Source organism: Misgurnus anguillicaudatus, chromosome 7, assembly GCF_027580225.2.
Source record: "Misgurnus anguillicaudatus chromosome 7, ASM2758022v2, whole genome shotgun sequence".
NCBI lineage: Eukaryota > Metazoa > Chordata > Actinopteri > Cypriniformes > Cobitidae > Misgurnus > Misgurnus anguillicaudatus.
Genome location: NC_073343.2, coordinates 1 through 288,358, shown reverse-complemented (window position 1 = coordinate 288,358; position 288,358 = coordinate 1). Strand labels below are relative to the sequence as shown.

At 37.5% G+C, this 288,358-nt stretch overlaps 7 protein-coding genes and 1 long non-coding RNA gene across 11 annotated transcripts; 5 read left to right on the top strand and 3 right to left on the bottom strand.

Annotated features, from left to right (window-relative positions):
• Positions 1 to 95,879: 95,879 nt before the first annotated feature.
• LOC129417960 (uncharacterized) lies at positions 95,880 to 119,515 on the bottom strand. The gene is made up of 3 exons (XR_008635919.2): positions 119,385 to 119,515; positions 98,813 to 98,986; positions 95,880 to 96,176 (listed from the first exon to the last, which is right to left on the bottom strand). It is a non-coding gene; the product is annotated as an uncharacterized lncRNA (long non-coding RNA).
• ccdc175 (coiled-coil domain containing 175) lies at positions 119,439 to 137,341 on the top strand. Its single transcript, XM_055172861.2, has 19 exons — positions 119,439 to 119,581; positions 119,773 to 119,858; positions 120,065 to 120,176; positions 120,310 to 120,445; positions 120,550 to 120,778; positions 121,698 to 121,814; positions 122,013 to 122,122; positions 122,204 to 122,285; positions 126,177 to 126,313; positions 126,426 to 126,536; positions 126,623 to 126,694; positions 126,767 to 126,902; positions 126,983 to 127,111; positions 131,787 to 131,925; positions 134,063 to 134,142; positions 134,229 to 134,381; positions 134,465 to 134,567; positions 134,685 to 134,728; positions 136,951 to 137,341. Exons 1-19 carry the CDS (start codon positions 119,515 to 119,517, stop codon positions 137,116 to 137,118), a joined length of 2,211 nt encoding a protein of 736 aa, XP_055028836.2. The 5' UTR covers positions 119,439 to 119,514; the 3' UTR covers positions 137,119 to 137,341.
• A 1,720-nt stretch (positions 137,342 to 139,061) lies between these two features.
• On the bottom strand, positions 139,062 to 141,987 carry jkamp (jnk1/mapk8 associated membrane protein). Its single transcript, XM_055172873.2, has 7 exons — positions 141,649 to 141,987; positions 141,413 to 141,492; positions 141,145 to 141,299; positions 139,939 to 140,145; positions 139,652 to 139,833; positions 139,491 to 139,567; positions 139,062 to 139,411 (listed from the first exon to the last, which is right to left on the bottom strand). The coding sequence occupies exons 1-7, from the start codon at positions 141,650 to 141,652 to the stop codon at positions 139,193 to 139,195; spliced, it is 924 nt and encodes a 307-aa protein (XP_055028848.1). The 5' UTR covers positions 141,653 to 141,987; the 3' UTR covers positions 139,062 to 139,192.
• Positions 141,988 to 142,910: 923 nt separating this feature from the next.
• gpr135 (G protein-coupled receptor 135) lies at positions 142,911 to 145,876 on the top strand. Its single transcript, XM_055172872.2, has one exon. It carries the CDS (start codon positions 143,497 to 143,499, stop codon positions 144,841 to 144,843), a length of 1,347 nt encoding a protein of 448 aa, XP_055028847.1. The 5' UTR covers positions 142,911 to 143,496; the 3' UTR covers positions 144,844 to 145,876.
• A 4,903-nt stretch (positions 145,877 to 150,779) lies between these two features.
• Positions 150,780 to 239,538, bottom strand: daam1a (dishevelled associated activator of morphogenesis 1a). Of its 3 annotated transcripts, none has more exons than XM_055171803.2 (26): positions 239,380 to 239,538; positions 194,162 to 194,395; positions 190,467 to 190,556; positions 185,603 to 185,674; positions 182,613 to 182,707; positions 181,550 to 181,883; positions 179,951 to 180,061; positions 179,768 to 179,871; positions 179,615 to 179,681; positions 179,420 to 179,537; positions 176,368 to 176,506; positions 173,986 to 174,044; positions 173,680 to 173,867; positions 173,049 to 173,324; positions 171,566 to 171,673; positions 171,321 to 171,347; positions 170,692 to 170,789; positions 166,858 to 166,942; positions 162,067 to 162,173; positions 161,434 to 161,522; positions 161,144 to 161,312; positions 158,686 to 158,793; positions 158,206 to 158,266; positions 155,012 to 155,143; positions 154,214 to 154,384; positions 150,780 to 152,142 (listed from the first exon to the last, which is right to left on the bottom strand). In XM_055171803.2, exons 2-26 carry the CDS (start codon positions 194,345 to 194,347, stop codon positions 151,933 to 151,935), a joined length of 3,204 nt encoding a protein of 1,067 aa, XP_055027778.2. In that variant the 5' UTR covers positions 194,348 to 194,395; positions 239,380 to 239,538; the 3' UTR covers positions 150,780 to 151,932. The 3 variants fall into 3 exon arrangements, with proteins under 3 accessions (XP_055027778.2, XP_055027779.2, XP_055027780.2); XM_055171804.2 differs by lacking the exon at positions 239,380 to 239,538 and adding an exon at positions 215,478 to 215,761; XM_055171805.2 differs by lacking the exon at positions 171,321 to 171,347.
• Positions 239,539 to 246,355: 6,817 nt separating this feature from the next.
• On the top strand, positions 246,356 to 257,650 carry LOC141365413 (protein ELYS-like). The gene is given in 24 exon segments (XM_073870018.1): positions 246,356 to 247,442; positions 248,888 to 249,045; positions 250,158 to 250,256; positions 250,712 to 250,965; positions 252,124 to 252,304; positions 252,440 to 252,641; positions 252,739 to 252,855; positions 252,949 to 253,033; positions 253,136 to 253,286; positions 253,371 to 253,461; positions 253,463 to 253,501; positions 253,629 to 253,810; positions 253,898 to 253,959; positions 254,041 to 254,169; positions 254,279 to 254,369; positions 254,483 to 254,572; positions 254,738 to 254,878; positions 254,965 to 255,069; positions 255,152 to 255,254; positions 255,581 to 255,704; positions 255,788 to 255,844; positions 255,958 to 256,092; positions 257,174 to 257,364; positions 257,476 to 257,650. Coding segments are annotated over 24 exon segments (3,111 nt in total). The 5' UTR covers positions 246,356 to 247,293.
• Positions 257,651 to 257,705: 55 nt separating this feature from the next.
• LOC141365220 (kinesin-like protein KIF28) lies at positions 257,706 to 271,681 on the top strand. 2 transcript variants are annotated; one of them, XM_073869188.1, is made up of 11 exons: positions 257,706 to 257,877; positions 258,708 to 258,814; positions 267,520 to 267,575; positions 267,715 to 267,906; positions 268,114 to 268,317; positions 269,306 to 269,341; positions 269,676 to 269,903; positions 269,985 to 270,139; positions 270,584 to 270,695; positions 271,247 to 271,318; positions 271,433 to 271,681. In XM_073869188.1, the coding sequence occupies exons 1-11, from the start codon at positions 257,786 to 257,788 to the stop codon at positions 271,466 to 271,468; spliced, it is 1,290 nt and encodes a 429-aa protein (XP_073725289.1). In that variant the 5' UTR covers positions 257,706 to 257,785; the 3' UTR covers positions 271,469 to 271,681. The 2 variants fall into 2 exon arrangements, with proteins under 2 accessions (XP_073725289.1, XP_073725290.1); XM_073869189.1 differs by lacking the exons at positions 257,706 to 257,877; positions 258,708 to 258,814 and adding an exon at positions 264,847 to 265,290.
• Positions 271,682 to 274,869: 3,188 nt separating this feature from the next.
• LOC129415003 (protein ELYS-like) lies at positions 274,870 to 284,832 on the top strand. The gene is made up of 10 exons (XM_073869190.1): positions 274,870 to 275,590; positions 275,989 to 276,031; positions 277,639 to 277,744; positions 278,313 to 278,438; positions 278,583 to 278,795; positions 280,940 to 281,120; positions 281,209 to 281,417; positions 281,517 to 281,633; positions 281,727 to 281,811; positions 281,923 to 284,832. Exons 4-7 carry the CDS (start codon positions 278,394 to 278,396, stop codon positions 281,373 to 281,375), a joined length of 606 nt encoding a protein of 201 aa, XP_073725291.1. The 5' UTR covers positions 274,870 to 275,590; positions 275,989 to 276,031; positions 277,639 to 277,744; positions 278,313 to 278,393; the 3' UTR covers positions 281,376 to 281,417; positions 281,517 to 281,633; positions 281,727 to 281,811; positions 281,923 to 284,832.
• Positions 284,833 to 288,358: the final 3,526 nt, after the last annotated feature.

Below are 288,358 nucleotides of genomic sequence, written 5' to 3'. Positions count from 1 at the left end.
GTTTTGGGAATAAAGGGAGAAAAGATGACAGAAAAACACGGTGGATATTGGATTGTCCGTAAAATTAAGTATTTACTTTTTAATACTGACCTGATACAATACTGATTTTTGCGGTAATTTTTTTAAATGGCGTTTATCGCGTTTTGGAACCAAACACTTCATATTATGTAAATGACACGAACATGTAGTGAATCATAAGTTATAGATAGTGAGATAATGTTTTGTGTGTGTTGCTTGCTCGTGACTCGTTCCTCCAGCTGGACACCTTTTGTGCTTTTCCAGGAACAATTGCTAGATCTGATGTGTCATTTATAAATCTGATAAAAAATAAAGACTTTTTGGAGATATGAAAGATGTAATACTACTCTATAGTAGGGATGTTAAAGGGATAGTTCACCTTAAAATGAAAATTCTGTCATGATTTATTTATTCTCATGTTGTGCTTAACCTGTATGAATTTCTTTTTTTCCAGATGAACACAAAAAAATATATTTTGAGAAATGATGGTAAACACAAAGCAGATAGTGACCATTGACTTCCATAGTAGGAAAAAATATTTTGGAAGTATTGTGGTAAATGATAAAGAAAATATTTTAATAAATTATGGTAAGCAAACAGTTGACGGTACACATTAAATTTCATCATATTTTTTTATTCCTACTATGGAAGTCTATGGTCACTATCTGCTGTGTGTTTACCATCATTTCTCAAAATATCTTCTTTTGTGTTCATCAGAAAAAAAATAATTCATACAGGCTAAGAACAACATGTTGGTGAGTAAATGATGATAGAATTCTCATCTTAAGGTGAACTATCCCTTTATCAAGTAATTGATCTTTGTTCATTTAAACGATCATCGAATATGGGGAATTGCATAAATTGACATCCCTACTCTATAGGTACTCAAAATTAACATGACATGAGCAGAAAAAGCGTGTCTTAGTGAGCTTTAAGCAATATATTTGATCAATACATGCATTCCCTCGTAATCGAATCCATTGCTTTGGCATTGCCAGCAAAACAACAATGTGTTTCTGGTTGACATGCTAATTAAACAGCTTGGTGGATACAATAATAATAGTTAATGTAATAGCATCTGCTCAACGTCTGCTTTAATGAAAGCTTTTCTTAAGCACAAGGTTTAATCTCAGCAGCTGTTGCTTTCTCTGTTATTCATTACATTCGTGATATAACCTGGACAGTTTTTAACAACAATTCACAGCACGGCGGTGATCTAACCAGCTACATTGTTAGCGAATGTTAGCGAGTGCATCAGATCATAGCTCTTCCATTTGAAAAGCCACACGGTAGCAACCATTATATTCCTATTATCAGGCAAATCCATTACAGCAGCAACTAAATCAACTATTTTCCCATCGCATCTAAAACAATTCACAGGATACTTTATAGCCAGACACACAAATTGCTCAATACGGCAACTAACAAGGCGCCCAAGAAGCGTTGAGCTCATGGGGTGCAAAGCCATCACTAACTGAGAGTTTTAAAAATAGCTCTTTTGCAATATTGGCCTGTTCCTTGGGCTCTCTATGTGCCTGGTTAAGCAAAAGCAGAGTAAATGAACATATTTGTCAATGAATAATTGATGACGTATCTCCCGCTGCAGTGATCTAATATATTACATTGCTGTAATGTAGACTGGGGAAAAGAAACTGTTAGCTAGCTATGTGACGCCAGCATTAAGGGTCTAACAAGACTTTGAGACATGCAAAGATGATCTAAAAAGCAATACAGAGGTAGATTGTTAACAGTGACAACTTTTGATATCAAATATGTTTTAGTAAATGCTAAAATTACCATTAATAAAGTATTATTCATTGTTAATTCATGGTATGCAGTTAACGGTGCATTGTGTAACTTATATAAGGATCTTTTGACAGAAAAGCAATATAATATACACTGCAAAAAATTATTTTCAAGAAAAGAAATTCTTAGTATTTTTGTCTTGTTTTCAGTAAAAATATTTAAAAAATTCTTAAATTAAGATGCTTTTTCTTAAAAATTTTTTTTTACACTAAATTCAAGAAAAATTCAAGAAAAATTTGCTTACCCCATTGGGAGATTTGTGTGCCTGTTTATGATATGTTTGGTCTAGAAACTAGACTTATTTTCTTGGGTCGTTTTGCTTATCAAGAAAAAGCATCTTGAGAATTTTTGGATATTTTTACTGAAAACAAGATAAAAAAAAATACTAAGAATTTTTTTCTTGAAAATCATTTATTTGCAGTGTATATTATTAGTGGTGTATAAAGACCTTACAAAATTAACTGTATTGTTTTTAAAACCTTAGAACAGGGGTCTCAAACTCAAACTGGCTTGGGGCCATTTCTGAGATTGACGTTTTATCGGAGGGCCACAGAGCTATTTTTGGTTCAAAAATTTACAATATTTCTGTAAATGTACTGTTTAAATTCTATTTTTTAATGTATAATACTTGAAAATATATAAGCAGTGTTTTTATTTTTTAAATATTTTATAAAAGTAAATAATTTTTTAACCTTATCTTTAATAACTAAGGCCTATTAAAACCTTGCACTAAACTAACAAATTAAATTACTGTATACATTTATAAACTATCATAAAAAAATTACCATCTGTGAGTGTTTCTGTTTTGATTTATTTTGGATTGTTTTCAGTCATAATATTGACTTTATTGTGTTCCATCTTTGTTATTCCAGAGTTTTAACGAATTTGCTATTATATCTTGAAAAATATTAATAAGTGAAAGTGATCCTGAATCAATGTTACATAAGCTAGTTAAACAGAAAAGAATTATAATACTGCTCTTTGTGTAATTGCATAGCAAGCTACATAATATTATATTATACTTCATTATATACTTCATTATAGCAGTATACATACTTTTATCCTCTGTACATTTCTCCTCATCTTTTAATTAACTGATCGCATGGTGACAATGATATGATTGACGCGAGGTTCAGATGAGGAATTAAAATCCGATCACGCATTCCGTTATCCTCGCAATCACAGAGTGCGTGGCTCATGGCTGTGTAGCAACAGGTGACGCCACGCCACGGAGTGCAACTTCTGCTCACGAGCACTTTAGAAAGTAAGAAACGCCTTGACTCATTTTAACACGTGTTGTTAGACGCGACATATGAACGAACGCTTAAACTTTTAAATTAAAAATCAAACGAATATGAAAAGTGAATAAAAATCTTTCTGCGGGCCAGATTATGTTATATTGTTGAAAGGTGCTGCGAGCCGCAGAGAGGGGGAGGGCGGGCCGCAAATGGCTTGCGGCCCGCGGGCCAAGAGATTTAGACCACTGCCATTGAATGAGCCGTTTTCTTCGACATGCAATGCGGGACATAGAAACTGTTTTATAGAGCCCATTTTGTCATAAGGGGTAAAAAGGGGTAAGCTGTGAACTGAGACGTTTGTTGCATCTCGCTGCTTAAAATTTACAAAGTGGACCTTTAAATAATGTACAACCTTATTGTAAAGTGTTACCAGAAAGTTAGATAGAATATGGGCCTTTATTAATTCCATTTCTTTTAATGTTCATAGTTTTTCATGACTTCTATGTTTTCCTTATTTAAAGACTGTTACATGAGTAGTTACAGAAGTTAGTATGGTGGCACAAAATAAAATGTGGTGATTTTAGGCGGATGAAAAATTAGAACAATATTGTATACCAGAAGAGCACTTAGTTTGCAGCACTTCGACTGCGGGCACAGTAAAATTGATGGAAGTTTGAGGAGTAGAGTGATGATATTACTGCACGCCGAGGTCGAAGTGCTGCAAACTGAGTGCTCTTCCGCCATACAATATAGTTCTAATTTCTTATCTGATAAAAAATCGCCACATTTTATTTTGTGCCACCATACTTACTTGTGGAACTACTCATGTATTAGTCTTTAAATAGGGAAAACATGGAAGTGTTTGGTGGCTTCTAAATTCACCCCTGTTTGGATCCTAAGGAATGAATGGGGCTAGGCTAAATGCTAACACATTCACGACGCGCTGTACAAAGATTAAGTACACGCATTGATAAAGGATAAGTTGAGGTAAGAACATAGTAAAATATTGAAAAATGGTGGTGATTTCCTTTAAGGATATATTCTTGTATTGCTGCTAAACTTGATATCAACTGTTGTTTCAAATTGCACTAAAAATGATCTTTTTCCAGGTTGTTTTAGCTTCTGAGCATGCACACAGTTTGGCAAGCGTCTCGCGCAACTCTGTACAGATAGTTCCACCTGAGAATCGTCATTGTTATTGATTGTTGATTGGTTCTTTTAACTGGAAGGCTGGACTTCTGCTACTATATTGAGTGTTGCATTGTCCCTTATTGTAGTGCTCAGGTTTGTCATATCTAATAAAAGCATGTTTACAAACTAAGATATTATTATAAAACTTACTTTGCTTATTTGATCTATACTGATTTGCATTAGATTCCCCAACAGACCGCCGCCGCTAGTGTGGCACTAGATGCACTGTGGTTCTAAAACAGCACAGGACCATATAAAGGAACGATGGGTGAAGACAGGCATACAGTTCTCCTCCCATGAGCCCTCTGGGCCATCCAACTCAGAAGCTGATTGGCCGACACCGAGCTGCACCATTTGAAAAAGAAACATGAAAGTGTGCAAAGAAACGCTGTGATTAAAACCGAAGACTGCCACTTCTCGCCGAGGAATAAAGAAGAGAAACAAAAGTGAGAAGGGGAGGGGGGGACTTTGATCTTGCAAGTCAGTTTCATTGAAATTCTCCTCTCCTATCCAGCCCTGGTTCTCCTTGGTAGGCTCCTTCCTCTGCTTTTAAGGGATAACAAGCTTGCACTGCTTGAAGTACCATGCCTCACAGACTGCGGCGCCAAGGCTAGGATTTTGGTCGGAGGGTTGAGAGAGAGCAGCAAGTGAACATGAAATGATAATGAGCATTCTGTTAATACTTCAGGGACGAAGAGTCACCCATCGCTCGACCACTCATGTGTAGCCCTCCTGTACTCTGATTACGCTCGAGAAAAACTACAAAGAGATCCAGCCAGGATGAGGGTCTCTTTCTGCAATTATCTCTCTCCTTTTCCCTCCCTCCCTCTACAGATGGTGCAACCAGCATGGCTCGGCTTCCAAAGGAGCAGGCAGCACTAATGAGAAGTCTGTCCCTTAACAGGCCATGCTATAGAGCCTCAGCAGTCTCACACCACATGCATCTGACTGAGTGAACCTGGGCCATCAGTTGAAAAAGACGTTACCTAACGTGACTTGACCGATCCGCCCCCCGACCGCAAATCTATTGGGGATCACCACGGTTTCATTACCCATAATGCATCCGTGAACTAAACGTGATCTAAGTGAGCTGAACCTGCGACTTCACGCACCATTACCGCAGGTACTTGTGAGGCAGCGTCTCCAAAGAGCATGACACCGTGATGTTTCCCCTCATGAGAGCAGAGAGTACACAGCGGTTATCAGAGAAACCAAAGAGATTGAAAAACAGAGAATGACTAGAACGCTTGGAAAAGGACGAGTGTAGCAGCTGTTTGCTCATGAAAAATGTAGCAGGCACAGATGGTTCATAATCGCAGTATTAAAAGGCACTGTAAAGAATTGATGTTAATTATTTTGCACTTCTCACATACTAAAGATCTCTGGCAAACGGAAATGCATGTGCTTCCAAGGACAGCATGGGACCGTGTCGAACCATCACTTATATCCAGCCTGGTTCGAGACTGCACGGGCATGTGGGAATTTGCATGACAACACGATTCAATCATTGTAAACAGCATTTACTGTATGACAAAAATCCAATTCAATTTTTTTTATATAGTACCACTACAGTACCAGTTTGGGCTATTCTTTACTATGATAATAAAATACTTTTATTAAAAACTCACATAACATAAATGGTAGAAGAGGAATTATAAAACGGCTCGTTCTGGTTCTTCATTCTGATTGGTTGAAACGCGTTCTAAGCCGTGATAAAATACCCCGGTAAACCCACGGTTCAGACCGCATCACAAGTAACACTGCGCCACTGTTGCTGTGTACTGATTTATGAAAATAAACATCACAGTCTTTAATCATTTTTTTATTTTTCTACATTTGCACAATTATGGCGATATCCAGATAAATGTCAATAAATAAAACATTTCGTCAATAAAGAGAAAACATTCTCTGAAGTTTTTTTTGTCTTATTGATATTTCCGCTATTATCCACAAGATGGCAATCTTACCCAACTTAAACACTGAGGCATTCACTCGACACAACAGCGTTGTGGTGGATTTAGCGTGACGTGTGTTTTGATCAGGCTCTGAATCTGATATCTTACAAAGTTCTTCACAAAAATGGAATTATCTCCGCATTTAGCTGAAAATTTGAGAGGTGATAACTGATAAGACAACAAATGAAGGTAGGATGAAACGTTTTTTGATGTTGTTGGAAAGCGGATGGACTGTTCTTTCATTTGATATTTTATTTTTATTATGTTTATTTAAAGAAGATAATTTTTCTGTAAGACATTCAACTAAAACTGGGTGGCAACTTAAAAAAACGCTGACGGGGAAAAAGTTAAGCATGCTTCCAAGCATATTTGATCATCACTTCAACAGTTGCACGATATAAATGTTAATGTATAAATTAGATGAATGTTGATTTATAAAAATAAACACCACAGTCTTAAATCATATTTTCATTGTGTCTTTGCTGCATCTCTGTTGGTTGGGAACTGCGCTCTGTTTCAGTCACACTTGATTCTGAGGAACTACTTTGTTTGGCGGAAGAGTATTTATACTAATATAATTACAACTTATTTGTGTTTTATTTTATAAAACCCCGCTAACGTTATGCATATGAAGTAACCGTTTTATAAACGCAATAAACCCCTCGAAGCGTTGGGTTACCAGTGCACTCCACAACAGCCAAGGGGGTCCAGGCACTCCGCTTCGCGTCGTGCCTAACAACGCCCCTTAGCTGCTACAAAATGCACTGGTAACCCACTGCTTCTTGGGGTTTATTGCTTTATTATATAATGACAAATTAAATGTCTTTTCTTCCCAAATTAAAAACGCTTTACCTACTTGACAGCTCTAGGCAGCTCTGCACAATTTGGGCATTTACACTGCCTGTTTGAAGTGACTTAAACTGCAGAAAAAGAGTGCATTACTGCGCCCGAGGTCGAAGTGCTCCTGATCTTTTTTCCGCCTAAAAATATCGTCACATTTTATTGTAACAGTCTTTAAATAGGGAAAACATGGAAGTGTTTGGTGGCTTCTAAATTCTTCCCTGTTTGGATCCTAAGGAATTAATGGGGCTAGGCTAAATGCTAACACATTCGCGATGCGTTGTACAAAGATTAAGTGCACGCATTGAAAAAAGATAGGTATTTATTCATTTGTCTAAGTTGAGGTAAGAACATAGTAAAATATTGAAAAACAGTGGTGTTTTCCTTTAACTGCGTAAATAAGTCAGAATGCATGAAATAGCATTACCCCCACCCCGTTAATAATGCTGTAAAAAGTCATTTTTAGTTCATGATATCTAATGCATTCACTCATTTTAACAAATACAACCTTATTGTAAAGTGTGACAGAATAAAAAAATAAAATAATGCAATTGGCTGAGCCAATGTTGAGCCATCTTGGATTACCATTCAAATGTGACCCTGCCTTGAAATCCAGGCTAAAGTCTCATAACCTAATAATGAGATTTGTAGCATCAAAGTTTACTTTCAATTTTTGTCATGACCTTATTCATTCAAGATTACAGTTATCAAGGTTATATTTTCACTAAATGCTGTTTATATTATGTAAGATGGTTTGAGAACACAAATCACAAATAATGACTTTAGCTGGGTTTCACAGACTGGGTCACAATAGTGATTTATGTCTACTCCTTCGTCTCCATGGTAAAAATGTGTTTTAGTGTCTCTATGTTTCTATAGTATGCCATGTCTCTCTCTCTCTCTCTCTCTCTCTCTCTCTCTCTCTCTCTCTCTCTCTCTCTCTCTCTCTCTCTCTCTCTCTGGGTACATGACCCAGCAGACTGCAGAGAGCTGATATGCACTGCTTTACCTTGGGGAAGGAGAGGGAGGACCCTGGGGGTTAACAACTCGACCTGGAGAGTCTCACTACTGATTTAACAGACCACAAAGACATAAAAAAAAGGAAAAGTGAGAGACAGAGAGTGGCGCGAAGAGGCAGGTGTGGCTGGAGAGAGAGACAGAAAAGCGCTGAGTTTGTTACAGCCGCACAGTGGAGTGTTGAAAACAACGTAAGCAGGAAAGCACAGCAGGCCCTGCAATGCAGTTCTTTAATAACAGCTGGGCTTTAGTACTCAGCCGATGGGCTGCTAATGCCTTTCTACTGTTCTGCTGAAGATGTAGAGCTCAGCATCCTCTGTCTGAAAAAAAAAACATATGACACACAAACACGCACAAACGTAAACTGACCACGCTGCATTTCCTTTTGCACGCAAGCTCACTAGGCCACCCGTCTGCTAGTTTGTTGAAATAATCAAAAATGATTTGAACCCTTGAGAACTATGGGGTAATGAATTTTAAAGCTATTACCCTTTACCATATCTCAAAGGCATCATAAAGGATCTTTCACTAAATGTGTTTTTGGGCAGACATGATGCATTTCTGGAGCATTCATAAAAATCTCCCTACAGTAGGTTGTTTTTCATGTAGAAGTCAGAAAAAGTAAAAAAAAACCTGTGACGTAGAAAATGCTTGATGGTTGAATTTACAGCGTATGTTGTATAGAGTTTTTTAAAGGGCACATTATGCCCATTTTAACAAGATGTAATATACACTCACCTAAAGGATTATTAGGAACACCTGTTTAATTTCTCATTAATGCAATTATCTAATCAACCAATCCCATGGCAGATGCTTCAATGCATTTAGGGGTGTTTTCCTGGTCAAGAAAATCTCCTGAACTCCAAACTAAATGTCAGAATGGGAAAGAAAGGTGATTTAAGCAATTTTGAGTGTGGCATGGTTGTTGGTGCCAGACGGGCCGGTCTAAATATTACACAATCTGCTCAGTTACTGGGATTTTCACGCACAACCATTTCTAGCGTTTACAAAGAATGGTGTGAAAGGGGAAAAACATCCAGTATGTGGCAGTCCTGTGGGCGAAAATGCCTTGCTGATGATAGAGGTAAGAGGAGAATGGGCCGACTGATTTTAGCTGATAGAAGAGCAACTTTGACTGAAATAACCACTCGTTACAACCGAGGTATGCAGCAAAGCATTTGTGAAGCCACAACACACACAACCTCAAGGCGGATGGGCTACAACAGCAGAAGACCCCACCCGGTACAACTCATCTCCATTACAAATAGGAAAAAAAGGCTAGAATTTGGACGAGCTCACCAAAATTGGACAGTTGAAGACTGGAAAAATTTAGCCTGGTCTGATGATTCTCGATTTGTGTTGAGACATTTAGATGGTAGAGTCAGAATTTGACGTAAACCGAATGAGAACATGGATCTATCATGCCTTGTTACCACTGTGCAGGCTGGTGGTGGTGGTGTAATGGTGTGGGGGATTGTTTCTTGGCACACTTTAGGCGCCTTAGTGCCAACTGGGCATTGTTTAAATGCCACAGCCTACCTAAGCATTGTTTCTGACCATGCCCATCCCTTTATGACCACCATTTACCCATCCTCTGATGGCTACTTCCAGCAGGATAATGCACCATGTCACAAAGCTCGAATGTCTCAACAGAAATTGAGACTCGTCAGACCAGGCAACATTTTTCCAGTCTTTAACTGTCCAATTTTGGTGAGCTCGTGCAAATTGTAGCCTCTTCTTCCTATTTGTAGTGGAGATGAGTGGTACCCGGTGGGGTCTTCTGCTGTTGTAGCCCATCCGCCTCAAGGTTGTGCGTGTTGTCACTTCACAAATGCTTTGCTTCATACCTCGGTTGTAACGAGTGGTTATTTCAGTCAAAGTTGCTGTTCTATCAGCTTGAATCAGTCGGCCCATTCTCCTCTGACCTCTAGCACCAACAAAAGGCATTTTCGCCCACAGGACTGCAGCATACTGGATGTTTTTCCCTTTTCACACCATTCTTTGTAAACGCTAGAAATGGTTGTGCGTGAAAATCCCAGTAACTGAGCAGATTGTGAAATACTCAGACCGGCCCGTCTGGCACCGACAACCATGCCACGATCAAAATTGCTTAAATCACCTTTCTTTCCAATTCTGACATTCAGTTTGGGGTTCAGGAGATTGTCTTGACCAGAACCACACCCCTAAATGCATTGAAGCAACGGCCATGTGATTGGTTGATTAGATAATTGCATTAATGAGAAATTGAACAGGTGTTCCTAATAATCCTTTAGGTGAGTGTAAATTAAAAAAAAACATCCCACGCTGTCACTGGGACAGTACCTTTTGGAAAGGTCTTAATGTACTGTACCATTTATGTACAGATAGTATACATTTGAGATACCAACACGCACTCTTTAGGTGCAGAGGTTTACTTTTCGAAAGCGTAGCGCCGCAGTGACAGCAAGGGACCATTTTTTCATCTATTTCTTCTGACAATGTAGTTGCATATTAAACTGGGACAGGAGAAAGTAATTCAATCAAAATATGTGGTAAATGCTAATCAGTGAGCAAAATGCGGTATACTACTTTGCCAGCACCCCCGGGGCTATTTAAAGCGTTCATAATACGAGTGAGTCATAATGTTCTGCCATTGTGTGAATTCAACCTGCCAGATACTCAATAATGAACTCCTTTTGTGTTTCGCATAACAGGAGGTAAGTACTGTAAATGATGACAGACTTAATTTTTTGGGTGAACTAATCTTTTATTCGTGTGCTAATGGGTAATTATTCGTGTGCTAATGATGTTTTTTTCCTTCCAAATATAGACTGTTGAACAAATGCAACCCCTATTTCTGATCTCATTTAATCTTATTTGATGACCTTTTGCCAAGTGTTTAGTGATCAAAAGAGTTTAATGAATGAATTTACTTTGTTTTCTGTATTACAAGAAGAAGAAGTGGGTCATAAAGGAGGCATACTGGGATATTGCGACAGCGGTATTAATCTATAGTAATCAGTAGTTTTGTGCTACTAGTGGTACAGGATGGAGTTGCAATGAATCAACCAAGTGATTGAATAATGACTGACTGAATAGGATTGTGTAAAACTTTTGTGATGGCAATCATTTTTTGATACTTGAAATCTGATCTCTGTAAGTAGTGAATACATGCAGTGTAAGTCATGCACAAACACTCTGCCAAATTGGCCAAACCTTACTGGGCGAAGTGTGCACTCATGATGGGATCTGTGTTTGTATGAGGGGCCATTAGGTGCACGGTGTTCCCCGCCGACTCTAAGCACCGAATGCTGCTTATCTCCCCATCCATTTCAGCCTGCTTATTTGACTTCCGCAGTCTGTCAAAAGAGCCATGATTGCATCTTAATCATAAAGCAAGACTCAGCGATGGTGCGGGAATGTCAGACGCTGTAAAAGTGCCTCTGGCTATTCCCAGCACCCGCATATAATGAATGGCTGCGGAAAACGTGCTCGCCCGCTCCCTCACCGGCTCCATTTACATCACATACCTCTAAGTCACCACTGTCTAAGTAATGGAGACATCTGAGCACCAGTGTTAGCAGACTTTTCTCATTTGACACTGCTGTCTGCTGACAGGGGGGCTGTTGCGTTCTGGCTTTAGTACAGTAGCTTGAGAGAAAGAGAGAGGAAGAAAAGTTTGCTCATTCAGGCATTTCATCCATTATTAAAAGCCAAGTCGCTATAGTAAACAGCTAAATGACACATGATGTATACTGTATGGGATGGATAGAGTTCCTGCAGTGCTTTGACTCAAAGCAGTACTGATCCATTTTGACCTCCACCCTTGAAAATATCAGTTTGCCACAAACCAGGAGATTTTTTTCAGGTCAGCACATAAAGCTGACTGCTTAAGGAGTATGTTTTTTTTTCTCAAATATGCTATTGTGATACTTTAAACATGGATAGACATAATTTAGCTTATTGTCCGCTATTTATAATATTAATTTCACCTATACCCCCCACCCCAATTTCCAGAACATTATCACCTGGCCCTCATGCAGCAAACAGATATTTGAGCAAACAAAGCCCAGACAAGAAAACAGGACCAGCTAAGTATATTTTATAAATAATAAGATACAGATAGTTTCAAATATTGCTACATAAATACTTTCAAATTCTCAAATAAATAATTCATTTCATAAAAACATATTTAATAATTCAATTCAATTCAATTTTATTTATATAGCGCTTTTCACAATTGGTGATTGTTTCAAAGCAGCTTAACATTAATAGAAGCAGTGGAAAGCACAGAAAAACGACAGATAGCACAACATAATACATGATAGCACAAGCAGCTAAATTTGCTGCGGCTATGAATTAACATTATAAGCATGCGTATTGCTAATGTAACGTAAAGAAGAGGGTGCTAAGTTAAGCCCAAGATAACCTTAATCAAACTTTGATTAAAACTCAAAATAGGCATTTAACATCAATATTATATTTTGTTATATATATATTGTAGTTAAACAATAGGACTTTTTAGTTGTGTAAATGTGGTTTTAAAGAGGAAACAAACATGTACAGGTATACTTTATTAGATTTTAAACTGAGGGTTTTACATGGTTAAAGGTGCCAAAGAATGCATTAAAAAAAATTGTGAAATTGTTCTTTGATATCTACATAGAAGTTATGTGGCTTTATTAAGTGCAAAATTTATCCAGAGATAGTTTTACATGTGATTTACAACCTTAGGATTTGCCTTTAGAATGAAATTGTCTATTTATATTACCTTATTTAAAAGGCTCATGAATAATATGTTCTCATTGGCTATTTCACAAAGTAGCTTCTTTCCGTAGCTGTGTATGTGTGTGTAAACAGACTTTGTTTGAGCCAGACAAAGATAAAGAATTTGAGGAATAATCACCACTCACAACTTTATTTTTTAACTTGGACTTAATTTGACGTGTAATTTAATGTTGGGGTAGTCCATGAAGAGAACTGAAATGAGACGGTCTAAACTTCGGAGGACCCATAATTTGCGTCACCTGCTGTACGCGCCCGCGCTTGTCAGCAGGACACAGCGGAGATGTTTCTGACCTATTCAAATAAATATGGAACCAGAAAAATATTTATTTATTTAAGAAAATAGCACATTGATGTAGATTAAACTAACCAACAGTATATCAAATTAATACAGTACAGAATGACACACTTTATTTTGACATTTCTTAAAACGCTCCCTAGAATATTACAAATAAGCCTAATGGATAAACTCCTGCATTGATCTCCTACTAAATAAATGGTTCCTTGGTAACGCATAAAAGAAACATCACTGGGCTAAACTGGATTTTTAGGGCTATACAGAGCCTTTGAGAGCTTTAAGGGGTTGATAAAGGAAGAGAGCGGTATGGCAAAACCAGACTCTAATGAAATTCCAAGGGAACAGGGGTAATTTTTTACCATGTTCTGCTTTCATAGGTGAAGTACAGTGGGAAGGATATTGCTAAGAGGCCTATTGTACCACCTGGAATTATTCATTTTATGTCAGCTATCCTCATTAGCACCAAGCTAAATAGGTCGTGCTGTGTAGAGGCCTCTGACCTTCCATTGCAGACACTTCCTTGAACTCTTACAGTTCTGCTCTAAAGCTCCTAGGTCTTACATCACCGAGACAGTAAAGCTGAATGAGCATGGGCGCTTTTAAAGAGGTGATCTAACCAGATCTAGTTCAAGCTAAGGAGGTCTTTCCCCTGCAGTTGATATAAACCATAGTGAGAGTCAAAGGTGTATATGGTTAATTTGATGTGTTTAAAGGGGACATTTCGTAATACTTTTTTAATATGTCAAATAAAACGTTGGTGTCCTCAGAGTGCATATGTGAAGTTTTTTTCAGTTCAGAATATCATCTAGATAATTTATTATGACATGTTAAAATTGCCACTTTGTAGGTGTGAGCAAAAATGTGCAGTTTTTGGGTGTGTCCTTTTAAATGCAAATGAGCTGATCTCTGCACTAAATAGCAGTGCTGTGGTTGGATAATGCAGATTTAGAGACGGTATAATCCCCTTCTGACATCACAAGGGGAGCCAAATTTGAATGACCTTTTTTTTCACATGCTTGCAGAAAATGGTTTGCCAAAGCTAAGTTACTGGGTTGATCTTTTTCACATTTTCTAGGTTGATAGAAGCACTGGGGACCCAATTATAGCACATAAACATGAAAAAGTCTGATTTTCATGGTATGTCCCCTTTAACTGCATGTAAGTCTACATGGGTAATTCTCACGAAAACTTGGTTTTAAAAATGTCAAGCATGAAAATGTAAAAATTGCTTAAATTAACTTTTTTCCCACCAGACATTGAAAAACAAAGTCTGGAGTAAATGGGAACATTAATTTAAAAACTTTTACTTATCATTTAACACTTTTTGTAACATAATTAAAAAAAATAGTCCTAAAAAAATCTCATTACCGCAACAGTCAGAAAACATCAACACTGACATATTTTCAAAATGACATGACAAACCTGAAAGAACATAATTTGGAGATTTTGCACATGCATTTAAAATCAAAGTATTATGCTTCTATTAATTAAATTAACATTTAATAAGCATCTGTTGCGGTAATGATAATTAAAATGTCGTGTAAGCATTCTGACAAGACAATATTTCAAATTAACTGTAAAAAAATGATCTTACCTGGTAGCCATCTTGAAGTAACTGGTCCATGTGCTTGGTCACTCAAAATCAAACTTTATTAAAATTCTGTATGTGTGCTTAAACTGTTCTCAAAAAGTGTTGCGGAGGATGAGAACATCAGGCATGACACATAATTTTCCTAATTTTTCTTCATTATTATTATACATGAATATTCAGTAAATATTTTTTCTGTCATCTAAAGTAGTCTAGCAAAACATCCTTTTTTTTCTTAATATTTTTGTGTTAATTTGATTAAATTACAACACAATGCATGTTCAATCACAGCCGGACACATTGCGGTAATGAGAATTTCAGCAGAAAATGAGATAAAATTTCCAATTATAAATTCCTATGTTGAAATTACACATTGTGCAAGGTACAACACAGTATTGTGTTAATTCTGATGCTTTTTAATGTTACTATATTACACATTTTAAAGCTAAAATCATTAGTGCCGTGGTGTTTCAATGGTTTCGTGAGAATCACCCGTATATCCTCCCTTCTTCTTTCAAACTTGTCTTTTTCAACAAAAATGTCTTTTAGGTAAAACAAATCAACAAGCAAAGAACATTAAACAAAGCATCAAAACGAGCCATTCATACTTAGTTTGCCATATTTTTCTCTCGATCTTCTTGGTTTATTTGGGGCGACTTTCCTTTTTAGTAACCCTAGCAGAGTATCACCACATTATCATGTTCAAGTCTCGAGTCTAGCGCTTCGTTGTTTCTTGTGTAGTGACCATACCTGTCACACTCCGGTTTTCCTGAAAAGTCTCCCGTATTTCACACCTACAGTATCTCCCGCCCCCCTCCCATTTTGTTATTTATCCCGGGAAACTCCCGTAATTAGTACAGCACTACCTCATTATATAAACAATCACATTAATATATTATTCCAAGGTTGTCCAGTTGCAAGATCTTGTTGAAACGCATCCTATTCACACAATAGACAAATCATAAAATTTTTAACCCAGTTTTGACCTCAACCTGGCAACCTACAACTCGGTTGTGCTGTTGATATCTGCGCAGGTAGACATTGGAAGTTAAATCAACCCTCACTAGTAAAAATACTATGGTGCTATGGCAAAACGACTGAATATAATTTATAAAAAGTAACTCGCCAAATTGGCTAGTGATTTGACACCCGCATCTGAAATGTTGGCAGGTGTTCATTTCAAACCTGTTTGTAACGTAACCATCATTAAAAAGTATGTAAATCCAATCTTAGTTTAACACATACCCAGTCTCCTGAGGATGCGTATAAATAGCACGAAGTGTAAAACTCGTGCAATACATACGCCAAATTCCACTTTGGCGTGCATATGATACGCAAGTCCTTCCCATTCACTTAAACGGTGCATCTTTTTTTGTCGTTTTATTTATTGGTTTCTCAATTTTTTCTGTTTTTTAAACCATTTTCGCTTGAGTTTAGGGTTAGATTTTAGATTTGCTTAATGAGGTTATTTAATATACAGGTTTCTCCATGTTTTTGTCCATATTTAAGCCATGGTCGCTTGGAGTTGAGCGTAGAGTTGGGGTTTGGGTTAGTCATTTTTATATAACAAAAAGTTGTTCTAACCCTAAACCCAAGCGAAAATGGTAAAAAAAAGCAAAAAAATTGAGAAACTAATAAATAAAACGACAAAAAAAGATGCACCGTTTAAGTAAATGGGAAGGACTTGCGTTTCATATGCACGCCAAAGTGGAATTTGCCGTATGTATTGCACGAGCTTTACACTTCGTGCTATTTATACGCATCTTCAGGAGACTGGGCTCCACATCCTGGGGGTCCTTGCTCCTATTCTCTACCCATTAAGGGGTGAATCACATTTCGCGTCTAAAACCGCGTGGAAAACGCAACCGTCGGTTGATTCTTGTCACATGACCTGTGGTGCGCTTGCAGCATTCTGAAAAGTTGAGATGTTTTTAACTCGGTGCGGACACGTCTGGAAAATTATCATAAACGGTTTTGACTCGTGTGCAGCAGGCACTTATTTTGACAAAACACGTTATGCACATGGTTCACATGACGCAACAAACACATATTTTGAAAACGAAAGCAACACACATGACACTCCGAACACTTATTTTGAATTTGCGCCAATCGGATGAGCAGTCACGAGCCGCCACTGGGTCCTTGGCCTGAAAAAGATTAAAGATCTCTGCTTTAGTGTGATCGAAACATTACTCTGTGACACAGTAACATTGGCTCAGCCACTAGCATGATCTCGGGGCAGGCAATTTCTTTATCTGTTCCAATGGCAGATAGTGAAACATTTTCGGCATCACTAGTATTGCAAAAACTACACAGTCCACTCAGCTTTAAGAACACACACTGAGAAATCTGCACTAAGAAGGTGCATACATTAATAATACTCCATTAACTCTGAATTAGCTATATTTAATAGTTCCCTATTTATAATAATACACCAATTACGCTATAATGATCTCATTTTGGAAACTCCTCTGTATTTCAACCTTGTTCTAATTGCTCTTAACTGTTGATGTTTAATATGACTAAAGTAACCGAGGCAGCTCTTCATGCATCTCAAGGTGTTGTATCCTCAACATCTGTTCTCCTTTCCTCGCTGTGCATCAGCCCGTGCTAAGCACCGTGTCAGAATAAACTACACGGTTACTCGCGTCACATTCGCCGGCAGCGCGGCACATCCCAGCGTGAAATGCCTCCCTACTTATTTAGCCGACCATATGCTGTTCTGGCTCACGTTTCCCGGTGGTGCGACCGGAGAGATGTGAGGAATACCAAACACAAGCTACAAAAGCCTGACAGGCGAGAGAAAACGGAGCCTTTCGGCTGAAGAAACGAAACCTCGGGTGGCTTCACATCTCTTCCCAGATGCGCACAGAGCGGTAAAACACTCTGACATATTGCTCTTCAGAACACGGAGGCGAAAACATCCAGGAACGATTCGCGGGTACATTTGCTTTTGAGATGCACTTATTTGTTTACAATTTCAGCATGTACCTCGTAACATTAAAAACGATCCTGAAAAGGATTTGGTGCTGCATAGCGGTAAAAATTTAGGCTCATAACCAAAATGTTGAATGCCTGAAAAGTCCCACAAATCACCATTGCAAACTGTGAAGCCACCCAAACAAAACCCCTGTATAGCTGCGTTCCTGGCAGGCCAATTGAACCATTTTTTTTTTATTCAAAGCTTTTACAGTTTTCAGAAAATCAGTGCATTAAAAATCTTACAGCTGTCTACTTTGCACATAATAAACTTGGATAAAAGAAGGTACAATACACTTTATTGTCCCTTCAGGGACATTTTTCTTGGGCATAATGTATAACTTGGAGAAATATATACAGGATGTTATTATACCCACATTATTTTTTACCTTGAATCTCAGGTGGCTCCAGGTAATATATACTGTAAGTCACTGTGGATAAAAGTGTCAGCTATATGATAACTCGGCAATTAGAAAGTGCCGGCAATGCTGTATAAGCACAATACAGAACGATTACTGCTTAATACGTTCTTGGACCAAATGAAAAGAAAGGTACTAAAGTAGAGCAGAAATGATTACATACTTTTTCTTTGTAAGCTCTTTGCATGCCAGGCAGAAAGCCAAATAACAAATGAATTGAAGTATTTTGCAAATCTTAAAAAAAGGTTCAACCTATGCTTACATTTCATCTGGCCAAACAAAGCAATGTGTGCAATCCCAAAAGTTTTGTGAGAAGAAGATTTATTTTTTGGTCTCATGCAACAAATGAATATTTTATACCGTGTCTATTCACCAAAGTTGTCTTTGAATTTTTGGCTACAGGTCAAACGCTGCAAATGCAAATTTTATTTACAGCTGAGTGCGAGAAAATATCCAATCAAAATGTCGAAATACGCATCATATGCAGAAAATGTGCAGCACATCAATGAGAAGTAAAACTCCTGGATTTCAGAAGCAGAATATGCCAGTTTGCTTTGATATATTTTGAAGATATTTTACCATTATTTGCCAGTGTGATCATTGCATATACAATATCTGCTTGTACAATGTTTATTCTTCACAATCAATAAAATGAAATACTTCAATGAACTTTAATAAAATGGGCTTTTCTTCAAATGTACCATAAGCCCTATACTTTTTTTAAAGGAAAACACCACTGTTTTTCAACATTTTACTATGTTCTTACCTCAACTTAGACAAATTAATACATACCTATATTTTTCAATGCCTGCACTTAATCTTTGTACAGCATGTCATGAATGTGTTAGCATTTAGCCTAGCCTCATTCATTCCTTAGGATCCAAACAGGGATGAATTTAGAAGGCACCAAACACTTCCATGTTTTCCCTATTTAAAGACTGTTTAATGTTGTGTAATATTGCCGAAAGTTTGCGAGAGGGGGAGTAGTCAAGAGTGATGATGTTACTCGAAATGCTGCAAACTAAATGTGCGTTCACACCGCCGGCGCGAGCGTCAAAGTGACCGGAAGTCATTTATTTTCCAATGTGAGCCAGCAGCGAGCTCTGGCAATCAGCGGCGCATTCTTGCACGGTGTAGCATCGAGGAGAGTTGAAATCAGCTCAACTTTATGGTAATGAGTTATGAAGAAGCGGTTCGGCGGCAACCAATCGGAAGGCTGAAACCTCTGCTTGAGAGGATATAATGCATTCAAGTGTCAGAGCATCCACTACTCTTTTTCTATAGCGTCGTTGGCAGGGCAGCCAGAGCTTTTTTTGACGCTCTCGCCGGTGGCAGTGTGAACGCACAGTAAGTGCTCTTCCGCAATACAATATAGTTCTCATTTTTTATCCGCTTAAAAAATGCCACGTTTTATTTTGTGCCACCATACTTACTCGTGTAACTACTCATGTAACAGTCTTTAAAAAGGGAAAACATGGAAGTGTTTTGGTGGCTTCTACATTCTTCCCCGTGTGGATCCTAAGGAATGAATGGAGCTAGGCTAAATGCTAACACATTCACAACGAGTTGTAGAAAGATTAAGTGCACGCATTGAAAAAAGATAGGTGTGTTTTAATTCTTCTAAGTTGAGGTAAGAACCTAGTAAAATATTGAAAAATGGTGGCGTTTTCCTTTAAGGATATTCTTGTATTGCTGCAAATAAATGGACTGTATTTATGCATAAATTTATGCTTACTAGATACAATGAAACACTGTAGGTCTTCAAACTCAATACAATACATCATGTCAGACCACATGCATTTTCTTGGCTTTTCTAATATACTACATTATACCTAACTGTGTTTTACAAATACTTTTTTTGGCTTGTTTGCATTTTGGCTTTAAACAAAAAAATTGTCCATTTTACAGCTATAAAATGAACAGTGATCGTGTGCTGTATCATATAAATAAATCACTGAATAAATGAAAACTTCAAATGAAAATTGGCTATAATCACACAATACAGAAGCAAAATCACTAGTGGATTTTTCCAAAAAGGCAAAATGCCAGGTAAACATGGATATACATTAAATTAGCTTTTTGACAACAAATGTAGCACATTTCTGTCCTTTATATACTTTATTGTCATTGTATAAAGCAACTGAACGTAATTCCACCATTAAAATCTAAGGGCGTTGTTTCAATGAAACAATAAGTGGTTCCTATACAAACATGCCAAAGCTAAGCCTGTCTCTCGTCTGACAGGGAAACAAATGCACTCCCCATTTTTCATCTGCATGATGGATGTGCAGAAAGTAGGGGGACGGGCAGACCATCCGCTTACAGGAAGCAGATAATAACTGGATTGATTTAGAAGTGCTTAAGACGCTGTTAAGCCAAACTTGCTGTAAAAAGATAACGTAGATGAACAAGACCCCTTGTTAATGACTGATAAAAGAAAGAATGAGAAACCAAGGTAATCCATTCTTCTGATATCTGTTGTATAGTTGTATCATGTTGTTGTATATTGCCAAGATCTGAAATGCGCTATACCAACCCGATCTCACAGGAAATTGTAACTATTTTTTTTAATTGATAATTTATCTGAATCAAACAAAAAGCCTAAAGCTAGAAGTATTGTCCTGCTTTTACGCATATGTGAGGGTCCGCGTACAGTGCACGTGATGCAGATTTCGTCATCAAAATGTACGCGTGCACTGTATGTGCACCGCTGGATATTTGAAATCATGCATTGCATTTTGTCACAATGCGTCTGTGCACACACGTATGAATAAACTATTCTTTGAAAAGCTGTGGGTTCGTACGTTACGCACATGTAAAAAAGAGACTATACTCGGGCTTAACCCTGTCCCTATTATAGTAAGAATAAAAGAATAAAGCTCCACCCCTAAGGGAGCGTGTACACCTAATGCTGCGTTCAGACCAGCCGCGGTAGAGGCATCAAGCGCGAGTGATTTCAATGTTAAGTCAATATACGAAACGCGATTTTGTCTAGTACGCGCGAATGACGCAAATTGAGCGTTGCCGCGGCAAACGCGCAAGTTGAAAATTTTTTGGCAGAAAAACGCACCGCGTTAACCAATCAGGAGCTTGCTCTAGTAGTAACGTGATTACAGAAAGCGAGCGGAGTCCCAGAAGCCCCTCCCATGGCGCGAATTTCCGCATTTGAGTAAACTCAAAATGTTCAAGCAGCAAACTAGACGTGGTTTGACGCCTCAACGGCAGCTGGTGTGAACCCACAGAAGTGTTTAAGTCCAGCTGGAAACCCCAGGGGGACGCTGACTATAGGTGCTTGCCAGCTTTTTTCAGCTAAGCGTTTTGGTTGTCATGATACTTCCGATTTGTTTATCAGTTGTTGAATGATGCGGAAGTTGGTAGTTGTAATATTTGTCCCGCACCTCCTTCACTGTGATTGGACGGACGAGTGAGAAGTGACTTGACGAGCTGAGCATTTCACCAAAGTTGAACATTTTTCAACTCTCGGCGCTCAGCACTGAGCGTGGAAAAACCGGAGAGCACGGATAAAACCTGTCAGCTGCTGCCATTTTTGAAAAGCGTGGCCCTTTCATTGGAAAAAATAAACAGGGTTCCCACGGGTCCTTGAAATCCTTAAAAGTTTGTGAATCTGGGGACAAAATGAAAGGCCCTGGGAAGTTTTTGAAAATATACATACATAGATACAGGTCATTGAAAGTGCTTGAATCAATTTCAAGTTTTCTGGAAAAAAAATCCATATTATTCCCTGTGTAGTGTAGGATAATATCATAAAAATTATAGATTTTAAGCACACTTGCTAAACTGTTTGCTTTAAATGCTTATATCTTCTGTATGCGAATGTTGATTCATACCAAAATGTTTTTTTTTTTTGCATAGTTGTGTTTGACAAATGAAAACATCTCGGGTTACGTACATACGAGAAGGGAACGAGATGTTGCGTCTCTCTTGCCATACTTCCCTGTAACGCCATCTTTGGCAATATTTCAGATAGCAATATACTCCCTGACTTTGTCGTTAAGCCTCACCATTGGTTGAATTTGATATACACATTCAGACGCTCTTACCCCTTGTGGCGTCCCCAAAGTATCACAGCAGTGACACAGCGCGAGTTCCCTCGAAAGGAAATTGTAACAATGTATCTTAAAAGGTAACACAATGTAACCTTGCTCTCATTTGAAATGTGTCCCCACATTTAGTCCTTGAATTTGAGGGTATTGGACCTGGAAAGTCCTTGAAAGGTCTGTGAATTTTAAGTTAACTAAGGAGTGGAAACCCTTAATAAATGCCAAGCTCCCAACCGCTGTCCCTCTAAATGTCTCGCTTTCTGTTTTTCTGTTACTTCCCTTAAAGGAATTCAGGAAAAGTTAGTTTGTTCCACTCTTGTTTCAGTTTGTTACTGCGTGAACAAATATAAACCATTGTACCTTCCAAAACAGGTAGACATTTCCTGCGTCTCTGCACCACATAATCATAATTACATTTCGTCTGCCCGCATTTGATCAATAGAGTCGGAAACACAGGCCCACAGCTGCCGTCCCTACAAGGGCTTTTGGCAGAGGCATCTTACCATTAATATCCATGTAATGAAGATGTCACCACACACTCAATGCTGCCGGGAGAGCTTGTCAATGTGACTGCTATCCATAGTGGGTTTTTCCCCACCAGCCCAAAACACCACACATGCATTATTATCGGCTCTCTACGCATTCGCTATGCGTGTCAAATAGAGATTTCATAGTGCTATGGCTGAATGTGGGCAGCCCTCAAGAGCCTTCCAGTTATTACTGTAGACTTCATTCTAGAAGAACTCGAAGTTCCCTACAGCCTCTGCTGCATGCTAATAATGTTGTAGCAATGCTGTGTACATTCTCTAGAGAACGCCAGATTGTTAGAGAACAACATTGCAAGCATGTGTCTTCACACTGCGGGTTTTGGTGCGGACCAGAGAGTTAAAGTCGTATGACTGCTTTGCTTGTTTGTTTGTTTATTCTTAACACCATTCCAGCATCTATGGCAATATTCATGTTGATAACTGGTCAATCCGTACACAACCCAATCCACACAAGCTGATCCATACACGTAGGGGAAATGGCAATTTGGTATCTCCAATTCACCTGCATGTTTTTGGCCTGTGGGAGGAAACCGGGGGTCCTCGGAGTAAACCCATGGTGACACAGGGATACCATGCAAACTCCACAAATAAAGGCAACCTGACGTAACCAGGGCTCGAACCTGGGACCTTCTTACTTTTAGGAAAACTATGATATTATGCAGCAGCCGAAAATAGTCCCCTTAGTAACTTTCAATGGCAGGTGACTATTTTCGGGCACTATGTAATATCACTACGCCTGCTGCAGCCATGTTACAGCAGCAAAGTCCTTGATTATTATGCCAGAATGAGAGTATAGTTCCTAGCAATATCGGCCTAGAAAATCGCAACTTTTAATTTTCTGTTAGTCTTAGTACAAGATGTAACTACAGAAGAGTCGAGTTTTTAATAGGAAAAATATTGAAACTCTTTGGTTAGTTTTTTGCACGATGCTAATGGTCCAATCAGATTCAATGAATTATGCTAAGCTATGCTAAAAATGGGTCCACCAGACCCGAAGATCAGCTGAATGGATTCCAAAACTGTAAAAATCAAATGTTTAACTCTAGGGGAGCTGGAAAATGAGTATTTTTTTTTTAAAAGTATCCCTTTAAGTATAGATATGTATACATTTGGTACCAATATCCTGAGCTACTAATATGAACTCTTTTGGTGCAAAGGTTTACTTTTTGAAAGTGATATCTAAGGACCATTTTTGATGATTGTTTCTGACAGTGTGCACTTTTAAAGGAGCTACAATCGTTACAATGATGCTATAAGAGCCAATTTTGGTTTCCCAAAGAACAGTTTAGTCTTCTGGTTCTTAAATAATTTCTTTTACCATTTTATTGTCTAGTTCTTTGGATTTAATAGATTTTTTTATGGAAACAATTGCTCATCTAAAGCCCTATTCAGACGAGATTAGTTTTAGATGGCGTAATGTAATTTTACCACTGGACGTTTGTAATATTTATGGTCAATTCAGACGTGATCAGAAATCTCAGTAAAACATTCAGAACTGGGAGGGGTACCTCGATTGCGCAGCGCGTCACCTCTCGTCGTCACATGCACATTACCTTACTTCTAGATGTGCAAACAACATGAAACAGGCAAGAAAAACACGAAACACTGTGTTTAATTTCAGTTTGGGAAGAACGTCAGTTTCAGAAACTGTTACGTTCCTCTGAGAAGTAAATTTGACTTTTTTTAAAAAAGTTTTGTGTCGTGTTATTCAGGAACTGACTTGCCACTGACCTGTTTTTCCACCTAGAACACAAGTAAATGCTTCTTTAAGCACTTTTATATTTAAAAGAAACCCGCAAATTAAAAGGAAATGACGCAATTTACCAACCCAGGCTCATTGGAAATACGTTACTCTGCCTACATTTTTGCAAAACCTAAAATACGTAGCTGAAAGTACATTTCCCTGTGAAACGTCCACTAGAGGCGCTATGTGGTATACAGCGAGTCATACTTGGCCCGTATCAGATGCATGTTTATAAACGTTTATAACAGGGACAATATTAATAAAGGATGTTCAGACTTGTCATCATACACTCATTTTGAAATCAATTAGTAATTTTTCCATGTTTTTGAGGTGCCAAGAGCACATATCTTCTGGATCACACTTCCTCGAGGTCATCGCACTTACTCGAAGTAAGTTACCGAAAGAGTATGGTATTGCCTCGCAAACGGAACAATTTATAATAAAAATGCATTTGTATGTTTTCGTTTTGTGTGTTTTGATGAAATTAAACGGCAGGGAATCGCACAATAATGATATCGCGTTGATTTCGTAATACGTACCAAACCGCACAAAACTAACGTTATATGGCAAACTATTCTTGAACAGCCAGACCAAATATTTTACATGGGTCTACGTGTCTCACTACCGAGCCTCGAGTAGGCTATGAGTTGTAACTGTTAATCCGAATAGATAATATCAAAAGATAATAAAGTTTTGCCAGAACGTAACGATATGTACGTTTCAGTCAGGTGATTGTTTTATGTACTCGGTGAAACGTACAGCAAGTTAGTGAGCAGTGGACACCCGGCTTATGGTATTGCCTCGCAAACGGAACAATTTATAATAAAAATGCATTTGTATGTTTTCGTTTTTTGTACAGAGACTCGAGTAGGCTATGAGTTAACTGTAACTGTTAATCCGAATAGATAATATCAAAAGATAATAAAGTTTTGCCAGAACGTAACGATATGTACGTTTCAGTCAGGTGATTGTTTTATGTACTCGGTGAAACGTACAGCAAGTTAGTGAGCAGTGGACACCCGGCTTCAATTACCCTGGTACAAAAAATATATTTTATTGACCCCCATAATCTCAATTGATCTGTTCTTTTATGACCCGGATCATATTTATCTGGCCATTCAACTGGGTTTTAAATGTTAATATTCCCTCGCAGTCTGATCTCAAATCAGCTAGCGCGGTCTGCGGTGAGTTAAAGAACGCTGCAGGTTCAGTAACATTCAGCGGTGAGTTTACGCTCAAATGCGGGTAAAACAACATTCAGAGAGGAGTTTTATTAAAACAGCGATCATCTGCAGGTAAAACAACACTCAGAAGTGACTTTAACAACGCTCCACGGCGCGTGAGAGTAGCATTTTAAGCGTTTTCTGCTCATCTAACTGTTAGCTTTGATTACCATGCTGGATGGTAAATAATTTTTATCAGAGGCTCGTTGATGTTAACAAATATAGATCTAAATATACATTTTACTATACTTCGATTGTGTTTGATTAATTTATGTGTTATATGATTATTAATTTGTTTATTTAAAATCCTGTAATTTAATAACTCTGACGTCATCGAACGTCATTTTTTTTTATCGTAGTTGACCTTTGCATTGAGTATGAAAGTTAAGGGGCAGTCTGATGTCCACTCTACTGCTAAAAACTACTGGGACCAGCATAAGCTGGTTTTAGCTGGTCTCCCAGCTTAGTTTTAGCTGGTATTGCTGGTGTAGCAAGCTGTGTTTTGGTCACCTTGACCAGCTGATCCACCAGCTTGTAGGTTTGCCAGGCTGGGAGGACCAGCTTAAACCACCTTAAGCCAGCTACCAGCTTATGCTGGTCTTAGCTGGCTTTTCCGGTAGGGAATATCAAAATTAGATAACTTAATTCAATAAATTGTGTCGTGTAAAAGTTAATCCTGCAGCAAGATACAGGGAAATGCAAGATTTTCAGTAGTGATATACCTATATTACACTAGCTCGCAACTAAGTTATTATGTTGACTTGTGTGCGTGAGTGCGTGTGTGTATTATTAGTTATTTATTTATTTTCTGTTTATGTCCTTCAAATTTGCAAGCTTCAAACTCTTTATACCCCCACCACCACAAACAAACCAAAAACAAAGGCACTTTTAATAGTCACATGTGTTTTGTTAAACTGTACTTGTCAGTCTCACTGTAGCACTCTCTGTTTACATTTATATTTGTTTTATCTGTTGTTCTCTTTGTTGTGAGTCTTTCTGTCTGTTTGTGTTTCTGCCCATCAACATGTCCATCCATTCAGAGCTCCAATATCATCTTATGATCTTGGATAACTTGGTTGATGGTCAAGAACTGAAGGATGAGCTCCAAAGTCCTGATGACACTCTTGGTGAGCTGCAAGAAGAGGAAGCAGCAGCGCCAGTGAAGACACCTGAGCCGAGGGTGCATTAGAGAAAAGAGACATTGATGGGAAATATTGTCTATGCAAGGTCAAGCAGTAATCAACCAAGGAAAGGTCAGTATTGTTTACATTTTAAAATATATTTTTAGGATCTACACTGTTTGGGTACTTGCAGGTGTATAAAACTAATGAATACTTCTACTTCTAAGGGGCCAATCACACCAAACGTGTTTATGGCAGTTGTAGACACGTTTTTTGCTGCTGGCCGCAGCACGTGCTGTTTGAAGGAGCTGAGAGCGGAAAAGCGTCCGACGTCATTCGCATCTTTCCATTCTCCAATCGAATGAGGGGAGAGGCGGGCCTTCCGTTGTAGGTACGGGGTCACTCACTATCTCCTGCATGTTTGTGCACTCTCACCCCGCATCACGGCCAGAGCAAGAGCCCTCTTTGTAAAGTTTCTGCTAATATCTGTCATAACAGAAAAAGAGCGCTCACGCTTCAATATTTGATTGACAAGAGAGTTGCATCTGTGGTTGCCTAGCAATTTGCGCCCTTGCGTTTCCACACATTTAAAACGCGTTTGGTGTGATTGACCCCTAAGGCTATTGTCAATAGCCAATCAGATGCTTTCTTTATAATCGGTTCTATTTGAGCATTCTTATTTGCTGTCATCATCTGCATGACGCATAGATATCCATACAGTTATTGGACTGTTAACATAAGGGTTTGGGAAAATAAAGTGTTCTAGTTTTTCTCTCAAGCTATAATGTTAAACAGTGAGCTTGCACCATTACAGACTGTAACCAGACTGTGCCACTAGCCTTGGGACAAGTTGGAATTTGTAAATATGTATATTATATTGTATGTTATATATAAATGTTGCTTTGTGTTGTTTTAATCCTCTTAAGCAGATCACATTCGGAACACTGATCCTCCCAATGTTCTTGACACTCATTGTGAGGTTGGCTTTGCTCCAGAGACTGTTGGTGTACTTCAGTGTGTTTAAATGATCATTTATATCTGTACATATACAGAATATGACAGTGGGTTATAATGTAAGTAAATACATAGTTTATTTTCTTAAATTAGCTTGAATACTGGACCTTTTACACATGAAGTACACTTAGATGCTGTAAATATATATGTATAAAGAGAAATATAAAAGTATTGTTTTTGTATACTATTTTAACTATTTTAGTGTTTTCTACAAGATCACTGAACAATTTCTCAGAGGCATCACCTCCTGGAACACCAAGAGATCCTCTTCTGGCTTCCTCAAACTGGAGCACACGTCAAAGTCTCTTTTCAGAGAGGTGGAGGGCATAGAGACCCCGTCTGCTGAACACGGCTGTGGCACAAGAAAATGTTTGTGGGAGAAGTCCAGCTGTTATCCAGTGTTGTGACTGTCAACCTCGCCCCTTCTTCTGTGCTGAATGTGACGTCATCATGCACACCAAACATGTCCTCCATAGCATAGATGCCATGACTGCTGAATTCTTCCAGCCATTACCTTTAACAACTGTTGTGGTGGATACGGCTCTTTCCCATTGTGGTAAGTTTTGTGTACGTACATCATATATCATTTTCAGAATAGTTAAGCTACAGTAATATGCTTTACTATCTCAATTATACCTTTTTGTTTGATGTTGAATGTATGTGGATACACCGTGTCAGTCAGCATTTTAAACATGTACATTCTCATGTACTTTTTCAACTATGTGCTTCACCACTATTTATCCATTACAATCTTATGTTACTCAGTCAAAAGAAATGATCTTAATTGTCCTCTACTGTATGATGTTTTTCAGTGCGGCTTGTACCTGTGGAAATGCCTTACAAAATCTGTGGTTGTTCACCAGAGTCATTAAGGGTCTGTCCAGGAAAGACAATTGCTGTGGTCACAATTAATGGTAAGAATGTCCTGTCCTTTTGTCCTGTTAAAGCAGAATCTTAAATATCTTTTCATACTTAATTCCCAACAATTTAGCATAGATGTGAGCTCCAACACCTTCTTAACATTCATTTCCTTTTAGTATTTCATACCAAAGCCCATGATTTTAAATGTGAGGTAAGGAAAAGTTGCTGTGTGATAGAAAATAAATTAAACATCTGGTTCTTTCTTTCTTTCCTAATTTTTAACCAGGTGAAATGGAGTATGGCATATCAGGATGTTGCTGGATTAACACTAGGAGAGGAGGTGGAACAGTGCAATGCCTTCCTCTCTAGGATCACAGTGACCACAAAACCCAAGTCAAAAGCAAGTAAAACAACTGCACTAGCAGGTGCAATACTGCACTAGTTATATAATCATATAATAAATAGGGGGAATAATATGGTGACAAAATATTTTCTGTGTTTGCAGTATGCTCAGACCTGCCGACCCTCATGGCCATGGGCTGGAATCAGCAAAAGTTTGACAATTTGGCCATCTCGCTGATATCAGAAGGTAATGACATCAGTAGAGTTTGTGGTAGATGTTTTGAATTGTGTGTTAGTAGTGTTTGAAGCTGTGCATTAAAGATTTGGTTTTGTTTCTTGCTATCTGTGATTGTTTGTCATTGTAGACCAAAAAAGCTCTGCAAAGCCAGTTACAAAACCTAGAGGCCATGAAAACCCAATGACTTAAGACTTTCTCATAATTGCATTCCAGACTCTGTCGATCTAAGGACTGAGGAGGAGCAGAAGATTCTTGTTGCAGAGATGGACCATCATTGGAAATCTCTTTCAGCTTGTGCTGATGCCCTCGGAGAGCTGTCCTGCTTGTTTTCTAATGAGACAATGAAAAGTATGTATTTGTAATATATGGCATAATGGCAATGGGTATTTTTATTTTGTTGTTAGTAAGAGTATAACCTATTAACTAAAATCTGCTAAAGTGCACATTCACAAAACTAACTATATATAGAACATGTCCTCTCTAATCATTGAAGTAACAAGTAGTAAAACACATTTTATTAAAGGAAATTTAAATATTTTACTATGTTCTTACCTTAACTTAGACAAATTAATACACACATATCTTTTTTCAATGTGTGCTTTTTAAGTTTTGTACAGTGCCTCGTGAATGTGTGTATTAATTAATCTAAGTTGGGATCTAAGGGATTTTTTTTACCAGTAATTAATACCTGTGTTTTGTCAGAATGTATCATATTAGGATGATACTGTAATTTGGTCTAGTAGAGGAGAACAATGATGTTTTCCTTTAAATACAAGTACCTCAAAGTTGTACTATGTTTTCTAATGACATTATCTGCACTTTGATATTACAGTGGCAAAACCTGAGATGACACCTGGGAGCCTGCCCGCGAATTCCAGCACAAGTCCCCACATCCCAACCAGCTTTCAGCATGACTGCCTACACCTGTACATTATCACGCACCCTTCAATTGTTTATTTTTGTCTTTGCTTGCTGTTCTTTATTAAAGTTTTTGCACAGTACCCAGTCTCTTTTAGTGTTTTTTTTTTATTTTGTATTTTTTAAAACCCTGTATTTGTCATGAACTCTACACAGCAGACAAGAAGTGTCCCATGCAAGATCATAAGGTAAAGAGTTAGTGCTGGTTGCCATTATGAAATTCCCAAAGGCATTATATTTAAAGATTTTTGGAGCACTGGTTTAATATAGGTAAGTCTACTTAAACTATGTGGAATGCCAGACATGAATAATACCGCACATATGTTCAATTACAATATTACATAAGAGTTACTTTAATGTTTATAATTGTTATTAAAAAAATAATAATTTACTTATATTCAGAGTAAAATAATGAAAATGTATTAGTTCATATTTAAAACAGTAATTCAAACATATTTTATTTTTGGATGTTTCTTTAAAGGACAGAAAATATATTTTTGATAGCAGCCTGCATGCTACAATAACTTTATTTAATTTTGTAAGCAAAAATTAAACATTTGGAAATATTGTATTATTTATTTCACATACAATACATCTGCAACAAGTTACCTTTAGGCTTATACTATTGAAATAAATATTTGCTTAGATTACTGAGAAAACTTTTCTGTTTCAGTTAAGTCTGTGTTTGTGATATAAATAAACATTATAAATGTACCTATAGCGATTTACAGCCGTGCTGATCATTTACATTCAGGAAGAACGTGCACGTGATAACCATATATAGACACGTGTGACGTTTCCTTGCCGTACACGCTGTGATTGGACTAACTTTATTCAAAAATAATAAGTGATCCGTTTTGCAAACTTTGTTTTGCCGTTGTTGTGACCTTAGTAATACTGTCAGTTATTGTTAGGTATTGCTATGTTAAAAGAAATTACCCGTTTATCGAGATCCTAACCCTATAATGTAACTACAGGCTTCAATGAACTACAATTAACAGCGCCATGTTTCCCCGTCCCATCGACAGAATGACAATGGCTTATGGGCAATGTAGTTTTAAAACGTTTAGTAATGGAATTAAATAAATACAATCTTTAATGAACAAAATGGCATGTAAATATGTTCATTGTACAAATCTCTATGACATATTTAAGAGTTAGAATGAAATTTGATATTTTACTGTGAGTACTGTTTAAAATGCTTTTTTAACAGCTTTCCATGTATGTCAGAAATCTCTGTTCAACATTATTTAGTAAACATATCATAAATAGTTGTCCTACCAATTTTCTCTTTAATAAACTAATCGGACTTTGCTATACAGCCATTTGAAATGTGCATTATTTTTGCATTTCCATGGGTTGTTACATGGGCCCCTGGGAGATGAAGGACAGTAAAACCTACACAGATGTACGCTCTTCATCATGGATAACAATCTGTGCTGAGTGACATTTTTATCAGAACAATATTTTTATTTTTATTTCCCTTTTCCAAATTCATATCTTGATTGTGTTAGGTTTTGCTCATATTGTGAGACTATGTAATCAGAATTCAGAACTACAGTAACAGTTGAAGAGAAACCTCTTTTATAAATATTTATTTATAACAAATAAATGCTTGACCATGACATGATTTTTCATGCAAAGGACAAATGATCAGCAAATTAGTTGCCAATTCATTTATTTTTGCCAATCAAATTGTTTCTTTTGAGACTTTTTGTTTATAACAATATTTTATAAGCTCTCGCATGTGATGCCAAGTAATCTAAATGGCAGTGGAATATAAATAGAAAATCAGATGAAAAAAATGAGATACCTAAAATATCTACTGCAAAACAGTGGGTGAGAGTGAGGCACAACGCTTTTTGGCTTTGGCTCTATCATTCAAAAAATATTTAAGTTAGATGAATCATTTTTTACACAATCAACACACACATCTCTGCTGCAAATGAACACTTAAAGTTTGTTTGTGAGACCTACCATTATCATACAATTACACCGAAAGTTACAGGAGGGCAAACATTACCCCCTAGGTGGGGTTCATTGTTACAAACAGAGGGTTTGTTGTAACACCTGCTAAAAAATTATTAAAATTCAATAAAATTCTGTCTATATACTAAAGGTGGATATTGTTTATATATCTGCCTATAATAGATATCCACACATTCATCCATCCATCATCCTTCATCTAACCATCCTTGTATTATGCATTAATAAATAGAAATAAATATATTTCAAAAGGGCTGCACAATTAAGACAAATTAATCATAATAGTGAGTTATTTCCTCCGATATAGTATTAACAGTTATCATTTTGATGAATAGTATTTACATTGTTTTCATTTCATTATCATCGTATACCTGAGGCTTCATTGTAACACTGTGTGAAAACTAACCCAGCTTTGTAAAATGTTTTTAATCCCAGCTATCAGTTACTAGGACTTGCTGACATGTTTCAAATGCTGTTTTAGGTAAGACGACAGTGATTCAAATAATATAAGGTTGGATTTGGTGACTTACACACCCAACTCAGAAATGGAAAAAAACTTCCATGCTTCCAAAATCTTAACCAAAACACATCAAAACTTTTCTCAGGAGATCTTGTAAAAGTAAGAGAAAAAGACCAAAAGCACAGATTGCTTGGCCCTGTATAAATATGTAATACATTTTCATTATTTTACTCTGAATATATGTAAGTAAATTATTTTTTTAATAACAATTATAAACGTTAAAGTAACTCTTATGTAATATTGTAATTGAACATATGTGCGGTATTATTCATGTCTGGCATTCCACATAGTTTAAGTAGACTTACCTATATTAAACCAGTGCTCCAAAAATCTTTAAATATAATGCCTTTGGGAATTTCATAATGGCAACCAGCACTAACTCTTTACCTTATGATCTTGCATGGGACACTTCTTGTCTGCTGTGTAGTTCATGACAAATACAGGGTTTTAAAAAATACAAAATAAAAAAAAAACACTAAAAGAGACTGGGTACTGTGCAAAAACTTTAATAAAGAACAGCAAGCAAAGACAAAAATAAACAATTGAAGGGTGCTTGATAATGTACAGGTGTAGGCAGTCATGCTGAAAGCTGGTTGGGATGTGGGGACTTGTGCTGGAATTCGCGGGCAGGCTCCCAGGTGTCATCTCAGGTTTTGCCACTGTAATATCAAAGTGCAGATAATGTCATTAGAAAACATAGTACAACTTTGAGGTACTTGTACTTATAGGAAAACATCATTGTTCTCCTCTACTAGACCAAATTACAGTATCATCCTAATATGATACATTCTGACAAAACACAGGTATTAATTACTGGTAAAAAAATCCCTTAGATCCCAACTTAGATTAATTAATACACACATTCACGAGGCACTGTACAAAACTTAAAAAGCACACATTGAAAAAAGATATGTGTGTATTAATTTGTCTAAGTTAAGGTAAGAACATAGTAAAATATTTAAATTTCCTTTAATAAAATGTGTTTTACTACTTGTTACTTCAATGATTAGAGAGGACATGTTCTATATATAGTTAGTTTTGTGAATGTGCACTTTAGCAGATTTTAGTTAATAGGTTATACTCTTACTAACAACAAAATAAAAATACCCATTGCCATTATGCCATATATTACAAATACATACTTTTCATTGTCTCATTAGAAAACAAGCAGGACAGCTCTCCGAGGGCATCAGCACAAGCTGAAAGAGATTTCCAATGATGGTCCATCCCTGCAACAAGAATCTTCTGCTCCTCCTCAGTCCTTAGATCGACAGAGTCTGGAATGCAATTATGAGAAAGTCTTAAGTCATTGGGTTTTCATGGCCTCTAGGTTTTGTAACTGGCTTTGCAGAGCTTTTTTGGTCTACAATGACAAACAATCACAGATAGCAAGAAACAAAACCAAATCTTTAATGCACAGCTTCAAACACTACTAACACACAATTCAAAACATCTACCACAAACTCTACTGATGTCATTACCTTCTGATATCAGCGAGATGGCCAAATTGTCAAACTTTTGCTGATTCCAGCCCATGGCCATGAGGGTCGGCAGGTCTGAGCATACTGCAAACACAGAAAATATTTTGTCACCATATTATTCCCCCTATTTATTATATGATTATATAACTAGTGCAGTATTGCACCTGCTAGTGCAGTTGTTTTACTTGCTTTTGACTTGGGTTTTGTGGTCACTGCGATCCTAGAGAGGAAGGCATTGCACTGTTCCACCTCCTCTCCTAGTGTTAATCCAGCAACATCCTGATATGCCATACTCCATTTCACCTGGTTAAAAATTAGGAAAGAAAGAAAGAACCAGATGTTTAATTTATTTTCTATCACACAGCAACTTTTCCTTACCTCACATTTAAAATCATGGGCTTTGGTATGAAATACTAAAAGGAAATGAATGTTAAGAAGGTGTTGGAGCTCACATCTATGCTAAATTGTTGGGAATTAAGTATGAAAAGATATTTAAGATTCTGCTTTAACAGGACAAAACAAAGTTCTTTACATTCTTACCATTAATTGTGACCACAGCAATTGTCTTTCCTGGACAGACCCTTAATGACTCTGGTGAACAACCACAGATTTTGTAAGGCATTTCCACAGGTACAAGCCGCACTGAAAAACATCATACAGTAGAGGACAATTAAGATCATTTCTTTTGACTGAGTAACATAAGATTGTAATGGATAAATAGTGGTGAAGCACATAGTTGAAAAAGTACATGAGAATGTACATGTTTAAAATGCTGACTGACACGGTGTATCCACATACATTCAACATCAAACAAAAAGGTATAATTGAGATAGTAAAGCATATTACTGTAGCTTAACTATTCTGAAAATGATATATGATGTACGTACACAAAACTTACCACAATGGGAAAGAGCCGTATCCACCACAACAGTTGTTAAAGGTAATGGCTGGAAGAATTCAGCAGTCATGGCATCTATGCTATGGAGGACATGTTTGGTGTGCATGATGACGTCACATTCAGCACAGAAGAAGGGGCGAGGTTGACAGTCACAACATTGGATAACAGCTGGACTTCTCCCACAAACATTTTCTTGTGCCACAGCCGTGTTCAGCAGACGGGGTCTCTATGCCCTCCACCTCTCTGAAAAGAGACTTTGACGTGTGCTCCAGTTTGAGGAAGCCAGAAGAGGATCTCTTGGGGTTCCAGGAGGTGATGCCTCTGAGAAATTGTTCAGTGATCTTGTAGAAAACACTAAAATAGTTAAAATAGTATACAAAAACAATACTTTTATATTTCTCTTTATACATATATATTTACAGCATCTAAGTGTACTTCATGTGTAAAAGGTCCAGTATTCAAGCTAATTTAAGAAAATAAACTATGTATTTATTTACATTATAACCCACTGTCATATTCTGTATATGTACAGATATAAATGATCATTTAAACACACTGAAGTACACCAACAGTCTCTGGAGCAAAGCCAACCTCACAATGAGTGTCAAGAACATTGGGAGGATCAGTGTTCCGAATGTGATCTGCTTAAGAGAATTAAAACAACACAAAGCAACATTTATATATAACATACAATATAATATACATATTTACAAATTCCAACTTGTCCCAAGGCTAGTGGCACAGTCTGGTTACAGTCTGTAATGGTGCAAGCTCACTGTTTAACATTATAGCTTGAGAGAAAAACTAGAACACTTTATTTTCCCAAACCCTTATGTTAACAGTCCAATAACTGTATGGATATCTATGCGTCATGCAGATGATGACAGCAAATAAGACTGCTCAAATAGAACCGATTATAAAGAAAGCATCTGATTGGCTATTGACAATAGCCTTAGGGGTCAATCACACCAAACGCGTTTTAAATGTGTGGAAACGCAAGGGCGCAAATTGCTAGGCAACCACAGATGCAACTCTCTTGTCAATCAAATATTGAAGCGTGAGCGCTCTTTTTCTGTTATGACAGATATTAGCAGAAACTTTACAAAGAGGGCACTTGCTCTGGCCTTGATGCGGGGTGAGAGTGCACAAACATGCAGGAGATAGTGTAGATCCTAAAAATATATTTTAAAATGTAAACAATACTGACCTTTCCTTGGTTGATTACTGCTTGACCTTGCATAGACAATATTTCCCATCAATGTCTCTTTTCTCTAATGCACCCTCGGCTCAGGTGTCTTCACTGGCGCTGCTGCTTCCTCTTCTTGCAGCTCACCAAGAGTGTCATCAGGACTTTGGAGCTCATCCTTCAGTTCTTGACCATCAACCAAGTTATCCAAGATCATAAGATGATATTGGAGCTCTGAATGGATGGACATGTTGATGGGCAGAAACACAAACAGACAGAAAGACTCACAACAAAGAGAACAACAGATAAAACAAATATAAATGTAAACAGAGAGTGCTACAGTGAGACTGACAAGTACAGTTTAACAAAACACATGTGACTATTAAAAGTGCCTTTGTTTTTGGTTTGTTTGTGGTGGTGGGGGTATAAAGAGTTTGAAGCTTGCAAATTTGAAGGACATAAACAGAAAATAAATAAATAACTAATAATACACACACGCACTCACGCACACAAGTCAACATAATAACTTAGTTGCGAGCTAGTGTAATATAGGTATATCACTACTGAAAATCTTGCATTTCCCTGTATCTTGCTGCAGGATTAACTTTTACACGACACAATTTATTGAATTAAGTTATCTAATTTTGATATTCCCTACCGGAAAAGCCAGCTAAGACCAGCATAAGCTGGTAGCTGGCTTAAGGTGGTTTAAGCTGGTCCTCCCAGCCTGGCAAACCTACAAGCTGGTGGATCAGCTGGTCAAGGTGACCAAAACACAGCTTGCTACACCAGCAATACCAGCTAAAACTAAGCTGGGAGACCAGCTAAAACCAGCTTATGCTGGTCTTAGTAGTTTTTAGCAGTAGAGTAGACATCAGACTGCCCCTTAACTTTCATACTCAATGCAAAGGTCAACTACGATAAAAAAAATGACGTTCGATGACGTCAGAGTTATTAAATTACAGGATTTTAAATAAACAAATTAATAATCATATAACACATAAATTAATCAAACACAATCGAAGTATAGTAAAATGTATATTTATATCTATATTTGTTAACATCAACGAGCCTCTGATAAAAATTATTTACCATCCAGCATGGTAATCAAAGCTAACAGTTAGATGAGCAGAAAACGCTTAAAATGCTACTCTCACGCGCCGTGGAGCGTTGTTAAAGTCACTTCTGAGTGTTGTTTTACCTGCAGATGATCGCTGTTTTAATAAAACTCCTCTCTGAATGTTGTTTTACCCGCATTTGAGCGTAAACTCACCGCTGAATGTTACTGAACCTGCAGCGTTCTTTAACTCACCGCAGACCGCGCTAGCTGATTTGAGATCAGACTGCGAGGGAATATTAACATTTAAAACCCAGTTGAATGGCCAGATAAATATGATCCGGGTCATAAAAGAACAGATCAATTGAGATTATGGGGGTCAATAAAATATATTTTTTGTACCAGGGTAATTGAAGCCGGGTGTCCACTGCTCACTAACTTGCTGTACGTTTCACCGAGTAGGCCTACATAAAACAATCACCTGACTGAAACGTACATATCGTTACGTTCTGGCAAAACTTTATTATCTTTTGATATTATCTATTCGGATTAACAGTTACAGTTAACTCATAGCCTACTCGAGTCTCTGTACAAAAAACGAAAACATACAAATGCATTTTTATTATAAATTGTTCCGTTTGCGAGGCAATACCATAAGCCGGGTGTCCACTGCTCACTAACTTGCTGTACGTTTCACCGAGTACATAAAACAATCACCTGACTGAAACGTACATATCGTTACGTTCTGGCAAAACTTTATTATCTTTTGATATTATCTATTCGGATTAACAGTTACAACTCATAGCCTACTCGAGGCTCGGTAGTGAGACACGTAGACCCATGTAAAATATTTGGTCTGGCTGTTCAAGAATAGTTTGCCATATAACGTTAGTTTTGTGCGGTTTGGTACGTATTACGAAATCAACGCGATATCATTATTGTGCGATTCCCTGCCGTTTAATTTCATCAAAACACACAAAACGAAAACATACAAATGCATTTTTATTATAAATTGTTCCGTTTGCGAGGCAATACCATACTCTTTCGGTAACTTACTTCGAGTAAGTGCGATGACCTCGAGGAAGTGTGATCCAGAAGATATGTGCTCTTGGCACCTCAAAAACATGGAAAAATTACTAATTGATTACAAAATGAGTGTATGATGACAAGTCTGAACATCCTTTATTAATATTGTCCCTTTTATAAACGTTAATAAACATGCATCTGATACGGGCCAAGTATGACTCGCTGTATACCACATAGCGCCTCTAGTGGACGTTTCACAGGGAAATGTACTTTCAGCTACGTATTTTAGGTTTTGCAAAAATGTAGGCAGAGTAACGTATTTCCAATGAGCCTGGGTTGCAATTTACGTGTATATTTACAGCTGGTCTATTCGCACTGGATTAGTATTACCTAAGTTATTTCTCCGGACCTTTTTACTGAAGGTAAAAATCGCCGTAATCTTTACTGACATTGTCCGTAATGATTACTGACATGGAGCATTCAGACAGGACTAAAATCACTGAGAAACTCTGATAAAAACTTGCTTTACCCCACCTCCCTATGTAAAACTAATCCCGTCCGAATAGTACTTATGATATCTTTATTTTTCTGTTTCACAAAAGGTCTTTTATAGTAAATAAAAAGGTTCTTTAAGCCCTATTCGGATGGAAATCGTTTTACAGGGGGACCTCTTAGAAAATTGTGCTTCTGAGAGGTCCTCTGTGTTTTTAATCCCGTCTGAATCAGCCATGTCTGTGTTTTCTCTGACGATCTCCGTAAAAATTCCAGAGCAATTTACCTACTGTTTTTCGCCAAACTCAGAAGGCCTCTGAGAAATGTAAACCCGTCCGGATGCAAATGTCTGTGTTTGCCCACAATATCTTTTGAAAACGCGGTTCATTTCATGTTTTGGCCAATGTGATCTGCCATAAGGTCTTACTAACGCACGTATATTGTACTTCCCGAGTCCTATTCATTCAGATATGGATGTTTTTTTTACATTCGGCGAAATACAATTATTAAATCAAGACGAGCCGAATATCCAACACTGTTAAGACTGACCACTGTAATATTAGTATAAGGTAAACTCAACCTTATTTTGTTCAACTCTGGAATGGTAATGTTAATTAATAAAGAAAATAAATTGTTATTAATCATTATTTCTTTGGGTTATTACAGTATAAGCAGCCAGTTATTTAAAATACATAGGCTACATTAGTAGGATTTCTATAAATTATTTTCATTTGTTAAAATTAAATTCATAAATGACATGTTCTGTCATAATTTTACATTTAAAGCAAATTATACAACAGTTATTTTTGGTTCTCGAATCTGATTGGCTAAGAGGCGTGCCATATTCTACTGATAACGGCACAGTAACCGCTTCACCTTTCGTATCATTCCGCCACCTAGTGAATGGAGGTCCTCTAAACAGGCTCATCTCTGAATGGAAAAACTGCACACACACACACACGGACACACACAAACGCGCTGTTTTTAATCACTCTCCGTGTGTCTCATTAGTTCACTAGCTCGTAAATCAGTGTGTCAATCCCAATCGGAAGTTATTATTCCGTCAAAGATCAGCGCTCTTGGATGTTACGTTAAAGTTAATGGAAGTTATGTCTTGTCACATCGTGTGGACGATTAACACTTGGAAAGAGGAATGTAAACTATTTTTTTCTGGAGCTATATCTCTTATCAGAACGCGAAAACACCGTGGAACTGCAGGTAAGCACCGCAGCTGTTAAATGTGGACATTGATCATTTACTTTATCGTGACGTGACTATTAAAACATGTTATGAGATATCGCCACTGATATATTTATAAGCAGCATGCAAAAACATCTCTCTGACACTTATAAAAAACGTTTTATATAGTACTGACAAGAACAAAGTTTAATAATAATCGATTGCTCTTTTTGCGTTAAGAGTAAATGGGAAAGCAATAGTAACGTTATACAAGTATAGTTTTATTAACTTTTACCTCGCGCCAAAACAATAACAACACAAAAGACACTAAATATGAATAAAAAAAACAAGTAATAGTTTGATCATGACACCAAATACTGGTGTTTTGATCTAATTTTGACCATCAAAAACAACCAAGGCAAATATCAGAGCCGGGAATCCCTGTCAGAGATGTAGCCCAGAGAGGGCGGCTGTCAGCGGGGCGAGTGAACACTGACGTGCGCTCATGCTTTGGTTCTCATTCGTACCGAATCTCACTAAGCAAACATTCAAACAGGCGCTATCTTTACTAATCGACTGCAGATTTAAATATAATACATATACATTCTCGACTGAACTAATCTTAAAACTTAACTTTGTGACCAAGAAACGGTAATATAAAGAAACGGCTTTTCAGTCCATTGAGTTGTTATGAGATTCAAAGCAGCCGAAAGTGTTACCTGTCATTCCGTGACGGAAGAAAGTAGTTCCCAAACAAATAGGCTTTTAAAATAATTCTGTTGTTATTTTCTAGTTTTCTTTTTTCAAACGTGTGCCGTCGAACTGTTGTATAAAAGCAATATCGCTCTCGGAGTCGTGTGATATAGCTCTATCTCATCACGGCTGTGATTGCCTCCGGCACTCGGCCTACGGCCTCTTGCCTCTGGCCTAATCACAGCCATGATGATATAGAGCTATATCACACTCCTACTCGAGCGATATTGCTTAAATATCAAACATTACAAATATGCGTATACAGAGCATGTGATCTTCTGCAACGCCCAAAAGCGTGAAACAGAACATAAAATTACAGACGTCGTGGGGGACATGTTGAAACTCAAACGTCGTTTGGAAAACTAATCCCGTCCGAATAGTGCTTTAGACTGTAAAAAGATAAGAAATGGTTCTTTTAGGAAACCATTGACTAAATGATTCAATGAGGAACCAAAAATGGTTCTTCTATATCACTGTTGTAAGAAACCAACTTTATTTTTAAAAGTGTAATGATAAAGTGTACAGTATCTTGTAATGCACGATACATCGCTTTAAATAAATGCATCTCCCAAATGCATAAATGTGAAAGGCGTCAAATGATGTCTGGTTTCCATTGATGTATGGTTTGTTAGGATAGGACAGTATTTTGCAATATTTGGACAAGAAACAACTATTTAAAAATTTGCAATCTGAGGGTGAAAATCCAAATATTGAGAAAATCGCCTTTTAAGTTGTCGAAATGAAGTCCTTAGGCAACACATTTTAGTAATGATACATATATTTTTTTCTATATATTTATGGTAGGAAATTTACAAAATATCTTCATGGTACATGATCTTAACTTAAAGGAATAGTCTACTCATTTTCAATATTAAAATATGTTATTACCTTAACTAAGAATTGTTGATACATCCCTCTATCATCTGTGTGCATGCACGTAAGCGCTGGAGCGCGCTGCGACGCTTCGATAGCATTTAGCTTAGCCCCATTCGGTCAATGGTACCATTTAGAGATAAAGTTAGAAGTGAACAAACACATCAACGTTTTTCCTATTTAAGACGAGTAGTTATACGAGCAAGTTTGGTGGTACAAAATAAAACGTAGCACTTTTCTAAGCGGATTTAAAAGAGGAACTATATTTTATGGCGTAATAGCACTTTTGGGAGCACTTCGACTCGCCTGAAAAGTCCGCTCCCCTTCTCACTCTCATAATGGGAGAGGGAGGGTGTTACTGCGCCGAGTCGAAGCACTCCCAAAAGTGCCACCACGCCACAAAATACAGCTCCTCCCCCAAATCCGCTTAGAAAAGCGCTACGCCCTATCCCGTACCACCAAACTTGCTCGTATAACTACTCGTCTTAAATAGAAAAAACGTTGATGTGTTTGGTCACTTCTAACTTTATCTCTAAATGGTACCATTGAATGAATGGGGCTAAGTTAAATGCTATCGAAGCGTCGCAGCGCGCTCCAGCGCTTACGTGCACGCACACAGATGATAGAGGGATGTATCAACAATTCTTAGTTAAGGTACTAACATATTTTAATATTGAAAATGAGTAGACTATTCCTTTAATATCCTAATGCCTAACTTTTTTGCCCTAAAAATAAATCGATAATTGTTGGCTATTGCTACAAATATACCTGTGCAACTTATGCCCCAGTGGTCCAGGTTCACATATGGACTTTCTGGTGCATCTTTGTAGTTTTTGAAGTGTGGCAGTATAATTTACAATCCACTTAACACATGCGACAAAGAAGCACATCTTGTGTTTCGCAAAAGAAGTTGTGAATGATGACCAAATCTTCATTATTGGCAAACTACTGTATTCCTTTAAATCGATGTTTGGCCCTGGCACAAGCAAACAAACCTGTTAGTGAGGTGTGAACAGAGCTTCAGCCTCTCAAAGTGGAAACGCTACAACACTGATTCTCTGGAGGACAGATGATCTACTTTGAAGTGTATTTGAGTGACATGGACTGAAATGTATGCTGGTGTGAGGAGAGCAGCCAAAGCCTCTTTCTCTCGCTCCTTTAGAAGAAGAAATAGAGAGAGGGGTGTCTATAACAGTCAGGGGCAAAAGAAAACATCCTCTCTTGGTTTTCCTGTCCTCTGGTTTCTATTTGTGGTGGAGGGATAGGACTCCTGTGACCCAAGGAAAGGAAGGGGAGGGGCAGCACTAAAACCAGCCAATGGAACGCAAGCAGCCGCTGATGAAATAGCTCAGGAGTGCCTTTTATCTGTCCACTGCAGGCTTGGCTTCCTACCTAGCATAGTTTTATCTCGCTGACATATCGAGTGGACTTTAACGGGGCCAGCAATGGAAAAGGAATTATACCATTAGGCCACACGCAGAGTTATCCTCCTTTTCTACCCATTTCTATCACTTTACACCCATTACAAAAGTATAGGGCACATGAGAGGAACCTGTGGTGCCAAAACAATCATAATTCATCATCACATACGCACAATGTGATGATAGACAATAACCGTGATGATCTAATACAGAGATGAATGATGTTCAAAGCTTGAATTAAATACAAATCACCCAATACGTTTGTCAAAATGCTTAATGTACAATGCGCTGGACTTGTTCCATTACCAGCATGAAAAATTAAACAAAATTAAACAAATTAAAGCATTAAGAATCGTGGCTAATGACTCATTATTTGCCTGTTGCCTGTCAATTGTCAAGACGTTTTTCACACAAAATTGGAAAAATGCATAATTAAAAATAACTAAGGTGATAACTGGATGGCACTCACAAAATTTAGCATGCGTAGAATGAGGTCATGAGACAAATGTAATAAGGCCTTGCTTTTGTTTGAAATGTCTTCGACTAAATATAATATATGGTCTCACTGTTAATACGTAGTATAAATAAGTAACTTTCAAATACACAAAACATACTTTTTTGTACGTTTAAAATAATAGATGCTGAAGTGTACAATGTAGAATTTGTAACATTTAATCGTAACATTACTGCGTTTTTACAGCTACAAAACGTAAAACCTTTACAAATCTTTCATACCGAAATAAGCCTAGTAATGATTAGCATTAGCAACGTAATTATTCGGCTAATACCGTTGTCAAACTATTTACAAGCCAACTTTTTTTTTGTTAAAATATTAGCCTTTTGTGTATACATGGCGATTCATAGACTTTGCAAATATTATGCAAGCAGCTTCTGAGCAGCAGATAAGCCAGTTCGCCGCTGAAAATGAGGAGGACATGAGAAGATAATATGAATTAAAGTTATTTAACCCTCAGGTTGTGTTCAGAACCATATAACACCTTTTGTGTTCCCAGTCAAAAATGACCAGCCGAAAAAAAAAGCTTATAAATCACTATATATTTACCCAATATTGGATTCAATATTTTTGTCAATTTTTTTTTTTTTTTTTAATTAGGACTGGGTTTTATATTTCTATTTGCATCTGATTAATCATAGCCCTCATAGCATTAGCAATGCTAATAATTTATCAATCTTTCCTTGTGGAATAGACTCCGAAAAGGGCTGGATTATTTTTGACCCATAATGGGCAAACACTGGACAGAACACGCTGCTGGGCCAAAACCGACCCAATGCTGGGCTGTTTTAACCCAACTGTTGGGTTATTATAATCCATGGTTGCATAACAACAATCCAACATTGGGTTATTTTTAACCCAGTATGTGTTCTGTCCAATATTTACCCATTATGGGCCAAAAACAACACAGCCCCCTTTAGAGTGTAGAGTAATATTTTTGTTAACTTCTCATCTTAAGTGAAATATTATTAAACTTTTACCTTATTTGTTTAACCATGATATTAATAGAAACTATAGTAAGAGCTGGACTGTTGCTTTATTTATCCAATTTGAAAAAAGTGCTAATTTGGAATAACACTTTGGAAAAAGTGGGCCGGTCTTGGGCCTGAAACTCCCGGGCTGAAAAGTGGCCCCACTCCGTCCTCGCCGATTTCTGTATAATATCCCTTTAACAGTTTTATCAATAATGTTATCACCCTAACCCTACCCCAAACCTTACATTAAACCCAAACTCTATTTTTTTTACAAAAAAAGGTATTATTTTTATACTATTCAATGGACAGAAATGTGTAGGAAATCTTTAGTAACAATAATAACAATATAGATATTTTAAGCCGCTAATACAGACCTACCCCTAAACCTACCCAAAACAGTCAAGGCGCACATTTCCGATTTCAGAAGTACATTGAAATACTAAAGGACGGCAATGTTGCAAATCTGTGACCTAGCATGCGAGAGCCGATGAGCGTTTAATACAGGGTTCCCACACCTAAGTCAACTTCAACTTTTCAAGGACTTTCCAGGTCCAATACCCTCAAATTCAAGGACTAAATGTGGGGACACATTTCAAGTGAGAGCAAGGTTACATTGTATACCTTCAAAGACTGCGGTGACACTTTGGGGACGCCTCCAGGGGTAAGTGTGTCTGAATGTCTATATCAAATTCAACCAATGGTGAGGCTTAATGACAAAGACAGGGTGACGCAGGAGCCAGGAAGTATATCGCTATCTGAAATATTGCCAAAGATGGCGTAACAGGGATGCAGGAAGTGTGGCAAGGGAGAGACGCAGCGTCTCGTTCCCTTCTCAGGGAACAACAGTTACATACGTAACCCGAGACATTTTCAAACACAACTATGCAAAAAGCATTTTGGTATGAATCAACATTCGCATACAGAAGATATAAGCATTTAAAGCGAACAGTTTAGCACGTGTGTTTAAAAGGCTTGAATTTTTATGATATTATCCTACACTACACAGGGAATAATATGGATTTTTTTCCAGAAGACGTCTTGCATAAAATAGATTCAAGCACTTCCAATGACCTGTATCTATGTATATTTTCAAAAACTTCCCATGGCCTTGAATTTTTCCCCCAGATTCACAAACTTTCAAGGATTTCAAGGACCCGTGGGAACCCTGTTGATATCACTGCCGTAAAGCAATGTGCTGTAAAGCTTCTTGAAGAGCAATATTTGAATTCAAATTCATAACAAACCCAAAATTTGACATTTACAGTGTCTGATGAGAACTAGGATTTAGATCTCTGGATAAAAGGCTGAATTTGGATCTGTTCCTCGTAATTGTGTGAATTTTAAAAATGTAGATTACAGCTAATAAAATTAACATCTTTTGTGAATTAACGTTGTATTTTGGTGTATATTATTGCATAAGAGAAGACTGCTTTGTGCGTCATGGTAAACAAACTAAATATTACAAAATGGTTAAATTATTACAGAAATGTTATTCATTTCAAGGTTTTAAAGTGCAGTCTTGTTTAATATTGTGTAATTCTCTAAAAGTCATGAACATTTCATTAGGTAAATTAGTGAATTAAATAAGTCAGAAAATACGACTGAAAACATGTCATTAATATAAGTTAGAAATGCCAATGCCCGCCATTTTCATATTTATTAATAGGAATAAGTACAAATTTGTACATCTGTAAAACTGTTAATATGTAAATAATTACTGTATCGTATTAGTCCTGTCAACACATCAATATGATACAGTGTGTATTAAAACTTAAGTAAATGTATGTGTGGTAAAATATGCATGTATTCTCATTAGATCACGTTGTATATATTGATCCACAAGTCCACAACCTATTTAAAAATAGTATGCAGTGTACAGTATGTTATTCTACTCAAAGCATGGTAAATGTCTAATTTTAAAGGAATAGTCCACTTTCTTAAAAGAAAAATCCAGATAATTTACTCACCACCATGTCATCCAAAATGTTGATGTCTTTCTTTGTTCAGTCGAGAAGAAATTATGTTTTTTTTTAGGAAAACATTGCAGGATTTTTCTCATTTTAATGGACTTTAATAGAGCCCAACATTTAACACTTAACTCAACACTTAACAGTTTTTTTTCAATGGAGGACTATAAAGGACTATAAACGATCCCAAACGAGGCATAAGGGTCTTGTCTGGCGAAGCGATTGTCATTTTTGACAAGAAAAATAAAAAATATGCTCTTTTAAACCACAACTTTTTGTCTAGATCGATCCAGCGCGACCTAACGTAAATGCGTAGTGACGTAGGGAAGTCACGTGTTACATATATAAAACGCACATTTGCAGACCATTGTAAACAATAAACTGACACAAAGACATTAATTTGTATCATTTGACATACAACAACGTCGGAACGGTCCTCTTTCAACACACTTGTAAACACTGGGGCGGAGTTTCGCGGTCGTCCTCTGTGACCTCTTGACGTATTGCGTGAGGTCACGCTGACACTTTCAGGGCCGGATCTAGACGAGAAATTGTTGTTCAAAAGTGTACACTTGTTATTCTTATTGTCAAAAATGACAATCGTTCCGCTAGACAAGACCCCCATGCCCCGTTTGGGATTGTTTAGAGTCCTTTGAAACTCAGTTGAAAAAAACTGTTAAGTGTTGAGTTAAGTATTAATTGTTGGTGTCTATTAAAGTCCATTAAAATGAGAAAAATCCTGCAATGTTTTTCTCAAAAAACATAATTTCTTCTCGACTGAACAAAGAAAGACATCAACATTTTGGATGACATGGTGGTGAGTAAATTATCTGGATTTTTCTTTTAAGAAAATGGAATATTCCTTTAACTTAAAAGAAAAAGTGAAAGGGTCAGTATTAGTATCCTAATTGAAATATGAAAAATAAAACAACTGGTAAACCTCCCCGAACAGCTCTCTTACTTCAAAAAACCTGCTAGCTTACAGTGAAAAATGTATAATTTCTCCTTAAACACAAATCCTAAACATAACTGACTTTGAAGAAGCTATCAGTTTAAAGTGGCTTAGTTTATCTTTTTTTATTGTCTTTGTATTATCTGTACGAGTGTCCTTTGCTCTCAGTAATGAGTGGCCAAAGCCAGACTCACATATCGACCAGCACCTTACAGAGCTCTTTGCGGTGTTCCTCCTGATAGCAGATAACCTTTCTTAACTCTGCGAAATAAAGATACAGGTTGAAGCAACCTTTAAAGGCCAATTGCCGTACAGCAAATCAGAGTCTTCCCAGAATTCCGATATGAAAGATTCTTCACGTTTCGGACTTACATGCACAAAAATGCGTGAAATGAATGAAGAAGCAAATAAGTAAGGAATAATTGACGACGGGCCATTGAATTATAAGAAAATAATGCACACTCAAGGTGAAATGCGGCACGACGTGAAGCGGACATTGCTCTGGTGCCTATTTTTAAGACATTTTGACAAGTTAGGTGTGCGGTTATCAGAAATTATACCACGGGTCTGTTGAATGCTGTATTCTGATTGGCTGGGAAATGTTCCGTGGGTGTTGATTACCGCACACCTAACTTGTCAAATGTCTTAAAAATAGGCACCAGAGCAATGTTTGTGGTAACCGTGGTATAAGAGGAATAATTGACTTCGGTCCTTTGAATTATTTTAAAATAATGCACACCCACGGTGTAACGACACTCCGCTTCGCGTCGTGCCGCATTGCACCTTGGGTGTGCATTATTTTCTTATAATTCAGTGGCCCGTCGTCAATTATTCCTTACTTAATGCATACCCACAGAACATTTCTCAGCCAGTCAGAATACAGCGTTCAACAGACCCGTAATATAAATTAATGTTAATACACACACTATGCAGTCAAGTCAATAATGTATTCCTAAAACATTACAATCCTGTGGTACAAGCAAACTACTTTCATCACACAAAAGAAACTTACAGGAAACAACACAAAATGGGGCGACAGCATCATTAGAAAGTTTTCAGAGGATACACAGCGACAGTAACATCATCTCATTACGGCACTGTACCAGCAGCACACGCAGGCCTGTGTTAGAAAATTGCCTCTTTTTCCAAGGCCATGACAATCTAAATCCACCCTCTTTCTTTCTCATTTTCTTCTGTTCCTGCAGCCACCCAGCCAACTCTTCCCTGCCTGCTGGTTTTTATGAGCGTCCAGCCGTTGGCCAGGGAGGCTGGCACTGGTTAAAAAGCATCAGCTCTCTCTAGATCAAGGTCCAGGTGGGATGGTTTGCCTGCAGAGTTTGGCGCTGTTACTAGGAGTCTCTATTTCTCTAATCTTCTTTTCCACCTCTGCCCTAACCAATCAGGCCTAAATAGCTGAATCAAATCCACCTTAAAAAGATCATTCACCTAAAAATGAAAATTCTGTCATCATTTACTCACCCCCGAGTTGCACCAAACCTGTATGAATTTCTTTGTTTAGCAGACTACAGAGAAAGACTTTTTAAGCAACGTTGGTAACCAAATACCAGTTTTTGAGCACCATCGAGTAACATAGTATTTTTCTTTCCTAGTATTGGAGTTAATGGTGCTGCTGCTTCCTGCTTGATTACATATATCTTCCTGTATAACACTTTTTTTACAGGTTTGAAACAACTTGAGGTTGAGTAAATGATGACAGGATGTTAAATTATCCTTTTAAAGGAAAACACCACCATTTTTCAATATTTTATGTTCTTAACTTAACGAATTACAACCTGATCTGAAATTTCCATGTTATAGTCACGGAGCTTGTTGACCCTCCATTGAAAATCTACGTACGGTATACTGTCCATGTCCAGAAAGGTGATAAAAACATCATCAAAGTAGTCCATGTGACATCAGTGGGTCAGTTAGAATGTGTTGAAGCATCGAAAATACCTATATAAGACTTTATTCATCATTGTCTTCTCTTCCGTGTCTGTTGTGAAGCGCATGCGCGAGACTAAAGTCACGTGACTGCAGTGACGTGGCTGACGTGTTATCTGGTGTGCCCCAGCTGTTTTTTTTCTGCACCCGGGCTTCGTTTACAGTCTGAGGGAGAGCACGCTGTAAGATTGAAAAAAACTTCCCAACATTTCTGAGGATAACACGTCATCCGCGTCACTGCAGTCACGTGGCTTTGGTCTCGCGCATGGGCTTCACGGCAGACGCGGAGAAGAAGACAATGCTGTCGTAATTTTTTTATTTTTGGACCAAAATGTATTTCCGATGCTTCAACACATTCTAACTGACCCACTGATGTCACATGGACTACTTTGATGATGTTTTTTTTACCTTTCTGGGCATGGACAGTATACCGTACGTAGATTTTCAATGGAGGGTCAGAAAGCTATCGAACTAAATATAAAACATCTTAAACTGTGTTCTGAAGATGAATGGAGGTCTTACGAGTTTAGAACGACATGAGGGTGAGTCATTAATGACATTATTTTCATTTTTGGGTGAACTATCCCTTTAAATTTTTTAGGTGAACTGAAGTACTACTAAAGTAAAACTTTACTTTTATTTAGTATATTTGTAGTATAACTTGTGAAGATGAAGATATTTGGTAGTAAAAACTGTAATAACCAAACAGATCTGGGGCACCATTCACTTCCATGGTATATTTTTTACTAATATGAAAGTCAATGGTGCCACAGATCTGCTTTGTTACAAGCATTCTTCAAAATTTATTTTTGTTCAGCAAAACAAATAAATGTATATATACATTTATTTTCTCAGTAGTCATTGTAACTTCAACCAGAAATGATGTAAAGCAGTCATGCCCATAGATAGTCAAAAAAATGCAGTATAGCAGCATTGCACGTTTCCATACTATACCGTATGATGTAGGCCACCGCCCAGCCCTTAGCAAACCAAAGCAAATAGATCAAACAGAGACTCTAAAATCTCAAAGTTTTTATTCTTCGTCTGATCCCTGACTGTTACCATCTCTTATCAGCATGTGTTTGGCTCACAGATGACCTCTCTCCTGCTCACAGGTCAGAGGAGCAGAGAAACAAGGATGTCTCAGCCAGGATACCATTAACCTCATGAGCCTGAGCAAATGGAAGCACTGTGTTCTCGCCAGTCTGTAGCGTGATTGCTGCAACGTTGCTCTATGGGTTACTGAGCGTTTCCTGAACTGACCATTAATCCAACGTTGCTTTTCTCCTTAGCCCTAACTCATATGAATATACAACTAATGTCAAATATTGTATATGGATAGCTCAACTGGTCAACTTGATTGCACTAGTATAAAAGCATACATATGCGTAAATGTAAATTTAGCTATGATCAGGGACCAAGCACAGTGACCCATTTCAGTGAGCATAGAAATGTAGTCAAAATCTACTGTTTTATGCCAATGTAAAAGCATTTTGTCACTGTCCGATAAAAACCACGTATGTCCATTTTGCCGATTTTGAGATTTTTCGACGGATTGAATGTCCAAGGTTCATTTCCATATACACTATGTTTCACATATCTAAATGGCCAATGAAAAGTTGTGAAATCATGTCATCTGATTTTCACGTATATCCATTTGGTGTCAAAGCTGTCAATCACGCCCTGTGGAAGCATCTCTCCAGTCTCGTGAAGTTTCATCGAAGCTCAGCACTGGATCGCCGAATAAACATAGCCTGGTGAGACAATGGCTGGGTCCCAAACCGCCTACTTCCATACTATATAGTATGTAAAAAGTGCTAGTTTGCATACTATATAGTATGGAAGTAGGCGGTTTGGGACGCAGCAAAAGACTTTCCTTCATCGAGGTAAACGTTTCCCCCCTGACGCCTAGGACGTCTAGGAGTGACAAAATTAGGACTGTGCAAACAAAGTATCTGTCTAGAATTACCAAGTCAGTGTATTGACTCATTGTCCCTTCATAGTTTGCAAGAGACGTTTAATAAATTTATAATTAATATTAAATAAACTAAGACGTAGGATATTTAATAAACTGAGCGTATTCATCTGTCAATATGAAACACGACTTGGCCATTCTAATTAATGATCGGAAGAACGCGTATCGACCACCATTACTGTAAAATATGCACGTATGTCCATTTAAACTCAATTTTGGTCAAATGTGGATTATATCATTACACTGGCAAGAATATGGTTATATGTAAAGATGCCGTACCAATATGACAACGCTACATTCAACTGCTTTTGAAATACAGTGTTTTTTCTTCCTGAAAAGTAACCGTTTTGGACATACGCGAGTTTCATCGGGCAGCGACGATTAATTATTGAACCTTACATTGTTTGGAAGTTGCATGCACTGCTATGTTTTGCAATATCACCTTTGATTAAACTGGAATGCAATTGTGCATGCTTCCTCTTTCACATATAGAAATATCCTGCGTCAAATTTTCCTAAGGTTCTGCCACCTAAAGTATTATGCTACACAATAGTACCTAACACGTTTAAAACCCAATAATGCACGGAAATAATCTAGTTTCTATAAAAAGTAAAGCTGTTACAGTAGCTTTGGCATCTGCTGTCCTCCCCAGCGCCCCAGTAAAGAGACCCCTGAAGCTGCTCATAATGTATTGCTGTATTTTCCGTGCACAATCAATGAGCTCGTCTCTAAACCCAGATTAAAGTCAACTCTGATCAGATCCCAGCCTGCGCCGAGAAGGAAATCCAATCTGGTCCCATGGATTCCTTTCAACAAATCTTGCTGTGTGTTAATGTGTCACAGCGGGGCCAAAGATTCTGGGAAATAGGAGAAGAGAGCAATGAAATAGGATTTTCTACACCCTCCATGCACTGGCACGCCACCTCCTTCCCTCTCTGCCCTGATCTCTGGTCAGGGAAATTGAATTTTAATTCTATTAAGGCAAACTTGTGATGCCAGGTGCATCCTTGCTTGTGTTGGTCTGTATCTGTATTGGTCTGTAAATGATGTATCAGCCAAGTCTAAACTTGGATTCCAAAATTGAAGCAGATTAGCTAAAAAAAACACCCGCTACCCACATCATCTCTTCATAAAATGCAAGAAAATGCTCTAAAAAGTCTCTAAAAATGCTATGTGGGTATTTGATTAATGGACAAACAGTATTTTCCTATTTTTTAACTCGCCAAATAACCAATTAAAGGCGGGGTGCATGATTTTTGAAAAACGCTTTGGAAAGGGAGTCGGGCCGAGTACCAAAACACACTTGTAGCCAATCAGCAGTTAGGGGCGTGTCTACTAACTTGCCTGGGTTGCGTATGTGTGGGGTGGGTCTATCAAAAGAAGGTCCAGGGCGTGTTTGTTTATGTGATTTCAAATATCAACATTGGCTTTCAGAGATCATGCACCCCCCTTTAATACACTGTAAAAAATGTGGCATAAAGTTTGAACAAGGTAACTATGCAAGTCAGTCCAGCCAACTTTAAAGTTTGACTTGTGATAAGTTGACATAACTTAGAAAAACAAGTTGACAGATAATGCATAAATTGATATTATTGGGTCCCCAGTGCTTTAATCAACCTAGGAAATGTGAAAAAGATCAACCCAGTAACTTAGTTTTGGTAAACCATTCTCTGCAAGCATGTGAAAAAATTATTGAAATTTGACTCCCCTTATGATGTCAGAAGGGGATCTTATTATATTAATACCCTTAATCTGCACTATCCAACTACGGCATTGAGAGAAAATAATTCACAGCACAATTATTATTATGGCGATCAGTGTTTGCATTTCATCATCTCATTTGCATTTTAAATGACACACCCAAAAACTGCAAATTTTTGCTCACACCTATAAAGTGGCAATTTTACTATGTTATAATAAATTATCTATATCATATCTTGAGCTAGAACTTAACACTTGTACTCTGGGGACGCCAAAGATTTAATGTCCAATTTTACTTAATTTGGTAAGTTAAAGTAACATAAAAATATATATTGATTTGACCATTTTTACAGTGTAAGGTCACTTTACGAACTTATTAGAACAAGTGAGACGCTTAGCTGACACCCTGAGCGAAAACTAAAGCCGTTTTTATTTTCCCTCCGCTTGTCATTCAAAGCAAACAAAACTGAGTCTGCCAAAGTAATATTTCACTTTCATGAGCACTTTGACGTTACACTATAAACAATAAAAAGCTTTGTATGATGATTTTTTTTAGGCTTTTAGTTGAACATTATAAAGAGTTCCATGTGTCTGATTTAATCTAATTAATGAGTGTTAAATAATCCTAGATGGAAAGAGTTAAAAGTCACACCAAACTAACTGCTAAGCTCCATATCAAAGCTAAACACTTTTCACTCAACCACTTTACAAATGTAATGACGTGAATGTATTGTCACATTTTAATGTCAACAAAGGAGTGTGGGGAAAGCTGCGTACTGTTCAAATGTAAAGTTAAAGACATGCAAACAGTTGTGGAAACACTGAGGACATCTGTAGTGTTTATTGTGCCGCTAACACAGATTGATCTACAGTATAATGACCAATTATACAGGAAAAAACCATGTGTGAACCAAAGCTTGCTTTTTGGTTTACTGCATTTTCCTTCAGAGTAAAAATGCTAATCAAAGATTATATGAAGATACATCATTTGTTCTTAGCATATTTGTATTTTAAGATGCGCATATTGGACACTTGTATGGCATATGGCATTGGGCACAGTTATTAGGAACATAAAAATGAGCTAACTAAAATAACATATTGGAGTATTATGAGTAGGCATATGGGAGTGAAGTATTATGGGTAGGCATATGGGTTTGTCCATATTTTACTCAACCACTTGAAACAAGCCAAAAAAAATTTAGTGTGCAAAGGCCAAAGTAATAGAAGACAAAATAGCATTTATATCTAGGATATCAGTGAATGTAATATATAAATTGCAATATTATAGTAGACTGGTGACATGCTATAATATATGGCTCGAAAAATATGCCTTCCAATAAGCACAGAGGAAATTCTTTGCTGCCTTAAATATTTTTGTTTAATCAACTAGATTTTCAAGTTATTTCAACTTACTATTATTTATCTTCACTAGAGATGCTACAACTTAAAAAATATAGTTGAAATAAGTCAACATAACATGTTATAAGTTATGACAACTCATCTCTAGTTGAGATAAATAATAGTAAGTTGAATTGACTTGTAAATCTGAGTTGATTTAACTCTATCCCCGCCATTAACGAGTTTATTAACGTTTATTAACATTTATTAACGTCAATTAAGAGAAAACATTTGCATGATAAAAACGTGTTCCTGATGAGTGTTTATGGTTATCTGTAATATCGCAATAATCCACTAGATGGCACACTTACCAAATTTATTAAAAAACCGAAGCAAAACAATATTTATTAATTTTAAACTCCGTGTATGTTTTAATAATCATTCTGAATCTGATCTCTAACAAAATTCCTTCAAAACAATGAAGAAAAATATCCATATTTAAGAGTTTATAAACAGAGAAAAAATATAGATAGGATGAAAGTTTTTTTCCCCCTTTTGTTTGTTTATTGTTTGTTTGAAAGCAGAGGGTCGGTTCTTTCATTTGACATATTTGTATGTTTATATATATTTTTTTTTTTCCTGTAAGGCATTTTTGTAACAAAAAATTCACAAAAAGTCTGGCAGGGAATGAGTTAAACAAAACAATTTAAGGCAGCAGGTAAATTCATACTCGCTATTTGTCATGAATACCCACAATGTACATTAAGTACTTACAGAAGCTTTGTTCATGGGCAAACATACCTTTCATCAAAATATTTCCAGCAGTAGATTAATTAAATGTAAATATAATACCAAAAGAGACCAAAATCAACCATATACATGGTGAAAAGCAGGAATACTCCTCTTCAAAAGTGTACAGACTCTTGAAATTTCTTAGTGACACTTGAAATGTGGAGGTTTTATATAACCAAAAAATACTTAAAGGGGACATATTATGCCCATTTTAACCATGTAATATAAGTCTCAGGTGTGGCCAGAATGTATTGGTAAAGGTTTAGCCCAAAATACCCCAGATCATTTAATATAGCATGTCCAAAATGCCCCTATTTGGGTGGGAGCAAAAATTCACTGTTTTGTGTACTTTTCAATGCAAATAAGCTATTGCCCTTCGCTCCCTTGTGAAAAATTATGCTTTGGTCAAAATAGATCTGATTTCGCAAAGAAGCACAGAAAAACAGCAGACAGCATTCAACTCACTAAAGGCAGAAACTATGGGAATACAAGACTGTAAGACTGTAAGCCAGGGGTCGTGGGCGGGGCTTTAGCAGTGTGACATCACATTGCTAAGAGAATCAAAACAGCATGCAAAATTAGTTTTGGTTAAATGGGGATTAAAAAATGGGGTGAATAATTTTTATTATGTTGTAGGGTAGTTGTGTTCACACACTGCCAACACAAATGTATGTCTAAATACCTTGTAAAAGTGGATTTTGTATAATAGGTGCCCTTTAAAGGGATAGTTTGGCCAAAAATGATATTAAACCTATGATTTACTCACCCCGAAGCCATCTGAGATGCATATGTTCATCATTTTTTAGACGAACACATTTTCAGTTATTTTAGAAAATGTCTTATATATCTTCCAGCTGCTAAACAGTAAAGTTACAGGGTCCAGCTCCTTCAAGTCAAAAAATGTGCATTTATCCTTCCCCAAAGAAATCCAAACGGCTCCAGGATTATAAACAAAGGTCTTCTGAGGGTTATCCGCATGGTGTTGTTGTAGAAATATCCACATTCAAAACCCCACAAATGAAAACAACTACCTTCCGGTAGCGCGGCCATCCTAGACTCCTCTGTATTCAAGAAAGAGTATTAGCGTAGTGTATGCACTTTTCTTAGTGACGTATGACAAATTCGGAGGGCGGGGGCACAGAGCAGCAGCACAGAACCCTGCGTAAACTGCATACGCTCGCATCTTGAATGTGGACACGACTAAGATGGCGGCGTTACCGGAAGCTAGTTATTTTCATATATTAAGTTTTAAATTTGGATATTTCTACAACAAAACGGCGCGGATTACCCTCAGAAGGCCTTTGTTTATTATCCTGGAGCCATTTGGATTTATTTTGAAAAGGATGGATGCACATTTTTTGGACTTGAAGGACATGGACCCTGTAACTTTACATGTACGTTTGATTAACTGAATTATCTAAAACATTTTCTAAAATAACTGAAAATGTGTTTGTCTGAAAAATAATGGACATATGCATCTTAGACGGCTTCAGGGTGAATAAATCATGGGTTTAATATCATTTTTGGCCGAACTATCCCTTTAAGGTAAAGTTGAAGTACGGTAAGTATGAGATGCCTTAGCTGAAAATCTATACGTCAAATATACAAAGCTAAAAACTGTATATAATCTGGTTTGCTAAATAAAAAAACAGTAGTGACCATAATTATGCTTATACAACACAAACCTCTTATCGGTCTCTAAAGCTACAGCGTTGGCTGTAAGCATTTGAATTGCATAAAAAGTGATTCAATTCCCAGTGCTCCAGAATGTTCATTAACATTCAGTTAAATGCAGCCCCATAGATTAAAACATGCTAATACTGGGATTCAATGGGATCGCATACAGTCTCTGCTGCTAAACCTCTAGGACAAGCCAATCGGACGCCTCATTTAAAGTTTCAATTTACATTCAACAAAGTGTGAAGGTGAAGTATATCATTTCTGAGACAGGCTTACCCCATTTAGTCCCAAGTAGTTTCTAAATTCAATGCTGTAATCTAACAACAACATGAAACACACTTGTTAACCTCAAACATCGCATTAAACAAAAGATATTTGGAAAAAGGAACATGGCCCCGTGGGAGGCGTTATGAATAATGATAATATATGAATAATTTATGTGATGTATTTAGTTTTTTTCTGTACTAAGGGAGAAATCCAGTTATTAAGCAACTTTAAGCCTTTTATCAGTAGCAGAAAGCTACGGGCCCTGCCACAGACCAAACATGTCTTCCATATTACCAATTTTCCACAGAGCTTTTCTTCCCTAATGTTCTTTTTCCACTGACTGGGTGAAGCAGTTTTACAGTTTACAGCCGCGCTCACGCTGAGCTTGTCAAAGAATTCCAGTTTTCTGTTTCGGCACAGCGTATACACCTAACGTGTCACTTCAGTGCCCACTTTCCCCACGGCTGCACCGAAAAAGACAGAGGGTAAAAATGGAGTACAGGTTTCACATGTCAGGTGACATAGTGAGATTCAAAACCAGCACAATGGCACTGTAATGCATGACTTTTACCTGCAAGAGACATGCATGGGTTTCATTGTTGACCCTCTTTGCCAGGGGCGTCATGCACCAATTTTTTTTAAGGGGGCATAGCGTGCACAACTGACAGAAATGTGTGCACAAACAGACAATATTATAGGTCTTTGAAGTTGGGTCATGATGCTATTTGCTAATCGCTGTGATATTTTCCTAGCCTGGGTGCCAGCCGATCTTAGCCCCGCCCACCACGATTTGAAAAACGGGGAAGATCGGTCTGGGGATTCACCGTTGAGGAGCTACTATGCGAATACCAAAACCGGCCGACGAATCAAATTGTGAGGGCGGGCTTTATACGATGATGGACAGATGATCAACAGTAACGTATCAACCACGTCACCAAAGAGCGCGTGTGTTCAATCTGTTTACAATGAAATGGCTGCCGCTGGTGAATTCAGATGTGTGGATTCTGACATTGAGTCTGTTCTAAAAGATATCGACAGAGCATTGATTTAAAAAGAGGAACAGAGAAACGCGATCAAGGCATTTGTTTATGTTTTCGCCGTCCTTCCTATGGAGGACAAAGTTAAAGAAGCAACTGAAATGGGTATCATGGCGATGCAACTCAGCGTGCATGACGAGATGGATATAATTAGCGGTCGTTGCCAGCTTCTTTTCGGAATAAGTGGAGGGACATGCTAGGCTCCGATATTTTTCAAGCCAACGTAATGGGTAGCTATCGTCGTGGATGAAGTTCACCTAACGTACAAATGGTAAGAGATAAGGGCGATTTATAGTCGTGCGTAGGTCCTACGGCGTAGCTACGGCGTAGGCTATCCGTAGCCTGTGCGTAGCTCTGCGTAGCCTGACGCGCACCTCACAAAAAATTTAACAGCGCGTCAGATCTACGTGGACCGCAAGCGCTGTGATTGGTCAACCAGAACCCCTCCCGTCAGGTAAAAAAAACTGTGTCATAGGTATTTCCGTTTGTGACGGTGAAAACAAAGATGAGCCAAGTTGAGGAGTGATTTAACTCAAACTGCATCAAAAGTCGCTGTTTATTTACTTCCATCATTGCTGGTCTTCTCAAATTATACACAACAAGTTGCTGTTTCTTCTTCGTTTGTGGGTTAACTTGCTTAGTTTCTTCTTCTTTCACGTTTGTGCTGCTACTGTGGTTACACGCGTGGATACTGCCTACCAGCGGTCGCGCGTGTGTTTGCACGTCGACGCGGATGACGACGCAAAAGTATAAATGAAAACCGACGCGGAACCTACGCCGTCGATGCTACGCCGTAGGACCTACGCACGACTATAATGAGCCCTATAGTCTTACTGTATGACTTAGTAAATACTTAATGTTGTAATATAAATGAAATGTTGTAAACATAGTCAGTGTTGATGTACGTTCTCTAAGACTTAGTATAATCACAATGATGTTAGTATCATTGTAGCGAAATTACTAGCAGTTCGGTCAGGCTGCAAAAGACGACATTTCAACATACGTCACATACTCCGTTGCTTTGATTGGTCGTAGGTCTATCCAATTGAGTGCAGAGGCATTTTTCGGTTGAGACACGCCTCATAATTTTAGCTCAATGGAGCGGTATCAGACTCACATTCTGACTAGAATTGAGTATGACAACGTCAGGCTAATATTTTCCCGGACCCCGCCCACCTGCCGTATGTCTGGAAGTAAAAAGAGATGGTTTTTGACTTCAGTGCCCACTTTCCACATGGCTGCACCGAAAAAAAAACGAGGGAAAAAATGGAGTACAGGTTTCACATGTCAGATGACATAGTGAGATTCAAAACCAGCACAACGGTACTGTAATGCATTACTTTTACCTGCAAGAGACATGCATGGGTCCCATTGTTGACCCTGTTTGCCAGGGGCGTCATGCACCAAAACATTTTTAAGGGGGCACGGCATGCACAACTGACAGAAATGTGTGCACAAACAGACAATATTACAAATCTTTGAAGTTGGGTCATGATGCTATTTGCTAATTGCTGCATTTTTTTTTCCCAGGACCCCATCCACCTGCCATACCATATGACCGGGAGTAAAAAGAGATCGTTTTTGATTTAAGATTATGGAGGCACATTAATTTTTTTTAAATAATGAAGCTCACAGATAAGTCGTTTATTAAAAAAAATATTTAGAAATTTTCTTAAAAAATAGCAATAAAACCTTTTTATCTGAGCTCTTTATCATAAAAACCTCATGACAGGTGTGTGATGTAAAGGGGAAAAAAAACGGACTGATCTTTCAACACCATTTAGTTTTGAAATATGACAAAGATGGACGACCCTTTCAACCAAACCGTGGATCTAAGAAGGGGCCGCAGGGGAAAATAAGAGCAGTCAGCGATAACCATGTTGTTAGTGTTCCTTACCCACAATTCACTTTTTCAGCACTGATGTGTTATTCTGTTAAGTTTCTGATCCTGTGAAATTATGTGATGCTGGCAGCATCGGCTTTGAGAAGTCATCAGAATGCACCGTGAACCGCAGTCGGCCTGGAAATGATAAATGCAAAGGAGCTTTTTTTTTTACAAATTACCAAAGCAGAAAGCAGAGAAAACTCTCTCGCATTCGGTCTCTCGCTCACCCCGCTTCATCTCTCGCAAAGTCATTATCGCTTTCTAAATAAGATTTGAAAGTTAAATAGATACATCCATACATATAATCCTATCTAGTTGCTTTATCATGTCACTGTTTGTGTAAATTAAGGAACTTTTTATGCCCTAAAACCACAACCACAAAGGTTAAAGGGTCTTAAACATATAACAAGATGGAGTGTAATGCTGGTTAAAAAAATCGGAACCAAAAAGCTTAACTTAAATAAAATTAAAATTAAATGCCTTGAGAAATGTAAAAAAACTAAGAGCCAGAAACTAAGGTAACATTCGAATTGAAATGAATAAGCTAATTTTATCCTTAATAAAGACAGACGGAAAAACTAAGGGAATAAAAATACTGCAAAGTTTACTGATGAAATGAAAATTGTGTTAATATTTTTTCACTCATGCGTTTTTAAACCTGTATGCTGGATATTTAAAATATTCATCTCAAATATCAAATTTACTATAAAAAAACTACAGAAACAAATAATTTACTGTTGAACATCAAATATGCAAAGCCTTCCTTTAATATCCTTTGATGTTTATCAAGCAAATAATTTTGTAGGTAACTAGTATCCGACTCTGTTACCGTTTGCAATTCCAATCACGAACCGTCAAGTTAATATATTCATGGGCAGACAAAAGTAAGAATTCCCAACTGCACATGAATATGCATCAGGTGAATATATCAAGAAACATGAAAGGGGCAAAAACAATGTTGTACAATCATGCCAGATATATGGGATCTATATGTATATGACGTGTTGCAAATGGCAACACATCAGCGTCATTAATCTGCTTATAATTATTTCACATAAGTTCATAGATGGGCTACATTTGCTAGGGCGTAAAGAGAGAGCAGTATACCAAGACTGCCCTATTCATTCGTAATGGACCCACAACAAAGAAAAACTTTAAGCCCGGTGTGGGATTAATACAATATTATATATACAGCGAGGGAAATAAGTTTTTGACACATCAGCATTTTTATCAGTAAGGGGATTTGACACAAAATTTCCACCAGATGTAGCCATCAAGCCAAATATTGAATTCATACAAAGAAATGTGAACATTTAAGTATACAAGTTGAGTCATAATAAATAAAGTGAAATGAGAATTCGTGGCACGAATTTCTATAAATAGTTTTTCGTGTTATTTATGTGTTGTTTTCTCTTTTTTTCCTATTTTTAAATCATTGTCGCTTGTGGTTGGGGTTAGAGTTGGGGTTAGGATGTCTAAAAATGTAACAGAAAATGATTCTAACCCCAAGCAACAATGGTAAGAAAATAGGAAAAAACAATGAGAATACAATAAATAAAATGATACGAAGTCATGCCACGGACACGAAAGACTATTTATAGAAATTTGTGAAAGTGACAAAAAAAACTGAATTTCGTGCCATGGACACAATTAAATTAATTACATTTTTCGTGACTAGAACACAACTTTCCGTGAGATCAGTCTGACTTTTTGTCAAAAATATCCAAAAATATCATACTAAAAAAAAGACTTCTTATCTGATGTGCTCTGAAGTATCTTTTTACCCTTTTTTTTTCATTATTAATTTTATATTTATTACTAGATAACCTAGTATCTTAATAGTAAAAATTAGCTTAAAGGTATAGCGGAGGATTTTCTTGAATTTTAGAATAGAACCTTCTTCTCCACTTTTTTAAAAAATGCAATTGCGCAACACTCCTGATTGACAACTAGGAGGACCAATAGTCTTGATGATCCACCCGGAAAAAGAAAATCCTCTGCAATACCTTTAATAGTACAAAATTTGGCAGACTAATATAGGATCCGGTTGATGTGCAATGAATGACAGTATGAATGAACTGTAGCTCCGTAGAACATCACAAATCAAATATACGTGATTTGCAGCAAATGAAGAGGGCAGTAGCAAAAAATATCACCTTGTTTCTGAGCTCAGATGGCTGTTGCGCCGTACGTAAAGACATATTTAAAAAATCTGAACGTGGATCTGAGACCGAATGTTCATTTATCACAGCGCAACAGAGACCTCCACTTACCACAGTGCCGAATTCAGAGGCAAGCTTGCCAGTCAAATTCTTTCTCTCCTTGGTGTTATCAATAAAAGACAGCTTACTGCATACACAGTTGCAGTGGGCACAGCACAAAATATTGATATTCACCAAAAACCTGAGACTTAGAGGCATCAAGCCGCATCAGTGCATTTTATTTGAAACTGCAATATTGCCTGCATTGGGAAAAATAGTTTGTTCCTGCAGTTGCAGTTCCTCTAAAAATGGAAATTATGACATTATTTAGTTTTTTTTAGCTCTAAACAAGCTGTTAACTTTTTTATAAAACACAAAAGTAGAAATGGTTAAATAAAAAATCATTACACAATATGCTTAGACATCTTGTTACTCTTGCACTTATCACATATTATGACATAAGGAATCCTCCTACAGTCACCTAGAGATTAAGCCTTAATTACCCGTTGTCAATGCAAATACATTATGTGAAATTTTTGTTAAGTGCTGTTCAGTTAAGATAAAATATTGATGCAGTGGAGATGGAGAACAATCTCTGTTCCATAAGAAAGGCACGCGTTGAGGCTGCCCGCCTCATAGCCTGCTTGAAATTCCACCCCTGCCTTCACAAAGAGAAATAAACACAGAACATACCCTAAAGCAATCCTAAGGGAGGCAAATCATATTTTTGCTTCTTTTTGGCCATACATACATTTTAAACCGCCTGGGACCACGACAGAACTCTGCTTTAATGTGCTTCTGTTTGGTTTAGTCCTGCAGAACGAAAATAAGGCATAGCCAAATATGACTTGCGTGCCCAAAATGGGCTGACTGACGCCCTATAGGCATGGTGGGAACTGTATCATTCTGTTGTGAGAGCAAAGGAAGCAGTGGTTTTGTTTTGCTTAAAGTCTTGTATTAAAACTATCTGATCACAGCTCTAAAAGCAACCAACCCTAAAGAATGAGCTACATCAACACTTATTTATCTGTAGCAACTATAATTGAATTTTGTGGAAAAGGTACTGACAAAATTGCAAAACAAAACAAAAACATGCATTGTGATCACGTTTTGTTTAAAGTTTTACTGTATTGAGATGTATATATACACTATGTCTGTTTATAACTGAACGTTATATATTTGATTTTTAAAGATACACTCTTCAGTCATATACACTGGCTCTTAATCATAGGGGAACTACTTTAAGTGCTATATAGCACCTAGAACCATAAGTGGTGCTATAGTCGTGCTATTTAAGTGGTTCCCCTATGATTCATTAAATGAGTGAAAGTCACATTAACTTATAAACAAAAATAAAATTACAAAGGATAATTAAATACATTGCATTTAATTCAATATAATTATGCGAAAGGATGCACTTATTGAACAAGACATTTTGCATGCGCTATACAAAAAAAAAAAACCGTTTTGCACATGCATTTTTTAAGGGACACTAATATACTCATTTTCCTGCTCCCCTAGACATTTAAACATTTGATTTTTACCATTTTGGAAACTATTCAGCTCCTCTCCAGGTCCCACTTTTAGCATAGCTAAGCATAATCCATTGAATCTGATAAGACTATTAGCATTGCGCAAAAAATAATTATATTACGCCAGAATAAGCGTATAGTTCCTAGCCGTATCTGCCTAGAAAATCGCAACTTTTAATTTTCCGTCGGTCTTATTACACGATGTACCTATAGAAGAGTCAAGTTTTAAATAGGAAAAATATCAAAACTCCTTCGTTATTTTTTGCGCGATGCTAATGGTCTAATCAGATTCAATGGATTATGCTATGCTTAAAGTAGTACCGCCAGATCCGGAGATCAACTGAATGGATTCCAAAATGGTAAAAATCAAATATTTAACTCTAGGGAAGTTGGAAAATTTGCATATTTTTTAAACAAAATGGAGTGTCCCTTTAAGTTGAATCAATTTAATCAAGTTTAATCAGGATTTACTAGTGGGAACCGTTGAGCATTCCAGAGCGTTGTGGTTGCTTCTGTTGTTGCGAAGTAAGCTAATCATTGCTTGATGTTGTGACGAGCACCCAATATATTTCAGAATATATGTATGCATTATTTATAAGCCTATATGCATCAATGTCGCATGCATATACAACAATTTTTTGTGATTAATTTGTATTATTTTTTTATTTTATTTTTGATTCATTTTTTATTATTTTCACATACAAAAATTATATCCTGCAAAAGCTGCTGTACAAATTATATGACAAAACACTTGCTCCAGCATATATAAATCTCAAATCATATGTTTCCGAATGTTTGAGAACTACTGCCCCTAACATGTCCACTCAGGGTAACTTAAACAGGAATAAATGATATAGTGACTGAAAATATAAATTCACTTCACACTAAAAAAAAATTAACACACAACACACAAATGGAATCGTTTAGGTTTTGTGCATTATTTTTCATATTTTTTATTATATGGAATCGGAACCGGGAACCGAAAAATTTCTTACGATACCCAACCCTATTTACAAGTCATTTCAACTACCATATCAAAAGATGAGTTGCAGTAGCTTATTAAATCAAGTTGAATTTGCTTTAGTTATGTCAACTTTATTTTATAAGTTACAGCAACTCAATACAAACAATACAGTTGAAATGGCTTGTAAATCCAAGTAGATTAAACTTAACAATGTAAGCACAGAAAATAATACAATATTACAAATATTAATAATTGTTAAACAAACAGTTTTTTAACCTTTCTCCACATTTCTCTGTCAACATTGCAAAAAAAGTTATTGTTCTTGTTTTCAGTGTTGGGGGTAACGCATTACAAGTAACGTGCAGTATGTAATAATATTACTTTTCTGAAGTAACGAGTAAAGTAACGCATTACTTTTTAAATGTACACATTAATATTTTAGTTACTTTTTAAAAAAAGGAATGCGAGTTACTTTTCAGTTTAATTAATTTGATAAAAAAAGAATGTACTGAATTAAACTACACGTAGTGATGTAGAATTACATATTCGATGCGCGCGCACCAGTTTGTGCCAGAAACAGAGATGACAGGCCAGAGCTTAAAATTTTTTTTGATGGAAATATGCAATTTCTGAATGCAGAACTCCATAAAAAACACTTGCAAGGGCTGAATGAGATCAAGTCTCAGCCAAGTAAAGAAAAAGTAACTTAAAAGTAATGTAAGCATTACTTTCTATGAAAAGTAACTAAATAACGCAATTAGTTACTTTTTTGGGGAGTAACTCAATATTGTAATGCATTACTTTTAAAAGTAACTTTCCCCAACACTGCTTGTTTCAATTAAAACGATTACAGCACATTTCATTAAATGTCATGCATATAATTTTAGAGTAAATTAAAAAGTTTACACTTCAATTTTATAGGATTTATAGGATTTTATAGCAACTGACAAAGCATTCGTATGATGCCTAAACAGATGTTCTATAAAAGCATGCTTGTTTTACAGCATCTGCTCGTTTCAGTGTGACAATTTCATTGTTATTTTATAGAGGTTCTGAGTGTGCAGCAATCTTCTCTCATATTAGACCTGAATAGTACTATATTTCCTATACAGTAAATACTTATTTGAATACTGCAACGTTTTACCTCCATTTATCACAGAGTGCTTTCCCATTAAGCATCAAATATTTCTGATTTGACAGTTTTCATACAAGCAACTTCTAGCAAAATAAAACAAGAGACTTGTAACAATAGACTTATTTACGTAAAAAGCACAATGCATCAAATATTAGATCTTGGAAAATGTTTTTCTGTAAAGCTACTTTGAAATCTGGCAGCATCCTTACGAGAAATGCTTTCTTCGTCTTATAAAACTAATGCCATCTACTACAACCCTTATGAATTCACAAACAAAAGAAAGGAATCTATTTTTCAATAAGTTATTAATGTCATCCAAAACAGCAATATATGAATATGAGCCCATAAAATCTAGAGCTACTAAAGAAAACCCTGATGAAATCTCTATCAGAATGACGACAGTTCAAAGTATTGTGAGAAAATGTTTTCTCATCCTTGCTGCCAATTTTGGGCTCTCCATCACCGTGTGCAATTTCTTCGAAGGCATTACTGGACAACCAAAACGAGACCTATTTGGTTTTTCTTTGAGTTTATTCACAATGGACTCATTTGAAATCCATTATTCCAGCTGGTAACGGCGTCCTACACTATTTGTGCCTTTAGTGTCACTGCCAAGCGTAACCAACCAAGAGACAAACATCATTATAGAGCCAGTATCAAACCAAAGCCTTTCAAATTTGTGCCAAGTACATCAGAGCTCTGACATCCAAAACTGGCACTATATACGGTGGACAGAAGCCTCAGCTGGTGAGGAAATAATTGTAGATCACAAATACACATTAACCACATGCAAAGATTGTAGGTCTTTACTAATGTGGGCTAATTTTCAGAAAACAAAGATAATCAGGTGATAGAACATACACTGTATATAAATGCAGCACTTAAAATAAAACTGTGAGGGTTAGCAGGACAGATGAACCCAAATGCAGACGGTGTCGGGGAAAGACAGAAAACACTTTATTCTTTACAAAAACAAAAACCCACGAGGGGGTACACAACATGAAGACATGAAACTGACAGATAACACTAAGACTAGACTAGACTAGACTAGACTAGACTAGACTAGACTAGACTAGACTAGACTAGACTAGACTAGACTAGACTAGACTAGACTAGACTAGACTCAAACGTACACGAAACATGATGTCACAACACAATGAACCTGCACAGAACTAAAGATACACTGACATTAAATAGGATAAACCAAACAAGATAACGAGCGGGAACAGGTGATGGTAGAAAACCAATGATTACTAATAAGCAGGAGAACGAGGGGGCGGGGTCACAAGACAAGACACCGGAGGCACATGCCACACAAAAACAAGGCATGAACCTCCACACAAGGCCTGGGACTGCCAGAACTCTGCCACCATGACACAATACAGATATAACATAAGACTTCAAGGCAGAGTCCTGACAAAAACAAGTCAATTTAACCTACACACTGCAAAAATTACTTTCTATGGTATTTTTGTCAAAAAATTCTTAAATGAAGATGTATTTTCTTGATGAGCAAACAAGTGGTTTTTAAACAAAAAATATCAAATTTAAGTGAATTAGTGCATAAAACAAGCAAAAAATATGCCAATAAATCTTGAAATAAGTTTAAGCAAAATTATTATTTTATTTATTTTTTTGTCTAAAAACGTATATTTCATCAAGAAAATGCATCTTGATTAAATAGTTTTTTAGATATTTGTACTGAAAACAACACAAAAAAATCTAATTAAGAAAGTCATTTTTTGCAGTGTACTATTTTAAGTCTTGAATTGTAATAAGTTTACATAACTTATAAAATCAAGTTGAAATTGTTTCATTTGTTATGTTAAAGTAACATAAAAATATCAATGCTGCAGTTTATAACTCATCACAAGTCATACACTGCAAAAAATGATTTAAGAAAAATAATTTTTAGTATTTTTGTTTTGATTTCAGTAAAAATATCTAAAAATTCTTAAATTAAGATGCTTTTTCTTGATGAGCAAAACGACCCAAGAAAATAATTATAGTTTTTAGACCAAAATATAAATGTAAGTGATTTTGTGCATAAAACAAGCAAAAAAATCTGCCAATGGGGTAAGCAAAAAAATCTTGAACATTTTTCTTGAATTTAGTGTTTAAGAAAAATTTTCAAGATTTTTTGCTTACCCCATTGGCAGATTTTTTTTGTCTTGTTTTCATTAAAAATATCAAAAAAATCTAAATTAAGATGTATCTTCTTGATGAGCAAAATAACAAAATAAGTCTATTTTTTAGACAAAAAAGTAAATAAGTGCTTAAAACAAGCAAAAAAAATCTGCCAATGGAATAAGACATTTTTTCTTGAAATAAGTTTGCTTTTTCATAAACACTTCAAGCTAATTTTTCTTATTCCATTGGCAGATTTTTTTGCTTGTTTCAAGCACTAATTTAGTTTTTATATTTTTTGTCTAAAAACTAGACTTATTTTCCTAGGTCATTTTGCTTATCAAGAAAATACATCTTAATTTAATCATTTTTAGATATTTTCACTAAAAACAAGACAAAAATACAAAGTAAGAAAGTCATTTTTTTTTAAGTGTAACGCTACGACGCTTACAGAACAAACAGATGTTTACAGATTATGTTTTATATTAATGTAAATGTCTTGTGCTCTTCAGATTACGATGTCTTGCGGCCAGACAGTTTTATTTTATTTCCGTGTCCGATATCGGAACGGTTATGTTAACAAACTGTGCCTGAAAGTAATGCTCATCTGAAGTCTGTAGTTTTTAACAAAACAGATTTAAAGACTTTCTAAGTGACTAACCCTTAATAACATCCTTAGGGCTGAATAAAAACAACAGAGAGTGTGGAAATGGATGGCTTAATAAAAACATACAACATAAAAGTCATTACCAGACTTTCTCAGCCAGTAGAAATGTGTATCCTAATTCTAATATTTATGTATTGTATTTGTGTACATATTTTTTTATATTTATAGAATGCATTTGCTATTATTGACATGAATTATCTTGCAATATTGTATTGTTGTTATTGTTTTGTATTTTAATGTAAGATTTTGTTTTATGGTGTTTGTGTTTATGTGAAAATGAATGAATAAAAAAAAAATACAGTAATGTGCCTTGTATAAGAACACACAGAGGATAAACACCAACTTACAGCATACAGAGAGTACAGTGTGTCAGAAAAAGTGGCAAAAAATTTTGTTACTGGGGCACTTCCTCTAAAAAGGTCTTATAATATGTACCATTTAGGTACAAATATGGACACATTTGGTAGCAAATATGCACCTTTGGGGTACTAATATGCACTCTATGGCACCAATATATACCTCTCAGGTATTAATATTAAGTCATTACAGTAGGTACAAAGTTGTACTTTTTGACATGTATGTTTTTTTCTGTATATATCGGCATAATGTGACATAAGATGAGACTATTCTGATAATAATAATAATAATAATAATAATAATAATAATAAAAATAATAATAATAATAATAATAATAATAAAGTATGCAGCATAATATTAACAAAAAATTCAGGCAAAAATTGTCAAATAGTTTAAAACCAATACAAGTTGGAGGAAAATCTGTTTATTAGCCCAGTGGACATGTTTATCAGACTGTGACTATTATCTCAATATGTTGCTGTTGTACCGCTCAAACAAACAGAGCAATGATGCAAACATATCACATTCAATGTTTACACTCCAATAAACTTTTAGCAAAAGCATGGGTATGACCTCAAGCACATGATGCCTGGAATATTGACGGAGATTTGTTTCCCACAAATTTGTGCCTTAAATGTGCACTTACATTTTTAAGTATAAAGTTGAATTGGTTTTACAAGTTGAAATGACTGATTGATTACTTAAAAATGTAAATGTGACCCATGTTGGCAAAATTAGTTGGAATGATCACCGTCTAATTTTGAGCTACAGGCGAAACAAAGCATAAATATATGTTTTGATCATAATCGAAGTTTTCATAAAAATAAGTACATCAAGCCCTTGTCTAGCGATCCCAATGCTCTAAATAGTCATAAAACATTTAAAATTGTCTTATTTGTACAAGAGCTGTGCCATCCTAAATGCCTAAAGGTGGGGTGCATGATTTTTGAAAAACACTTTGGAAAAGGGAGTCAGGCTGAGAACCAAAACACACTTGTAGCCAATCAACAGTAATTGGCGTGCCTACTAACCGACATCACTGCCTGGGTTGCGTATGTGTGGGGCGGGTCTATCGAAAGAAGGTCCAAATTCTATTGGGGTAGGGACGTGTTTGTTTAGGGGATTTCAAATGTCAACTAGTGTTGTAGTCAAGACCACCTAATCCGAGACCAAGTCATGACCAAGACCAAGACAGGCCGAGATCAAGACAAGACCAAGACTTTAAAGGGTCGAGAGTGTGTGTGTGTGTGTGTGTGTGTGTGTGTGTGTGTGTGTGTGTGTGTGTGTGTGTGTGTGTGTGTGTGTGTGTGTGTGTGTGTGTGTGTGTGTGTGCGTGTGCGTGTGCATGTGCGTGAGTGCGTGCGTGTGTATGCCATCAGAGAAGCTGATGAAATCAAAGGCATTGCAGATATGTTGGAATCTATCTTTGTCTAAGCAAATAAAAGTGAATAAACACTAAAGAGCTGAAATCAACTTTTAATCTGAACTGTCTTTCCATGGTTTGCCATCGACTTAACACAATGCAGGTGTTTTTAGTAATAAAATTAGAAAAATTGTCATTGGGAGAAACTTAAACAATGCTTAAACAATGCCAACCTCATATGCTAAACCTGCCATCAGTTGTGGTCTTGACCGGTCTTGAAATAAAATTCCGAGTCCTTTTTGTCTGAGACCGAGACGAGACCGAGTAAAAATGCGGTCGATTCCAAGACGAGACCAAGACCTTTAAAAAGTGGTCTTAAGACTGGTCTCGAAAACTACAGCACTAATGTCAACATTGGCTTTCAGGGATCATGCACCCCGCCTTTAATCTTAATACAGTACAAAGATGTGTGCCCATCCACATGTGCGTGGCATTTTGGTTTCGGTTTTAAAACATGTAGGAATTAGAAAATAAAGTGCAGGACTTGCTTGATGTTAAAAGGGTTATTAAGAGCGAAAAGACGATTTTCATCTAGCTGACTGACAGATCCAAAGCATGCACACATACTACGGATGTATTATTGAAGTATCGGATCGGGACTCGGTATCAGCAGATACTCACAATAAAATGACTCGGAGGCAAAAAAACCCGATCGGGACATCCCTAACACATACTGTATGCACGAGCATATATACATAGACGGTTTCATCGGACGCATGTGATACACGTCTGGATCCGAAATTTATTCCGGTTTAGTTTTTTTTAATGGTCTGACTAGTTGCTAAACTGATCTCTTGAACAAATACCTCGTCGAAAATAACAAATGTTTTGGTTTCCTAGGTAATCTATGTGTTGTTTTTTTGCTTGTTATACAAGTAAACTACGTTTAAAGTACTTTGTGGTTATTTATTATTAGCAGAGTTTACCGGAAGTTACGTGCGGACCGCTACAGCCACTTGTTTATGTTGTTACTGCTGAAACCATCTATATACACAGTTTTAAAAATATCTGAATTCACACAGATATATTCGTTTATGTCTTAAGTGAAAGTTTGGTTAACAGTTGGGAAAATATCTAATGTGTAAACTTATATTAAATCCTTGCATTACAGTACAGTAGATCTTAACTCTTTCCCCGCCATTGACGAGTTATATCGTCAATTAAGTGAAAAGGTATAAAAATAGATAGGATGAAACTTTTTCCCCCGTTTTGTTTGTTTATTGTTTGTTTGAAAGCAGATCGTCTGTTCTTTCATTTGATATATTTGTATGTTTATATATTTTTAGAAAAAAATCCTGGCATTGAGCATCCTATGCAAAACGCTCGATGCAAAATTTTGTGAAACTTTTGTGAAAAATCACAAAAAATGCTGGTGGGCAACTTTTCAAAAAATGGCTGGCGGTGGCGTGGAATGAGTTAAAGAAATCCCATTTTTGCTGCTCATCTGAATAAAGCCAGTGTGTGATACTGCAAAAACAACATTTTGTTTAATTAGCAAAAGTTGGCGAGGTGATTATGTCCTCATATGAGGAATGTAAGTGCCCTTAACTAGCCCATACCCCTATTTTAGGTCTAGTTTCTCCAAATGAGTAATGACGCCGGTGCTGAAATTAGACAATGTGCTGCATTGTATGATCTTCCTCTGCTCCTTTGAGGCCACTGTGCTGTAACAAAAAGCTGCTCACCCGGCACAAACGCAAACCTGGCCGCCCCACCTCTACGGCCAACGCTGCAAACCGCACAGATGTCGTCAACCCCTTGAGAATCCGCTTTATCTTCATTGTCACATTGTACTTACGATTACACAGCTAAAATGTTAGTAGAAGAAAGACCCGCTGAATATCGACAGGGCGATAATGCCGCTGTATTGCGTTGGGTAAGATTGATCTAACGTAAGCATGTCTGCCCGTACTGACACGCTGCATTCTTCACCTGCTTTGATTGCTTCACCGCCTAAGTGGCTGAGATGGGTCCTGATGACTTTTTAAACGAACTGCAAAATACTGCGATCGTCTACACCCCCGGAGGTTCCACATGATGGATGATGGAGTTCTTGATGTGGATGAAGGAAACCCCCGAACTGCGGCTTCATCCATCAGAACCGCCCAGCTGGATTCTCTTTTGAAAACGGACAGCTGCAGCTGGCGCATTGATCTGTCTGTGTCTGCGCTCGATGCTTGCACATCGATTGTGAGCAGGACGGCTGAGATATGAGTTTTCTTCATACTGTATGGTTGCGACTCAAGGCCTGTTCAGCGAGAACATCCGCTGGTTATTATATTTTTCTGCATGCATCCTTACTAAAGCGTTATTGTGGTGCTTTTAGGTACCAGACCAGACTTTAAGATGCTCAATTCAGTATGAAGCCTTAAAACATGAAAAATCCACCATGGAGCACTTCATACTTAAGACAAGGGCATTGCGTAATTAACTATTCAGTTATGTACCGGACGACCAGACGATTTATTATGTGCCGTCTGAATGCCAGACTGTATGACGACACCCCATGCTGTGTATTTCAAGGATGATATTTCTTATAAATTGAGGTCATTTTTCTGCATAGGCCTGAACTGCTTTTCGCAGCGGGTCTGGGTTAACGTGCTAAGACAAGGCAAAAGGTTATTCATGAATCAGATACAGATCACTTCGCATCTAATTAAGATTTAATCAAGAACGCTGTGTCTTCTGACTACCATAAAGACAATATTTACCTTCAGTCCGTGACTTTTCGGTGCATTATTCATGGCCATTATGAAAACAGAAACTGATGCAAGATGAACAAAACAGTGACCGTAGCAAGATCACAGTCTTGTTATTGAGCTCCTTTGATGTTTCTAGAAGCTTTGATGTAGTTTATACACATTTTAATGTAACCGGATTTTCTTCCTTTTTTTACAGAAAGTAACTGTATACACTGTAAAAAAATGCAATTTGCAAGTGCAGGCAAATTGAGTCAGGAAATATTTTTATTTATATTTTGATATTCTCTATTAAAAAACTTCAGACGATGTATGACTTGTTGGAATCTGACAAAAAATGACAGAGCTACATCTTTTTGAAGTTGATAGAGTCAGCAAGTTCAATTTAGAGAAACATTTTGATATAGATTTTTGAAGGTTCAAAAACAAAATCACAGCATCCATACCTTAAAACACATGTGTTTTTTTAACCATAAACAACGCAAACACACTTTATACACCAAATACCAAAAATAACTCTCTCTTTAACACCACAACTATGTCCACAATAATATAAATCACATTTTTATTTATTAGGGATATACAGTACAGATATATCGGCCTATAATCGAAACCGGTAAATGTTTCCTTACTATTGCTCTGCACGTCTGGGATTTCAAGACATAAAAATCTGAAAACAAGCAGTGAAATTAAAACTATTTGTATGTATTGGTATCGGTATATGTTATTCTAAGCCATCAAATATCGGCAAAGAAAATTTCCATCGGTGCATCCTTAATATTTATGCATTTGGCATTTTATCCAAAGCAAATTAGAAAGTGCTTTAAAGCTATACATCTATGTATTTGTGCTTCCTGGGATCGAACCCACAATCTACATGTATCAGGGTTCCCACACCTTAGTGAACTTCAAATCCAATGACCTTTCAAGGACTTTCCAGGTCCAATACCCTCAAAATCAAGGACTAAATGTGGGGATACATTTCAAGTGAGTGAAAGGTTACATCATGTTACCTTTTAAGATACATTGTTACAGTTCCCTTTCGAGGGAACTCGCGCTGTGTCGCAACGGTGACACTTTGGGGACGCCTCCAGGAGTAAGTGCGTCTGAATGTGTATATCAAATTCAACCAATGGTAAGGCTTAATGACAAAGACAGGGTGACGCGAGAGCCCGGAAGTATATCGCTATCTGAAATACTGCCAAAGATGGCGTTACAGGGACACAGGAAGTATGGCAAGGGAGACGCAGCGTCTCCCTTGCCAGTTACATACGTAACCCGAGACGTTTTCATGTGTCAAACACAACAATGCAAAAAAGCATTTTGGTATGAATCAACACTCGCATACAGAAGATATAAGCATTTAAAGCGAGCAGTTTGGCATGGGTGCTTAAAAAGTCTAGAATTGTTATGATATTATCCTACACTACACAGGGAATAATATGGATTTTTTCCAGAAAACTTGCATAAAATAGATTCAAGCACTTTCAATGACCTGTATCTATGCATGTATATTTTCAAAAACTTCCCAGGGCCTTGAATTGTTCCCCCCCAGATTCACAACCTTTCAAGGATTTCAAGGAACCCTGAAGTATGTTGCTGCTACTGCCATCCTCTACCAGTTGAGCTATAGAAACACCATAAACACTTTTATTACTATATGTATGCATAATGTGCCTAGTATGAACACTATCTGTATGTGTGGAATATTTAGATGACCTACTACAGTTGTTCAAATGTGTTATATATAACAACACACACACTATATGAGGTACTGTATCCCACAATTCAGCAGCAGTAGGCAGTATACAGAAGTTGTACAAAATAATTCTGAAAAAAATGAAGAAATAATAAATGTTAACTTTTAAACATGCTAAATATTGGAAAAGTTAAATTCATCACATGCAAAATGTGAAATCAGGAATTGTGTGGCGTGTGAACAAAGTCATCATGAAGAACTTAAAAGAGTCTTAAAAATACCATAACGCCTTGAGCTCCCAGACTTCAAATTCACCCATCACACCTCAGGTGAAGCTATTAAAACCACACTACTACAGCTTAAATGTCAAGTGTGCCTTTGTGTCCGCTTAGTGTTGTACAGACCACAACCATCAGGAATTGAACCAATGAGGTGACGTCTCGTATCACACATTGATGAATTAGAGATGGGTCCCATTTCGCTTTGCACCTAATATGTCTTAAAAGGTCACTGACACCGGACTTGAATTCTCACACCTTTCATGCCATAAGATATCCATCAAAAAGCCATTCTGGCAGCTTATCTGTTCTCAACACAATTCTTTCAAGAGTCTTTCCGTCCTTTTATAGTGTGACGCAAATCCTCACCATCAGGGGCTTTAAAAGCTCTTTCTCTGTTAGGTCTTTCTTGGAAGAGAGACTTTTTATCAGAGCAATTCATCTTTGAGCACCTTCTCATGGGCTCAGCCTCACACCCAACATGTGCAGTAAATATACACCACTCGAATCCTTGTTAAAATGGGTCATCGGCCTTTCCGCCCTCATGGCATTTTTATAGAAACAAAAGCCATTCTTTCAGTCGTAGCCCTTGTTTTTGTTTTCCAGCAGAAGGATGCTCTTTTCCGTAGCAATAAAAGCATGCATTTTTCAAACCCACAGACTTTTTTTACGATGAAAAATGTCCCGATGTGGTAATGGAGTTGGTTCTCAACGAGCTACAGTTGCTTCTTCACAGCCCGCGGTCCGAGTATTGAATTAATAAGCATTTGAGAGTACTTGTAAAGACAGATGACTGGAGAGCCCATATCAAAGAGCACTTTGTATGCCTATACTTTAAAAACTTCAGCAGTATTGCTGGAGGTATAACATTAAAACGACCACTTGAAAACAATCCTGCCTCTGCTGAGAACCGCTGGTGGGTGGTATAAGCAAAATTATGGGAACTAAGGTTGTATTTGTTAACATTTGTAAATGCATTAGATAACATGAACTAACAATACAGGTTTACAGCATATCTGTGTTAATCTTAGTTAATACCAAAATAATTGTTTCTTGTTTATTAATGTTAGTTCATTCATTGTACATCAAATATATTATTAAATATATATTATTAAATGTTAAAATCGGCAGTAACAAAAATTAATAAATCACTACTTTTACATGTAATTATAATGAGATTTTGGCAAGCAATATTCAGGGTGCCCACACCTTTCAAGGACTTTCCAGGTCCAATACCCTCAAATTCAAGAACTAAATGTGGGGACACATTTCAAGTGAGTGAAAGGTTACATCGTGCTACATTTTAAGATACATTGTTGCAGTTTCTTTTCGAGGGAACTCACGCTGCGTCACTGCGGTGACACTTTGGGGACCCTCCAGGGGTAAGTGTGTCTGAATGTGTATATAAAATTCAACCAATGGTGAGGCTTAACGACAAAGATAGGGTGACACGGGAGCCATGAAGTTTATCGCTATCTGAAATATTGCCAAAGACGGCGTTACAGGGACGCAAGGAGTATGGCAAGGGAGACGCAGCGTCTCGTTCCCTTCTCAGGGAACAACAGTTACTTATGTAATCCGATAAGTTTTAATGTGTCAAACACAACTATGCAAAAAAGCATTTTGGTATGAATCAACATTTGCATACAGAATTTAGCACATGTGCGTAAAAAGTCTAGAATTTTTATGATATTATCCTACACTACACAGGGAATAATACGGATTTGTTTTCCAGAAAACTTCTTGCAGAAACCCTGCATATTGCGATTTCACTTTACACAATACTTCAAATCAAAATTACGCAGTTATGCTCATAATGGAAGCACGCATAATCATGGCGATTTAAAGTATTAAAACATGGTGTATGCTGATTTTAATCACTATAAACGAAGATTTAAACATTTTATTCACTTCTATTACGCATTAACTGAATTGCACATGTTGCTTTTGTAACGCACATTAAAGGAATAGTCTACGCATTTTCAATATTAAAATATGTTATTACCTTAACTAAGAACTGTTGATACATCCCTCTATCATCTGTGTGCGTGCACGTAAGCGCTGGAGCGCGCTGCGACGCTTTGATAGCATTTAGCTTAGCCCCATTCATTCAATGGTACCATTTAGAGATAAAGTTAAAAATGACCAAACACATCAACGTTTTTCCTATTTAAGACGAGTAGTTATACGAGCAAGTTTGGTGGTACAAAATAAAACATAGCGCTTTTTTAAGCAGATTTAAAAGAGGAACTATATTTTATGGCGTAATAGCACTTTTGGGAGTATTTCGACTCGCCTGAAAGTCCGCTCCCCTTCTCACTCCCATAATGGGAGAGGGAGGGTGTTACTGCGCCAAGTCGAAGTACTCCCAAAAGTGCTATTACGCCATAAAATATAGTTCCTCTTTTAAATCCGCTTAGAAAAGCGCTAAGTTTTTTGTTTTGTACCACCAAACTTGCTCGTATAACTACTCGCCTTAAATAGGAAAAACGTTGATGTGTTTGGTCACTTCTAACTTTATCTCTAAATGGTACCATTGAATGAATGGGGCTAAGCTAAATGCTATTGAAGCGTCGCAGCGCGCTCCAGCACTTACGTGCACGCACACAGATGATAGAGGGATGTATCAACAGTTCTTAGTTAAGGTAATAACATATTTTAATATTGAAAATGAGTAGACTATTCCTTTAAAGAAAAAATTTTTTTCAATATTTTACTATGTTCTTAACTTAGGGGGCGTGCACACCAACGCTTTTACGCCCGCGGCCGGCGCATGTTTTCAATTGTTTCCAATGGAAGCTCGGCATTTTTCAAATAAGCCAGCAGCTAGCGGGTTTTTTTCCGCGCTGAAAACCGGCGCTCGGCATTTTTTCCGCGCTCGGCGCTGAGCGCCGAGAGTTGAAAGAGATTCAACTTTGGGAGAAAAGCTCCGCTCGTCAATGTCAGTTCTCACACGGCCGCCCAATCACAGTGGAGGAGGGGCGGGACATTACCACAGCAATCAACCTGCTCACAGCTGAAGTATCACAGCTACCAAAGCGCTCAGCTGAAGAAACAGCTGGCATTCGGCATCCTCAAGGCGTTTTCAGCTGCGTTTAAAAGTTTTGGTGTGTCCAGCCCCTTAGCCCTATCTTTATTCAATGCGTGCACTTAATCTTTGTAGCTACAGCGTGTTGTGAATGTGTTAGCATTTAGCCTAGCCTCATTCATTCCTATCCAAACAGGAATGAATTTATAAACCACCAAACACTTCCATGTTTTCCCTATTTAAAGACTGTTACATGAGTAGTTACATGAGTATGATGGCACAAAATAAAACGTTTGTTTGGAGCCATAGGAATGAATGGGGCTAGGCTAAATGTTAACACGTTCAAGAAAAGCTGTACAAAGATTAAAAGTGCACGCATTAAAAAAAGATAGGTATGTATTAATTAATCTAAGTTGAGGTAAAAACTTAGTAAAATGTTGAAAAACTGTGTTGTTTTCCTTTAACAGTCAATGAGTAGTTACTTGTTTACTAAAACATGTGATTTAGGATGCACAGGACAGTTCTGATGCTTCTCCAGATTCTCATTGCAAGGTGAAATCTTTCTGTTAGAAGGCATGCTGGTTTCTCACTTCCTTTCCACAGGTTTTTTTTAAACCTATTCTTAAATAGCACAACAGAGACAACAATAGAGTTTAACACATATGCTGCAACACTTAGCTTTCATTACATTCTGTTGTTGGGTCGGGTGTAAACACGGGTGAAAGCACGAGTGTTGGGCTTTAGAAGGCAGACTGTTATTGGAGACGGCATTTCTGTTTCATCCTGTTAACAGCTGACTGGTTTAATGATTATCTATGTCTGCTTGCTCTTACTTGGTATTGGTTGTCTTACAACACTTCATTGCATCTTCTCCCTCTACCGAAATAACCTTAATCTCTTTAGCTTGCTCTTCCTAAGATTTGACTTCCAGATCAAAGTTCACGAAGCTTTGATTAAAACTAAGACTCCGAAATTTCTCCAAGCTTCAATGGTCAAGCCCATCTGCTTACAATATATGAGGCGGTTTCCCGAACAGGGCGTATCCTAGTCCCAGACTAAAATGGATTTTGAGCTGCCTTCATTTAAAAACATTTTGACATATCTTAACATATATCAGTGCCATTGTTTTGTCTCAAGGCGCAGCACTGAATATACTTGAAGGCATAGTGGCCTGTAGCTCCTGTAGTCTAGTTCATACACTCATAGTGCTAAATCTAATACTTACGACAGCCTTCCTAAACAATTATTAGCATCTGCCAAATAAATAAATGAAAATGTAAATGCACATGTGCTCTTACTAAAATTTAGCTTGGAGTTCCCATTATCTCTGATAAACAGCTAGATGCTGAAAAATGTCTCCTGGTGGTTCCAGAGGGGAGATTATGAATAATGTGTCTTTGTTTTCCAGCGTTAGACGAAAGTATTACGGTACTCACACTAATTCATCACTGCTGTAGCATCTCAACTTTCAAGTTTTTTTCAGGCAACTGGTGGGGTTTTGGTCATGAATGAATACATTTTGTAATCTCATACATTACTCTTCCCTTCTGAAGTGTGCGACTGCTTTGGTGGATTTTTTTTTAAAGGATACGATTGGAAAACGGCATTGAACAAGCAACTTACATCTGCCTATCCTAGCATTAATGGACAGTCCCCCTATTAATATACAAAGTGATCCAGCTACAGAGGAATTATGTCTATGATCTATTGAATGTCCACTGGGTAAATAATATGGATTCTCGGATTTTAATCGATCTTCTTTGATTCGGGAAATCCTGAATTGATTCTTAATGTGCATGCGTTACTTCAGAGGTGAGGCTCAACATCAAGGAGTGCCCGGGCCATGCGTGAACAATGCTGGAATAGCTGACAGAACTGTCAGTTGCCAAATCGGGCCATTGCAGAAAGTTTATTATTTGCATGTGTTTCAGGCCTTGCCAATAGCACTGTCACGATTATTAAATTTGGCTAACGGTTAATTGACTAATAAATTGTGGTGGTTATGACGATTAATTGCCTGTTTATGGCTTTGATGATTAATTGTCTGTTTTATTGATTTTACATTTAATTATCATAAATATTTTTGTTCATGAAATAATTATCACACATTATTGTGATTATTTAAATGAAATCTTCTGGCAGTAAATATTAATACACAAGTAATTATTTAATGAATATATCTTTCAAAAACTGAAAATTTGCATTACACTGTCAGCGCCATCTGATACGGTCTTATTTATACACGTGCTGCTGCTCCCCCTTGTGTTTTTTAAAGAGATGTGCAATCATTGCGGTGATCTGAAATCATTCCGATGAGGTCAAACAATCACAATGAGATGATTATTTAATCATTGTGACAGCCCACATCAAATAAAGCATCTCAAGGCTTCAGACAGCATGCAAATACTGGGTTCGCATTTCCTTGCACTTGAAAAAACATATTTACACAAATCTATCTTAAAATGCAGATATTATTTCTTGTAAACAGTCGGTTGTGTGAATGTAAACAAATAAGTCGTGATGCACTGGAAAAAACATTCTGCGCCAAAACCGATATCAAAAATTCTGGAAGTGACATTTTGGTAAAATATATTTAAAAAAAAAAGTCATTGCTAAAAACGTTATTTTGTGTATTTGGTATAATACAATGTGTTCACGTGGTGTATGGTAAAAAAACATTACTTTCCACATACCATACATTTTGTAGCTCCAGATATCCTGCCTTCCTTAAACGCAATGATTTTGCACAAAACTCTTCAATCTGAAAAGATTGGCCAGCTAATCTGACATCATTTCTGACATCAGCCAGAAATGTGACGCTCCATGTTTGAAAATTCGCTCACAATGCAATGCTGACAGGAGTTAATTTACAGGCTGTGAGTCAAAGTGGGAGGAATTATGATAATGTCAGTTTTGTCCACGTCAACAAGCCCAGGAAGTAAACTGTTGCCTACAATCGGTATGTTTGTTGTAGTCCAAGAAAAGAGATTTACGTTGAAGATGATAAGTCGCGTCATTGTTACCTTGGGGTTTGTACCTTTTGCATATCGGTAACATGTACTAATACACACTTAACCTCCAAAGGAAATGTACAATCGTGAATCGGACCATAGTCGCTCTAAGTATTTGCACACAGCTGTCACAATCGCGCTGTGCTGTTTAGCGCTGTGATAACGACTGCAGTGAGACTGAAATCCGAGAAGTGGAGCGCCATTTTTTATCAGTTTATAATTTTAGCAATTTTTCTCTTTCGGATGAAAATCGATAATGCTATTTCTACAAAAATGTTCGCCGACCGAAATTTCAGTGCACAAAAAAAGAAAATGCGTGTGTAACGTATATTGGATCCATGCACTACATGTAGGTCTTAAAGTGACAGCACACCAAATAAAGTCTGCAATACTTAAATTTTTTATTAAATATTGATAATGAATTGATGTTGGACTGATTTGAATGGAAACCATATAAAAGACAATCGAATTGAATCGCCAAATTGGTCACAATAACCAGCCCTATCTTCTAGAATCAAATTCTGCAACGAAAAGCAAAGTTCTCCTAAAAATATGCTAATTGGATGGTTTAACATCCAATTTTTACTTTTTATCTCGTTTTCTTTACTGATTGTCCAAAATGACATAAACATTTAGTTTCCCACAGAGCAACCCTTCATTTGAGTGTGAATACTATACAGACGGTTCGTTTAATGTGAAGCCAAATAGCCTCATTTATGTTAAAATTGCTTCCATGCTTTCATTACGCTAATCGGACAATGAAATGAACTCCTTAAATAGGGATTCACAGTTATTTACAAGTCTAATCAACTCGCAATCAGAGTAAAGGGATTTTACAAATCTAATTATTTATTATTCAAGTAATGTGTATTTGTTAAATTTACATAATAAAATTAATGTTCATTTAAACAAGTAACACATAGGTATGCTATGGGCTGAAACTCCTGAAATGTGGGTCAATAAATCTGTTGTGGCGTGACAGACATATGAACGCAATACGGACCAAAGACATTTAAACTTAAGAGGATATGACTAACTACGTTATTCAGAGTTCCCACACCTTAGTTAACTTCAAATTCAAGGACCTTTCAAGGGCTTTCCAGGTCCAATACCCTCAAATTCAAGCACTAAATGTGGGGACACATTTCAAGTGAGAGCAAGGTTACATCGTGTTACCTTTTAAGACACATTGTTACAGTTCTCTTTCGAGGGAACTCGCGCTGCGTCACTGCGGTGACACTTTGGGGACGCCTCCAGGGGTAAGTGCGTCTGAATGTGTATATCAGATTCAACCAATGGTGAGGCTTAAAGACAAAGACAGGGTGACGCGGGAGCCAGAAAGTATATCGCTTTCTGAAATACTGCCAAAGACGGCGTTACAGGGACGCAGGAAGTATGGCAAGGGAGACGCAACGTCTCATTCCCTTGTATGAATCAACATTCGCAGACAGAAGATATAAGCATTTAAAGCGAACAGTTTAGCACGTGCGCTTAAAAAGTCTAGAATTTTTATGATTTTATCCTACACTACACAGGGAATAATACGATTTTTTTCCAGAAAACTTATTTTCATTAGGGTGAAGATCTCAAAAAAAAGATCTTAAGGATAGCCGGGCAAAAACTGTAATGGGCAGCAAAACGGCAAGCGCGCTTCTATCGGTCATCATCTTATGATAGCATTCTTTATGCAGAGTACTCAATTTAGAGGACACCTTGGGCACCACAGACGCTTCTCCTGATCGTATCATAAGTCTGGGTGACATTTCCAAACTCCGTGTGGTAATTTCTCAGTCTCAAGGCCCTAGTTTCATTATGTCTGCCTAGCTGCCTGATTCGGCTAGTTTTATGAGTTTCATAATTCCCACCCCTAACAATAGCCCGGGGTTCCATAAAAGTCTGTCTCGCCATCAGCCCTGTTGAGGACTTACTGAGATGACTGCACACGCTCTCAAAGAGTCAATTTCGCTACTGCGAAACTTTAAAGGACTCCGACAGGGAGCTAAAACTCCCAACTTTGACATTTTTGCTCTCTCATCTGTGCAAGTAATAATATGGTGGTTCATACGGGCAGATGAAATGAGGTCAGTGCATCTGCAATAAACAGCTACTGAATGACCGATTTTGTATCTCTAAACAAATCCAAGACTGCTCTAAAAGCCGGTCCTGTCGGGGCACATTTGATCCTTCGTTTTTTTCATTTTGCGTTTTCACTCAGCAGAATAAATTGACAAGCACTAAACTAAAGGTCATCCCCGAAACTGTCTTGGCAACACAAACGCTTTCCAATTCTTCGCACCTCCCATAAAAAGCAAAGACAGGTTGTTTATGCCAACACAAATCCTAAATGATGGCTTTACGACAAGCGTTATAAAGGACCCGGAACCAAAGTTTATCGATTTACGCATTTGCTTATTCATCTTGGACATTATGCACCTATCCCTTCGTGTGGCCGCTTCACACATACGTTACATTGTCAAAGCAACCCTTTTTGGGTGGAATAATACCTTTCTCTAATCTGATATATGTTATATACATAAAAAATAATGAATGACTTTGGAGGCACTTGTAAAAGACTGCTGATTCTTCCATCTACATTTACAAAGAGGCCTGTTTAATGGATAGAAAAGCCTGAAATCTGAGTGGTAAAATTTAATGGATGTGACAAAAATATCATCTGTTAACAGTCTTAAACTATAACTGCTAACTGGTATTGCTTAGTTTTGCAGGTTTTTTAACTTAACACTGACATAACGCCACAATCTATGCCAGTGGGTGAACCAACACTGTACAAAACGTCTCCCATCTCCCTCCTTTTAAAGCACAATGTGTAACTTTAGAAGGATCTCTTGTTAGAAATGCAATATAATATACATACCTATATTGTCAGATGTGTATAAAGACATTAAATAATGAACTGTATTGTTTTTATTACCTTAGAATGAGCAATTTTATCTATATACACCGCGGGTCCGCTTACATGGAAGTCGCAATCTCACAGCTAGATGCCGCTAAAAATTTACACAGTGGAGCTTTAAAGCGGACATATCACGAAAATAAGACTTTTTTCTTGTGCTATAATTGGGTCCTTAGTGCTTCAATCAACCTAGAAAATGTGAAAAGATCAACCCAGTAACTTAGTTTTGGTAAACCATTCTCTGCAAGCATGTGAAAAAATAGGTCATTGAAATTTTGCTCCCCTTGTGATGTCAGAAGGGCCCCTTAATCTGCAAAATATCCAACCAAGGCACTGCCATTTAGTGCAGAGATCAGCTCATTTGCATTTAAAAGGAAATTTTTGCTCACACCTACAAAGTGGCAATTTTAAAATGTGATAATAAATTATCTATATGGTATTTTGAGAACTTCACATTCTGGGGACACCAAAAATTTATTTTACATCTTAAAAAGTCTTGTGAAATGTCCCCTTTAAAAGCTAACAAGCCTATTTTTTTGGCTCTCCTATGTGTCAATATATTGTTTTATCTACTGTCTGTGACCTTTTCACAACAGACCTGGGAACCATTTTTGGATCACGTCCCACCCGTTAAAAGTCACTTTTCTATCAGATCTCAACATAGCCTAGTTAATAAGGCTGCAGGCAATACCCTGGAATGGAAAACTAGGCTTCTGTTCTTGAGTCGAAATGTGTCATGGTTTTGTTTACTATAGGCACGGCAGACTGGGCAAACATTGTGAAAAATGACCCAGTGTCTTATAGCGACTCCACCAGCACTTTATCTCATGCCAGCTAGCACAATTAGATTAGCACCACCGTCATTATAATGTTTGTCCCTCCCACTCATTCCTTATTGTGTACAGGCTCATGGGAAATTGCTTCAGAGGTGCAAAGCTACTGTTGCCAACTAGTCCACAGACTGCCTGTGAAATTACACACAATCACATTAATAAAGCATGCTTTGATAGACGGAAACGCTAAGATCAATACGGTCACAAACTGAAGTCAAGAGATCAATAACACAGAGAAACCAAGACCAGAATTGATGTTTTTGAATTGAATGGTGTAACTTTATGTGTCAATATAAAGCAGAACCGAATTGAAGGTGGGTTTATACACTGCAAAAAATGACTTTCTTACTTAGTATTTTTGTCTTGTTTTCAGTAGAAACATCCAAAAACTCCCAAATCAAGATGTACCCTCTTGATGAGCAAAATGGCCCAAGAAAATAATACCAGTTTCTAGACAAAAAACACACAATTCAAGTGAATTTATGCTTAAAACAAGTAAAAATATCTGCCAATGGGGTGAGAAAATTTTACTTGAATTAAGTGTTTAAGAAAAAAGAAATCTTATTTCACTGTTTTTTCTCACCCCATTGGCAGATAATTTTGCTTGTTTTAAAGACAATTTCACTTAAATTGTATATTATTTGTCTTAAAACTAGACTTATTTACTTAGGTCGTTTTGCTCATCAAGAAAAAACATCTTAATTCATTTTTTGCAGTGTATCTGCAGTTTTACAATTGCTTTCACTGTGGCTTATCTAGTCATCTTTTTGTAGACTTATTTAAAATGAATAATCTTATATTTGGGTTATGTACATCACATTTGCAATAAAATATTGATTAAGAAAAAAGATAAATACCTTTCATTTGATGCATTTGAATTTATTTAAATGCAATATTAAAAAACCGGCTTTAGCAACTTTATCTCGTACACTGGAAAAATGCAGCATAAGGTTTTGCAAAACAATTTAACCTACTATTTTAAGTTGTTTTGAATTTTAATAAGTTGACACAACTTATAAAATGAAGTTGGAATTTTTTACCTTAGTTTGTTAAAGGGACAATCAGTAGGATCTACCCCCATCTAGTGGTGGAATTGTATTTTCCATTCAAACGAACAGTGCTTACTAGCTCCTCCCCTTTCCAAATGCGTGTTTCAACTACGGTAGCCGTTATGTAATCGCTGATCTCCTTGTCCATTGCAGCTGGTTCACGTGTTCTGAATGAATGATTTGTATAAATTTGTACAATGTGAAACTTAAAATAGTAAGTTAAATTGATTTGCAAAACCAAGTTGTTTTAACTTCATGCTGCATACATTGTATAAATTGTTGGCTTTACTATAAGGTTATGTAATATCCAAAACAGTTTTCAGTTGTTTTTCTAAGAAAGTAACTACATTGTGAACTACTCTTACCATGGTATAAAATTAATCATCCTACCTGTAATACTACCCACCTCAAACACAGAGCATTGTGTTTTTTTTATATCTACCGTATACTCTTAAAACAACTAAAGAAAAGTCTTTCCTCCTGCGATGCTGGATGTGCGTCTTTGCAAACTTTTGGTTAGTGTGAGGATCTAAACCTGTAATGCACAGCGTAGGTGGATCTCAACACTGAATCACGTAATGAATCACTCTGAATCACGCTATCTTTAACAAGCACACATCTGTGTGTTCTCCATACGGTGTTAGTCATTAATTTAAAGAGACAAAGACACATTTAACCTTAATTACCCCTGAATTCATCACATCATTATCTATTAACCCTTAAGCTTTTCTTAAATATAAAACCAATACTTAGCTTATGCAAAAACAAAGAGATTAAAAAAGTATTTCCTTCATGTTGTTTATCTGCATGACTAGCGAACAAAAGGAAGATTCAAAGATTTTTCCCTGTGCAATTACAATGAATTGAGACTGAAGCTTTCAAGCCTCAAAACAAAAACACAAAAGTGCCATAAAAGTATAATTAAATCGTTGTGTGTGCATGTGTAAGACAAGAATTATAAATCCATGCTTTCTGAAATTTAATCCATTATTTCCAAAAAAATTAAGATGTTGACCATTAAAGGTACAGTATGTTTTTTTCCCAGTGGTGAGATTGCAAATTGCAACCAACCACTTATTTTGAAACGCAATGAGATGCTACGGTAGCTGGCACAGGACAAACATGTCGTCGTCTGAGACAACCTATAAGGACGAAACATGCTCTGTACATCGGTTTGTCCATTTAGGGCTACTGTAGAAACATGGCGGCAACTTCCATGTAAGGAGACCCCCGGTGTATGTAGATAAAGACAGCTCATTCTAAGGTAATAAAAACAATAGAGTTCATTTTGTAAGGTCTTTATACACCACTGATAATATAGTTAGGTATATTATATTGCATTTTTGTCAAGGGATCCTTCTAAAAGTTACACATTGCACCTTTAAGATATAACTTATTGAAAAAGTAACAACTAAAATTTATTTATTTTTTGTGTTCCAAAGGAGAAAAAACATCATACGAATCTGGTACAACATAAGTAAGGCTAGTAAATAAAGACAGATATTTATTTTGTAATAAACTATTCCATTAAGCAGGGTCTTGGGAGCTTGTACTGATTGATTTAGATCTACGACTGGATATGTGTAAGTCCAGAAGCCATGACTGCTGGCAGAATTACAGTAGCACTTCAAGAGCTACAACGCGATACAGTGAAGCCTACACTAGATTCTCAATTCCCCTGAGCAGTTTGCAAGAGAAAGTCATCTATCAGGAGGCTATCAGATCGGGTTCTCAATGAATGTATAGCCGAGAACTATCCTCTATTGTTCGGCAGACACAAAGTAAAAGAGTAGGTCGTGTACATCCGGATCTCGGGAGAGCTCATTATTTCATTAAGAAGAGGGTGCAGGACACATCATTCAACACTTTCAGGAACACTTTCACATTAATAGAGTTTTCATAGATACAAAGAGAAATATTTGGAGCCGGGAGACTTGTATGGGAGTTTAAGCTTTAGAAGTTAGTACATTTTAGCAATCAATATGTCAAAATAAATGCACATGGGTATCATGAAATGTTTTGGAAAGGTCAACTCGTCTGAGTTTCTACTGGCCGAGAGTCATGCCGCAGTTGACTTTGTTTTAATGCCACATGTCAAATCCACATTCAGAACCACAAAAATAAAATGTCTGTTGTAAGAAATATAAATTACTAAGCTTAAAGGGATAGTTCACCCAAAAATGAAAATAACCCCATTATTTTCTCACCCTCAAGCCAGTATATGATTATCTTGTTTTCAAACTAACAATCTTATACAAAATGATACTACAAATTGTCCTGGCTGTTCCAAGCTTTATAATGGTAGAGAATGGTGCTTCTGATTGTAAGCCGAAAAAAGTCAATCCATCCTTCACAGAAGTAATCCACACGGCTTTAGGGGGGTTAATAATCAATGCGATTTTGTAAGGGAAAAAAATGTAAAAACTTTACAAACTAAAAAACCTAGCTTTGGTAACAACCGACCAGCATTCACGAGAGAGTGAGTTCCCAGCGTGGGATGTACTGTAGGGTACAAGACGTAGTGGCGTAGTGACGCCCTTACGAAGATTAACATTTTTGTTTTTTGTGGTAAAAGTTTAGTAACCATGGTATTGACTACTATTAGCAAAACCATTGTTAAAGCAACACTATGTAGTTTCCATGTAAAAATGACTTACAGCTCCCCCATGTGGTTGAAAAGCGCAACAGTGCCTGGTATCAGACACTCTTCTGGGGGGCGGGGCTGTGTTTCTTACCCTCCACCGCCACTTTCAGAGTGTGCTTGTAGCAGCAAGGAGGCTGCTCAGGTTGCAGCAACAGTACAATTTGTCCAGTTTAAAGTTGTTCTATCACTGAAATAATTTAAGAGACATTATTTAAAGGTAAAAAAACTACATAGTGTTGCTTTAACTAGAAACCATGGTTTAATTATGTTTTAAAAAAACATGGTTTTCAACATTATTTCAACATCATTTTAACGCTATCTCATGGCAATTCGTACTTATTTTACAAGGTGGTTAATTTGTATTAATTTGTAGAACCACATTCATACATTTTTGTACGATTTGCCTTTGCCCCTTTGATGTTGGGGTTAGGGGGAGATTCATTATTGTCGTTTTTTATGATAATCGTACGTTTTTGCATGACAAAACGACTTTGTACGAATTCATACAAATTAGCTGTAGAATTATTCGTAAAATATGTACGAATTCCTGTGAGATCAGGCTCAGTTTACTTTGTGCTAACCGCGGTTTTACTACAGTAACCATGTTTTATTTTATTTTTTTGTATTTTTTATTAAGTTTATTTAAGTTCGGGAGGAGCATGGTCATGTGATCCATAGTGTTGGGCGATATGCCCCATTTTGAGATCGTCGATACACATTAGTATCGGGGGCGGGCAATAGTTTACTCATTTATTTATTTGTTTATTTTATACACATTTATGACAAGCCACTTGATTGGTGGACAAAAAAGAAGCCAAGTAACTCTTAACTCTTTCCCCGCCATTGAGGAGTAATCTCGTCAATTAAGAGAAAACATCTGCATAAAAAACGTGTTTCTGAGATTTTTTTTAATACCCCAATTGTCCACTAGCACTTACCCAATTTAGGACAAAACTGAAGCCAAAACATTATTTACGCATTTTAAACTTGATGTATGTTGTGATAATCATTCTGAATCTTGCACGTTTCAAGTTCACATATGAGGAGTCCATGCTGAGCGCGTTCATGTCCGAGCAAGAGTCCAAGACGTGCACGTTACAAGTCCAGGTGTATGCAAGAAGGAATCCGCGCAAGTTTACAAGCTCTTTCACACAAAGTGAAGCCCACACGCACACAGTGAGGCATGCAGTGGGCATGTTGATAATCAAAATAGCTATCGCCAACTTTCGTCATGAAAGTCTGCTATCGGCAATATGTCTGACGATTGTCGATACACGATACTATCGTCTATCGGCACAACCCTAGTGATCCAACCAATCAGAGCGAAGAGGTGCCTATAAATAGCAGTCCCTCACCTCTACCCCATCCCCTCACTCTCATCTAGTTTCATTCATCCCGGTTAAAGAGGGGAGAGTACTCTGGGTTCGGGCTAAATTCCAAGCTCAGAGCCCTCTCCTCGGATAGCACGCCAAATATGCTTTATCTCATTCCCTGTACATGTTAATGCGAACCCGTGAAACTGTAGTAATGCCATGGTTAATTTTCCTATGGACGACCACGGAAGCACAGGGAGCAAAACAAAATGCCATTCAGGAAATAAGAGAAGACATTCATTTAAGTTCGCATCTAAAGTATCTTACTCTTTTACACTGAGATTCATAAAAAGTGATCATTTGCGAACAGGCACATTTACAGATACACGTTTTTGAAATCAGGCCAAAATTTGAGTCATACGTGTAAAGGAGAGGACAGAATTAGAAGATCCTGCAGTGTAGGATTTAATGAGTCTACCTCTCACTTCCCACAGATGGATAAATAGATGACTGCTGATCATGTGGGCCGCTGTTCCTCGCGGGAAACTTTGACAAATCAAACGCAAGTCAAAAGTTCTGCTTTGGATCCGTTTGCGTTTCTGTATTCCTCTCTAATGTTTTGTACTGCCTGTGGATCTCTCTTGTACTGCCTGAAAACCCTCAAATCTTCACAGTGACACTCTTTAGCATAAGTTATTTATGAAAGGTGGATAACACGTCTTGTATAAGCTGTCTAGATTTGGAAACATATTGAAAAGTATTGTAAAAAGTGCTTCCTCAACTACTGTGGTACTAAAGGGCTTTGTCAGTAGTTGATCGGTTGATTAAGGTCACATAGGCAGCTATGTCCAATACTCTGTGCCCGCTGCACACATAATCACTTCCATCCTGTGGCCATGGTAAGCCAGCATACATCTTCCTCAGAGTGACAGGTGGCATCACCCAGGATCAACACAGGTGTTGGGTGTCGGGAAGCTCACCGTATTATCTATTCATTATTCAGTGCTGGCAGGACAGGCTTTTAACCACAGGCCCCCATCAGCACAGCTGGAGGGCCGCGTGACGCTCAGGGAAGATGATCAGAGAGGTCAAGTCACCTACTGAAATCCTTTCAAAATTAGACCACCAAAACACCAGTGAAGATCAGAATTAAACCTATTTTAGACAAAAGTTACCAGTCCAAAACATTCACCAAGACAAAGATGTGCACTCCAACAGAGCACCTCCAACTGTGTTTAAAATTACACATTTAAATCAATTTTTTCTCCTAAAATCTGCACAAAAAAACAATGAAAAAGTGCAGAATCAGTTCGAGCCTATGTACAGTACAAAATTACAGGCCAAGAGAAGATAAATTGTATAAGTCCTGATAAATCAAAGGTGAACCTGAGTTGCTGGTATTAGTGCATGGGTTTTCAAACTTTATGATTACCTATATGATGATTTTATGTTTAACATGTATAATTGGCTACACTTATAGAGTAATGCAACATTTTAAATTCCAATTTATTTGTAAACAGCAACTTCGACAATAAATATTGTTTTATAGTAGCTTTTCAAGGATTAGGGGGCGTGCACACCAAAGCTTTTATGCCCGCAGCCGGCGTATGTTTCCAATGGAACCTCTGTGTTTTAAAAAAAAAACAGCAGCTAGCATTTTTTTCTGCGCTAAAAAACGGTGCTCTGTGTTTTTTTTCTACGTTCAGCACTGAACGCCGAGAATTGAGAACTATTCAACTTTGGGTGAAAAGCTCAGCTTGTCAATGTCAGTTCTCACACGGCCGTCCAATCACAGTGGAGGAGGGGCGGGACAAATATCACAACAACCAATCAGCACAACGACTGATAAACAAAGCCGAAGTAACACAGCAACCAAAGCGCTCAGCTAAAGCGGGCAATCAGCTGAAAAAAGCTGGCAGTCGGCATCCGCCTAGGGTTTTCAGCTGCATTCAAAAGCTTTGGTGTGCACACCCCCTTAAGGGACGTCCACACCAAAACTTTTAAAAACGCCTGGAGGACACCGAATGCCAGCTGTTTCAGCTGTGCGCCAGCTTTCTTCAGCTGAGCACTTTGGTAGCTGTGATACTTGCGTTGTGAGCCGGTTGTTTGTTGTGATACTTGTCCCGGCCCTCCTCCACTGTGATTGGACGGCTGTGTGAGAGCTGACATTGTTTTTTTCCGCGCTAAAAATCAGCGCTCTGCGCTGATCTTCGAGAGTTGAAAGAGATTCAACTTTGGGTGAAAAGCTCTGCTTGTCAATGTCAGTTCTCACAAGGCCGTCCAATCACAGTGGAGGAGGGGTGGGACAAGTATCACAACCACCAACCGGCTCACAGCTCAAGTATAACAGCTACCAAAGCGCTTGGCTGAAGAAAGTTGCCGCTCATCTGAAAAACAGCTGACAATCTGTGTCCTCCGGGCATTTTCAGCCTCGTTTAAAAGTTTTGGTGTACACAACCCCTCAACTAAACGCTAAGCATGGAAAAACCGCCAAGCGCCGACTTTCAGCGCGGAAAAAATCCGCCAGCTGCTGGCTGTTTTAAAAAACGCAGTGCTTCCAATGGAAACAATTGAAAACATGCCTCGGCGGCGGGTGTAAAAGCTTTGGTGTGCACGGCCCTTTACTGCCTTGAAATAATAAAAAAAAGATACAAAAGCAAATGCAGTAAACTATTTTGGAATGTGTGTAGCAAGCGTGCCGCACAAGCCTTGAAAAGTGAAGCCAAACCGTCTCGATCGCCCCCCAGTGACTGATCCTAGTATAGGTCATAAACCCCGCCTCCCCCATGTTATTCAATGTGAATTAAGACCAACTAAACCAACTAAACTGCACAGGACTGGTCCCGAAATCGCTACTGCGCAGACTCAAGGCCCAAGATGTCAGCGCCGTATCGAGACACTGGCGGCTTCACTTTTCACCAATGGAAGACAGCGAACGGGCGTCGTCCATCTTTTTTACAGTCTAGGGTGTGTAGTAATAAATAAGAGATAAACATAATTTTGAAACCTATTTTTTTTTTTTAATAATGGTCTTTTTTTCTGAAATTTTCTGGGGGATGCCCTAGAACCTCCTGGACCCCAGTTTAAAAATCCGTACGTTAGTGGACACTAACCAACTGAACCATGAACCCTTGCGGCTTACCTCATACCATACAACGTGCTAGATCTGTCAGCATACCTTAAAAGTGTTACCACATCGGTTTACTTGAGTGTAAAACAAACACCCCTATGACTTCATGCACAAGCAGATATTATGCTGCTGGCATCATCAAACACAAGACCTTTCTCTTCTTAGCAGATGTTAACACCATCTGTCAGAAATTTGGTTCATATGTGCAAATATTACTACAAAAATTCGCAAGTGGTAATAAAACCTAGTCAAATTTGTATAGATGCCAATATGCACCCTTAATGAAGCTTACCCTCCCTGAAAAAACATCAAAACTTTAAATACAACAGACAAGACTACATAAAGGTTGTGGGTTCGATTCCCAGAGAACACATCCAGTACTGATAAAATATACACCTTGAATGCACTTCACTTTGGATAAAAACACCTGCAAATGCTTTTGCTGTGATACAAAAGTGGTGCAAGCAAGATGAAACAATATTTTAATGTCCGGGTGCATGCATGTGCAGAAACGCCATAATATGCAACATAGCTGATATTTTCCTGCAATTAATGGTGGTTATTATAAGAAAGCCTGGGTATATCTGGGCTAAAGCTGAGGATGGAGATTAGAAAAATGGATGAAAATCTTCAAGATGTAACAAATTCCATCCCCTAAAGCTTTCCACCATAATCACTGGAACACACACGTGCAGCTGTATGCAGCCACATATATATGATTCATTAAGGTACTTCTGCCCCCATGTGGTGGATATATTCCTATTGTGCATCAGCAGCACACATTATGGGTGAATATCAATGCAAGAAAACTACATTCTGAGGTAGTTAATGGATGAGGGGTGTTACAAATGCACTGACAGTGATGAATATGCTTTTCTAAACAACCATCAGCAAATGTTTAACTCGAGAAATAGCTAATTTTATCTGTCAGAGCTTGGTAACATAGCCCTCATACAGTATTAAAGGACTGTGGTGGTAGTACTGCAATGGTGTGAGATAAAATTACCATGGTATTGTGGTACAATATATACCATGGCATTGAAAGACTGCCCTACTACATTGTATTTATAGGGTATTTGGTAGTATTTTGCATAAAGGTAGCAAATATTTTGTATTTTAAAGGGACACTCCACTTTTTTTGAAAATAGGCTCATTTTCCAGCTCTTTTAAGTACAATTGAGTCTTACCGTTTAGGAATCCATTCAGCTGATCTCTGGGTCTGGCTGTACCACTTTTAGCATAGCTTAGCATAATCCATTGAATCTGATTAGACCATTGGCATCACACTCAAAAATAACCAAAGAGTTTCGAATTTTTTTCTATCCAAAACTTGACTCTTCTGTAGTTACATTGTGTACTAAGAATTACAGAAAATTAAAAGTTGCGATTTTTTAGGCCGATGTGGCTAGGAACTACACCCTCATTCTGATGTAATAATCAAGGACTTTGCTGCCGTACCATGTCTGCAGCAGGCGCAATGACGCATGATTTACTACTACTACTAACTGATATATTTATTAGGTGCACTGAAAGTAATAATATTAATATTCGTCATCTGTGCACAAGGTAGGGCGTTAAAAACATCAGCCAATCGTTGACGCAATCATCGCAATCATCATTGGCCCTCTGGCTTTTCAATCACTGCCATTACGATCCTTGTGAGAGAAGTGCACGCGCCAGTAAAGGGCTCGTTATAGTCGTGCATAGGTCCTACGGCGTAGCAGCGACGGCGTAGGTTCCGCGTCGGTTTTCATTTATACTTTTGCGTCGTCGTCCGCGTCGACGTGCAAACACGCGCGACCGCTGGTAGGCAGTATCCACGCCTGTAACCACAGTAGCAGCACAAACGTGAAAGAAGAAGAAGCTTATCAAGTTAACCCACAAATGAAGAAGAAACAGCAACTTGTTGTGTATAATTTGAGAAGACCAGCAATGATGGAAGTAAATAAACAGTGACTTTTGATGCAGTTTCAGTTAAATCACTCCTCAACTTGGCTCATCTTTGTTTTCACCGTCACAAACGGAAAATACCTATGTCGCAGTTTTTTACCTGACGGGAGGGGTTCTGGTGGACCAATCCCAGCGTTTGCGGTCCGCGTAGATCTGACGCGCTGTTAAATTTTTTGTGAGGTGCGCGTCAGGCTACGCAGAGCTACGCACAGGCCCTGGATAGCCTACGCCGTAGCTACGGCGTAGAACCTATGCACGACTATAAATCGCCCTTTACTTTACACAGGCGACGCATGCGCATAGCGCATGAAACTCAGTCGTAAGTTTCGGTTTGTTTTCCTTGACGCTTCTGCTTTCCTCCTTGAATTTGCACATCATTGAAAGAAGGAAGTGCAACACTGAAATCTGTATTACTCCTGTCTCAGCGGCAACTGAGAAAATGATGCATGACCATTCAAAAACATGACTGGGGTTCTAACTATACAAAGCTTTATGCAAATGGGTGAAGTGTCCCTTTAAATCACCTATAAGCAAAACAAATGATTCACAGTAAAAATTAATCACGTTTTAAAATCGATGCATATAAATTGTCAAGAATTGTTGTCAATGCATCAACAAGTAAATCATTGCAACCCTGCACTCTTAAAAAAGGTGCTTCACAACGCCACTCAATAGTATTCTAGTATTGTATAGCAGTACAATAGTACTTTTAGTACCCGAGACGCAAATCATAATTTCATAAATAAGAGTCACACTGAGCACATACTGTACATTTGTACAGTGTTATATAGAGACAAAATTAGCTTCAGTGTAAACAACTATATGTAAACTAATGTAAAAGTTTTCAATTAGATATAGATCCAGAGATCAGGCTCACCATCACCCTGGGCACCTTTGTAAATAGATGGTGGGTAAACACACAGGTCAGTGTTTCTGTGGGTTAGATCTTTGCGGAGTGCATGACTCTATTCTTCCCGACAAATTACAAAGGTAATTTAGCAAGGCTATAGAAACAAAGAACCACCTGTGCTAAGAAGATATAAGGCTTCTTCATTTTCCTCCACTTATGATGAATGTGTAAAATCAACCTCAGCAGACAGCCAAAGCACCCAACAGAGCTCAGCATGTTTAAAACATCGATCTGTTAATGAAGAAAACAAACACAGAGAACAAAAAAAAAGTGAGAGAAATAATGCCATTAAAGCAACACTAAAGAGTTTTTTTTACCTTAAAATAACGTTTTCAAAAAAGTTTCAGTCATTCATCCACCCGAAACAGGATGAACGGCACTTTCACATTTGCTTTGCAGCCCTCTATCAGCCAAAACCGCACTAAAGAAGTTTCCAATCGTCAGGTCGCGGTCCTGTAGTTCGAGTGAAAACTACAAAAATTTGTTTTACGGCAGACCTACAATCCAATCAGAGCCAGCTTTGCTGCAGTATAAATTATTTATGACAGTGGTAATGGACAATTCCGCTTCCAACCTGTAGGGGGAGCAAAGAGCAAAAACTTTTTAGTGTTGCTTTAATACTTAGGGCCCTATTTTAACAATTTAAGTCTAAATAGGCGTGTCCGATGCCACTTTTGCTAATTTAACGACGGGAAAAATGGTTTGTGCGCTGAGCGCACAGTCGAAAATGGTTGTTCATATTTCCTAATGAGTAATGGGTGTGTTTTGGGCATAACGTGCAATAAACCAATGAGAGTCTCAGCTCTCATCCCCTTTAAAAGCCAGCTGCACTGTTGTTAAAAAATGTGTTGTTTTCATTTTTATAAAATTTTACCTTTTTTGGGATTAAAACCTCTAAAAATACAAACAATACAAACCCGCGAAGAGCCGAAGCGTTTCAGCACTCGAACAGCGCCATGGGGTTTTTACAAAGCATTACTTAAAATGTTTCTCTTCTCACCATATCCACAGGTACATAGTCATCATATACAATAAATCCATAAGGTAGCATTTAAAAACATTTAAAAATAGATGCATTTGTTTAAAGCAAAGCATTTATTTACTTACCAGGCTACAGGTGAAGCAGCTCTTTGCGCCTTCTAACATCTCATAATTAGTCCTCATTTATGTCCAAGAGACTCAATAATAATCTTTTACATTCAATCCTTTAATCTTTCATATTTAAAAGCGTTTTTGTGCTGGCTACGCATTCATGTATGTGATAAGCAAACCCGCCATGTCGTCCCGTTTATAGGTGCATAATTTACTTCGCTCTTTAAATAACAAAAAACATTTTGCGCCATTGACTTTAGACTTTAGAGCAGGTTTTTGTTGGTCAATGACGTAGTCTATTTTAGTTGCCTCAAAATAGCAATGCGCCAACAATGCGCCTGAACACACCTCGTTTTCAGACCAGAACGCCCATCGGCGCAAAAGGGGGCGAAAATGCATTTGCTATTTAAACAACATGGCACTAAACATGAAAATAATAATTGCACAGGGTGGAATCTAGCAAAAGACACTTGCGTCAAGCATTGCGTTGCATTGCGCCATGTGTAAGATAGAGCCCAATGTAATTAATAGTGGGAAATAATCAGTTTTTAAAATTTTGCGCTATCTATCATCGTTCGCCAGACGTTCTACAACATCTGCTACAGTTTGTGTTTATTAACCCTTTAGTTTCACTTCATCACGCAGCTATTCCCGTTAGAGGTAAAAACATTTAATTCATCTAGTATGTGTTTATTTTCTGTCATACTTTCTTCAAAATAAAGTTTTATTGAGTGTTTTAAATAAAATTATTTAAATTTTCATCATGACGTGTACGCCCCGCCCTTTTGGTTGCCCCGCCCCTGCCCCGCCATCCGTCCACAACCCTACCACCTTAACTAACAAATTTTCTGCGGGAAACCCTGATATTACATAGTGAGTGTGTTTACATTCACAGTCTTGCATGCCGATTATGGTTAATAAACTGGTAATGTAAACGCGTAACAATTTTATTTTATCAGGGAAAGCACACAAAAAAACGGATTACACAAAAAAACTGATTAATCACAAAAAAATATCAGCACAGGTAAGTCATGCCCATTCTGCAGACATGAGAAGAGATACAAAATTATAGCAAATGCCAGCATTTTTAATGATTAGACGTACTATATAGGTGGTGACGTCACTATCTGCAAGAAACCTGACAAACCAAATCCCATGTAAACACAGCTTTCTGCATAGCCGTTTAATTGATTTGCATGTAAACCCATGAACATTTAATAAGCACATTATCAATATTAATATTCTGTGCATGTTAGCGCACTCAGTGATTGTTTTCCTAAAGCAGTAACTTTAAGGCACGTCAGACCATGCAGTATTACGAATTACGAAAATATGTGCATTGCATCTACTAACACCCTTTAGATGTGATTTTTTTCAAAATATACTGTAGCACAGCCTCATGCTTTATTGCTTAATTCAGCAACATGTCTAAATGTACTCTATGAATTATTAAAATAGAGAATTTGTTGGTAAACTGTACCGTTAATAGACTGCGAGAGTGCAGTTTCATCTAAACACTACTCCGGAGGTTGTAGAGACGATTACAAAATGGCTTTAAATCTAACGCTGCACTGTGAGAAACGTTATAACGAAAAATCTAATAAATTTTCTGCTCGATAACCAGTAGAGAAGCAGGCAACGCAAACTCAGTTAAGCGGGTATGAGACATTTATCAAGGAGAACAACCTAAATATAGATAGTCTTTTAGTGATGCAACAAACATTACATTACTTATAGATATTTGTGAGATCGTGATGGCACGAAAACCTCCTCACCAGATGATGATTGTCAATCATCATGCAAATAGCACCTCAGTTGCAAACAACATCAAAGCAGGTGTGCACTGCTACGAACATCAAAACTGCTGATGGCAGACCTACGCTTCACTCTGAGTGTGTGCATCCATGCACACCTGCGATGCTGATTTCCCATTTTTCACACTGGATCAGCTGTAATAAAGAAAGACGGTTATTTAATCTCAGAAGGAAGAAGTTTATCTCCTATCGTTTCCATTTACTTAGCCAATTTTAGCCTGTGGGTAACTGTAGTTATTTTTTTAGGGACCGCCCAATTAAACATCTAGATTGTGTTATAGCTATAACATTTGGGTAAATTGTAATGAAAAGCAATAAATCATATAGCTTAGAGGTAATGCAAAGCCTATAGTCGCATTTCAGTGTTGTACATCCAGACTTATAAAAAGTAAAGACTGGTTTGCAGCTTTTTCTGTCCAAGAATCGAACCACTTAGACAGAGACCACATGATTGACACGATTGCAGCCAATCACAGCTGGTTTTGTTATATGCCACTTTTTCAAATAGTATTTAAAGGGATAGTACACCCCCCAAAAAATAAAAAATTCTGTCTTCATTTAGACCTAGAATCTGTTTATCCTACTATGAAAGTCAATAGAGCCCGACCGATATGGGGGTTCTTTGGGGGGCCAAGCTGATACAGATATTAGGGAGTAAAAAAGGCAGCTGTCAATATATCAGCCGATATTCTTTATGTGTATATTATAGGACAATATACATATACCACAGAGTATATTATAGTACAGTACTGTAGTACTGTTCTGGGTCGCCAGTATCAAACAATGGAGCGCACTTTGCTGGACTAACAAGTATCACACCATTTACAAGCATTTTATATACCGATATACCGTGACAGGCATATTTCGGCTGATAAAATTGTCAGAACGTTAAATCAGTCGCACTCTATTGGGTACTGTCAACTTTATGTAAACTATTCTTTTAAATAATTAAGCAAAAATGTCTATTTATGAACTAAGGAATCACTAAAGAAATTGGCAGACTCATACGTAGGGCTGTCACAATGATTAAATAATTGTCTCATCGCAATTGTTTGAACTCGTTGCGATGATTTCAGATCACCACAATGATTGCACATGTCTTTAAAAAACACAAGGGGGAGCTGCAGTGCCCATATAAACGAGACAGTATCAGATGACGCTCCTTAATTTACAGTGTAACGCGAAAAGTGCAAAGTCATTCAATACATTGTAAAAAATGATGAAGAAATGCTGCAAAATTTTGATAAGCAATATGAACTGCCAGGTAAAACATACATTTCCAAAACCGCAATTCCTAATTTAGGGAACTGAAGGATGCTATTCTTAATGACCTGTAAGGAATTGATTTTTTTGCAGCCACTACAGACATGTGGTCCAGTGCTAATATGACCTTAGTATGATTGGCTACTATTTAAAGCCTGTTTTGGTATAGTCTGTTAATTTTGATTGCATTTTTATTTTTAGTTATTTTTCAGACACTTTGTTGAGTTTATTTCATATGAAGAATTTTCAGTTTATTAAAGATATATTCTTTAAATAAATACTTTCAAATATGTGTTATGTGTATTAGGGCTTTCACAATGATTAAATAATCGTCTCATCGCGATTGTTTGACCTCATCAGAATGATTTCAGATCACCGCAATGATTGCACATCTCTTTAAAAAACACAAGGGGGAGCAGCAGCACGTGTATTAGTGAGACCGTATCAGATGGCGCTCTTTAAAGGTGCAGTGTGTAATTTTTAAAAGGATCTCTTGACAGATATGCAAATAATATTCAAAACTATATTATCAGGGGTGTATAAAGACCTTTCACAATGAACTGTTATGTGTTTATTACCTTAGAATGAGATGTTTTTATCTACATACACCGAGAGTCCCCTTACATGAAAGTCGACATTTTGGGCCTCCATGTTTCTACAGAAGCCCTTAACAGACAACCTTTTTTTACTAAGTTGTCTCCGACGATGAGATGTTTGTCCGGTGGCGGCTACCGTAGCCTCTCTATGTGTTTCAAAAGTGAGGGGTGAGCAGTGGACTGAACCATTGGATGCAATTCGCAACCTCACCACTAGATGCTGTTAAAATTTACACACTGCACCTTTAATTGACAGTGTAACGCAAATCTTCAGTTTTTGAATGATATATTCATTAAATAATTACTTGTGTATTAATATTTACTGCCAGAAGATTTCATTTAAATAATCAGAATACTGTGTGAAAATTATGTCATGAACAAAAATATTTATGAGAATTAAACTGCAAAACAATAAAACAGACTCATTGTCATAGTCGTCAAAACCCTAAACAGGCAATAAATCGTCATAACCGTCACAATTTATTAGTCAATTAAGCGTTAGCCAAATTTCATAATCGTGACAGCCCTAATGTGTATTACTATTTACTGGCAGGTAAACCTAGCTAAATATTTAATTTTAATAAATAACAACAATGTGTGAAAATTATTTCATGAACAAACAAAATAATTGTATGAGAATTAAATGTCAAAGCAATAAAACAGACAATTAATCGTCATAATCATCAAAGTCCTAAAACAGGCAATTAGTTGTCATAATTGTCACAATTTGACAGCCCTACGCATATGAATACTTTTGTGTTTAAAAAAACTAAATAGATTACACATGCCTGTGGACATCAAGTGTATGTGTACATGTAAACAAGATCAATCATGAAGTAACAATGATTCATTTTGTGTGACTAAAATAGCCATATTGTTCATGAAAACAAATAAGATCTAATAAATAATAATATTTCAAGTCTTTCCTGAAACAGGCCTTTTGTAACACAAAGCATCTCTTGCTTTTAACTGCACCGTACTACATCTTCCAAGCACAAGATCACTCCTGCATATTATGGACAATCTCCACCAAAAGATTATATGATGGTCAATACAGATAACCAGACACCACATTCTTTACAAAACAGTGATATAAAAGTCACAGCCAGGAATGTTTCACTTTTGTTGACAAAAAATATAGCGCAATATCGTTTCACCTATCTGCCGAGCAAGCCTCCCGGGGTGCATGTAATGCACTTGTTCCTTTAAAAACAGGCTCATGTAGTGCTTTTTCATGTATCCCAGCTAAAAATACAAGCATCAGACCTATTAGGTTGAGTTAAACCACCAGATTCTCACTGAGAACCCTTACACGTGAACAATGATTTTCATCATCTTCTTTCAACATGAAATGGCAACTGCGAAATTGACCAAAAGAAATTCATTTCAGGTGGATTTGTGAGGCTGGAAGCAGGTAGACGATCGATTTTTACCAACGCGTGGCAGACTGAAAGTTGAACATGCGTCGAGGCATTAGACGAAAGAGATTTGATCTGCCAACCTCTCTCTCTCACCATTGCTCTTTCTCTCGCCTTCATTCTCTCAGGCTATGCTGTTGTTTTGTGAAGCTATTAGCACAATCAGACAGCACCTGTACACTTGGACGTGGAACAGGTGAACGTAAACAGGATTAGACTTGGCAGAACGGTTATGGCTACACTCTTGAGGACAACTAGCTTGACAGTTCACTTTTGACGGCTGAGATTTTCCCTTAGAGCACCAGTGTTTGTTCGTAAAATGCTGGTAGTTTGGTTTGCTACAGATGTGTAAGCCATTGATTATGGCCTACGCGCTTTCTCGTAAGTTGTTTGGCTATTGTGAGCCGAGCTCGGAAAACCAGGTGTACCGGAGCTCTGATATCAAAAGGAAAGAAAATCAATCGGATCTGATTTGACATCGCCTACAGGCAAGCGTTACTGCGTTGGTTAGAGCTGTATAATTCTGAATGCTTGGTGGAGTCCGTGTGAGTTTACCTCGCTGTCAATCATGAGGGCGAAAAGCGGCAGACCACTTTTTTAGCAGCCTCGGCTCTTCTAATGCTATTTACTGACTTGTTTTTTGTAGTTGTCACTAGTAGGGCTGCACGGTTCTTGTTAAAATGCGAATCACGATTTTTCACCATGGGAAATTAGATTTTGATTCTCTCACACAAGTCTAATTTTTTTAATAAAAACATTTATTTAAGAAAAAATTTGCTACACAGGACTTTCAGTTATAATAAAGTGTCTTAAAAGTTTCTTTTCCTCATGTTAGACTTTTTTTAAATAAATGGCACTTGTGCTTTTTGTACACTAAAACTGGCCAACCTTAAAACTTTAAAAACAAGAAACTGTTAAAACACTAAATATTCAACATTTTGATGCAGGCAATTTAGGGATGCATAACGATTAATCTATAGCAGAATAAATATTTTTGTTTACATCATATATGCGAACTGTATAATAACTTTGTATAGATAAATGCACACACATGCATGTATATACTTAAGAAATGTTTACATGTGTATATACATTTGTATATTTATCTATAATTTTTATATATATATATATATATATATATATATATATATATATATATATATATATATATATATATATATATATATATATATATATATATATATAATAGTATATAAATTACTGCTGGGCAAAGATTAATCGCGATTAATCGCATACAAAATAAAAGTGATTTTTGCATAATTTATGAGTGTGTGCTGTCTGTAATTATTGTATGTATATATAACTACATAATAATACATAAATACATTTATGTATGTATTTAAGAAATATTTACATGTGTATATCTATATTTATTTATTTATATTTTTATATTTTCTATATGATATATAACTTTAAAAAATTATATATATAAATAAAACATTTTTTAAATAAATATAATATGTATGTGTGTGAGGTTAAATTACATAATAACTACATAAACATATATTATGCAAAAAAAAACACTTTTATTTTCTATGTGATTAATCGCAATTAATCTTTGCCCAGTACTAATATAAATACTTAATATTTTATATAAATATTTTTTTCTTAAAATTATACATGCATGTGTGCATATTTGTATATACATGATTATTATACACAGTTTACACACATATATGATGTAAACACAAACTTTTATTGTGCTATAGAATAATCGCAATTAATCGTTATGCATCCCTAGCAGGCATGTTACAATGTTTCCCCTGTGCTAAAAACCCCTTCTGATGGGGACCTGGGGCAGTGATACAGAAGCCGTTTATCAATCCAATTATATTGTTGACTATTATTCTTAGTTTATCATAAATTGTTGCAATAAGTTTATGACTTGCAAATGTAATGCTCAGTTAACTGAAATAAACCAGGCTTGATGATGTATGCAGCCTGCATATGCGACCTCCGGAGGCTGCAGCCTTCCGATTCAGAAACGTCCAGAAGTATTTCCTTGCCTTTTTTCAGAACCAATATTGTTGCATCGTGACTCTCTCCTGATTTTCTGCAATGGCGCTCGTTTTTTCTTTTTTATGTGAAAATTTTCGCTCCAAATCCACCAAGTAAATCGACTATGTTGAAGCGTCAACTAATTCAACAACACAGAAAACTCTGTGTATGTTTTGATCATCGTACTGAATCGGATCGTCAACAAATGTCATTAAAAAAATGCTATTATTTTTGCTTTTTGCTCAAAATTTGGATTTTTGAAGAACCCTACCCATATTTGAGAGGTGACAAAAAGAGAACAAATGAAGATAGGATGGAATTTGAGATAGGATGAAGTTTTCTCTGTTTTGTTTGTTTGTTTGAAAGCAGATGGTCTGTTCTTTCATTTGATTTGTATGTTTATATATTTATAGAACAAATTCTGGAAGGCATTTTGTGAAACTTTTGTGAAAATCAATCAAATAAAGTGTGTCGCGGCTCTCTGTCTGTATATTGCAAATACAAGTTGTTCACTTTATTTGCAAACTGTGTTAAAATTAACAACTAAGGAAGCCTCTAAAGAAACTAAGGAAAACCAATTCATTCTCGTCAGAACCTCTAGTAAATTATGTTATTTTATTTAGTTGGCATTCAGAATCGTGAGATAATCGTGATCTTGATTTAAAACGAAAAACATGATTCTCATTTTTTTCCAGAATCGTGCAGCCCTTATTGCACCCATAAAAAACAAAACATACTGTATCACAAGTGGTGTGAGATTCGAGGGACTTGTTTGGTATTCGTAATGTTATACAGGAAAGACAAATTGCTCCTTCTGAATTTGCAGTTCGCGGTAGGTCTGTCTTGAAAAGTTTTATGTTAGCATTAAAAATACATCTTTTTTGGAAAATAAATGGGACCTTTGCCCTACTGTTGCACTCTATTTTAAAGACGACAAAAGAGTTGTTTGGCAAATTGGCACACAAGACCTCCAACGTGATGAATGTCCCTCTAGGGCCACCATAACTGCCACTTCAGCAAAGCAGGCAAGCGTAGTGGTGAGGGTGAGGTGAGCGTAGGGTGCAAACAAGGAGACCACAACCCCCTTTCAAAGCGTACATCCTTTTTAGCTCGGGTCATTTATTATACCTTACGACAGCATGTTCTGACAGGAGACGTCCTAAAACATCTAAAAGCACCTGTACTACACCAGTGGACAAAACCCTGGTGTCAGCAACTACTTGCTCATTTCAACAAGCTGTTTCATAAATCTCAGTCATGCCCTGTAAGAGAAAGTGCCGGCAAACATTCTCGATAAGGGATAACTGATTCAAACTCCTATGCACGTGGGGTGTGCAGACGAAAGACTTGAGTAAAGGCATTTTGGGTCGGAAGGGACAGACCCAGAACTGGTCAAACAGGTCACTAGACGAAAAGCTCGCGTGAGCTCTGCTAGCCAAGCGAGACAAATGGTGATGTATTACCTCTGGTGCTTGGGTTCCTTTGGCAGCGTGGTCAAAGAGACTTCCAACACCCCCTCCAGCCCCAATTACAATTTAGGAGTGGGTCTGTCCAGCAGGGGGCTTTCTATTCAACCTTCTCCTGTTTCGAACACACACAAAGCCCTCACTCGCCAATCTGTTCGCTCTCACTCATTCAGTCGTTGTCTCTCACTCCACCGTTTGCAATCGCTCTCTCTCCAATCATCGCCTTGTGGTCTCTTTCACCAAACAGACAAAATGATTCGCAGCTCCCCGCGGTCCAAAGCATCTCTCCGGCACGGAAACTGTAGTTTATGTGAAGTGCACTATTTATTATTACATCATGCATTATGCAGGCGCCATCTCTAGAAAGAGGCTCAATAATGTATCAAGTGAACAACGTATCTTGTTCCCAGTGACTGCGGTTTAGAAAGTGGAACATACGAGTACTGTTGAGTCTGAAGAGGCCTTTTGTTCGTCTAACTTTCCCGAAATCACATTTGCACGCCACGTGCATCCGAAACGAAGGCAGATAAACAAACCGAAAACTGTTATGTTTTCCTCCCGATCCAAAAATGCTAATCAAGATTTGGCCTCGAGCGAACCACAGAATGTGAGAAACGTTTCACATGAAGTGCTTCAATCATGAAAGCAAATTAGTATTTGTAGCACGCATTAGTTAAAGGCGGCAAGTGAAATGACTTTTTTTCGCATGAAAAATGCGAAAAGCTTGAGTTTAGGACAAATAAAACACACCTGTTCTTGCTAGGGCAAGCATTACGCTTTCTTTTGTTTATACCCAGCATTTGAGATTTCAATACCTAGACTTTACAGGCATGATTCAAGAAGCAATTTGTCTGTCTGCAGTGAATGCATTTGAAACTGATCAATATTTGATGTTTAAAGCAGAGTTATGGCGAGCAGGACCTTTGGACCAATGGAGTACTTTGTAGCTTTTGGGAGATACTACAGAAATAGTATGTAGATAGTATAGACAGTATTCCCCTATAGGCAGTTTCATCGGACGCACGTGATACACGTCTGGATCCGAACTTTACTTCCGGTTTCATTTTTATAATGGTCTGACTAGTTGCTAAACTGATCTCTTGAACAAATGCCTCAGCGAAAATAACAAATGTTTTGGTTTCCTAGATAATCTACGTGTTGGTTTTTTGCTTGTTATAAATAAACTACGTTTAAAGAACTTTGTTGTTATTTATTCTTAGCGGAGTTTACCAAAAGTTACATGCGGACCACGACAGCCGCTTGTTTATGTTGTTACTGCTGAAACCATCTAAAGCTCAATTGTTTTTGTTTATATTATATATCTATATCTCTAATATATATCTTAACTCATTCCCCGCCAGCCTTTTTTTTTAAAGTTGCCTGCCAGCATTTTTTGGTGGTTTTCACAAAAATTTTACAAAATGCATTTTTCAGATTTTTTCTATGAATATATAAACATACAATATATCAAATGAAAGAAAAACCCTCTGCTTTAAAAATAAAAGACAAATGGGAGAAAACATTTCATCCCATCTTCATTTGTCTTCTTTTATCACCACTCAATTATGGGTAGGTTTCTTAAAACATAAAAATATTTGAGCAAAAAGCTGAAAACACACACACACACACACACACACACACACACACACACACACACACACACATATATAGTACGTACACATTATAGTGTATGTTTCCGTATAGCTGAATTGTTGAAAAATATAAAAAAATATATATAAATAAAAAATAAAATAAATAAAAAAATTGAAAAATATAAAAATATATATAAATAAAAAAATTCTAATTCATAATTAGATTTTCAAAGATTTATTACAAAAACTGATTATTTTTTCACAAAATGCAATAAATCCATGACAATTTTTTTTTCACAATGCTATAAATCTATTGAATCAATATATAAATGTGCATTAATCTTTTCCATGTTATATTCATTTAGTTGACTAGTGGTATACACTGATTAAAAAAATAAACAGTAATGGTATTAATCAAAACACTTTGTCATTTTAAGAACACTGTCATTGCTGCGGTTATACTTGGGACGTTGTCGCTGAACAGCTGTAAAATGTTTTGGTCCTGCTCAATTTTCGTTGGCTTCGTGTAAAATAATGGAAAGTTTTTCATAAGATCCCCTGGGGTCAATGTTTTCAATGTCAGAATGGGAAAGAAAGGTGATTTAAGCAATTTTGAGTGTGGCATGGTTGTTGGTGCCAGACTGGCTGGTCTGAGTATTTCACAATCTGGGGTGCGTTTTCCAAACAACGACGTAACTCGTTGCTAAACGACCATAGTACGATGCATCGTTGGAGAAACTAACTATCTTGTCACGACTGTTTCCCAAAAGCATAGTAACTTTGTCGCACATTCGTCATTTGAACGATGTTGGTTTAACAACATAGTTGATGATGTCACGTGGGAGGTGAAGTACTAATTAATCTGTGCAAATCGATTTAATGTCAGATTATTGTGTAAATAACATATATTGCATCGGAATACTGATTTTGTTATCATGATTTAGTTATCTATTGTTTATTTTCAAGATATTTAATTCACGTACCCTCTTACGTCACTCCTCCCAGGGATTCCCCAGGGTCTTAAATCTCGTAGGTCTGCGCACATGCGCAGTTTTCAAATGCAACGCTTTCATTCTGTTTACAAATTTAAAGACGTAAAATAAAATGGTTATATATTTCGAATGATGGATATTGACTGTACTACATGTTTTTTGCTTATTTTGTTCAAAAGCATGATCAACGTAAGTCATATGATAATAACAAGGTACGATGCTTCTAACGACAGGTCAAGAGCTGTCGTTCTAACGCCACAAGTTAGCAATGCAGTTTGTAATTGTTCGTTTGAACGATGGTTTCCGGAAATACCAAATCGTTGAACAATGTTAGTAACGATGGAACTTACGATGTTCGTTGGCTAACAATGCTTTTGGGAAACGCACCCCTGCTCAGTTATTAGGATTTCCACGCACAACCATTTCTAGAGTTTACAGAGAATGGTGTAAAAAGGGAAAAACATCTAGTATGTGGCAGTTCTGTGGGCGAAAATGTCTTGTTGATGCTAGAGGTCAGAGGAGAATGAGCCGACTGATTCAAGCTGATAGAAGAGCAACTTTGACTGACATAGCCACTCATTACAACCGAGGTATGCAGCAAAGCATTTGTGAAGCCACAACACGCACAACCTTGAGGCGGATGGGCTACAACAGCAGAAGACCCCACCGGGTACCACTCATCTCCACTACAAATAGAAAAAAAGAGGCTACAATTTGCACGAGCACACCAAAATTGGACAGTTGAAGACTGGAAAAATCTTGCCTGGTCTGATGAGTCTCGATTTCTGTTGAAACAATTCAGATGGTAGAGTCAGAATTTGGCGTAAACAGAATGAGAACATGGATCCATCATGCCTTGTTACCACTGTGCAGGCTGGTGGTGGTAGTGTAATGGTGTAAGGGATGTTTTCTTGGCACACTTTAGGCCCCTTAGTGCCAATTGGGCATCGTTTAAGTGCCACGTCCTACCTAAGCATTGTTTCTGACCATGTCCATCCCTTTATGACAACAATCTACTCATCCACTGATGGCTAGTTCCAGCAGGATAATGCACCATGTCACAAAGCTCAAATCATTTCAAATTGGTTTCTTGAACATGACAATGAGTTCACTGTACTAAAATGGCCCCCACAGTCATCAGATCTCAACCCAATAGAGCATCTTTGGGATGTGGTGGAACGAGAGCTTCGTGCCCTGGATGTGCATCCCACAAATCTCCATCAACTGCAAGATGCTATCCTATCAATATGGGCCAACATTTCTAAAGAATGCTTTCAGCACCTTGTTGAATCAATGCCACCTAGAAGTAAGGCAGTTCTGAAGGCGAAAGGTGATCCTAGATGGTGTTCCTAATAATCCTTTAGGTGAGTATATATATATATGGATTTTAATTCTCTAAATAATTTGAATGGGCAATAAAACAAAAATATCAATAACATCTAACGGACTTGATTAATAAATGAGTGACTTCAGCTCAGAACATCATAGAGATTTGCTCTTTGACTTCACTTATGCAACTAACCAACCAGAACGCACTTGGAACCACACAGCAACATGCTAAAACCACTGAAGACACCTTAGCAACCGCAAAACAACCTCGCAACCGCTCTCGAGACCCTAGCATTATGCCACTTTGCACTGGCAAAGCGCCACTTACATTTCTTTAGAAAATGTAAAAAAAAATTTCTTCCATTGAACCTGTGCAGTTCTCTGGAAGAAAAACACTTTGTGGATGTGACACATATGTACAATCACTGTAAGGACTTTGAACCGTTAAACACTATCGCGAAACGACATCTACACATATGGCAGACACATACGTCTGGATGTCTGACCTCCTAAACTAAATCAATAGTTGTGTGTTCCCTGTAAGTGTTCTTGATAAAGGAAGCATTTCGAACACCTAATAAATACGATTAAGGACAGGCAGCCATGGCTTTTGAAACACTTTAAGGAGTAATCTGACGTCTGAGTGCTGTGCAGGACCACAGGAGATCTCCACTTGCTGCACAGTGAGTAAAGCACCTGTTCACCTGCACTGACGTTTATGCTAATTGTTTAATCCCATCTGCATGAATAGTAGTATCAAAACACCACAGAAATTATTTAAATTTGGTAAATGAAGCAATTAATGATGTGATGGATGTTTGTGCATATTTGCGCCATGCATGTTCAACATCAAACATCTTACCATCATAATTGTTTCAAATTTAGCGTAAATAATCCACACGCAAAATCTGATTTCCGCAACGCACTCATAGCCGGCCCTTCTCTACAATCTCATTAACTTTAAGTCAGTCATTTGAACAGCTGCATAGAAAGCGATCTTTCTAGAGCGATGTGGATTTTCTAATATGACTCCCAGAGCTTTGACGTTCCTTTCTTCTTGGCAGGAGATGTGAAAGTGTGAGTGTCTCAGTGCACTCGGAGCTCACTGTAACACTTTTCATCTTTTATTAACACTGTTTGATGTATCAGGGTAGATCTCTTTTGATTTACAAGCTGAAATTTGAATCAGCCACACCCAACAGGATGTTAAATCAGAATTAAATTATGAAATGACGAGGAATATACTAAAAATTGCGCAATCCGTAATTTTTGCATCTCTTTCCCCTTTTTTGTTTTAAAGCAAAACATTGCAAGTTACTTTACGCACTTAAAGTTTACAATTGTTAAAAACAACAGATATTTCCCACAAATTTCCAATCTGACAGCTCAACTTAACCCTTTAACTATCTCCTTATGTCGCTAGTTACCACACTCAATGAATTTTTTTCAACACATCCCATCATTTTTTCAATATTGGCCCCTACCAAATGGTTGACTTGTCACTTAAAGGAATTCATACACATACTATGGAAATCAAAAAATAAGGACTATAATAAAAATTGTTTTAAACATAATCAAAATAAAATAGTTTTGTATATTATATCTACTTTATTTATTCAAGTATAAAATATTAAATATTTCAGGTTTTCATTTTAACACAGATAATTAAATGTTTTCTTACTAAAAATAACTAAAAGTAACAAAAATAAAGACATTACATTTTTTCTGCATTCAAAACCTAGAATAGAAGAAGGCAAAAGATAGTAATACAATGGCATTTTAGGCTTTTATGATTCAAGAAACACACTGTCAATTGTGGTAGTGCAACAGGATTTTTTTCTTTTTTTTTAGATAAATTAACATTTCTTTGTAAACCAGCAATGCTGTCTAGAGTAAGCCAACATTAGAAACAATTCTTCAAACAAAATAAAACATTATTTAAGAAGTAATTTCTGATTAATTAATCAGTAATTATGATTTCAATACCTTAATTATATTAATTCATTATTTTATTTCAAAAAAATATTCAGAAGTGGCAAAAATACATACTTAAGAAATTATCTCAATATATTCAATAAGAAATATAAATAGCTGTGTCATATTCATAGCTGTGAATGATCAGAAATTTATATTTCTCAGGAAATAGTTCATTTTGACAGCAGAAATAGATGATCCGAAAACATTACCTTAGCTGTTCCACATTTACCATAAAGTGACAAATCAACCGTTTGGTTGAGCACGTTTAAAAAAAATATTAATTATTCTAAATTTAAATATTTAAATAATTTTAAATGATAATTTTAAAATGAATTAAAATTATTACAAATATACAAACTTTTTTTTAAGGTTAGGGCTCTTACCGTGTAATTTGTCAATATGCTTTCCTCGCAAAATTTAACAAGAACAGAACATGGCAGGAGTGATTTCTTTCTCTCTGACATCCATTTAAGAAGATGTGTTGTGACAAGTGCTGTTGATTAACAAACTGACATCTAGTGAATTTTTTTGGCATAACAAAGCTCAACCAAGTAAAAATGGCTCAATCAGCTTGAGGTAAAGGACAAGTTCGGTATTTTACACTTAAAGCCATGTTTTCAAAATGTTTGTGATGAAATAGAACGGTTTTGACTGAAATTTGGACATATGATGCTGACCCGAAAATTTTGGGGTGTTTCTTGTATCACCTCCCCACCTCTATAATGGCTCTATAGGTGCACAGGAACAATCCTTCCTAAAATGCATTAAACTTTCATTTACAAAGACGTGAAACTCACCGAGTGGTCAGGGGTGTTCACTCACACAAAAATCGCCGCAAAAGACGCCCTCCAACAGGTTCTAACGTAGTTTTGTCCAACTCCATTGACTTGTATTAGATGTGCTGTGAGGTACGGTATTACTCCGCGCCGGGAACATTGTTTGTATTCCTGCAATTGGCAAAGGCGGATTATCGCCACCACCAGGGCTGGAGTGTCTATTATTCAAGCTCTTAACGGAAGAATATACGGGTGTGAGGCGTTTGGAAAAATAGGTCCACAAGTTTACAACGAAAGCGAAAACACCTGTTGGAAAGCATCTTTTGCAGCGTTTTTTGTGTGAGCATATCAGTGAACACCCCTGACCACTCGGTGAGTTTCACGTCTTTGTAAACGAAAGTTTAATGCATTTTAGGAAGGATTGTTCCTGTGCACATACACGCATTGTAAAGGTGGGAGGTGAAACCACAAACACCCGATTGTAACAACATCACACATTCTGCTAAGTCTAGAAAAATAGGATAAACTGCCTTCTACCACAACAAGATAACTTGATGATGCAGTAACCAAAGGTCGTATGATAACAAAGGAACATTGTATGCACTATTTTACCTAAGTAGCTAGTCATATTAATAAGATCCTAAGCAAATTATTATATATTCATAAATCTAAACCAAGGATTATACATGTCGAAATTTCAGTCAAAACCGTTCTATTTCATCATAAACAATCTGTAAAATACCGAACTTGTCCTTTACGTTAGGTACTCCTCTCGATAAAATATAGGCACTCAAAATGTGCTCAATTATTTGGTCGAGCAAGCATTATAAGCTTACCGTTTAGAATCATAGTAAGGAAAGAATACAGTTTTAAAGCTTAATTGGCAGAGCATTGCATTAGCAAATTAAATGTCATTCGATCCCAGGGAACCCACATACTGATGTACGTATTGAATGCACTGTAATGGTGCATTCACACCAGATGCGAATAAAGTTCAACACGCGTGTGATTTACATGTTAAATCAATGCAAAGACGTGATAGACATCCTGTGGCAAGATTTGCATAAAATAGGCGCGTGAATGACGTGGCACGTATTTAACATTTAGACGTTTAACGAGCTGAAAAATTGGAACTATCGCGGATATTCGAGATATCACACACACATATACATATTGAGACTACAAGCTAGCTAAAGCCAGCAAATTGAGCGTATTCGCGCCTGAATTTTATGCGTGAATGACGTGATTTTCGCATTTCACACGCGATAAAGCTAGTTAGCTCAAAATTTTCAAGTGTCCATCTATGCATGAATAGCGCAATTTATTTGCTTTATTCGCGTCTGGTGTGAAAGCACAGTAAGTCACTTTGGATAAAAGCACCTGCCAAATTCGTAAATCTAAGTGACCTCAGCAGAAGTTACAACTATTACATGATGACTCAAGAAAATCTAAATGCTTATACAAACACAGAATGTGTAATATTGCATAAAAGGATTATGCGGTGAATGATATGTTTTAATACAGCCTACTGCACCGTAATTGAGCTAATCCTTCTGCTTAATTAAGACGGAGAATTAAGCCCCATTATGTGCAATCATTAAACCTTAATCTATTTTTCCCTCTGCCGACTGAGAACTGCTGATATTTCGCAAAACAATATTAAGCAAAAAGGGGCCAGCAACTTTTAAAACAAACCTCCTGCGACCCGAGAAACCTTATACCTTCATAATGGGGTACTGGTATGTACATCTCCCTGTCGTTTGACCTTGTGTCATAGATAAATTATGCACATGTGCTGTAATGCAACCCTGGTCTAAAGCAAAGCAAAGTACTTCGCACTACCTGTTCCATTATGCACAATCAAGCTCCATAATGGGCCTGTCTGCAAACACACAGAGGAGACGGCCATGTGTGACACCAAACACTCATTGGCTTGGATGCAAGCACCCCTGCTATGTAAATAAGGACTTAAGAAGGATGCATACACATCCTTCACCACATGCTCCTCACAGTCCGGCAAATAGCTACCTGAGCGAGTGTATGTCAGCGAGTCAGGAAGCGATGACTGTAATTTGTAAAAAAGTGTCGATGTGCTTGAACCACCAGAAAGCTCGCCGGGGATACGACTGTAGCACTTCCACCCTTGTTGCAGCTTGGAGAAATTACAGGCTGGGGATAGGAGACTGATGCGTACCACCAGATGGGCTTCATTACGATTCTGTGTTTTGAAGAGCTTTAGTCAAGACCTCACTGATCCCTGTTAAAGTTCTCCTAAGAGCCCGCTGGCTGTGAAGATGCACCAGACAGTAAGAGGCTCCCATCACAACCTAAACTAAAAGCCTCGGCCCTTCCCATCATTCTGCTGTCTAGCTATGCCCGAAAGTGAACCTGTGTCCAATTAAAATCTCACTGCTTGGCCTGCTTCCCAATTCGGCAGCACTGCCAGGGAGCGCCAACACTCAGACAGGACAAAATGGAAACAAGTGCAATCTCATTCAGCCCGGCCAGCATTACAGATGCTTTAATTCTTCTTGATTTGAAAGGTTGGGATCTCTTCAAAACGTCTGACTCCAGATCTCTGCCACTATCTATCTGTACTAATTCAGCATACAATATATAAACTAAAATTCTGTCATTATTTACTCACCCACACGTTGTTTCTTTATTAACTTAAACACAAAAGCAGATATTTTGATCAATTATGTTAAGACGGTACCCATTGACTTCCATAGTAATAACAAGTACTATGGAAGTCAATGGGTACCTTCAACTATCTTTAGTACAAGATCTTCTTTTGTTAAAAACTGAAGAAAGAATCCTATACAGGTTTAGACCAAAATGTGGGTAAGTTAATGATGACACAATTTTGAACTCTTTAACTCATTCTCGCCAGTCTTTTTTTTTAAAGTTGCACGCCAGCATTGTTTGTGATTTTCACAAGTTGCACAAAATGCCTTCCAGGAAAATTTTATTCTAAAAATATATAAACAGACCCTCTGCTTTCAAACAAACAATAAAAAAAAAAAAAAAAACGGGACAAAAACATTTCTTCCTATCTATATTTTTTCTCTGCTTATAAACTCTTAAATGGGTATTTTTCTTTTTTTTGCAAAAAGCTGAAATAATTGCATTTTTGTGAATGAATTTTGTTAGAGATCAGATTCAGATTGATTATCAAATCATACACAAAGTGTAAAATTAATAATTTTTTTTTGCTTCAGTCTTTTATAAATTGGGTAAGTGCGCCATCTACCGCAGTATTACAGATAACCAAGAAACTCATCAGGAACACGTTTTTTCATGCAAATGTTTTCTCTTAATTGACTAGATAACTCGTCCATGGCAGGGAAAGAGTTAAAGGAATAGTCTACTCATTTTCAATATTGGAATATGTTATTGCCTTTAATTGGGAATTGTTGGTGCATCCCTCTGTCGTCTGTGTGCGTGCGCGTGGGCGCTGGAGCGCGCTGCGGCGCTTCGATGGCATTTGGCTTGGCCCCATTCATTCAATGGTGCCATTTAGGGATGGGGTTGGAGGTGACCGGGCACATCAACGTTTTTCCTGTTTGGGACGAGTGGTTGTGCGGGCAAGTTTGGTGGTACAAAATAAAACGTAGTGCTTTTCTAAGCGGATTTAAAAGAGGAACTATATGTTATGGCGTAATAGCACTTTTGGGAGTACTTCGACTCGCCTGAAAAGTCCGCTCCCCTTCTCACTCTCATAATGGGAGAGGGAGGGTGTTACTGCGCCGAGTCGAAGTACTCCCATAAGTGCTATTACGCCATAAAATATAGTTCCTCTTTTAAATCCGCTTAGAAAAGCGCTATGTTTTATTTTGTACCACCAAACTTGCTCGTATAACTACTCGTCTTAAATAGGAAAAACGTTGATGTGTTTGGTCACTTCTAACTTTATCTCTAAATGGTACCATTGAATGAATGGGGCTAAGCTAAATGCTATCGAAGCGTCGCAGCGCGCTCCAGCGCTTACGTGCACGCACACAGATGATAGAGGGATGTATCAACAATTCTTAGTTAAGGTAATAACATATTTTAATATTGAAAATGAGTAGACTATTCCTTTAATGATGACACAATTTTGAACTCTTTAACTCATTCTCGCCAGTCTTTTTTTTTGAAAAGTTGCCTGCCAGCATTGTTTGTGATTTTCACAAGTTTCACAAAATGCCTTCCAGGAAAATGTTATTCTAAAAATATATAAACAGACCCTCTGCTTTCAAACAAACAATAAAAAAACAAACAAAACGGGACAAAAACATTTCTTCCTATCTATATTTTTCCTCTGCTTATAAACTCTTAAATGGGTATTTTTCTTTTTTTTTGCAAAAAGCTGAAATAATTGCATTTTTGTGAATGAATTTTGTTAGAGATCCAGTTCAGATTGATTATCAAAACATACACAGAGTGTAAAATTAATCAAAAAAAATTTGCTTTAGTCTTTTATAAATTGGGTAAGTGCGCCATCTACCGCAGTATTACAGATAACCAAGAAACTCATCAGGAACGTTTTTTTTCATGCAAATGTTTTCTCTTAATTGACTAGATAACTTGTCCATAGCAGGGAAAGAGTTAAAGGGCACATATTATTCAAAATCCACTTTTAAAAGGTGTTTGGACATAAATGTGTGTTGGCAGTGTGTAAACACAATGAAAAAAATACACCTAATTCTTTTTCATCCCTATTAAACCAAAGCAGTCTCATTAGACATGCTGTTTTGATTCTGTTGTTAATGTGACATCATAAAAACAAAGCCCTGCCCGCAGCCACTGACTGACTGGTTAATTTCACCCAAAAGCTTTTCTAAATGTGTTTGTTAGCACATTGTATCGTTGATGCAGCTAAAGATACTATTGTCTAAGACTGTATTCACGTGAATCAGATCTTTTTTTACCAAAGCGCTCATTGTCTGTTGATAAGGGAGTGAGGAGCAGTAGCTCATTTGCTTTTAAAGATGCATGAAAACAATAGGGGCATTTTGGACATGCTATAACAAATAATCTGTGGGCTATTTTGAGCTGAAACTTCCCAGACACAATGTTGGCACACCTAAGTCTTATATTACATCTTGTAAAAATAGGCATAATATGTGACCTTTAATTCATTTGTCAGGTGTTTTATTTAAAGCAACTTACAGTAGTGTTCTATTAAGGCCTTATACAGGGACATGTCATTTTTGTATGGGAATCGAACCCATGAACTTGCCGTTGTGGGCACCATGCCCTATCATCACTTGCTTGAACAACAGCAATACTGTACTAAAAAAGATATCATCATGGCAGCCTTTTGTGGATTGGATTTTCAGAGGTATTGCAAACAATATCTTGTGAAAATCATATATATCACCAGGTTCATGCTTAATAGAGTCTAACTGAGAGAATTTTGGTCTTGGTATATAAACCCACAAATTGCAGCATATATGAGACATTAGAGACCAAGCCAGCTAGCCACAGCCAGACACCACGACAGAAACTCCATAAATTTCAAGAAGTAAAAAACATTTTCTCGATGCTGTGGTATAAGGCAATCAATAACAACATTGCAGTTGTAGCCAAGTCTTGTATCTCAAGTAAGGGATGCTGGACCACTATCTAAAGTTTTACAAGGAGCAACAGTGCCCTCTCATGGATACCTCTGGAAAATCATCCACCTCTCTTTACAGCAAGCTTTCAAGTTCAAACAGGACCTCAAAAGAAAATTGCATCAACTGCTTCTGTGATGCATCAAAGCACTTTCTGTGAAGCAACACAATGCTTTTGCATTATTATTAAAGATGACAAATCATCTGATAGTTTGACAACCACCCACAACAATTACACAGATTTACACTAGTAATTTGGTAGTGACTTAGTAGTCACTGTCATCAAATTTAACTTATGTCTTCAAATGAGCATAAATATTTTGCAAGGACATCTACATTCATTTAAGCAAACTATTATAAAATAAGGTTATTAAAATTATAATCCTCCATTGTCGAAAAGAAACATTTTGAAGATAAATTTATGAAAATAACCATGATTACTCTACATTCACTGTAACATTACCACAATGTTAAAAATGAATTACTTTTATAATGACAACTGAGGAGCAGGGTGACTAATACCCTTATAAAAACTAGCCATGTGGCATGCATGCTGGAAAAACCAGCATACCAGTAAGACCAGGATATGTTGTGTTTTGTTGCTGGTTTAGCTGGTGGTCATCAAGCATACCCGCATCCCATGCTGGTCATACCAGCAAGACCAGCATATGTTGTGTTTTGGTGCTGGTATGCTGGTGACCAGCACCAAACCAGCATGGACCAGCATGGGAATGATGCTGGTTTATGCTGTTTTTTCAGCAGGGTGGATTACCATTTGTATTCATGGTTTTGGATTAAACTTACTATATGATACATTTGCGTTTACTGTTGTTTTACCACAAATATAGATCTAACTATGTTTACTGCCCTGCTGAAAAAAACAATAAAACCATTACAGAAAATTCTAATGGTTTTATTGGGAATTTTATTGGTTCTAATGGAATATGGCCCAAAACACACTACAGTGTATTGGTTTTTGTTGGTCTCTAATGGTATGTATTGGTTCTAATGGAATATGGCCCAAAACACACTACAGTGTAGTGGTTTTAATGGTAAAAGCTAATGGTTCCTATTGGTATTTAATGGAAACCATTAGAATTTTCTGTAATGGTTTAATTCAGCAGGGTGTAGTAACACCATGGTTAATTTTCGTTAATATTAGTAGACTCATTAGTTAAATACATTTTAATTACGTGGCAAATTTCCACGTAAAAGTTTTTACATTAAAATAACTCTGTCTGATCATGTCGGATGCAACTAAACTCTTGTAGGTTGACCTAAAGTAATCAAATTTACGTGGAAATTTGCCACGTAATAAAAATATACAACTGATGATAATTTCCTAAACATTAGTTCAGTTGACTTGGAAATCAAAACATCGTAAAAATCTAATGTGTCACTCATAATTTTTTTTTTTTTTGGTAGATCTGAGGAAAAAGTTGTTGCATTTAATAATCTTCTCACAAACAAAATGAAGATTACAGACAGACAGTTAAATGCTGTACCTGCTCGCACCGTCGTCATGCCAACAAAGCGAGTACACAGATTAAGTGCGCGTGAACTGCTTCAAGTTTAAATTTGTTGTCACTTTCGGCCTGTTAACTTGCCTGCCTCGCGTCTTTCGCCTTGAATAAAATGACGGCTTGTCTGGTACCGGATGTGCCCGCGGTACGGATCGCTTTAGAACATTTAAACGAATTAGGTAAGAAACGTATTTTATCTTTGAACACACAAACTTAAAGGAATGATGAACATTTTCTAGTGGCACCTTGTGGCAACATCGAATATTACGCTTGAAATATATATATAGCCTAGTGTAATTGGTTTCAGTTGCAATATTGTATTAAATTGTATCTGTGGAATAACATTAACAGATTCATTGACACCTTACAGATAAACGATTGAGAGAAGAAAGTGTTTCGTTTAGTCAAGAAGCAAGTCATCACCTGAGAGAGATATCTGAAGCCATTAAAGAGCTGGTACGTCATGTCACCTGCGTGTGACAGTTTTGTCGTGTCAATGTAAAAAAAAGTTTTCCCAATATACCTGAATTCACCCTATATATATTTATTAAATAGATTTAAAGTGTTGTATAAATTGTGAACTTAAACGAAAGTGGACTTAAATGGAAAAAAAATGTTTAAAAAATGATCTAGGCTACTCATTGTGGTGATGTTTACTGTAGGAAGCATGTAGAAAAACTGCACGTGACAAACTTGAGGTTGAAACTATTGAGACAAGCAAACTTCGGCATCAAACCATTAAGGATCAGGATAATATTACAAGGGAATTATCAGGTAAGCTTATCCAGAAATACCATAAAAATGCATGCATTTATCCTAATGCACTTTCAGTCATTTCTTTCCTGCATGATGTTGCATGTGTGGCATGAAAATCATCCCAACTTGGTGTTTGTGTTTGTTTTTAAAGCTTGTGTCAGTGCGGCGAGAGAAGGCAACGCTGTAGAGTTGAATCAACTTCAGTCTGAACTAAAAACTTTAGTACAAGACATTGAATCCATGGAAACTAAGCAGCAACTTCTCGAGCAAGAAAATGTTCTTCTTCTGTGAGTTTTAGAGCCATTGGGCTTATGGGAAATGCAGTGCATTTTTAGCCCAGCAGAACTCATTAAAAATCTTCATATCATGCTAACGTTCATGTTTAACTCAGTCAGGAGAAAGGAAACTTGAAAGAAAAATATGGAGATGCCATTGATCTGCTGAACCAGCGGCTGTCGGAGAAAGCCAGTATCCAGATTCTGCTGACAGAAAAACAGAATGAGATTCAGTCATTAAAGGAGAAAATTCAGCAGGTGCAAATGGCTCAACAGGACCTTAATGGAGACATGATTCAGAAGAGAAAAACATTTTTAGAGAACAAACACACTCTGGAAACTGAGGTAAAACTAATTTGAGACCCTGGACCACAAAACCATAAGTTTAAGTCATAAGCTGCACATTGCATAGGGTTATTTTATGCCAAAAATCATTAGTTTATTAAGTAAGATCATGTTCCATGAAGATTTTTTGTACATTTCCTACAATAAATATATCAAAATTGTATTTATCATTAGTAATATGTGTTGCTAAGGATTGAACTTTAACCCTGGAGAACCCATGGGGTCAAATTTGTTCAATAGAAGAAATGGGTTTTGATTCTCCTGAGTTCTCCAGGGTTAAAGGTGATTTTTTTATATTTTAACTTTTTGCAAACTCAGGTTCCTAAGGTACAGTACAGAGCCCCTAAAGTGACATTGGAGTAAAAAAATCTAAAGTTTAGTTTCATGTGCTCACGTAAAAACTTTCAAGTGCAGAATTTTTTAAAAGTTTAGTTTCGTGTGCTCACGTGAAACTATCGCGTTTAGTTTCGCATGCTCACGGTCGAGCACATGAAACTAAACGCTATAGTTTCACATGCACACTCGAAAGTTTCACGTAAGCATGCGATAGTTTCACTTGGGCACTCGAAACTAAACTTTATTTAATTTTTGCTCCATGTCCCGTTAGGGGCTCCATACTTTAGAGGCTCGGAAGGGTTCCAGATTTTCAAATAAGAAGTTGTATTTTGGCCAGATATTGTGCTATCCTAACAAACCATGTGGAAAGTTTATTTATTCGTCTTATATCAAGATAATGAATTTAAAAAATGACATGGTTTTGTGGTCCAGGATCACATGTGGAATATATAAGTATACTGTATATGTTGTGTATTTTTATTTATTTCTCAATTCCCTCTATTTAGAAAGACTAAATATTTAGAAATATAATATTATATATTAAATACCAATATATATTGTAATAATATTTTTATATTTTCAGATAGACAGAATTGTTCTTAAGATTAAAGACCAAAGCAATGAAGAAACATGCAAGGAGTTGGATGTCATTACATCAGAACTCAAGGACAAGGAGTTTACACTCACAGGGTGTAAAACAGTAAGCATTTACACACACTTTACATTGTTGAAATATACTGACTCCAACAAAACAGCAAAAAAAATTTAATAGCACCAGCTTGTCTTGTCTGAAAGACCAGCTATTATCAACTTGGCCAAGGTGGGAGACAAATGTTGGCGTGGATTTAAACAATTGATAGGATGTTTGGCCTCATGCTGCATTGGTCTGGTGTTTCAGAACATATCCCAGCTGGAGAAAAACATCGCTAGACTGCGTGCATCTAACACGAAGTGCAAAGAATGGCTCAGTGAGAAGATCAATGAGACTGAAGAACTTGATCGACAAAAGTAACCTATATGATTATTAGTCCTTGCTTTGTTTCTTCACCTCTACAGCAAAAATCCCTTTGATATTTTCTTAACCAACAGGGATTTCCATGAGCGAGAACTCGCTGAATTGACAGAAGCATTAGAAAAGGAAGTTCAGAACCTTCATGAGCAAATCCGAGAAGTAAGCAGCAACAAACATCTTACAATTATCCACTTGTTAAGTCATGAAAATTAGGATTGGGTGTTTTTGGTATTTTTGCATTATGTTTAGAGTATTGGCATGATTTTTTGTTATTTCCCTGGCATTTGAGATTGGTTAATTCATAAGCGGTGCATGACGTCAGACTTAAAGAGTGGATTGTGAAACATCGGACACAAATCGAACTCCGTTCACTCCCTGTTTAATACACTCTTTTTGGAAAGGATCAAAACCTTAAATCTCTCGTCTTTAGATGTCAGATCTGAAGCATTGATTTCCTGCTTCGGGCAGGTCCTGCTGATCGGCCGTCATTTAAGCTTTTAAAATGCTTTCCTTCAAAGGCACTATGTGCACAGATGACCTTTAATACAGCTGAGTGCTGGACTGCCCTCAGATGTTATATAGTTCATCCAGTCTAAAGCTGTCTAGATATATACAGTAAGCTTAGCAAAAGAAAAACAAATCAAGGCCTCTTTGTCCATTTACCTATCCATCCATGGTTAGGCCTGTCACCAAATCATCCAATAATATTTGGTTAAAGAAAATCTAGCCTATTTTAAATATTTGTTTTTAAAGTAACATTTAAACACCCTCCTTTCCAATCTTCAGTAAACTGTGTGACAAATTATCAAAAAATGGTCCCGGGCTGTCCCCTTGTCTACAAAAATACGTTTGTATCTTTACAGATATACAGAACATAATACAATGTTGTACCTTTTTGGGTAGAGTACTGTACCTTAAAGGGACACTCCACTTTTTTCAAATATGCTAATTTTCCAGCTCCCCTAGAGTTAAACATGTGATTTTTACCATTTTGGAATCCATTCAGCTGATCTCCAGGTCTGGCGGTACCACTTTTAGCTTAGCTTAGCATAATCCATTGAATCTGATTAGACCATTAGCATCGCGTTCAAAAAGTAACCAAAGGGTTTTGATATTTTTCCTATTTAAAACTTGACTCTTCTGTAGTTACATCATGTACTAAGACCGACAGAAAATTAAAAGTTGTGATTTTCTAGTCCGAATCAAATGCTTAACTCTAGGGGAGCTGGATAAAGAGCATATTTTCAAAAAATGTGGAGTGTCCCTTTAAGGACCTATTGTGTATCTTTTAAAGATACCGTTAACTATTTGTACCCGTATATTTAACTGATACAAAATAGGTCCTTAAAGCTACACAACAGGTCCTTAGAGTATAATATTGTACTCCAAAATGTACAACATTTCAAAATGGTTGTATACCCATAAAGGTACAAAAATGATCCTTTGAGGGTACCACCCCACAGAAAAGGTACAGTTTTAAACTTTTTTACTGTTTTAAAGGCCCTAAATGTACCATTTAGATGCAGTTATGTATACATTTGATATCAATATGTACCCTTGAGGTACCAGTGTGCACTCTTTGGTACCAAGACGTACCTCTGAGGTAGCTAATAGGAACTCTTTAAGTGCAAATGTGTACTTTTGGAAGGGGTACCGCCCTAGTGACAGCTAGGGACTATTTTTTGACAATGTAAAATGTAATAAAAGGTATAATTTATTGCACAAAATGTGTGGTCATTTAATTAAAATGTTAATATATTAAGATACTATTTGGATTGTTTATGGTAACATGCAATTTATTCATATTAAACAGTGACATGCAGCTTTTTAATATTAAAGTAATCGGTATTTAGTAAGTAAGTAAGTAAGTAAGGTTTATTTATATAGCACCCACCACGGATACAGAATCACAAGGTGCTTTACAAAGTACAAGAATAAAAATACACAGAGATTTAAAAGAAGCAGAAAATTAAAAACGAAAAATGTATAATTATAACATAAAATGCCTGATCAACTAAAAGCTTGGCAAAAAATAACTTGTGACGTAAGCAGGTTCAAGCTCACCACGCCCTTGTTACGATCTCACCACACACTTAAGCCGGGTACACACCAAAAGATAATCGGGCTGATTTTGGGGCTGATTTCCCCCCTTCCGACAATCCTAGTTATGTCCCGAGTATAGCGAAGGTTTCACAGATTATCTCATCAGATTGTCCCTTCATGTGAGGTGTGTTAAGAGTGTCCAAACCTGCTCGGAAGAACGTCGGAGCCGCGCCGATCGCGAATCGTAAATATTCAACATGTTGAATATTTACGATCAGAAATCCTGATGTGTGTGGGGAATCCCGAGGACAAACGCGAGCACGCTATTGAGATTATCACGTGAAACGAAACCATATCCAATCAGAAAGCGAGATGAGGGAAGACAGAAGCAGTCATGGTGCAGCACAAAGGCCGCTTCTCAATCCGTAGGTCGCATTTCCAGGCTGTATATACGTCATCAAGACTGTCTTATTTCAGAATATATAAAATTGGCTATTATTCGTTGTTCATCGTATATTGTTTTAATAAACTTATGACTTGTGAATGTAATGCTCAGTTAAATTGAATAAACCAGGTTTCATGACGTATGCAGCCTGCATATGCGACCTCAGCAGGCTACAGCCTTCGGATTGAGAAACGGCCAAAGTGAAGTTGATGTGGACAGCAGAGATGGAGGATCAGCTTGTTGATTTGTGGCAACAGCACGAATGTTTATACAACGTGTCTTGTAAAAATTATTCCAAGCACTATCATTGAAATGTCTTCCTGCATATCGTCCGCCATGCTTGTTTTGAAGTCTTGCGAGATTTTGTGGGATTTCCTGTGTTCACAGTCGAGACTCTGATTAAAAATCTGTTTGTGTGTGGTGTGCTGTCTTTAACACATAATGGCACACCACACACTATAGGAGCAAAACGGACAAATCTAGGATTTTTTATCCTCAAGTTTGTGGTCCGTCACATTTTTAAAATCTTATAAGATGTAAAAAATCTTCTGGTGTGTACCCAGCATTAGTTCGTCCCCTCTATCTCCATTGGGATCTGCCCACTTTTCTTGCATTTTTCAAATATTGCCAGTGGGTGGAGTCACGCTCTGACCAGGGGTTTAGTTACTCTTTAAAGGAGGATATGCTTAACTGTCAATAAAAGGTTTCATCATAGTGGTCTTAAAGGAAAACACCACACTGTAAAAAAATACTTTGCTGCCTTAAAATTTTTTGTTGAATCAACTCGTATTTACAAGTCATTTCAACTTACTATTATTTATCTTGACTAGAGATGAGTTGTTATAACTAGAGTTGAGTTGTTATAACTTATAAAATTAAGTTGACTTTTCTCAACTATATTTTATAAGTTATGACAACTCATCTCTGTTGACATGACTTGTAAATCTTTGTTGATTCAACAAAAAATTTTAAGGCAGCAAAGTATTTTTACAGTGCACCGTTTTTCAATATTTTACTATGTTCTTACCTCAACTTAGACAAATTAATAAATACCTATCTTTTTTCAATGCATGTACTTTTAATTTTTGTACAGCGCCTCGAGAATGTGTTAGCATTTAGCCTAGCCCCATTCCTAGCCTATGGCTCCAAACAGGGATGAATTTAGAAGCCACCAAACACTTCCTTGTTTTTCCTATTTAACGACTGTTACATGAGTAGTTACACGAGTAAGTATGGTTGCACAAAATAAAACTTTTGTTTGGAGCCATAGGAATGAATGGGGCTAGGCTAAATGCAAACACATTAAAGAAGCGCTGTACAAAGATTAAAAGTGCACGCATTGAAAAAAGATAGGTATGTGTTAATTCATCTAAGTTGAGGTAAGAACATAGTAAAATATTGAAAACGGTGGTATTTTCCTTTAAAACTAGATTTTGGCAATGAAATATGGCCTGTACATGTCTTTGTGAGATTGGCACATCTAAACCATCACCTCGAGCAGGGTGAAATTAAACCTGTCTGAGAGTTTCCTAATACTACACGAAACTTTGATTTATCCTCAGATTGAAGACGAGATAGAGGAGGAACAGAAAGTGAGAAATGCTCTTTCAGAGCCTGTAACTAAACTGTCAAACATCTTCAACACTCGGAGGAAAGAGGAAGATGATGCGATTGCAGAAAAACATAGTCTGTCTGAACGGTACATTTGCTTCTTTAGCGTCTTTCTGCTTCACCTTCACTGTGACTAACTTGCTAAGATCATGCAAACAGCTTACTGTAATTCAAAGGATCATTTTCTTTCTTTGTTTCAGGTTACAGGAGTCTAAACTGACACACGAGAAGCACATTATATCCACTGGCAAATCTAAAATTGAAATCAAAAATATGAAGGAAGAGGTTAAACAGCTTCATGACGCTAATATGTACGGTCAGGTCCACTGTTATCAGCTCAGTTTCACAGAACAATGAAATAGATTCATACATTTATCATTTGTGTTAATTTTTGCAGAATAAGTACAGGTTTGTTTAAAAAACAACTTGAGGAGCTTGAAGCTCAGGTGGCCATGGAGAAGATGAAGAGGTATTTTTAACATCTGCAATTTAATCTTCCAGTAAAAAGAGTCAAGAATAACCTCCATGTGTTTGCACACAGAGCAGCGTGTGATGATGAAAGAGAAAAAATATATCAGGCTCTCAAAAAGTTCAAAGAGGAACACGAAGAATATGTGAGTGAGCTGAATGATGCCATTGAACTAACAGAGAGGAGATATGAAGAACTACTGAAGGAGGTCTGACACCCTCGCCGCTCATCTGATCAGATTTTTTACAAAAAGAGATATAAATTTAAGGTATGTTGATGTTTGTGTAGGAGAAGAAACTCCAGGATCATGTATTATTGAGTTCAACGATAAAGGATCTTGCGAAGGAGCTGGCCGACACTGAAGAAGAAGGAAAACAACTGGAAATCAACTTCCAAGCTGAAATCCTACGGTTCACGGTATAAGAAAGCCTATCGATTCATGCTGAAACACAAATATATTATATGGCCAAAAATATGTGGACACAAACTCAAAGCAACAATAGTTCCCGAAGGTTTTCGGTGGGGTGCAGGCCAGTAATGTTCTTTCACACCAGACTCATTGTTTTATAAACCTCACTTTGTGCCTTTATTCGCATTAAAGGGCATGACCAAACCCATTAAAGGGATACACCAGTCAAAATTACCCTATGATTTACTCACCCTTAGACAATCCGAGATCACATGTCCATCATCTTTCAGACAAACACATTTGAAGTTATTTTAGTAAATCTTTTTGCTTTTCCAAGCTTTATAATGGTAGAAAACAGGGAACAGGGAACAATTTTCTGACTTTAAACCCCAAAAAAGTGCATTTATCCTTCACAGAGGTAATCCACATGGCTCAAATATGGTAATAAAGATCTTCTGCGGGTAATTGATGTTATTGTGTAAGAAAAATATCCATATTTCAAACAATATATAATCTGTTATAACTAGCTTCCGGTAATGGCGCCATCTTGGATTTTTGCCATATGTACATTGTGCAGTGACTTTCGTGAGTCCAAGATGGTGTCATTACTGGAATTTGCTAGCTAGCAATTGAAATTTTTCTTACAATATCACATCGAGTACCCACAAAATTAACCCTTTGGGGCCGTGTGGATTACTTCTGTGAAGAATGGATGCACTTTTTTGGGCTTCAAAGTCAGAAGTTGTTCCCTGATCGTTATTTTCTCCCATTATAAGCTTGGAAAAGCAAGGACATTTACTTAAATAACTCCAGGGGCCCTATTTTAACGATCTGAAACGCAAGTGCGAAGCGCAAAGCGCAAGTGACTTTGTGGGCGGATCTTGGGCGCTGTTGCTATTTTCCTGGCGGGAGAAATGAGTCTTGCGCCGGGCGCAAATCAATAAGGGGTTGGTCTGAAGTAGGTTCATTATTCATAGGTGTGGTTTGGGCGTAACGTCAAATAAACCAATCAGAACGCTATCCAACATTCCCTTTAAACGCAAGGGCGCAAGTTCCATGGCGGGTTGCTATTATTATGACGGATTTGACAGGCGCACGCCAGGAGCGGTTCACAGCCGAGGAGACCCACGTTCTTGTAAGAGCAGTCAAAGACAGAGAAGTTGTTTTGTATGAGGATAGGAGAAACCCGCCCAAATCAGCGTCGGTTAAACAGGCGTGAGAGGAAATAGCCGCAATTGTCTCATCAGCTGCGCCAAGCACTACAATGATGTCAGGAGACGGGGGGGATCCCAAGCTTGCCAGCTTAAATCGGGCAGTTCGGGCACACAGGAGGACATCGCTGCGTCCACCCTCACCGCTGAAAGGGTTTGGGGGCTTTGAATCGGACACAAGAAACGCAAGCAAGGTTCAACCCCAAAGTACACTTACAAATCAAGTTCATATTTTTTTATTTTTTTTTATTTAACCTTTATTTAACCAGGAAAGTCCCGTTGAGGTTAAAAACCTCTTTTTCAAGGGAGTCCTGGCCAAGAGGCAGCAAAAACATAGTCAGTTACATTTATAAAAATTTTTACAATACAAATAATTAAAAACATTTAAAATTTATACAGATCATTTCAGGGTCTCTCAATCTGGCCTTAAAAACATTTAAGGAAATAAGTTCCGATAATTTAAAGTCTTTTTGCAAAGAGTTCCATGCAGAAGGAGCGGAGTAAACAAAAGCCATTTTTCCCAATTCTGTATGGGCAAATGGAACCAAAAGCAGCAAGTTATCGTTTGATCGCAATGAATAAGAACCAGCACTTCTCCATGTTATTAAATTACAGATGTAAGATGGTAACAGACCCAGCATGGCCTTATAGATAAAAATATGCCAATGCCCTGATCTCCTGTTAGACAATGATGGCCATCCCACTCTGGAATACAGTTCACAATGATGAGTTCAGTTTTTACAATTCGTAATAAATCTCAGAGACGCATGATAAACAATGTCAATCTTATACAAACATTGTGCTGAAGCGGTCCTATACACCAGGTCTCCATAATCTAAAACAGATAAAAATGTTGCTGTAACTAGCTGCTTTTTTGCTTTAAAAGAAAAACAAAATTTATTGCGAAAGAAAAAGGACAGTTTAAGTTTGAGTTTCTTCACAAGGTTGTCTACATGAGGCTTAAAAGTGAGAGCATCATCAAGCCAGATACCAAGATACTTATAAGAATGAACCAACTCTATAACATTTCCAGTCAAAGTGAACACAGAAGGAGGAGCTTGAAAAACCTTCTTGCTATTTCTAAACAGCATAAGTTTGGTCTTATCAGCATTGAGAACCAGCTTAAGCTCCAATAGTGTATGTTGAACCACATCAAAAGCCTTCTGTAAAGACTCAACCGCTTTAGCTGGGGTTGATCCAAAACAATAAATAATCGTGTCATCAGCATAAAAATGCATATTAGCATCCGACACATTTTGGTCTAATTCATTTATATACATAATAAACAACAGAGGACCTAATATTGAGCCTTGTGGGACCCCCTTGTGAACCTTCACTAATGCAGAACATAGACCGTCACATTTAATGCACTGAGTCTTGTCCCTAAGATAATTCATAAACCATGAAACTGCAAAATCAGACAATCCCAAACAAAGAAGCCTATGCTTTAGAACAGCATGATCCACTGTATCAAAGGCTTTCGACAAATCAAGAAAAATCGATGCACAAAATTTCTTTCCATCAAGAGCTACAAGTATATAATTAATTACTTTTGTAACCGCAGTGATGGTACTGTGATTTTTCCTAAAGCCTGATTGCAGTTTAGAAAGGAGTTCATTTGTGTATGAAAACTCTTTTAATTGGTCAGAAACCAATACATTAAGGTTTCTTATGAAAACATTTTAATTATTATTTAGATAAAATAAACGTAATACAGCCACACAACAAACTTATGAAAATATTTTAATCGTTATTTGCATGATAATTGTTTAACGCTGCCACACAAAATAAATAAAAACTATCACCACAATGCTCACCACAATGATTTCCCCATCTCATGTATTAATATTTTTTATTGTAACAATTTATGATTTAATGATTTCCCTTATCTTATATTTTTTATTGTAACAATTTATGATTTGCAAAAATAACTGTTGCATCTGTGTAGATTAGATAAGCAATGCGCGTTGTGCACGCTATACATTATGGTCAAGCATGCGCCCTTAAAATAGCATAATGAACCATGCGCAACGCGCCACTGACTTTAGACTAGTTTTTTTTGGTTAGTAGCCCAATTGTTTTTTTAAACTGCAAAATATCATAAGAGATGTTTTGCGCCGGAGCAAGCCTCCTTTTTTGCTCTGAAACGCCCAGGGAGCGCAAGTTCAATCCCTAGTTTGCCGACGTGCGTCTGTGGAGGGAAAAACCCGCTGTGCGCCGGTGCAAAATACATGCGTCACTGACAAAGTCAATTGCGCTGGGTGCCAGATAGGGCCCCAGATGTGTTTGTCTGAAAGATGATTGACATATGTATCTCGGTTTGCGTAACTGTACATTCACACCAGACGCGGTAGAGGCGCCTAGCACGAGTGATTTATATCTTAAGTCAATGCAAAAATGCGAATAGGCTTTCTGTTTGAATGTCTCGAATGACTAGAATTTCTTGCACGGCTTTGGCGAATAGCACGTTTTTGACACATCTACTGCGTCTGGTGCGAATGCACAGTAATGCTACGTACACACCAAACGCGGGGCATCGCATTATTTGCTCTAGATTACTCGCTGGATTTAACTTCTTGTCATGCTAATTTTTCTTGAGAGTTGAATATTTTCAACTTGGGTCGAAGACGCGTTAGAGGCGCCAAGCACGAGTGATTTATATCTTAAGTCAGTGCAAAGATGCGAATAGGCTTCCTGCGGCGTAGTACGCGCAGGAGGCGCGTCTCAAATGATTTGGAACGTGCGCGAATTGAGCATTGCCGCAGGATCTGCACTTTGGCGGAAAATCGTGCTGCGTTAACAAATCAGGAGCTTGCTCTGGTAGTGACGTGATTAGAGGAAGCCAGCAAAGTCGCAGAAGCCCCTCCCTTGACGCAAATTTCTGTGTGAATGTCTCGAATGACTAGAATTTCTCGCACGGCTTTGGTGAGTAGTGCGTTTTTGACACATCTACTGCGTCTGGTGCGAATGCACAGTAATGCTACGTACACACCAAACGCGGGGCATCGCATTATTCGCTCTAGATTACTCGCTGGATTTAACTTCTTGTCATGCTAATTTTTCTTTCGAGTTTAATATTTTCAATTTGGGTCGAAGACGCGTTTGAGGCGAATAGCGCCACGGGAGGACGCATCTGATCGCGTCTTTGCATTGACTTTGTATGTAATCTACTCGTGCAAAACGTTGAACTCGCACCTGGTGTGAACCCACAAGTAAGAGTGAGTACATCATAGGGTAATTTTGATATTTTGCAGGAGTATTGATTTAACTAGAAGCCAAATATCAAATTAATATACAAATAATCCGGCCTGGAGTCGTCTGCTGTATGGGAAGGGAATTATTATATCCTTTTGGCCATAGTGTACATTTATTACAAGCTAAATCAAATGTAATTTAAAGAGGATGTTGTTCAGCGTAGCTTTTGTTACTTTACTGGCAACCTACATAAAAGAAATGCTTGTGTTTTCAAAAGGCGGAAGCAGAATCGATGACCCAAGCTCATCTAGAAAAGGAGCAGGAGCTCAAGGTCCAGGAGTCGATTTTACAGCAGGTCAATGCTGAATTTAACATTGATCATCTTAGACATCAGACTTTGAAGAAACAAACAACAGGTATGGGCATCATTTCTATTCTCCTCATGTAGTTCAGCACACCAGCTCATGTGAAACAGCTCACCTAATGTTTCTCAGCTACTCTTGTGTTACAGCTTCTACAGGAAAGCACAGGTTTATTCAGTACTGGGTCATTTTGCCATTGCAGAGCCAAATGATTTTATAAAAATTTTAAAGCATGCACTCTAAAACTGGCTTGGTTATTTTTAACCCATAATGGGTAATTATTGGACAAAACCCACCGCTGGGTTAAAATTGACCTAGGGCTGGGTTGTTTTAACCCAACTGCTGGGTTATTATACCCCATGGTTGCATAAGCATGTGTTCTCAAAAATAACCAAACCATTTTTAGAGTGTGGGAATCAGATCCATAACAATGTTATCCAAATGCAACATGAACAGTTTTTATATTTATTTAACATTTAGACATATTTATAAATTCTTATAATTTTATTCAGATGAATGGACCTTGAATGTTTGAGTAAACAACATTAAAATGTTGGACACTCATTAAAGTCGATTCTCATTAAATCATCTATTTTTTATTCATCTGTATGTCACCAAATTAACTGTGCCAATTATGGAAATAATTATAATTGTGAAATAGTTAAATAAATCAGAAATAGTTTTTTGCTGTTTTTTTCTCGTTTAATCAAAAAAATTGTTAAGGATGGGGTAGAGCAAGTTTGTATAACTTGTACAATTTTATAAAGACATGTTATACAAAATAGTCACCAAAGTTTCACAATAGAAGTGTTTGTATACCCAATTTTTTCCTTGAACAGCCCATCTCAATACTGCTTTCTATAGGAAATATTATTTGTAAATGTGTAGAGTATGTCATTCAATTATTTTTATATAATGACATACAACATCCAACATTACAAATACAGTATGAATGCCTGTAGGTCACTCCCACAGTGTAAAAATCTTTTGTTGCACTTACATTTTCAAGTTTATTTCCACTTTTTAACTAATTAAATTACAATTAATTTAAACTTTTTTGACTTAAAGGAAAACACCACCATTTTTCAATATTTTACTTTGTTCTTACCTCAACTTAAACAAATTAATACATACCTATTTTTTCAATGCTTGTACTTAATCTTTGTACAGCGCGTCGTGAATGTGTTAGCATTTGGCCTAGCCCCATTCATTCCTTAGGATCCAAACAGGGATGAATTTAGAAGCACTTCCATGTTTTCCCTACTTAAAGACTGTTACATGAGATACAAGAGTAAGTATGGTGGCACAACCCAGTCTCACACCCATGGTGTCAATATTTGACGACACTTGACCATGCGTCGGTGTGTTGGCGCGGAGGGTATACCTTTCGCGTCATTTTTTGACGAGCTGGGGACTTCAATACTGTTGCGTCCGTTGCATTCTCTTTTCCTGTTTTCTTGCCATTTTCGCGTCGGTTTAGGGTTAGATTTACATAATGACATCCCTACCCAAACCTAACTCTAACCCCAACGCCAGGTGACAACTGTTTAATTTCGCGTACCTAACTCTAACCCCAACGCCAGGTGACAACTGTTTAATTTCGCGTACACTGTTTAATTTTGCGTAATCTAACCCTAAACCGACGCGAAAATGGTTTGAAAACAGGAAAAGAGAATGCAACGGACGCAACAGCATCGAAGTCCCCAGCTCGTCAAAAAACGACGCGAAAGGTATACCCTCCGCGCCAACACACCGACGCATGGTCAAGTGCCGTCAAACACTGACGCCATGGGTGCGAGACTGTGTTAGGTGGCACAAAATAAAACGTGGCGATTTTTTAAGCAGATAAAAAATACGGCTTCTAAATTCATCCCTGTTTGGATCCTAAGGAATAAATGGGGCTAGGCCAAATGCTAACACATTCACAACGCGCTGTACAAAGATTAAGTGCACGCATTGAAAAAAGAGAGGTATGTATTTATTCATCTAAGTTGAGGTAAGAACATAGTAAAATATTGAAAAACGGTGGTGTTTTCCTTTAAATGTATCATTTATAGCAACTCCTTACTAGTCAAACATTTTTATTAAACTTTAAAAAAATATATTTTTTTCGGGTTTTTTTGTTTACACATGCAGCCGCCCCTATGAATATTTTAGAAAAAGGCTGTACTTGTTGTTTTTCTTTGAGCAGAATTGGAAACCCAAAAAAATAATCTCGAGCTCTCCATTCAAGATGTCACAAAGCAGACTGCAGCCCTCCTAAACCCAAAGGTTAACAAAGGTTACACTTCATATTATGCCCTAATTGTTTTTACCCGATGGCTTCATAATGTTTTTCCAACATTGCCGCCATGCAGGATGACCTGAAGAGAGACCTGGAGACCTCAAGGGCAAAGCATATGGAGATGCTGACAGCTCACGCAGCGGAGATGGCTACTGTTGAAAAAAGCATCTATGAGAGCTGGGTCATGCTGGAGCAAGTGAATATGGAAAACAGTCGTCTGCATGTGGTAAATACATACTCATATTCTGTTTAACAATCTGCTAGTCTGTAGTTTTACATATGCTCTCTATAATACCTCTGGCCTTGCAGTGCATTGAACAAATGAAGGAGGAAATATCTGATGCACAGAAAGACAAAGAGCAGTACACACAAGAAACCGAATGGATGAGAAAACAAGCGCCATCCACGTTTAGTAAGTTATGTTTATCACTCTGAGACTTTACTGTAATCCGCTTTTACAGTGTGTTGATCCAGCATGTCGGTCAATACCTGACATATATTTTTTTTTGGCGCTCTTTTTCTTTCTCAGAGAGTCTTAAAGACGCCTGGACCACAGATATGGTTCTTACTGAGGTATGTGACTAAACACTAAATCACAAAATATGATGCTATTAAAGGACAAGTTCTGTATTTTACACTTAAAGCCCTGTTTTCAGATTGTTTATGATGAAATAGAATGGTTTTGACTGGAATTTGGACATATGATGCTGGCCCGAGAATTTTCGGGTGTTTCTTGTGTCGCCTCCCACCTCTATAGTGGGTAGGTGCACTGGAACACTCCTTCCTAAAATGCATTAAACTTTCATTTACAAAGACGTGAAACTCACCGAGTGGTCAGGGGTGTTCACTGATATGCTCACACAAAAATCGCTGCAAAAGATGCTTTTCAACAGCTGTTTTGGCATTCATTGTAAACTTGTGGACCTATTTTTTCAAACGCCTCACACCCGTACATTCTTCCGTGGAGAGCTTGAATAATAGACACTCCAGCCCAAGTGGTGGCGATAATCCGCCAATGTCAATTGCAAGAATACAAACGGGTTCCCGGCGCTGAGTAATACCATACCTCACAGCACATCTAATACAAGTCAATGGAGTTGGCAAAAACTACGATAAAACCTGTTGGAATGCGTCTTTTGCAGCGATTTTTGTGTGAGCATATCAGTGAAGCTGACCACTCGGTGAGTTTCACGTCTTTGTAAATAAACGTTTAATGCATTTTAGGAAGGATTGTTCTAGTGCACCTATACAGCCATTGTAGAGGTGGGGGGTTATACATTCTCGGGCCAGCATCATATGTCCAAATTTCAGTCAAAACCGTTCTATTTCATCATAAACAATCTGAAAACAGGGATTTAAGTGTAAAATACCGAACTTGTCCTTTAAAAGAACATAAACGGTTTAGGAAAATAGAAAGGATAGTTTACCGAAAATGAAAATTCTGTCATCATTTACTCACCCTCATGTTGTTCCAAACTCGTATGAATATCCGTTGTTCTGCTGAACACACATATATATTATTTTTGTATTTTGAAAAGATCTGGGGCACCATTTACTTCCTTAGTATTTTTTTCCTACTACTATGGAAGTCAATGGTGCCCCAGAATTACTTAGTTTCAAACATTCTTCAAAATATCTTTATTTATGAAGAAATTTGGAACAACTTGAGAGTAAGTGCATGATGACAAATTTTAAATTTTTCGGTGAACCATCCCTTTAACATCCTTTTTGAAAATTTGCCTGCCAGCATTTTTTGTGATTTTCACAAAAGTTTCACTTTATTTTTCACTTCGCTTATAAACTCTTAAATATGGGTGTTTTTCTTCAAAAATAATTTTTTTAACAAAAAAATCGGATTTTTGTGAAGGATTTTCTTAGAAATCAGATTCAGAACGATTAGCAAAACATGCACAGTGTAAAATTAATAAATACATTTTTGCTTAAATTTTTTTTAATTTTTTTATTTATCCGCCATCTAGTGGATAATCACGGTATTACAGATTACCATAAAAACTCACCAGAAACATGTTTTTTTCATGCAAATGTTTTCTCTTAATTGACGAGATAACTCGTCAATGACGGGGAAAGAAGCTCCCTCAACTAAAGCCTCGTTCAGACCATTTTTTAATTTTTTGCTATGCGTCTCCCATCTCTTTCCTAATTCTGGTTGTCATAAACAAACGAGTATCATTCACTGCAGTAACTGATGTGCGCTCCACTGCTTCACTCTCATTGGTAGTCGATTCCCAAAGTCGTTAATGATTTGCATAAAGTTTTCTCAACTTTATTGCATTGCTGGACACACCCACTTCCTGTCACCATCGGTCACCTTCGCTTATACTGTATATCTGGTAGTTGCCAAGCTTCCAAACGAATGAGATAATGTTGCAATGCCACTGCTAGTCGCTGGCGGTCTGAACAGGGCTTAATAAAAGTCAAATGAGGCAAAATACTTAACCACAAAAATTGAAACACATGCTTTTTTAACTTCTGCCTTGACCCGAGATAAATCTGGTATATCATTATTAAAACACCTTGCCTCATGCTTTTATGTTTCTAGTAATGCGTTTATAACAGTTGTTTGCTTTTACAAACTGAGAGAACAGATAGCTTTACATTACAACAGCATGATCCAGATGGTGTGGATTAAGCTTCATTCATTTATTATTCAACCTAAAATATTTCTTTTAAGATGTTTGCATCTGTTCTGATGATGCGGTGTTTAGATTATGTTTCAGATGTTTATTTACAAAAAAAAAACCCACAATGAAGTAAGCAAAGCTGTCTTGTATTAGGAATCGGCAGATATGGAGCAGAAGATCATGGAGAGTATAAACGGACTCATGATCAGGATTCAAGACCGACAACATGACATCGGTGACATTAACAGCAGACTGGAGAAAGAGTTAAGAGCCATGAACATCATGATATACAATCCAAACAAACAAAAAGACTGGAAATAAACCATCCTAACAAAGATTTGAAAACACAACGTCCATTGTAATACATCAACATCTGCCAGAAATTACAGCTAGGCAAACAACCTGTCACAATAATTTATTTGTCGATTCAAATGTTTGATAAACATCAATAAACATTAATTTTTTTATAGATCTGATGACAAACGATGTAAAATACCACTGTCATCAGTCACATACATGTTACTACAATAAATTTAAAACACTATTATCTCACTTAACTCTGTGGTACAGTTTACAAGTAATTGCAGAATGTAACCATATATACATACTTAAAAAAATTGAAAGTCTTGAATCTTTGACAACTATATAGAATCATTCTCGCAATACAATGTAGATTTACATATTTATGCTTAACTCATAACTTATACATCAGCACATGCAAATACAATTTGTGTCAAACAACATTCATTTTATAGTGTTACGATATCGTTGTTAAACAGCAAGTGAAAAGGACATACAGTTATATATTTGGCACAAGAACATCTGTTTATAGTAAAAGAACAAGCTTAATGTTACTTTACACCTCCTCTTAAGAAATTCACAGACCAGCTGTTTCATATCTAACAAAAAGACGTTGAACATGCATTGCATTACACAAAGAGGGGATCATTTGTATCTATTCATGGAAATTGATACAAAAATATCACAAAGTACCAATATTCTAAATGCTGTCCAATGACCATAAATGAACACACACCTTAAAGGGACACTCCACTTTTTTTGAAAATATACTAATTTTCCAGCTCCCCTAGAGATAAACATTTGATTTTTATCGTTTTGGAATCCATTCAGCTGATCTCCGGGTCCGGCGGCACCACCCCCAGCACAGCTCAGCACAATCCATTGAATCTGATTAGACCATTAGCATCGCGCTCAAAAACAACCAAAGAGTTTGGACGCCCTTCCCATCCAAAACTTGACTCCTCTGTAGCCACTAAGTGCACCAAGACCGACAGAAAATCAAAAGTTGCGATTTTCCAGGCAGACATGGCCAGGAACCACACTCTCACTCCGGCGCAACAATCAAGGACCCTGCTGCTGTATCATGGCTGCAAGAGGCGCAATGCAGCAGCCGAAAATAGTCCCCTTGGTAACTTTCAATGGCAGGGGACTATTTACGGGCACTGCGTAATATCATTGCGCCTCCTGCATGCCACAAGCAACAAAGTCCTTGATTATCACGCCAGAACGAGAGCACAGTCCCCAGCCATATCTGCCTAGAAAATCGCAACCTCCAATTCTTCGTCAGTCCTAGTACACGATGCAACCACAGAAGAGTCAAGTTTCAAATAGAAAAAACATTCAACTCCCCGGTTACTTTGTAGGTGCGATGCCACTGGTCCAATCAGATTCAATGGATTATGCCAAGCCACGCCAAAAGTGGCACCGCCAGCACCGGAGATCAGCTGAATGGATTCAAAAAAGGCAAAAATCAAATGTTTAACTCTGAGAGAGCTGGAAAATGAGCATAAATGAGTGTCCCTTTAAAGGGATAGTTCACCCAAAAATGAAAATCCTGTCATCATCATCTTCAAGTTGACCTGTATTAACTTATTTGTTCAAATAGTTTTGAGGCACACCTGACTTCCATAGTATTTTCTCCTTAAATGGAAGTGAATGGTGCTCCTGCTTGATCTTCCTTTGTATTTAACAGTACAAATAAGTTAATACAGGTTTGCAACAACTTGATGGTGAGTAAATGATGACACGATTTTCATTTTTGGGTGAACTATCCCTTTAACTACTATATTTACCTACGAGCAAGCGCATATGGGTGCGCTATAGTGAAGGGATATCAGAAAGTTGTACATGAATGTTTTTTACAGAACGAATATCACTGTATTCATCTCAATTCCACAGATGTAGGAGCAAACAATAAAGCTATTGAGTTCAAGCAGCATACAAAACACAAACTACAAGTGTGAGCAATGACCAAACGCTTTGTTTATGGCTCTTTGGTGTCCATGCCAACACCTCTCCACCAACAAGTTCTCATGACGAAGAAACAATCATAGTGAGAAGGAGGCGTGTCTCCCACACACGATATGACATCACATCAGTGTCCATTTCCTCCTTCTGAGAGAATTCTGTTAGGCTCTGTGAACCTGGCCGTCAGCAGGTAGAAGAGAGCAGGTCCGGGTACCAGAGCCAAGAGAGGCAAATCCTGCCCCAGTTTATCCAGACGGGAAATTGAGATGATGCCGTATGCGTGAAGGAGCCAATGACTGAAGAGAACCACCAGCCTTTTCTTCTTGGCGACAAGGTTTTTGAAAGACTGCAAGCACAAACAATTTTGTTACATTTGTCTTTTAGTGAAAAGCTCACAAGCAAAATACACTGCTGAACTTGTTTACCTGTATCTCCGAAGCAGACATGTAAACCGCCAGGGTAACCAAAGACAAGACCAAAATGATATAGGGAAATGCGTAGTCTGATAAACAAAAAGACGAAAGCGTGATTGTACGAAACTGCATTCATTTTTAAGTATACGAATAATAAATGTTTTAACACTTACAGAGAAGACCCCCTCCGACCGCCTGCAGGACGGTAAGAATTGGGAAGAAATAGAGCGCTGCGTAGATGCTCTTGAAACGGTCCATCTTGCCTAAACCGCATGCAATCTTTTTAACAAGAAGTGGCCGCAGCATCATCATAAAGACCAGACAGAAGGCGTAGTAGATCAACACGATGGTGTATCTAAAAACAGCACAAAGAATCAAACTATATGGTTACACATCTAAATAATAGCACTGTCGAATCATAACTCCTATAGATGACGTCATCTAGAAAACACACACTTACAAGGGAAACACGGCCTCCTGCGTGCAGTGCAGCGTGGTGATGTAGTCTGGGCTGGGGTTATACAACATCGTGTACCAGTCGGAAAGCATCTTCACCTCGCAGGAGCGAATGGACAGCTGGCCGACGGGATCGTTGAGCAGCAAGGTCACTATAGCAGCAGTGGTGCACTCAAACAAGGCTGTTATGTGCTGGAAAAGTGCACTTGAACTGCAAAACGTTAGGGATGTTAGGGTTTGAGATGCATTATTGTGCATTAAATAAATCCATTTCATTGGCCCCTTATCTTAAACGAAAACATCTGGTCATTGAATTCATACTTATGTCTAGAGACATAGCGCAACGCATCTTAACCTGAAAACCACGTCCACCAGGGAGAACACAATCCATCCGTCTCCACCGACTTTGCATTGCGAGAGGCCGCCTGCTTGTCATTTCGGGCTTGTAACAAAAAGCAGAATAATGCCCACAAGCTGCAGCTCTGTTCAGGATGTAACAAGCCAAAAAACCCAAAAATACGTTTTTATAAGCTGTAGACCCCAAAATATTAGCGAATAAAAGACACAAAATTGAAAAAAGGCAACTTTTCATAGTACTACTATTATTAGAACTACGCCCACTGGATGGGAAACGTAGTCGGAGATCCACTTTTGTGTCTTTAAACACTCGTTTTTTGGGGTCGACAGCTTATAAAAACGTATTTCTGGGTTTTTTGGCTTGTTAGCTGTACATCTTGTCACACAGCAGATTTTAGGCATTATTCTGTTTTTGTTATAAGCCAGAAATTACAAGGAGGCCTCTCGCAATACAAAGTCAACGGAGACGGTTGGATTGTTTCCCCCCCAGTGGGCGTGGTTTTCAAATTAGCATAACTGCGCTCTGTCTCTATGTTATTCAATGATGCACCAGTTGTTGATATTTGTCCCACCCCCATCCTCTATGATTGGACGGCTGAGTGAGAAGTGACATTGAAGAGCTGTATTGTGAATAGGTCAAGACTTATTCCAAGATATAGCACAGCCTCTCATACATTATTTTATTATAGCGGGACACCATCAAAATTTACGACATGGTGTCAAATCTAAATAAAACTGACACCATTTAAAAAAATTAAACTACTGACTATTTTTAACAGGTCCTACAAACAATAATACGGTCTCATATCCAAAGTAACTTGTACATTGTTTATCATTTTAGAAATGTAACTACCTTTTCTTTCCTGAATACCACTCGATAAAGAACCAGTGCAGGACCAATGGCAGCATAGCCATGAAACCCAAATACAGCCAATCATACAGCTCAGGAGATCCGGTGCATTTCTGACAAATCTTCTGTATGTCTGTCCTCTGGCCACGAGGACAAGCCTTGTTGATAAAGATAAAGGTTACTAAATTATCTACATGTCAGCATATATACAATTTGCATACAATTTGGAAAAAAAATATTTTTCATTGGCCAGGGAAAGAAATGCACGTACCCCACAATCTCCTTCAATAGTCTCATTAATGATGATCCGTCCACAGTACAACCCGGGACAAGTGGAGCTCATTGCTACAGCTGAATCAAACCCACAGACACGTTATTAAAACATACACATGACATCTTATTGAATTCTGATTTGAATTTACAATTTCTGGAGAGACAACAGCAGTCTCGCCTGAAAAAGCTTCTGTCATTAGCTGATAACGATCAATAGTAATAATTTTCACATACCCATATCATAAGAGCAGCATCACAAAACTAGCAATCGATCAATTAATTTTATCAGACGGTGTAAAATGCGAATATTTAAACGACGTAACGTTAACCGAAACCGGAAAAATAAGCGTCCGTATCTTCTTCATTGGATGGCTGCGGGTGTGTCGATGAGACGCTGCTGGTGACAGCGCCACTCGCTGGCCAGACTTAAAATTACTACAGTTCTCCTTACTACAGTTATTGGTGCTAACTTAAAATCCAAATTAAAGAATATAGGGTCTTTTATACAGGGCTGGAAATGAGGGGGAATCAAGGTCAGGGTGCAGAGTGCCAGTTGAAAATGTAGGGGATTTCCATTTTTATTAATAGCCTCCGAACAATGTGCTCCAAACTAAATTTCATACATAATTATAGTAGGAAATACGTCATTCCTTCGGCACTTTATTATCATAAGAGCTGAGCTCATAAGAACTCGCTATTATAAATGAATGTAGCATTCTTCAGATCTGTTCTACAAAAATATAATGAGCATTATCATGAACTGTCTATTTCTGCTGTTTTGTCAGTACACTCTGCCACAAACGCCACCCCTAGATGATGGCACTATGGCTTTAGATATACTTAATACTTTAAATTAGTCTTATCTTTTCTATGGTAAACATTTTACTACAGATTTTGTCTCTGCTGTAATCACATTACATGGCGTCTTCTTTGTGAATTGATGTTTGTTTGTTTGTTTGTTTGTTTTTTCTTAACGCCATCTTTATGCATTCAATTAAATTCAATTGAAGGATGAGCATTTTATGTTACAGCTTCTATTCCAGGTTGCTTTTGTACATTTCTCGAATCATCCTTAACATCTGCAAATTACCAAGTGAATTTCTCAAAATAATTTGAACAAGCACCACATCACGGATCATCACCTCCACGAGACGAGAGATAGGAACGTGCGCGTATTTGCATCAGGACCTGCGTGCGCACAAAACACAACAAACCAATCTTCATAAGAAAGTGCGTAATTGAGCAGGAAAAATCATGTACGTTGTCATAGCAACGGCTCAAAACCTCACGGGGAGGTTGTACAGTATCACAGAAACAAAAAATGAATAGAGTGACGAGTACGCGAGTATGGGTTTCAAAATGGGCGGGGAAAATGGCTGAGTGCGTTTGCTGTAATTGGTCAGGAACAACGGGGCCAAAAATGCATTAAATTCGTATTTATTCAGTTTACGTGTTCGATTTAATCGCTGATAAAGTGTTTTAAATTCGTTATACATTATTGTCCACACCGCAAATGACGTAACGCGTAGAGCGCGCTATCACGTGGTGCTTGTTGTTTTTCACAGCGCTGGTGAAGTTGGACCAATCACGTGCAAGATGATACATTTATAAAGACTTTTAAAGAGGTTTCTTTTCTATTTTTATCCTTAGATTAAAAATGTATACCGAACACGTTTAAACGATTATATAGTTAAGTGTACAAATTGTTTAAAAATAAAAAAAAAGTCCTAATATTTGAATGTGACTCAATAGAAGGTTCAGCTGTTTGAGCCTCCAGGGCCCCCTTAGTAAAAACACTTCCTAGCTGGAACGTCACAGTGACGTAAAATAGGCGGAGATTCAGAGGAGCATCGACTAGAATGCAATTTCCAGCATTCAAAGAGTCAACCGTGCTGTCCGACAATCAATGCACAAAATGGGACATTCTTTACCCAAAACCCAATGTCGGCAATCAGAGGATTTTATGCGCGTCATCTGTGAAATGCATTGTTCTGCACACCCATTTTTACTGTGATACGGACACGAGAGCTTGAAAAGGGATGAATCCTCTTTCTTCCCGTGGATGCGCTCTAATCGTGTCCAATGGATCTCCCGGGCATCAGCAATACGACCACGGAAGATATGTCGGGTTCGGGCTTCATTTTAGAGATGATCACCATCAAACCGGTTTTAAACACCCTGAGCACCCAGTTCAGCAACCAGACAACTGGGCTGGAGGTGCAACGCAACACCCCGGTGAGGAGCTCGGAGGGGAACTCGGTGCTCCAGGGCATCGCAGTGGCTGCGCAGGCATTGTTGCTCTTAGCCATATTTTTACTGTCAAGCTTGGGTAACTCAGCAGTCGTGGTGGTCATAATCAAACACAGACAGTTGAGAACAGTAACCAATGCGTTCATAATGTCCCTCTCTCTTTCTGATTTCCTGACGGCCGTCCTTTGTCTCCCCTTCTCCTTCATGATGCTCTTCAGCAAAGATGGCAAGTGGATGTTTGGCGAGCGCTTCTGCGTCGCCAACGGGTTTTTCAACACGTGTTTCGGCATCATTTCCACCCTGACCATGACTCTCATCTCCTTTGACAGATACTACGCCATCGTCAGGCAACCACAAGCCAAAATCGGCAAGAGCAGAGCGATCCAGCTCCTTGTGGCGGTTTGGGTATCAGCCATGGCCTTCTCGTTTCCCTGGTACCTGGTGCGCGCCTCCAAACACCTGGTGGTACACAAACAGGGCTTTTACCATTGCATGTACGTGTTTCACTCTGGCACCTCCAGGATGGGTACCACCTACAGCATAGCTTTAATCGTGACCTGTTATCTACTTCCGTTCGCTCTCATGTGCTTCTGCCACTATAACATCTGTAAAACCGTCCGGCTGTCAGAGATCAGGGTGCGGCCGGTGACCACGTACGCGCACCTGTTGCGCTTCTACAGCGAGATGCGCACGGCCACCACGGTGCTTATCATGATCGTGTTCATCATCTTCTGCTGGGGACCCTACTGTCTGATGGGGATCATCACCGCTTTGGGAAACTACACTTTTAATCCTGCCATGGACACGGTGGCCATCTGGATGGCTTGGGCTAACGGTGCCATCAACCCTTTGATTTACGCCATAAGGAACCCGAATATATCCATGCTGTTGGGCCGGAGCAGAGAAGAGGGATATAGGACTAGAAACATCGCTGCGTATCTGTCCACGCAGGCGCAGCGCAGGGAAGCGGTCCGGACGCGCGCGGACCGCATCCGGGACCGGTACGTGAGCAGGCACGGGGCGAACAGCCGCCTGTCTTCCTCTAGCCCTGCCAACGGGGGAGAGGTGGCGATGTGGGCCTGTAAAAACCCGGCAGTGTTTTTTTGTAGGGATGCCCACCCTGATACCATCACCGAACCCTCGGTGCCCAAAGTTGAAACCGCTGACACCAGTTTGTAATCGTGTTGTTGACACTTTAAAGACTTTCATTTGATACAGGGAATCCAAAAAAGTATTTATCAAAGTCTCATACTGTCATTTTAGATATGAATGTGCACCAACATGACATAATGTCTAAGAGATCACTCTATATCTATATTTGAATGTATATTATGATGTGTTACTGTAATGTTTCTTACAACAGCATCACTTTTGGTTTGACACCAAACTCTCAAACTTACATTTACAGTCTAATGGATTAGCAGAATGTGTGTAGGTTAGTCTGTTTGTGTGTTAAGTGCCAACATGAAAGTCACTAAAATGAGCCTATAATGCACATGCTTTACAACACTGTGAAAACACTGAGGAGTTTACAGATGCCTGTCCCATAAACCAAACCTTATTCAAGCTCTTCTTGGCCTGGGGTATACACACTCAGCCACAAAAAATAACAATAATACTAAATTATAATTATACTAAACTATTTATCAAACTAACAATAGGAATAATAGAAAAGTTACATGGAAACAGGGTTAAAACTATTAATTCATTATTTCTTTGTTGCTTGCTTCCAAATTTGCATCCTTTACACTTCAGTTACACTTGCTGGTAAATGTAGCATCCAGAGTATAACAATAATTAGGGATGCACCGATAGGATTTTTTTTGGGCCGATACCGATATTAAACACTTGTATACAGTACTATACAGATGGTCTTTTAGCTAGTTTATTTCTGCATCAAATTATTTTTACTGAACATGGATTGGATCTAATTAACATTCAACTGACCAACATAATAAGAGAGGCACAAATTAAGCTAAAACAAATATAATAAGACAACATGACAACCTTCAAAGGTGGTTTTTGCTATTCAGCATTTATTTTATTAGCAACGTTAAAGGAATATTCAATTTTCTTAAAATAAAAATCCAGATAATTTACTCACCACCATGTCATCCAAAATGTTGATGTCTTTCTTTGTTCAGTCGAGAAGAAATTATATTTTTTGAGGAAAACATTGCAGGATTTTTCTCATTTTAATGGACTTTAATGGACACCAAAAATTAACACCTGGCTCGGCACTTAACGGTTTTTTTAGCGGAGTTTAAAAGGACTATAAACAATCTCAAAACGAGGCATAACGGTCTTAGCAAAACGATTGTCATTTTTGACAAGAGAAATAAATATACACTTTTAAACCACAGCTTTTTGTCTAGGTCCGGTCCAGCGCGACCTAACGTAAATGCGTCGTGACGTAGAGAGGTCACGTGTTACATATATAAAACGCACATTTGCGGACCATTTTAAACAATAAACTGACACAAAGACATTAATTAGTATCAGTTGACATACAACAACGGTCCTCTTTCAACACACTTGTAAACACTGGGGCGGAGTTTCGTGTTCGTCTTCTGTGACCTCTTGACGTCATGACGTATTGCGGGGGTCACGCTGGCGCATCACGACCGGATCTATACAAGAAGATGTGCTTTAAAAGTGTATATTTGTTATTTTTCTTGTCAAAAATGACAATCGTTTAGCTAGATAAGACCCTTGTGCCTCGTTTGGGATTGTTTGTAGTTCTTTTGAGGCTCTGTTGAAGGGACTGTTGCGTGTTGAGTTGGGTGTTAATTGTTGGTGTCTATTAAAGTAAATTATCTGGATTTTTCTTTTAAGAAAATGGAATATTCCTTTAACTAATTTTTTTTGACATATAATGGATTTCTTTATGCAGTTAATTAATAAACAATCGGTATCGGCTTTCTCGTGCTATTGCCGATATGCCGATGGTTTCAAATTCATCAAAAATCGGCCGATAAATATCGGCGGCCGATACATCGGTGCATCACTAACAATAATAAAACTAAACCCCATAATCATTTCCTTTAAACATTTTATACATGACAGAAAAGCAAACAGGCATCATATTAATCAACTTATGAGAGACCACGTGTCAGGCAGACAGGTTATCGTTATATTTCTATAAAATAAATGTACAAATATTTTTAAAAGATTGGCCTAAATCTTTTCTCTTAACATATTTTGGAAGACGAAGATGAAGCCTGTAAATACAAAAATGTAACCAATGCCTTAATTGTTGGATTGTAGCAGAAATATTGACCTAATTAATATCAAACGTTCAATGTTTGAAACGATTTCTATATCAATTTCTTACAGGTTCTCACTTTGGGATGTATTTATAAAGTGACTGTAGCCACAGACTATGCCACTTATTAGTTTGATGTTAGAATTACAGGATTGTTTTTACCGGGGAAGATTTGTCTGGATGTCAATGTGAAGACCAAATTTAGCCATACAGAGGGGTATATTGTGTTTAGTGGTCGACTGATATGCTTTTTTGCCGATACCAATATTAAAGGGACACTTCACTTTTTTAAAAAATATGCTAATTCTCCAGCTCCCCTGGAGTTAATCATTTGATTTTTGCCGTTTTGGAATCTATTCAGCTGGTCTCCGGGTCTGGTGGTATCACTTTTAACATAGCTTAGCATAATTCATTGAATCTGATTAGACCATTAGCATCGCGCTCAAAAATAACCAAAGAGTTTTGAAATTTTTTCTATTTACAACTTGACTCTTCTGTAGTAACATTGTGAACTAAGATTGACAGAAAATTAAAAGTTGTGATTTTCTAAGCCGATATGGTTAGGACTATACTCTCATTCTGGCGTAAAAATTAAGGACTTTGCTGCTGTACCATGGCTGCAGCAGGTGCAATGATATTATGCAGTGCCCGAAAATAGTGCCCTTGGTTACTTTCAATAGCAGGGGACTGTTTTCGGGCACTGCGTAGTTTCGTTGCGCCTCCTGCAGCCGTGTTGCAGCAGCAGGGTCCTTCATTTTTACACAAGAATAAGTGTATAGTTCCTAGTCATATCGCTTGGTCTTAGTACACGATGTAGCTACGGAGGAGTCAAGTTTGAAATGGGAAGGGGATCTGAACTCTTTGGTTGTTTTTTGGTGTGATGCTGGTGGTCCGATCAGATTCAATGGATTGTGCTAAACTATGCTAAAAGTGCTAGCGCCAGACCCGGAGATCGGCTGTGTGGATTCCAGAGCGGTGGGAATCGGGTGTTTAACTCTAGGGGAGCTGGAAAAAAAAGTGGAGTGTCCCTTTAAGAAACTGTATGGCCGATATGAGGCTGATATAACAAATTAGAGACAAACACAAAATTGGTGAAACTACATAAACATTTGTTCTGCATAACATTTACATACAAGTACTTAAAACACATTTACATAATTAATCATTTACATAAGACATAATTCATGTGGATCTGATATTTCACGGTACTGTTTGAATAAGTGTGTTGACCAGCTTGTTGTGTGTGTGACTTACAACTTAACATCATGTTAAAAAGTATATAATGATTGGTCATTATACTGTCTGTCAGACTTTGGCTTTACATTGAGTGACAACGAGTGTTGGGGAAAGTTACTTTTAAAAGTAATGTCTTACAATATTAAGTTACTCCCCAAAAAAGTAACTAATTGCGTTACTTAGTTACTTTCCACGGAAAGTAATGTTTACATTACTTTTGCGTTACTTTTTCTTACTTGGCTGAGGCTTGATCTATTTCAGGCCTTGCAGGTGTTTTTTATGATCGAAAAAATGTCAAGCTCTGGCCTGCCATCTCAAACTGTTCCCGCGCAGGCGCACAGAGTGCGTTATTCTACGTTAATGTGTTCAGTTTAATTCAGTGCATTATTATATTTTTAAATTGAATTAATTAAACTGAAAAGTAACTCACATTAGTTTTTTTAAAGTATCTTAAATATTAATGTGTACATTTATAAAGTAATGCGTTGCTTTACTCATTACTTCAAAAAAGTAATATTATTACATAATGCACGTTACTTGTAATGCGTTACCCCCAACACTGACAACGAGTGTCAAATTAAAGTAATAGAGAAATTTGAAGAGTTTCGTTGCAAAACGAGATAACCGTTTTTTTAATTGTTCAGAAATCGCGTTTTTTGGTTGTGCATTCCAATTAATTTCAATGCAACTGCAGTTGGTTTGTTTTGATTTAAAACTTTCATAACTTAAAAAATACAGATAAGTAGCACCATAAAACAAAATAATAACATGATAACATAATAATAAACATGTTTTGACAAAAATGTTAAAAAATGGATTTATCTTGTTTTGCAACGAAACTCTTCATATACTGGCCTATTGAAAAGATTTATCTGTTGATAATAAAAAATCTAAATACCAGCAAAGATATGGAATATATCGGCAATATATCGGTCTATCACTAATTGTGTTGATATGGACTAGACCCCAAATAAAGGTCTGTATTACAGTACATTATGCCCCTCTTGATTTGAGAGAAAAGATCAAATTAAATGTTAACTTTTATTCCTGTTTAAACAAGCTTATCTTGCTGCTTTCATTAGAGTGAAAGACACACACCATTTTGGAGTATACACTCATATTAATACATCTTACTCTTATTCATTTTTGGTGAATGAAAGACATTTCAGATTCTGTACATGATGTTATGAAATAAGCAACAAGTGGTTTTCAAAAATAAAGTTTGAAATGTTTGATCAACTTTTGCTTTTCAGTTACACAATGTACATCACACACTACACGATTTTAATTCTATAGTCACATGCAGATTTGTACACTTTTAAAAATACTCTTGAAAGGTTCTTCACAGCGATGCCATAAGAACCAATTTTGGTTCCAGAAAGAACCATTTAAAGATCCTTAAAGGGACACTTTAAAAAAATCATTTTCCAGCTCCTTTAGAGTTGGGCATTTGATTTTTGCTGTTTTGGAGTCCATTCAGCTGATCTCCAGGGGCCTCATTTATAAAATGCTGCTTAAAAACCATCCTACATTTGATCTTAGGATCATTTAAGAAAAATGCGTACGTGTGATTCATAAACTGAACGTACGCGCAGAAAACGCGCGTACCCCTTTCAAATCTATAAATTGCAAATGAACTTGAACTTGTGCGCGCAGCCGAGCAGTTTCAGATCTCCGCATTTGAACGATGCGTAATTAATGTCAGACATATAAAAGAGTGCTTGTCAATGTTTAAACCCAATTTCAAACAGCAAGACCCTGACGTGGCGCTAAGCACTTCAAAGACAGTTTTTATAAATACGGACTTTGCCGTGGATTTTTGCTTACGCACACTTTACGATCAAATCTGCGCATACGCACGCTTTATAAATGAGGCCCCTGGTCTGGCGCTAGCACTTTTAGCATAGCTTAGCATAATCCATTGAATCTGATTAGACCATTAGCATTGCGCTCAAAAATAAGTTTCGATATTTTTCCTATTTAAAACTTGACTCTTCTGTAGTTACATTGTGTACGAAGACCGACAGAAAATTAAAAGTTGTGATTTTGTAGATATGGCTAGGACTATACTCTCATTCTGGCGTAATAATCAAGGACTTTGCTGCCATACCATGGCTGCAGGAGGCGCAATGATATTACGCACTGCCCGAAAATAGTCCCTGCTATTGACAGTTACCAAGGGGACTATTTTGGCCAATGTGTAATATCATTGCAAAAAATATAAAAACTATTTGGTTATTATTGAGCGCGATGCTAATGGTCTAATCAGATTCAATGAATTATGCTAAGCTATGCTAAAAGTGGTAGCGCCAGACCCGGAGATCAGCTGAATGGATTCCAAAACGGTAAAAATCAAATGTTTAACTCTAGAGGAGCTTAAAACTGAGCATATTTTCAAAAAAAGTGGAGTGTCCCTTTAAAAAAAATGTCTTTCATACATTTTTAGAATTTAAAGAACCTTTATTTAGGGATCCCTTGGCCTCCCATGTGCCCCCTTACCGGTTCCAGGTTGGGAACCACTGTTCTTTGTCATCGTGAAACACCAATATTTTTAAGAGTGTTGCCTGTGATGCACTCATTTGATAAATAACAATATAAAAAAAAGACACAGAAATGAAATGACCCTCAGGGTTTATTGATTACATACTGTATCTTACATCCAAATGAATTCTTAAATAATGAAAACTAAATAAACCCAATGGTGAAAGAAAACGTACAAAGTAATACGATATTACAAAGAACTATTAGTGAAAAAGATTTAAATGGCATCTGATCAACAGGAAAAATATTTATTAGCACAAAATCGCAGTGTCAAGGTCTAAGAAAAAGCCTCGGTCTGAAGAGTTAATGAGTGTATGTACATATATACAATCATGAACAAGAGAGAAACAATACAAACACGAGAAATTACAAGAATATACATGCATGACAGTTTGGTTTAAGGTGCATCACGCATCTACAGCTTTTTTAAACAAATGTTATTTAAGGAAAAACATACCGTGTTGTTTTCGTCGTTTTGTAAAATATATTTGCAATCTAAGCTTGACCTCGGCTTTTATTGTACTTCCTGTCGGCACATTTATTACATCTGTGGCATTATAATACATTTTCGTTTCAATAGCGGTTTATACATGTTTGTTATTTGTTTGATTTAAAGTTCTGTGCATTGTGCTTTAATAGGTGCAGTTCATCTGCACTTAATCGTGTAACAAAATAATAAACTTGGCGAATAACTGTGCAAACCAATCACATACTGTAGTCCAATGCTATACCCAGCATCGCTTGCCTAAAGGTTTATCCAGACCAAATGTGGCAAAACATGGCCTGGGTATTTATGGTGTAGGTTGTACACCAACACTTTTAATTTACCAAACATATAGGACAAATATAACGTCTGAGTAACAGACATAAACTTGTGTGTCTATGTGGCTATTAGCATATAAAAGTAATCTGTGCAATGGTTTATAATGCTTTACTGACTGATAAAGCATGTAGCCCTTTCTTCTCATCTTACTGTGATCACACCCGCATCGTACAAACTACCGTAGTCACGCTCAACAATAACACTTTTATTATTGGAAAAGCAAAAATAAATCTCTCCGAAATATTTTGGCAACTGGAAAACGTACACTGAGCGTGTGGCCTGGATATCAGGATCAGAGGTAGAGCCATTCTCCGACGAACGCCATGAATACTGTACAGTTCAGACTCGAGTAGACACGGGTGTAATGTCTCAGCTCTACCACCAGAGGGCGACACCCGTCATCTCAGAAATCGAGTTTGGTGATAGGTCTTTCCCGACTAATCTCCGTGGTTGATTTTGGAGGACGTTTGCGGTTGTATTTCATCTTCGACAGGTCTTTGTCGAACACCTCTCCGGATCGAAGCGCAGACACCAGGTCATCAAACTCTCCGTCCTCCTCGTTGTTCTCTTTGGCCTTCCGTGCTTTTCTTTCTCTCTCACGCTGTTCCTTGAGCTGTTTAGACACAAATGTTGATTTTAGTGAACCATTGCTTTACATTTTTTAATCAATAGGATTAGTACTGCCTAATGCATAGTATATACTGTGTACTGCATACTATTCTTTATAATGAAATGGAATAAGTGAAGCCCATTATAAAGGTCCTAATATGTGCATATATGTACCTCTGAGGTACTAATATGCGCTTTTTAGGTCCAAAAGTGTACTTTTTAAAAAGAATCAGGGTTCCCACACCTTAGTTAACTTCAAATTCAATCCTTTCAAGGACTTTCCAGGTCCAATACCCTCAAATTCAACAACTGAATGTGGGGATACATTTCAAGTAAGAGCAAGGTTACATCGTGTTACCTTTTAAGATACATTGTTACAGTTCCCTTTCGAGGAACTCGCACTGTAGTGACACTTTGGGGACACCTCCAGGGGTAAGTTCGTCTGAATGTGTATATCAAATTCAACCAATGGCGAGGCTTAACGATAAAGACAGAGTGATGCTGGAGCCAGGAAGTATTTCGCTATCTAAAATATTGCCGAAGACGGCATTACAGGGAGGCAGGAATTATGGCAAAGGAGACACAGCGTCTCATTCCCTTCTCAGAGAACAACAGTTACATACATAACCAGAGACGTTTTCATGTGTCAAACACAACTAAGCAAAAAAACATTTTGGTATGAATCAACATTCGCATACAGAAGATATAAGCATTTAAAGTGAACAGTTTAGCACGTGTGCTTAAAAGGAAATTTAAATTTAATGATATGATCCTACACTACACAGGGAATAATATGGATTTTTTCCAGAAAACTTCTTGCATAAAATAGATTCAAGAACTTTCAATGACCTGTATCTATGTATGTATGGGTGATTCTCACAAAACCATTGAAACACCACGGCACTAATGATTTTAGCTTTAAAATGTGTAATATAGTAACATTAAAAAGCATCAGAATGAACACAATACTGTGTTCTACCTTGCACAATGTGTGCTTTCAACATAAGAATTTATAATTGGAAATTTTATCTCATTTTCTGCTGAAATTCTCATTACCGCAATGTGTCCGGCTGTGTCTGAACATGTGTTATGTTGTAATTTAATCAAATTAACACAAAAATATTAAGAAAAAAATAAATGGATGTTTTGCTAGACTACTTTAGATGACAGAAAAAATATTTACTGAATATTCATGTATAATAATAATGAAGAAAAATTAGGAAAATGATGTGTCCATGCCTGATGTTCTCATCCTCCGCAACACTTTTTGAGAACAGTTTAAGCACACATACAGAATTTTAATAAAGTTTGATTTTGAGTGACCAAGCACATGGACCAGTTACTTCAAGATGGCTACCAGGTAAGATCATTTTTTTACAGTTAATTTGAAATATTGTCTTGTCAGAATGCTTACATGACATTTTGATTATCATTACCGCAACAGATACTTATTAAATGTTAATTTAATTAATAGAAGCATAATACTTTGATTTTAAATGCATGTGCAGAATCTCCAAATTATGTTCTTTCAGGTTTGTCATGTCATTTTGAAAATATGTCAGTGTTGATGTTTTCTGACTGTTGCGGTAATGAGATTTTTTAGGACTAATTTTTTTAATTATGTTACAAAAAGTGTTAAATGATAAGTAAAAGTTTTTAAATTAATGTTCCCATTCACTCCAGACTTTGTTTTTCAATGTCTGGTGGGGAAAAAGTAAATTTAAGCAATTTTTACATTTTCATGCTTGACATTTTTAAAACCAAGTTTTCGTGAGAATCACCCTTATATTTTCAAAAACTTCCCAGGGCCTTGAATCTCTCCCCCCCCCCAGATTCACAAACTTTCAAGGATTTCAAGGACCCGTGTGAACCCTGAAGAATACCGCCCTAGTGACAGGTACGGAGCTAAGTTTGGGATACAAGCAAAATGCAGTGTGCTCAGAAAATGTACAAAATGCACACAGTATACATACTATGTACATACAGTATAGCTTACTTCATAGCAGCAATATGTGCATATGTGCTACAGTGTTAATCCTCTTGAATTTTAGCAAAATGCTGTTTTTGAGATCTACCTGCGCCTCCATGCGTGCTCTGCGCTCCTCTTCCTCCTTGCGTCGTTGCATGTTTTCATTGTCTTGCTTGGCTTCGGTGAAGGCTTGAAGGAACTGATCGAAGATACCGAAGAACTCATCAGGCTGCATGCGTGCGGCGTCCTCTCCAAAGTGCTTCACGGCCTTTTCGAACTGCATAGAAGAGATAAGATGATAATAATAAATAATGAGTAATACACCAGATTGATTTGTATCATGCAGCTAGATATTAGCCTCTGTATGGTTACCCATAATTCAATGCAATAAAATAAGAAACTCTTATTTCGCTCTAGTGAACAGATCTTCCAACTAGAGATCAGGCTTACCCTCGAACTTAGTGTTGCCCTAAATCTGCCAGTTTAAAAACCGGCTGACAACATAAATAACACTGAACAACCTCAGTGGCTTCAAATCCAACCCATGTGCTATTTAATGAGCATGATCAGACTGGAGGAACGTGCCTTTGAAGCGTATATCTATGGCTGATTCCGGTTAAAGATTAAAGTGCATGTTTTCAGTGGTTCCAGTGTCTACGTAGGCATCGCAGTAGCCCAATAAACTCCAATGAAAGCTGTGATTTAACTTCTAGGAGTGCCAGCACAGAGAGGGAAAACATCGGTCATTTTAGACGTTTAATAGTGACTTCAAAGCTTCTGCGAAAAGACCTTGTGTCTTCGTATTTAGGCGGCCATATGGTGTGACAAACTTTGCTGCGTTTCAACTTCTCATAAACCTTCACATTTCCAGTATAACCTGATCATGTTCAGCTGTGGTTCTTACCAAATCCTTGGCCTCCTGAAGAGTGTCCTCCACATCAGAGAAACTGAAACCAGCCACCGTGATGAACTGACTGACAACAGACACAAACTTATCCCCGTAGATCTGAGGTTGACCCCTCTGATACTCCAGCTCCTGTTGAGAAAAAGACCGAGAACTGTAAAGATGGAGGGATGCAGATGGTGATATGACAGAGATAAAGAACAGAAAATGTGTAGCGAGTTCAGCAGAAAATTACAAACAGGTTCCACGTCCAAAATGTCAAAAATGTAATCAATGGAATGTTTTCCATCTATTCTATTAAATTTTATTTATATAGCACTAAAAGGTAGGGGTGGGGCAATACGATGTTCAATATCGGTATTACACCGATATTGACGAAAATGGCCTGATTGAATATTGTAGAAGTCGGGGAGTACAATCCGATTCAAAACCAACACGGAACTTGTCATGGCAACTTGGGGTAAAGCGCGACTTGCTGAGCAACATGAATTTGCACAAAGTTGCACTTTAAATTGTGCAAAGTTACACCTTAAATTTCATTTAGAATTTATGTGATGACTAACTAAAAATGTTGCTACTAGTCTGTTTGAAACATTTAAATAAAAATAAAGCAGCAATATTGCTCAATGTTTCATTGGCTATGTTTACATGCACAAAATTTTGTCAATTCAATTGAATTTAATACGATTGAAGGTTACGACGATACAGTTTACATGCACCATAAACATTGCAATCTGATTAAAATGTTTGTTTACATGTACATTCTATAGAATCCGAACCAAACGTCTGTGCAAGCGCACAGCCAGGGTTGCCAGATTCGCGTATCAGAACCATCCCAAATAGACATTCAAAACTAGCCCAAAAGCATCCTAAAGACTATTCACAGCCAAAATACCAATAACTAATGAACGAAATACTTTCATCTTTAACCTGCAGAAAAAAACAACTGGTGGAAACAGTTTAAACAGTAGCTCATATCTAAACTCGAAAAAAAGCAGAGGACTTGGCAACGCCTCGCTTTGGACAGCATCTCTCGTTGAGTTCACGCTTTATCTCTGGATTAAAGTCAAAACGGAGTTAAAGAAAGTTGTTCTTAAGAAGTTTCCAGATATAGGTAATGAAAACACACTTTTCTTTCTTATTACTTTAAAGGTGCAGTGTGTAATTTTTTAGAAGGATCTCTTGACAGAAATGCAAAATAATATACAAAACTATATTATCAAAGGTGTATTAAGACCATTCATAATGAACCGTTATGTGTTTATTACCTTAGAATGAGACGTTTTATCTACAGAGGGTCCCTTTACATGGAAGTCGCCATTTTGGGCCGCCATGTTTCTACAGAAGCCCTTAATGGACAAATTTTGTTTACTATGTTGTCTCCGATGATGATCTGTTTGTCCGGTGGTGGCTACAGTAGCTTCTCTATGTGTTTTAAAAGCCAGGGGTGAGCAGTGGACTGAGCCGTTGGTTGCAATTCACAACCTCACCACTAGATGGCGCTAAAATTCACACTGCACCTTTAAGTAGCTTTATGTTTTAAAAGTACACATAAACGCAGCATAATGTACATCGCGTGACCCCAGTAACCTAAATAATGCATGATGCCACTGCCTTGCTATTGCGTGTTTCTGTGACGAGAATCATGTGATATAAGAGTTTAATATAAGACGTGAACTTGATCACAAATGTTCTGCGCATGTGCACAATGTATTTTTGCATCCGATTAAGAAAATACTACGATTCACGCGTTTACATGCGTACTTTTCTCCTGCGGATCGGATAACAGATCGGATTACACCACCCCCTTCAATATGATCCAAATTTGCATCCGATTGTCCTCAATCGTATTGATTAAGGTGTTTACATGAAGGCTTTTCAATCTGATTGAGCCATCAATATGATTAGAAACTGAATATTTGGTTGCATGTAAACGTACATACTGAGTCTTTGCACAGTCATTTGTTTCATTCGGAGTTCTGTAGCTCCGTTTAAGCTTTTTGTACGGCTAACAGATGTGATATTTGGAGCTTAATTGATTAAAAGGGCGATAGAGATGGTGTTGGATCGGTATCGACAGATACTCAAGGTTGTGGTATCGACATCGGTATCAGACATGAAAAAGTGGTATCGGCCCAGCTCTAAAAATCTGCAATAATGTTGTCAGGTAGTGGTTATGTAGTTGTGCACAACAAATTTGACAGTCCTTTAGACTTTCTGCCTTAACATTAATGCAAACTCATAACACACAGAAGACATATTCACAGCTGGTGCTCTGGAAATGAATGTATATGTATTACAACCTTTATTTAAGATTCCTCTTGTTTTAAAGAGATTTTAAAATGCATTAAAATGTAGCTTCAAAAACTTGAAAGGTTAAAAGGTATTTTTGCATCCCTGTAACTAACCAACTACTCATCATCTACCTACCTCTCACCTAGAACACATCTAGCAAGGCCTTTGTCCAAATTTCTGTACTGTGTGTGCTTTTTTTGTTTAGGTTTCCAATAATGTTAATTTGGGAACTCAAAGTCTGAGACGCATGTGTTTGTCTGTTAATCAGTGTCAGATGTGAAGTGTCTCAGCAGATTAATCCCTTCACTTGGAGTTTACATGATTTAATATCTGTGTGTTCTTGCTCAAGAATGACAGCTGGCTGTATCATTTGTATTGTAAAAAATTGGACAAATATTAAAAATTCAATTGGATTAAACGTTTGGCTAAAAATAAGCATTTCTCCATCTACAGTGCAAGTAAAGATAACATCCGCAAGACGAGTCTCACAAGCGCCCTCTGCGGGCATTTGTTATAATAGGCTACATACTTTTTATTACATGGGCTACGTATAAATATATAATATTAATGTGTTGTTTTATGTAACTTGGTTTTGATACTTTTTTTGAACCAATGATTATTGCATCGTCATTATTATGTGATTTTAAAGGTTATTGCGCACTTATTACCAAAAAATATCAAATTACTTCATTATCACATAGCAAAATAATTGTTAGAGACAGTCAATATAATATGCTTTCCGTTTCCTATTTATACACTTTATCATTAAGGATTTCTTAAAAAGTGTAAAAATCGTGTCTCGTCTCGTGAATCCAACCTTGTGTCTCGTCTCGTCACACCCCTAGTAAAGCCAATATTAAAGTTTGTCTTATCTATATAATAAAAAGAATGTCACTCACCGTCTCCACGCTTTTTAAGCCAGAACGCAGGTTGTTTATATCTTTCTCCAGCTCAGTCAGGCTGAGAATGAAGGATTGAAGAGAAAAATCATGAGACATAATATTTAATTGGACAATTAGAGGATTAAATAGAAGATTCAAGTCTCCTTTTCAATTTTAACACACAACACATCTTTCTACAGCCTTGACCTTTTGATCTTGTTTTGGTCCTGCAACAACACTGCCATAAAACAAACAGGTAGTTTTAACTAAAATTAATGCCTTACCCTAACTACTGTTAAGTATCGCTAAAATCAAAAGGATATTATTGGTTGTTTGGAGTGCTGTTTCAGATCCAACAAGATCATTGATCTAGAGACAACCGCACATTACTGTGTTACTTGTTACATCATTTTTTTACAATGGTATTTTTTTATGCACAGAAGCTCTTAAACATTTTACATGGGTGCAGTAGTGTAAACTAATGCATAAAGGGCTTACTTGACTTTGGCTGCTTCTGGAACGCTCTGCAGATCTTCTCGAATCAAAGCGACTTTAGGGTACTTCTGCTCAAAAATGGTTATCAGGTAGTGTAGCAGAGTGATGTTTCTGAAGACACACAGACATGACCTCAAGCATTAATATTTATTCAAAGGTCAGCTAAATAAGATCAGCTTACAGCTAAAATTCACATACACATGACAACACTGTCAAAAGGATCTGCGTTTTCACAGATCCGTGAAAATGACTAAAACGCTTTATTACGCAAAACAGGCCAGTAGATGGTGATGTTACATTGTAAAGAAACATTACACTCCAAAAAGACGGTGAAAGCATCAACAGTTTTGTATAGACAGATAATGAGGTAGGTTTACTGCTATTGTTGTTTTAGTTATACTCTAATAGACTGAATTAACACATGTGCATGATGTCACCATTACCACAAACTGTAAAAAAAAGTGGCTTAAAATTTTGAGTTAATTCAACTTAAAAATTAGCCTGGGTTTCCCAAGGTTGCCTTGCGCGCAAATTTATTCACGCTGCAAGTCTAGCATGGAAACTATGGACCAATTTTGCCCCTGAAATAGGGAACCAATCATAGAACAGAGAGGGGGCAGCAAGACGATGGCGACGTCTATACGACACACCGGAGCAGTTTTGTTTATCCAGCACGGCAGCAGATGCAAAGTTACTTTTCAATGCAGCCATAGATAGTGTTCTAAGTAGTTTTGAATGCAAGTTTATTTAAAAAAGAGCAACTTTTGGCGTTAAACAATTTCATATCCAGGAAGGATGTTTGGATATGGCAAGACATGATAGCCACGGAGTTTTATAGGACCAACCTGCTAGGCATCGTCGTCGACAAAGTACAATGAACTTACAAATTGCAAGTGGTATTTATTAATATCATATTGTCATTATGCCTGTACTGTGTTTGTCACAGTGTCACTAAGTTGTGTTGCTTTTCAATATCAATATACAGCTACCGGTTTAGTTGCATAGCTTTTAGCTGTGTGCACACATACCCGATAAAAGTTGTTTACGTTTGAATTTTTTTCACTCTACATACGTCATCTGGTATAATTGAAAGATTGGCTATGAGCTACGTATAGACGCATTTGATAGACATTCTTAGCGCCCAATAAATGGCTCTGGGCATTCGTAAACCACGCCTCAAATACGAGAAAATTCGCATAGGGTTCCCAGACCACGTCTCATTCTCTACGAGACTGGTCTGTTGTTAGCTAGGATACTTAAAAATAATAGTTTTGTAAAAATTGTTGTCAATTAATATTTTGAAGTTGAATTATTTTAAAATTTTAAGGCAACCAGGTAACTTAACAGGGGTATATCAAACATAATTTGCATTTTATTTATTTATTTATTTATTGTTAATCTTATTAATTTTGCATTTTAATGACATAAACAAGAATTAATAAATGCTTATATACAATATATTGTTCATTTTTTGTTCATAATGCATTACTAATGTGAACAAATACAACCTTTTTGCAAAGTGATACAGAAATTTGTATTTCATATTATTAAGTAGACATAAACAAATAATTCAGGGTTTGCTCTGTTTACAGTCATATCTCTTACACAGTATGAATATGAACACTTAACGAGCAACTTGAATCAAACTTGTGTACAATTCGACGTACAAATCTTATTAAAGGTAGAAAACTGATTTAGTTAATGCTGTGTGATTAACACGAGTGACAGACAGGAGCAAAATTAGGTAACCCCTTTGAGAACGAAGTCCTGGTGTGACATACTGTTACACATGCGTTTTTCTCTTAGCCGTTTACTTTCCCTTAAATTGTCATGTTTATGAGGATACATGGAAACACGGGAATTTTAATGCATGTGTGTATTTAAGGCTAATACAGTGGCAAAAATACTCACAAGCTCATTGAGAAGCGTATACGCGGCTTGTACCTTTATCTCAAACAGAAACAGCGCGCGCATAGCACTGTTGTTTGTGTTTCAATGGCTTAAAATCACTTAAATTAAAACTGCGAAGCTTAAATACGTGTACAAATGTTAAGCTTTTGTGACCACGCGCACAGCATTGTGACGTGGGTGCGTAACCTCGGATGAGAAAATACTACGAGTTAAATGTGTGCGCTCAATCTGCAATGACTACTTAAACTTCGGCAGCAAATAAGGTGACTATAAATTGTAAAGCATAACCCGCCAAACTGGCTACATGATTTTCATCATTTCATTTACAGCGAATTTCGCCTAAAGGTGACAAGTTTGCACCCCTGCTCTTTTAAATTGATCAAACTCTTTTACAGTGCAGATTCGTGTTTTCGTAGTGTACACAAAGACAAGGCATCATTTTCAAAGTCATATTCAAAAGTTTGCGGTTTCAAGCCAAATGGCCTAAAAAGGTTCCTGTTTTCATTTGCAAACATTGTCTTGTAAATGGCATCTAAATTCCCCTTCTTACTTGTCAATGCTGGACTTGGTGTCAGCGATCTTATTGAGGGAGGAAACTTTGAAGCCGTAGGCGTTGCCCCTCTGTCCTTTGTTCATATAGTTGCCAAAGGCCAACACAACCTCCAGGAGCTGTCTGAGGTTCCTGCTCTGAACAACCTCCTTAGATGCTTTGCTGAGAGCTGTGGGTAATAACATCATCTTTAGTTTTCCATCTTCATCCAACATAACATCAGTATATTATAACACTACAAATCTGTGGTGTATAGAAGAAAACTGTGCAGATTCATCGCAAAAAAATACCTTCCACTTTGGGTTTGATTTCTGCTACTCTTTCCACAAATTTCTTCTTGAAATAAAGAGACTGCAGTCTTTGCTGGTAGTGGTTGATTCTGTAATTGAAAGGGGAATTGAAATTAAATTCAAATTATGTATATGATTATGATATTGGCCTTCACACAACCTGCTTCATCTGTCTGCCAGTGTTTGAAAATTACGTTTGAAAACACTATAATAATGAATTGCAATGCAATAAAAGTCTTAATCATTAACAGTCAATTATATTGTTTTTTTTTCCCAATTTCTTTTAAAAAAATAAGCCCTACATCAAAAGTAACATGTTTATTTCTTGTTCAAGAATGTCTCTTTTAATCCACCCACTCTTTGTGGCTTTTGTATTTATGTCTTTGTTGTCTAGCATTCCAAAGAGATTAGTAAATTAAGAGGCACAGTATGAAGAGATCTCAAAAATATTTTCAACCCTATTTAAAGTGCCTCGCTGAATTCTGGGGCTTATCCCAAGAGAAATTGCTCCAAATTCAACATCTTAAGAGACCAGAGAAGCCAGGAAAGAGCGTCACCCTGAACGACATTTTCCCACGTACAGTATATTTGAGCGAATCAGTATTAGCTGATATTTGATGTCTAAGCTGTTACCTGCTCATCTCATAAAGGAAGCGATCAGCCTTTGCCATCCGCTCGAGCTCGTGCTTGTGCTCCTCCAGAAGGTCCACATCACTTTTCTCTGGCACGAACTTCAACAGCTGCAGGGGAGGAGAGAGACAAAGCATTCTTTAGCTCCGTATTGAAAAGCCCAGGCAATTGGGTCGTGTAGTTCCTGTAGCTCAATTGGTAGAACATTGAGTTAGGAACACAAAGGTCACGGGTTCAATATCCAGGGAACACACACTGGGAAAAAAACTGTATGCACGGTAGTTGCTTTGAATAAAAGAATCTGCCAAATGCATAAATCTAAATAACTTTTTTAGTGATTAAAGATCTCAGCTGATAACTACAAGGTTGCTGGTTCAAAACCTGCAAGGGTTAAACATGTATCACTTACATGGGTTTTAAAATCGTTGGGGTATCCAGTGCTGTTGCAGTAAAATTGACAACTTAATGTTTTTTATTTTACTACACTGACTACGCCAATAGATAAGATGATAGATAACACCAGTGGTTCTCAAACTTTTTCAGTGTGCGGCCCCCCTTGTGTACGGTGCATTCCTTTGCGGCCCACCCAAAGAAAATTTATGACAAAAAAACAGTTCTAAAACTTAACATTTTAATTAAACAAAACATTAAATTATACAAAGTAGTGCTGTAGGTCAGTAGCCTTATTTTTTTAGGTTTAATTACACAGAATTCATGATAAATTAATGTATTTTATAAAACTGGGGGCCCCACTGGCACCATCTTGCAGCCCCCCTCGGGGCCCCGGCCCCCAGTTTGAGAACCACTGGATTACACAAATGCATTCTTTAAATACGGGAAACGCAGCGTGATGAGGACATCTGACGTTTTTGAGCGTGTCCCTTTAAACGCAAATGAGCTGATGAAATGCATTAATAGTGATTTGTTGAAACTGAAACTCAAATGTGCTGTCAATTCCTTTGTCTCTGCACTAAATGGCAGTGTCGCAGTTGGACGGTGCAGATTAAGGGGCGGTATTATTATAATAAGATCCCCTTTCTGCGTCACAAAAGAGCGAAATTTGAATGACGTATTTTTTCACACATTTGCAGAGAATGGTTTACTAAAACAAAGTTAGTGGTTTGTTCCTATTCACGTTTCTAGGTTGATAGAAGCACCGGGGAACGAACCATAGCACTCAAACATGAATAACGTCAGATTTTCCTGATATGTCCCCTTTAACTCTTTCACCGCCAGCGTTTAAAAAAAAAAGTTGTCAGCCAGCATCAGCATTTTTATGATTTTCACAAAAGTTGAATGCCTTCCAGAAAATGTTCTTCTTGTTGGAGCCGATGGTGTAGTGGGCAGCGCTCCGACGTTATGTGCTTTCGCACTTTCAGCGACCCGAGTTCGATTCCCGGCTCGTGGTCATTTGCCGATCCCATACTCCTCTCTCCTCCTTGTAATTTCCTGTCCTCTCCTAACCTCAGTTTAATGAAGGCAAAAACTGGCCAAAAGAAATTAACTTAAAAAACAAATTCTTCTTTAAATATATAAACACATATCAAATAAAAGAACAGACCCTCTGCTTTAAAAAAAAAAGGAGTTTTAACCTACCTTTATTTGTTCTTTTTTATCACCTACCAAAATATTGGTAGTTTCTTCAAAAATACAAAATTTTAAGATAATTGCATTTTTGTAAAGTAATTTTGTTAGAGATCAGAGTGTGAACTGTTTGGCCTAAGGGGATACTTACAGGTTTTTATTAATTGGGTAAGAGCACCACCTGGTGGATAATAGCAGAAATCCGGATTGCCGGAAAAACTCGTCATTGGCGGGGAAGCATTTTCTCTTAATTGACGAGTTATATGGCGGGGAAAAGGTTAAGATAAATGATGAGTACTATGGCATGCGAGGGAAGTTATCTTTATCTTCTGGTGGTGTGGACGCTAATATTGTTATAGTTAACAATATTAGTAATAGTATTTTCCAGTGTTTAAAGGGATCAATAGGGTGAAAACAGACTTTTACCATGTTTAAGTGCTCTAATTGGGTCCCCAGTGCTTCTATTAACCTAGAAAATGTGATAAAGATCAACCTAGTAACTTAGTTTGGGTAAGCCATTTTCTGCAAGCATGTGAAAAATTAGGTCGTTCAGATTTTGCCTGTTTTGTGAGGTAGGTAGTAAGGCAAATTACAATAATACCGCCCCCTTTATCTGCACTATCCAACCACAGCACTGCCATTTATTGCAGAGAGAATGAGAAGGAGGAAAAAAAATACTTGACATCACAATTGAGTTTCAATTACAACAAACCACAATCATTGTGATCAGTGTTTGCATTTTATCCGCTAATTTGCATTTTAAACGACACACCCAAAAACACACTTTTGCTCAGGCCTACAAATTTGCAATTTAACCCGTTAATTGGCGCTGTCCCGTGAGCGGGACACCTACATTTATTTCAATATTTTCTATGTAAATGTTAATCTATCACGACAAACTATATATTGTTGAAAAGGTCTAAGAATGTAGTTTTCATATTTCAAAACCTTTTAGCAGTAATAATAATGTTTGCTGCATACTTGTGTCCCCAGTGACACAAGTATGCAGCAAACCTCACAGCAAACCAGCACAAACCTCAGTTTTTTGACAATTTTATGTATTAAAAGAATACTATATTGCATTTTTATTTATTACAAATAAAATGTAAACTGCTTTAAAAAAATCAATATTTTCACCTCCAGACACTTCCCTAAAAACGTTCTTCTTTAAAACAAAAAATTACCAAAATTAAAACCAAAATTAGGCTTCTAGACCAAAAAAAGGCCAGAGTTATACTAATTTAAAGGTGTATATCACCTTTTCACCAACCCCCCACTCAAAAAGGGCTGCGCCAGTTAAAGGGTTAAACATGTTATAATAAATTATCTGTGTAGTATTTTAAGCTAAAACTTCACATACACACTCTGCGGACACCAAAGATTTATTTTACATCTTAAAGGGACACAAGGCAGCATTTTTATGTTAATAAATCATCTTCGCAAGTCGGTATATGGTTTAATGACTCATTACATGACGAATGAAGACCCTCTCGCCCGCCCCTACACTCTAAAAAACAAACGGTGCTATATAGCACCAAAACAGTTGCTTTGGATCGTAACGATAGAAGAACCATTTTCCGTGCCCTATAGCACCGGTGAAGCACCAGTGAAGCACCCGTGCAGAACCACATAGTGCCACGTAGAACCATATGTGGTGCTATATGGCCCCTATATGGTTCTACACTGGTGCTTCACTGGTGCTTCACTGGTGCTTCACCGGTGCTATATGGCACTAAAATGGTTCTTCTATCGTTACGATCCACAGCAACTGTTTTGGTGCTATATAGCACCGTTTGTTTTTTTAGAGTGTACCGTCTGTAGGAAGAATACCCCACTTGCAAGTTCGCTGTATCCGACCCGGTGTCCTTCAGTCTCGTAAAGTCTCGGATATAGAAAGCATTTACTCCCAGACACTAGGGGGAGCTAGTAGAGAAATAATACTCAGACTTGCCTTGTGTGCTTTTAAAATAATCTCATAATATGACCCATTTAATAAGTGTGCCTTATTTTGATTGGTTGATCAACATGTGATGTCCATTCCAGTGGACATAGGGTCTGAAGGGGTTAAAATGTGAACAACTCTAAACAACCAAACAAAAAACTTAGCAATCCCATGCAAATGTCAACCTTATCATGACCAAAATAAGTTTTTAACAAAAGTTTTTAATTGTACTGATATCTCAGATGTCAATTATTTAGTGACTTAAATATCAGTGTGAGGTCTCTACTATTTTAATTTTCCATAGTTTGGTAAGTGTAGCTTTTTTTCTCATAATAAAAATAAAAATTAGAGCCGTCCCTTCTCCATTTGTTGGGTATTATTGATTCTGGTTTGTGCCAGACAAAAGTATCTTGTCTCCCTTGTCTCCTTTTTGTCACATCCATAAAACATGTATATTTCCCTTATCTAAAATAGAAAACATGAGTATAGACTGAAATTTTTCTGATTTTTGGACTCTATCATCATGAGTTTAAGAAAATATAAACAGATGGTTCAATATATTTTAGGTTTTGCCCAAAATGTTACATCCATAATTGCTGTTAGTCCATCCAGCGCATCCCTACATTGTGGCTTCATCACAACATGCATACATTCATTGAATACTTATAAAATAACTCTTTAATTAGGGCAAGATTACAATAACAGGACTCATATGATATATAAAACCTGATTGGCATTTGGAAGACATTACAATTACTAGCAAATTGAATGTTCTTATATAAGGATGTGCTTTAAAGGTTAAAGATGGTAAGGCATGCAAAGCTGCATTTTATTAGCAAAAAAGCTTCATGATCGGGTTTTAATTATCCTACAAACAGGCTTGATTTCAGACGCCAGCGCTCAGGAAACACAACAGGCATGTGAACGTTGGGTTTATCTAAAGCGTGTGTTTGCTGGTGCACGGCTTTGGTGTGTTTTGTATTTCTAATGTATTGTTATACAAACTGTAATTTCACCGTCATTTACAATCACAGAAATGCAAGGAAGAAAAATTGCTTTTGCAAAACAATAATTACATGCTGACTGAAACCGCTGGGTTTATGTGATTAAACACGGCACGCGTGCAGACGCTGTATCAGCTAATCACGGATTTCAAACATGTGACGTCAATGCACCGCAGTCAAACAGGTTTGTTTTGGACATACGCCACTTTGAGTTATGAGTGAAACAGTGAGATAAGTGACAAAGTATGTGCTGATGTTTCTCACTTGCTCAAGCATATCCTTGGGTAGATCTTCCTGTTCATCCATGGTCAGTATAGCTCTCTTGATCTCTTCATTGGAAAGCTTTAACCTGCATAAATAAAAAATATTTTAGTGAAATCAGTGTTACTTTGTGGTATTTATGGGTAAATCTCAAAGAAATGTCTAGGTCATATTTGTCTCTGAAATCAAATGAAGAAATTAAAAAATTAGACTTGAAGCAAATAAATAGAGACTAAATTCTGTGAAATTTCTTTACATTTTCTGCACCAGAGCTCAAATTCATTGCATTTTCCTGTTCTTTTTTGATAGGATATATCGGCCATTACTATCGGCTGTTTTTAAACTATTGACGATAGCAATTATTGTCCAATATATCGGTGCATCTCTACAAATGAAGCCATTTTAGGAAAAATTTGACTAAATCTGTAAAAACCCAGCTATGTGTTTTACACAAGAACGTTCTGTGAAAGTAAAACACTGATCTCTTGACTAAGTTGACTAAGTTAGGTCATGTCAAAGATTAAAATCAATGTATAGACGGTTTCATCGGACACACGTGCGCTGACGCGATACACGTCTGGCTCCGAACTTTACTTCCGGTTTTGTTTTTTTAATGGTCTGACTAGTTGCTAAACTGATCTTTTGAACAAATGTCTTGTTGAAAATAACAAATGTTTTGGTTTCCTAGGTAATCTATGTGTTGTTTTTTTGCTTGTTATATAAATAAACTACGTTTAAAGAACTTTGTTGTTATTTATTCTTATTACACGGCTCTCTGGAATGCTTGATTCTGATTGGTCAGTTGAGACATTTGCAGGTTCGTTCTTTTCAAATAATAACCGCTCCAAAGTAATAACGCATAGCCGGACTACTTGTATGTTTAAAATCCCTCCGCGCCAACAAAGATTACTGTTTGGCGCCATCTTGTGACAAACACTGGACAACCACAATTAAGAATGGAAAATTTTGACATTCATTTTAACATGTACGGAAAAAACAAAACATTTAAACAGCGGATAGAAGAAAGAACAACGACAAGACACAGAGAGCTTACTGAGACTGAACTTGACAAAATAGAGCATGACAGCTACGAAGCCAACACACACAAAAATACAGAATGGGCATTAAAACTTCTCAAAGACTGGCTAAAAGAGAATAAATGGAGACAGACAAGTATGAAGCAGAGGATCTTAATAAGGTATTACGATCATTTTATGCATCTGCGCAAAGTTTCGCGGAAGGATAAAAATGTTAATTTAAAACAAATATGCCAATAAAATGTTTAAAATTCATATTCATGTCCAGCTCCGCTTCGCGCCGGGTCCTGATCACACTGTCGGGGCTTATTTCCCGATAACTACCGGCTGCCTCTACATTATCCCTTACTTAGCGGAGTTTACCGTAAGTTACGTGCGGACCACGACAGCCGCTTGTTAATGTTGTTACTGCTGAAACCGTCTATAGAAAGCAACTTTTCGGGCCATATCATACACCCAACGCAATGCGCGACGCAAGTGTCTTATGCTAGTTTCAACCCAGCGCAATTATCATTTTCACGTTTAGCGCCATGTTGTTTAATTAGGAAATGCATTTGCGCCCAATATTGCGCCCATGGGCGTTCTGGTCTGAAAACGAGGTGTGTTCAGGCGCATTGTTGGCGCGTTGCTATTTTGAGGCAACTAAAATAGACTACGCCATCGACCAACTAAAACCTGGTCTAAAGTCTATGGCGCAATATTGTTTTTGTTATTTAATGAGCGCGTTAGTAAAATGCACCTACAAACAGGATGACAACATGCGTTTGCTTATCACACACATGGATGCGCAGCAGCACACAAATGTTTTTAAATATGAAAAATTAAAGGATTAAAATGTCAAAGATTATTATTGAGTGTCTTGGACATAAATGAGGACCGATTATGACGGGTTAGAAGGCGTAAAGAGCCGCTTCACCTGTAGCCTGGTAAGTAATTGCATGTTTTGCTTTAAACAAATGCAAATATTGCAGCTATTTTTAAATGTTTTTTAAATGCTACCCCACGGATTTATTGTATATGATGACTTTCTACCTGGGGATATGGTGACATGAAAACCTCTAAGCTTTTCAAACATTCACAACGCTGTCCGAGTGCTGAAACGTTTCGGAATCGGCTCTCGACACGTTTGTAAATTCTTTTTCTCCTGTTTGTTACAAATAAAGTATTTTGAGAGTACAAACTTTTCTTTCATATTGTAAATAATTTTTTGAGTTTACACTGATAATCACGGCTATCTTTCCATTTAAAGCAATTAAAGGCCTGTTATTTTTACTTCAATGACTGAAAGAAAACGACCTTTAAAGGTTTTAATACAAAAAAATAACAATTTCAATACAAATAAAAAAAATGTTTTACATCAATTTTAAACTGGTGGTCTTCTTCCTCCGCTTAGTTTTTCAGTTTACAAATTCCACCATCTAAATCTGGAATAGGCATGGCGCCAGTGCAACTGGCTTTTAAAGAGGATGAGAGCTGAAACTCTCATTGGTTTAATGAACATTACACCCAAAACACACCCATTACTCATTACGAGAATAGGAACAACCGTTTTCGACTATGTGCTTGGCACACAAACCATTTTTCCTGTCATTAAATTATCAAAAGTGAATTCAGACACGCTGTTTAGACTGTGCGCGGTGCGCTATAGACAATGCGCTTATAGACAATGCGCTTAGAGACGTTTCATCGGACGCACGTGCGCTAACGCGATACACGTCTGGCTCTACGAACTTTACTTCCGGTTTCGTTTTTTTTGTGGTCTGACTAGTTGCTAAACTGATCTCTTGAACAAATCCCTCGTCGAAAATAACAAATATTTTGGTTTCCTAGGTAATCTATGTGTTGTTTTTTTGCTTGTTATATAAATAAACTACATTTAAAGAACTTTGTTGTTATTTATTCTTAGCGGAGTTTACCGGAAGTTACGTGCGGACCACGACAGGCACTTGTTTATGTTGTTAAAGCTGAAACCGTCTATATCGTTAAAATAGGACCCTTTATCTCAAAATTATATTTCACAGATGGGTTAACATAAAATATTTGCTTCAATTGTTGTAACAGTATTGAAGATAATGTGTCTATGGTCTTCATAATAGGATGATGTGCTTAATTGTCCTGAAAAGCACTCTCACAATGCAAATCAAATCTTAATAGTCCCTAAAATTGTCTTCATTTTCATTCTGGCATTAAATATAAACCTGACATTTCTTGCTGATCCCATACAACACAAAAGACACAATCCGACTCTGTTTGTGCAGGATCATTGCATTCATACGAGTCTATTCACAGAAACAGGTGTGGTTTACAATAAATGTGTGATATTATCAACAATCAAAAAAAAAAAAAAACGTAATGTCAAAGCAGCATGAAGCTCTTATATGGCCTGAATAAATGTTTATGGATGCAGGAAAAGTTTGGAATAGCTGAATTCCACAGCTGTGAACTTATGGGAGAGATCGCAGACGTCTCTGTTTTTCGCTGATGCTATGGCAACCTATGATGATACACGTATAAAGATCCTGGCTAGCATCATCTTATTAATGACACCGAATAAAACGCTTGGCTGCAACGTGTTTTAAACACATCGTCAACCGTGACAAACGATCCTCCTTTAAAATGAAAAAAAAAATTGATGGCTTAAATAAATAAAGGATTGTTCTACAGTGAAGTCATGCAGAAAACTTTGAACTTATTTCTGTGAACAAAACTTAACCGTTGAAAGATGGTGTCAGTACCCATGAGACTCGTAACAATAAAACAGCAAAACAGATGCATTATGTTTCAAAGCCGTTTCACTCACTTCGAAAGGAGGATGTTGCAGTTTTGTGCACGTCGACCATCAATGACGGAAAGTTCTCTGGTCTTTTTAGACGTCAGCGTGTCATCTTCAGTTTCTTTCTGTAGAAAGACAAACACTACGGTCAGCATCAATGTCACAGACAATTTAAAGCAACATGAAATCATCAGGTGGTTGTGAAGGGGGAGTTTAAGGTAATAACTCAAAAAGATAAACAACACATGAGTGTACCAGACATCCAAAACACTTTTAACCATCACTAAACAAGCATGTGCAGTACAGACTGCAATAAATACCGTGTGTGCTGAAAGTATGAGGGGGGAGAAAGGGCGGAGCGGATTCGATCCAAGAACATGGGGGATATTTGTTTTTAAGTTGGAGGAAATCTGTCTTCTTTACTGTTGTATAAACTCCAGCTGCATGCAAAACCGACCGCATCCCACATAACCGACTGAACTAATTACAACAGAGACGTTTTGAAATGTATGCTAATAAACTGAAACAGGTTATTTGGTTCAAAAGCTTACCAAGTTATACTATAAAAGGCTTTTATGGTAAATGATTACCATATTCATTTACCATATTTATGGTGCTCATACTGTGCCATCAAGCTAAATTCAGAGACAACTTACCCGTTTAAAGTTATTGAACAGAAAATCCTTCATGGCAAGCAAGGAGCAGGAGAGTTTTGGTAAGTTAAGGATATATGTTAAAGGGCAGGTGTGAACATTAGACAGAAGAACACATTGAAGAGTTAAACAGTGACAAAGCAAAGGAGTTTGGGTAACCTACGCCTTCCACTATGCGTTTAATGCAAAAAGCATGTGCTACAATACATATAAGAAGATAGATTTTTAGTTTTTTTGGTTTTGTGCACCTGTTGTCTCTGGTAGGCCGAGAATGTTTTCTCAATATCCTCCAAGTCCAAAAGTTTGAAAACATTTACGTCATCCAGTTCAAGCCACACTGTGCCATCCAGTTTATTCTGAGATACAGAAATGAAAAATAAACACATTAGGGTACACAATAATACATGACTGACATTTAGACACAGGCACAAAAAATATATATATATATATCGTCGCCGTCTGATGAAAACCACGTATGTCCATTTTGCCGATTTTAAGATTTTTCGACGGATTGAATGTCCCGGTTCATTTCCGTATACAGTATGCTTCACATATCTAAATGGCCAATGAAAAGTTGTGAAATCATAGAGACAGAGCGCAGCGCGTCATAACCTAAAAAGTTTTTATTAGCTGTCGACCCCAAAAAACGAGCGTTTAAAGACACAAAAGTGAAAACAGGCAACTTTTCATAGTACTCATATTAGTAAAACTGCGTCCACTAGGTGGAAACATAGTCGGCGATCCACTTTTTTCTCCTTACAGGCTGGGTTTTACGGCTCGACAGCTTATAAAAACTTATTTCTGGGTTATTTGGCTTGTTGGCTGTACATATTGTCACACAGCAGCTTTTAGGCATTATTCAGTTTTTTGTTATAAGCTAGAAATGACAAGGAGGCAGACTCTCGCAATACAAAGTCAATGGAGACAGTTGGATTGCGTTCCCCCCCGGTGGGCGTGGTTTTCAAATTTGCATAACTGCGCTCTGTCTCTATGTCATCTAATTTTCACGTATATCCATTTGGTGTCAAAGCTGTCAATCAAGCCGCGTATCTCCCGCCCTGTGGAAGCATCTCGCCTGTCTCGTGAAGTTTCATCGAAGCTCAGCACTGGATAGCCGAATAAACATAGCCTGGTGAGACAATTACTTTTCTTTATCGAGGTAAACTTTCCCCCCTAACGCCAGACGTACATCTAGGAGTGACAAAATTACGGTAGGACTGTGCAAACAAAGTATCTAGCATTACCATGTCAGTGTATTGATTCATTGTCCCTTCATAGTTTGCAAGAGACATTTAATACATTTATAATTAATATTAAATAAACTATTTAATAAACTAAGATGTAGGCTATTTAATAAACTGAGCGTATTCATCTGTCAATATGAAACGCGACTTGGCCATTCGAATTAATGATCGGAAGAACGCGTATCAAACACCGTTACTGTAAAATATGCACGTATGTCCATTTAAACTCAATTTTGGTCAAATGTGGATTACATCATTACACTGGCAAGAATATGGTTACATGTAAAGATACCTTACTAAGTATGACAACGCTACATTCAACTGCTTTTAAAATACAGTGTTTTTTTTCACTTCATGAAAAGTAACCGTTTTGAACATACGCGAGTTTCATCGAGCATCGACGATATGTAATTTAAAAAAAAACGAGAAAAAAAACAAAAAAGGATTGATTGCACAGCCCTATCCATGTCTATAGACATTAACTCACTTCACTGATTTTGGTCCAGTTGAAAGACTTGAGCGGATTGGACGGCTGAGGGATGTTCTTCGTCTTCAGCTTGGACATGAGACCAGGAGGAGGTGGAGCACCAAAGTTGGGCATGCCTGGTGGAGGTGGTGGTCCACCGGGTGGAGGAGGAGGAGGTGGCGGGACTCCGCCTGGAGGTGGTGGAGGAGGAGGAAGTCCAGCCATACTCGGAGGTGGAGGCGGAGCACCACCAGGGGCCAATGGAATTAGAGGAGGGCCCCCTGGAATACTTGTCCTCTAAAAAAACACAAATGTGTCTCGAAATGTTAGTGTGACTACATATTAAAATTAAAAACATAGTTGTTCCAATCCCTGTCAAGCTGCCTACCCAGACAGCATTTTTGGTACCAAAGCTGCACACTTACCTAGCTGATTTAGCTCTCCCGTCTTGTTTAGACGAACAGCCAAAAGTTGCCTAAACTGACAAGTGCCCAAAGCACACCTAAACGCATCAAAGCACACCTAACTAACTTGCCTAAGACCTGCTAACCATCTTAGGGCTGGTTTAAAAGTAAACAAGTTTGCATCCTATGTTTCAAGAACATCAGGGATTGGAACAAGCCTTTATTGGATACGTGTGCATGTAACATACATTGCTCATCTCATGAAGCCTCACGGACAGTTCAGCCGCTTGCTGTTTAGCGAACCGGTGTTCGCTGCATTCCTTCTCGAGTTTTTCTTTCATCTTATTGAGGGTTTGCATCATTTCTTCCTTCTCTTGTGATTTCGCATCACACTCCCTCTCCTTCTTCTCCAGCTTCTGCTGAAGTTCATTATGTTCTGCAATTCAAGCCAGAAAAACATCAAAACTAATCAAAATGCACCACGGCACAAAGCTTCAGTATTTGATAACATCATCGCCTTGTCTCATCTTTGACTCATAAAAGGCTCTGTGTACCTTTTCTCATTTTTTCTGCTTGCTCTTTCCATTGCTTCACTTCATTCTCATTCACCAACCTGTAAAAGAGAGAATGGTTTTGGTATACAGTTACATATATGCATTTGGCAGACGCTTTTATCCGAACGTACATTCGAGGTATACACTGGTAGCTCATTTGTATAAATCAAAGAATTCTGATGTGTTAAATGTTAGGTGAGGTGAAAGATGCTCCTGTCCCCTTAAGCCATGAGGTCTTTAAAGTGAAAGCAAGTCCAAATTAAGGACGGCGCTGTTACATTAGATCAAACTGCAAATGTTTTCCATATGCATTCTGCATTTATTTGTATTTCACTGAAAATGTCCCAGACAGCAGTGTCTCACTTTTAAATAATCCCATTCTGAATGAAGACACAAAGACATGTTTACTTTAACTCTTGGAGCGCTGAAAGGAAGCATTTTCCTAGTCTGTAGATAGACTTATGACTGTCATGTTAACACAATGGGGGGAACTGTAAAGACTTTTATCTGTAAGACACTAAAATCTATAAACAGCCTGATGCCTTTATACAATGCAGAGAGATTAAATACTATACGGGCCAACACGTTGCATGGTTCAAAATAGCGTGTCCATTATGGATTTGAGATTATATTTTTCATTTTTTAGTAAGTATTAAAGGCTCAGGGTATTAATAACTAAGACACATTTAAATATGAGAAATCAGAGCACTGGAGCACACTAAAGTTGAAGGGAAATATCAAAATTACCCCATGATGTACTCACCCTCAAGCAATCCGAGATACACATGACAATCATCTTTCAGACGAGCACATTTGGAGTAATTTTAGTAAATGTCCTTGCTCTTCCAAGCCTTATAATGGTAGAAAACAGAGATCAGGGAACAACTTCTTTCTTTAAACCCCAAAAAGTAATCCACACGACCCAAAGGGGTTTATAAAGATCTTCAGCGGGTGGGTGATTCTCACGAAACCATTGAAACACCACGGCACTAATGATTTTAGCTTTAAAATGTGTAATATAGTAACATTAAAAAGCATCAGAATTAACACAAATCTATGTTCTACCTTGCACAATGTGTGATTTCAACATAAGAATTTATAATTGTACATTTTATCTCATTTTCTGCAGAAATTCTCATTACCGCATTGTGTCCGGCTGTGTTTGAACATGCGTTATGTTGTAATTTAATCAAATTAACACAAAAATATTAAGAAAAAAAAATAAATGGATGTTTTGCTAGACTACTTTAGATGACAGAAAAAATATTTACTGAATATTCATGTATAATAATAATGAAGAAAAATTAGGAAAATGATGTGTCCATGCCTGATGTTCTCATCCTCCGCAACACTTTTTGAAAACAGTTTAAGCACACATACAGAATTTTAATAAAGTTTGATTTTGAGTGACCAAGCACTTCAAGAGTTACTTCAAGATGGCTACCAGGTAAGATCATTTTTTTACAGTTAATTTGAAATATTGTCTTGTCAGAATGCTTACACGACATTTTAATTATCATTACCACAACAGATGCTTATTAAATGTTAATTTAATTAATAGAAGCATAATACTTTGATTTTAAATGCATGTGCAGAATCTCCAAATTATGTTCTTTCAGGTTTGTCATGTCATTTTGAAAATGTGTCAGTGTTGATGTTTTCGGACTGTTGCGGTAATGAGATTTTATAGGACTAATTTTTTTAATTATGTTACAAAAAGTGTTAAATGATAAGTAAAAGTTTTTAAATTAATGTTCCCATTTACTCCAGACTTTGTTTTTCAATGTCTGGTGGGAAAAAAAGTAAATTTAAGCAATTTTTACATTTTCATGCTTGACATTTTTAAAACCAAGTTTTCGTGGGAATCACCCGGGTAATCAATGCGGTTTTGTAAGAAAAATATCCATATTTCAAACTTTATTAACTGTAATAGCTAGCTTCCAGTAACGCCATTTTGGACTCGCGTAATTCACGAGAGAGTTTTAGCGTAGCCATGTGTACGTTGCGCAGTGACTTTCATGAATCACGTGAGTCCAAGATGCCGTCATTACCAGAAGCTAGTTATTACAGTTTATAAAGTTTAAAATATGGATATTTTTCATACAAAATCGCATTGATTACATACAAAATACTTTTATTAACCCCTTGGAGCCGTGTGGATTACTTCTGTGAGGGAGGGATGCAGTTTTATGGGCTTCAAAGTCAGAAGTTGTTCTCCAAGCAAAGTTATTCATGAAAATAACTCCAAATATGTATGTCTAAAAGATAATGGACATATTTATCTTATCTTAAGGGTGAGTAAATCATGGGGTAATTGCTTCTAATCTTATGTATGGATTATGAATTCTCGGACCATCCTGAGGTCGTCCACTCCCTACTCACATTCGCACCACGTTCTTCACGTTGAAGTTCTCCAACGGTGCCACATCAGGGTCATGACCTTTTTCATTCTGTAGGACGATCTGCTGGACAATCCGGTCGAGGAGGAGCCAGTAATGAACCGTGTTCCCGTTTCGTTTATCTGAGAGCAAAGAGCAGAGATGAATGATCCAGAACACACTACACAGTCATAAACCACCAAGGCTCAAAACTAAAGGCGTTTGTGATACTTCGGCAGTGTTTCTCAAAATTTTTCTGCCATTCCCCACTTTGGATGTAGAGAAGGGCTCTGAGCCCCACCTGTCCCCAATTGCCCCAACAAAATAATAATCAATTAGGCTTTAGTCCTTTTTAACTGTTTAAAATTTGAAAGTTTAACTGTTGAAATTTATTTAAATCACATTATATTTTAAAACATAACAGCATTAAACACTTTGAATAGAGAAAATAAACGTGCAAATGTAACCGTGTTTGCTCTCCACATTAAAGTTTCAGTTAACATTCCAACGTTAATTTATTCTTGTACACTTTGGTTCCGCGTGACATTTTCTTTAAAGTCTGATATTGTTTTAAGTTATGCTTATATATAAATGTGTCGTTTTAAGCGTATGGTCAATAAATAAAGGAATTTATAGAGATCACTCGTTTGTCACGCCCCACTTGTAATGTTCCTATTGCCCACCTTTAAGAAATGATGTACTACGGTAAACTTAAAAAACCTTAAAAATAAAGGTGCCACACAATGCCATAGAAAAACCATTATATGGTTCCATTAACCATTACCATTAACACCAAAAGCATTAACATCTGAAGTTCATTTATTTAAAATGTTATTTAATTTTATTACACGGCAGGTTTGAATGCTTGATTCTGATTGGCCAGTCACAACATTTCCAGGTTTGTTATTCCCAGATAACAATTGCTTAAAGGATTAGTCCATTTTCTTAAAAGATCCAGATAATTTACTCACCACCATGTCATCCAAAATGTTGATGTCTTTCTTTGTTCAGTCGAGAAGAAATTATGTTATTTGAGGAAAACATTGCAGGATTTTTCTCATTTTAATGGACTTAAATAGAGCCCAACATTTAATACTTAACACAAAACAGTTTTTTTCAACAGAGTTTCAAAGGACTATAAACAATCCCAAACGAGGCATAAGGGTCTTATCTAGCAAAACGATTGTCATTGTTGACAATAAAACTAACAAATATACACTTTTAAACCACAACTTCTCGTCATGTAGATCCGGTCGTGATGCGCCTGCTGACCCCACGAAATACTTAATGACGTCAATCGGTCACAGAGGACGAACGCTAAACTCCGCCCCTGTTTTTACAAGTGTCTTGAAATTGGACCGTTCCTAGGTTGTTTTATGTCAACTGATACTAATTAATGTCTTTGTGTCAGTTTATTGTTTAAAATGGTCCGCAATTGTGCGTTTTATATATGTAACACGTGACCTCCCTACGTCACTAAGCATTTACGTTAGGTCGCGCTGGACCGGACCTAGACGAAAAGTTGTGCTTTAAAAGTATATATTTTTAATTTTTCTTGTCAAAAATGACAATTGTTTTGCTAGATAAGACCCTTATGCCTCGTTTGGGATTGTTTATAGTCCTTTGAAACACTGTTGAAAAAAACTGTTAAGGGTTGAGTTAAGTATTAAATGTTGGGCTCTATTAAAGTCCATTAAAATTAGAAAAATCCTGGAATGTTTTCCTCAAAAAACATAATTTCTTCTGGACTGAACAAAGAAAGACATCAACATTTTGGATGACATGGTGGTGAGTAAATTATCTGGATTTTTCTTTTAAGAAAATGGAATATTCCTTTAAAACTAACAACACTATGGGTGCGACGGATCACAAAACTCATGGTTCGGATCACATTACGGTTTTTGATGCACGAATTAGATAATTTTTCGGATCAGAACAAAGTTGCACATTAAGAAGGTCTAAAAATATCATTAGGTACAGAAATCGAATCAAATGAATAATGACACTGTATTTATTGTATTAATTAAATGTAATTATTATTTTTTAGAGCTACAGAAGTGATATTCTCTTTGTCTTGGGTTGTTTGATTAACATTAATGACACAGACTTAAGTAGGTTAATTGAGATTACTGTCTCTTTAAGACCAAATAGGCACAGACTGGTTTCTGCTCCTAATCCATACACACACTTTAGACATAAACAAATGTTTTTATTAGAAAAGAATACTGCGTAGATCATTTTGTTTGTACGTGCCCGGTCAAGAACGGAAAGATTTTATGTTCGCTTGCTTTTTGAAACACGTCTCTCCATGTGTGTTTTCATTGCTCAATTAGCCAAATGTATTTTAATACACTAAAGTACACTGAAAAAAATGATTAATTGAATTTAATCAAATTTTTAAGCTACATTTAAACAAAAAAGATTAGTAACGTAAAATAAAATATAAAACTTTTGTTTAAATGTAGCTTAAATAAAATGATTGCAACCACTTACCTTAAAAAAATTTATTAAATTCAATGAATCATTTTTTTCAGTGTATGAGATACAGTGACACAACTCTCTAAAGTTTACACATCAAGGGTTCTGAATTTATCCGCAAATCTCATGCGAGCCGAACAGTTGATCGTGATTCGTATGGATCCATTGCAGCACTAAATAACACAAAATCTTTGTACATAATCTTTAATCTTCGTACAGCGCTTCTTGAATGTGTTAGCATTTAGCCTAGCCCCATTCATTCCTATGGCTCCAAACAAAAGTTTTATTTTGTGCCATCATACTTACTCGTGTAACTACTCATGTAACAGTCTTTAAATAGGGAAAACATAGAAGTGTTTGGTGGCTTCTACATTCATCCCTGTTTGGAGCCATAGAAATGAATGGGGCTAGGCTAAATGCTAACACATTCACAAGCCGCTGTACAAAGATTAAAAGTGCACGCATTGAAAAAAGATAGGTATGTATATTAATTTGTCTAAGTTGAGGTAAGAACATAGTACAATTTTTTAAAAACGGTGGTGTTTTCTTTTAAGAAGAAGGAGGGTTTTGTCACTTATAGGGCATGTGCAGGCAGTGTTGTAAGACAGACATAAAGTGTGGGAAGGCATCCGAGTGGTTGATTCTTTTCCGGATGAGTTCGAACACCTGAGTGGCACTTTTAGTGTCTATATGAACCTGAGTGGAACAAAACAATTATATTTCACCCAAAAGTTTGCATATTTAGAGAAAAGTAATCGAGAAAGCAAGCTTACATTCTCAAACCGCTTTGCGAGAGCTAATTCATCTTCATTTCTTAGCATCTCAAAGAAATCCAGATGCCTGGAATACAATAAAAGATGACTTTTTACTATACTATACAAGACTATACTACATTAGTAGATGACAGATGGAGTCTCAGCACTTACCGATCTAACGTGGCGTTTTCATGGGACCGTAATTTATCAATCACTGGTTGGATGCCCAGCATCAGAAATTCATACCGCAAATGAATTCGGAACTCCAAACTGGTCTTTAAAACGAAATGTTGGAAGTTAGAAAGAAAAACTTGAATGATAATGAGACACAGATGTGTAGAAAGCAGCGTTTACCTCCCCTGATCCCTGACTGAGGACAGCATTGATGAAGGACATGATGGCTGTCTTGAGGTTCACCTCGTCTTTGTAGCGGCCTGTGCTCCTGTCCAAGTCATTCAGAAGGGTCTATGTGAAGATAATGAGAATGGAGAAGGTGAAAGACCTCGAAATATTTCACTTCTATCCGGCTTAACTTTTTTTGTGGACATGAGAGACACCACCAATGGCGCTTTTCCATTGCATAGTACCCCACGGTTTGGTTTGGGTCGGGTCAGCTTACTTTTGGGAGCTTTTCCACTATGTGCAGTACATAGTACCCGATACTTTTTTTCGTACCACCTCGGTCAGGGTTCCAAGCGACCCGAGCTGATACCAAAACGTGATGTGAAAACACTGTAGATCACTGATTGGTTTGAGAGAATCGTCACTACCAGCGTCATCACTATTATGTAAAAGATTAGCTTTACCTTCATGCTAGCTTGCGCTGTCTCGAGCAAACATGTTGCTATTTGTGCTCTGTTATAAGTTCCCAAACTCCTCTTTAGCGATCAAAAACATCCACAGGTTGTGAATCAGGAACACCATAAAAAAATTCCAGACTTGCAGTTTGTGGTGGCACATTCGCGACACGCACGTCTGCATAAATGCAACTTAAATGAGGCTCAGTCAACGGAGCGCGTCGACCGGCGCCACATACAGAAACTGTCATGTGATACAGAGGTAACGTTAGTGATAAACATGATGTAGAAACATCTATTTGTGGTGGTCAATTTTTATTTTGTGGCGGACTGAGAAATAAATTAATGTATGGGAATGTACAATGACGCTCTCACATGCATGATGTCGCAGCACTAGGCAGCGCAAATGTAACGTCACGCCTATAATCCCTCCCGCTCCGAAGTGTTACTGTGGGTTCACCCCAGCTGCGTTTAAGGCGTCAGATTTGCGTCTACCGCATTTAGTTTGTCGCTTGAACATTTTGAGTTTACTCGCTTCATTCGCGCATGAAAGCCGCGCATGAAATTCTAGTCATCGAGACATTCACGCGGAAATTTGCGTCATGGGAGGGGCTTCTGCGACTCCACTCGCTTCCTGTAATCACGTCACTACTAGAGCAAGCTCCTGATTGGTTAACTTGGCATGTTTTTCCGTCAAAGTTCAAATTTGTCAACTTGCGTGCCATTCGCGCAAACTAGACGCGCAAATGAGGTAGAATCGTGTCTACCGCGCCGCACTAAACGCCTCATTCGCGCCGCAAGACCTCCAGACGAGCGTCAACGTGTCTTACATTGACTTAACATTGAAATCACTCGCACTTGACGCCTCTACTGCGGCTGGTCTGAACCTAGCATTACTAAACTCGATGGAAAAGCTAACCAAGCCAAAGTGTGGTGAGCTGACCGGACCTGACCAAAACCAAACCGTGGGGTACTATGCAATGGAAAAGCGCCACAAGTTTGTCCACATGAAATTGCACACCATGCAGGGTGTTGACTACAAGTAATGTTTCTGTCCATATTATCCATAGCCAATGAGAACATTTGTTAAATATACATCTATGTGGAAACAAGATGTTGATGCCATGAGATCTGAGACAAAGCAATTGTTGTGTACCTGAAATCGCGTCCGCTCACAGGCGAACTTCTGATAGTGCAACATGGCTTCAAGGATTTTTCTGTGACCTCCAGGCACTAAACATACTGCGCCCATGATCTCGAGAACCGCCACTTTGGTCTTAATGTTCTCGGTGGCTAAGCTCTGAGCGATGATGTTGATGCTTTCAGCATGGGCGAGTACGTGCGCGCGCCCCTGAGAGTTGTTCATCAGGGCTTTGATGCAGCCAATCAGCGAGGTGTGGATCTGAGACTCCGTGGTCTCGTAGTCCATCGTTTTCAGGAAGTTTAAGATGCACGTCAGCCCATCGAGGTCTATGAAGCGTGTGACAAACCTGAGGAGCAAAGCAAATGTGAGGCCAAATATATAGACATTATTTAAACTAAAACATCCTGATTTTTAGCCAGTTTTTCTGTTGTAGCTTCAGATAATTGACTGCATGAGAAAAGTTACTAAGGGGGTTAACCACCGCCATGCACGGCCAAGCAAAATGCTATTCCTGGCAACGTAAACCGCATTCTTCACAGGGACGGCGAAAACAAATTCCTAATCATTGCATGCAGCAGTAACATGATGAGTTTGTGTGCATGCATTTCATTTCATAAAAATCAAGTCAAGCTTCATTTAAAGGAGTCAAGCTTCATTTACAGACTCTACAGAAGGAGAAAGAGTGTCACATGGCAAATCCTCTGACCTCTAAACTGTAAAAGGTTCGAGTGGTGATGCTGATCTAACAGCCTCATTAGAAAATCCTTTAGGCAAGGGAATCAGTGCTGCCTGTGATAAATAATGGGGTGTTATGATAAGACACAGACTCCTTCTGGGAAGCTAAACAGCTGAATGGCTATTAGCGAAGCGATGAATTAGTGCAGGAGATCAGGCTGACATCTAATACCGTGGAAAGACACCTTCAGTACTGTATTAATGATGCTCTTAGACATTGAGAGAGATAGAGACAGACTCCATTTGCACACTGCTGCGTGTAAAGTGCTTAATCAGAGCAATTAGACCGTCATGAAATGACACATTGTAGGTAAGAAAATGTGGGTGTAATAGATGGTACCTCATTGGCTGTGTCCGTAGAGCTGTTTTTAAGCCCTCTATCGTTTTATTTCTCTCCTCCTCATCCTCTTTTTCAAGGGCCAGCAGGGTCTTCCTCTGGTGGAGAAATTTAACATAAGAGATATTTTGAATAAACTGTTCACTGTAAAAAATGTAGCATGTTAAAACAACTTGCTTTTGCAAGTCAATTCAAGCTACTATTTTAAGTTTTCACTTGTGATAAGTTGACAAAAAATAAATATAAATGTTGATTTGACATTTTTTACTGTAAGCATTAAAATAACAACGCACGATAGTTCTATAAAGGGAAATGTCGCATCAAGTTAATGAAATAATCACTAATATAATGTAAGATATATGGACAAGTCCAAAAAACATGGACATGCAACACATTTTTAACAAAAAATAAAATATAAATGCTTAAGAAATGAGCACTTATTTAATTATACAAGTTTCTTATACTAATTAATGACAGAATTTTTCTCACAATTCGATTCAATTACGATTCACCAGGTAACGATTCAATTTAATTCGATTCTACGATGCATTGCGATGCATCAGAATTCTACTGTACACAACAAGGCACATTTTTCATCAGTCAAGTAGAAAAGTCAAGTGCAACTATTCTCAACAAAACAGAAGCTTAGCAGCTTTAAGACAATGACAATTATATACCCGAGATGAGAATTTTACACACAGCGTAAGTCTTGTCTAGTTTCCCTTTAACTTCGTAGAATCCGAAATGTGCCCATATGTCCGCTTTCCATGGAAAATGGTGCGTTTTTATTTACCCATTTATCGCGGTCATCTCTCTATGCCTCAGCCATCTTGATTGTTGTTGTTATGCCCCCAGATGTAATTGAAACTTCACAACTTTATTGTCCACTCGAGGCCAGAAAATAAACAGTGACATAATCGATTATGGCACTTTCCTGCATCGATGCTGAATCGTGCATGCGCGCATTGCGATGCATCGCCAAATCGATTATTGTTGACACCCAATAGCTACATTGTATGGGTCAAAATTATAGATTTTTCTTTTATGCCAAAAATCATTAGGATATATAAAGTATATTAAATAAAGTTAAGGCATTTTGTAAATTTCCTACAGTAAATATATATCAAAACTATTTTTGTGAGTGGATGCAGTTGCTAAGGATTTTATTTGGACAACTTTAAAGGCGCTATGTGTGTATATTTTAATTTCAATTTTTAAAAATGTACCCTTATGACTGGTTTTGTGTTGCAAGGTCACATATATGAAAAAAACATGACCGAAATTTTAACATATATAATATTTCGGCTCAAGAAAGTAAGTAATAGACATCTAGTATGGCATTAGGGTAAATTATCTGCGATTTTTTATATTTGCGTGAACTATTCCTTCGAACTCGAAATTATGAAAATGTTTAAATTTACATTTAAACATGGTTAATTAAATTTTTCCAATAATTTATTACCATTAACCAAGTTATCTCGTCAATTAACAGAAAACGCTTCCCTGCCAATGACGAGTATTTCTGGCAATCCGTAATACCGCTATTATCCACCAGGTGGTGCTCTTCCGCCACGTATAAAACCCGGAAGTAACGACCTAGAGCAGTGGTTCTCAATCCTGGTCCTGGAGGTCCACTGCTCTGCACATTTTGTATGTCTCTCTTGTTTAACACAGCTGATTCAAATCATCAGCTCATTAGCAGAGATCTCATTGTCTGTCAGATAAGAGAGACATTCAAAATGTGCAGAGCAGTGGACCTCCAGGACCAGGATTGAGAACCACTGACCTAGAGGAAGTAACGGCCATGTCTGTGTATGTTTTGAGGATCCCTCTAAATCTGCTCTCTCAAAAGCTTTTAAATTGGTGTTTTTAAAGAAACTTAACCATATCTGATAGGTAATAAAAAAAATTCATTTGATATATTGTATGTTTATATATTTAAAGAAGAACATCTTCTGGAAGCCATTAAACTTTTGTAAAAATCATGAAAAATGCTGGCGCTGGCTGGCAACTTTAAAAAAAAAATGCTGGCGGCAAAAGAGTTAATAATACATTTTTATATAAAAACAAACATGCATATGAATTTCTCCATTTGACTTTTTAATGTGTATAATAAAATATTTTGTATTGTTATACATGTTTATATGTTGATAAGCTTAATCTATTAAAGCTGGCATATAATGCATTAAAATAATATGCAAAAATGTTCTTTAATATTTACATAGAAGGGTATGTGGATTTATCAAGTGCAAAAATTATCCAAAGACGGGATTTAACATTTTTAATTAATTAACTAGCACATAGCGCTAACTCAGCAGCCACAACTTTGTTTTTAGGATCAACAACATTGATCATAGTTGGTGGCCTGTTTTCCAGCAGTCTTTTTGCATGCAAGATGTTTACATTAGAAGGAAGACACAATAGTGTTTGAGGCTCACGATATCTCACAGAACTGTCATTAATCACCTATGGCGAAGTAAATACAGTTTTACATTCTCTACAGCACCTTTAAATTATTAATGACAACTAATCAATTAATTGATTAATCACTAACAGCTCTCCTAGTGTTGCTCCCATGTTGCTCTTGTGTGAACCTTCAACAACCCCTTCACAAGCAAATATAAATCACCTGCTGTTTTCTACACATCATAATACTCACACAAGACCTCCAGGGTTCAACCGCAGTGTTTTACTCTCTCACACTGAAAGATGTCTATAGTCCGTGTGAAGGAATTTACAGCTTTACTGATTATCTCGCTAGTTTTTGACGAGCCTAATGCTCTTTCCCCTATGAAAAATTTACGATCGTTTACTAATGTTAATGCCATTCTGTAAACACCCCCCAACAACTTCCTCAAGGGCAACATCTGTGAGTTTACAGCCCCCTCTTGACTAAGTGTCTCGCATGTCCTCAGGGTAAACACAGAAATGAGTGTTCCAGGGAAATGTACAGTATGTACTGTTTATTTATCTCAGTATTGTATGCAACTCACAGCAGCCATCGAATTGATCTGATCGATGTAGAATTCAGGCCAGCTGGTCGCCCCCTTATTTTCTTCTTGTTCCTGAAAAAAAGTAAAAATTCAGATTAGATACTGAAAGTGTTCTGAAACAATAATAATTTAGTTGCTAAATCATTAATCAAATTTGACGCTTAATATGTGTAACGCAGTCTATGACTCTTTTTGTGATTTACGTTTTTCTACATAAAATCATCCTACATAATGTAAAGAAAATATAACCTCTTAATATCCTTAGTATTAAAGGAGCATTTCACCCATAGAAACATTAATCTTTATTGAAAGTATGTCATATTTGTAATCAAAATGTAGCATACATTTCGAAGTTGGTGGCGATTTGATCGAGAAAAGGGGTGTTTGTAGTCTCACCCCCTCAACAAAGATATTGGACATTGGATATTAATTTTAAAAAAGTATATATAAATAAAAATGTTCTTAAATTTATACTTGTATTAATGTGTATTTATATATAATAATTACACACAGTAAACACACACATATATTATGCAAATGCAAAATTTTATTTTGTATACCGTTAATCACGATTGATCGTTAACAAAATAAAAGTTTGTGTTTGTATATATGTGTATGTGTTGAGTGTAATTACTTTGTATATATAAATACACATTTATGTATATATTTAAGAAACAATTACATGTAAATATATATTTATTTATATATTTTATATAATATATTAATTTTAAAAAATTATTAAATTTATACATGTATGTGTGTGTATTTATATATATACATAATAATTACACACAGTAAACACACACATATATTATGCAAATGCTAACTTTTATTTTGTATATGATTAATCGCAATTAATCGTCAACAAATTAAAAGTTTGTGTTTGTATATATGTGTGTGTGTGCTGAGTGTAATTATTTTGTTTATATAAAATACACATTTATGTAAATATTTAAGAAACAATAATATGTAAATATATATTTATTTATATATTTTATAATATATATAAGTTTAAAAAAAGTAAATATAAATAAAAATGTTCTTAAATTTATACATGTATGTGTGTGTATTTATATATATATACATAATAATTACACACAGTAAACACACACACACATATATTATGCAAATGCAAACTTTTACTTTGTATACGATTAATCGCAATTAATCGTTAACAAATTAAAAGTTTGTGTTTGTATATATGTGTGTGTGCTGAGTGTAATTATTTTGTTTATATAAAATACACATGCATGTATATATTTAAGAAATAATTACATGTAAATATATATATATATATATATATATATATATACATATATATATATATATATATATATATATATATATATATATATATATATATATATATATATATATATATATATATATATATATATATATATATATATATATATATATATATATATATATATATATATATATATATATATATATATATACATAATAATTACACACTGTACACACACACACACATATATTATGCAAATGCAAACTTTTATTTTGTATACGATTAATCGCGATTAATCGTTTGACAGCTCTACACTTTAGCCTGAATTTCAGACAGGCTCACATGTTTCACACCTTTATGTACTCCAATAAATCCTGCAAGTTTAACACAGCAAAAAAGTGAATGAATTATGACTGTTTGGGTGAGCTGTGCCTTTAAATCAATCGTCTGACACACAAACATCAACCTGCTGTCCTCCAAACCGACACAGACCTCTTAGTACAACCAGTTCACGTTCTCATGTCCTTTCACATCCTCTGGTGTGAGAACACGGCTCATCTGACCGCTGCGATTCCCACAAATCACATCCAACCGTCCAAACACGCCTGCAAACGGATACTGTTTCATGTCTATGCGTCCACAGCTGACACCTTCCTCGCGTCTGCTTTCATGTAACAGCCATGACAAGACTCAAAGCTCTGGGACTACAGCGCTCCTAAAGTTCAGCTCAAAATTCAAACCCTGGCAGAAGCTTAAAAGACTACAACTTTGCTTTTCCCAGAGTAACTAATTCTTTAAACATTTTAATACAAAGCCGGGGTTGGGAAACAATACCGCAGTGTTAGCGTTATACTCGAGTGTCTATAATATACAGCTGCTCCCACGTTTGAAGGGAGATTGACTTGTGCTGGCCCGGGTAAGTTTGGAATCGGGAATGTCTTGGGAGTTTCGATGTAACTGTAATGGAGGCCACATGAGACGACTTGCACGATAAGCTTCCAGGAATCTCTTTAATAAGTACGCCCGTCGTTTTATAACACTATTAAGCAATTATACAATTTAACAAAGTATTTTGGATCGTAAGGGTGAGAAGTACTTCATACCAAACATTCAAATGAACTCTTGATAGCAGTTAAAGTGCCCATGTGTTGCTTGAACTCCAGAAATCCACCGAGAGGAGATTTAGTCCAGCACTCGCAGGTGTATCTGACTAACACGCTACGTGCTGTGTTTTATTAAGCTGGGATAACACTGCATACTTGTTTTTCTGCTAGCAAAGTTTAAAACTTAAAAATTGTCCTTTTCCTGAGGGGTTAAAGCTGCCATACCAGACAGATACGGAAACAGTCAAGACAATATTAATGATTGTCGTGTGACTAAACGTTTCCGTTTACCTGTAAACTTCCTCAGTCGTATATGCTAATACTTTTTTTATAAATTCTTCGATATAACTAGCTATTATTTATTCCGACAGTCTGTGCCCAGTATGTCTAGAAATCCGCAACCCGTAGAAACATAATTCCCTCTTTTTATTGCCTTCCACCACCCCCGTATAAACGTTTCTGAAACGAAAGCTTTGATCCAGGCAAGCAAACCAACACAGATGTTTGTATTAATATATGAATGTGAAGGGTCTTAATCAATGGCATCTTAATGATTGACAGGGCTCTGTTTTTTTAATGGTTTGGAGGACAATAAACCAGCAACCGAAGAAAGGATCCCTGGTGGGTAATGAGCAGGTAACTAGTCTCAGAGAAACCCTAGAGCACTGCTGTGTGTTTCGCTCTTCAGTTCATGCCTTCTATAAATGTAGGTTTACAGAGTGTGTCAGGGTAGCCTGGGATCTGTTCGCTCTCACTCCACGAACCCAAATCGCACATACTGTGAAAATAAACCCCTGCGCTCATAACCATCTCCTTGTCCCAAAGCCAAGCATGTGCCGGAGCATGTGGGAATAGACTGAACTGTTTACGTTATGTCCTTTTTTGGGGATACACAGTATGGTCGAGCCGTGTTCGTACATTCAGCTGGTCTGGTCTGCTTCAGGTTTTTTTGGTGAAGACAGATGAAACAAGTTTGCAGGAAACAGAAATGTGTAGGGAAATGGCTATGCAAGGACGAAACCCTGACAAACACACTTTACATGCAGATCTTTCTAAACATTGGACTGAAGGAAAAATGGGATACTTGTACAGAAATAGACTTTGAATGTGAGAATGATTCTAACATTGGTAATGAAATGTGATTTCTTTCATTTAAACTAGTGGTGGGTTGCATACATTTCTAAGACTAGTCAAGACTGATCATAATTGTTTTAAGTATGTTATATAAAAAGATCTAATTTAAATCCAAATAGTAAGACTATTAGCCCTAACCAATTGCTAGCTGATTAGATTCGTTCTTAAGACGCAGTCTTGTACTGCGTACACACCAAACGTGAAGCATCGCGTTCCTCGCTCGAGATTACTCGCAGTTTTTAACTTTGTGTCATGTGAATGTTTCCGCTCAAGATAAATATTTTCACAAAGATGAATTGGAAGTTCATGTCTATTCGCTTCATTGCATTGATTTTGTATGTAATCTACTTGCGCAAATCGTTGAATTCGCATTTGGTGTGTACGCCCCATTAAACTTTATGGCTATTGTAATGTATTGATGACGCAACCGGCCATTGGAAAGAAACAAAACATTTTAAAAAATGTACAACAAAAAGAGGTTCTGACTTGAAATGAATAAATATATAAGATTTCATTCTTTTGGGTTACATCTTCACTACTTCAAGATCATAAAGTAAACAAATGTAAGAAAATTTGTAAAAGTTGTCTTTATAGCTCAACTGGTAGTGTAATGCTTTGCATTACCATTACAAATGGGTTCAATCCCAGGAACACATATACGATTTGGATAAAAGCATGTGTTACCCCCAACACTGTTCCTATGTACAATAGACTTTATTGCTTTCACTGATGTTTTTTGGATGAATCTCAAATGTGACCCCTGCATTAAAAAAACAGTCATAAGTTGCACAGGTATATCTGTAGCAATAGCCAATAATACATTGTACGGGTCAAAATTATTAATTTTTATACCAAAAATCATAAGGATATTAAGTAAAGATTATGTTCCATGAAGATATTTTGTACATTTCCTACCATAAATATCAAAAATTATATATGATAAAAAGTAATAGTGTTGCTAAGGACAATATTTGGATATTTGAACTTTAAAAGGCAATTTTCTTAATATTTCTTTTTTTTTGCACCTTTCAGATTCTAGATTTACACGTATTGTATATCGTCCAAATATTGTCCTATCCTAACAAACCACAAACAATAGAAAGCTTATAGCTATATTTAGCATTCAGATGATGTATACATCTCAATTTAAAAAAATTGACCCTTATTACTGGTTTTGTGGTCTAGGCATGCTTAAACGCAAGGGACAACCCAACAATTGATAGTTTGTGAAGTTTACGTATATTAGTTCACTTAATTGTTTACTCAAATTCCTTAAATTAGGAAAAATTACAATAAAAGCTTTTTTACAAGTTTTCTCAGACTGTATGTTACTGTTAGCTCCACCACTGTACAGTTGACTATAAATGGCAGGCCTTACCTTTTTCTTGCTACAGTAAATTTGCCATTTCTTCTCTGCGGGAAGGGCAAACATGGCTTCTCTATGTTTCTCTGTGAGGTCCAGCTCATCCTGTAGAAGTACACATGGAAACATATTACAAAACACTTTCATTTTTAGACATAAATTGTAGCCTATGTTGATATATTCAGATGTATGCAATTATATTGTTTTTTTATATATTTGGTTTTGCTTGTTTTTACTTTTAAGCAAGGTCTTATGATTTATACAGTGGCACAGATATCAGATCCCCATAAGGCCAACCTGAAAGATCAGCACCGGTTATCACCGACCCTGAAACAGGGGTTAATTTCCCCAATTCTCTCGGAGTGAGGCTCCTTGTTTCCTCACGGCAAAGAAAGAGTTAGTCATGTAAACCGTCAATTAATGCCCACGCTCTCCTGCAACCTGCATTCCCATGATGCATTTCTGGTCTGAGCGGGTCGAATACGATCCAGATGTTCGGGCGCAAGTTAATTAACATCATGTGAGAGACACGTACAATGAGCAGGTCCCGAGACCGCTTTAACTGGCTGCATACGGAAATAATGAGAATAAAATGGGTGAAAAATACAGGGAAATAGTATAATCCAACTCCTAAGTACACATATATTTTAGACAAGATTCCAGAGAGAGGAGATCACAGCCAATTTCAAAATCTGGTCTTCTCCAGATCGTTCTTCCATCGACTTCTCTGTATATTACTGTATGTGGAAAAACTTGAACCTGCATGTCCACGTCTTTTGCAAAAGCAGAACATGCGGTACAAATGTCTCTCTTATAGATATGGATTTGGACCATCATGAGGGTGAGCATATGATACAATTGTAAGTAAAGCTTTTGTCACATTGAACGCTTGTGGCTGGGTACTTGTTGTAAATGACATTAGGGTTAAAACCCTAAACAGGATTTAAAGTTAGCATTTGCTCGAACTGTAAAAGCCTCTCAGCTTCTTATAAAAAAGGGGGATAAGAGTAAAGCGTTGTCTGACTAACAAACAACATGAGGATAACAGCTTTCTCGCTTTTAAACAACACCAAATCAAAAGAATGTTCCTGTAACAAGTAAAAATGACACTGACTGACGCCTTAGTTGTGGTACATTCAAGTGTTCAAAGGCTCAGCAGGAAACAGGCCTCCATCGAGTCTGTCTCATTCGACTCATCCATGAGACCATCTGTGCCAAAAGCCAGTTGGTCACGCGCTGGCGGGCATGAGGCATACAGACGTTCTCCTGCTCGATGGAGTCTGCAGAGCTAATGAGGGGACATGCATTGTCTAACATCCCCTTTAATGGACCATTAGCATGGAACGCTTGGCTTTCACATATTACAGAGACCAAGACAAGCATTGATGGACTCCACAAATGGAGAAATGGTAGTGCGTAGCTCTAAGGATGAAGAATGGGTTGGTTTCCAAAATGTTCTGATGGGATTATTGCGAATGAATGGACTCCGTTTGTGATTTTTGGTTGCGTCTTGCTATGTGGGCAAGAGCGCTGATGAGCTCTGTATGTTCTGGTTTAGCAAAAACACTATGTTGAAAATACATTATGGGATATGAAGACAAGCTCCTCGCTGCTTTAATGAGTCATCGTTTCGTTGTGCCTGCCAAGGAAATGTTTGACAAAAGCAAAGAGCAGATTTCACTTTAAAATGGCTCTTTACCAAAGATCCATCAGGCCCTGACAGAAAGCCTTATAAAAGAATATAACAAACTAAAGAACATTAGACGACAAGGAAACAGTAAGTGCTCTTCGATCCAAAACAATTACATCTAAAAACTCTCTGGATGATTTATAATTAAACATTATATTCCTACTAACGTTTACGTTGACATAAAGTTTGTCAAGTTTTGTTTTACATAAGGTTTCTATAATCAACCATCCATTACTCCATCTATCCTTTCATTCATCCATTCCCCCCTATTTTTCCATCTATTTATCCCTTTACTTATCAATCCATCCATCCTGTTTATCCATCATCCATCCCATTATCCATCCATATATCCATTTATTTATCAGCCATCCCATATCCCTCCATCTCTCTATCCCCCAATCTCTCCCTCTACTCATCCCTTCATCCTTTTATTTATTCAACATCTATCCATCCACCCATTCCTATATTTATCCATCATACATCCCACTACCCCTTCCTTCTTTCATCTATTTCTCTATCCATCCATCCATCTATCTATTATCCCACTGTCTAACCATCTATCCATCCATCCTCCTCTTCTCGCTATCCACATATACATCCCATTTATTTATCAGCCATCTCACTATCCCACTATCTATTCATCCCTCCATCTCTCTATCCACTCATCTCTCCCTCTACTCATCCCTTCATACTTTTATTTATTCAAAATCTATTCCACTATCCATCCCCCCACCCATTCCTACATCTATCCATCATAACCCTTCCTCCTTTCACCTATTACTCTATCCATCCCACTATCTAACCATCTATCCATCCATCCATCCATCCATCCTCCTCTCCCGCTATCTACATATCCATCCACGATATATCCATTTATTTATCTATGATCCATTTATCTATGCATGCATCCACCCATCCTGTTTATACATAATCCATCCCATTATCCATCATCCATCCATACATCCATCCATCCATACATACATACATCCATCCATACATACATACATACATACATACCACCATCTATCCACCAATCTCTTTATTTATTTATCAATCATCCATCCCACTATTCATCCATCCATCTACCCAGCCAGCCATCCATCTTTCCATTTATTCATCAGCCATCTCACTATCCCATTATCCATTCATCCCACCATCTCTATATCCACCAATCTCTCCCTCTATCCATCCCTTCATCATTTTATTTATTCAACATCTATCCATCCACCCATTCCTATATTTATCCATCATACATCCCGCTAATCATTCCTTCTTTCATCTATTGCTCTATCCATCCCACTATCTAACCATTTATCCATCCTCCTCTCCCCGCTACCCACATATCCAACCACTATCTATCCATCTAACTATCTATCCATACATCCCACCATCCATCTATCCACCCATCTCTTTATTTATCAATCATCCATCCCACTATCCATCCACCCTATATTTATCCATCATGCATACCACTAACCCTTCCTCCTTTCATCTATTGCTCTATCCATCCATCCATCCTACTATCTAAGCGTCTATCCATCCATCCTCCTCTCCCCGCTATCCACATATCCATTCACTGTTTATCCATCCATTTATCTATCCATCTATTTATCCATCCATCCATCCATCCAACCACCCACCCATCCATCCAGTTTATCCATCCAATTATCCATCCTACCATCCATCTATCCACCCACCCACCTCTTAATTTATCAATCATCCATCCCACTATCCATTCATCCCTCCATCTCTCAATCTACCCATCTCTCCCTTTATCCATCCCTTCATCATTTTATTTAATCAGCATCCATCCCCACTATCCACCCACACATTCCTTTATTTATCCATTATATACCCCATTAACACTTCCTCCTTTCATCTATTGGTCTATCCATCCTATTATCTAACTATTTATCCATCCATACTCCTCTCCCCTGCTATCCGCATATCCATCCACCCATTCTTTTGTCTACTAGACACAGTAAGGTAACAAAAAGTATGAAAAAGATGTGATACATACCACCAGCTCAGTGAACATGGCGTCCAGCTCCTCAATGGGAGGCATGGGCAGGGTGGGCTCCATGGTCTGCAGCGTGAAGTTGCTGTCATGACGAAGGCGGTAGGTGATCTCGGGATGGTCACTCTTTTTCCAACAGCAGCAGAGGAAGGACAGGCCCCGCCCTCCTCGCTTACGTGGAGCCATCATGGCCTGAGGCCCAGCCAATCAAATGTATCTCGCTTCAGCTACGACCCCCTGCGAGAGATCAAACACAGACAGAAATAAGCCATTTGATTTTATGCAAGACTTACAAATATAGGAAAGACATTGGAATTATTTCATCCCATGACATAAATCAGATTGTTGGGATTCACAGCACACTGGAAAACAGAACAGCATTTAAATGAGCGTCCCATCACCTGGGGCTATATGGTATCAAGTTAACAGGTTGCCTTACTGTAACCTTTAGCATTTGCAAAGATATGTCTTTGTATAAAATCTTCCTGACATAAATCACAATCAAGGCTTTGACATGTGTTCACAATAATTGAAGGTCTTCACTAAAACAATGGAAAAACTGTATTTACTGTCTGTGTTTCCAGTTTCATGCAATCCAATCCTTAATGTGGGCAAAGTGACTTTTTTACCAAACATAATCAGACTCCTAAGCCTGAGCTGTATGATCTCATAACCCTCATAACCCGCTATCTGTATGATCTCAAAATCCTCAACACACCGTAAACCATCAACACACAGCCACAAGAATCAACATGCAGAGTGTAATGTAAACTGATAAAACATCTATTAAAGCTTTCACACAACACTATTAGGTGCTTTCACATGACAATCTCCGCAAAAAGAAAGTGAACTGCTTTTCAAAGTGGATTTAAATTGTGGGTAAAGCAATCACAATTAAAAGTGATAAAACAAAACAATTAAATCTAATAAGAGAGTTTGATATGTGGTTTGTGAGACGATGCATACTTCAGATGTGGGCACATAATTCTTGTGTAAATTAATAAATTAATAGAGGGTCTGCTAAATACCCAAGTTTTTTAATGTAGGCACGGTCGAACACACAGCCGTGCAAAGTATAGTTTTTTGACTCCTACTTATATGCATCTACGTTCGATGCATGCACATTGCGACAAAATGCAATGCATATCCTAGGCTACATTCTCCTGCAAGCGCATTCACAACCTACCCGTACATGGGTTTCAGATGGCATGTCATCGTACAGTATAACTGTGTCCCAGATTTCAATAGTCACACATACAGATTTCTGTCTCTAGTGCTCAATCTCAATACCTCATACATTCAAACTAGGCCCAGCCTTACAAGAGATTAAACCATGTTCAACCACTTTTTCCACACTAGGAATAACAAAGAAAGTCACTGTGCCCAAATCTATCTAATACTCCGAATCCATTCTGCTCCATTTATACCTACAGTCCTCCAGTTTTAATGAGAACACCAGCCTGGGCTTCAGCACAGAAGGCCATCACGACCCAGAAGTCAAACACAAACCCCACTTAAAATTTATGGCCAGACCCAAAAGCTCAGTGACCAGATGTTTTCCTTTAAGAATACAAGGAACCAACGTAAAAAGCTTCAATGGCTTGAGGAATAGTCGGGAGTTTACAGTACGTGTGTTTGTGTAAAGTCTACTTGGAGTCCGTGACCCTGACGGGCAGATTTTTAATATCAGATCTAAATACAGATGCCGAGTCTGTGCGGTTTGACATTTGAATGTTTGTCTTTAGTCAAACAGCGGCATATCTGAGGAAGCAATGGTTAAAAACCGAATCCACTGATATCCAGTGACGTTTGCCAGCATGTTGTGCTACTTCAGAACTTTAGTTTGCAGAACCAGGGAAAGAGTTATTTAAAGTTATTTAAACTAGGTCAAGGCTTTTGAAAATTACTTAAAAGGAATAGCGGAAGATTTTCCCGAATTTTTGAATTTTTTTTAATTCCGCATCACTCTACCTGCTCCCGAAAGGGAACGCCTTTTAAACGTGTGCACGAATAATCCAGTACCTGGCCTGTAGACCTGTTCGCAATTTGGTGTTGGGGGAATTTCTCACTTGCACTCAGTTAGTGGGTCCCTAGACATGAAAAATCACTGAGGTGCTCGTCCGCCATGGTGCCACGAATTATGTGGTGGTCATGTCCAGTGTGGCCGCCGATGGATGATGATGGGGGTCCAACTTCTTTGTTTCTGAATGTGTATGCACATATAATACCTCCATTTGGACTTGTGGTGGTATGTGGAATTCATTTCTGATATTGTTGTGACCATATTGAGTGATTTTTTACCTTAAAAGGTCATAGTCAAGGTCATTTTCCTATTCTGAAGACCTTGGCCATAACTCGGCCATTATTAGGAATAAAAACCTGATGCAATAAGCCTAATTCTACTAAATCTGACATTTAGCATTCATTGCTAATATTGTTTTTAACATTAAGGATCATCTTGTCATTCAAATGTCAATTTCAACATAATTTTTTCATGTCACCTCCCACAGCACAGAACCAGCCAGGGCGATCCTGCACAACCCAATGCCCTATAGAGAAGCGCCGGTAGAGCTCAGGATGTGTGAACTCTAGCACCTTGATTTGTTCAAGATACCATGAACCATGACGAAGGTAGTTTATGCAGTCACATTCTGCAAAGATAGGCATAGAATCCTCTATAGTAGCCACGTGTAGGTTCCAGTTTCCTTCTTTTTTTCAGAGACTACAGCATTTTTAATTACGGCCACCAATTCCAGCCAAACTCAAAAGAATTGGCAGAGCTCTGACTTCGCTTCACACTCCTCCTCAAACTCCAGAAAGTCCTGATTTAGCTTCTGCACTCAACCCAGAGGCCTCAAACTGCTCTGGGCAACGTTGATTTGCAGTCAATGTAGTGTGCAGTGCCTCTACCTGTGCTAGCACTGGATATTCAACCCAGTATCACGAAATTGCGTGACTATTTCACGCATGGACCAGCGTGACAATGTCACGCTTTGCCGCGTTTGAGCGTGGGCATGTCGCGCTTTCTGTTTGTGTCGCTGTCGCGTATTGGTTGCTCAACTTTTTTGTCCTAGTTTCTTGCCGTTGTCGCTTCGGTTTAGGGTTAGATTTACATAAAATGACACCCTTACCTAAACAAACTCTAACCCCAACGTCAGGTGACAATTGGTTAACGTTTAGAAAATATAAAAGAATAAGTATTGTATCTTTTTATTTTATAAACCAATACTTAAAGTGACAAATACTTAAAGTGACATATAACACAAGCACCAAATCTAACCCTAAACCGAAGCGACAATGGTTTGAAAATAGGACAAAAAAGTTGAGTAACCAATACGTGACAGCGACACAAACAGAAAGCGTGACATGCACACGCTCAAACGCGGCAAAGCGTGACATTGTCACGCTGGTCCATGCGTGAAATAGTCACGCAATGTCGTGATATAGGGTTGGGATATTCTGCTTTGTCCTTGTGATGCCAGAATATCTCCCACTGGAGTGACCTGATCACATTCTCCACAATCAGCATCCCAGTGAGAGCCCGGACATAATGACTACCATTTAACACCGACTCTATCACGCCAGGTCCAAGCACTTCACACTCCACCAATGCATCATCCAGGCCAGAACCACGAAGCAGTTTTCCCTGGCATCTGAGTAGAACACGCGTCCAATGAAAAGGGCCCATGCAGAGGAACAGATCCTTGAACTGTTCTGTCTCATGTAGGTAAATATTACCCAGAGCAAAAACGCTTTCATTACACCAAATAGCTGTTGATGCCTGATTCAATTGTCTGTGAACACTCTGGAAGTTGGTGAGGCAATGTCTGACGGTTGCACGCTCAGTAATGGGTCTTGGTATGACAGGGAGAAAGCCAACACGCATCATCGGCACCACAGCAGATGAGACAAGTGTGTGCACAGCTGCCCATATCAGAGGGTCTCCTGCTGATGCACCACAGCGGATCAGACTGATCAAGAATTCTCGCTTTCCAGATACACTTTTGGCAGTTGCAACATCAAGTAATGTTGCTTGCTTGTTTTCAGGATGCAAGAGCATATCTGGTGGCAGGGCAGGTCGAACCACTGGCTTGGCATGGTAAGGAACCTCTTAGCATGGCAACTTTGTCCGCAAGATTGGATCAGAATGGCTTAATCCTGTGCTTGACACTGGAGGCTTATGAAGGGGTCTGTTAACTGTGGTGTCTTGGAACAGTACTAATGCTACATAGTGTGAACCCTTGGTACCAGACAGTGATGATTTATCAGCATAATCGGAGTTGTCCATGCCTGCCATAGTATAATCCTCCCTTGTAAAAGTACTTGGTATGGGTGTGTCTCCATCTTCTGAGCATTTCACAGCATAGCTAGCGAGAAGATCTGATTGGCTGGTAGCTTGAACATGAACCAATCCTGTTCAAAGTTGTGAGAAGGCTCTTGCTGTGATCTCTTGCATAAATGGCATGGCCAAGCATAATATGCAAAGGTGTTCGCTTTACTCCATTGTGAATGTTATACACAAGCATTTGGAAGAGACAGTGTAGTTGTGTACTCTTGTGATCTCTCACCCATTTCCCCTCTTCTTCTAGTAGAGACTGTTCTCTTAGTGGAGGTTCTTCTACATGTGTGGGCTGTTGCTGCTGTGGCGGTTCCTCTGCTAGCTGGCTGCCCTTATCCTCCCCCTGTGTGGACTGTCTATTATCATCTCCCTCTGTGGAATATGGCTGCTGCGATAGCAGTTCCTTTGCTTCTGACTGATTTTCCTCATCCTGTAGAGGCTGGAGAAGGTCCTCTAGGTCTCTAGCACTGCTTCTAAAGAGCTTGTGCTTGGGGACCTTGAACAGAGCTGCTAAGAACGTAAGAAGAGGCGCTGGCATCATTGTTGTCTCCCATGATGTTTTCAAGTCAGTACTGTCACAGAAGCTGTCTTGCAGACCAAAATCAACGTCCAGGAGCACTTCTCTCAACTTGGTGCCTGCCTCTCTCATTATGTCCTGATTCTTGAGCTTGATGGCCAAATCAGTAGCGTTAATGTCAGATGAGAAAAAAATATCAGATTAATTCATCCTACTGTTGGGAGCGAATGTGACCAATTCTCCATAGTGATTAAGGATCAGTTGTTTCATATCACGGGTTTGGAAGGTACTTGTAAGCACCTCTCCTTCTTCCCACAGGCTCAATGCAAATTCCACAATATCACTCACAGTGCAACACTCCATTCGCAAATACAAAAATAGAATTTAAAATAAATTCTGCACTGAAGTTTTTTTTTGCTCCTAATTGTGTTTATTTTAACTCTTTTTAACATTGAGCATGTGCCACACTTTATTTTCTCATTAATACTAAGTTAAACCTTGTCTTCCTTTTTTCTGTGAACTCTGTATAGTGTCATACAAACACACAGTATAGGGACAGACTGTACATTTAAGTTATTTCACATGTACTTGAGTGGGAAAACGACTTTGGCCATGCCCTTTGGGGGTCAAAATCACCCAATATGGTCACAGAAATATCAGAAATGAATTCTACATACCATAATTAGTCAAAATAGAGGTATTACATGTGTATAAACATTTAGAAACAAAGAAGTTGGATTTTCATCATCATCTATTGGCGGCCATATTTGAAATGACCATTACGTAATTCGTGGCACTATGGCGGACGAGCACCTCAGTGATTTATCATGTCTAGGGACCCACTAACTCAGTTCAAGTGAGAAATTCCCCCAACACCAAATTGCAAACGGGTCTACAGGTCAGGTCCAGGACTAGAAAGAGCATGCACGAGCCTAGTTCTTCTCGTGCACGCTTTGTTTACAAGTTGCTGCTGTTGGCATAGCTCATGAGATGAGACCATACTAATACTGTGTTTGACCCCCTTTCGCCTTCAAAACTGCCTTAATTCTATGTGGCATTGATTCAACAAGGTGCTAAAAGCATTCTTTAGAAATGTTGGCCCATATTGATAGGATAGCATCTTGCAGTTGATGGAGATTTGTGGGATGCACATCCAGGGCATGAAGATCCCGTTCCACCACATCCCAAAGATGCTCTATTGGGTTGAGATCTGGTGACTGTGGGGGCCATTTTAGTACAGTGAACTCATGTTCAAGAAGCCAATTTGAAATTATTCAAGCTTTGTGACATGGTGCATTATCCTGCTGGAAGTAGCCATCAGAGGATGAGTACATGGTGGTCATAAAGGGATGGACATGGTCAGAAACAATGCTCAGGTAGGCCGTGGCATTTAAACAATGCCCAATTGATGTTTACCGTGTCTGCGCGGTTCGTGACTTGTGCCAGGGCTAACATCGCTAGTCATAGCTTACATCAACTTTTACTAGCAGTGATTTTAAATGGATTTCTCCAAATAGCATGCCAAAATGTACCTGTCGAGTAGAAACTTTGCAACTGAGGCATCAGTGGGAAGCCCAACCTGTGCTTTTAGCGCATGCCAGCATGTAAAATATTCTCCCAAAAACACTCTGGTCTTGTTTCTTTCTTCAGAGGCCTTTCTTTTCTTGTAATACAATTCGTAGACACCTTTTCTCTTCCGACCCTCCGACATTTTGAAAAAACACGGTGAAAACGCGAGCTTCAATGAATGGCTGAAACCGTAGCCCACTACACATATATACCTGAAAGTACGCATGTGCAGAAAGCGAACCTAGGGACGAGCACGTACAACGGCCTTACGTAAACATATCACCAGAATGATTGACAACTAGGAAGGCCAATAGTCTTGTTGATCCACCCGGAAAAAGAAAATCCTTTCTTATAACCTAAAAAGTTATAACCTGAATAACTATTTAAAAGCTACTGAAGTCATCTAAGAGATCTTTTAATTATATAAACATATACAGTAGTATAAATTAACACAAGGAATGTTTATGCATTAGTCTTTGTTTTCCTCTCTTTAAACACAAAAACCCATCCTCCTTAATTCTCATTGAAGACGTGGATTCAAACAAGGGTTCAGACAGGCAACATATCTGTAAATGTAATTCATCTTCATCCAGTCAAAACACAAAGCAGGATGCTGGCCATCCAAGATCTGGACCCAGAGACATACGGCGATTCATAAGGCTCATGTCTATGAAAATACAGAAGCGACAAGTCACTTCCAGCCGAGAGAGAAAGAAAAAAGGAAGGAAGGAAACAGGGAAAGTCAACATAATAGCAAAAATGCAAAGGAAACATTTTTGCGCCCTTTTTGAGCCCCTAAATGGCTGCATCTGGACGGTCACACTAACACGACCTTCTGTCGTTTTCCAACAAGGAAGAGAATCCCGACTCTCACACTTGAACTATTTAGCCGTGATAACCAAGCGGACAGATGTGCAGCTGGGTAAGGCTGGGAATTTTCTCACAGCCGGGTTTATTTCATTGTACACTGTAAAAAATCCAATTAATGAAATGTTGGAAGGGCAAAAATATATAAGTTAAACCAATTTTCTTGTTTGGGCTTAGTTGAGTAGACATATTATTTTAAGTTTACATAAATCTGTGTTTAAAACATTAAGTGAATTGTTATTTTCAAATTCAGTCAACATTCAGAATGGCTATGTTGACTGAACTAATTAAGACAAATCTGGTCAATATGTGGATTTATGACAGCTATGTTTCCTGACAACAAAATGCTCATAATATTACTGTTATTTGGTAACAAAATGTAATTTTAAGAGTTGTTCAGGCGTGAATGTATGTGCTTAAAGTTTAAATATGCGGTCGGTTAATAAAGATAGCGTCTATTTAAAAATGTGCTCGGACACTTTCGGACGGAGAAGAGCTCCAGAAAATCACAGACACTTAAGCGCTCACACCCCGCCCAGCGCAGCCTCGCCTCGGCAAGCCCATCAGAAATCGACTGCTGGCTCTGATATCTCTGTGGCGTTTAAACATGCGATTTAATTCATTTTAATTTCTTATACTCAATAATAAAAGGTTTACCGGTATGTTTTAAATCATATTTTAGGATTGCACTTAAATGATATCGCTGTTGAATGATATTTCATATCTTTCACATTTGTTATAACTGGGCTGCGTACTGCCTGCGAATTTGAACTTCAGAGCTGAAGGTGCGAGTGGAGAAATAGTCCCAATATCATAACAATCTTAAAACTTCTAAATATACCCGTGTGTGTACCCGTGTGCGTGCGTGTGTGCGCGCGCGCGTACTCGCGCGTGTGTATGTATGTATGTATGCGCGTGCGTCTGTGTATTTTGAATTTAAAATGTTATAACTCGGAAGGATCTGGATCACAGGTCATTTCATTTGAGATCAATCCGCACGCAACAGCTGGAATCACTTACTGTTTCACACAAGGAAGGACACAATCAGCCGTTTCCTCAAGTTCACGTCAGGTAAGTGTTTGTAATTAAATGTTAATTTTAGAATATATTAATTGGCAAAGACGCAAATACTCGACGTTTTTGTAATGATATTTTTGTAAAGATATATTAGAAGTGTGTTATGTTGTGTCCGAAGTAAAGTGGAGCTATTTTAGTTAAGATAGCCTTGATATAGGGTTGGTTTACCGGACAGAGTTTAGAACTCGGTCTTTATTATAATTGGGACATTTTTACAAACAAACTTTATATAATACAATACTGGCGTGCATTTTGAGACAAAACAATAGCACTCATATGTTAAGAGATGTCAGTAAGTTATTTTAGTCAGTGAAAAGCCCTGTCCGAGAAAACCGCCCAATAGTGTTTAATTATGTGTGATGTCTGAGGGAAATTTGGCCTAATATTAACGTTATTAAGAGAATAAAGTCTTTCACCGTCAAACTTTATTATATTAAACATGTTATTTATGTATGTGTGTGTGTTTATATTCCTCTGTTTATCAAACCAGAGCGGAGATGATGTGAGAGAGGCAGACCAGAAGGATCCAGAGACAGTCTCCGCTTGGACTGGCTGAGGAAAGTCTCCTAAATGGCCCTGGAGATGTTCTGACTGACTTTGGAGGCTTTTTGGACTGTTTTATGCCCTCTATTTAAAGAAGACTTAATTCTGTATGTTCAGTCTGTATGATAAGTGAATAAGTGAATAAAAAGCTTTTGTTTTTATGTGACTGAAGTTAATTATTTTGTTTACAACACCAGCATAAATTATTCGGTAAATCATTTAAAAATGTTATTAAAAAATTCCAAATAATAAATATTAATTGAAGTAACACATAAAACATTGAGTAAATACTTAAATTTTAATTGACAGAGTCTTTGCTGTAAGTTTTTAAAGATTCAACTGATTAAAACATTTTAGTTGAATGAACTATAAAGCTAATTGAGCCAACATACTTTTTTATATTTGAGTCAAATTTGGGCCAACTAAAAAACATCAATCCAGGTAACACTTTGGAGACAGAAATTGAGTGAACGTAAAATTTCTGTGGAACTAGTTACTAAAAAATAATTCATTGAGCCAACAATTTATTTTTTACAGTGTATGAAAATAGCTCGATATCGACTCGTCGCTCCAAAGACCACTGGACGACTTTTCGCTGTAGGCAGAGACCACACGCAATTCACACCATAGGAATGAATTCCACGTCTGAAGTTCAAAAGGACAACATAAATGAAAAATCGTACGGTCCTGAAATACATTGTATTGCTGTTAATACTGAAAGGACTGGAATGCAAATACAGAACAGAAGACAAGCATGGATTTAAAACACTAAATTTCCCCCCAAAAAAAGCTTACTGTAGACAGCAAACACACAGTACAACACTGTAAATCATTCAAAACCGGTGCAAAATCCCATGAGTAACTGACTGGTAGATGTCCTTGTGTTCAAACTGTGACCAACAAACACTACTAAGCAAATATTAGCTTACATTACAGGGTCTTACAGTATCTCATAACAAAAGCGTGGGAGTTTCATGAAAACATTGTCCAAATAAAGTGCGGAAAACTCCTTTGAAGCTAAATAATTATTTTTGGAAATATACAATATTGTGCAAACATCTTAGGCCTCTTATGTTTTAGCAAAGTTTTACTAAACATCCTTCTTAAGGTACAAACTGAAAATACAGAAAATATGCACATAAATAAAAAACCACAACATTTTTAGAACAAAATGGCTTCTTTCTGGCAAAAGTCTTAAAACAACAAATCTAATGGTGGACTAAACTTTTGCACGCAATACTGTTACTGTACATTACAGATTACAAAAACACCCTAAGATGTAAAATTTTTATTATATTATATATATATAAGGGTGAATGTAAATATAAAATACATTCTGTTCCTCCTCTTTCATTACTGGGACTCATGCAGGTGACTTAAATATTTCCAACTAAAATAATAAAAACTCAGCAGCTAAACGAAAGCAAAACTGAGCTTAACTTTTTATCCCTAATAAAAAATAGCAGAGGCCGTTCCAAAAACTTAAATGAAATAAGTGTCTCCCTGTGGCTGTAAAACATATGAAACAGCCAGTTTGTTTTCAGGAAAACCTTTCCTTCTGAATGGACTACTCTTGAATAATTTGTATTCACTACAGCTCTGTCCTTGTCTGAGTAAATTTCACATGATGTGTATCCTTGAAAGGGGACTTTCTCTCCAACACTACCTCAAAGCATCAGGCAAGAGTCAAAACATTTCCAGCATCCTCGTCCAAACCAATCCAAACATTCTGTTAATATGCTGTTTTTTTTTAAACTCCACACAAGTGTTTAGATTTCTTTTATTAATTATAGACACAACAAAAACTTGATTTTATATATATAAGTATGTTGTTGCTAACTGTAGAAAATATACACTTACCTAAAGGATTATTAGGAACACCATACTAATACTGTGTTTGACCCCCTTTCGCCTTCAGAACTGCCTTAATTCTACGTGGCATTGATTCAACAAGGTGCTGAAAGCATTCTTTAGAAATGTTGACCCATATTGATAGGATAGCATCTTGCACTTGATGAAGATTTGTGGGATGCACATCCAGGGCACGAAGCTCCCGTTCCACCACATCCCAAAGATGCTCTATTGGGTTGAGATCTGGTGACTGTGGGGGCCATTTTAGTACAGTGAACTCATTGTCATGTTCAAGGAACCAATTTGAAATGATTCGAGCTTTGTGACATGGTCCATTATCCTGCTGGAAGTAGCCATCAGAGGATGAGTACATGATGGTCATTAAGGGATGGACATGGTCAGAAACAATGCTCAGGTAGGCCGTGGCATTTAAACGATGCCCAATTGGCACTACAGGGCCTAAAATGTGCCAAGAAAACATCCCCACAGCATTACACCATTGCATTAATGAGAAATTTAACAGGTGTTCCTAATAATTCTTTAGGTGAGTGTAGTTCCCACATAACTCGCACTTGCGACACAGAAGAGAGTTTCATGCTTTTACACAGCTTGTGGCTTCTTGCACGAGAAAGCCTGTAATGCGCGCAGCCTGAACTCCTCCTCGCACCTTATAGTAAATCAGCTTCTTTTTGTCCACCAATCCAGTGGCTTGGCATAAATGAGTAAAAAATGAAAAAAAAAAATTATCGCACCCGATACTATCGTGTCCCAATACTATTGCGGTGTCCAAAACATTCACTATTCCCTATATAGAGAATCAAATTTGAGTCCGCTATAGTGAAGAAGTGAAAAAAACATTGACGTGATATTAGTTGATAATAAAGAGGCAATCATCAATCAATAAAGATTGATGGGAAGGGGATCTGTACATACTCTTTTTTGAAGTGCATGCAAATTTTGCACACACTTGCACATAATTAAAGTGCTTAAAAGAGCACCAATGGTCCAATTCACCATTTTACATTTTCTTTGGTGTGTAGGTATGCAAAAGGTACAAACCCCAAAGTAAACGATGATGCGAGTTATCGTCTCCAACATAAATCTCTTTTCTTGGACTACAACAAACACACGGATCGTAGGCAACAGTTTACTTTCTGGGATTGGTGATGTAGACCGACATTATCATAATTCCTCCTGCTTCGGACTTACAGCCTGTAAGTGAACTCCTGTTACCATTGCATTGTGACAGAATCTTTCAAACATAGTAAGGAGCGTCACATTTCCCGCTGCCGCCAGAGGTATTCAGGCCAATCAGAATGTACAGATTAGCTGGCCAATCAGGGACACAGAGCTTTTCAAATCCGTGCGTTTCAGGAAGAGAGTGAAGTCTGGAGCTACAAAAATGTACGGTATCTGGAAAATAATATGTTTTTTAACCATAAACCACACGAACACATTGTATTATACCAAATAACGTTTTTAGCAATAAAATAGGTGCGCTTTAAAAGGTGATGCCATAGGAGAACCTCTTCTGAAACAGAAAGATTCTTCTAATGTTAAATGCCATTTACACTACAATAATACTTTTATGGCATCGTGAAGCACCTTTATTTTAGTAGCTGGGCCTGGAAATGTTTTTAGTGCAATTTGAGCTTAAGAAACAATTTATAGTACAGTTGATGTCAGGTCTGGTCTGCAAAATGTTGTTTAATTATGACTTTGGCAAGCAATTATAGAGATATCTGTCTTTCCCTATTTAAGTAGACAGGCCTTGGTTTTGTATGACTGAAATAGTTGCGTGGAGGCGTTGGAAACATGGCCACAGAGTGAGAATACTTTCTATAAAAGGACTTTGTTAGAACATAATGATAGAATATAACCTGATGGGCAATGATGACATCATCATTATGTCCGCATACTAACTAGCCACTGGTCATCATCCTTAAAACTGTATGCACGCTGAATTGTGACTGAATGGCAACAAGATGCTTCATTTATTCAAAACCAAAGCCAAAAACAATTTCTTTTGCTGCCATGTTATTTTCCTTCTGAAATGGAAATTTAGTTGACTGCTTTGATATATTGATTGCAGCCTAAATATGATCTTTATTCTGTTGTTATTTAATATTTAAACAATCTTGTTCACTTAAAATAGAAATACTTAAAGTAAACACAAAGATGGGAGCCATAAATCATCAGCGTTTTATAATTGGTCTTACGAAACATCTCTCCCTCCCCAACACTTATACACCAGTAGAACTAACATGCAGTATGCCAACCCATCCCACGTATCTTTTTGCCCCACCCTGGTGACCGCACTTCAGCAGGGTGTGTCCTTAAGTTCACTGCAGTTTTACACCACACGTTCACTTCACCCATCTGATTCACCAGGCTTCATTATGCAACTACATTTCTATCTTTATGAATGACTGTATTGATCCTGCAGCCAGATGCAAATCCCATTTTGTCCTTGGCCGTGAGTCACTGCGTTACAGGAATATACGCCAAAATGATGAGACACGTTTATATTTTAGCACGTACCGGAAAAAACATTCCCTCGAATCAACTGCAAAGCCAATGTTTTTCCATAGAAATGTTGGCTGTATTGAGAGCATCTGAATAGCGGTACCCTGCTACATGCCAACAGTCATATAAATAAATACATCTGGAAAGTTAAACGTGAACAATGGCAGGATTTTAATAGTTTTAATCAGCTCTTTGACAGCAGGCCTTCAAGAGTAAAAAACATTGACATTGTATATTATTTTATTCCCATATACTGTTACTTTTTAAGTAGTTGAAAAATAAATACATTTTCTCTTATTCCAGTCTACCTTGCAGCCATAAGTAAGATATAGGCAACATATCCTTTCTCAGCCACTTGTTTGCCAAAACAATGATGTAATCTATCCATCTTTCCATTCATTCTCCAAACCTGCTTATGCTCTGAAGGGTCATGGGAGGGCTGGAGCCAACTGATGCAATCTTACACTGACTTTTTTATATTGTTTTTATTGTTAGATACAGAAATTTGCCCTTTAGAATAGTTAACAGTTAGGTAAACGTACAAGTGAATGCTCAGATTGCTCACCATAAGAACTTAAGGTACAGTAACTGCACATGCAAACTAAACAAGTTAAAGACGCCATAAAACGAAAGTAGCGATTGTCTAATTTTCCCCGTGGTGACGTATATCCAAATGAAACGGCTTTTGGAAATGAAAAAGGTAGGGCTGGACTTGAATTCGTCTATTGAGAATTGATTGGATCATTTGAAGTTGGGTCATGCTGCTAATTGCCAATCGTTGCGATCTTTTCCCGGACTCCGCCCACCTGCCATAACATATGACTGGGAGATTTGCGTTTTTGATTAAAGGTGGAGTCCATGATGTTTGAAAGCCAATGTTGATATTTGAAATCGCCTAAACAAACACGCCCCTACCCCAATAGAATCTGGACCTTCTGTTGATAGACCCGCCCCACACATACGCAACCCGGCATTTGATTTGATTTCATTGGCTATAAGTGTGTTTTGGTAGTCGGCCCGTCTCCTTTTCCAATGCGTTTTTCAAACATCGTGGACTCCGCCTTTAACGAATAATAATGAAGCTCAAAGATGTCATTAGTGAAAAACCACAATATTCCAAAACATATTACAGTTTTTTTATTTCATTTTGATTTTAAGAGAGAGAACAGATGCGTGCCAAATCGCATACTGTACTTGTGCACAATTCTATGTCATTTTGTAGTATAAATAAATTTAAGTTGCGTGTTCACATAGACGATAATACTCTTCTACAATTCATAAACTAGATGAAATGGTGCATAGTGTATAATATGTCTTTGGGATACAGATATAGCTGCGTTTCCTTTAAAGTTAGGTTTTCTTTCCTTAAAAAAAAGATAACTCCGTTTTTTTAATTTGTTCAGAAATCTCGTTTTTTGGTTGTGCATTCCAATTAACATCAATTCAACTGCAGTTTGTTTGTTTTGATTTAAACCTTCATAACTTAAAAAACACACCTAAGTAGCACCATAAAACAAAATATTAACATGATAACATAATAATAAACATGTTTTGATAAAAATGTTAAAAAATGGATTTATCTCGTTTTGTAACGAAACTCTTCATATTCTTTATTATCAAAAAAATACCTGAAAAGGTTTGAAGAACAGCAATATAAATATATCCTTTAGACATTTTCTGGAGCTACGTGTCATCATAGCTGCGTGTGTATTGTTCTTCGTCTACAGCGCATTTTGAGTTTCTGCACGAGAGCGTCCCCTGGCTTTTGGATGTAGCGGCATTTCGCCGTAATTCATTGAGAATCATAGCAAGCATTATCGGCCGATCGATCGGAGCATCCCTAGCAAAAACTTTAATGTCATTTTTTTTTAAATATCGTCAAAAAACTATTGCGAAATGATGATGATTCCATTAACCGATGTTATGAGACTAAAACTTAATTTTGTTTTCTCTCAATAAGTCATTCCAAAAACCATGGCGACAGCTGTGTATATACTGTCAATACACTGCAAGAGCGACTCGAAAGCATACAGAGCGATCGACTTCTGAATCGTTCTCGCTGTATTTTGATGTCAAGCGCTTGACGGTTGACCACAATTTGACCACACCTCATCTATCATGTCCTCCTATCAAACCTAACTTTTACGCATGTCAGCTGACCTGTAAATTAATCACCTCTGACCTCACCCATAGATGGATTCAGCAGTAACAACATAAACAAGCAGCCTTCGTGAAACACATGTAACTTTTCTGGTAAACTCTGCAAAGAATAAATAACCAAAAAGTCCTTTGTTATTTTTGACGAGGTATTTGTTTAAGAGTTCAGATTAGCAAATAGTCAGACCATAAAACAAACAGAAACCGGAAGTAAAGTTCCGACCAGATGTTCAATCACGTCCGATGAAACCATCTATATGGGAGTTTATTCAAAATTGCTGTTTCTCCATTGGGCGCATTTAATTAGTTTTTTCAATTTGCACATTTAGCTAGTGCAAGGACACATTAGTGATAATAATTTTTCCGATTATTATACGATTATAAAATTACAATAAACCTAATATAATTATTTATTTATTTATTTTTATCAGCCCCAAAGACTATTTTCGTGGCAAACTCAAAGTATCACAACATTGCACCAAAAAACTCAAAAGTAGCTCATATTACGACAATAGTATCGATATTTGATAACAAGTTTTTAAATCAAATAAATACTTTAGTGTAAAATAATTTGTACATTCTACCTTTACAGTGAAAAATGTGTGCTTTATGCAATTACTTACATTACAAGCGGAAAAACGTTTAAAATTGTCATACGTCACCGGCATGCCCAGGCTGATTTTCAGGCCCTCCAGAAAGTCCTTACGTTTTCTTTTAAGTTTACTATTGTTGTCTTGTCCTGCACATAATATTAGTCATAACTTGCGGTCATGAAGCCTCTGCTTCCTCTTGTTTCAGATCACAGAGTACTTTGTCTTGCATTGCCGGCAGTATGTCTGAAACCTTTAGAAATCTGTATCTGCCCTGGTTGCTGTTATTTACTGGAAGCGGGTGAATGCCGAAGAGAAAGGGCCACTTTTACTTTACGTCACTGATTCGAATCAGACCGACAGCATCAAGGAGTGAAACATGTTTGTTTATCAGTCAATCACCAATCAAATGAACCAATCTGACGTTCATGTTTTGAAAGCAACTTCAGGAATTCTAACAATGACTTAAATGTGCGCATTCTTTAAATACACACAGACGTGTGATTGTGTGCAACACGAAACTACTGTAATGGGTTTCATTAACAGTCTCGCCTCATTCAGGCACGGTCCAAAGCTTTTGGGCAGTTGGATTTGTAAAAGAACGAGTTTCCAATGAGGCACACAGCTCTGTGATGTCATGGGAAATTCAGTGCATTCAAGAGCAATTTGCATTTTCTCTGTTCTCTGGTACAACGCTTGTGTCAAAAACAGGATATTTGAAACTCTGCACTCGTAGATTAACCTTAAATCATGTGAAAACAGCATAATGTTTTGGAAACCCATCAAAGTTAAAACCAATTCTTGAAGGCAGCTGACTTGACTTCATATATCAACTTTATTCCTTTAGCTCAACCTGTAAATAAAAATGTTCAAGCATAACTTGAATACACTGTAACTGTGGGTTTACACCAGATGCGAGTTCAACTATTTGCGCGAGTAGATTACAAACAAAGTCAATGCAAAGACGCGATCCGATGCGTCCTCGCTTGGGGCGATGCGAATGACCGATATGGGAGGCGCGTTTGCCGTGAAAACACGCGCTATTCACCTCAAACGTGTCTTCAAAAAATCTTCAACTCGAGCAAAAAATTCACATGACATGAAGTTAAATCCTGCGAGTAATCTAGAGCGAGCAACGTGATGCGATTGCACGCTTCGCGTTTGGTGTAAACCCACAGTTAGTCACTTTGGATAAAAACTTCTGTCGAATGTAAAATGAATTCTTAAAATGCTCTAGCAACATTTGCTTGAAGATGACACCTAGTCCAATATTTTGTTAATCTTAGCTAACAAAAAGCATGCCTAAAATGTCCAAAACTCTCTTTAAGCTATGTATTGTCCATTAGCCACCAACTTTCTTGATATCAAAATTATAGTCGTCTCAGCACTGGCTATTGAGAAAACAATTATCATTTTACAAACAAAAACTGAACTATAAGAAAGATGTGCCTCTCATAGTTAATCTATTCCATATCACATCAGTTAATCAGACATTCAAGAGGTGCAACATCAAATCTCAGACATTCATCATCTCATAAATGGCAGCTAGTGATAAGCATAATTCAAATGCAGATTGGTGCCATAGAAACAGTAAAAGCAAAACCTAAAATATTGATCATTTAAACCTATAGTGATATTGGTAAATGTACATTAGATTACTCAAGCTATGAAGCTTCATAATAACATAAATGTGACCCTGGACTCACAAAACAGTCATAAGGATAAAATTTTAAATAAAAAACATCACTTGCTCAAAAAAATAAGCTTTCCATTGATTTATTGTTTGTTAGGATAGGACAATATTTGGCTGAAATACAACTATGTGAAAATCTGGAATCTGAGGGTGCAAAAAATATTGAGAAATTCGCCTTTAAAGTCCTTAGCAACAGATGTTACAAATGATAAACACATTTTTAATATATTTACAGTAGGAAATGTACAAAATATATATCTTTATGGAACATGATCTTTACTTAATATACTATTAATATATGTAATTTTTGGCATAAAAAATCTAATAATTTTGACCCTACATTGTATTTTTGGCTTTTGCTAAAAATGTTCGTGCTACATATGACTGGTTTTGTGGTCCAAGGTCACAAATGTGGAATTGTGAGACTTATTTCCCACAATGCAGCAGTAATACAGCATGTCATCCAGAATTGGGTTTAATGATGTTTTGCCCTTGGGGAAGACAACAGCACTTCCAGACCTCAGAGGATAATCCAATGAATGCTTTTTGTCTTTTTGACCCTGTACCTTTCATTTCCTGTTTTTGCCATCTGCATGGAAATAAACAACATTATCACTGCAATGATATTGAGCACAGCTATCAGAATAACAAACCAAGTTTCACAAACCTTCATTAAGATCTATTACTTTAAAACAAAGTGATCATGTGACTGCAGCTGAGCGAATGACTTTCCATTTGACAATTTATGTAATGGAGGTCAGCCAGTGCAGCTTTTAGGCCAACTATATCAACAAGATGATAACTCCCGGCCTTTGGTCTGTCATCCAGCAGTCAAAAGCCAATAGATGCTGCTAATGGCAAGTTACAGCATTGATTGCTATTGAAGTAATCAAAGCAAAGTCTGTAAAAGTCTGCTATTGATATTTACAACCGTTAGATTTATTCTACATGCTGTTCAAGTAAATATGGTGACCTATGATTTAACAGACATATTTTTTATATAGTTATATGCTTTATTAAAACGTTTTTTTTTCTGTATTTCTATATACATCTATATATTACATATTAAAATCGTGGGTTGTTTCAACCAATGGTTGGGTGAAATATGCAAATTTTCTACATTAATTTAAACCAACAGACTTTATATCTATACTTTACCCAATAATGGGTTGAAACAACTAGGTCTGTGTTGCGAGATATGCCCCATAGTAAGTTGTCTCGTCAGCCTGTGAGATCGCCAATACACGATTGTATCAGGGGGCAGAACAATAGTGTACTAATTTATTTATTTGTTCATTTTTTACTCATTTATGACAATCCACTAGAATTTTTTGCTGATTTACTTAAAGGGACATTCCAGGTTTTTTTTTTTATTTTCCAGCTAGCCTAGAGTTAAACATTTTATTTTTACCATTTTGGAATACATTCAGCCGATCTCCGGGTCTGGCTGTACCACTTTTAGCATAGCTTAGCATAATACATTGAATCCGATTAGACCATTAGCATCGTGCTCAAAAGTAACCAAAGAGTGTCAATATTTTTCCTATTTAAAACTTGAAAATAGTCCCCTGCTATTGGAAGTAACCAAGGGGTGAAAGTAACCAAGGGGACTATTTTTGGGTGCTGCGCAATATCATTGCGCCTGCTGCAGCCATGATACGGCAGCAAAGTCCTTTACTATAACGCCAAAATGAGAGTATAGTACCTAGCCATATCAGCATAGAAAATCGCAACTTTAAATTTTCTGTCTGTCTTAGTACACAATGTAACTACAGAAGAGTCAATTTAAAATAGGAAAAATATCGAAACTCTTTGGTCATTTTTGAGCGAGATGCTAATGGTCTAATCAGATTGAATTGATTATGCTAAGCTATGCTAAAAGTGGCACCGCCAGACCCGGAGATCAGCTGAATGGATTCCAAAATGGTAAAAATCAAATGTTTAACTCTAGGCTAGCTGGAAAATTAGGCTATTTTTGTAAAAAGTGGAGTGTCCCTTTAAAGGCAGCTGGCAACACCGTCACAACCGCAACCTTCTTATTGATCCAAGCACGTCACTGATGTCCAGGCGCTCTGAAATTTCCTGTGTGCCAGGGAGTGAGAACAACCCAGTCACTGGTTTTTAACCCCTAACAACCTCTATTGTGCAAGGAAATGTCACAGCCTCGAGTATTACAAGCTCAGGTGCGAGAAAAAATCTAAGTCATGTGCATTACAAGTTCAAGTGCGAGAAGGAGTCTGTGCCGAGTGCATTACAAGCTCTCTCGTTCAAGAAAAAGCATGCAATGCACATGTTAATGTAAAACTATAATAATAATAATAAATAATAATAATAATTATTATAAATTATTATTATTATTTTATTTTTAAATATAATGGGCAAACATGCCAACTGAATCGGAGGGTGCAAAAATATCAAAATATTGAGAAAATTGCCTTTAAAGCCAAATTAAGTCCTAAGCAGTAGGACATTTACAAAATATCTTTATAGAACATGATCTTAACAAAATATTCGAATGATTTTTTGGCATAATTGAAAAATCTATAACATTTAGATGTTGTTACAATACCATGCGACTTATTTGCTGATTTGTGGTCCAGGGTCACTTATATATACTGTACCAACACATTTACATTTCCTAAAACAATCAATAACAGTCGCAACAATATTGGTTTCTGCCCCTAGGCTGTCCGACAGGGGTCACAGGCCGCCCCCCTTGGGAATCAAAGCATCTGTCAGACAAAACGAGAAAGTCGACTAGAGAGCAAAAGATGCAAAAATGCTGTCCATCAGGCACATCAGTCGAATAGCTTTTAAAACCCAGACCTCTGGCTCTGACACACATTAACGTCATTCCACAGGCATGACCCCATCGCCTCAATAAAGCACAATCCATCTGGGTCAGACTTCTCCAGACCCCAAAAATAACAGTGTTATCCTGCACACACTCTCGGTTATTGCCGTGCATGTTTGTAATTTGATGGTCTGCTAACGGCACTTCTGAGCAGGCCAAAATGCAACAGGGCCGAGTTTTAGAGATCTTAAATCTGATTGGACCATCATATATCGAATTACATGTGCTGCTGTTAGTATCATCAGCTACCGGGTACTAAATCTTATTCACTGAAAAGGTCTATGATGTTACAAGGTAAGTTCCTCATACCAAGACCAAACGTGTGCTATTAATGCAAGTGTTTACATGCATACAGATCTTTAAACACTAGTCACAATGAGCAAACATAAATGAAAAATGAAAGTCACATTATAGATAAATAAAGGATGACAAACTGCTTGATCAAGCATGACATTTTGTCACTTGGCACACCCACCGCAAAAATGCACACCTGTTTCATTCCATTCAAAATAGTTCCCCGGCTGAGGTCTCAGTTGAGAAATTTGCGACTGTACCTGACTCACTTAGCTAGAGGCATTAAATTAAAAGATTCACACATATGAAAAACAGCAGTTCAGCTAGGGTTACACATGCATGAAGCTAAAGTGCCTTAGCTAAAGTATCCTTACATTATAACACACACTAAAACATAACAGCTTACCCTGTCTATGAAAGAAATACTGACAGCTCAGCTCACCTCTCAAAAAGGCACATCGAAAACACATCCCCGTGTGAAATCCAAACAGACAGCGAGAGCTGTTGATTTCAGCCCTGAATGTCGCGGTTTGGGAGGCATGCGAACCTCAACAGCTCTTACATCTCTCAGCATCAAATCCTGAAATAGCCCATCAACCTAAAAACAAAGAACGCAGCCTCAAAATGTTCAATTCTCCATCGCAGGATTTACTGTATGAGCAGTCCGTTTATCATAATATCGGTCTGTAAGCCCAAAATCTCAGAGCACACACACACAGATGTTCCCAGTAAAAATGGGACCACCCTCTTCTGTCAATGCCACACCTCCGTTCTGTACTAACCAATGGTTTGACTCCACCCACAGATCCCAGCTCTCCAGTAGAGAGAGCTAAATATACAGCAAAGCTTGTTAAGAACGGCCTGAACTCTATATAAACATATTACTGTGGTTTATAATGCCAACAATGAACTAATCCTTGCAAACAAAGACATGCTTGCCTCCAAATAAAGCGTGCTTTGTTATTGTGGGTGTAGTGTAGATGGTAAACAAGTACACAAGAAGTTTATATAAGACTATATGGGGAATTATCATAATACGGAGTGCCTTCCGTCTATAAATGCCAGTTTACAAACCTTGGGTTAAAAAAGAAATCAGCCAGACAGAGCAATTATAAAAGCCGAATAGATATTTTTACACATATGCTTAAACATAAACGTATGCATATGCATGTTAAGCATATGAGGAGTGCAGATGCAAATGCAGATAGTGTAACGGTAAATGTATTAATCCCAAATTGTCACGATACGGACGTCAAGGATCGATGCACGCAGACTGATGACAAATACGCGCATTCAAGTGCATGCAGCCCTGTGCAGACAATATGGTCTCTTACGTCGAAGTTAAGTTGGTCGCAAACAGGGTGAATCAGAGTCTGTCACAGGTGATCCACAAGGGGTAGATAGGAGAAAGAGGATGATGTGTTGGCTAGGCTGGTGTTGCAAAGGTGATCTCAAATGAGGGCAAGCACAACTCCCAAAACGGACGACATATGTTTAAACTTAGCGCTTGCTGCTACGACAGAAGTGACTGTAAGCGAGTTTAAAACCAGATGTCAAATAAATATTTGGTGTCCCCCGAGTACGTATGTGAAGTTCTAGCTCAAAATTCCATAAAGATATTTTATTTTAGCATGTTAAAATTGCCCCTTTGTGAGCAAAAATGTGCAGTTTTTGGGTGTCCTTTAAAATGCAAATGAGATGATCTCTGCACTAAATGGCAGTGCTGTGGTTGGATAGTGCACATTACGGGGCAGTATTATTATAATAAAATCCCCTTCTGACATCACAAGAGGAGACCAATTTCAATGACCTATTTTTTCACATGCTTGCAGAAAATGGATTAAGTTACTGGGTTGTTCTTTTTCACATTTTCTAGGATGATAAAAGCACTGGGGACCCAATTATAGCATTTACCCAGATTTTCATGATATGTCCCCTTTATGAAGTAAATGAGGACCTCAAATAAGGACACATCAATTAAAAGATCCCAAGCATTTGGTATTTGATGCTTTCATCTGTTATACTTAACCTGTCCCGTACCACCGAACTGAGGCACGCACCGAACCATGACTTCTACCGTTACACCCCTAATATTAACCGAATGCTCTCGGCATTCGGCACATATTATGTGTTTAATCAAATAGTTTCGCTTCATCTGCTTAATCTTGCCTCAGGCCATTCAGAAATACCGGTTTGTTGGCAGAATCCATCATAGGGCTTTTACACAGGAAACCCATTCATTTGAATGGCTTGTGCCGCGCAAGGACTGTTTATTGTTGCGTCGATCAAAGCGCAAGCGCAGCAGAGCAGAGGGTTCAAAGTTCCAAATAATTTAACTTTTGGCCTGCGGCCAATTACCCATTACCCATGCGACCAATAAAAACGTGACATCCAAACCAAGCGTGCCGCACAAGCCCTGAAAAGTGAAGCCAAAACGTCTCAATCGCCCCCCAGTGACTGGTACCACTATAGGTCATAAACCCCGCCTCCCCATGTTATTCAATGGGACTTGAGTCCAACTAAACAATTTAATTACACTTCAATGATCTTTTTTCTGAGGCTGTTTTCTGTCATTTACTGTAGTTTTTATCACGCTTATGTAAATTCAAGTGTTTGTTTTTTAAAATAAGTTTGTTTTAAGTTAGTTATTTAATGCTATAAAAATGGTGGCGTCACGTCATGATTGACAGGTTTGATATGTCAGCTCCGTATCGGGACACTGACGGCTTCACTTTTCACCAATAGAAGAGAGCGAACAGGCGTCATCCATCTTTTTTTACAGTCTTTGATCCAAACAAGTGCAAAATGGATAAAAAACGTACTGCGTGTGACGGAATTCCCAGAGCTTTATAATACAAGTTTACGCTTATATAGAGACGTCGAAAGAGAAGCTGTGTTATGGAAACACATATCAATTCAAGTTGGCATGTCAGGTGTGGCTTATATACGCAAAATGGAGAGGGGAAACAGCAGCGTATATATTCCTCCTTCACTATCTAATCCGATTCAAAATACTGTAGTAATTTATAGTAATCCCGCTGAAAGATTTTAAAACTCTGCCTACTTTGGTCTGGCCAGCGTAGCGCAAATCGCTTGGCTGCGCCGAATCCATAGATATGTACACTAGGCTACGGCAGTTCATTGGACCGAATGCATCAAATAGAGCCGCCATCTTGAAACAGGGGAGCCCCTCATCAGCGTCAATGGTGAAACGGAAATAAAAATCACCATAAATTGTCATGAATGCGATTTTCTTGGTTTTCTTTTGGTTCATTTAAACAGTCAGACATGTATTTAGCATTGAGTCCAGAAAAATAATTAAAGTTTTGATATTATAAAAATCTACTTTTTCTAACTATAATGCATAGTGCTAGTAGGCCTATCATCCATACGCAGCACAAAACTCCTGCATCGTCCATGAATTCGGACTACAAGCGGAGATAGCAGCTTTACCTAGCTACTTCCTGTGACAAGACCGCTGTTCTAAGATGGCGTCGGTTTTGACGCATGCTGAATCCAGCAGCAAGCGCAGAGCACGCCGCGTCCTGTGTGGTGGATAAAAACCCTAATTTACAAGAAAACATGTTAGACACACTTAGAGGCCAGTCACACCAAGAGCGATTTAAACGCTTGCAAACGCAAGGCGCGACGCACTGCCTGTTAAAAAAAAAGAGCAGTGCGACGCGGCTTTTCATATTGCTAAGCAACCACAGAGTCAGCTGTCTTGTCAATCAAATATTGAAGTGTGAGCGCTCTTTTGCTGTTAACCGTCATATTAGCAGAAACTTTAAAAAGAGGGCGCTTGCTCTGACCTTATTTGAGGGTGAGAGGTGCACAAACAAGCAGGAGAGAGTGAGCGAGTGGAGTCCGGTTCTTCAAAGCAACTGTAAACTTCCCTCACCACAACATAAGGCCCGCCTCTCCCCTCATTCGATTGGACAATGGAAAGACGAGAATGACGTTGGGCGCTTCTCCGCTCTCAGTGCTCCTTCAAAAACGCGGCAGGCGGCAAAAAAACTCAAGGCACTTGGCGCGCATAAACAGTGCGCAAACGCGCCCTGCCCATAGAATATCATTCAAAAAAGGCGCCTGCAACTTCCATAAACACTTTTGGTGTGATTGGCCCCTTACAGGGTTTTGCATCTGAGCTCTTTTTATACGCATATACATATTTGTTGTTTCAGTGCAGTAAAAAAGCACTAACCAGCTCTTTTTATTTTGGTGAAGCATTTAATTGTTCATATAGACTGTATATAGTGTACCTCAAGTCAACATCATAAAAGCTTTTCTAGTTGCTTTCCAAACATAGCAGAACCCAAACACTCCTCAGCATGATTTTTTTGTCTCACTCTCTCTCAGCAAGCACTGCACATGCGAACTGCAAGTATGTCACCATTAGCAAACTTACACTTGATGTCGTCTCCAATTCACAGTGTCAGATACCTACGAGCCCTACGAGACACTCACGCAGATTTAATCACATCACATATCTCAACATTGATCATTTAATTACCATCAGCCCATATCACTGCAGTGAAAGATCAATCACTGGCACCTTACATAATCCTATCGACCAATCAGCTGATGGAATCCACGAGTCACGTACACACACAACTGACTGGTGACCTGCCTTGAGCTGTCAGTCTCAGTCAAGAAATTCCATAATTTTTCCCAGAATAGCAACAACATTTGGAAGCAATGATGAACGACTTGGTTTCCAGGAGATCAAATTTCCAGGCTCTGTCTAATGTAGAAGAACCAGTGTTCATTCATATGGCTTTTTCCTGTGCTTTGCTACATTAAGGTGACGGAGGTCAGGTTAGGTTCACCTACAGGAAGTGTCCGTACTGCTAATGGTGATGAACGTCTGTCAACAACAGTTAAAAGATCCCGAACTTTGCTCTTTTGCAAAAGAGGAGATTTCAGGTTAAATCTATTCTCTTTGCTAAGACAGCAAAACAACAGCTAGCATTTGAGGTCACAGTCTGTACATTTTGTTTAGGTTAACATTTTTATGAAAAACAGCGATATCTTAAGATATATACAACCACGTATTGTATAACTCATCACAATGTGGTAGTTGCTAATTTAGTTGTTTTGGTTATGTAAATTCCTACTTAAAGAGATCACCCCTAAATGAATAATCTATCAACATTTATTCGCCTTTATGTCATTCCAAACCTGTACTTTAAAACAATGCATAAAACAACTTGTTATGCAAGTCAATTCATCCTACTATTTTAAGTTTATATAACTTTTAAAAACAAGTTAAACTTGATTTGTTAAAGTTACACAAAAATATATGAAGAGTTTGGTCCCAAAACGCCTTTTTTAATTAGTTACCACCAAAATCAGTATTGTATCAGGTCAGTATTAGAAGGTAATTTATTTAATGCAAAATCTGCCATGTTATTCTGTCATCTTTTCTTCCTTTTTCCCAAAACACGATAAACACCACTCCTCCTTCTCTGCAGAATGCAATAAATCCGCTCAACAAATCACAGCGCACCATTCCACGCATTGTAAACAACAATTGCGGCACATGGAATACACACAGAATCCTAGTTTTCCTTATCTACTTTGTACTTCGTGATCAACAAACAAACAAAAACAAAATAATACTTTTGATGGCATTGATAAACCTGTGGTGGTTTTGTGTGGCGAGGAAGAAACGTAAGCCACTCGGGCGACAGAAAAACGACAGCTGTTCTGTCACGACAGCTTCTGTCATACCAACACATTGACCCCAGGGGATCTTATGAAAAACTATCCATTATTTTACTTTCAAGTCAACGAAAATAGAGCAGGACCAAAACATCTTGAAGCTGATCGCTGTCAAACAAGTTCAGCGATGACGTCCCAAGGTTGACAGCGCAATGACAGTGTTGTTAATATGACAAAGTAAGTGTTTGGATTAATGCCATTAATGTTTTTTTTTTAATCAGTGTATACCACTAGTCAACTAAATGAATATAACATGGCAAAGATAAATGCACATTTATATATTAATTCAACAGATTTATAGCATTTTGCAAAAAAAAATAATAATCAGCAATAAATCTTTGAAAATCAGATTATGGATTTGAATTTTTTATGTTATTATTAAAGATGCTATGAGAAAGTTTGTAACAGAAAATAGTTGTTTTCATCTTGTCACTTTCTTGGTATAGAAAACAAGTTTTTACAGAAATAAGTCAAAATGGATTTATTGTGTTTTGGAATCAAACTCTTCATATGTTGATTTGACAAAAATGTCAAATTAGTGCAACACAAAATAAGATATTTTGAGGTTTTGTGTCAATAAAGTGGAAGTCAAAGAGGGCGAATATTGTTTGGCTACCAATGTTCTTCAAAATATCTTCTTTTGGAATGACATTGGGACGACATGAATGTTGGGTGAATGTTGATGTCTTTCTTTGTTCAGTCGAGAAGAAATAATGTTTTTTGAGGAAAACATTGCAGGATTTTTCTCATTTTAATCCACTTTAATAGACACCAACAATTAACGCTTAACTCAACACGTAACAGTTTTTTTCAATGGTGTTTCAAAGTACTATAAACAATCCCAAACAGGCATAAGGGTCTTATCTAGCGAAACGATTGTCATTTTTGACAATAAAAATAAAAAATATGCTCTTTTAAACTACAACTTTTCGTCTAGGTCCGGTCCAGCGCAACCTAACGTAAATGCGTAGTGACGTAGGGAGGTCACGTGTTACATATATAAAACGGACATTTGGGGACCATTGTAAACAATAAACTGACACAAAGACATTAATTAGTATCAGTTGACATACAACAACGTCGGAACGGTCCTCTTTCAACACACTTGTAAACACTGGGGCGGAGTTTCGCGTTCGTCTTCTGTGACCTCTTGATGTCATGACGTATTGCGTGGGGGTCACCTGGCGCATCACGACCAGATCTATATGAGAAATTGTGCTTTAAAAGTGTATATTTGTTATTTTTCTTGTCAAAAATGACAATCGTTTTGCTAGATAAGAAACTTATGCCTCGTTTGGGATTGTTTATAGTCCTTTAAAACTCTATTGAAAAAAACTGTTACGTGTTGAGTTAAGTGTTAATTGTTGGTGTCTATTAAACTCCATTAAAATGAGAAAAATCCTGCAGTGTTTTCCTCAAAAAACATTATTTCTTCTCGACTGAACAAAGAAAGACATCAACATTTTGGATGACATGGTGGTGAGTAAATTATCTGGATTTTTCTTTTAAGAAAATGTTATATTCCTTTAATATACGAACATTGGCAAGCCCTCGAAAATCATTTTGAAATCATTTAGCATGAGTGTTTATCCAAAGCAGCCTGGACATGCTGTCCAAGAATGCTGTGCTCAAGAATTCCATTATGGGACTGAAACCAGCAAACTTCCGGTTAGCCCCCCTGGGTTTTAACCGCTACATCACACCACCCCCAGAGAGGAAGTAATAACTGCATAGACCGACACTCTTAGAAATAAAGGTTCTAAATGTGGTTCTTCAGAATAATACAATCGAAGAGCCATTTTGGTTCCCTAAAGAACCTTTAGCCGCCTTTCCACAGTACACAACACATTCATTTGACTTCCCTATGGAGAGTCTCAAAGGGGGTGCATGGGGTCAAAGTCCTTTTAAGGAAGCCACGTCACTCCGCCGCCATATTTGCAACGCCTCCAAGTCTAAAAGGATTAGTCCATCTTCTTAAAAAAATCCAGATAATCCACCCACCACCGTGTCATCCAAAACGCCGATGTCCCCCCCTGCCCAGTCAAGAAGAAATTATGTTTCTTGAGGAAAACATTGCAGGACTTCTCTCATTTTAATGGACCCCAAGTTTTAATGCAGTTTAAAATTGCAGCTTCAAAGTACCCTAAACGATCCCAAACAAGGCTCAAGGGTCCCATCCAGCGAAACGACCGCCACTTTCTGCAAGAAAAATAAAAAAATATGCATTTTTAAACCACAACCTCGCTTCTTCCTCTGGCTGTGTACGCGCCAGCGCGACCCCACGTAATTATTGCGTAATGACGTCGAAAGGTCACGTGTTACATATATATTAAAACGCACATTGGCGGACCATTTTGAACAATAAACTGACACAAAGACAGTAATTAGTATCATTCCACATACAACAACGTCGAAGCGGTCCTCTTTCACCACACTTGTAAACACTGGGGCGTAGTTTCGCATACGTCATCCGTGACCTCCTTGACGTGATGACGTATTACTTGAGGTGGGGCTGGCATGTCACAGGACTGGAGATAGACGAGAAATTGTCGTTTCCCTAGATAAGACCCTTATGCCTTGTTTGGGATAGTTTAGAGTCCTTTAAAAACTGCAATTTTACACTGCATTAAAACTGTTAAGTGTTGGGGTCCATTAAAGTCCATTAAAGTCCATTAAAATGAAACAAATCCTGGAATGTTTTCCTCAAAAAACATAATTGATGACTGAACAAAGAAAAACATCAACGTTTTGGATGACATGGCGGCGAGTAAACCATCTGGACCCTTTCTTAAAGAAAATTGACCAATCCTCCAAGAACGAGACAAACAATATCTGTTGATTCTGCGCTTGTGCCAAGTCCATCTCCCAGAGGGTTCAGATTGACGATTGGTTCTATTCACTGAGTGGCCATTCTGACTGTTGCGATCTCCCCCATTCATATCAAAACCAGGGACGTATCTTGTTAATATTGGGGTCTATCTGCGAATGCTTAACAAAATTGAACTTTGAACTTGTGCAACTACACCGCATGCGACACGCAAACCGGAAGTGATGTAGTTCAGTGTACACCAATCAAAACACTGTGTGCGAGGTGAAAACTACATGTATTATCTAATTTTGTTTCACTTTATCAGTCACATCTGAATGCTTTAAAAACAACTGATTATTGTTAAGTAATAAATTAGACTTCCGTCTCCTCCTGCCACCATAACATTGTCTTTAATTACACACCACAACACATCTAAACACCAACAGCGTGACACTGGAATCTCCTCAGCATGCAAGGCATTCGATAAGATGAAGAAATAAGAAACAGTGAAGGCGTAAGGTGTGGATTGTTGCTCGTCACCCTATCATCCATGCAATCTCACACACCCTTGGACTGTCAAGAAGATGACAGGTGTGGAAAGTGGGTGTGCCCGATGACAGGACATACACCACATTGACCCACAGGCTTATTGTTTCTAACATGACTGCAGATTATCTGGGAAGGGCTATTTCATCACCCACCACTGACCTTTACCCAGATTATGTCAAGAGAGTCCCCGTGCTCTTTTCCACACATTGTTACAAAGTGAAGAAATAACAACTTTCCCTTTGGCCGAAATCCGCTTACGGCCGAATGAATAAAGCCTGGCTTGAATAAATCCCAAAGCCGATGGAAAGTTACCCTACGGTTTGAAGGTTGCGCTTGGAAAGGCGAGCAAAAATCACTCATCTCATTTACACAAGAGTCGTATCAACACACCCACTCATTACTCAGCAAAAACCTCTTATGTGGCCATAAAGGAAGGGATATCCTGTTTCCTCAAAGCAGAAGGCAGAAAGTCCCTGTCCAAACAGACCATTTAAAATTCTAATAGAAATGCCAGAGACCACTGTAAGCGCTCGAAAAGAACGGGAGATTTATATGGACGCCCTACAAAGCAACCTGTCCAACTCTGACACAGTGTCCCCTTTATTTGGTAAAATCCTAATTTAATGCACTGCAGTTCAAAAGGAATAAATTACGCTATTTTTCTCCTCTATTAGCTGATGGTCAAAGGCTAGGTCAACTATTTTATACAGTAGACAACATTGTCTGTGTTTTGGCTTCACGTAGGAAAGATTTCCTCATCTTGGGCGTGTCGCACGCAGGCGGATGAACCCAAGGTGTGAGAACTCCAAACCTCACCCTTTCGAAACGACGGTGATTTATTTCCACTTAAACATACAGCTGCATAGGACGACCAGAAAAGCCAGCGTTGTCAACCGCATTTAGCCGTTTTTGGTACTGCGGTTATGTCGGACAATTTATGGCAGCTAGCATTCGGAAATAATTAAGCCAGACGTCTACCGCAACTATTATCCGGCTCATCAAATACTGCTAGAAATGAATAAATAGAACATAAAAAAGAGAGAGTTCATCTAAAAATGTTATCATTTACTCACCCACATGTTGTTACAAACCCAAATGACTTTATGTTTCTTCCGTGGAAAACAAAGGGCAGATTGTTGTCGACTCTCAGACAATCGTCACCTTTCATTGCAGCTTTTTTCCATACAGTGAAAGTAAATGCGATCTGAAGCTTTCAGACAGTCACACGGGCGAGCAAATAATAAACAGAACTACATTTCAGGATGAACTATCCCTTAAAATACTACAAGAAGCGAATTAAGGAAATATCTGGCAACAGTGGCACAAACTGTTGTTCTTTTGTCCGTAGTCTATGGGACGCAGCTGAGAGCGCTGTGGCCTTTCTTCCACGCCGCAGGATAATGTAGTCAGTTTTCCCCACCATTAGTGTCTAATGTGCACCCCAAAGGGCCTCTAGCAGTTGCCAAACCGAAGCAGCATACTTGTTCACCCTGGTAACTGAAAGGGTAATAAAATTCCCCCCGAGAATTACACTGCCACTGGCTACTACTAAACACCCACCACATGTGCTGGCACCAACGCAGAGCCAATTAGAGACCTTCAGACTTGATTGCATTTTCAGTCTTTGCTGTCTAGTAGGGGCCGTGCATTTCCACTTAAGCAAAAGCCAAATTTGCACACGTTTCATGGCCCACTGAAATTTTTAGTTAGCATTGGCAACTTACAGACATTCCCTTCTGCTAAGCTAGCTACTCTCGTACACAGTATTCCCTGACATCTTTGTTTCGCTACACGAACGTATTCATTGTCTGTCTGTCTTCCTGGCGTAAAAGAGTTCAAGGTTATTTCATAAGCTGTAGATGTAGATTCAAGGACAATGGCCATCAACACCCACCATCTCCATCTGCTGAATCCATCACTTAACTTTGATTAAAACCTAAACCATGTGAAAGCACTTCTAAAATTGGCTTCTGGAAGATATGATTTGGGTTTAGACCACAATGCACCATGCTTAACCTTCGGCCTTGATGAAAATCTGCCTCTGTGAAAGTTTACTAATTTGTGCTACTGAAAAAGAGCTGAATACAAAAGCGAGACGCCAAGTAGGACCAAAAAAGTCTGTGGACGTGAAGGTGGTAAGGGTATAATGGTACATGTATTTGTACCCAACTGTTTTGGTACAGGATGTCCGGTTCGGTGCACGTGTAAGCTAACTGAATGCGATCTTTAACAGTAGTTAAAGGAATAGTCTACCCTTTTGCCATATTAAACTATATTATCACCTCAACCTAGACGAATTAATACATACCTATCTTTTTTCTATGTGTTAGCATTTAGCCTAGCCCCATTCCTTCCTATGGTACCAAAAAAGAGTTTTATTTTGTGGCACCATACTTACTGGTATAACTCCTCATGTAACAGTCTTTAAATAGGGAAAACACGGAAGTGTTTGGTGGCTTCCCTGTTTGGTACCATAGGAATGAATGGGTCTAGGCTAAATGCTAACACATTCAGGACGCGCTGTACAGTGCACACATTGAAAAAGATAGATATGTATTAATTTGTTGAAGTAATAACATAGTTTAATGGGCAAAAGGGTAGACTATTCCTTTAACAGTAGGCTTGATTTACATGTGTAACATCATTCAAATCCGAAATCACACACGAACATATTAAGGGCCTGTTTACACGAGAACGGTCGAGGATGAAAACGTAAAAATATTTTATCGGATGTGCCTTTCGTTTAAGGCAACAGGGGCTTAAAAACGCAAAAAAGTGAAACCATCCTCCAGAGTGGAAATCTTAAAAACTAGGTACCGTCGCGTTCCTGTCTAAAGGGTAAAAACGCAAAAGTCTGCTCATGGCGGTTCTCGTCGCGTACGCGTTTACGTCACAGGCATGCGCCAGGTCAGGACAATAACAAACAAAATGTCGAATTATTTCTATACGTCAGACCTTCAGGTTGCCATAGCAGCTCTGATAAATATACAAGAGTCTTTTCAGCACTTGTACGAAATATTCACAGCTAGTATTACTTATCAGAGAAGGCGCATTAATAGCCTCCATCAAATTGTTGATGCGCCAATTCGTCAGAGGCAAACCAGACGGCTTTGGACGAGACCTGGGAGAACAAGGAAGGTGGTTGTACGCAGGCATGTTGTTGTGTGTGTCAGTGCTTCACATTGCCACCTAGCTGCCTGGAGTGCATACTACAATGAATATCACACACTTTTGCGTCACCATATGCATGCAGATTTCCCCCTCAAAACGCGCTCATATAAATGGGGAATAAAAAGTGATAACGCAATGCCACTTTTGAGTTTTCTTTTCAGATCGTTTCCGTGTAAATGTAGCCTGAGTGGCGGAAAGCAAGTTTGTGTAGCAAAACCGCTAAAGGCGAACACATTTTTCAGTCCTCTGCGCTAGTTTTCTACTGCTTTTCTATGTAAACATACACAAGACCGACGTGTTTGACTTTTAAAATCTCTTTTAAATATGAAGACTTTTTTTCTATATGCGAAATGTTGATGTTTACCAATTTTGATAATAAACGGCAAATAATTTTACGTTTTGCATTTCTTCCCCCTAAATGTACCCAAACCTTAAAAACCGAGGTAAACAGTGAATTTTGTGTACCATTACACCCCTAAAATGTGGTGTGTCCATGGGTATTCAAAATGTTATAGGTTCAAATCCCTAGGTTGACCTAAATTACAATCACTTTGGCATTGAGCAAGGCAGGTTGCATCACAGATTATTTTACAGAATAGTATGAGATATTACATTTCCTAAGAAGTCATATAATCTTATGTTTATTATTTTAGAAGCTTCCAAATTAATTCATGGCAACAAACAGGGCAATGATCCCAAATTTAGACTCAGCAAAAGCCACACAGAAGTTTTTGTAAATAGAGTGCTTTGGAACAGATATCCAAAGCCATTACAGGATATCTAAACTGGCACCTTTCCACCAAGTGGCAAGATCAAAGTCTACTTAGGCTTACCTGCTTAGCAAGCACAGCAAGGAACCTTTATGAACACAAGTCAAACAGAACATCAAGAAAGAAAAACACTTCAAAAGGCAGACATTTAGGTTATCTTCATTAAGGAATGTCACCCTGGCTCTTTCGTCAGGTGTGTGTTGCAACAGGACACCTTGGGTCGAGGCAACAACACTACAGAAACCTGCAGATTAACGGACATCAATTTTAACTTTGCTTGTTCTTTCTTTTGCAATGCTTGACAAGGCACTGGAGTGCCAAGCAAAGACTGTTATATGAAAAACATGAGATCAGAGAGTTGTCTGAACTTTATCCAGGAGAAACTGACAAATTTAAACTGCTACACTGGGCTTTTGTTCCACTACACTGGGCAGTGTCGGGATTGGCCTCCCAGTCCTCCTCATTTATTTGATGCACACAAACCCTGAGGCTTACATTCACACTGACCGCTTCTACAGGCTTGTACAATACAAGTAATGGGTCACACATCACTTAATAAAGAGGCCAACACTAGTACTAAAAGCATGATATTACCAGATAAGGTTGCACGATATTGGAAAAATTTCGCTTGGCTGTACGATATGCGGTACAATAATGAAGTGTAATGAATACAATTAAAAGTTTGTTAAATCTATTAAAATAATAATAATAACATTTTAAAACTGAAAAAAAACAACATACATGATTCTTTACTGATGAATGTAACTTTTTGAAGTATTAAAAATATTTAGTTATTCACGCGATTTCGGTATATCTTGCAGCCCTTTTACCAGATCACAAGACAAACAAACTGCAGGTTTCTTTATAATAAAGTCTGATCGTATTGAAATCGAATTTAAAGGTAGGGTAACAGATTTGATCCTGAAACATTTTTTGTTATGCTGGTTAAAAGTCTCCTTACATCCTGATAGCAATCACTGTGTTAAGTTGTTTAAATGTATTTGTAGAAATTTATGTCATCTGTGAAAGGCGTAGGACCAAAAAATGTTCAACAAATCATAGATTTCGGTCCGAACGGATGTTTCCATTTTTGTCCCTCATACGTAAGCATAATTTGAATGCCCACCGCGCAGCGAGTCCACGCAGACACCATACGTCATCGGCGCGTTCACGTGCGCTCACCTCCTGTCTGTAAACAGTGAGAACAGCAAACTTTTCTGCTAAATTGACAACCTACACAGGAGGCACAAAACTAAAGGCATCTTTTATAACAACAACAGCAAAAACTGCCTGGATCAGCAAGAGCAAAAACCCAAATGAGCATCGGTAACTTTACTGCTTTACCACGAGATGCAAACAGCTGCAGGACGCAAAGGGTCTGAAAGAGTCGTTGCACAGTTTATTTTGGTAAGGTAGGTACGCGATATGTTTGTATTGAGATGGATTCAGATATTCTACTTTGATGAAACATTGTGTTGCTTATGAAATTTGTGTTCGTTTACGGATTAGCGTAACGATATAGTTACTACGTCTACACAACCGAACGTGTGCTTAAACTAATTCTGATGTAAACCAGTTGTTTGGTTATTTTGGCAGTGTTATTCGACTTTGTACTGCAAAGTTGTCTCACTGCTGAATGAGACATGAGATGTGACCGTCTGATCTGTGCGTGTTCATGTGTTTTGGAAGAGGCGTGACTTTGGATGGCGGTTTGACTTGAGGGTGGGATCGGGATTTCATTGCTAGGCGGCTACCGTTAGCATTTTACAAAATGTGTTACCCTATAATGATAAAGGTTTAAGGGTGGAATCATTATCATCAGACAAGTTTGGTTCATTCGCTCTTAAAATAAATGGTACAAAAGCTGTCACTGGGATGATATCCTTTAAAATGTTCATTTAACTTTGAATAAAATGTTGCCAGTAAATAACATAAATTTAAATCTACAATAAGTTACCAGCAACCAGCTGCAAGTAACACTGTAATTTCTACTGATTTTTTACAGTCATTTACCAATTCTCACTATTATAATTATAATCTCATATACTATACAGGGACTCATTACTGTAAACTCACTAGTAAACAATTACTCTAATTAAACAGTAATGTGGCATATACATATTTAAATTATACATAATATAAAAATTCATAAAGAAAAAAAAACAATTTTCGTAGAAAGCACAAAGGTCTTTTGGGGGGGTGGGTTTGGGGTCCACCTAGATGTAATCTTAAAGGGGTCATGGTGTAAAATTTTACTTTTCCCCATGTTTTAGTGCTATAATTGGGTCCCAAGTGCTTAGAAAACATGAAAAATATCAACCCAGTAACTTTGTTTGGGTAAGCCATTTTCTGCAAGCATGTGAAAAATTATTTTTTCGCCTGTTTTTTGAGGTAGGTAGGTAGCAAGGTCAATTGCAGTAATACTTAATCTGCACTATCCAACCATGACACTGCCATTTAGTGCAGAGAGAACAAGATAATAAAAATAATTGACAGCACAATTGAGTTTCAATTGTGCAAACCACCATCATTGTGATCAGTGTTTGCATCTCATACGCTCATTTGCATTTTAAAAGGACACACCCAAAAACGGCACACTTTTACACAGACCTATACAGTAGCAATTTTAACATGCTATAATTAATTATCTGTGGGGTATTTTGAGCTAAAACTTCACATATGCATTCTGGGGACACCAAATACTTATCATATCTCACAATATGACCCCTTTAACAGGTTTGTAATAATCACCTAAACTATGGCAAACAAGCCTAAATAAGAGTATTACTTCAGACATTACGACTAACATTATTCACAAAAGAACGCTTTAAGTATTGTTAATACTACTCTTTTCTATACAGTGAAAATGAATGGGGGCTGAGGCTGTCTGTCACTAACTTTATGCCTTAAGTTCTGTTTCACAGAAGTATGAATTGGTTTGAAACAACATAAAGACAAGTAAATGACAGATTTTTGTTTCGGTTGAACTATACAGTATGCCACCGAGCAGGTATGCTTCTTCTGTGGCATTTACTAGAGGCCCTTTGAGGTGCACATAACAGTGGGAAAAACTGTCTACATTATTCTGCGGCGTGAAAAAAAAGGCTGCGGAGCTTTCAGCTGCATCCCATAACGAACAAAAGAACAACAGTTTGTGTCACCGCTGCCAGACCTTTTTTTAATTCACTTCTTGTAGTATTTCAAGAGATAGTTTATCCTGAAATGTACTTCTTACATTATCAGCTAAGCCTCCGAACCTGTGTGACTTTCTGAAAGTCTCAGTCACCATTCACTTCCACTGGAAAAAAGCTGCAATGAAAGCAAATGGAATCACATAAACCACCCTAAAGTTACTCAAACAGGCCAAAATAAGTTTTTCACCCAATACAACTTACATTTTTTACAACAGGGTGGTTTAAGGATGTTAACTGGGTGATTCTCACGAAATTAGACTCATGAGGTGTCATGAAACATTTTAATAAAAAAGTAAATGCTATCAAAATAAGAAGCATCCAGTTACAAACATCTCTTTGCGTACTATTTTGCACATGATTTCAAATGACATCATAAAAACCAATTTTGTTGTTTTTCTACATTTAAAGGGAAATTTTTCATTACCGCAATGTGTCCATGACTGGATTTGAGTTCTTTGACATGGAAATATTTATAATTAAAAAATCTAAAAAAAAAAAGCTTCAGTGCATGTTATACTATAAACATTTACAGTAAAGAAACATGTGATATTTGGTCATTATTGGTAAATGTAAAGACAATAATAAGGAATAAAAATGTGTCCAAGAAAACATTTCTCATCCTCTGCAACAATTTTCAATCATTCTTTAAGCCCTCAAGGAACTAACATTTTCCAAAAAAAAAATAGTTGGAAGTGACATAATTGACTGTGACACTCAAGATGGCTACCAGGTAAGCAGTTCTTATTTTTTCTCTCCAGATAAAAGTTAAAATTTTGTTTGTAGTACCTGGACAACTTTTTAGTTCTCATTACAGAAACATGAGTTTGTAAATGCATATATTTAATGTAATATCATGTTGCGGTAATGATAATTTTTGATAATGATCTAAAATTTAAATAATTCTAAAGGAAGGTGTGAATCTTCACTGGTTCCTCGATTCGATTCGATTCCGATTATTAAGTTAACAATTCGATCCAATTCGATGTTACGATGCATCATGATGCATCACGATGCATTGCATCCTTTTTTTATTACTGCACATTGCTACATTTATATTGATGAATGTAAGAAGTCAGATACAGTATGTGAACTCCTTTTTATTTTGTTTTCTTCAAGAAGTATACTAAAGTATACTACTTAATAGGAAACAAGACAAACTTGGTCTGACAAACAATAGCAGCATTTAAAACTAAAACATTAGGAAAAACTAAAAGTGCATAAAACTGTCAATTAAAGCATTATCAACACTTGCATCCTTTAGCAGCTCAGGGTCAAAACGGTTAACGTGGTTTCTGTTGTAATGATACATCGTTTGATGCTAAGCTAGGGCACATCATCAGTGATGTTCCTGATCTCATTGGGTGTTTCGGGTCTTTCGAAACATCAGACACCCTCCTTCAGGTGACCCAGCTGAGGTTGATCAAGCCTCAGCTTGTGCCCTAGCAGCGTTTGTCCACGGATCTGCTCTTTTGATCCAGAGCCACCTCGAAGCCTTCTCTGCAGCCTCTGTACTATTGCAGATAGCCCTTCTTCTTCTCTCACCCGTGATGCCGAGTGCGGTGTAGGCCCTGTAGAGGGACTGCCCTGCAAAGCCTCTGCACCCCACCTCCACAGGTAAGCACCTTGCCTTCCAGCCCTGGTTATGACAGTCGTTTACGAGGCATTCATATTTTGCCCTCTTTCGCTCAAAAGCTTCCTCCATTCGATCTTCCCATGGCACAGTGAGCTCCAACATGACCAGGTTCTTTGTTGCCTCAGATACCAAGACAATGTCAGGTCTCAAGGAGGTATTGACGACATGCTGGGGGAACTTAAGTTGTTTGCACAAGTCCACTTTCATCTGCCAGTCCTGTGCAGTGTTCAGAAGCCCTGATGTTACCCTGGCAGATCTTTCTGGTTTCTCTCCAGCCCTGATGAAGCTGATGGTTAGCTTGGAGTGCTTTGACTTCCCGCGGTTGTTAATAGTAGCCTGGATGCTCTCTGCAATTGTTTTGAGCACCTGGTCATGCCTCCAGCGGTACCGGCCTTCCCCCAAAGCTCTTGGGCAGCAACTCAAGATATGCTCAAGAGTTCCCTTTCTTTGGCACAAGACACATCCTGGTGTATCGATTAGACCCCAGGTGTACAGATTTGATGGGCTGGGGAGGACGTCGTAGACTGCCTGCACCAGGAACTTGATGCGGTGTGGCTCTGACCGCCAAAGTTCAGTCCAAGTGATCTTTCTCTCCACAGCTTGTTCCCATCTAGTCCAGGCACCCTGACGTGCCATTCCCACAGCTTTGCTGGACCTTTCCTCCTCCACCGCAGCCCTCACCTCACCTTGAACTAGCTGTCTCCGCTCCTTTCCTCGAGCCTTGTCCAACCGGGGCACTTGAAAGGTTCCTAGCCCAGCCCTTCCTCTGGCCACTGCTCCCACCAGAACACCATGGCGCAGCCGTGACTCTGCCTGGTCTACTGCTGCCTCTGCCCTCCATTTCCTGCCAGTCTTGACCACTACACCTGCCCCAGAGACTTTAGGGTCCCTAACATACATACTGCAGCACCTCTCTTGCGCGCAAGACCTTGAACTCCTCTTCGATGGATTTTAGAGGGAGCTGCAGCTTGCAGGTGTTTCCGTAAAGGGCTCCTCGGGAGTCCCAGCCATCTCCTTAGGAAGCGACTGACTCTCCTTTCCAGATCTGAGATGGTGGTAATCGGAAACTCATACAGGAGGAGAGGCCACAGTATCCTTGGTAGAATCCCATGTTGGTATACCCATGCCTTAAACTTTCCAGGGAGCCCAGTTTTGTCCACGCTCTTCAGCCACCTCTCCAACTCCTCACAGGTGTTTCTGATGGATGTTGTATCCCTGAGGCTACTGTCGAAAGTCTTTCCCAGGCTTTTAACTGGTTTTTCAGACAGGGTTGGGATTTGAGTTCCCGATATGGTAAAATGAAACTTCTCCACCACCCTGCCCTTCTTCAGCACTAAGGATCTTGATTTAGCTGGCTTGAATGACATCCTGGCCCATTCAATCAGCCTCTCCAGCCCCTTAAGGATCCATCTGGCTCCAGGCACTGACTCCGTTGTAACTCTTAAATTAGTTGTATTGCCTACATATTTTATTTGTGCATGGCAGGCTTTACACACAGCGTGTGTCTTGTCCAGTTCGTGCTTACCAGCATGTTCATAGAAGCCGAAATGAGCCCAGACATTGGCTTTAAAGATACCTGGTGCATTTTTTATCAGTCGTGTCTCACAACCCTCCGCCATTTTTTCTACCACCACATACCTGTACGCGACGAATGACGTCTGCAGGCTATAATCGATTATTGGTTATTACTGCATCGATGCAGAATCGTCCACCTCCGCATCGCGATGCATCGCACAATCGATTAATTGTGATACCCCTATTATTCTTATATGGGCAAAAAAAATGCCTTCAAGAGCTTTTAAAAAAAATCTGATGCTGGACACCTTCGAAAATCACCCTACTGTTTTTAATGCAATGAAATTAAATGGGGACTGAGGCTATTTGTCAATAACTTTTTGAACAAATTGGTTTATACCAACGTAAGAATGAGTAAATGATTGACATTTAAAGTGAACTACTTATTAAAAATACCAAACTGAGGAAAAACATTATTTTACTGTAATAATACAGTACGGCACATATTACAGTAAAATAATTATAAACAGATCTTTCACTTTTGCCATACATAACATGTTTTGGGTGTTACTTGTATACTTTACAATTACAAATTCTAATCATATTATGAGATCAGAAACAGACAAACAGACTACAGCTCTTCTCTCGCTTTCAATTTGTATGCACTGCAAAAGTAAATACACTACGAATACCGCAAACAGACATTTTTCCAGTTTCAAACAGATTTCATCATACGTCACACACACAAGAGGGCCAGAAACTATGAATAAACAACACTTAAAATAACTTGTTAGAAATAAAACCACATTAACTCAAAAGTAGCCCAGAGGAGGGTGGAGGCTTCCGTCTGGTATCGATTGCACTCCGAAAGAAGTCCCTGTATCGCGTCTTGGCATTTCTTTGGCGTTCTCTCCAACTGAGATAGATGTCTCAATGTGACCCCACCTCTGTAATTAAAGACGTCTCCCACATGCCTGATGTTTGCTTCTCTACCGGCCTATCCAATTAGCCAAAACATAAACTCTTGTTGCTGTGCAAGGCTATGCACAAACCCACACCCTTCACGGAAACTGGTATGAACCCTTTTTCGGGTTCACATACAAACTAAGGCATAAGGGACATTATTTGGTAGGGAAGCCTCAGAAGAACAGAGACACAAGAAACACAGGCAGGAATTCTGGGTTATGCTGGCAGGATTTGGCTTTTTGCCCAGCATGTTAAGTACTGGAGGTGTGACTAAACCACGCTGAACAGTGAACGCTCTCGGCGGTGCAACAAATAAATAAGGCCGAGCTGCCATGGATGAGAACAGCAAGCAGCCGCAGATATGATGGAATGCGGCAATAATTTTCAATGTGAACAAACCTGCATTACATCCATGAACGAGCAGCAATTTTAGTCGGATCAGAGACTCCTGCATTAATACTTATGATGTCACTACAAGTCTGTGCTTGTGAGCTTGATCATGTAAGAAGGCTATAACTACTCATTACTGTGATCATTTAAAATGCTCAAGTGCATTGCGTGCAGACATTACCAACAGATGCAATAATTATTCTACTCGGTGCATAAATTATAATGAAAGAGAAAATAATATCATTCCATAGACCTCCGGGTGATAATATATCATTTCATCCAGACCCTTTCATAATCCAAAAACATCAACAATGAGGCACTGCAAGAATCATTTGAAATCCAAGAACAGAATCTCATATATCTTCAAATGTCTCTTATAAAGCCGTGGCATATCATGTTCAAGATCCCATGAGGTTTCTTTTCCTGTCTTGACTCATTTCCTCTTAAAACAGGACGTTTGGGATGGACATACCCTATCTGAAGGGCTTGTCCCTCTTCTAAATAGCCAATAGGCTTTAGTTACAGGAAAGCCATCATCTATAATTTGCTATTGGTATGTAAGTGATGTAAAAGAGGTATTCCCATTCCATAGAGCTTTTTCAGGCCAATGACCCCTTAATGGATAGAGGGGAGGAACAGGGACCCCCAGTATATGTATCAAATTAAGGCTGTATTTATAACACATACTGTACTTTGTAAAAAAAATAGTATTTGGTGTACTACATAACATTTTAATTTAACTGAATAGATTTTATCATGAGAGCATTATTCTTTTCATTCATTGTATTATTAATATATTAACTTTATTGTCCCATCCAAAAATGTTTTTATTTTGGATTCAAACATTATTTGGAGGACCCCCAGTGATCCCACTATGGACCCCAAGGGTCCCTAAATCCCCTGACGATTATCCATGCCATTTCAATGGACAACAATTTGGATATGCCTTTAAGTGCAAGAGTCACAATAGCTACGTTTACATGCAACCCAATTATCCATTTGTAATCATATTTATGGCTGAGATGCTGTGCGTTGGGTGGCGTTGCCAAATCCTCAGACTTTTTTTATCTGCGGGGGATGAAAGGATTTTGTTCATTAGTTATTGGTATTTGAGCTGTGAATATTTATTGGGATGCTTATTGGGTGATTCTCGCGAAATAAGACTTATGAGGTGTCATGAAACATTTTGATAAAAAAGTAAATGCTATCAAAATAAGAAGCATACAGTTACAAACATCTCTTCATGTACTATTTTGCACATGATTTCAAATGACATCATATAAACCAATTTTGTCGTTTTTTCCACATTTAAGGGGAAAATTTTCATTACCGCAACGTGTCCATGACTGGATTTGGGTTCTTTGACATGGAAATATTTATAATTAAAAAATCTAAAAAATAAAAAGCTTCAGTGCATGTTATCCTATCAACATTACAGTAAAGAAACATGTGGTATTTGGTAGGGACGCACCGATACCGATACTGGTATCGGCCTCGATACCATATTTTCTGAAGTACTCGTTAAAAGTCCCCCGATACGGGGGATCGATACCACGGTCTGAGAAATGTCTATGTTTGAGCGGTGTGTAAGGGGTTAATCCCTCCTGTTGTCCAAAGAGGCAGAGTTTACAACAAACTGAAAAAAATACTTGAGTTGCACTGTCACTGCTTAATTTTTTATAATTATTTATTGTGTAATATGTTGCATACAACATGCTTTACATTTTAAATGAATGTTCTTAATTCCAAACTAGTCCCTTGTTTTTTTGTTAAGTTATATGACTAAAGAAAATCGGCAAGTACTGAAATGCAAGTACTCGTACTCGTATTCCAAAAAAGTGGTATTGGTGCATACCTAGTATTTGGTGATCATTGGTAAATGTAAAGACAATAATAAGGAATATAATGTGTCCAAAACCAATTTTCTCATCCTCCACAACAAATTTCAATCATTGTTTAAGCCCTCAAGAAACTAACATTTTCACAAAAATTGTTGGAAGGGACATAATTGACTGTGACACTCAAGATGGCTACCAGGTAAGCAGTTCTTATTTTTTCTCTCCATATAAAAGTTACAATTTTGTTTGTCATAGTCCCTAGACAACTTTTTAGTTCTCATTACCAAAACATGAGTTTGTAAAAGGCATATATTTAATGTAATATCATGTTGCGGTAATGATATTTTTTATAATGATAATCTAAAAAATGTAAGTAATTCTATAGGAAATATTTTTAAATCCTCTAAAAAATAATAGCTATACTAAGTTCAGACCTTAATCTTATATGTGCAAAAAAATTGGCTTCAAGGGCTTTTTAAAAATTCTGATGCTGGACACCTTCTAAGTCTGGATTTCATGAGAATCACCCTTTTGGGCTGGTTTTGAATGTCCATGGGGATGGTTTTGATACGCAAAGCTGGCAACCCTGACTGTGCGCTTGCGCAGACATTCAGTTCAGATTATATAGAATGTACATGTAAACAAACATTTTAATCAGATTGCAATGTTTAGGATGCTGTAACCTTCAATCAGATTAAATTCAGTCGGATTTAGTTCATGTAAACATTGCCATTGTTTCTGGAAGAGGGAAATGTTTAATCTGTATGTTATATGTTAATCCTGTGTACTTGTATAAGCAAACTTTGATAGCATCAAAGGCAGCAGACAAAAACTAAAACAAAAGATACAAAACTCCACTGATTATCTGGCCCTTGAGGCGAAATGTTGAATAAATGCTTCCTTGTAAGTCACTTTAGATAAAAGCATTTGCTAAATGAATATATGTAAAATCAATATTTTGTAAGCTTTTATTTTTAAAGAGTACCATCACACCAACATCAAAAGCATCAGTGTCAACTTTAGTAAGAAAAATACAACATATAAGCAAACACAACTATTCAAATTCTATCAATCTGTTTTCATTTTCTTGGTTATCAACGATGACTAAACTGTATTGCACTTCATTTGCATATTTATGAGCAACACGTTTTACATAATTTTATCTGTGGCCTACTTAGAGCATCACCTTCAAACAACATTTCATTACCAAAACATCTCACAGCAAAAGCAAGCACTTTTTCCACATCGACGAACATTTCTAGCGGTGTTGCATGAAAAAAACTACTGCTTGGGTCTGCATGAAAAAACAGACCCTCTTTACATGGTTAATGAATAACTTTTTGTCCTTCCAAAGGTGTGACAAAACGTTTCAGGCAAAACAGCGTCAGATACTGTCAAAACTGAAAACAAATGGATTTGATTTCATATGAAATAGTTTCATATGACAACATTGTATTAAACTGTCACGAGATGGAAAACAAACTATGTAGAAACAGTAAATAAAGTACATGTAACTTCACCAAAACAACGAAATGTGTTTCAATGCGAATATATTCCAATACAATTATGTTTCAATACGTTGTTTGCGATTAAACGACAAACAAACGTGTCTTATAAATAAGAAGAAAACCTGATGCACGGATTTTGAAGGTAACGTTATCTCAAATGACCCACCCAAGCCAAACCGCTTTAAAAAAATAAAGTATAAACGCGGTTTAATTTGCGTCTATTCGTTTTCTCTACGTGACTTCGAGCTGTCAGTACGCGATAAGATTGAAAACTTACCTTGTAAACAGTCCCATCTTCCCCGCAGACCCTCTGTGCTCGTGTGCGGTCTCATTCCCCTTTAAAACAATACAGCGCGAGCAGACAGGACTGGGTGATGTCATCTCTTTAGGCTGTAGACTTGACGTGAGTGCGCATGCGCGAACTTTGAAAGCGCAGGGACGTCTGGGAAATGTAGTGCTGCTGAGACGAACGCTGAGGAAAAACGCAATGGAATCTTTTTTTTATGTTTTGAACAAGAAATACAAAAAATAATTTATAACTAGAAGAATTACAAAAGAATTAGAGATCACACTCAATTTACATACATATTTTGTACATATTAAAAAAATTATAATAAATAAATAAATCAAAATACAACAAATCAAAATACTCTAATAAGGTACATAAATATCTTGCTTTGGGACTTTTCCTCCCTTTAAACGTCTCCAAATATATTACAAATTCTTTAAAAACCACAAAACATGGGGGAGTTTTACAAAATTTACATTTATGACTGTAAAATTTTAACAGCATCATCAAATTATTTACAAAATAAGATATCTTTTTATGCTTAATTAACAAGCCAAGCTTGACAATTTTCCATGATAAGTTCAGTCTTACAGGTAATCTTCCCCAACATTAAATCTTACTCTCATAAAATTATTTTGCAGGATAAATGTGATTCATAATTGTAAAGTGCACCTCTTTACATTAAGGGTTGAAAGGACATGTAAAAAAAATAGTTCTAATTTTAGACACTTATTTTTAATCAAAATGACAAAATATATAAAATATTTTTACTAGTCCTGGAAAACAATGTTGCAAAAAGCAATGGGATCTCCTGTTGTTGCATTGTATAACACAGGGGTCTCCAACCTTTTTATGAGCAAGGGCTACCACAATGGATAAAACAATCTGGAGGGCTACTTTTTGATATAGTCTACTTAAAACTTTTTGTTTTACTTGTTTATTTTATTTTATTTGTTTATATGTTTTAGTATTGTTTAAAATTTTAACATACGTAAACCAAGCCAAGCTAATATAAAAAAATATGTAATGAATAAATAATACAGTTGAGACTATTAATAGAATGTGCTTTGGCGGGCACCTCACAGACTCTGTGCGGGCTACCTGGTGCCCGCGGGCACCACGTTGGTGACCCCTGGTATAACACATTATAACCCAAATTGTATTATTTTAAAGATAAACAATTTAAAAAGGACATTGTTAGGTTTAATGAGAAAAAAATATATAAATATATAAATATATATATTTCATGTTTTCTCAAAACATGTTTATTATTATGTTATTATGTTTTTATTGTGTATTATTGTGCTACTTAGCTGTATATTTTTAGTTATGATTATGAAGGCTTAAGTTAAAACAAACCAACTGCAGTTTGAAAGAAATTATTTGGAATGCATAAAAACAAGATTTTCAAACCCAACTCTTGTATAGACATTAATTAAACCGTTATAAACTATTTAAACACTTGTCAAATGTTGGTTTGGCCTGTTAATGTTATTGTTGGTCCGCTAGGACACCTGTGTAAACATTAAAGATATTGACTACCTACAGTTGTACAGTCAAGTGACCTTGGGACCAGTTGGTGTTGTAATGTGAGGTGTGGGGGGTCAAAATTAGGTACAGTAAAATAACAAAAAGCTTATGAATGTGAATAATTAAGTACTGATTGAATAATAACAATGAACTCTGTTTTGAATTCTTTTATTGTCTCTCACATTGAAAAATATGTATTGTAGCATGGTCACCAGAATGCAAGGTTTTATCATGAACTAGTATAAAATAACAACACATTAATGTTCCAATATATTTCATGAGGTGCAGGGTGTGCCATTCAACCTAAAAGTAATATGGGGCTGAGATCCATAGGATTTATTATTAAGGCAAATGCAGGCCACAGACAGACTTACAGAGGATTATGTGAATGATTGTACATGGTGGGCTGTCTGGTGGAATTACAGGCATGGCAACAGCTGGTGATGCAGATTGTGCCATGGCATGGGGCTACAATAACCCAGAATCAAATTTTCAAAACCACATTAGCACAAATATTGCTTGCACGCCCTCATAGGAGTTAATGTCAGGACTGGAGTTCTTAACTCATTCTTCATTGGTTTACTTTAGAGACCCATATTTTACAATGGACATAAAATAAAATGTCCTCAAAATTAAATACGGAAATGTATCTACCATAAGTAACCACAAATATGCATAAGTATTGAATGCTTGTTTTTAATGTGTCTCATGTGACCCATGGAAACCTATAGCTACACTGTAGTCGTTTTTTTCTTTTTTTTTTTTTTTTGCATAAAATCATCCAACATAAAGAACAAGTATATTATCTTTAATATTGAGTGAGTAATGTCAAAGATTGTTTGTGTCTTTTTTCTATTTTTACTTGCACAGGTTTTTTTTTGATATTTAGGACATGACACGCATGTCTACGTTGGTGTCTGTCTAATTTGGTTCCTGTTTCTGTCTTTAGTCGCTATCTTGCTTTCAGCTATTTTGGCAACGAATCTTTAGTATGAAAATGTACTGAGGCATGGCTTTAAACATGCCTTGTTCTGCTGGCAGTCTGTAAAGGCCTCTTCAGAAGCCAAAGCCTTTCACTTCAGTTTAAAGTCAGTGTACCTGACTGTAGCCGTCATGGTTGGAAGGAAAGTCTGTTTAATGTAAAGCGAGGACAGCACGAGAGACCGGGCAGGGAGCATTAGAGGTGTGTAAATATTTAAGCAGTCCAGGTCTGCATATCGTTACTCGAGCAGGAGCTCATGGAAATCTGTGGTAAGAACCTTCGCTCTCTATAAGCTGCTAAAAACAGACCTCTCTCTTTACCTATAAACCAGTCCCATTTTGAGATTCAATCCGAATTCTCTGTGAATTACATGACATATGCGTCTCTGACTCTTGAGCTGCAAATGCAGAATTTTCAGTTATCTTTAAAAAAGAACACATCAGAAATCCATTTGGTTCATAGGGCGCAAACATATATATATATATATATGGGTTAATGACATGTCCAGGGGCATTATTTAGGGCTACTTTGAATACTTGATACATTTATAAAATGTGTTCATTTATTCTATAAAACCTATATAGTTTAAATACATTTTCAGTATTTTTCAATAATAAATATTAATTTATGTTTTGGTATATCAAACTTGTAAAAAGGCTGCTGTACAAAGTGACAGTAAAGCATAAATTAATAGCTTGACGTGCCCACTTCCTTTTTTTTAATGGTGTTTAAATTATTTTGAAAAAAGGATTTAATTTTTAATTAATGCAACTTTTAAAACGTATTCCTGACTCAAAAATATGAATAATATTTATATAATATTAAAAAAATGCATTATATTTAATTTTTTAATCTTAAGCTCTTTTTTTAAGCTTGTATTGTCATTGACCCATATAAGACATCTATTGTACTTCAAGCACTAACTTTATATCATTATTTGTTTTTAATGTCTCTCATATGTGACCCATTTATAACCTATATAGTTTAAATACATTTTAAGTATTTTTCAATAATAAATATTAATTTATGTTTTGGTATATCAAACTTGTAAAAAGGCAGGTGGGGCAACTGTCTGTACAAAGTGACAGTAAAGCATAAATTAATGGACGTGCCCACTTCCTGTCGTTTGTTTAATGGTGGTTAAATTATTTTAAAAATGCATTTAAATTTAATTAATGCATCTTTTAAAACATATTCCTGACTCAAAAATATGCATTATATATATTTTTTTTAATCTAAAGCACGTTTTTTAAGCTTGTATTGTCATTGACCCATGTAAGACATCTATTGTACTTCAAGCACTAACTTCATCATTTTTAGTGCATTTAATGACTTAACTGTGGATTTTTATTTAATTGAAATCAACATACAAAGCACAGATACATTTTAATTTATTTTTCTTTATGTGAATTTTTTTATTACGGACCATAAAAAGAGCAAATTGGGTTTTCTGTGGGGATTGGGATCAATGTTATGTTTTTGATGCATTTAATAATGAGAGGCTTAATGCACAAAAGCTCAATGCAAAGTTGTTAACATCTGTGTAATCTTGCCATTTTATTTACTAAGAGTTCTTGGATGGGTCTCCAGTGCGCTCCCTTGCATTCATTTTTTCTAATGAGGAATAATCATAACTCCCCTAATTTTACCGGATTTTCACAAGGTTTGAGTTGTTATAAGCGGCAGTGATTTAGTTATGATACAGGACACGGTCACACATTGAAAAATACTGCTTTCATGCTAAAATACTTTGTATTATGCTCTTTAAGTATGGCATATTGACAGAGGCAGACATTACTTAAGTATTTTACTTTCTACATAAAAGTAAATTTTCAAGTATCTGTATTTTATCAGTGTTTTTCTTTGGAAAACGTATATTCCGAAGCATATTATCATAATTTTTACTCCACTACATTTCATAATTTCAAGTTTTTGGTTTATATTTAAGTACATTAAACATCTACTTTTTTAAATTTTGCTTAAAAAGTACTTTTTAAGAAAAGTAAAAGTACAAAATTGTTATGTAATTTTTACGTAATTAGGTATTTTATGTAATTAGGTACACTCTAAGAAAGGATGTGTTAATTTTAACACATTGTGTGTCATTTCGTGTAGAATGTGAGCTTAAATAAATGAAATGGACAACACAAGATGTGTTAAAACAACACAAAGTGTGTTATTCCAAAAATAACACAGAGATGTGTTAAGTTAAGGACAACACACTAGATGTGTTGTCCTTAACTAGACACAAGATGTGTTAATTTAACACATTCATTCTAAGAGTGTATTACATACATTTTAATATGAATGAATTGAGAATGAATTGGCTGTGAGAATTTTCATTCCAAATAGCGGCCGCGCTACCGAAGCGCCATCTAGTGGCTAAAAACGAATCAGAGTTTCCCCTCTTGTTCTTCTTCTATACTGTTTGCTACAGAGCTTTGACGACTCTGTCACAACAAAACCCTCCCGTTTTATAGCAACTTCCCATTGCCTCCTCATGCCTGTAACACTGGGAAACCTTCAAATGTGAAGAAAAAACTGCGAGAGATCATTAGAGAGAGAGAGAACCAGTTCCTGCTGAACATTGACATAATATTATAAATAATAAAGTAAAATAACCAAAATTATTGCTCAATCTTACTTAATACTTGTGAAATGTAATCCCATGTGATCTGGAATCAATACTGCGCCGGTTATTGCAACCGTAAGCTGCACAAAATACGGCCATAGTATGGCTTTCATTCCGTCAACTCCCATTGACTCTGGTGCTTGCGTCCCAGCCATAGACCGTAAAAAAATAGGTCCCAGCACGTCATGAGGTGTCTACGTATATTATTATGTCTATGGTTTATAAGTATTTTACGGTAGTCTCTGCCAAAACACGGCAGCGGAGAAGCGGTTGCTATAGTTACAAAATCTCACAGAGTAAACAATTCAACGCACGCAGCTCAACAGACGGCGGATTTGTGTACAATGAAACATCGCAAATAACAGACTGTAAAGTTCCGCATGTATAAAGACTCAAAGTAATTCAAACTGGAAACACGGACGATCAAACCGCTATTCTCCTAATAAAGGCGCATCACTTTTCTCTAAGGGGTTAAGGATTGGAGAGATCCCCCTTTAAGGCAATTTTTTTAATATAAACTCACGATCTTGATTCATACATAAATGCGATCTTCTTTATAAATGACGGTGATTATCTTGCATATAGTTCCCTGTATTCAGATGCTGCATTCACGTGTTCATGTTTTTACCTTTCTTTTACTGTCTGTATTTACATTACAATCCAGGATGCTATAGCAGTCAAACTTGCTCAAACTCACACAGTGTAAAACCAAACCATATTCATTCACCAATCAGATCCGAGCGTTTCTCCCTTCTCTCTTCCTCATTTGCTGCGTTCCGCTGTCACTCGCGTGACGTATTACAAAGCGGCAGACCTAAACACATCGGTTTACTTGGATTTTTGAAGCGACAATTTTCACACAAATGAGAGGAAAAACGAGCGCCATTGCGGAAAATGCTGGTGGCGAGGGAGAGAGAGACGATGCAAAAATATTTGTTTGGAAAAAGGCAAGGAAATATTTCTGGTCGTTTCTCAGTTGGAGGGCTGCGGCCTCCGGAGGTCGGATGTGCAGGCTGCATACGTCATCAAGCCTGGGTTATTAAGGTAAACTGAGCATTACATTCGCAAGTCATAAGCATACTGCAACAATTTAAGATTAACTAAGTATAATAGTCAACTTTGTAATTGTTAATATTCTGAAATAAGACAGTCTTGATGACGTATGCAGCTTAGAAATATGACATCCGGAGGCTGCAGCCTTCAGATTGAGAAATGGCTTCTGCCACGAGTTCCTCATCAGATAGTTGTAACATGACTGCGTTTCTCTCTGATGCCTCAAAATGTTGATCATTTAGCGTTTTAAAGGTTTAGTTTTTAGTTTAGTTTTAAGGTTGGCCAGTTCTTTTCCTTTGCGACAGTGCTGCGGAGCGTGTGGCCTCTAGGGGCGCTAAGCGTGAAAAATACATGTCTAGCGCCCCTTAGTGCCTTTAAAACTGTTATATTTCCTAATTAAACTAAGGCCTAGTCCTGGTTTAAGCTAATCCCCTTCTGGGAAACCATCCCTTAGACTTTCAACAAATACATGAACAAGTTTATACAAATAAAGTAGACTATTCTAAAGATTTACTATCATATAAACAAGTAATTTTGGATTAACAAACAAATAAATATTGAAACATTTGAGCCATAAGAATAATTCAAATGTATGTAGGCCTAATATGGTTATCAGCTGTGAATCTTGACATCAGAGGTGGACTTTACTTTGTTACATTTAGTTGAGCAAATATTTTTAGTAACTGGTACTTTTACAGTATATTTAAAGATGGATAATTTTACTTAAGTACAGTTCTAGTGAAAAAATTGTACTTTTATTCTGCTACTGTCAAATGGTAATGATTAATAAATATCAATATAGCCACCTGAGTCCCAGCAATTGATTTTTGTCCTCTGTAGTGAACATGAGTTTCAGACCTCTAAGTCAAGCAGAATTTGTTCAAACTATTTCAATCATACTGTTCGGCCATCCTATTGGGTCTTACATGGGGACACAAACTTTCTTTTCAAAATAACGACAGTTGCAATTTTCGCATTTTATGACAACAAGGGAACAAGTAATACTTTTCTGCAGATTATATATTTGATAATTATCTTTTTTTTTCAAAATGATAGTCTAGACTTAAAATTTAGCAGTATTTCGAAAATGTAGGCTACAAACATAAACTATATAGACATAATTTAGACATAATTGTGAGGCATCCTTCTTAAAAACAGGTTTTAATTCTTGAATAAAGCCCAGACCTCAACTCAGCTGAATACCTTTGAAACCTCAAAGGTTTTTAGCCAAACACTCATCACCTAAACCTATCAATGACTTGCACAGAGACGTACTGTATAATCATTTCGGAACTTAAAAATGCACTTCCAAAACTGTTGCAACAAAAATCAAAAAGACTCTTTGAAGTGGTATTATATGGTATAGCATTTATATTAGTTTTTAAAGAATTACTGGAATAGATAAACATGTTTATTAGAAGGAGGCGCCCCAATACTTTTGTCTAGTGTATTTACCACAGACAGTGTACAGCAAGCCCTAAAGTGTGCTTCTTTGTAGATGTGACAAATGAAAATGACCTGATCCATCATTTCCATCTCCAGTGAGCATCCCTCATCCAAGAGCAGCAGAGTTGTTGGCAACCTTCAGAAATCGACTGAAGACACATCACTTTCATTTACACCTGACCTTGCATTGCTACCCTTACTTTTTCTCTTATTCTGTTCTTTCATAATGTTTCCTTTATATAAAAAATAACCACGCCTCATGTACTGTGTTAGGTTGCCCGAGACAAGATTCAGAGCAATTATGTACTGCTGCCCTTTTGTTGATGTGATTGCTTCCACCTCATTTGTAAATCGCTTTGGATTAAACCATCTGCTAAATGTAAATGTACTTATTACTACCAGCCAAAGGTAATTAGTTACACTACTAGTTATATTACTTTCCTATTGCACCCCCCACCAAAAAAGTTTTGTGAGTCTGTGAATCCATGAAAGTTGCAGATAAATGAAGAGTACAACGGCCTCAAACTATTTGTTAAACAAGTTATGTAATGTAATAAAGCAGTAACATACATACCAAAATTTGCAACAGGCTCAAGCTGGTGCCAATTAAACATGTAACTAGTAGCAACTAGCCCTTTTTGGATGGTAACTGTAATGTATCTGTTTTTTAGTAAATCATTACACTACCAGTTACCAGGGAAAGTATTAAAGTAACTAGTTACTAGTTTCTGCCCAACACTGTAAACCTTAATCCATTTTCTACGTTTTAAACTTTGTGAATGGATTTGGGGAATGTTTAGCCCACACTAATAGCCACTAATATGAAAACAATACATGGTCACTATTTTCTTTCGGATGATAGCTAGGGTTTATTTTATAAGAATTATATAGTCTGAGAAAATTTTTACTGAATGTTAAAAATAAAAGAGTCTTACAGTTAACAACAACATGTAATTACAATACAAACATAACCTATAGAAAACACTTCATATACAGTAAAGACAGTACGAAATACTGCAATGATAATTAAAATTATGTTATATATGGCTAATATTTATGTGTTTATATGACAGGCCTAGCTTTGGGTCGAAGGACAATTTAATGGAGAATATGTTTATAGACCATTTTGCAAGATGTAAACAACACTGATCCAGAAGCACTTCCTGTTTAATTTTTATAACACTGAAGAAAATATTAATATTAATTGAATTAAAATGTAAAATAAATATTAACTAAAAAAAAAAAAATAAAACAAGAGGAAGTGTTTTTGGACCAGTGTTGTTTACATCTGGCAAAATGGTCTATAGTTTTTCTCTGTAATATATCTATCTTGAAGTCTATCTTGTGCTTATTATTTTTTAACACTGTTTTATACAAAATTCTGCCTTTGTTTTTTTTTTTTGTCTATTTATTGGGGTTAAAATTCAGTTTGACGTTTTAAACTATTTCTAAGGCGCACAAGGTGATGTCACAGTAGAGGTGACGCTATTGGAACTGTACACGCGTGTGTGATTATTTCGTCACTGTAAGAGGCTATATAAGACCGCACGAATTGCAGAAAATTTGTGGGTTTACAGTTAGGAGTTCTAGAGATTGAAGTTGAAGTCGGCGTGTTTTTGACTGTTTTTGGCTTGTTATTTGTGTGTTTTGGGTGTGTTATTTGTGTTTTGGGCGTGTGTTCTTCTGCGTGTTTTGGGTTGTGTTTGGCGTGTTTTGTTTTTAACGTGTTTAAGTTTGTTTTTTGTTATTTTTTATTTTTTTTAAATGATTTATAGGGGTCCAGAAAACCCCGCTGCGGTTAGCCGGCCATTCTTTGGCCGGCTAATCGCACGGGTTTTTTTGGCGCTCTACAGATTGGTCCTGTTTTTTTGGGGCTGCCCGGACCGTAGCGGTGAACCGGAGGAACCGGAGGTTCACCGCGGACAAAACAGCAGGCGTCCTCGGATGCCAGCTGTGGAGTCCGCGGGGATGCCGGTTCACCTTATTTCGGATTTCACCGCCATGGAGACCTGTAAGTAAACCCATTTCTTCTGTTATTAACTATAAAGTAAAATGAGATGTGTTTATTATATTTGTGTTAATCAGAGTTTGACATGAACTGTGTAAGTGAGTCAGTATCTGTAAAGTCGTTTAAAGTGTAAGAATCAATTATCATTTTTTGCTACTATACTAACTTAAAAAGTTAATTTAAAACCATGGGCAAGGCTTCATATGAAGACCCGCGATGTACCGCGTAATTAAACAGAATTTACAACGTACCTATTTGTAACAACAGAGAGTATAACCTTTACAGTACATAATACTTGTAGGTATAAGGGAACAATATGATACGTTTGGGGTAATAAGGTGGTAAAAATATGGAAAACTATAAATTATTTATATAAAGTATTTTACCCTTACAAAAAGTGCTGTGGTTGCGTCGGATGACCAGTAGTGGATGATTTTCCAATGGCATTCAGATTTCACTTAAATCATTATTTGTGTTATCAGCAATATAATCATTCATTACTAGTGGAAATGGGCTTTTTTAATTTAATAAGCTATTTGGTCATAATTGCTTCTAAATGTTTGGCTTTTGACTTTAAATTAATAACAATATTTATAGGGGTGGTTTTCCGGACAGGGATTAGCTTAAGCCAGGACTAGACCTTATTTAAATTGGGAAATATAACTAGTTTTAACAAACATACCTTACTAAAACATTACTTGTGTGCATTTTGAGGCAAAACAAAGGGCACTAATGTATTTTAAGATGTCACTACAAGATGTTTTCAGTTTGGACAGCTCTTACATTTATTTTAGTCAAGGACTAGTCTAATCCCTGTCTGGGAAACCGCTCCGTAATGTTTTATCTGACTTATTACCCAGATATACAAAGGAACAGTGTTCAGATACAAAATAAGAGTTTGTATGTTTAGCACTGTGCAAATGTGAAGCAACTGTCCATTAGGAAGTTCAAATGTGCTGCCAGTTGCTGTTTTTGTCCATAGTCTTTTCAGTAAATCTCATCATGAGTTTATACTAGGATACAGCATGTTGTATTTGTTATGCTTTGTCTATATGCTGCTATATAGTTTATTTTTCAAGAAATGCTAATAGATTTTTAACATAATTTCTCCCAAGTCACCAGCAGCTTGCTGAGTTTCCCAGAAGTGACGATAGACGCTCTGGGAGAGGATGAAGTTACGCTTGACTCCGTACTGCATGGAAGATTTACTGTTGGTGAGTGTTGCTTACTTGCTTTACCCTGATTGTATGTTTTAATGACTAAACTATGGATATGTTTGTTTGTAGGCATGTGCCATTTACCGGTTTCAAGGTATACAGAGGTTTTAAACAGTCAAACCACTAACATTTTCTGTAATAGGGTTTGCAATGTATGAGCTGGGTTTACACATGTAGTTAGTCATGTAATTTACATTTAATATATGTTTAATAAAATTATAAAAAATATATCCCGTCCAGTAAACTTTTTTGTTTGTAGACGTCTGAAAATAACACATTTTAGTGTTGCAATGGCAATATACCTTGAAGCCGTGGTATTTTTGCTTAAGGTTATCATACCGCAAAAATCTCATACCGGCCCATGCCTAGTTGTTTGAATTAATGTAATGACAAATGGTGTTTGTTTGAATAATGTCAAACGTCTTTAAGTTTCTCTCAATTGTTGCCATCAGGAAAGAGTGGACTGGCCTGGCTTGCTTGCGGGCCCCAGTTGGAGGTGGTCCATGCAGTTACTGGCGAGCGTGTCTCCGCTTACCGCTTCAGCGGGGTGTCCGAGGATCCGCCCACGGTGTTGGCCGTGCGGGATTTCTGTTGGCTAAAGCGAACAGGGCTTCTCGTGGGTCTGGAGGAAGGTGAAGGCAGTATGTTGTGCCTTTATGATCTTGGCATCTCCCGTGTTGTCAAGGCTGTGGTCATACCTGGCAAGGTAAGTGTGAACAGCTTTATTGTGTTTTATGGATGAGTTTCATGGATTGCTGTATTTTCTTGCCTTGATGTTTAAAATGCAGAGACTAGGGCTGTCGCGCAATTAATAGCACACAAAATAAAAGTTTGTTTTTGTGTTTTTTTGTGTACTGTATGTAGTAATTATGCATGTGTATATAACACACACATACAAGTGTTTCTTAAATATATACATAAATGTTTGTGTATTTATGTATACATAATAATTACAGTATACACGCATATATTAAGCAAACACAAACTTTTATTATTTGTTAATTTGTTTTTCATTGCATAGTACCCCACGGTTTGGGTCAGGTCAGCTCACCTCACTTTGGCTTAGTTAGCTTTTCCATCGAGTTTAGTAACAATTCGGAGTGGGAGGGATTATAAGCATGTTGTTAAATTTGAGCTGCCTACTGATGTGACATCATGTGAGAGCGTCGTTGTACATTCCCATGGATTCATTTATTTTTCAGTCCGCTACAAAATAAAAATTGCTTGCACATTGCGTTCATCACTACCTCTGCTTCACATGACAATTTCTGTACAAACACCCGTGGCGTCAGTCGACGCCCTCTGCTGAGCTTCATTTAAGTTGCATTTAACCATATATGCGGAAGTGCGTGTCGCGAATGTGCCGCCACAAACAAAAAGTCTGGTAAAAAACTGTTATGGTGTTCCTGATTCACAACCTGTGGATGTGTTCATCGCTAAAAGGGAGTTTAGGAACTTACAGCAAAGCACAGATGATAACAGGTTTACTCGAGACGGAGCAAGCATGCATGAGGGTAAAGCTAATCTTTTACATTATAGAAATGACACTGGTAGTGACAATTCTCTCAGACCAATAAGTGATTTACAGTGTTTTCGCGTCACGTTTTGGTATCAGCTTGGGTTGCTTGGAACCCCGACCGAGGTGGTACTAAAAAAGTATCTGGTACTACCTACTGCACCAAGTGGAAAAGCTCCCAAAAGTAAGCTGACCCAAACCAAACCGTGGGGTACTATGCAATGGAAAAGCGCCATTAGTGCTTTTAACCAAGAACCAGTGCTTAACTATTCCACACCGGTTGTTGCATAGAGACTACTGTGGATGATAAGGTGACCAAAAAGCTCACCATCTCCTTGTCTTAAACAGATAACAGCCATTGAGCCCTTGGTTAGCTATGGAGGGGCCAGTGCCAGCACACAGCATCTGCATCAGAGTCTACGTTGGTTCTTTGGAGTTGCTGCTGTGGTAACAGATGTCGGTCACGTTTTGCTGGTTGACCTCTGTCTGGATGACCTGTCTTGCAGGCAGAGTGAACTGGAAGCCTCAGGTGAGATTGTGACACATGGTGTTTTTTTTTTGCCTTAAAAAATATCCAAAGGCTTTATATTAAAATGATGTCACATCAGTAGGCAGCTCAAATTTATATTAACCTCAAATTACTTTTGTGTGTGCTTTGACACAGATTTGGAAGTGGTCTCTCCCTCTGAGATCTCACGCTTTAGAGAGGGTGCGATTCAGCAGGGCAGACACCTGTGCCTGCAGCTCAGCAGCCCCACAGATACAGGGGTAACAGCGCTGCAGTATATACAGCGGACCAACCAGCTTGCTGTAGGCTTTGCTGATGGCTACCTGCAGCTCTGGAACATGAAGACCCTCAAAAAAGAGTTAGTGAAACTTCAGAGTACTTTTAAAACCAGAATAATGAAGTCTCTTTCATTGTACTTTAAAGTAAACATGAACCTGTCCTCTTTTGCTCTCCAGATATCACTCACGGCTAGAGGGTGGCAGAGTGCCCGTCTACGCGTTCACGTTCCAGGAACCAGAGAATGATCCCCGAAACTGCTGCTATTTGTGGGCCGTGCAGTCAGCACAGGATCAGTAAGTTTGCTGTCTCTATGACCAAGGACACAACCATCCCATTCGATTTTTAGTGTGTACATTGCACCTTATGATTTGAAATTGTTGTTTCAGTGAGGGGGATGTGGTTAGCCTTCATTTATTACAGCTGGCCTTTGGAGAGAGAAAGTGTTTGGCCTCAGGGAAAATTATCTATGAGGTAAAATAAATAGACTAAGCAGTTCTGTAATATCCATTTTAAATATACAAACTTATGATATACAATGTTGTCGCTGATAATGATTCAAACTTTGATGCTCAGGGTCTAGAGTATTGTGATGAGCGATATAGTCAGGACCTGAATGGCACGGCGTTCCCACTCAGGGCTCAAACTACTAATACTCGTTTGATCGGCTGCCAGACTATAGAGAAGTTTCGTCACCATCCTGATCGCGATGACAGCATGAATGAAGGTTTGTTCACGTGGCTAGCCTTATTGTTTACGTGCAGTGTGCTTGATGTCAGGTCAACTTTACAAGTTTTTGTTTTTTCTTCAGCGGCATCTCCGGATACAAGCGTATCAATTTTTAGCTGGCAAGTCAAGCCTTACGGACAAAGCCAGCCATCTACCTTCATTGGTGTTTTTGATTAACAGATGGTATCATGCTCAGATGCCAGACTCACTAAGGTAAGAGGACATGTGACCAAAGCTTCAAAACAGTAATAAACTTCCATAAGGCCTACGTGTTTGTGCATATGTAAATCGTGCTCTGTATGTTATGATTTCTGATGTTTTTCTCTTGTTTCTTGCTCAGAACGGGTACATCTTTGAGAAATTGTCCTTATCTGGCAGTGTGGTCTCTTGACTCTGTGGTAGAGATGACTGCTTCCTGTCCTCTGATGGACCTTATTGTTCATGAACGCAGTCTAAGTAGGGGCCTGCCTTACACCTGCCCCCCACCAGAGCAGTTCTTTAATCCCACAACCTACAACTTCGGCAAGACACAGATTCATTTTTTATTATAATTTATGGAATGTGTACTGGCTTTATAAATGTCTAATAACACTTGTTGTTTTTTTCTAGATGGAAGTTGTTTGCTTAATACTGGAATTGTGCACTTTACTTGCTCTGGTCATCAAAAAGAGGTTCGTTTTCATCCACTCTTTTATATTGTATGCCTAATTCTATTTATTCTTGTGCATTAAAATCATACTCTCCACTCTCAGACTCTGAGCTACTTGAAGAAACTGGCTCCAAGTTTGGGCGACAGCATTACTAATGGATACTCGCGCTGCCTTATGTCTGGTCTCCTGTCCTCTCGTCTTGCTGATGTCCAGCCCTCTAGCCTCTCACAGGTCAAACACACCTTTCATTCGATATTACCTTGTGTAGGATTGGTCATGAGGACTAACTTGAGAGACAGTAGAGATGTTATGAAACTAATACTTTTTTTTGTATTTACAGGAAGAGCAACTTGATGCCATCTTATGCACCGCTGTAGAGACGAGCTCCTTGGGATTCATCACTGGCTGTATTAAACAGTGGACCACTGAGGGTAAAAATGATGCTTTAGTACTTTGTTTTAGTATATTTAGAATATAGTCTTTTTCTTTAATGCCAATAAATGACCTATACTTATAACTTTCTTTGCCGCATTTGTGCACACAGAGCAAGCGGGGGCAGCCGTGAATTTGCGCTATATACTGGAGTGGGCCTGGAACAAGGTTGTGCGCACCAAAGAAGAGCTGGATGAAATATGTAAGCAATCCTTCACAATCTGAATTCTGTTTGTTACGTGTTAGAGCTTGTTTACACCTGGTATTAAGATGCATTTTGGTCGATCGGATCACAACTTAATACCAGGTATAAACAGCCCCTTATTGTCAATTTAAAAGCATTCTGATCATTTTGTTCTCTCTCCAGGTGCTCCACTCTTTGACAGCTTCACAAATTTCACAGATCCACAAACACTTCAGCTCCTACAGCACAGTCAACGCTTGCTGGCAAACCTCAGCACCATCTTCCATTGTTTGCTTAATGATGCACAGGAGCTCACACAGAAAGGTGTCAAAATATACATATGTGATCTTGTTCTTTGTTGGTGTTTGTGTTGAACTTATTTTAATTGATTTGTTTATTTTTGTTTGCAGGGTTGGTTGGACTCATGAACAAATGCATGGTGTCCAGTTTGATTAGTCAGTATGCTCAGGTGGTTCTGTGGTTCTGCCGTACCGGCCTCCTTCCAGAGGGCACTGGTATGATTGCTTGCAGAGTTTCACCAGTCTTTGACCACATTTGTCTATTGCATTTTATAAACGTACATATGCTTTTTCACAGATGATGATGTCCTGCAAATATCAAGGCCCTTTTACAGTCATTCTATTATAAAGAACTACTACGTTAGCCAAAGGGAAGAGCTGCAGAGACTGGCCAAGGATAAGTTATTAAAAGCGCCATTGGGTGGTAATTGATGCAAACTAATATTATGTCAGAGTCCGCTGCTTGAAATGAGCTCACGCAACTCACAAAATAAAACTAATGAAAGACCTGGAGAGCAGTCGCTTTAGTTTTATCAATGAAAGCTTAAAGAGAGCGCTGTACATTCTGTGTTCACACTAGAAGTCCGACACGATATAAAACATTGTGCTCGGTACATCACATTAGATAAATGGACGGACCATCACTTCTACCTTCTCTACCTAATAAATTCTTGTCATTTCTGTCTAGTTTAAAGCCACAAAATAATACAGTTTTTCTTTACAATAGGGATAAGTGGTGTGCGGACTGCCTAATGATTGACGGTCTGGTAACGCAGTGTGGGGAGCGTCTTGTTGAACTCTGGAGAAGGGATGAAGGTGGAACTGGACAGTATCCTCCCCCGACACTTCATGTAAGTGAAGACTTTTAGATGTGCATAAAAGAAAAGACTTTGTCTCCGCTGTACTTATTTTTTGTTTATTTATTTGCTTGCAGGCATTGCTTGATATATATCAGCTGGAAAACGTTGAGGAGTCTGCCAAACATGCTATTGCATCCTTTTTGAGCTTCTGAAACTCTGCTGCATCTTTGTACTCCTATTGTATAAAATGTGTAAATATTGTGCGTTCTGCCATTTAAGATTATTCCTTGACTCAGTTTCGTAGGTTATTTATTTCCTACTGGATTTGGACCACTTTTTAATGGGAAGTAGTGAGTCTTTTCCCACCGCATTTGGTATTCCCATTGGTTTAGTCAAACTGGTACAAGGCCTGTGGTTGCTAGATCATCATGATCATGAGGTAAGCATTGCTTTAACTTGGCATTTATCTGCTTTCCATTTATTTGTGCAGTGTTATCCCTTAACTCATTCTCCACCAGCCTTTTTTTTTTTTAAGTTGCCCGCCAGCTTTTGTGTTTTGATTTTTCACAAGTTCAACAAAACGCCTTTCAGGAAAATTTTCTTCTATAAATATACTGTTTATAAAACCTATGAAAATGGGTAGGTTTCTTTAAAAATAAGGCTTAAATAATTGCATTTTCATAAATGAGCAAAGATTAAAACATACATGGAGTTTACAATGTTGTAGAATTAGCTGATGCTTCAGTTAGTTGGGTAAGAGCGCCATCTAGTGGATAAGTAAAGATTAAAGGAATTACTGTAAAAACTTGTCAGGGATGCGTCATTGGCAGGGAAATTTTTTTCTTAACTCTTTCCCCGACATTCACAAGTTAACTTGTAAATTTAGAGAAAAAACTTCCCTGCCAATGACGAGTTTTTCCGTTAATCCATGTTTCCACTATTATCCACTAGATGGTGCTCTTACCCAACTTATAAAACCCGGAAGTATTCGCCTACACCAAACTCTGTGTATGTTTTGATCATCGCTCTGAATTGGATCTCTATCAAAAGTTGCAAAAATGCAGTTATCTCAGCTTTTTGCTCAAAATTTGGTATTTTTGGAAAAAACCTACCCATATTTGAGAATTGATAAAAAGCAAATTAAGGTAATATGAAACTTTTTTTTTTTAAGCTGAGGGTCCGTTCTTTCATTTGATATTACATGTTCGTATATTTAATTTAAAGAAGAACATTTTCTGGAAGCATTAAACTTTTGTGAAAATCATAAGAAATGCTGGCACTAGCTGGCAACTTTTTTTTTTAAACGCTGGCGGGGAAAGAGTTAATTGACCAGTTAACTCATCAATGATGGGGGAGAGAGTTAATATGTAATTATTTCTAATGAACAATTTTATGTAGCATGTTTTATAATTAACATGAACTCGTATGAAGATTTGAGATATGCATGTTGGTTGAAACTAACATTACTATCAGTTTGTGTATACTATCTTTTGTTTAATGGACATATTTCCCCTTACCAGAGCGCTCTGGAGCTGCTCTTGCATCCAGCCACCAGTCACTCACTTTGGAGCTGGCAACATGAGCGTGTCCTGCAAGCTTTGATGTGTCAGCAGAAGCACACTCTTGCTCTACGCTACTTGCATGTGATGAAGCCTCCACTGTGCACTACCAGCCAAGCCAAGCTTTCCCTTTCAGTCCTGCTCCATAACAGGTAGAAATGCACCCTATCAATTGTATAGAGTGCCATGTTTTAATGTGTAAAGTGCTTTAGAAAAAGCTGATTTATAGTCTCTTATTTTGGTGGGGGTTTTTTGGTGCACAGGTGTATTGTGGAGGCATGGGCGTTGTTAAGGCAGCGCTGTAATAAGTTAAACATGGAAGAGCTGATGAAGTTTCTCTTCAATACGTGCCAGGAGCTAGGTCTGATGAAAGAGCTACTGAATCTGCCACTTGGCATGGAAGAACAGGAGTGTTTAAAACACTTTGAGACAGTATAAGTGTCCATATTTTGTCAAAAATCTTGATTGTGCATTAACCATATCATCTTTTGAGCGTCTTCAATTTTACTTTTGCAGGAGTGTTTGGAACGATTCCTTAAAAACTCTGGAGGTTTCCAGAGTCTAGAGCTGCTAATGGTCCACTACCTCCAGCAGGCCAATTATGTTTCTGCCCTTAAAGTCAACCAGACCCTCATAATGAACCTTGGAGTATGTTTGGATCCACGGTTAGTTCCAACCCTTGATTCTGATTGGTCAATAGCTCTGCTTTATTCATGATAAAACATGGCTATGACCGCTTCACCCAACGGTTCTATTTAACATCACGGGTGGTAACCGTTTTATAAAAGCAATAAGGTACTCGAGGCAAGTGCTGTATCGTGAATAAGTTACTTATTCACGATACAGCACAGCCTCTCGTACCTTATTGCTGACATATACATAGATACAGGTCATTGAAAGTGCTTGAATTTATTTTACGCAATTCCATATCCCCTGTGTAGTGTAGGATAATATCATAAAAATTCTAGACTGTGCTAAACTGTTCACTTTAAATGCTTATATCTTATGTATGCTAATGTTGATTCATACCAAAATGCTTTTTTGCGTAGTTGTGTTTGACAAATGAAAACGTCTCGAGTATAAAACCTGAGAAGGGAACAAGGAACTGCGTCTCCCTTGCCATACTTCCTGCGTCCCTGTAATGCCGCCTTTGGCAATATTTCAGATAGCGATATAATTCCTGTCTCCCGCGTCACCCTGTCTTTGTCGTTAAGCCTCGCCATTGTTTGAATTTGATATACACATTCAGACGCACTTACCCCTGGAGGCATCCCCAAAGTGTCACCGCAGTGACGCAGCGTGAGTTCCCTCGAAAGGGAACTGTAACGATGTATCTTTAAGGGTAACACAATGTAACCTTGCTCTCACTTGAAATGTGTTCCCACATTTAGTCCTTGAATTTGAGGGTATTGCACCTGGAAAGTCCTTGAAAGGTCCTTGAATTTGAAGTTAACTGATGTGTGGGAACCCTGTGTTTATTTTATTTCCTCTGTAGCCCCAGAGAGTCAGAGTATCTTCCCTCGCCAAATCTACCAGAGCCCTTTGTGGAACCAGTGGAACAAGAACCTAAGAACAGTGAGGAGGAATCTATGGAAACATCAGGTAAGAGACGCTCAAGAACACATTTCTAGTAAAGGTGCATTATGTAACTTTTAGAAGGATGTTTTGACAGAAATGCAAAATAATATACATAACAATATTATCAGTGGTGTATAAAGATCTTGCTAAATGAACTGTATTGTTTTTATTGCATTTTTATCTACATGCACCACGGATCCTCTTACATGGAAGTCACTTTCATGTTTCTATACAAGCCTTAAATGCTTTACAGAGCTTGTTTCATCACTACGTTGTCTCAGAGATATGTTTGTCCTGTGTCGATTACCGTAGCTTATCTATGCATTTTTAAAAGGGAGGGGGAGAGCTGTGTGGCCTAAGCCGTAGGTTGCAATTCGCAATCTCACAACTAGATGCTGCTAAACATTTACACAGTGCACCTTTAATACACTGCTTTTTATAGTGAAAACAACCGTTGCCGAAATGTTGTTTAGTAATGTATAGTATTAGTTCTATAGTAATTTTATAGTGAATAACTATTTCAAATGTGTTTTAAGTATTTTTGTATGTGCCAATATGTAATTTATTACGTACCTGTAGAGGCACAAAAGACCCCACAGAAAACCACGCGTAGAAAAAAATCTAGAAGACTTAGAGACACCATTTATAAAGAAGACTCACAACCACAGACTGGACAGAGACCCATAAAAGCAGTAAATGAAGATGCAGTAAATTCCCATCCTAAAGAGGTTAGTGCCATTTAAGTCCAATAAGGTGCCATTTTATTTAAAGATAACTGAGGGTGTATATAAAGAGCTGGATTAGACTATTTGTTTTTTTATTTGTCACAGGACAATGGCCCGGTAGATGATGCAGTGGAAACTGAAGCTGTCAAACCAAAAAAGAAGAGAAAATCTAGGTGAACTGTTTACTGAGGGACTTGAGGACCAAAAAAGATGGCTTAGTTTTTAAATGTTTCTACTAATGCAAAAGTAAATAGTCTTTTAGCGATGCTATAAATAAAATTTGATACTTGTGAACTATTTTGTTACTTGGTTTGTTTATAGAACGGATTGTGTAGGAAATGTAAAACCGGATCAAACAATAACAAGGTTTATGGGTTCCACCGCTTGGATGATGTGGTTCACCTTGCATTGGTTAAGTGTAACAAGATGGTCTATTTTAAACGGATGGACATTTTGCTGGACTTGGCACTTAGTCTCCTCTATCATGAGGTCTTAAAGGTGCAGTGTGTAAATTTTAGTGGCATCTAGTGGTAAGGTTGCGAATTGCAACCAATGCTCACCTCTTGCTTTTGAAACACATAGAGAAGCTACGGTAGCAACCATCGGACAAACATGTCATCGATGGAGACAACTTAGTAAAAAAGTTTGTCTGTTGAGGGCTCCTGTATGCATGGCTGCACAAAATGGCGGCTTCCATGTAAGGGGACCCTCTGTGTATGTAGATAAAACGTCTCATTCTAAGGCAATAAACACATAACGGTTCATTATGAAAGGTCTTTATACACCCCTGATAATTTAGTTTTATATATTTTGCATTTCTGTCAAGAGATCCTTCTAAAAATTACACACTGCACCTTTAAGTTGAAGAACCCCAAGTTTGTTCATTGCAAATAATGTACATTTATTTTTGTTCAGATGCATATTTAAAAGAGCATTGTGAACTCTGTTGTAATGCATATTTGCTTTCAAATACAAATAATTTACATTTCTAAAGAGATTTTTTCCACTTCTTTACTGGATTGTTGTGACATCATCAGTATTTTCATTTATGTAATTGTTTTGATGCAAAATATGTTTTCTAAAGGGCAAGACTTGTAAACAAGATTAAAGCATTTTTGTATTTTGTACATCAAGCTCACATCTTTTACCCCGAATTATAAACAGTGCCTCATTTAAAGGGACACTGCACTTTTTTTGAAAATATGCTCATTTTCCAGCACCCCTAGGGTTAAACAATTGAGTTTTAGAGTTTTGGAATCCATTCAGCCGATCTCCGGGTCTGGCGGTACCACTTTTATCATAGCTTAGCACAGGGGTGTCCAATACGTAGATCGCGATCGACCGGAAGATCGCACATAAGTTAACTGTATATGATGCTCCATGAGCATCGGAAAACAGAGGGCAAAATAGGTATTATGAGAGGGGCCAATCACACCAAAAGCATTTATGGCAGTTGCATGCGCCTTTATGAATGATATTCTATGGACAGGGTATGAGGTGTGATTTGTGCATCTGCTTTGCAAACTAAGCAATCAGTCGTGCCGATGGTCACGTACTTTTCCGTGAGCAAAAGTCGTGATCAATGAACATGTGATACTACGTACGTGTGAAGCTACATACGTCCGGGTCAATTTTTTTATTATAATTACATGTTAAAACCTGTTACACTTTTAATGACAAAAAAGTTAAAATAATCATTTAAGAAATATCTTACCCAAAGGCACATTTATTCAATAGGATAGCAACACATGGCATAAACAGTACAATCTTACAGATTCTTTTCACGTATTAAGTCACATGATGTAAATGAAAAAATGCCTTGCATAAAAACAGTGTATGGCCTCTGTTATGTGTTGTCCATAAAGTATTTATTGTCCATTTTTTTTACATAATCCATTGTTTGGCACTGAGAAAACAAGGTGGATCACAGCGCCACCTTTTGGCTATTCAAAGTCAATTTATTTCTGTAGCACCATTAAACACAACAATGTTGACCAATGTGCTGTTCGGCTTACACAATAAAATTAATATAAAAATAAAAACAGTAAAAAGAATAGTTGAAACCATACATCATCATCTTCATTTAAAAACAATAAAATATCTAGATTTAAAGTGTATTTACCAAATATAGGAAAAACTTCATACCTGAAAGACATCAAAGATGTAATGACTCATTGAGGAACAATAGGGTCCTTGCACCTCGGTGCTTGGCCCCAATTAACTTGATTCAGGGGAAAAATCATTTTGTTTATAGCCTTTGTGGGTTAAGGGTCATTAACAGACATACAAATACTTTAAAGTAGGCCTACCAAATCTTACCCAAACATTTTACAGTAGGCCTACACAACAGAAATTTGATTACTGTACTATACGTTTTAAGCTCACTTTGCACTCCTTTTAAATCATGATTGTCATACTTATTTGTACACATTTTTACTGTATTTTACCAAACAAAAAGGCATGTCAATGTTCCCCAAATATGTTCCTGAAGGCACACCAAACACTACATATTTTCCAGCACTTCTGACCTCATCCCAATCAACTCATCACATCTTCAGAAAAATATTAAATAACAATCTTTTTTCTTTTTAGATTTCTTCTGTTTTAGACCTACTTATTTCACTACCACCTTAACCATCTTCCACTTTATATGGAAATATTGTATATATCCAGCTCTAGGTAGATTACATAAGAATTGAAATCAGTTACTGATTACAAACTACATGCCAAAATGTATAGTCAGTAACCTAATATGTTAGATTACACATTTTGTACTTTATGATTACATCTACATTTGACCTATGTTTATTTGATATCACACATTTAAGTAGGATAGTATTGTACTATTTTGACACCGTACAAAGAGCAAGAAAATATATGCCAATTTTAAACAAGACATGTTTGTAAGTGCATTTGACACGTATGCAAAAATAAATAAACATCATATCAGCCATAAAATATGTATTTAGATCAGATTTCACCACAGTTAACACTGCGTTGCAAGCACATTTTGTTAGAAAACATCAATGATGGGACTGACTCAATGACACTTTACAATGCTTTATATACAGTATGTGAAGATTAATAGAATACACATATATTTTAAAATGTAATGTAATTTAAATACAAGTTCTTGATTTTTGGGATCTGATTACATGTACTACCCTCTATATCTATCTCTATCAATATCTCTATCAATCTATATATCTCTATCTATCTAGCTATCTAGCTATCTATCTATCTATCTCTGTCTATCTCTATATGTCTATATCTATATATCTATATATCTATATCTATATCTATATATATATATATATATATATATATATATATATATATATATATATATATATATATATATATATATATATATATATATATTACTGCTCAAAAAAATAAGAAAATCATCACAGCTTTACACAAAGTCAGATAACCTTCGGGAATATCATCCAACCCGGTACGGAAGCATAAGTGATTGTAAAACTTTATACATATTTAGCTGCAAATACAATTGAAAACAGATACATTGGACAGGCAACAGTAAGAGTGGTTTAGGGAGGACCATTCTCGGAGTGTCTCACAGACCTCTACGTGCTATGAAATATCAAAATGAAATCTTCAGATCTATTGTCAGATCTCATGCTGGTGCAGTGCAGAGACCTCCTGATACATGATGCACAACCTCATTTGGCCAGTCTGTAGGCAGTTTCTGGACGATGAAGGCATTGACGCCATTGACTGGCCTTCACATTCTCCAGACCTTAATCCAAATGTGTTTATGATTTTGGCTTTCACTGACTATTGTCACACTATTTTGTTTTCACAACATTAGGCAACATATTACAGTTTTTCTCAGTCGCTTTGGTGCATTTCTCACATCACTATTTACATTTGCACAACAGTTAATGCAGTTCTCAAAACAATTAGTACAAACTGCAAAACCTAGTTGATAACCTCCAAAAGCGTGTCACTTGCTCAAAATGGATAGGTCATTTCTCAAAAGCAAGTATTCATGTCAATGAAAGTGTCATTGTCATCAAAATGAAAAGTCCTGACACCATTGTTTATGAACAAGATAGTCAAATGGCTTAACCATGTTTTCATTATGACAGTTTACGTTATAAATGTTTTTCAATGCAAAAAAGTCAGATCTTGGTGACACTACCTGCAAATGCTCAAGAGGACAGCACTATATACTATTTGCACAGCTATTTGAAAAATACAGTAAAGTTACACATTACTGTATTTAGTGAGGTAACTGAGTACAAGACACTGAATATGTATGTTTCACATTTTTACTGCATATGCTAATTTGTTCACAGCATTGCGCAAAGGAAAAAATACACCCTTATTTACAACAAACAAAAACTCCCTTTGGGTAGAGCTTACTGTAAACAATATTGCAGTACATATTGGAACTGAACACAAACATAGCACTGCAATCATTCATGAACATCCAGACATTCCTCTCTGTCTGGCCACATAATTTGAGAAATTGTTAAATTTAGGAGACATTTCCGGGAAAAAAAAGATTTAAAAAAATGATTTTGACAACTAGTTCAACATTTTTGTATATGCAAATGAAAACAATGAAATGATGACTATTAGTTTTATATGGAATGACTATTCAGCAGTCACAAGTAGGCTATATTTAATTTTGACTGACATGACATAAGCAAATGATAATGTTATAAAACAGCAGAGAATTGTATAAAGGCAATTGATGCATGTCCAAAAGCATTTGCAATTTGTTCGAAGGAATGAGAAACTGCTACTATGATGTGCACAAATGACTAAATGTTGTGGAGGTTGAACTAACTGTTGTGCAAATGTAAATAGTGATGTGAGAAATGCACCAAAGCGAGAAAAACTGTAAAGTGAAGAGTTTATCTATAGTCTATATAAAAAAACAAACAAACAAACACATTTTTCATTATTTGCTAGTGTCTACTAGTGGTTTTACAGCCCTCAAAAGTGAATGAAAACTAAACGTTTTAAATAGTAGGCCTACACAGTTTGATATTCATTCTTAATGCATGAATGTTTTATTAAGCACTTGTTTCTTTTCATCTTTTCAAACTTGGTTTTATATCTCGAATTAAGAACTCAATAGTAAGTAAAGATGATAATAGTATTTAATATCCGGACGTTCAACCGCACGTACGTTATCCGGACGCAAAGTAAAAAATTATCAATAGGCCTGTTCGACTTCATGCGCCGCCGCAATAATCGACAACCAGATGACGTCAAAGTATCGCGAGAGCGAGATGAAATATGATTTCTTGAATCATTCTCGCGGTACTTTGACGTCATCCGGCTGTCGGCTCTTGCGGCGCCGCATGAAGTCGAACAAGCCTAATTTCAATACGTCCGCGCAAAATTGAGCACAGCTCCGACATGTGACCGTGACGTCTGACGTCTCATATCTTACGTCTGACGCCTGAATACTATGGGATTTTGGCCAGACGGCAGGCGAGCGTATATACGTTTGATCGCTTGTCTGTTTGCTTAGTGAGTTGCAAAACTTGCACAAATCACACCTCATAGACAGGGAGCGTTTGCGCGGTGTTTAAGCTATGTTTAAACTTTTTACCGCCGGCTGCCGCACGCGCAAGGAACGCTGGAGACGTCATTCGCGTTTTCCATTGTCCAATCGAATGAGGGGAGAGGCGGGCCTTACGTTGTGGTAAGGGAAGTTTACAGTTGCTTTGAAGAACCGGACTCCACTCGCTCACTCTCTCCTGTGTGTTTGTGCACCTCTCATCCTCAAACAAGGTCAGAGCAAGCGCCCTCTTTTTAAAGTTTCTGCTAATATGACAGTTAACATCAAAAGAGCGCTCACGCTTCAATATTTGATTGACAAGACAGCTGACTCGGTGGTTGCCTAGCAATAGAAAGCCGCGTCGCACTGCTCTTTTTTTTTTAAAGAGAGGCTTCTGATACTGTGTCTTTTTCTAGTTTGTTTCACTAAACTGCATCTCCGCTATTTTAAGCAGTACTTGACATGTACTCAAGGACTTTTTTTAACACCTCAAAAAGAATGGAGTAACGTTAGCCTAATGGGGACAGCCTTGAAGGAATATTCAATTTTAAAATCCAGATAATTTATTCACCACCATGTCATTCAAAATGTTGATGTCTTTCTTTGTTCAGTGGAGAAGAAATTATGTTTTTTGAGGAAAACATTGCAGGATTTTTCTCATTTTAATGGACTTTAATAGACACCAACAATTAACACTTAACTCAACATGTAAGAGTTTTAAAGGACTATAAACAATCTCAAAACGAGGCATAAGGGTCTTATCTAGCGAAACGATTGTCATTTTTGACAAGAAAAATAAAAATATGTACTTTTTAAACCACAACTTTTCGTCTAGGTCCGGTCCATCGCGACCTAACGTAAATGCGTAGTGATGTAGGGAGATCACGTGTTATAAAACGCACATTTGCGAACCATTTTAAACAATAAACTGACATTAATTAGTATCAGTTGACATACAACAACGTAGGAACGGTCCTCTTTCAACACACTTGTAAACACTGTGGCGGAGTTTCGCGTTCGTCTTCTGTGACCTCTTGACGTCATGACGTATTGCGTGGGGTCACCTGGCGCATCACGACCAGATCTAGACGAGAAGTTGTGCTTTAAAAGTGTATATTTGTTATTTTTCTTGTAAAAAATGACAATCGTTTTGCTAGATAAGCCTCGTTTGGGATTGTTTATAGTCCTTTGAAACTCAGTTTGAAAAAAACTGTTACGTGTTGAGTTGGGTGTTAATTGTTGGTGTCTATTGGGGTCCATTGGAATGGGAGGAATCCTGCAATGTTTTCCTCAAAAATCATAATTTCTTCTCGACTGAACAAAGAAAGACATAAACATTTTGGATGACATGGTGGTGAGTAAATTATCTGGATTTTTCTTATAAGAAAATGGAATATTCCTTTAAATTCAATGCAGAGATATGCAGTATAGTCCTAATACGCTTTTAAATTGTCATTAAAAAATGTAACTGTGTTTTTTAGCAGGTAGATCTTGTCGGCGTTATCATTTTAAAAGTAGATCACCACACAAAAAAGTCTGGACACCCCTGGCTTAGCATAATCCATTGAATCTGATTAGACCATTAGCATCTCGCTAAAAAATAACCAAAAAGTTTCAATATTTTTTTCTATTTAAAACTTGACTCTTTTGTAGTTACATCGTGTAGTAAGACCAACGGAAAGTTAAAAGTTGCTAATTTTTAGGCAGATATGGCTAGGAACTATACTCTTATTCCGGCGTAATATTCAAGGACTTTGCTGCTGTAACATGGCTGCAGGATGCGCAATGATATTACACAGCAGCCAAAAATAGTCCCCTTGGTAACGTTCAATAGCAGGGGACTATTTTCAGACAGGCGCTGCGTAATATCATTGCACCTCCAATATCATTGCACCTTTGGTTATTTTTTAGCGCTATGCTAATGGTCTAATTAGATTCAATGGATTATGCTAAGCTATGCTAAAAGTAGTACCGCGAGACCCGGAGATCGGCTGAATGGATTCCAAAACTGTAAAAATCAAATGTTTAACTCTTGGGGAGCTGGAAATAAGCATATTTTCCAAAAAAAAGTGGAGTGTACATGTAAAGGACATGTCTTAGCATGCTTCTACTCAAAAAACCATTGATTAGGATTGAATGGTCAGAATTTTGTTAAGAGGTTTTGTTCATGCAATTCTGTAATACTGGTTGCCTTAAAAAAACACCTGCAATATCCATTGTGGTTTTGAACATCAAATTTGAAATTGTTCTTTGAGAATTGCAACAATCCAAACTAGAAAAGGCAATAAAATGTAACCCTATGATTCATATACATTGTTAAAGCATGGATACTGAAAGTGATCCTTACAGAAAGTAGGTCTTGTATTATTTATTTTGCTTGGCCCTGATCGAAAGTTAACGTAAGGCTCAGGTTTCAGCGTGCCGCTCTGTCACAACACTGTGTTTTCTGGGTCCGTTTTAAGCAATGTCAAGCAAGGACTGTGTGAAAGTGGCAGTCCGAGTCAGACCCTTTAATAAGGTCAGTATCATCATGTAAAATACTGCAATGCTTAAAATTGTTTTATGTTTTTTTTGTGTGTTTGTAGGCTTTGATTGGCTGCTGTCTTTGATGATCAAGTACACTCAACTTGTTAATGCTTTATATTTTGGTTATGTAGAGGGAACGGGATGCAGGTAGTCGCTGTATTATCTCCATGACCTCCAACAACATCAGCATTCAAGATCCACGCAACCAACCCAACAGCCGCACCTTCACTTTTGACTACGCTTACTGGTCCCACAGTGGCTTCACCAGAAACAAAGATGGTCTGTTTGTACCTGAAGAGACAGGTGGGCGCTACGCAGATCAGGTAACAGACATTAGGTTTTATACTGTACTCACCTAGTAAACAATAATGCATCTTTGTACTTGTTTACAGCCAAAGTTGGTTATTAAAGGAATGGGTGTGTTTGTTGTAAAGTTGGGTTTTATTATAATTCTGTCATATAGCACAACTATTAACATTGAGCAGCTAAACTAAGTTTTTTTTTATCTGATCTCCTGTGATACCTCACAGGCAAATGTGTTTCAGGGTTTGGGTCAGGGTATCCTTGATAATGCACTGCAGGGCTATAATGCCACATTATTGGCATATGGACAGACGGGCTCTGGAAAGAGTTACTCCATGGTTGGTTATGGTCCAAATAAAGGCCTGATACCCACTCTCTGTGAAAGACTCTTTCAGTTTTTCAGGAGCACACAAGACAGCAGGCAATGTCAGGTGGGTAGATACATTATACTGTTCAAAACATTGATGTTTTGTATTGGTGGTACCCATTAAATAGATTCTAATGTGTACCATTTCGGTACTGATATGCCCCCTTTAGAAACAAAAGTGTACTTTTTGAAAGGTTTTTTTTAGGGTTATTTTTAATATCCTTTAAGACAAGCCATGTGCAAATATTTTCTCTTATATTTTAGTTTCCTAGAACGGTGTGATTTTAAATGCCTCTGTTTTCTACGTCACAAGCATATTATAACCAATCACATTAATGTGTTGAACAAGGGTGGAAGCGGGGACTCATTTGCATATTCATATTTAATATCTGCATATTCAAATGACTCAAGGGTGCAGTTACAATTAATCTACTTTAAGACATGAATAGATGTTTTTTTTAACTTTTAAATATGTAATTTTGATGAATTTTAAGGAATAAAATGTATTGACTACGGCAAACTTTAATAGAGAGCTAGTCAACGCATTCTACAAAAAAAAACCTTTAGTATTAACTCATTCCCCGTCAGACTTTTTTGCCCGCCAGCATTTTTTAAAAATTCCTTCCAGGAATTTCTTTCTATAAAATATGTAAACATACAAATATATCAAATGAAAGAACAGAACTGCTTTTAACAAACAAAACAAGGAAAAAAAAAACGTTTCATCATATGTGTATTTTTTTCTTTGCTTATAAACTCTTAAATACTTTTTTTTTGCAAAAAGCTGAAATGATTGCATTTTTGTGAAGGAATTTTGTTAGAGACCAGATTCAGAAGGATTATCAAAACATAAACAGAGTTTAAAATGAGTAAATAACTTTTTGCTTGAGTTGGTTTATAAATTGGCCATCTACTGGATATTACAGATTAACATAAACCTTATCAGGAACACGTTTTTCATGCAAATGTTTACTCCTAATTGAAAAGATAACTTGTCAATGGCGGGGCGGGGAAAGAGTTAATATTAATCTTGTTTGTCAACCCAATTTCAGGTGTTTTTCAGCATGTTGGAAATTTACAACGAACAGGTAAGCATGCAAATTTCTTTCTCATATTAACCTTTAAGACCAAACATCAGTGGCCGTTTGCATAAAACTTTAAGAATAGTCTTAAAAGTTATTCATAAATTATTTTCTTCATGACTAACAATAACTGTTTAAAGTATGTTACATAGAAAGGTAGATGGGTCTAATTTAAATCCAAATAATAAGACTGATTAGCCCTAACTAATTGCTAGTTAATCAGAATCATTCTTAAGACACAGTCTTAACGTCACGTCTATGTTTATGCAACCGGCCACAGCTACTGATTACAGTCATCCAGGTTAGTAATGTTAAAACATACCATATATACCATGCTCAGGTTATAGATCTCCTATCAAAGGCCAACCGATCTTCTGGTGGTCTTCGGGTACGAGAGGACCAGCAGAGGGGTTTCTACGTGGAGGGTTTAAGGCGGGTGCCCTGTGACAATGCGGTACAGGTGGAGCAGCTGATGGAGCAGGGAACACGCACCCGAACCACTGTGGCCACGCACATGAACGCCAACAGCAGTTGCTCGCACATGCTCATCATCGTCCAACTCAAACAGGTGATACTGGACTGCAATCGATTTTTCTAGATTTTCAACAAAATCTTCAACGGTAAGATGTGTCTGTCATTGCACCTGCAGATATTCTCAAAGGAGTGCATCACCAAACAATCTAACATTAACTTGTTGGACTTGGCTGGCAGCGAGAGACAAAGGTCATCGGGGTCAGAAGCTGACAGGCTTAAGGAAGGGACAGCTATAAATCTCAGTTTAACAACCCTCGGAAATGTCATTAGGTCAGCGGATACACAATATATAACTTCTGCATAACATCTAAAGCAGGGGTCTCCAACCTTTTTATGAGCAAGGGCTACCACAATGGATAAAACAATCTGGAGGGCTACTTTTTGATATAGTCTACTTAAACTTTTTTTGTTTTACTTGTTATTTTATTTTATTTGACTTGTTTATATGTTTTAGTATTGTTTAAAATTGTAACATACGTAAACCAAGCCAAGCTAATATAAAAAAATATGTCATGAATAAATATTACAGTTGAGACTATTAATAGAATGTGCTTTGGCGGGCACCTCACAGACTCTGTGCGGGCTACCTGGTGCCCGCGGGCACCACGTTGGTGACCCCTGGTCTAAACACTATATAACCACTTTAATTTGGATAATGACAGGCATCAAATAATCAGATTTGTGTTTAAAGTGCTATTCTGTTTGTCTCTATAGTGCTTTAGCAGACATGGCTCTTGGGAAGAAGGTGGTTCATATTCCATACAGGGACTCCATCCTTACCAAACTATTGCAGTCCGCCCTCGGTGGCAACAGTCGAACTGTCATGGTAAGAAAATGATTGTTCACAAAAATATTTTGTGAATTCACAAAAACAGTGCACATAGTCAAAGAAAATGTACACTGTTTTACTACCTTATGGGCACTACACACCAAACGCAATTTCAACGACTTGCGCGAGTAGATTACATACAAAGTCAATGCAAAGTCGCGAATAGATGCAAACTCGCAGGGGGTGATGCGAATGAAGCAAATTGGGTGGCGCAGAGCGCTTACCGCGAAAACGCGCGCTATTCCCCTCAAACGCGTCTTCGCCCAAGTTGAAAATATTCAACTCAGGCAAAAAATTTGCATGACAAGAAGTTAAATCCCGCGAGTAATCTGGAGCGAGTAACACGATGCCCCGCGTTTGGTGTGTACGTAGCATTGCGGTCTTTCTGTCTATGAGCACAATAAAAAGTGCGATAATGCCAAGTGATTTATTCTGTATGCATGCTATATATTTAATAAGCATACTATCTATTTTATTGAATTTTTTTCTTGCAAAGCTGCTTTGAAACAATGAATTTTTTTACATTGCTATGTTGTATTAATAAACAGATTGCAACTTTAAGCCCTGCTGAAATTTGCTATGAAGAGTCAGTCGCTCTCTACACTCCGATATGCAGAGAGGTTGGTTTACATTAAGTCTATATTTGAGTGTATTCTATGTATATTAGTCTAATATACATATAGTTGTAGACTTTATTGTCTTACTACTTACTATCAGAATGTCCATTTATTTAGGGCAAAGAGAATCCAGAATCGAGCTGTGGTGAATGAAAGTCCTACAGAACGCTTAGTGAAGGAACTCAAAGCAGAGAATGCCAAACTGCTGTTGAGACTGAGCCGACTGGGTCAAGAAGGTCGCAGATCAGATGATGAAACGAGTATGTGAGGTGGCCACGATACAAAGACTGACTCAGTAATACAAAAATAAAGATGCAACATAGAAAAAACAATAAATGAACCATTTTTGGGTTTAAGTCAAGAAAAGCGTTATTGTCATTTCAATCATATGTAGCAGTGCTGTTGATGTTTCTTCAGGACCATGGTGTTACATGCATACAATGAACTACATTGCACAACACAGAGCTAAGGGCTAAAAGTACATTTTAACCTAGCTGCATAAAGTTCACAATTTCTTACTTTTTATAGTCTAAAAACATTTGAGGAGCATTTTGTGAAACCGAAAGGTTCTTCAGATGTTAAAGGGGTCATATGATGTGATTTCATGTTTTCTTTTGGAGTGTTAAAAGCAGTAAAGTCACAAAGATTAAAGTCTCAAACCCAAAGAGATATTCTTTAAAAAATCCTCACCTTCTTAAAACGCCTCATTCAAACATGCCCCCATATATCTGCGTCACTGTGTGGGAAGATTTGCATTACATCACACAAATGTATACGAAAAAAAGAGGGCGTGACTCTTATTCTTTTTTGTTAATGCATTTTCACCTTTAAAGCATCTTCAAAAGCCCAAACTGGTTCTTTTATAACATCATGCAGCTCCTTTAGTTTTAAAATTGTAAATGAAGTACACTTCATCTAATTTCAGTGCTCTATTAAAGAGGAGCTGTGACGATTGCTGACTCATAATGAGCTTATTCTTAACTGATTTCTGACTATAGCACGTTAACTGAAATTCCTGCATCTGCTGAGTCTGCACAGAAAAGTGTAGTAAAGAAGATAAAGATATGTGAAAATATGTGCAAAAAACTTATTTGGTTATTTTGGTCATTTTTGTCACAGGAAAGGGACAGGGTAACATATTTGTAGACAACGTTTTAAAGATAGAACAGATAGAAATGACTAAACGAAAACCCTTTCATGCATGACATTGTAAGCTACTTGACAATCTAAAGACAAAACTAAAATAGGAGATTAGTTTATTCAAATGAAAATTATTTCACACCAAGTAATAGTCTTTATTGGACATAACATCTATTAATGCTGGGTATGATTGATTGCTGTTTTAATTAAGGAAAATTCAAACAAATTTAAAATGAATGTGATCAGCATGTTTGTCTTCTCATTCGTTTGAGAATCAAAACACCTGTTACACAAAAACCAGAGCCATAGAAGGATAGAGTTACGTCAAGTCCGTTCACTCCAATGGAACGTTTTTTTTTACAGCAATGGCGGAGCACGGAGTCTCTCCAAAGTTCCCGGAAGTCACAGTCAGCTCCATAGAGTTGCATTAGAAAGATTGAATGTGTTGAACTTAATACAAGTTTTAAGACTTAATACGCTTGACAAATAAGATTGTATGTTAGCAATACATGTGAATCGAATGACTTTATGCATCAGTGTGTTTGTAGTGCATTATTTCTCATTTAATTAGTACATTTAGGGGGTGTTAGTAGAAAACGGGTCAGGCTAGGACAAGCTGTGAATAACTTTAGCAACACACAACAAACCACGAACAGCCTTGTATTGGTAAATTTTGTTTTCTTAATGCAGATTCATCCATTATTGTAAATATTGTGTAATTAGAGAGGCTAAAGAAAGTGATGGTGGTATAAAGTGCATATTTATGCATCAACGTATGGGTGGAATGTTTTTAACACTGTGGTTTTGCTGGTTAATAAATGAAATAAAATACATTTATTCATTAATAACTTGTCAAATGTATACTTACATAGTTAAGAGATTAGTAATCATTTAAAGTGATGATGATGTTATGTCCCATCAGATGTTTATATTAACAACAAAAAGAAAACTACACTAAGCCAGAAATATTATTATAATTAATAATAAATTAAAATAAATTAATAATAAAGTCTTTTTTTAATGTTGTGCTTTGTATATTTATAAATTAAACCAGTATGAGTTACATTCACAGCACATTCACTTTGTACATTATAAACAAGCATAACATTATAAACTTACATTAGTACAGTGTGATGCATTTTAAAGTGGCTAAAGGCAGCGTAAAACATGTTAACAAGCCACATACCAGCAGATAACCATACAAATGTTACTATATTGGTGGATTTAATTTGTCAAAAAACATTGTTTATATAACTACATATCAATACTACATTCACATTTTGATGTGATATAGAAATATTGTAAAAAAAAAATGCGTTTCTTGACTATAAATTAAGAAAAATCACAGCTCTTTGCCTCTAACTCAATGCATTTCAATGGCTCACTATGGGCTTCTAGGAACTAACTGAAGTCTCCGTGAATCACGTGACGGCCGAGCTTCTGGACTTCCGTTGGCACAACTCTGTTTCTCTATGGCTCTGACAAAAACAAGTTGCACAAGTACACAAAAAGAATATTTGTTATATTATATATTTTTTAAATAACATCGCTAAAAGATTTAATTAATCGATCCTTTTTTTATTACGTGTTGAATTTGAAAAGCTCTTTATATTAATCATGCATCTTACGCAAATTGCGCTTGTATAATGGAGAATACGCGACTGCGTCAGACTTTCCCTATCACATCCGCTTAAAAAGGTACAAACTAATCTTGTTTACATGAAATAAGCCTGCTCCCGAGCAGGTTTGAGCTTACGGACCTGTAGCTATGACAGCAAGTCTAGGATGAGCTTCGAAGAACCAAACGATCCAAGATCATGCCAAATCGTCAACAAAAAAATCCAGCTAACTGAGATAGCGACGTACGAAGAACGGGCCCCTGACGTCCCCGAAAAATTCTGGACAGTCCCGAAATCTAAGCTGCTGTCCCGAATCCCGCATTCTGCTCTAATTGTCCCGAAAATTATACTGAAGCAAAATCTTAATCCCGAATCCTGCTCTAATTTGCCCCTGAAAATTATACTGACGCAAAATCTTGAGTAGTTATTGTCTGATAAAACATACGCGAGGATTTTGAGTCATCCTGCAGCCAGCCCCCGCCGCCTGCTCATTGGCTGCAGCATCTTTGTTTTTTTATATAGGCTGTAGCCGCGCAGGACAGTTAAAAGTGCAGGCAGTGACAGTCAGTCGCGTGAAGGAATCAGATTGGCTGAGGGCGAGGCACTGTGTTAAAAAAATACTTCTATAAGTATTATATAAATTTATATGCATATGTCCTTATATTAATAAAAATATGATTGGTTCAGTAATTTTAGTTTGAAATTCATTGTCTTTCAAAAATTACTGAACCAATCAGCCAATCTGATTCCTTCACGCGACTGACTGTCACTGCCTGCACTTTCAACTGTCCTCGCGGCTGCTGTAACTTTCACTCTCTTAATCTACTCTATAAGTCAACAAGAGGACAAAAAGCTCATATTGTCTTTGTGCATATGGATGAATTAGATTAAATTAATAGAAACAACACAACTTTAAATTCACACTTGAGCTATAGCCTACCGTGGTTGTGGAGGTTCAGTAATTTTAGTTTGAAATTAATTGTCTTTTATAAGTACATTAAATAAAGAAAACTATTGGATGATCTAACTATTATTGTATGAAGTATAATACTTCTATAGCCTACGTATTATATACATTTATTTATATGCATATGTACTTATTAATATTCAGTTGGTTCCGTTTGAAATTCATTATATTTTATTATTAAATAAAATAAATAAATAAAACTATTATTGGATCCGCAAACCAACCCCCGACGTCTGCCCCCCGTCCCGAAATTCAGTCAATCTCATCTGGTCACCCTAGTTATTAGGCATGTTCGACTTCAAGAAGCGCTGCGAGAACCCACATCCTACGTTGATGACGTCAACGTATCGCGAGTCGAGAAATTACACGTAGAGTAGAGACCTAATTTCGAATCGCTCTCGCGGTACATTGACGTCATCATTCTGTCAGCGCCGCATGAAGTCGAACACAATTTGCGGGCGCGCGCCTCCGTCCCTTGAGTTCAAAATACTGGATTTAACCGATGTTTACCTCAGACGACAGTTATCGTTTTTTGTGATAAATTCTGAGGTAAGTTTTCATTAATTCCTGGTTACTTCATTAAAATAAGTTCACAGTAATGTTCATTTTGTTGTTAGTAATTCGATATGACTAAAATATTATGAACTTTAATGTTTACTGTTGATGTAAGTTAAGCTGGTAGTTTGACTGAGCTCGTGATGCAGATCTTTTATTTGTCTCTACCTTTATATAAAAATGTGTTATCCTCGTTCTTTAAATTTATTTGACATTGTTTAGTTAATTATAACGCAAGTTATTTCAGTTAGCGTTTGACGCGTAAATGTGATGTTATATAATACCATGTTATATGCCAGTATGGGCACACAGTTTATAGTAGAAGAATTTAAACAGAAGCCACCAATTCTGGTTTAACAACTATTGTATATTTATGATCACTTTTCTTTCAGGTCATTTTCTTGTTGTGTTTTGATGTTTTCCATTGGCTGAAGAGTAAGTATTACTTTGTTTGTATTTGCACCCAAAATAAGTAGGGATGCACCGAATCCAGATTTTTTAGGTTCGGCCGAATCCCGAATCCACCGTTTAAGATTCGGCTGAATCCGAAACCGAATCCTACTTGCATCCTTATTCCATTAACACAGTACAGCACATTAATGAAGTAAACAACGTCCACAGCAGTGTATTTTTCATTTTATTTAACTGTACATTATGCCAGGATGACAAGTTGGAAAAACTATTTTGACAATTACCATGGTAAGCCTATGCATAATGAAAGCGATGCGTTGCGACACGCTCGTTTTTCCAATAAGCAAGCAGCTCCGCGCTGAAAACCATATACAACTTTGAGTGAGAAGCTCCGCTCGTCAATGTCAGTTTTCACACGGCCGTCCAATTACAGTGGAGGAGGGGCGGGACATTACCACAGCAACCAACCGGCTCACAGCTGAAGCATCACACCTACCAAGCGCGCGGCTGAAAAACAGCTGGCATTTGGCGTCCTCAAGGTGTTTTCAGCCGTGTTTAAAGGTTTTGGTGTGTCCAGCTCCTAAGACTCACCGAAAGAAAAACCTCATCTCCACATCAGCACCCGATGTGTGTAATCAACGGCCGCGTGACGTCAAACAGCGTAGCGCAAGCCTAGGGTTCGGTTCGGTGGAAAAAAAATCTAGGATTCGGCCGAACCCGAACCCCGTCAAAAAGCCCAGTATTCGGCCGAATCCGAATCCTGGATTCGGTGCATCCCTAAAAATAAGTGCTCAAAAAGCTCTCCTCAATACAATGGATAAATAAAAAATATAACTACAAATTATTAACTACAACTATATAATCAGAGCTCACTTTGACTTGATGTACACATCAGTCTCATATAATGTATTAGATGATGCGTATAGTTTTAATAAAAAATGTTTTTTCTGTCATCATTTTATATTTTATTGTGCTCAGAACACAGCTCATTCACCCAAATCAAATAGGGACTCGCTGGTTAATATCCATCAGCTTTCTGCAATAAAATCCTACAGATGTACTCTTAAACAAAGACAATTATAAGATCATCCTATTGGATCCAGTTATGCAATAAAACCTACTTGAAATATTTGGAAAGAAAAACTAGTGCAGTATACATTGTATAAATTATAGTATCTTAGCACTTAGCACAAAAGTGGTCCCCATTGACTTGACCATAGTAATTTTTCCTACTATGAAAATTCAATGGGCCCCATTTTAAGAATGGACTACTCTTTAATCTTATATACATATATAGTAGTATTGCATCCTTCAAATATATAAAGACCTTTTAGTTTTATCAGACTTATAAAAGACAGATCAGCTGTACCGATTCTTTCGCAAAGTCCCTTTGCTTACATTTACAAGTATACATTTACTTATATATGCTACACCAATGTTATCTTGCACTGAAAGGTCTCAAATCAAGCATTTGAAGTATTTTAATAATTGGGGCTAAAAACAATGTTAAAATGTAGAAAACCCCTTTTATAATTAGTTACCTACTTGGATTAATCATGATTGACTTTTTGTAAAAAAAAAAACTTGTTTTAATGTTGATGTTTATATTGTTTTTTTATGTTTTCACTTAGATGCTGTGACAAAAAAGCAACCAGGACACCACATCTGCAGTGACAGAGAGCAGGATGGGGGAGGAATCAGAAGGCCCAGAGGATAATATCAACTGGTGCCCCTGAGGTGATTCAGATTGTTCTGTTTCTTTTGTTTAGTAATAAGTGATTTTATGTGATTTTGTAAAATAAAAGAAATTTAGTATTCAACCCACATGTTTTGCACATAATTTTTTATATTTTACTTCCATGTATTTACAGCCAGGGTGCCTATTTATTTCCCAATGTGCCCACAGTAAGCCCACACTCTGCCCACAGTTAGCCCACACTTTACCCAATGTGCCCACAGTTAGCCCACACTTTTCCCAATGTGCCCACAGTAAGCCCACACTTTGGGCTGTCCCACTGTGGGCCCGCTACCGGCGTAAAATGTGGGGCACGTTTGGGCCCCATAGTGGGACAGCCCACACCCAGCCCACACTTTGGGCTGTCCCACTGGGGCCCTATTGTGGCCCCATAGTGTGGGGCCCACACATGCCCCGCATTTCACCCCGGCAGTGGCCCCACCTGGGGCCCAATGGGACATGTTTGCTGGGAGGATACAGCATGTTGTATTTCTTATGCTTTGTCTTTATGCTATATAGTTTATTTTTCAAGAAATGCAAATAGATTTTTAACATAATTTCTCTCATCAGTAAGCATGCGTGACCTGGCAGCCCAAGTCACCAGCAGCTTGCTGAGTTTCCCAAAACTGACGATAGACGCTCTGGGAGAAGATGAAGTTACGCTTGACTCCGTACTGCATGGAAGATTTACTGTTGGTGAGTGTTGCTTTACCCTGATGGTATGTCTTAATGACTAAATGCTTGAACTATGGATATGTTGTTTGAATTGATGCATTGACAAATGGTGTTTGTTTGAATAATGTCAAACGTCTTTAAGTTTCTCTCAATTGTTGCCATCAGGAAAGAGTGGACTGGCCTGGCTTGCTTGTGGGCCCCAGTTGGAGGTGGTCCATGCAGTTACTGGCGAGCGTTTCTCTGCTTACCGCTTCAGCGGGGTGTCCGAGCACCCGCCCAGGGCTTCGCGTGGGTCTGGAGGAAGGTGAAGGCAGTATGTTGTGCCTTTATGATCTTGGCATCTCCCGTGTTGTCAAGGCTGTGGTCATACCTGGCAGGGTAAGTGTGAACAGCTCTATTGTGTTTTATGGATGAGTTTCATGGATTGCTGTATTTTCTTGCCTTAATGTTTAAAATGCAGAGACTAGGGCTGTCGCACAATTAATCGTAATTAATTGTACACAAAATAAAAGTTTGTTTTTGGGTATTGTTTTGTGTACTGTGTTTAGTAATTATGTATGAGTATATATCACACACACACATACAAGTGTTTTTTAAATATATACATAAATGTTTGTGTATTTATGTATACATAATAATTACAGAATTCACGCAAATATTAAGCAAACACAACCTTTTATTTTGTATGCGATTAATCGTTTGACAGCCCTAGCCGGGACCAGTGTTGGGGAAAGTTACTTTTAAAAGTAATGCATTACAATATTAAGTTACTCCCAAAAAAAGTAACTAATTGCATTACTTAGTTACTTTTCATGGAAAGTAATGCTTACGTTACTTTTAGTTACTTTTGCGTTACTTTTTCTTGGCTAAAGCTTGATCTCTTTCAGGCCTTGCAGGTGTTTTTATGACTGAAAAGTTCTGCATTCGGAAATTGCATATTTCATCACAAAAATGTTTAGCTCTGGCCTGCCACCTCAGTTTTTGACTCAAACTGTTTCCACATAGGCACAGAGAGTGCATACGTTTAGTTTATTTCAGTACATATTTTTTAATCAAATTAATTAAACTAAAAAAGTAACTTGAGTTACTTTTTTGAAAAAGTAACTTAAATATTAATGTGTACATTTAAAAAGTAATGCGTTACTTTACTCGTTACTTCAGAAAAGTAATATTATTACGTAACTCAAGTTACTTGTAATGCGTTACCCCCAACACTGGCCGGGACCTTTGCTTATAAACTATAATAAATTTAATAATAATGTGTGACACAACATAATACTTTGATTTATTATCAAATTAATATTAATTTCACATTATATTTCATTAATCTAACCACCCCAAACTTTCTTTGCCATTAACAAAGCTGACACTGTTTGTCAAAGCACCACGAAAACACTTACTGTTTTTGCACTGATATATGAAGCAATTAGACCCCTTTTATCAAACTCAATATAATACAATACTATGTATAGGATATTAATAGGCATTGCAGGTCTATAGATTATAAATGTGACTAATGTTATAATGGTTATAATTTCTATTAGATAGAGCAGAAGCAGTAAAAGTGCCTATCTTTCTATCTCTCTCTTGCTGATTAAAAAAGCTTAATCCACTCATTATTTCAGATTTAAAAGTCTACTTGCTGTCCCGGGGACAGACTTTACATTGCTTTGCGTCTTTTATATTCCGAGTCAGCTTAAGCTTTGCTCGTTCAGTGCAATGGGCTTGACATTAGCACTGCTTTTTTGCTACAATCTCTGTGCAAACTTAATATGGATATGGTTTTAAAAAAGATATGGTTTATTAATAATAAGATTATTTAAAAAATGTGAGAAAGCAAATTCAGCGAGTGGTCGTAACAAGAACCATCGCCATAGAAACCGGAGGCACGCTAAAACTGCACTCAAGCTTTAGCGCGGTAGCGCTCATGGCCGTTTTCCGATCGACTCAGGTTATACACACAATATTAATCAGACTTGGGACCCAAAGTAATTAAACTAGGTCCTAACCGGACCCGACTGACCATTTAAAATATAAACTTGGAAGAAACATGGAAGACACTGAGCTTGCTTCGCGTCGCACCCAATTCATTGAGAAACAGAGAGCACGCGAATGACACTCATAAGGAGAGACACGACGTGCTTTCACGCAAAATGAAGCCAACGTGTTGAATGCTCAGAGCACGTTATAAAACGTATTCTTAAAATCCACATTTCTGTTTTAATAAATGCTCAGCCTCATAGTAAATCATAGCATATTGTCTAAAACATTAGGTAGCACATTTGCGAACCATTAAAAATTAGGGTCGCAACGGCAGTTCAAAAGGTCGCATATATGACCATTTTGGTCGCAGTGAAGTTCCCTGCAGTGGAAAAGCTCCAAAAAGTAGGCTGACCCAAACCGTGGGGTACTATGCAATGAGAAAAGAGCCATTAGTGCCTATAACCAAGAACCAGTGCTTAACCATTCCACACCTGTTCTTGCATAGAGACTACTGTGGATGATCTCCTTGTCTTATACAGATAACAGCCATTGAGCCCCTGGTTAGCTATGGAGGGGCCAGTGCCAGCACACAGCATCTGCATCAGAGTCTACGTTGGTTCTTTGGAGTTGCTGCTGTTGTAACAGACGTTGGTCACGTTTTGCTGGTTGACCTCTGTTTGGATGACCTGTCTTGCAGCCAGAGTGAACTGGAAGCATCAGGTGAGATTGTGACAGATGGTGGGTTTTTTTGCCTTAAAAAAAGGCTTTATAATAATCTTAAATTATTTTTATGTATGCTTTGACACAGATTTGGAAGTGGTCAATAAATCTCCCTCTGAGATCCCACGCTTTAGAGAGGGTGCGATTCAGCAGGGCAGACACCTGTGCCTGCAGCTCAGCAGCCCCACAGATACAGGGGCAACAGCGCTGCAGTATATACAGCGGACCAACCAGCTTGCTGTAGGCTTTTGCTGATGGCTACCTGCAGCTCTGGAACATGAAGACCCTCAAAAAAGAGTTAGTGAAACTTCGTAGTACTTGTTGTGTTTTGTATTCTCTTTGTCCTTTTCATTGTACTTTAATGTAAACATGAACCTGTCCTCTTTTGCTTTCTAGATATCACTCACTGCTAGAGGGTGGCAGAGTGCCCGTCTACGCATTCACGTTCCAGGAACCAGAGAATGATCCCCGAAACTGCTGCTATTTGTGGGCCGTGCAGTCAGCACAGGATCAGTAAGTTTGCTGTCTCTATGACCAAGGACACAACCATCACATTCGATTTTTAGTGTGTACATTGTACCTTATGATTTGAAATTGTTGTTTCAGTGAGGGGGATGTGGTTAGCCTTCATTTATTACAGCTGGCCTTCGGAGAGAGGAAGTGTTTGGCTTCAGGGAAAAATATCTATGAGGTAAAATAAATAAGACTACGCAGTTCTATAATATTCATTTTAAATATACATACTTATGATATGCAAATTGGTCGCTGATAATAATTCATCTTGTAAAATCGAATGCTTAAGGTCTCGAATATTGTGATGAGCGATATAGTCAGGACCTGAATGGCACGACGTTCCCACTCAGGGCTCAAGCGACTAATACTCGTCTGATCGGTTGCCAGACTATAGAGAAGTTTCGTCACCATCCTGATCGGGATGACAGCATGAATGAAGGTTTGTTCATATTTATTGTTTTATTTAAGTTTATTTGACAGTGACAATCAGGGACATTATGCACCAATTTTTTTAAGGGGGCACAGTGTGCACAGCTAACAGAAATGTGTACATACATAGTGATGGTCGTTTTCGAAGCACTGCTTCATGAGGCTTTGAAACATTTATGAATCTTTTGTTTCGAATCAGTGGTTCGGAGCGTGTTTCAAACTGGCCCAAGTCACGTGATTTTAGCTAACGAGGCTTCATTCAATCCGATGGTTCACCACTAGGGGGAGTTGATCACAAAGAACCAGCGTCTAATATCACATTTATCCGATCTGACTCAGTGTTTCCCCTACCATTATATAAGGGGGGCGCCTCGCGAGGATTGGTGCATCTGATGTGTTTATTTTCACAGGATCCATTAAAAAGAGAGTTTTATCGAGGCCTAAGCCTCCCACACTCTTTAAAATCTCACAAGAAACAGCTTTCCAGTTGGAGTCAAAAGGTCCATACAACAGTCTGTGTATAAAACGCATACGAAGTTGCAATTCTGCTTTGCACATTGATAAGGCCTTGACCTCCTTCATCTTTGGATAAAAATAGCACACTTTGGGATACCCAGTGTAATTTTTCCCTAAAAAAAACTACCAGGACTTTCTAAATCTCTACAATTAGACTTAAAGGAGGGTCTAGACAAGCTAGGCGATGCCATAAAGAGGAGGCCACAAGGTTGTTTATAATAAGAATATGCCCCCTGTATGACATTCTTGGAATCAATCACTTCCATTTATTTAATCTTCCTTTAACATTTTCTAGAACATTGTCCCAGTTTTTCTTTACAATGGATTCATCTCCAAGAAAAACACCCAGGTACTTAAAATCTCCTTTAGACCAAAGTAAACCATTTGGAAGTTTTGGAAAACCCTTTAACCACTGGCCAACCAAGATAGCCTCACTCTTGGCCCAATTTACTTTAGCTGATGATATCTCATTAAAATCATTTAAACAATTTTCCACTGTGTCAACATCTTTTTGATCACTAATTAAAATCACTACATCATCAGCATAGGCAGACAGGGTAACATTTTTTCCAGAATAGGGTAAAACCAAACCTTTAATACTTCCTCTTAACTTGTGTAAAAGAGGTTCAATGGCTACAGAATATAACATGCCCGACAGAGCACAACCCTGTCTCACACCTCTTTGCACATCAAAAGGAGCACATAAGCCACCGTTAACCTTAACAATACTTTTTTTAACAAAATCTTGTGTGAATCCATATGCTTCCAGGGTTTTTAACAAATATACGTGTTCAACCCTATCGAACGCTTTTTCCTGATCTAAAGAGATCAGGCCCACATCAATATCCTTCATTTGTGCAAGTGATATATTGTCAAAAATTGATCTCTTAGGGATACAATATGTCTGATCAGAGTGAATCACCTGCTCCAATACACCTTCAAGTCTGTTAGCAAGTGCTTTTAAGGGTAGTTTATAGTCGGAACACAATACCGAAACTGGTCTCCAGGATTTTATCTCTGTAAGGTCTCCTTTTTTTGGTAAAAGGGTAAGAATAGCTCTGCGACAGCTCAAAGGCAAATATCCATTTTTAAAACTGTCATTTAAAACCTGGAGCAAATCTTCCCCCACCACTGACCAAAACGTTTTAAAAAACTCAACTGGCAGACCATCTATACCTTTCCAGGTTCCATACTTTGAAGTGCTTTTTTAAGCTCCTATAGACGTATTTCACCACAAAGGTCCTTATTTGACTCAGTAGAGACTTGAGGTAAGTTTTTCAAAAAAGAAGAATTAAAGTTGTCTTCTGTTATCAGCTCACATTTATATAGCTCTTTATAAAAACCAACAATTCTTTTACGAATTTCCTTATCATCAGTTAACATTCTCCCAGACTCAGATCTCAAAGAATGGAAAAATCTTTTTTGACCATTCTTCTTCTCAAGGCCAAAAAAAAAACATTTTGATGGTACATCCATTTCATCAATGCTTTGAAAGCGAGATCTAACCGATGACCCTTTTGCTTTCATTTCTAAAAGTTTATTCAATTTGGCCTTTTTCTCAGAAATACACCTTGTAAATGTCCAATCTCCTGTGGATTGTAGCCGTTCCTCCAAATTAATAATATCCATCTCTAAAACTTTCATTGACCTTTCTACATTTCTTGTGACATTCTTTGTATACTGCTGACTGATCTGTTTAATTTGGACCTTTCCATAGTCCCACCACTGTTGTATTGAGCTAAAGGTTGTTTTTGTTTCTCTAAAATTATCCAAAAAACCTCAAAAGCATCTTTAAAACCTTTATCACTTAAAAGCGCATTATTAAAATGTCAATATGCACTTTTTGGCTTTACACTAGGGCTGCACTTTTTCAAGTTTTTAATTAACCGTTAACCGACACCCTTAGCGGTTAATACTCGGTTAACCATATTATGCGCAAGGCAACCCAGAGATACAGACACACGAGAAAGGGGTAGTTATTAATTTTTCTTTAACCCTTATGTGTTGTTGGGGCCATTTTTGCATTTTTTTTGTCTTAATATGGCCACAACTTTCTCTGTGTTTCAGCAAATGGAATGATTTTTGGTGACAAATCTTATATTTACACATATTTTAAGAAAATGCTTTGAAATTTTTCAAAAACTTAACAATATACCGTGGGCAAATTTACTGCCCTTGCGTGTTGTTGGCGGCCAAAAAAGGCCACTAAATTAAACTGCTGTAAAAATGTATCGGATGAAATTTTTTTCACGTTTTTTTTTGCATAAATCTGTTAATCAACCTCAGTACTGATCAAAACTACCAAATGTTTGCAAAAATTCCATGATTTTGGCTCTTTCATTGCCAAGTTTATGAGTGGTGTCACTGATTTGGGGAAAGGAAACACACAAGATGACAGATTTTCAATATGGGACGTGACTGTGGACTGGATTTTCTTTTGCCTTTTTTACGGTCTTGGGCATGCCAAAGATTGGTAAAAACATGGGCTTTGATGCATTTTTAGTTTTTGTGCAGCATCAGATTTAATTTTTTTCTCCCTCATTTATTGTTTGTGGCCATTTTTTCCCCATTGAATTCCATTATAACAACATTTTTTGATTGCTGAGCCATGACACCTTATTACCATGCATTCTTGATTCTTTGTGGCTTTTCCTTTTGCAAAGAGGTAGAATTTGTCATTTTTGCTGTTGATCACCATGTGGCACCGTTAAACCTTTAGTGGCCTGTGTAAAAAAACAGAGCTTAAATTCTGGTTTGTACATTGAGTTATATGGACTATAAAACCATTGTGTGTGTACGAGTGTGTGTGTGTGTGTGTGTGTGTACGAGTGTGTGTGTGTACGAGTGTGTGTGTGTGTGTAGGGTTAGTGTTAGTATTGAGGAGAGAGCACCTCCCTCGCGCACCAGTTAGTGCTGCACTGGTGAGAGGGATTTAGTCTCCTGTAGCTGTCCCTCTAGACACAAATCCACAGACACCAGCAGACACCAGCAGCTCAGGAGTGAAGAGGGGAACATGCAAGTGGTGTACAGAACCAAAAAAAAGAACAGTCAGCACTTGTATCCGTTGTGGTAGACACACTTGCAGAGAGCACCAAGTAATATGCTGCAAGTCCTGCTGAAAAGACTGAACACACACACGTACACATATACACACCAAAAAATTTGTTTGATTGTTTAGTTCTTCATCCATCCTCTACTCTTGCTTCATTGTTCAGTTTATTTGAAGTTGTTTTTGCATTTTGGTTCATAATAAATGTTGTTCATAAATCTGATGCAGAGAAGATTTTTTACAGATTTTTCCACACAGACGCACACACATGCAAGCACGCACGCACGCAGACACACACACACACACACACACACACACACACACACTCTCTCTCTCTCTCTCTCTCTCTCTCTCTCTCTCTCTATCTCTCTAATATGCTGTTATAGTCCATATAACTCAATGCACAATCCAGAATTCAAGATCCCTTCCTGCACAGGCCACCAAAGGGCCAACGGCGCCACATGGTGATCAACAGCAAAAATGACAAACTCCACCTCCCCGCAAAAGGCAAAACCACAAAGAATCAAAAATGCATGATGGTAAGGTGTCATGGCTCTGCAATCAAAGGATGTTGTTGTGGTGGAAGTCAATGGGGAAAAAATGGCCACAAACAATAAATGAGGGACAAACAAAATTTGATCTGATGCTGCACAGGAGCTGGAAGTGCATCGGGGCCAATGTTTTTGCCAGTCTTTGGCATGCCCGGGACTGTGAGGGGGGTGAAGGAAAGTTCAGTCCACAGTCACTTTTTGTGTTGAAGATCAGTGATTTTGTGTTTTTTTTTTCTCAAATCAGTGGCATCACTTATGAGCTTGGCAGTTAGGGAGTTGAAGTCATGGAATTTTTGGGAACATTTGGTGGTTTTGATCAGTTCTGAGGTTGATTAACAGATTTATGCAAAAGAATTTGAAGGGAATATTGATCTGATGCATTTTTGCAGCCGTTTGATTTGGTGGCCTTTTTTGGCCGCTAACAACACGAAAGGGTAGTGAATTGGAACAAGGCACAAGGGTTAATAACTGGTTGGACCACATTTAAAATGAAATTAATTTATAGAAATAAAACACAGTGGTAAGGACAGAGCAGCTTAAGTATGTCACTGACTTTTGCGTTCGTGGGGATGGTAGGCTGGGCTCCGCGGCCGCCTCTCTATGATGCCCGGGTGTTGGCTGGGTTTGTCGCGATAGTCGGTGAAACGATGATTGCCGGTGCTTCAGCCTCTTACCGGTTGGATCACTTGCCCACCCCGACACCGTCTTTCACCGTCGTTTTGATATTTTCTTGTAATTAAATCATTTAGCTTCGTTAGAGAGAGCAAACACTTATAACTGAATGTGTCTGCTGCATGAATTCACAGCGGAGCTGAACGCGCGTCACGTCACAAAGCAGCAGGTGTCAGATTTAATTTATTTCTGTCAGAGTTTGCGAGGCGAGCTGAATGACCAGACGATAGCAGAAGCTGCGTGCTTACTCGTTTTTGTTATAATGCACATATATGATGTTTAATATAAGCGAGATAGTTTGTTGTATTTTTTATCAAGAAAAATAATAAACCCATCATTCAAGCAGCGCTTTATGAAGGAGTAGCTGGTTGCACTGCTTGGAACTGGCGAGTTCTGCGAGAATTACCTGCGCACATTGACTCAAGCACTTAATTAAACCAGCTGTTTATTCATAAGCACGCAAATTCATACGCGATTTAATGCAGCTTTTCTTTGTTCGCTTCATATTAGAAAACTGCTACTACTTGTGGACATTACAAATGTCTGGGAGCGCTTTGGCGGTCTCTGGTGGTGCAAAAATGTATTACAACTAAATTCAATGCACGCCATTGATGCCACTTAACCGAGCAAAATGTTTCACTCGGTTAAACAATTTTTAACGGTTAATCGGTTAACCATGGACACCCCTACTTTACACAGTTCAAAAATAAAGAGCACTGAACCATACAATGATCAGAAAAGGTTACAGGAATAATACAACAACTTTTAAAAACATTTGTCTGATGTTTGAAATAATAAATCTTATCTAATCTTGCCAAAGATACAACTTTGTCACAAAAATGAGACCATGTATACTGTCTGCTATTCCCATGAAAAATTCTCCATACATCATTAAGCTCATGAGTTTTAATTAGTTGTATAAGCCTTTTACGTGATGGCATATGAGGTTCAAGGTGATTTCTGTCAATATTCTGCTCAGTACAATTAAAATCACCACCAAGAACTAAAAGTCATCACTACTACAATTTTCCAAAGCTAAACATAAAGTATCTAAAAAGACAATTCTTTCAGCTGATGCAGTTGGAGCATATACTGAAATAAAAACAAAAACTTCATTTTCAAACAGTCCTAATCTTTAAAATTCTGCCTTTTAGAATTTCTTCCACATCATAAGAAACCGGAGTAAAGTATTTAGAAAAGAGAACAGCAACCCCTGCACTAAGTGAATTTTTGTGACTCAAAAAAGAGAGCCCCTCCCATTCCATAGCCCAATCTACTTCATTCTGTGTATCACTATGTGTCTCTTGCAAAAAAACAACATCAAAACGTTTTTGCTTAACCAACTCATAGATCTCTGCTCTTTTTTTGCTGTCCCTTGCTCCATTGACATTCAGGGATGCAATATTAATATTACTAATATTAAAGCTGCGGTCGGCAACTTATTTGATCATATTCACTGAAACCAACACTATTCTCCGATAGAACAACATAAATTAGACTGTTTAAGA

Bases quoted from the DNA above. Each gene is read 5' to 3' on its own strand.
- ccdc175 (XM_055172861.2), top strand. From the start codon at position 119,515: ATGACGGCTTGTCTGGTACCGGATGTGCCCGCGGTACGGATCGCTTTA. The intron at 120,446-120,549 runs GTGAGTTTTAGA...TGTTTAACTCAG, and splicing joins CAAGAAAATGTTCTTCTTCT to TCAGGAGAAAGGAAACTTGA. The intron at 120,779-121,697 runs GTAAAACTAATT...TTATATTTTCAG, and splicing joins AACACACTCTGGAAACTGAG to ATAGACAGAATTGTTCTTAA.
- jkamp (XM_055172873.2), bottom strand. The intron at 139,834-139,938 runs GTAAGTGTGTGT...TGCTGTTTTTAG, and splicing joins CAGGAGGCCGTGTTTCCCTT to ATACACCATCGTGTTGATCT. The intron at 139,568-139,651 runs GTAAGTGTTAAA...TTTGTTTATCAG, and splicing joins GGTCGGAGGGGGTCTTCTCT to ACTACGCATTTCCCTATATC.
- gpr135 (XM_055172872.2), top strand. From the start codon at position 143,497: ATGGATCTCCCGGGCATCAGCAATACGACCACGGAAGATATGTCGGGT.
- daam1a (XM_055171803.2), bottom strand. From the start codon at position 194,347: ATGATGGCTCCACGTAAGCGAGGAGGGCGGGGCCTGTCCTTCCTCTGC. The intron at 162,174-166,857 runs GTGAGAAACATC...CCTCCCCTGCAG, and splicing joins CCAAGGATATGCTTGAGCAA to CTGTTGAAGTTCGTGCCAGA. The intron at 155,144-158,205 runs GTGAGTGACATT...TTTTCTCAACAG, and splicing joins GCTTAAAAAGCGTGGAGACG to GAGCTGGAGTATCAGAGGGG.
- LOC141365220 (XM_073869188.1), top strand. From the start codon at position 257,786: ATGGTCCACTACCTCCAGCAGGCCAATTATGTTTCTGCCCTTAAAGTC. The intron at 257,878-258,707 runs GTTAGTTCCAAC...TTTCCTCTGTAG, and splicing joins GGAGTATGTTTGGATCCACG to CCCCAGAGAGTCAGAGTATC. The intron at 270,696-271,246 runs GTAAGAAAATGA...ATTAATAAACAG, and splicing joins GCAACAGTCGAACTGTCATG to ATTGCAACTTTAAGCCCTGC.
- LOC129415003 (XM_073869190.1), top strand. From the start codon at position 278,394: ATGAAGTTACGCTTGACTCCGTACTGCATGGAAGATTTACTGTTG. The intron at 278,439-278,582 runs GTGAGTGTTGCT...TGTTGCCATCAG, and splicing joins GCATGGAAGATTTACTGTTG to GAAAGAGTGGACTGGCCTGG. The intron at 281,121-281,208 runs GTGAGATTGTGA...GCTTTGACACAG, and splicing joins GAGTGAACTGGAAGCATCAG to ATTTGGAAGTGGTCAATAAA.